The sequence below is a fragment of the Puma concolor genome, chromosome F2 (assembly GCF_028749965.1).
Source record: "Puma concolor isolate L17-30 chromosome F2, mPumCon1.1.hap2, whole genome shotgun sequence".
Lineage (NCBI taxonomy): Eukaryota > Metazoa > Chordata > Mammalia > Carnivora > Felidae > Puma > Puma concolor.
In genome coordinates this window covers 39,387,471-39,590,032 of record NC_141684.1, presented here as the reverse complement: position 1 = coordinate 39,590,032, position 202,562 = coordinate 39,387,471, and the positions used below count along the sequence as shown (strand labels likewise).

The 202,562-nt window shown below is 44.6% G+C and overlaps 4 protein-coding genes, 2 long non-coding RNA genes and 1 other non-coding gene across 11 annotated transcripts; 5 read left to right on the top strand and 2 right to left on the bottom strand.

Annotated features, from left to right (window-relative positions):
* Positions 1-12,590: 12,590 nt before the first annotated feature.
* On the top strand, positions 12,591-151,030 carry MATN2 (matrilin 2). 5 transcript variants are annotated; one of them, XM_086695080.1, is made up of 19 exons: positions 12,591-12,724; positions 26,899-27,069; positions 60,129-60,698; positions 69,784-69,906; positions 87,397-87,519; positions 101,034-101,156; positions 110,179-110,301; positions 116,686-116,808; positions 120,357-120,479; positions 120,734-120,856; positions 132,967-133,089; positions 134,529-134,651; positions 137,595-137,717; positions 141,148-141,561; positions 144,393-144,545; positions 145,802-145,873; positions 146,276-146,353; positions 146,723-146,821; positions 148,730-151,030. In XM_086695080.1, the coding sequence occupies exons 2-19, from the start codon at positions 26,925-26,927 to the stop codon at positions 148,783-148,785; spliced, it is 2,817 nt and encodes a 938-aa protein (XP_086551206.1). In that variant the 5' UTR covers positions 12,591-12,724; positions 26,899-26,924; the 3' UTR covers positions 148,786-151,030. The 5 variants fall into 5 exon arrangements, with proteins under 5 accessions (XP_086551206.1, XP_086551204.1, XP_086551205.1 ...); XM_086695078.1 differs by having other exon boundaries at positions 146,219-146,353; XM_086695079.1 differs by having other exon boundaries at positions 134,529-134,666.
* On the top strand, positions 50,987-51,647 carry LOC147571969 (uncharacterized). The gene is made up of 2 exons (XR_015246851.1): positions 50,987-51,284; positions 51,452-51,647. It is a non-coding gene; the product is annotated as an uncharacterized LOC147571969 (long non-coding RNA).
* LOC112859395 (NADH dehydrogenase [ubiquinone] 1 alpha subcomplex subunit 1-like) lies at positions 70,673-71,092 on the top strand. Its single transcript, XM_025922604.2, is given in 2 exon segments — positions 70,673-70,841; positions 70,844-71,092. Coding segments are annotated over 2 exon segments (213 nt in total). The 5' UTR covers positions 70,673-70,724; the 3' UTR covers positions 70,940-71,092.
* Positions 151,031-154,376: 3,346 nt separating the features above from the next.
* RPL30 (ribosomal protein L30) lies at positions 154,377-158,740 on the bottom strand. The gene is made up of 5 exons (XM_025922590.2): positions 158,639-158,740; positions 158,480-158,531; positions 158,073-158,218; positions 155,213-155,343; positions 154,377-154,481 (listed from the first exon to the last, which is right to left on the bottom strand). The coding sequence occupies exons 2-5, from the start codon at positions 158,498-158,500 to the stop codon at positions 154,432-154,434; spliced, it is 348 nt and encodes a 115-aa protein (XP_025778375.1). The 5' UTR covers positions 158,501-158,531; positions 158,639-158,740; the 3' UTR covers positions 154,377-154,431.
* LOC112859796 (small nucleolar RNA SNORA72) lies at positions 154,657-154,788 on the bottom strand. The gene has a single exon (XR_003223536.1). It is a non-coding gene; the product is annotated as a small nucleolar RNA SNORA72 (small nucleolar RNA).
* Positions 158,741-158,790: 50 nt separating the features above from the next.
* On the top strand, positions 158,791-163,667 carry LOC147571968 (uncharacterized). The gene is made up of 2 exons (XR_015246555.1): positions 158,791-159,197; positions 159,525-163,667. It is a non-coding gene; the product is annotated as an uncharacterized LOC147571968 (long non-coding RNA).
* A 3,942-nt stretch (positions 163,668-167,609) lies between these two features.
* On the top strand, positions 167,610-193,053 carry ERICH5 (glutamate rich 5). Its single transcript, XM_025923031.2, has 3 exons — positions 167,610-168,098; positions 188,388-189,413; positions 191,585-193,053. Exons 1-3 carry the CDS (start codon positions 168,041-168,043, stop codon positions 191,695-191,697), a joined length of 1,197 nt encoding a protein of 398 aa, XP_025778816.1. The 5' UTR covers positions 167,610-168,040; the 3' UTR covers positions 191,698-193,053.
* The last annotated feature ends 9,509 nt before the right edge of the window (positions 193,054-202,562 follow it).

The following is a 202,562-nucleotide window of genomic DNA, read 5'->3' as shown; positions in this document are numbered from 1 at the left end:
AGAGAGGTGGGAGGGGAGATTTTTATCCCTGAGAATCAGCCTCGGTGATTTCTCTTGGTATATCTCGTGAGTGTTCTTTATAAACTCACCCTGAGAAATGCTGTTCCTGGAAGCTTTGTGCCCAGAAGACTCACACTAAGTTAATCATACTAAGAGGTGTTAGGAATGGAAAAAGGCCTCTTGGCAGTTTCACTGACCCTCGAAGGCACGTGGCATGTCACGGTGGTTTGCGTGTTCCTCCCTGTGATTTGCCAGCTCTTTGTCTAATGGTGGTGGTATGAAAAATGGCACACATGGGCAGGCAGAGAGAAGTGCTGATTTTGAGAGTCTGTGTAGGAGCCTCAGAGCAGATCTCGTTCACGTGACCCTCAGTCCACACCATAGAGTATCTCTTCGCTCTGAGCATCCACGATGGGGCTGGCCATGCGGCCTTTGCTGCCTCACAGCATCACCCAGGCTGCGCGAAAGCTGCCTCCATAGTTACCTCTGCAGGGTAAGGAAATCATCCTCCCAATTCCGCTGTGGGGAGGTTGTGATGTTTGGACCCCACAGAGGGGCGCCTGGGTGGCTCTGTCAGTTAAGCATTTGACTCATGGGTTTTGGCTCAGGTCATGATCTCACGGTTTGTGAGACTGAACCCTGCGTCGGGCTGTGCACTGACAGCTTGGAGCCTGTTTGGGATTCTCCGTCTCCCTCTCTCTGCCCCTACCCTGCACTCTCTCTCTCTCAAAATAAACTTTGAAAAATAAAAATAAAATGACTCTAAAGAGCAGATTCCGTGACCCAGCAATTCACTGTGTCTTTATCTTATCGCCAATCTCATTAAATACCTTTCTTAAATGTATTTTAAATCCAACTTTCGGGGTCCCTGGGTGGGTCAGTCGGTTGAGCATCTGACTTTGGCTCAGGTCATGATCTCGTGGTTCATAAGTTTGGGCCCTGCGTCGGGCTAGGATTCTCTCTCTCTCCCTCTCTCTGCCCCTTGCTTTCTCACTCTCAAAAATGAACATTTAAAAAAATTAAAAAAAGATCCAGCGTTAATATCTGCCCCCTTTCTCCTCTGTTTTGCTGTCTGCAGTCATTACCTCCGTGGTTCCCATGCCTGTACGCCTCTTAGTCACTAAACTGATGAGAGCGCCTCCGTCTTTTTCATCTCGACCACCCTCCCCGGATCTTTATTCCCAGGTCTTGAATGTTCAGCTCAGCACCAGGTGTGCAAATGGACCCACCAAGAGGCAGCCCATGTAGAGAGTTTTGAGTCAGTTTTCTGGGCCAGAGGGAACGGGGTGCTTAACACCTTTCAGCTTAGATGTGATCTGTCAGCCCTACAAACTGAGCTTTCATTGAACAAGCTGGTCAGATTTCCAGAATGCCCAGCCATATGGAAGAGTTTTAAGACCCAACAGACTTGCCCACCCCCTCCTGTCCCTTCTTCCAAACAAACATCATACGCAGCATCTCCTCCCCAAATCTGGTGTCCTTGTCCCTGCCCTCCACCCTGTCTTGTTGTCTCCTGAGAATGCAAGAAACTTTACCCCTCCCATCCTTTTTGCCCCACCCATTTTTTCTTTTTTAATTACTCGTCTTTCTGGCCCTAAATATTTTTAGTTTGCTCACCCAAACCACACCTCATTTCATTTGTCTTTCCTCTTCACTCTCAGTTTGTTAATCAGCAATACTTCTTAGTAATGATCTCAATAGACCATCTTTATGGACTGTAACCATTAAAGTTGTTGTCCCCGTAGAGGGATGTGTCGTTTTTGAAATATTCATCATTCAAGGGGAAAAAAAAAATCCTGTGCAAACTGAGCTTTTGTGATAAAGGAAAACTAATGAGACTGTGAAAACATTTCCCTTTTTAAAAAAAAAAAAAAAAAGCTGTGAGTTTTTGCAGCCTGTCTGGAAACGGACTTAAATATCATTAAATAATACGGCTGCTGGTCATGTAGACAGTCTCTAATGTTCTGGAGGGGAGAGAGCAGTGTCTTTGCCAAGGTATCAAAAAAAGAGTCATGCAGAAACACTGCCAGCATAAAGTACAAGCTAGGCCACTGTAGCACTCCCCACCTTCACATCTAACATGCACCAAACAGTGTGCCTGTAGCTGTGTAAAATGGTTTTTTTGGCAGCTCAGACACATGTACTAAAAGGGAAGGAAAAAGGAGGCATTGCGAGGATGTCTCCACACCCATGGAATTCACTTAAAAGTATCTGCTCACTGGCCAAGTTTTCTGCCAAATGACTCTGGACTATGGAAGCCAGCCAGACCTGTGACCTGCCCAGAAGCCCACGCATGCCTTTTGCTGACTGGAGTACCCAGACATCAGAAGAGAGAAGCTGTCGTTGGCCAACCCAGAAAAAATTACATCAAGGCAAGAGCCTTAGCGCTATCCACCCATCAATGTGATCCCAATTAGCAGGAACAGCTGCTGCTTCAGGATGAGGAGTTGGGCTCAAAACGGCGTAATGGACTCCAGTTTGGTTTGTTTTATCCCGTCTAAAACTTACACATGCTTTTTAAAAAGTCACTTATGGTACACACACGGTTTTTGTGTATTAAGTAAGCTTATTATGGGAACCTCTTTAACTCAGCAAATGCAAGCGTAACATCTATTCCTTGCTGTGTGCCAGGACGTCCAAGGGCATTGCTGCAACAGAGCAAAGAGAGCTTGGAAGAGAACTGTGTGAGCCTGGGGAGATTGGGCGTGATTAGCCAGCATTGAAGGTTTGAGCCACATTTCTCTCAGGAAAGGTTCAGATTGAATGGGTCTTCATCTTGTCTGCTACTCAATGCTCCCACCTCCGATGCTGTGAAGTCTCAACTCCCACTCCGCCTGCGCAGACCTGGAGAAGTCCTAGGTTCCCAGATTCTGGGATCCTAGATTTGGGACATCCAGCCTAAAGAGCTGCTCCCCTGTGTGGTGTCCACCTGAAGAAGACAAGGGAACAAGGGCTCTGCCCTCTGGGCCACCAGCAACAGTACAAAGGACCCTGTGTCCTGTGTGGCGGAGATGCCCCTCTGACCCGGTGTGGTGGCCTTTGTGTGATGTCACTTTTCACCCGATACTCATTTTGGCTAAAGGAATGTGTTTGTAATGATGCTTTGTCATTAATATACTTTCACAGGATGTTCCTTTAGTTCTTTTTAACTTCAGGCTTTTTAAAATTACGTAGATCTTCTGGGGGCGCCTGGGTGGCTCAGTGGGTTAAAAGTGATCGGCTCTTGATGTCGGCTCAGGTCATGACCTCGCTGTCATGAGATTGAGCCCCATGTCAGGCTCCGAGCGCTGAGTGCACAGCCTGCTTGGGATTCTTTCTCTCCCTCTCTTTCTGCCCCTCCCCTGCTAACACGCATGCGCTCATGCTCTCTCAAAGTAAATAAACATTTTTAAAAATGACACTTTTCTACATAGAGCTCCCTTCCATAAATAATAAAAGCAGCTCTAACCCTGCTTTTATCAATGCTCAGTCTTCTCTATCTTGATGACTTATTTCATATTCACTGTGCCCCAAGTGGAAAACTGGCCTCTATTTCCTCAGATCTGCGCCTGTTGACTCGTGTGTCAGCTAGTGGCCTCCCCATTCCAGTCTTCCTTCCCTCCTTGAGATGTAGGTCCTCTGCTTTGTCCCTCTCACTCTGTTTCCTCATATCCGATCAGTCTCCAGCCCTGTGGCTTCTATCTTTTGATCAGGTGGAATGACATTTACCATTTACTGAGCCTTTCCTATGTGCCAGCCAATCTGCTAAGCACTTTACGTATCCTAACTCTTCATCTCTTGTACGGATGTGGAAATGAGACTTTTCTTTTAAAGGAAAAGGACTGGGGCACTGGGTGGCTCAGTCGGTTAAGCATCTGACTTCGGCTCAGGTCGTGATCTCGCAGTTCGTGGGTTCGAGCTCCACGTCGAGCTCTGCTGACAGCTCAGAGCCTGGAGCCTGCTTCGGATTCTGTGTCTTCCTGTCTTTATTTCTGCCCTTCCCCCTGCTCATGCTCTGTTTTTCTCTGTCTCTCAAAAATAAATGTTACAAAATAAAGGAAAACTGACCAGGTTAATGTTAGCGACAGAGACAGGATTTAAGTGCCAGTTGAGTCCATGTATGTGGGTGCTGTGTACCTTTGAGACCTCTAGAAGCTCAGAATTCTGTAATGCCTTTCACTTACAACGGTTGATTTCCACAAACTGAAATGAATACGTCCCAAGAAGGAAAGCACATCATGCAAAGCCATGTGAACGCTGTAAACTTGGGTGGATCTTTTAACCTTGAGGTTTGCATTACACAAGGAAAGCTGTCAATTTCCTATTTAGTTAGGCTGGAAGATGTTCTGCAAATATCAGCTTTTAATTCTTATTTTAAAGAATGTATTCAGGCAGGAAGAAAGATCGAATGCGGTGGGCCTTTCAGAGTGGATAATTGTCTTAAGTGAGCAATTGCTTTCAAGGAAATTAGGCACCATTTTAAACTGCACGGATTTATCCTTGTTGAGGAAAATATGCGTATTAAGATTTCAGGCATCGTAACTCAGACTAGTATGCAAGTAAGTAAAACAGTGGTGTAATTGGTTTGAACTATCTTGGAGGAATAGTTGGAGGCCTTGAGACTCACCTTCCTTCCCTGCCCCTGCCCCAGGAAGCTTGTGTCCGTGTGTCTATTTTCACTCCTATCGAAGGAGACAGAAGAGAGCAGTCCTTTCCCTTGGGGCTGTAGGCTTTCTTCTGCCCTGTGAAGTTAATGCACTCTATCACCTGCATCCCTGAGAGCCTCCTTCCTTAGACATCTCTATAGTGAATCCAGGTATGATTTGGGCACCGGGGAACATTGTAAACTTGTGGGTTTTTAAAAAAGTAATGTAAGTAATGTAAGGGAAAAAAAGAAGCCAATAATTCAGTAATTTGGATTCAATAATTTGGATCTCACCTTGCAAATCACTTCCTTTTGGAAGCCTTAATGACCCACTGGTCTGGAAGGTATTATTCCATAGCATATCCAGTGACCCAGTCAAGGCACATCTTACACTCCATGGTTCCTGGCGCTTTTCTTGTCTGTAATCCTCCAGTATATAAGAAGCTCATAGAGAGTTTGTGTCTGTCCTCCTTAGTGTTCTGTCTTCACTGCCTGGCACTTGTCTGGCAGATAGAAGGAACAAGTAGCTGTTAGAACAAGAATAAGATAAGCATACCAGAGAGGTGAAAAACACCTGTAATCCCACCCATGGCGATTGTGGCACATTCTGAAGAACAACTCAGTGGGGCTGAAGCATCACACAGATCAATTCTCACAGAGGAGCCCATTGGGAAAAAATCATTCCTATCGACTGTGCAAGGAGAGAGACAGTCACTCCTCCAGAAAACCCTACCAACGTGCCAGCTGCTGTAATGTGTAATTTTGGGGGGTGGGCATCCTGACTTCTAGAAAAAAAGTTGTAAAGGTGATAGGTAAAAAAACAGCAACACAGTAATAAAAGGATTGATTTCTGAAGAAAGATTAAAAGAGCAGCTAAGATGAGAGGCTAGCTAATCCTCTGCTTCAATTTGAAATCCAAAGAAAAATGGCATTCTTAGCTCGTACTATTCTTGTGATCAAGTTCCTTTTATGTGAGCTTAATTCACTAGGGCTGTGAATGAAAAGTGAAATTACTAGATGTGTCTCCCCCTCGGAACTTTCTTGTCCCTTCCCAGTAGATCAGTGTACTGTTAAAGCACTCAGTGACCAAATCTGAGGCCCCACAGAATTTTGACGCCTTGGGTATAGGGGGCAGAATTCTGAACAGCCACCGTGACCCCAAAGGGCAGTTGTGCTCGCCCACTTCTGGGGCACTTTAGATTTAAAAAGGCCCCGGAAAGACTGTGATGAAGCATGTTTGCCTTTCATCCTTTACAAGAATATCACAAGACTCTGATAGTAAAGCCGCGTGAATTTCCCCGTGGCAGGGACCACAGACATTAGTACAGAAGTCCCACCAGCAGGAGTCCTACAGTGTAGAACAATAACCAGAGGATAATCAGAAAAGGTATGGGAACGCACAGGCAAGGACGGTGAAGAGGGGCAAGAAGCCGTTCCTGCCTACGTGTGAGAGAACTGGTTCCAGAAAAAGCGTTCAAAACAGAGTGCAGAGGAGGAAACGGAGCAGTCTGGTTCACAAAGAGACCAACATGTTTGCATGAAGACTCAGGATTTAAATGTACCCTCTGGGTGGCTCAGTCGGTTGAGCACCTGACTCAGGGTTTCGGCTCAGGTCATGATCTCGCGGTTTGTGGGTTCAAGCCCCGCTGTTTGTGGGGCCTGCTTGGGATTCTCCCTCTCTTGCTCTCTCTCTGCCCTTCTCCAGCTCATTCTCCCTCTCTCTTAAAAACAAAAACACAAAAACTCTTTAAAATGTGCCCTCTTCCCATAAACCAAAACTTTATTAATAATGTAATTCACATGCCATACAATTCACCAATCTAACGTCTGCAACTTGGGGTGCCTGGGTATCTCAGTTGGTTGCGCTTCTGACTTCAGCTCAGGTCATGATCTCATGGTTTGGGGTTCGAGTCCTCTGTTGGGCTCACTGCTGTCAGCCTATCAGCACACAGCCCACTTGGGATACTCTGGCCCCCTCTCTCTGCCCCTCCCCTGCTTATAAATAAAAAAAAACATTAAAAAATGTTTTAAATAAAGTCTGCAATATAATGGTGGTTAATATTATTCAGAGGTGTACAACCTTCTCCACAATCAATTTTAGAACATTTTCATTGCCCCGAAAAGAAACTCCACCCCCAGAAAAGGTCACTCTCTGTCTCCATCCCCAACCTCCCCAGCTCAAGGCAACCACTAACTATGAACATTCGTGTGTAAGATTTTGTGTGGTAGAAGTTCAGTGATTGTATTCTTCTGCTGTATGACTTTGGTTTGGTACTTTCTTATATTTTCTCTTTGCTGAAGTTCTCACTGTGTTCATCCAGCCTTCTCCCAGGCTTGGTGAGCATGTTTATGACCATTACTTTGAACTCTTTGAATCAGATAAATTACTGATTTCTGTTTCGTTAAGGTTTCTTCCTGAAGTTGTATCTTGTTCTTATTACGTTTGGAACACCTTCCTGTTTCCTCATTGTGCTTGACTCTTGTGTTCGTTTTTGTGTATTGGATGAACCGGCCACCTCTCTATCTTGAAGGAGTGGTCTTGTGTAGATGAAACTTATTGTTGAAACTTGCCCTGGTTTTTGATTGTCTCTTGAACCTTTGTGATTGTCTAAGCAGCCTGATTTGTTCTGAGGGTCCCAGTTGGTGAGCAAATGCCAAGACCTGTGTGTTTCCGAGGGAGGGACCTCCGTCAGCACCTAGTTTCAGGTTGATTGGGAGCTGGTCCCTCAGGCAGCAGCTTTTAAGGTATGCAAATATATACAGACTTACAAGACCACAACTGTAAATCCTACTGGCCTCCAGACCAGGTGATCTGGAGGCGCCCTCTTGGTGACATTGCAAAAACTGGGGTTCCAGACAAGTGTATAAGCTGTTTGCTGGATGGTACTACCAAGCCGTAGTGAGGCCAAGGGAGAGTGCATATATGGCATCCCCCAAGCCCACATTGCTTGAGAGCACTTCCATAGCCTCTGGATGTGTAGTAAACCTGAAGCCTGTCCCTTGGAGCAGTTCCAGGACAAGTAAATAGGCCTTTTTCACAGGAAGAATGGGGTGTGTTTCAGTCTGCTGTCTGTGCAGTGCCCTGGGAGCGGTCGCCTGCCAGGAACCATCTCTCCCATTGTTTCATGGCAGGGCCATGGGAACGGGGTGGGTGCAGGGGCGGGTGCTGGCCCGCAGGTTTTGGTCCAACCACTGGCCAGTCTTTTTTATTGCAGTCATTCTAGTGGGTGCGAAGTGATGTCTTGTGGCTTTGATTTGCATTTCTCTAATGGCAAACTATGTTGAGCATCTCCTCACTTGCATATTGACCATTTGAATATCTTCTTTGCAGAAATGTTTATTCAGAAACTTTGATCATTTATTAACTGGGCTGCATTTTTATTATTAATTGTAAGAATTCTTTACATATTCTAGGTACAAATCTCTTATCAGTCGATGATTTGTGAAAGGTTTTCTCCATTCAGTGGGTTGTCTTTTCTTGATGGTGTCCGTTGAAGCACAAAAGCTTTTGATTTCTATGAATTCCAATTTATCTATGTTTCCTGTGTCATTTGTGCTTTTGGAGTCCTGTGGTCAGTGATTACAACTCACTGAAAGTTCAGATGATGTTAGCAGTTTTTAGTAATAAAATCTTTTTAAGTTAAGGCATGTACATTTTTTAGACATAGTGCTTTGCACACTTAATAGACTCTGGTATAGTGTGAACGTAATTTTTTACATGCACTGGGAAACCAAAACATTCACTTGACTCACTTTATTGTGATACTTGCTTTATTGGGGTGATCTGGAATCGAACCCACATATTTCTGATGTATGCCTGTCATTGATTTTCAGAAATGGTTCTGACCTACTGTTCTGCCCCCAAGCGTAGGCTGGAGCTGAAGGTGAAACAGTGCTGGTCAGTGCTGTCTCATTCGGCCTGGCCAGGGACGCTGAGCGGTCTTAGACATTTTGCTCTAAAATGTCTAAAATTAAAGACATTTTCAACTCTTTAAAACTTTGGTTATTGCATCCTCTTCTGAACTTCTTTTTGTTCACATGTAGTACAACATGCAGCCAGTAATGTTCTGGAGCTTTCTGTGCTTGGGAATTGCTTTGTCAGTTCTCATTTTAAATGCATCGAGACATTTCCCGTTGCTTCTTTTCAGAGACTGCTCTCCCAACAAAATTGTTCTCTGTACTGCATTGCCTCTTATTTTTCTCCATCATATGATTTATTGTGGCTCTAGGCAGTGTGTCTGTTGCCTTATTCTTTCCACTGGACTGTCTGTAGTGTTTCCCCTCCTGTTGAACCCCAGTTCTAACCATGCCCCAGTTATTTTCTTCAGCAAGAGAGAACATGGAAAAGTCCTGATTTCTGATATTTTTGTTGTATTTGTCACTCTTGAGTCGCCATTTTTGAGCCCTGCCAGCATCCTGGAGGGTTTTGTAGGATAGATACACACAGCCATTGCTCAAGTATCTTGTAATCTGATTCAACACCGGGCGGCCAGTGTAGACATAGACTTATTAATGGCATTGACAGAAGGTAGGTAGTTGAGTGTCACAGGGATGAGGCTGTTGGCTTCTAACAGCAGACCACTTTGTGCCAATTCCTAGGTTTAGGGATGAAAGAGGCAGCAGTCTGTGTTGCTGAGTGATGCTTTCACGCCTAGGGGTCCATCCTCACTCAAAAGGGGAGACTAGTCTCCAGTGTTTTAGCCTTGCCAATATCCAAGAAAACAAGTCGGATTTCAACTCACTCTTGCCTAGCCATTAAAACTCCTCACTCCATGCTATAATCTCATTTTTGATAGGTAGCCTCATCAACCCGATTTCACAGACATTACAAGGCTCTGGTTAAAGCCATAGAAGCCCAGTCCCTTCCACTGCATGGCATAGGGCAATATCAGGAAACAAGCAGAATTCCAGGTTCAAGTTCAAGATCACATGAAAACATTTGAGTCCTCTTTGAAATGTGTGTTGTTTTCTTAAATAAAATTTTGACTTGCTATAGTTTTTTTTTTTTTTTCCTTTTCAGTTTCATCTTATTTTTCCAAGGTGGGATAGTATGTCTTTTTAGAAATCATTTCACCTGGGACAACAGTACCTTCAGCCAGCCTGTCCTCAAGGAGGATCCTCTGGACATGGAACTGGTTGTCCGTGTTGACGGGGCATCCAGAAGGAAGCACTGCCCTGGGCTGGAGTTCAAACCCAGCCCCTGCCTCGCAATGCTCCCCTTTTAACCCCCCATCCCAACCAATTGGCAGCTGGCCCAAAGAGGCAATGTCTCCTCTCCCAGATGAGACATCCTGCCCTTCTCCTTGATGAGAGAATGGGGAGCTCCAACAGTTTACATGGGACTCAAACGTCATCAACCACCTTGAGAGACACAGTGTAAGTGAGGTAACACTGCAGTTTTACATTTCTCCTCACCCATTCGGTACAAGATTAATTTTAGGCTATGGGTCTGTGAACCAACCTGTCTGCTCTTTGGTTTCTGGTCCCCTTCCATTTAATAGTCCCATTTCAGTCTGCCCTCTAGGAAGCAAAACAAAACGAAACAGTAAGTTTTAATGTTTACAAGGAACAAATGAATTCATATGTCAAAAGTCTATATGTGAGGTTAGTCATGATCGTGAGGTCTGGGTCAAACAACGCCCTTCCCCACCTCAATCCTTACTCCACAATAGACCACATGTGCAGAGAGAAGTGATTTGAACCTGATATAGCTTCCAGGTATAAAGAGTTTAAAGTTATCCATACAACTAACTCTTTAAAAAAAATTTTTTTTAACATGTATTCGTTTTTAAGAGGCAGAAAGAAACAGAGCATGAGTGGGAGAAGTGCAGAGAGAGGAAGACAGAATTTGAAGCAGGCTCCAGGCTCTGAGCTGCCAGTACAGAGCCCAACGCGGGGTACGAACCCACAGACCACCAAAGTCAGACTCTTAACCAACTGAGCCACCCAGGCGCCCCGATTCCAACTGGCTCTTGAACTTTCAGATACTATATGCCCTCATTCTGTCCACTTGTACGACTGCCGTGTGAGAACTGAAAATCTTAACCTCACACTTCTGAATAAGATTCTCTGTACACTAAGCTGGTAGCAAGCCCTCTGGCAGAAAAGGCAAATTTGGGCTTTCCCCCAAAGCCTCTATTGTTATCAACTTGCATTCACCTCCAAGGTAACTGGGAAATAAAGGCATTGTTTTTTTCTGACTTGATATTTCAGGATGTTGAGCTCGCTTTTGCTTCATTTTTTCTGGCAGACCTGAAGATCATTCCACAAGGTAGAACAACTCATTGGCCTGTTTGACTTGGCCCCAGGAGTGCTTCATACAGAGATTTCCTATGTGGAAGAATTCTGATAGAACTCCCTGGAGAAAACACCCATTTGAGTTGGCATATACTAGAGTCCCTGGAATCAGTTACTTAGTTATAATCCCTTAAAATTTGGAGGGATTTTGGAATTGCTGTTGTTTTCTTGGTAAATTACTGGATCATACTGGTGTCTTGGAATAAGGCAACACATTTTAAATGCAATTTTCCATAAACTGCAACTCAACTTCCCCAGCTCCTAGGGGATTTTCACTGGCCCAGACTCAGGAAGAATTTTCTTCTGTGGGATCCAAGACTTAAGAGACCAAACATTTCCTGAAGACTTTCCTCTGCTTTCTGACCTCTACCTACCTCCTCCCAAAGACATACAAAGAAACGATTTCTTATCTGTGCAGGCATCCAGGAGTGCCCAGTGGGCCTAAGGTGCAGGATAGGGATTCTTTCTCTGCATTATGGCACCACGGAGTTGCCTGATAGCTTGAATATGTTAACCCCTTGCTTTATGACTGGAATTTTTACTTCCCACTCCTGGAGCTTTTTGAAGGAATTGATTTTGTACATGGTGTTCATTAATATTCTGGAAACCAACTCTATCATAAAATAGGAGTGATGGTTTAGGAGTAAAGGCAGCCAAGATCACTTAAATTATCAGACTCTGGCACCTCCAAAGGTTTTGAAACTCATTAGTTCTGCTGCCTCTGCTCCACAGCTTGTTAAAACCTGACCTGGGTGTGTTGGGTTAGTGGTTTGGGGATAGAATTTTGGATCCATTATTAGGAGATGTGCTGGTGGGCACTCCCACTCACCCCTGCTGGTGGGCATGTAGCCTGTGGAGTGGCATACCAGGCCCTTTCCCTGCCACTGACCAATCCAGAACCTCCAAAGTTCTGCAGGGACCTGGAAGGTCATGTTCTCCCACTTCACAAAGTTGCAAACGTCTTTGCCCATAATTGCAAAAGTCTTGTTTGAACTAGACTCTCTCTGCTCCTCCAGGGTAGGATCTTTGTTCCTCTCTGTCCTGGCGTCCTTACTGCCTTCTCCACCCCCGGGCCTGGTTTGGCCCCTGGCCAGTGGACGCTCTGTTAATATGAACTGGCACTGGTGGGGTGTTCCGGGCACTGCCAAGACAGGTCCTGGCACTTGTCACCAATTATCCCAATTCTCACCATCTTTTCTTCATCGCCGTCATCGGTGGACGCCTCTTGGAGATCATGACCCCAAGTTCAGGATACGGTCCCCTTGCCATGCCTGCCTTCCCTCGGGAGATGCTCTCCCCCAACCCCACCCCGCCAAGCCCCTTCAAAGGGTGCGGTCCAGACCCCTGGAGTCCGAATCCCATCTGGGCTTGCGGAGGCACCGAGCGGAGCCGGGTGGCAGCGAGCAGGGCGTCCGGCCAGGGTGCCCAGCGCCGGGGCTGCCTGCAGGGTGGGGCCGCGCTCGCGGCCGCTCCCTGTCCGCGCCTTCCCCATCCCCAAAGACGACACCCCTCCTTCCGCCCGGCCCGCTCCCCACCCTCGCCGCGGCGCCGCCTCCCGCCGCCCTCCCGCGCTGGCCCCGAGCCTCGCAGGCAGCCAGCGAGCGAGGGGAGCGCTCTGGAATGGGACTTGGAGCAAGCGGCGAAGGAGGAGACAGCGGCCGCGGCTCCGGCTTCTTCCGTGGCTCCCACGAGCGACCCCCGAGGAGAACCGCGCCTCTCCGAGCGGCGAGGGGGCCGACGCCGAAGACCCGGGGGGCTGCGCCCGTCTCGCTGCCCAGGCGTCCGAGGCGGCAGCGGCTGCAGGTGAGCGGGGCGCGCTTTCCCCGGGGCTCTGCACGGCCCCGCCGCCCCGAGGCGCAGACACGCCGACCGCAGACCGCCGAGCCGCAGAGCTCGGGCGCACGCGGGTGCTTCCCCCAGGCCTGCGCGCCCGCCTCGCCCCGGGCCCCTGCGGCTGCGCGCGGCCCCTCCGGCCAGGCGCCCCCTCCGGCCCGGGGCTCGTCGCCCCGACCTCGCTGGGCGGGCGCGAGCGGAGGGCGGCGCTGCCCGGACCCCCGGCGCGGGGAGAAGTCCGGCCACCTCGGCCGGGCGAGCGGGACGCGCTCCCCGCGCGGCGCGCACCGCGCGGCCGCCGGACCGCAGTGCCCCGTGGGGGCGCTGTCAGCCGCCGCGGGGACTCCGGACTTGGGCTCCAGCGACCCGGGGAAAGGGAGACTTGTTGAGCGGGCATCGGTGTGGTTCGTGTAATACTGGCAGGCCAGATGCAGTCGGATTCCTCCCCTCGGTCGGCTGGTATTTTAATGCCCTTCATCTGGATTTTGTTCTTGGTCCTCCCTCTTGTGTCTCTCCATTGTGGAGAAAGGAGGGAAAGGGGAGGGCATTTTGTGGTAGTTGCTAGAAACCCCGAGGACAATTTGGGGAGGGGGGACCCTCTCTCTTTAAGGTCTCCAGGGCTGGATGCGCAGGAAGGAACCTCCTCGGGAGCAGACCCTCACCCTGAACTAACCCAATTGACAAAGTTCCAAATTGTCAGAAAGCAGGGAGCCAGGATGCTTCTGCGCCAAGTGCATTGAACCTGCCTTCTAGGAGATGGGAGGCTGTAGGGCTTACCACCAAGGGCATGGAGTCTGGGATTAGCCTGCCTAAATTCACATTATGGCTGTGAGGCTCACAGGTTAGTAACCTTAGACTTACCCAGCTATGCTATGCCTCAGTTTCCTCATCTGTCTAATGGGGATGATAATACCTACAGGGCTGTGAGGATTAAAGTCCTTAGAACAGTTCCAGGCACAACCTAAAGTGAGTTTCACCACCTCTCTTTCCAGAAAAAGCAAGCCGTTCCTATGACCAGTCACCTCCTCCTCAACTCAGGAAGATAGCCTCTCCACAGATACATGAAGGTGGCAGATAATCCACACGTATTTAACTGGAGTTTTCCATTCAGGAGTCACTCCTACATAGTTCTCCCTGCCTGCTTTCCAAGGGACAGGTTCATAAAACCATATCAAGATCCCAAAATGGGCTTATGGCCTGCCCCAAACAGTCCAGCATGGCTCAATAACCCCCCAAGGGCTTCTGAGCACAGCAGGGTGATGTTCTCAAGGATGTTCTCAAGGATGACCCTCAGACCTGAGTTCCTTGCTGTGGTAATGGCCTCTCCATCCACTGGGCTGCCCGAGCCAGGAAAATCAGCCCCGTCCTCAGCATCTCCTTCTCTGTTTTCTCCTAGATCTGCTCAGTCACCAGGTCCTATGAATTCCCTCTCGGCCCCTGAAGCTTGGTCCCTTAGAATCCCCTGTTGAGAATGCGGGTATCTGTGGCTCTTCACTACCTGTCCAAACTTTTATTCCTGACGGTAGGATTCAGCCCCAGGCCCCCCCAGTTGCCAGGACTCTTATAAACCAGAGCTCCAGGGTTTCTTGCTCCTAGCATCCAGGCCCAGGCAAGCCGGAGCCACTGTGGCCTGGGCTCACGCACTGGGGGTGCCATAGCAGGATCCACCTCTGAGATCTCCTGAGCTGGTTGTCATGCCCTAAGCTCTTACCAGCAAACACCATGTATCTCTCTGTTCCGCAAGAGGTATTTGGAGTGAAGCCCAAGATTTACAGAAAAAGAAATGGATGATTGAGCCTTGAAAAATCCAAAAGAAATAAGAGGGTCTTTGGAGGTTCTAGAAGGAAATCCCATAGTTTCCTAGAAACAGCTCTGGCTGGTGCCTAGGAGAAGGCAAGGGATGAGGCAGAGGTGTGTCTGGAGAAAGAGGCAGAGACAGGCTCAGGCCTCAGGAAAAGCAGACCAAAGAGGGTATGATGGATGTAAACGCCAGCGGGCACCGGTGTTGGGCGTGCAGCTGGGCAGGCAGTGACAGAGGACATGCTAAGACTCGGGGATGAGTGGTTGGGTTTAAGACCAGTCAAGGGGGTGAGGGAGCCTCTGGTGCTTTCCCCAGGACTTGCTGTCCTCTGGCCTGCAGCACCCGTGTTCAAGAGAGCCCTTACCTGGGACTCCCCACCTTTAGGGAAGCTCAGGAGGGCTGCCCTGTTTAGCATTCATGTGAGAATAGGTCAGGAGGGTCAGGGGAAGAGGGAGGCTGAAGCCCCATACAGAGCAGAGCCTGTCATCACTGTTGCTAGTAAATAGTGCCAGACAGACCTTTCCAAGGAACCAGTTGCCACTTGGAGCTCCAGACTGTGAGGTCATCTTTGAAGCCTGCCATGTGGCTCGGCAGACAGCCACGACTGCCTTACCTGGCAGGACCCTGAGACTCAGGACTCAGGACTCGGGACTCTCAGGACTCAGAGGGAAAGGCAGGGCTGGGCTTGATTCCGGAGGTCTCGGCTGTTGTCAGAAATGGGTTGTCGTGACGATGACAGTGATGACAGGTAGTGCGGGTACAACCCACAGCACACCGATCTTGGCACCTGAAGGAGCTGAGTTCCAGTCTCAGCCCCATGTGTGTGTTTGTATATGTGTTGGGGCGGTGGGGGGAGGGAGAGGGAGCTGCTTGGAGTCATTGAGGTTGGCACTGTAACACAGAGCCGGGTCATGGGGCTTTGAGTGCCACAAAGCAGGGAGGCAGCACAATTATTTTTTCGTGAATGTGTAACCAGCATTCTGCTTAATCAGTAGAACGTTTTCAGCACTCCAGAACCCCCCCGCATGCCTCCTTCTGTGCACTGAGGCTATCCTGATTCCTATGATAGAGATTAGTTTTGTCCTTTTTGAATTCTATCTTGTTCAATATTATGTTTGTAAATTTACTATGTTAATGCATGAAGTGGGAATTCATTCTTTTCTCTTGCTGTGTAATATCCACACTCCGCCACAGTGTGTCTGTTCTACTGTTAAGGGTCATTCGCGTTCTTTCCATTCACAGTTCCTTTTGAAAGGGAGCGACCACCTACCCATGTGTCAGTTGTCATAAACTCAATCCAACCAGCAAAGAGACATTGTATGAGGTTATGGGACTGGATGAAGGGTTAATGAGAGAGAGAAAGAGAGAGAGAAAGTGTGTGTGTGTGTGTGTGTGTGTGTGTGTGTGTGTGTGTGTGTGTGTACTGGTGGGGTAGGTTGGGGGAGTAGTTGAGGTTAGCATTTACAACATAGGGCCAGATAACAGGGCTTTGAATGCTAAGCTAAGAAATCTAGATGTTATCCTATTGGTATGTGGAAATCTCGGGCAGTTTTTTAGCAAGAGCATGATAAGCATGATATTGTGTTGGGAAGATTGAATTCAGCAGTGGCGCTAGATGGATTCAATAGGAGAGGCTTGGAAACAGTTTGTTAATTAGGAGTATGATCAATTCCAAGTTACAGAAAAAACTGAAATAACAGTGGCTTAAAGGAGGAAGTTTATTTCTGTCTTGCGTTCTAGAAGCCTGGAGGCGGTGAGTTCAAAGCGAGAGTAAAGTCAGGGACCCACACTCCTGCGCTTCGTTATTTTCACCATGCAGCACGGCTTCCGTTTCCGTGGTGGGTCAGGGTTCAAAATGAGTGCTAGGTATCTAGCCGGGATGTTCTCATTCCAGCCAGCAGGAAGGAAAAAGGAAAGGAGGTCATTCCCTCATCCCTCCTTAAGGAGTCTTTTCAGAAGTTGTACGTACCATATCCACTGGAATCCACTGGCCAGCAGGCAGTCACGTAGGCAAGAAGCCAGGACTAGGAGCTGTGGTCTTTGTTCCAGCCCATCACGTGTCCAGTTAAAAGTGGGGTTTCTATTACTAAGGAAGGAGAGGAAGGAAGATACTGGGGGATAAGTGGCAGTGTCTGCCAAGACCTTTGTGGTCTCTCTGATGGGAATAAGGTCTGCAACCTTGGTATGGACTGGAGAGGGAAGAAGACATGAGGGACATCACTGAGAAAAAATGGCAGGACTTGGTACTTGAGTGCATGAAAGGGAAAAAAGATATGGAAGGAATATATATATATATATATATATATATATATATATATATATATAACCATATATACCATAAGATGAAGAGAGTTCCCGCCCCCAAAATGATTCCTTGTTTAAAAATGTTTATTTCTGAGGGGGGAGGGGTAGCGAGAGAGGGGGGACAGAGGATCTGAAGCAGGCTCCATGCTGACAGCAGAGAGCCTGATGTGGGGCTCAAACCCATGAGTCATGAGATCATGACCTGAGCTGAAGTTGGACGCTCAACCGATTGAGCCACCCAGGCACCCCCCAAAAATTATTCCTCAGAAAAGAAGAACTTGCCTTATATTTGAGTCCTTGCAAAGTGTCTCAATTACAAGGAATCTATCAAATATTTTGAACAAACCGTTGTTTGGGGAATACACATAAGTTCAAAATGTCTTCAGTCAGTGTGCTGATTTGGGTTCATGTAGAAGTCAATTGACCAAAACAATAAAAAAAGCAACTCAGATTTTGTAATTATTCTTGAGAGCACAATTTCACAATTGCAAGGATTGGATGATGCTGGATATAATCCTTTAAACAGCAACACAATGAATGAGCAAGTTGCAGAGATGGTGAATTTATGCCTCTGGAACATACACGGTCCTCATGGTATATGAGTGGGAATTGCTGGCCTGAGGTAAAACTTCCAGTGACAGCATCCTATATGGATTTGGAAAGTGCTGGATCTCAGACAACTTAGACACGAGTGAAGATGTTAGAAGACTCAAAAAGTATCTTTAGTGGTGACAAAATATTGATGTTAGGCAAGCATTTGAAAACATTGTCTTAGGAAACAAGACAAAACATTGTTCTATGAAGCATTTTTTTTTTAATTTTTTTTTCAACGTTTATTTATTTTTGAGACAGAGAGAGACAGAGCATGAACGGGGGAGGGGCAGAGAGAGAGGGAGACACAGAATCGGAAACAGGCTCCAGGCTCTGAGCCATCAGCCCAGAGCCCGACGCGGGGCTCGAACTCACGGACCGTGAGATCTTGACCTGGCTGAAGTCGGACGCTTAACCGACTGTGCCACCCAAACGCCCCATGAAGCATTTTTTAATGTTTTATTTTTATTTTTGAGAGAGAGAGAGAGAGAGAGAGAGCGAGCGAGCAGGGGAGGGGCAGAGGGAGAGGGAGACACAGAATCTGAAGCAGGCTCCAGGCTCTGAGCTGTCAGTCTAGAGCCCGACGCGGGGCTCAAGCTCACAAACTTCAAGATCCTGACCTGAGCCAAAGTTGGATGCTTAACTGACTGAGCCACCCAGGTGCCCCTATGAAACATTTTTAATGAAAAGAGCATTATTTGTAAAGTGATGTATTATTTTGTAATTTAAAATGTTTTGAATATGCGTTTGTGACTAAATTGATACATGAGTTATTATAACTAGATATTTGATATTTTATCTATATCTTTAAAAAATTATATATTTAACTTTTCTCACCCAGACTCTTCCCGGAGCTTCGGAACTGCTCTTTCTGCCTGGCGTCCTTCACCCAGGCAGAGAAACTTGGCTGAGAAGTTTGAGGGAGGCTATCCTCCCATCATAAGAGATAGCCATTGGAGTCACCTGTAGTTAGGCAAATGTAGTATGTATACGAAGACATGAGTTAGGGCATGGCACTTGTCAGCTACAGAACTAGGGCCAGTTTGAGTCAACATTTATCAATCTTTCATTCATCAATAAATGTGCTTATTCAACATTTGTTTATTTTCTAAAAATGTATTTATAAAATTCAGCACCCAGCATGTGGGTGATACAGTGATGACAATGTATGGTCCCAGGGAACAGCTCACAGACTAGGCTGGGAGACAGATATGGCAGCAAGAAAACTCAAGTGCTGGAGCAGACAACAAACCCATTGTCAGGGGTGTATAGGAAAGTCGATCTTCATTGGGAAAATTGAGAACATGTTAGAGAGTGGGTGACACAATGAGCTGAGCCTCGAGGAATGAATGCAATTTTGACTAACGTAGAGCTTCCAGGCCAAGGGACCAGCATGGACGGAGGCACTCAGCTATGACAAGAATCTCAGTTCTTCAGGCCCCAGTGGGAGGTCCGGGGTGGCTGTGGGATTGCCATTGTTGGAGGGGTGGGCAGCAGTCAGTCAAGGAGAGCCTTGACTATTAATGTGATGCAGTAAGGCCATAGATGGGTTCTGAACAGAGGAGGGACAGGACCAGTGGGTGAAAGACGCCAGGCAGAAAGAGCAGTTCTGAAGCTCCGGGAAGAGTCCGGGCGAGAAAAGGAGAGCACGGAGCCTTGCTGTGGCAATAGGACAGTCAGGAGGGTGGGACGGGGAGAGGTGGGAAACCAGGGTTTGCCCACTTGTGAATGTGATGGTGATACGAGGAAGACATGGAGGCTGGCTACAAATTTCCTGGCTGGTGGCTGAGCACATGGGCTACCCTGACCGTGAAAGGGCTTGAGTGGAAGAAGATGAGTTTGAACTTTGGAAAGGCTGAGCTGACAAGCAGGCCTTTTTCACTGGGTGAAAAAATCACAGACAGGCAATGTCAGGGCGACCTGAAGGCAAAGGGCAGTCTAACATTTAAGGCCACGTGCAAGCCATGGCCTTGAGTCTGAGCAGTGGTTGGGTTCCGATGGCCAGACAGGCAGGAAGGAGGTGGGGATTCCGGTCTCAGGTGGAAGATGAGCCTCGGATCTTGCTGTGGCTCCAGTCCTGGGGGACTCTGTGAACACAGAGAGTGGTTAGCGTGCTGGCAGGGGAGGCCTTTGAGGAGCAAAACAATAGAATCCGAGGTCCAAGAATTGTCAACATTAGGGAGGCTATTCCAAATCTTTTTTCTAACAAGTAGGCTGCCTGCCTGAGAGATGGCAGGGATAGGCTTTGTCACTTAGCTAAGCTCTCAGGCCTTGGAGCGTATCTTCCCATCTGTGAATCCTAGTGTCCCATTCATAAAATTGGAAACTCATCCACCTCGCAGAATGATTATAGGGGTTAAATGAGATGACAATATACAAAATGGCCAGTTCACGGTGTGGCCCTCCCCCCTTTCTCTTCTTGTCCAGAAGGCAGAGTTTCCCACGTTGGTAGGAGGTCATATCCAGCCTTAGGATCGCAGGGTTGTACTGGCCTGTGGTCCCGTTTAGGTTGAGAAACACTGTTTCCAGGTCACGCCTCTCATTTTATGGCTAATTAATTAAAGCCCAGAAAGGTGAGTCACCTAACTGAGGTCACACAGGGTATTGTAATAGGGCCAGGCCTCTCCTCTTAGGGCCCATAGTGCATCCTATTGGCTCTGATGCGATTCTACTCGCCTGACCATTTACTTGGAATAGTGATGCCTAGAAGAACCCAGAGTTAGAACAATCTCCTCTCTCTCTTCTCCATCCCCGTGCTAAAGCTAAATGAAAAGATTCATTGTCCCACGGAGAGGAGAAAAATTGTTCAAACAAAAGTCAAAGCTGATGTATTTATTTAAAAAATATTCTTTCCATGACCCTAAATGCTTCATGGAATCTTTTCAGATTGAATTAACCTCTGTTTCCCAGCACAACAATCCTCCTATGCCCATACATGAAGGGACTGTTTCTCAAGCATCAGTCCATTTTCCAGCTAGAACTGGCTCCTGTTCTTCAAATACTAGCAGCTTTAAGTGTCCAGCTGAGAAACATTATGAATATGGGTTCCATGCACTGATTTTTGCTTGTTTCACTGCCATTGCATTTCTTTCTTTTTTTTTTTTTTTTTTTTTTTTTTTTTTTACATTTTATTTATTTTTTGATAAAGAGAAACAGAGTGTGAGCGGGGGAGGAGCAGAGAGAGAGGGAGACACAGAATCCCAAGCAGGCTCCAGGCTCTAAGCTGTCAGCACAGAGCCCGACGGGGCTCGAGCTCACAAACCATGAGATCATGACCTGAGCCGAAGCCAGATGCTCAACCAACTGAGCCACCCAGGCGCCCCCACTGCCATTGCATTTCTTTTTTAACTTGAGAGTGAGAGAGAGAGAGAGAGAGAGAGAGGGAGAGAGAGGGAGAATCCCAAGCAGGCTCCATGCTCAGCATGGAGCCCAACACAGGGCTCAATCCCACAACCCTTGGATTGTGACCTGAGCTAAAATCAAGAGTCAGATGCTCAACCGACTGAGCCACCCAGGCACCCCTCACTGCCATTGCATTTTTAAAAAAATCTGTCTTGACTATATTGTCATTACTGGTTTTATGTCGACATACATCCAGTATTCTTTCCCCTATTCACTTTAGTTTCTTTTAAACAGCTTTTTTGAAATATAACTTCATGCAATAAAATTCATCACTTTTAAGTGGACAGTTTGATGAATCTGACAAATGCATAAAGCCATGTAACCTCCACCATAATCATGCTATTAACCACTTCTGTCACCCCCCAAACTTCCCTCATGCCCCTTTGTAGCTGATCTTTTGCCACCCACAGGCCCTTGGAACCACCGATCTGCTTTCTGTCATACAATGTTGCTCTTTATTGAATATTACATAAATAGAACCATTCAGTATATAATTTTTTTTGTATCTGCCTGCTTTCACTCGGCATAATTATTTTAAGATTCATCCAGTACCTCATCACTTTAATTGCCAAGTAGTATTCCACTGTATGGATACACCACAATTTATTTATCCATTTGCTATTATGTGGACATTTGGGTTGTCTCCAGTTTTTAGCTTTGATAAATAACGTTTCTGGGAGCATCTGAGTAGAAGTCTTTATGTAGCTGTGTTTTCGTATCTTTTTGGTAAATTCCAAGGATTGGGGCTGCTGGTAGGGAGGTGAAACATCTCAGTCTCTCCAGGACTGAGGAGTTTTCTGGGATGCAAGACTTTCAGTGCTAAACCATGGACAATTATGGGCAAACCAAGACAATTGGTCATCCTGTGCTATGTCATTTGGCAAGTGTGTTTTAAACTTTAAGAGAAACTGGAAATTTGTCTTCCAAAGTGGCTGCACCATTTTGTATTCTTACCAGCAATATATTAGGGTTTTAGTGTCTTCATATCTTCACCAGTACTTGGTTATATCAGTCTTTTTAATTTTAGTTTTTCTAGTGGACTTGTCATGGAATCTCACTCTTTTTTTTTTTTTTAATGTTTATTTATTTTTGAGATAGAGAGAGACAGAGCACATGTGGGGGAGAGGCAGAGAGAGGGAGACACAGAATCCCAAACAGGCTCCAGGCTCTGAGCTGTCTGCACACACACAACCGTGAGATTATGACCTGAGCCAAAGTTGGACCCTTAACTGACTGAGCCACCCAGGTGCTCCGTCAGTCTGTTTTTTTTCCTTCTGTTTTATTTATTATTTATTATTCATGTTTTATTTATTTTTTAAACTTATATCCAAGTTAGTTAGCATATAGTGCAACAATGATTTCAGGAGTAGATTCCTTAGTGCCCCTTCCCCATTTAGCCCATTGCCGCTCCCCCCCTCCCCCCTCCAGTAACCCTATTTGTTCTCCATATTTAAGAGTCTTATGTTTTGTCTCCCTCCCTGTTTTTATATTATTTTTGCTTCCCTTCCCTTATGTTCATCTGTTTTGTATCTTAAAGTCCTCATATGAGTGAAGTCAGATGATATTTGTCTTTCTCTGACTAATTTCGCTTAGCACAATGCCTCTAGTTCCATCCACGTAGTTGTGAGTGGTCGTCAGTCTGGTTTTAATTTGCATTTTTCTAATGACTAAGAATGTTGAACATCTTTTCATACAGTTATTTTTCATTAGAAAGTCATCTTTGCTGATGTGACCACTCAAATATTTCACATATTTGCAGGTGGGTTGTTTGTCTTCTTCTTACTGAATTATTAGAATTTCTTATTGAGTTATAAGAGCTTATATAGTCTGGCTATCAGTAATAGATCAGATATGTTGTACAAATCTTTTCTACCAGCCTGTGACTTGCCATGCCATTGCATTGTAAGAACGGAAAGGTTTAAATTCTTTCAGATACTAGCATGTATTTTTAAGTTATATATATTTTTTGTCATTTTATTATAATAGTCATAAAAAAGCACAGAGGTTAATTTCATGTTCATTAAATGGCTTAATATGACAACATGAATAACTTGTACTTTATATTAATTGTTTTGATTGCATAATGATAACAAGTAGCTAACCTTACTGAGCACTTACTGTGTGCCACTCAGTGTTCTGTGTGCTTTATATATATGGACTGATTTGATCAATGTAGCAACCAGCTCTATTTGTTATCTCCAGTTTAAAGATGAGGAAACTGAGGCACAGTGTTGTCTGCTCAGTGTTAGCTAGAAGTACTTAGTGCTGTTTATTTTATTTTGTTATTATTTTTTTAATGTTTATTTGTTTTTGAGAGAGAGAGCGTGAGCAGGGGAGGGATAGAGAGAGAGGGCGACACAGAATCCAAAGCAGGTTCCAGGCTCTGAGCTGTCAGCACAGAGCCTGACACGGGGCTTGAGCCCACAGACCGTGAGATCATGACCTGAGCCGAAGTCAGACGCTTATCCGACTGAGCCACCCAGGTGCCCCTTGTGCTGTTTATTTTATTTCCTTTTTAATTTTTTTTTTTTTAATGTAGGCTCCATGCCCAACTTGGGGCTTGAACTCATGACTCTGAGATCAAGAGTCATATGCTCTACTGACTGAGCCAGCCGGGCACCCCAAGTTCTACTGATTTTTAACTCCCTACCCTTCACCTACTCTTAGTGCCTTTTGGTTAATAATGGGGACCTGAAAACACAAACACTTCTTGAAATCAGCAGTAAACCCGACCATGTGAAATGGTATTGTTTTCTTGAAAATGGTAATTATTCACCACTTCTTGGATGTTTGCAAATGTTTGGATTTGAGTGCAAATATGTCAGGTTGGAAGTGGGCTTTGAGAACTTGTATATATTTTGAAATAAATGAAGGTGGACTTTGTATTTGGTCAGTTTGGAGGAAGGAGAGAACATTAAAATAATAAATCACATATAAATAACATAACACACTAATAATGTCATATAAAATATGATAAGTATCCAGGAACCTTGAAAGTAAATAGTAGGTTTAAGACCAGAGAAAGAGGCAAAATCTAGGTTTTCTTTCTTTCCTCAGAAGGAATCCTACAGTTAAAGTTATGAAAAGGGAGGGGCACCTGGGTGGCTCAGTCGGTTGAGTGTCCGACTTTGGCTCAGGTCATGATCTCACAATTTGTGGGTCTGAGCCCCGCATCGGGCTCTGTGCAGACAGCTCAGAGCCTGGAGCCTGGAGCCTGGAGCCTGCTTTGAATTCTGTGTCTCCCTCTCTCTCTGCCCCTTCCCTACTCATGCTGTCTCTCTCTGTCTCTCAAAAATAAATAAACATTGAAAAAAAAAATTTTTTTTAAGTTATGAAAAGGGACCAATCTAGTAAAGAGTTTAATTTATTTAAAAAGTTGGGGGTAGTAGTTATCAGTAATGAGCCAGTATTCTCTGAAGCTTCACTGCTTTATCAGCTGTATAACCTTGGGCAAATTACTTAACTTCTCTGAGTTACTGTACGAATTAATGACTTAATACATTTAAAGCATTTGGCCCAGTGCCTGGCAAATAGTAAGCACTGAATAAACATTTGCTATTTTTAAAATAAATTTAATGCTTAGTGAAAAGTGAGCTAGCTCTATACAGCAAGTGTGAAAAACTGTGGACTTTGAAGGTTCACAGGCTTGGGTTTATCTCCAGGTCAGTTCCTGAAAGCAATTCACTAAATTACTGAGTATTTTTTTTTTTTTTTTTAAGTTTTGGGACATGGTCCTTGCCCTGGCCCTGCCCTCTTCCTGCCTCTGACGAGAAGATAGCTATGCCCTTTCATGAATTGACTTCTGGGGACTTGACTTGCAGCTAATTGAGTTTTCTGTTAATCAGAGAATTGGTAATTGGCCTTCTTACCCTGGGTTTGAATCTCTGCTTGCCACTTACTTTAGCTGCATGACCTTGATCAAATCGCTGAGCTTCTCTGAGCCTCAGTTTCCTCATCTCCAAAAAGCAGAAGTAATAATCCTGATTTCTGCAAGATAGGTGTGAGAATTAAATGAAGTCAGTTGGGTGAAATCGCCAAGCACAAGATGAGGACTTAGTAAAGATTTTACATGCAGATGATGTTACTGAATTATTGTTCCTCCTTAAATATTCTCTCCTCCCCACCTAATTTATATAAATTAATAAATTGCTATGATACTTACTCTACACATAGAAAATGGGAGGATAAATTTAAACTTAGTTCCAGGACACTGCCTTCTCCATGAGGTTTTTCCAGGCTGAACAGTCTTGACATCATTCACCATGTGGCCAAGTACCTTTCTCATCTCGTGTGAAGCACTGAGATTGGCCATCCTGTGAAAACCTGGTTGTGACCCTCTCACTGTCCTGCTTAGAATCCTTCTAAGCCTTTATACCAGCTGGCCTCCGGCACCAATACAGAAAATGGGTAAAGGCAGTGCTATTTTGGTAGAGACAGTGCCCCTCTGGTTTGAAGGACCCTTTGCTCCTGTGGATACCTGAAACTCAACTCAGGGTTAAAATTCCTTATGCATCTGAAAGCTTCATGCTCAAATTGGGTTTGATCCTATTCTTCTCTGGTCCCCCAGCCCCTTTCCTCCTTTGCTTGTCCCCACCTCTCCATGGGTGCCAGGCACTATTCTCAATGCTTTAGTTATGTGTATCAACTCACTCAATTAACTAGTATTACCGCATCTTCGCATAAAGCTTGGGAGGTTAAGTAGCTTGCCCAAGGTCATACACAGTTAGTGAGCGTCAGAGTCAAGGCATAAAGCCAGGAAGTTCTATGCCAGAGTCCAAGCCTTTAAGCACTACACCATGCTGCCTCTTAATAGATGTGTGTGGGAGGCAGGGAGGCTAGGAAGCTCACTCTGCAATGCTACGTGAGGCCAGCCATATATGATTTCCTTGGGAAATTTATATATATTAATTTGTGCCATCCACTGTTATTAGACTGAAGGAATAATGTTACTTGTAATGTTCAGATACAATTTTTCCTTTTTCTTAAAATTTTTTTAGTTTATTTGAGAGAGAGAGAAAGAGAGAAAGTGTGTGTGCCCGTGTGAGTGAGGGAGGGACAGAGAGAGAAGGAGAGAGAGAATCCCAAGCAGGCTCTGAGCTGCCCAGTGTCTGACGTGGGGCTCAATCCCATGAACCATGAGATCGTGACCTGAACCAAAACCAAGAGGTGCCTAACAGACTAAGCCACTCAGGCACCCCTAGTTTTTCCTTTTTCAAATCCAAGATATAGAATGTGATTATAAATAATTGATAATAAACTTAATTGAGGAGAAACTTCAGTATATATATATATTTTTCCCCTCAAGTTTTCCATTCGGTCTTACAGATACAAAAGTGATGAAAAATTTTAGTATGCATGCTGTCAGAGTATCCAAGGACCTACTAATGGAAGTTGCTAGAGTTCTTAAGGATCAAACACATAAATGGCATTGTTAAAAGTTTATTTATTTATTTTGAAAGAGCAAGAGCGGGGGAGGGACAGAGAGAGAGGGAGAGAGAGAGAATCCCAAGCAGACTCCACACTGTCAGTGCAGAGCCCGACTCGGGGCTCAGTCTTACAAACCATGAGATCATGACCTAAGCTGAAATCAAGAGTCGGATGCTTAACTGACTGAGCCACCCAGGCGCCCCCACAAATGGCATTTTATTTCTTTTATTTTTTTATTTTTTAAATTTTTAATGCTTATTTATTTTTGAGACAGAGAAGAGCATGAGGGGTAGGGTCAGAGAGAGAGGGAGACACAGACTCTGAAACAGGCTCCAGGCTCTGAGCTGTCAGCACAGAGCATGATGCGGGGCTCGAACTCACAGACCGTGAGATCATGACCTGAGCTGAAGTCGGAAGCTCAACCGACTGAGCCACCCAGGCGCCCCACGAATGGCATTTAAAATTTTTTTTTTTTTCAACGTTTATTTTTCGAATGGCATTTTAAAGACAAGTGGCATGTCTGACACTGAAAAGGTGAAACAGCGGGTCTATAGCACCTAGAATTCAAGGATATCTGGAAATCTCACCCTGCTCTCTCCTCTTCTTGTGTTTGTCACAGCCTTGCCCCTCTTCCTCTTCTTGAAGATGGAGAAGATGCTGGTGGGCTGCTTTCTGCTGGTCCTCGGACAGATCCTCCTTCTCCTCCCTGTCGAGGCCAGGGAGCGGCCTCCCTCGAGGTCCGTGTCCAGAGGGAGACACACTCGGACTCACCCCCAAACGGCCCTCCTGGGTGAGTGTCAATGCCTCTGTCGCTGAAGCAGGAGGGAAGAGGTGGTTGAGGGCAGACGTCCAGGCTAGGAGGTGGACACACGTCAGTCGGGAAGCTCCTCCCTGGGACTCCTGTTGGGTGTGTGGGGAGGGGTGGGGAGCAGATCTCATAGGCAACGGGTGCATGGGGTTTTCCAAATGAAATCGCGCCCTTCTATTTCAAGGCCTTCCGTTTAATCTCAGGTTCACGACTTTTCTCCAATACACAAGGAAAAGATCTGAAAAGGTCCTGGTGTACTTATCTGGACAGGGGTGTGATAGGAGTTTTTTATTGGATCTGTTCAGCTTATCTGCATGGCAGCATGGGGAAAAGAGCAGGCCAGCTTGTGGGAGGTGGGAGCAGCCACAGAAGAGAGGTGAGGGCACTGTGAGCCAGATCAAGATATTAAGAATAGAAAATGTCGGGCTTCTGTTGCAAACATGTTTTCTTCAGGTGAATCTTCCTCTTTCTCCAAGAGAAGGAAAAGGTCATGAAAACACATAGATATGGATAAATGGACCTGGTTGTAAACACGGGCTCTGGAAAGCCCAGGGTGTGGAAGCAATAGGAAGGTTGGCCGGTGGAAAGGGAATGGGTTTTGGCATAGACCTGGGTTCAAGTTCTGGCTCTGGTACTTACCAGATGTGTATATTTAGCCAGTGTTGTCTCTCTGAGGTTCAGTTTCTTCATCCATAGAATGGGAATATTAATGCTGACCTCGGAATATTTTTGTGAGGAGAAAATAAGGTAATACATGTAAATTGTAGGTATGCCATGAATGGTAGTTTAACCACAACTGTCATTTTATGAAGTCGTTCTCTGAAACTGTGTTTTATAGCTTGTGGGCCAGCTGACAGAATCGGACTCCCTACGAAGTCCATTGAGAGAACTACCCTATTGCCTGGTAGCCTCAGCATTCAAAATTATAATCAGACACCAGGGGGAACACCAAAAAACTTTGTTTTGAGAGGTTGGAATCCTCACTCATGTTAACTGAATGATGGCCCCTTGATTCTGGGCCTTCCATGTCTTTAGTCTTCTGAGAATCTCCATCTCCATAGTGACTGAAACGTAAGACTTTTGCAAAAATGGCAAGGACTGGAGGATGTTTACTACACTGAAGGGCTTTTTAAAAACAATTTCAAGATGACAAATATGCCTGTCCATCTGTCTATCTATCTAGGTATCTATATCTAGATATCCATATATCCATATATCTATAGCTATACACACACACACACACACACACACACACACACACACACACACACGGAGGAAGAGAGAGAGAGAGAGAGAGAGTGGAAAATGCCTGACCCCTAGATCACCAGCAGTTAGGTTTCTGACGGGGCTTTCAGTATGAGCCACCACACACTTAGCTGGAAAAGCATCTTCCTCTCAGCCCTAAATACCTCCTCCCCCTCCCCAGCCACACACACACTGGGTCTTCCCTAGTTGTCAGCACTCACTGTCCTCTCCTTCACCCCAAGTTCAGGCTCTGACGTAGAAACCCCTTGTCTTCTGACACAAGAGACGGCGTCCTGTTTTGCCAAAGGCATCAACCCCACATCCAGTTTTGCCTCCTGTTTCTCATTTTGCCGGAGAATGCGCTAGGGACACGGGGGAGGATGGAGCATGGCACATGTCCCCACCCCAGAGAGTGGCCAGTGGCTACTCCCGGACGCTCCAGAGGGCTGCTTGACTCGTGAACGTGGTTCAGTGAGAGTTATGAAGCCGGAAGGGCAAACACCACAACTTTGGCCTGGGTCCTCGTGTGTCACCTGCTTTTGGTCTCCTTTGACAGGGAACGAAGATACAGAAGCCACATTCATTGTAGTCCTTGCCCTGGTCATGTGACCTTCTCTTCATTCTTAAAATATGATGTCTGACATTTAAAAAAATTTTTTTTAAATTTTATTTATTTATTTTTGGGAGAGAGAGAGAGAGCACGAGCAAGGGAGGGGCAGAGAGGGAGACACAGAATCCGAAACAGGCTCCAGGCCCTGAGCTGTCAGCACAGAACCCGATGCGGGGCTCAAACCCACAAACTGTGAGATCAAGACCTGAGCCCAAGTCAGTCGCTTATCCGACTGAGCCACCCAGGCGCCCCATATGGTGTCTGACATTTTATGGGCGTTTGCTTTTCTCGACTTTTTGTTCTTTATGTTCTAAACATTGCCCAGGCACATTTCACTTCTGTGGCAAATCATTTTGGCTGTAGTTATGGTATGCACTACATGCTGTATTTCACTAGCTGCTTACTTGCAAGGGTGGTCTGTGCAAGTTTAACAGAGAAACAGAATTGTTTCTTAGGGTAATTCTTCATTTGGGCTTTCTGATTTTTTTAAAGAGAAGTTTATATTTTATGTCTAAATTCAAGTCAGGGTTCCAGTAACAGCTTGAGCCAATTAAAAAAAAAATAATGCAGTATTTATCTGCCCCTCCTATGCATGTTTCCAGGCTGCTCAGGTGGTAATCAGTGGTGATGTGTGACCATGTAGGCTCCTCCCCGTACTTCATTCATCCATCTGGGGTTTCTGCTACTTGGCAGATGTGGGGGCTTTAGAAAGAACAACTGCCATTAGGAAGTAGTGGGGCAGACAGACATGTAGTAAACACTTAAAAATAAACACTTAAAAAATATTTTACTTAGTTAATTCATTAATTAAAAAAAAAATAAACCCCCAACATAACCCATAACATAAAATACTAGTATAAAAAAATGACATTTTCTAAATTAAAAAAAATAGTGAGAAGAACAGCACTGTTCTACATTTTTATAAACCAATTTAGTGTCTGACTTTTAAAAAAAATTTTAATATTTATTTATTTTTGAGAGAGAGAGAAAAAGCATGCGTAGGGGAGGGGCAGAGAGAGAGGGAGACACAGAATCTGAAGCAGGCTCCAGGCTCGGAGCTGTCAGCACAGAGCCCAATGTGGGGCTTGAACCCACGAGCAGTGAGATCATGACCTGAGCCGAAGTTGGATGCTTAACTGACTGAGCCACCCAAGCACCCCTAACGTCTGGCTTAATCAAAGGCAGCTGGATTCTCACCTCATCTAGTCTGTCATGAAATGTTGTTTTGGTTGGACTACATGAAGAAAACATGGCCTCACACAGATTTGTAGTCTGACAAAGGAAAAGCATTCTTTTTTTTTTTTTTTTAATATAATTTATTGTCAAATTGGCTAACATACAGTGTGTAAAGTGTGCTCTTGGTTTCTGGGGTAGATTCCCATGGTTCATCGCCTACATGCAACACTCAGTGCTCATCTCAACCATCCCTTCTCAGTGCCCATCACCCATTTTCCCCTCTCCTCCATTCCCCCATCAACCCTCAGATTGTTCTCTGTATTCAAGAGTTTCTTATGGTTTGCCTCCCTATTTTTCCCCTTTCCCTTTCCCCCTGGTCTTCTGTTAAGTTTCTCAAGATCCACACATGAGTGAAAACATGATACCTGTCTTTCTCCGACTGACTTATTTCACTCAGCACAATACCTTCTAGTTTCGTCCATGTTAGGAAAAGCATTCTAATAGCCTTTTCAGATAATCGTGGATATTCTTCTTTGATATGACACCAAAACTTGACAAATGATGGTTTCTTAAACGTTAGTTGCAGAACCTAAAACCACATCAGTAAACTTTTTGCACTCTATATAATCGTGAGAGAATAAGAATATAAAAGGCAAACATTAGTGCTATTATGGATATAGTTCTGACCTCATGGACCCTTTGAAGTGCTCTCAGGGACCCTTACGGGTCCCCAGACCACACTTTGCAAACAGCTGGTTCAGGGCTGCATTCCTGGTGAAGGTGGAGATCCTCCCTGAGGATCTGAGCGGGCAGGGGGGAGGAGTGAGGCTGGAGCGTGGAGGTGGGACCTGGTCAGGCACTGGAGACCGCCATGCTTGTGAGGTGGGTGGTCTGAGCTGGAGACAGCCTGTGGGAGGGAACCAAATCACTTAGGGCAGGGGTGGGACTGCCTGGGAGACTTTAACAAGGCAACAATGGTGATCACTGCTGACTCCCTGTCCGTTCACTGTGCCATCTGGACAGTCTCAGTCTTCGTGGGCCGTGGCAAAGGGCAGGGAGAGCCTATACTTGCAGAGGCCACCAGAAAATGACAGAACGCATTCTCTAGCCCAAAGTCCCCTCCAGGCAACAATGCCAGCAGGTGGAATTGGAGCTGCAGGATGGGCTGTACCCAGAGAATAAGCCGGCGGAAGCCTCTAGAATCTTCCCCTCTGGACTCCTCCTTTATCAGTGGCCCACATCCCCTCCCAAACTCCCCACCTCCTCCTTAGGCCCCCTTCAAGGAGGGGCTAACCAGAGGTCATGTTGCCTCCCCCCGAACTACCTCTGTCTTGCATGTGCACATTTTTTCTCTTTATTACTTGGGGGAGGGGGGTGGACCTGTTGCCAGGACAACCACTGGATTCATATCACCCTTTTTGGAAACCTTAACCCACTGTACTCTTGACTCTCCTTACTCCTAGAGCAAGAGTACACAAACTGTCTGCACTTCTGCCAGCTGGCTCTCCCTCTTTTGTCTTTTACAAGGTCTTGTTGACACGTGCATTCTTTTCTCAGTTTACCAATGTAGCCCATTTTATTTCTGCTAACTAACCTCGAAACCTTTTCCTTTCCTTGTGATAGATTCCCCTTCACATCAGTAGTACACACGGAATTCACGTTTATGTTTTAAGAGACAAGTGGGAGGCAGAACCTCTAAAGGAGGCTAGCCCCATAGTACGGTTAACAGGTGGTGGGAGCTGAGCCACCACTCCCCCAGCGGACGCACACACGTGCACACACACGCACACGCTCTGCTAGGGAAAATTCCAGGGGTCAGAGGTGTTCAGGGGTACAGGCTACAGAATTCAGTGAAATTTAACAACAGTTAACTTACCAGTTAAAAATAAAGCTAATGAAGACAGTCTAAGAACTCATAGCATACAGCCCCAAGTTCTGTTCCTTGGCAATCACAGTACTTATAAGGGACTTACTTCCATCTTTGCACACATTTCCAATTAAATCTGACATCAAAATATTAGTAAAAATGCAATGTGTTTCATATAAGGACCCGAAACCTCCTAAATTAGCCGCATGACCGAAGGAATTGGCTGGCCAAGAGAATTAAGTGTAAGAATGTCCTACTCTCTGTTGCCAATGGCAGTTTTTGCCTACGTTGATAATTATTCACATTTTCAAGTGTTGGCTGCCAGTAAATGAATTTCCACATCCTAAAACAATCCTCCTAATTGACAAGTGTTGGCACTCTCAGTGAGGGAGGAAAAGCACATGCCAGAGGCCATCAGAGCTTTTGGCTCCTCAAGTGACAGATCCATTGAGGCCACAAATCCTACATGCCCTGAAGCCACCTTATCACGATTTGAACTTGTGTCTCATTCCCTGTGCTTTCGGCGGCTTTGTACACTCTCTTTCTTCTACCTGGAATATCTTCCCTTAGCGGAGGCCTGTGCATCAGCCAGGGCCAGCTCTTCCCTCTCCCAACCAGGTGGGACCCTCTTGGCCTCGGCCACAGACACCACAGGTCCTCTCCCAAGGTGTCAGCCCCATCTGCCTTGTATTTCTGGGGTAATAGTGGCACCCACTCAAGATGGATTCCTATTCTAGTTATTTTTCTACTTGTTTTTACCACTAGACTACAAACCTTTGAAGATAAAGACTGTTTCTCACGTCTCACAGCACCTCTGGAGGCTACTCTCGTTTACTGAGCCCCTGCTGTGAGTTGGGACCTGCTAGCTCATTTAATCCGAGAGAAAAGAGATAAAGCACTGCAAGGTGGTTATTGGCTTATCTCATTTGCAGAAGAGGAAGCCCAGGCTCAGAGAAGTTAAGCGATTTGGCAAACTTGTCAAGGCTTCTGCAAACCCAGAAAGAAAAGGTGCCCACTGCCACCCCTCTTAGGGAGAAGATGCGCGGCTCAGGGGAAGATATGTGTTTGAACAAAGAAGAGGGCACCTCACCCTCGAGCTTGCTCACTGACCAGGAGTTTTTGAGCAGGCCATGAAATGCCCATCCGCATTTGGAGGTGCTGCTGCTTCTGCCGGTTACCCCGAGGTCTGCGGACCTCAAGGCCTGGCACTGGTCCGTCCTGCCCTCGGGAAAGCTCAGTGCTTGTTGAACGACTGAGAGGATGAGATGCACAGATGACTGATTTCATCCCCGTTTGGATGCTTCTGGTCTTGGTTCCACTTCTACTTAGCAAGTGACACTGGGCAAGTCTCTCTGTCCTGCAGTCTGTTCATCTACAAAGGGAGGTGGTTGAAGTCCGTGATCTTCATGTCTCATCTAAGGTGTGGTGACATCACTGATTCTGGGCCTCCCAGACACTCCTTCTCTGGCTCTTGTGAAATGCCCACTTCGATCCTTGGCTTTCTTCCACTTTCTCCAGGTGGGAGAGCCAAGGCGGAACCATATTCTGGAGACTGAGGGGGCAGAAGTTTGGAGACAGAAGAGATGGGGCAGTAGAATCAGGTAGGAGGGTGGGAGAGGGGATGAAACAGCAGTATTAGGCAGAGGGGTGGGATAGAGTAGTAGGGTCAGGCAGAGAGGTAGAGGGGACAGTAGGATTGAGCTGGGAGCAGAGGTGGGGAGGTAGGATCAGGCAGGGGTGTTGGGGGCAATAGGAGCAGGCAAGGGGGTCGGGTGAGGCAGTGAGATCAGGCAGAGGGTGGGGGATGGGGGCAGTGAGATCAGGCAGGGGGTGGGGGATGGGGCAGTGAGATCAGGCAGGGGGTGGGGGATGGGGGCAGTGAGATCAGGCAGGGATGGGGGATGGGGGCAGTGAGATCAGACAGGGGGTGGGGGATGGGGGCAGTGAGATCAGGCAGGGGGTGGGGGATGGGGGCAGTGAGATCAGGCAGGGGGTGGGGGATGGGGGCAGTGAGATCAGGCAGGGGGTGGGGATGGGGGCAGTGAGATCAGGCAGTACGATCAGGCAAGGGGGTAAGGGGGCACTGGGATCAGGCAGCAGAATAGTGGTTCTCAAACTTTATTGCGCATCAGAAGCTCCTGAAAGGCTTGTTAGAACACAGACTACTGGTCCCTGAGCCCAGAGTATTTGATTCAGTAGGTCTGAGTTGGGCGCATTTCTGGAGATCTCCATTTGAGAACCACTGTAGAACAGAAATCTAGAAGGTGGGGTGGGGTGGGGGGATGGGCAGGAGGCAAAGATCTTAAGGAGGAGATGCTGTGGGGTATGAGCCAGAAACATTGCGGGATGAGTAACGTCTGCTAAGAAACTGCAGTTGGAGAAAATAAACTGTGGGCTGGGCCCACCCCTTCTGAAGCTTTGAAAATAAGCTGCTGGCAATTTTCTACCCCCGGGTGGGGAGTTGGCAAAGGTGGGCCCCCAGCCTGCATTGGGAGCCGGCCTCTTACAGCAGAGTGATTAGCACACATCTGAACCATCAAGTGGCTGGTGTGTGTCTTTGTCATCAGAACTAATTATACTGAAGGTTAATGCGTAGAGCTTATCAAATTGTTTTAACTATAGCAAAGGCTTTTCAAAAATAAAATCCTTTGAAGTAAAATCACACCCCCCCCTTCAGCCCTCCACAGCATCCTCTGCTTTACAACTGCAGCTGGAAACAAGGACTCAGTGGAGGGGCTGTCATGGCTGCTGCTCAGCCCAGAGGCATAAAATGCATCGCTTGGGGCGCCTGGGTGATTCAGTCGGACTTAAGCGTCCGACTTCGGCTCAGGTCACGATCTCACGGTTCGTGAATTCCAGCCCCACATCAGGCTCCGTGCTGACAGCTCAGAGCCCAGAGCCTGCTTCAGATTCTGTGTCTCCCTCGCTCTCTGCCCCTCCTCCTCTCGCACTGTCTCTCTCTACCAAAAATGAATAAACGTTTAAAAAAAGATCTTTAAATGCATCTCTTCATGCCTCTGCTCTGTTTTATATATAAACTAATGTCTCTGTTATCATTCGTGTTTAATAAACTGCATAAACTGAATTCCTCATTCCTATCTTGTAATTAACATTGGAAGAATTTTTTTTTTTAAGCATAGTATGTGACTTCCAATAAGCTACAAAGTTAAAAGCTTTCCTAGCCAATGGGGAAAACAATGATTTTTTTTTCCCTCCCACAGATTCTGTCTCTCTCCTTCTTTCTTCCTTTCTCTTCTCTTAGATTCTTTATCCCCTTCTTCTTCCATAACTCTCCTTTATCTCTCCTTCTTAAATCTTTCCCACCCTCCCTCATTTCCTTCTTCAGTTCCAGGATGTTCTATCCTCAGCTTGCCCATGTGTTTGGCAGCTGCAGTGTGCGTGCATGGGGATCACGGTGGGGGACATCCCTCTCTGTGACTGACATAGCCACTCCTCTTTTCTCTTTGATGGCTTGTCCTCTTGGAAAGTCAAGCCATACAGTCTTACCCCTCTGTCCAATCACGTCCCAGGTCTCCCTCACTGATGATAATAAAGTAATGATAATGAGGTCTATCTTTTTTTGGGTGGGTGGGGGGTCATCTACTATGTGCCAGGCACTGTACTAGGTAGTTCCCAGTTTATTCTGCATGGTATTATTATTCCCATTTTACAGATGAAGACATTGAAGCTTACAGAGGCTAAATGGCTTTTGAGCGGCAGAGGTAGAATATGAGGATACAATTTACCTTTCCCTCTGCTCAAACCCTTTTCTGCAACCCTGCCTCTTCTCTTTTATCCAACCGAATTGGACTCATCTTTCAGGACTCACTGGAAGCATTCCCAGTCTTTTAGGTTGGCATTTAATACCCCAACAATGCATTCCCCCAGCATGCCATATGTCTCAGCACAGCACTTACAGCCTGTACAGCGATTGCCTGCTTTATTGTCTATGTTGTATTGGCAGTGATTAGTAACGTGCCAGGAACACAACAGGCACTCGGTAGATACCTAGAGAAGAGTAAATGAACTAACAAATGAGCAAAGAGGCATTTTTAGAGAGGAGCCACAGGGCTGGTGAAGGTTTCTGAAGCTAGGGCATGTGGAAAACATTTGAAAGACCTGAGAAAGTTTAGCTTGAACAAATAGAAGATGCAGAAGGGCTCTCTGAAGGCTGTTATGGATGAGTCCAGACTTGTTATTAAGACCTTGAAGAGGAAATGCAGAACCAAACACTTGTGCTTTCAAGGACACAGATTTTTCTTTCATATGAAGTTTCGTAGCCACCAGATTATTCCAGGAAGGAAACAACTTGCCTCCTCAGGCCTCAGGGACGTTGGAAGCCTTGGGTGTAGAAGCTTAAATAAACCTCTCCTCGGCAAACCCTCACATTCCAAGATTCTATGGAGTTGCCTGTGGAATTAGGAAATGAACTGGAAGATAAGGACTTTCTTCCCTATTTAAAAAAAAAAAAAAGCTAAATATTTGCTTTCCAAGAACAATCTGCCTTAGGAGCCTTTCCAAGCACATAGTTTAAACAAGGGAGAAACTGAGAAATTTTTAGTGACTGGCAACATATAATTTGTTGAATCCTTGAGTTTCACTTCTGGCAATGGTAACTGAATGAATGAAAAGAATGATTACAGGTTAATTGTGTTCGCTTTTTTGGTTAATTCATGGAGGGCTTATAGTCAGTTATTAGGACTAGACCTTTAGTACACTTGGCTTAGTAGCTGACATATAGCAGGTGTTTTTAACATAAGTGGGATACTTCGCTTTTTTGTGCTAAATTTTATCTTCTTCATTTCGGTTCCTCATTTTTGAGTCATATCTTTTTCCTTCTTAACGTAGCAATTTAGAGTCATTTGCATATTTGATAACATGCTTTATATATCTTCATTTCCCCACTGAAAATATTAAAAGAATGTTTTATATTCTTTTGAAATGATTATAAACAATAATCATCTTTACTTAAAAAAATTCACACTTAAATATTTAATGACCACTAGGTACTGAAAATAGCAAGAGGAGCTGTTTCATAAAGTTGCCTTGAATGATCAACCTATAAATATTTCATTTATTCTGGAGAGGAAATATTATGGAGACTTGAGTTGTGTATTAGTTTGTTAGGTCTGCCATAACAAAGTCCCATACACTGGGTGGATTAAATGCCAGACATTTATTTTCTCACCTTTCTGGAGGCTAGAAGTCCAAGATCAAGGTTGGCAAGGTGTCGGTTTTTTCTAAGGCTTCCTTCCTAGGCTTGCAGCTAGCTGCCATTTCCCAGTGTCCTCACCTGCTCTTCCCTCTGTACCTGTCTACACCTACATTTCCTTTTCTTTTTTTTTTTTCATTTTTATTTTTTATTTTAGAGAGAGAGAGAACAGGCACACTCGAGCAGGGAAGAAGGGCAGAGGGGGAGAGAATCCCAAGTAGCCTCCACGCTCAGCGCCAAGCTTGACTTGGGGTTCGATTCTGCAAACTGCGAGATCATAAGCCAAAATCAAGAGTCAGATGCTTAATTGACTGAGCCACCCAGGTGCCCCCAAATTTCCTCTTCTTATAAGGATGCCAGTCGTATTAGATTCGAGCCCAGCCTAAGACCTCACTTTAATTACCTCTTTAAAGATCCCATCTCCAAATACAGTGACATTCTGAGGTACTAGGGTTAAGACTTCAACTAGTGAATTGTGGGGGGACGCAGTTCAGCTCACAGCCAGTTGCTTTGCTTTTCACTTTCATTTGTGGAGGACAGCATGTCTTCTCTGACATGTTCCCGTGATAAAACTGTTACTGAGTTACACCGGAGAAGCACACTCAAAGACTTCAGAGATGTGGATATTTCTGAGTCCTTAAAGCGGGTTGGACAAACATGGTGGGTTGGACAGCCAACGTCCTAGGGCTGCAGATGGGAAATGAATGCAGCATAGCCAGGATGGGAAGCCAAGTCCGAATAAGATTTTTCAAAAGCCAAGAATTAGAACCACTAGCTCAGAAAAGCCTTCTTTCAATATATCCAGAATAGGCTGATTTACAGGGGAAGATGAAAGGAGGGCAACATGTGTATTTTGGCTGCTCGGAGGATGGTGGGGCTGGGAAGGGAGGAGGAGGGAGAAGTTATCATAAGGCTGCAGCCAGCCAAGGAGTGAGAACATCAAAGAGGAAGCTGATGGCCAGATGTACAAAGAGCTGATGCAGGGGAAGGGTCTGGGGGGAGAAACAAGAGGAATGTAGGCATCTGACGACATGGGTTCAGAGCCAGGAGGGGCCTTCAGAAAGGCACGATGGGTGACGTGCACTGTGGGGCATTTGGCCTTGAGAAACCTGGGGAGAATGAGCCTCAGGGGCCTTTAAAGTCAGGTTGGACCATAACGTAAACTGGAGGAATCTCGTCCAGAGGGCTCAGACCTGGCAAAGGCTGCTAGAAGCTGCTTTCCATCTCTGGCTCTTAATTCCCCAGCCTGACATCAGGACTTGTTCCAGTCTACGGGATCCATTGACTGAATGAATATGTCCTGAGAATCCCCACATTACAAGCTATGTCAGGCCAAGTGAAAGATGCAGAATCCTTAAAAGTTTGGGACTCATTGCTGGGGTAGGCAGGGAAGTGTTCCCTTCTCCTAGAGGTACCATTTGTCCTTAATGTGCTCAGATGCCTGTCTCCCTGTGGCTGTCCTGTGTGATTGTCCCATCTACTGAAGGAAGCAGGCTCCTCCACTCCTCTAGTCCAGTCAAACTTGAATTTGTCTCCAAAATGCAGAGGAATAGGAAAGCCATTGATTTTACCTAGTTATGTTCCTGTACCCAGATCGTTTAGTTCTAATATGTTATTTTTTGTTTCATGACTTGCCTCAGTTTTATCACCTATTCCATTTGTTAAACAGGTGTGCATTGAGTATCTATAGTGTGCCAGGATGGCGTGGTTTTGGATGCCGATGATACTGCAGAGTCAAGCAGGTCTACCTGTCATGCTTTAGGGTCGCATGGGTCTTTGGGAGGGAATTCATATAGGATCCATGAGAGAATAAGTCCTCAAGAGCTAGTAGAACGTACTCATAAGCCATCCGGGGTGGTGCCTTCTGTAGAGAGGATATATATCCTTTTTTTTTTTTTTCAACGTTTATTTATTTTTGGGACAGAGAGAGACAGAGCATGAATGGGGGAGGGGCAGAGAGAGAGGGAGACACAGAATCGGAAACAGGCTCCAGGCTCTGAGCCATCAGCCCAGAGCCTGACGTGGGGCTCGAACTCCCGGACCGCGAGATCGTGACCTGGCTGAAGTCGGACGCTTAACCGACTGCGCCTCCCAGGCGCCCCGAGAGGATATATTTCATAACAAATTCAATTTCTTTAACAGTCACTAGTCTGTTTGGGTTTTATATTTCTTCTTGAGTCTATTTTGATAATTGGTGTTTTCCTTAATTCATCTCTATTTTCAAATCTATTGGCATACATTATAGTTCATAACACTATCTTTTTTATTTTTATTTTTTTTTTTTTTAATTTTTTTTTTCAACGTTTTTTATTTATTTTTGGGACAGAGAGAGACAGAGCATGAACAGGGGAGGGGCAGAGAGAGAGGGAGACACAGAATCGGAAACAGGCTCCAGGCTCCGAGCCATCAGCCCAGAGCCTGACGCGGGGCTCGAACTCACGGACTGCGAGATCGTGACCTGGCTGAAGTCGGACGCTTAACCGACTGCGCCACCCAGGCGCCCCCATAACACTATCTTTTAATGTGGAGCATGGTACTCTTTAACAAAAGTGCTCAGTGTTTTGTTCCCATAGTTCACAAAGCTCATACCAAAATTCTGAAGGAATATTGAGACTGGAGGATGGTGTACAGGGGGTGGGGTCGGGGTGAAGATGTCTCTATTGACTCTTAGGTTTCCCTGATAACACCTAGCACTTATAAGAGGGCTTTACAGTTTTGGAAAGCACCTTTTGCTTGCCTTCTCTCTCTTTCCCTCACATAGCCCTTGAGAGGCTTGAGATTTTACCACAGTTCCCAGCTACAGATAAGGACAAATCTGGTCAGAGATATTAACTTATTTATGACATGTAGATGAAGCTGAAGTCACTCATAGATCATGCCAGTTTACCTAGAAGAGAGTTTAGAGATCATGTAGTTGACAGGTGTTTAATGGGTGGGCAGGTGGGGCATGGACCACCACAGAGCCTTTGGATAGACTTCAATGGGTCCCTACTTTGGATGGGGAAAAAATTACATGCTTTCTCACTAACCTCTTAACTGCAATTGAGCATTTCCTTCTATTATGATTGTAAAACCACAAACCACAGGAATAGTAGCATTACTGTATCACCAACAGCGACCACAGATATTTTCATGACACATTATAGTTGTCAGAGATAATTCAAAATACGGTTGATACGAATTGCTACTTTGAGATATATGAGTTAGTGGGCCCACCTTTTGTCCTTGTTATTTAATTGTTTTAAACTACATTTGTATGGATAAAGGACCTGAATGTGAGACAGGAAACCATCAAAACCCTAGAGGAGAAAGCAGGAAAAGACCTCTCTGACCTCAGCCGTAGCAATCTCTTACTTGACACATCCCCAAAGGCAAGGGAATTAAAAGCAAAAATGAACTACTGGGACCTTATGAAGATAAAAAGTTTCTGCACAGCAAAGGAAACAACCAACAAAACTAAAAGGCAACCAACGGAATGGGAAAAGATATTTGCAAATGACATATCGGACAAAGGGCTAGTATCCAAAATCTATAAAGAGCTCACCAAACTCCACACCCGAAAAACAAATAACCCAGTGAAGAAATGGGCAGAAAACATGAATAGACACTTCTCCAAAGAAGACAACCGGATGGCCAACAGGCACATGAAAAGATGCTCAACGTCGCTCCTCATCAGGGAAATACAAATCAAAAACACACTCAGATATCACCTCACGCCAGTCAGAGTGGCCAAAATGAACAAATCAGGAGACTATAGATGCTGGAGAGGATGTGGAGAAACGGGAACCCTCTTGCACTGTTGGTGGGAATGCAAATTGGTGCAGCCACTCTGGAAAACAGTGTGGAGGTTCCTCAGAAAATTAAAAATAGACCTACCCTATGACCCAGCAATAGCACTGCTAGGAATTTACCCAAGGGATACAGGAGTACTGATGCATAAGGGCACTTGTACCCCAATGTTTATAGCAGCACTCTCGACAATAGCCAAATTATGGTAAGAGCCTAAATGTCCATCAACTGATGAATGGATAAAGAAATTGTGGTTTATATACACAATGGAGTACTACGTGGCAATGAGAAAGAATGAAATATGGCCCTTTGTAGCAACGTGGATGGAGCTGGAGAGTGTGATGCTAAGTGAAATAAGCCATACAGAGAAAGACAGATACCATATGTTTTCACTCTTAGGTGGATCCTGAGAAACTTAACAGAAACCCATGGGGGAGGGGAAGGAAGAAAAAAAAAAAGGAGGTTAGAGTGGGAGAGAGCCAAAGCATAAGAGACTCTTAAAAACTGAGAACAAACTGAGGGTTGATGGGGGATGGGAGGGAGGGGGGGTGGGTGATGGGTATTGAGGAGGGCACCTTTTGGGATGAGCACTGGGTATTGTATGGAAACCAATTTGACGATAAACTTCATATATTGGGGAAAAAAAGAAAAAGAAATGTCAATAGCAATAGTACCCTATTAGGTGCACCATATAAATAAATAAATATTTCTGATAAAAAAAAAGTACATTTGTCACTATATCTCCAGCTTTTAAAATATCTTGATAACTGTAGTTCAAATACTTGACCTCTTTTTTTAGCCGTTGCATTTATTCATCCGTTTGTTTATTGTGGTAATAGGTACATATAAGATTAACCATCTTAAACCATTTTGAAGTGTACAATTCAGTGAGTATATTCCCATTGTTATGCAACCAGCATCACTGTCCAGAACTTTTCATCATCCCAATCAGAAAGTACCCATTAAGAAGTGACTCCCTTTCCCAAGTGACTTCTTTTTTACTTCCTGTCTCTATGAACTTGCTTACTCTAGATACCTCATTTAAGTGGAGTGATATAATTTTCATACTTTTGTGTCTGACTTTTTTCACTAAGTATAATGTTTTTAAGTTCATCCGTGTTGTAGCATGTATCCAAACATTTTTATGGCTCAATAGTATTCCTTTATATATATAGATAGATAGATACCCATTATACATATATCTATCTATAGATATAGATATAGATATAGATATAGATATAGACATAGATATAGATATAGACATAGATATAGATATAGATACCCATTTTGTTTATCCATTCGTCTGTTGATGGACGTGGGTTGTTTCTACCTTTTGGTTACTATGAGTAATGCTGCTATGATCATTGGCATGCGAGTATCCATTTGAGCTTCTGCTTTCAATTTTTCTTGGATATATACCAAGGATGACATTGCTGAGAAATATGGTAATTCTCTGTTTAACTTTTTGAAGAACTGCCAAACTGTATTCCACAGTGGCTGCACCATTTTACATTCCCACCAGCAATGCACAAGGGTTCCAAGTTTTCTGTATTTTTACCAATGCTTGGTATACTGCGTTTTTTAAATAGTAGCCATCCTAGTGGGTGTTGCATTTTATGTTAGGCATTTAACAAGTTTATTCCGAGAAGGGATCATGGGCTTCACCAGACTGCCATGGAAGTTCTTGGTACAAATAAAGGTTAAGAACCAGGATGAGGGAACCAAAGCCCAGAGATGAAGTGATTCACCGGCAGCACCTATGACTTAAGACCAAGTCTCCCAGGGCTCAGGGGAGCTCTTTTCTCCTCCTGCCATATGGTCTCTTCTCATGTAGACATTTGCCCCAGCCAGTGGTCAGACTGAGTCAGGGCTGGAACCAAGCCATAAACCAACCAGCCACTGAAGCTGAGGCCAGCCCCAGACACAGGCGAGACAGACATAATCCTTGAATGCGAACCGCTGTAACCTAAAACTACCACACACAACCACAGCAACTAAATTTTTATTCACTCAACAAACATTGAGTACCTTGTGTGAGATCAAATTCCATGTTCAGTTGGAGTGTCTAAGGGGCATCCAAAGGGACATCCCTTGGAGATGCTCAACTGCTAGTTTGGTTTACAGGTTAGAGCTCAGGAGGGAGAAATAACCCTGCCTACGTTTCCTTTAAATACAGAATGGTGTCCTGAACTGTCACTCCTGGATCAGGAGCCTCTAGCTCTGCAGAGACAGCCTAAGATGGCTTCCTTTTTCCTGATAATCTCCTTGTGCCATTTTCTTATGAGCTTGCAGTCAACTGTGGCTCTTGAATCTTCCCACACCTGCCACCACTCTTGTCAGTTGGTGTTAAAAATAACAGTAGCTAACTTTTATTAAATGTGAATTCTGGCTTTCCACTGTGTGACCATGAATAAGTAACAAAACCACCCTAACCTGCAGTTGTCTCACTTGTAAAATGGGGATGATAAGAAGTGGGAATGACCATGCAGACAAAGGGCTAGCATGGAGACTGGCACAGAGGAAACATTCAGTAAATGCTCGTTGCTGTTATTCTCAATTTTAAAATTTATTATTAAAAAACACTTTGTGCATTGCAAAATGGAATTAACAGATCCCACTCTATGGTCACATCTTTAAATCTAGGAATTAGGTCTTTTCATCTCAGGGTCTAAGGCATCTGGCCTAGTAGCCTCCCACTAAACGTGTACTGAATGAATGAATGAATGAATGAATGTATGAATGAGAGATGACATTTATTAATATTATTAGTATTACTAATTTGTATTTATTTATTTGAGCATCTACTGACATATAAAATAGCATTTTTAACCATTTTAAACCTTAAATCAGATATTGGTCTTAGAGAAGAATCTCTATTGAATTGACTACATGAGTATTTTAGAAAATATGCATACTTAGCAAAATAGTCTAATAAATTTTATTTTTTCAAATGGCAAAATTTGTACCATCAGATCCATCCCTTCATACAAAGAATACATTTTTATTGAGCAGCTATTCTGTAGCAAGCTCGGTATCAGTAGTGAATTTTCTGGTTGGTAGGTAAATTGCAGTTGGCTTAAGCTAACAGTGGTTTTATGAAAAGAGATTTAAATATCTCACAAGAAGTTTGGAGGTCAGTGATTCCCAGCTGGTGGCAGCAGCTCTGTTTTGTCATTGAGGCCAGAGTTCTTTCTAGCTTTTAGATGTGTTGTCCCAGGAGATTGGCTTTCCTTCCTTGGGCTTTTGCCTTGTAGTCACAAGGTGATTGCCATAGCTCCAAACATCACTTTTTTCCATGATCATGGTCAAGTCAGGAAGAGAATAAAGAGGACTTTTACATTTCTCAGTTCATTCCTTTTGTCAGAGACCAGAACCTTTTCTGGAAATTTCAGTAGAGTTTCCCTTACTCGTCACTGGCTCAAACTGGATTGAATGCCCACTCCAACGACCTAGTCTGGAGAGTAAGATAACCATGACTGACTTGGTTCAGTAAGGAATCCTTCCTGGTGGGGTGGGATCTGCCCTCATGGAGCTCATGGGCACCTCTTTTCTGCTTGAAATCTTAGGCAAGGGAGTAGGAAGGGGTCAAGGAGAGGAATGAATTTTAAGTCGTCAACCTCTAGTGTTGTCCACTCTACTGTGGTAAGCCATTTTCTTGAAAGCACACAAAATGGAAGGAAGGAAGTAATAATTAAGGTGACAGATGAGAGAGAGCACAAGAAAAAAAATTACCCAAATGGTTGGTGCATGTTAAAAAAAAAACTAAAAAAGAATGTCAAAGCCTTAAATTTTATTACTGTTTTTTTTTTTTTGCAAATTTAAGGCTTGTATGATAAATGGAAATGTGTTAAATGCAATTTAAATGTGTTTAATGCAATTTAAAACTTGTATAGTAAATGCTTTATGAATTTTTCTAGGAATCTTGAAACACAGCTGGCTGAAATCCATACATATTGTCCGTACCCTATAGCATGCCGAGATTGATCCTATAACTTCCGTTCTCTGGTACTGGTTTTGCCTCAAGAGCTAGAGTAAATGTGCATCTCCAACCTTTAAACACTTTTTAAAACATTTTTTGTTATGGAAGTAATATATGCTTATTTTTGCCCTTGTTATCTATTGGATTCTTAGAGGTTCTCTCATGCAAGAGTAGATTTAATCTTGTTTCTGTAGAAGTTTAGAAATATAAATATCCAGGCATGCTGCTTCGAGTCTTTTTTTCCAGGAATAACCTTTGAGAGGTGAGAAGAAAGTTGTAAGAAACCTTCTTCAAGTCACGGTCTGATGCTGTTTTCTCGTGTCACAGGACCCCAGATATGTGCCTGTTCCTTCATTCATCTAACAAATAGCTGTTGAGTCACTTAGTGATGGGGGTGTTGGGAACACTGCTGGGAACAAAATAGGCAAAAATCCTTGATCTCATGGATCATGTATTCTAATAGAAGAAACAGACAATCAAAAATAAATAAGTAAAATATATATGAGAGAAGTTGATAAATGCTATGGAGAAAAATAAAGCCAGAAAGAGGGTTAGGAGTGCTGGCTGGGATGGGGGTGGGGAATTTTAGATCATGAAAGGGAAGGCTTCACTGAGAGGGGGCGCTTTCTACACGCCCCCAAAGGTGGTGGGGGGGTGGCAAGTCACTGAATCCAGAATGTTCAGGCTGAGGGAACAGCAGGTAAAAGCATGCCTGAAGTGTTCAGAAATAGCAATGCCAGTGTAGTGTGGCTTAGAGAAGTAACATGTGGGCCTTTGGGAGCCATGGTTAGGACTTTGGCTTTTCTCTCAGACAGATGGGAACCGTAGAAGGGTTTTAAACAAAGCAGTGAGGTGATTTCCCTTGTGTTTAAAGAATCACTCTGGCTGCTGGATTGAGAACAGTCTGTAGAAGGGCAAAGGCAAATGCCAGTTGGGAAGTTAATGCCATCATCCAGGTGAGGGATGTTGGTGGAAGTGATCATCTCTGGAGTGTAATGAAGAACTAAGAATTATTTTATTCTGTGGCAAGTTTCCCAAAACCTTCTTGAACAGTGCCAGTTGCTGGGAATTTATGAATATAGCCGACAGGGTATCCTACAGTTACAACTAGGGAACATTCATGTCATATAAAGTCATGCAGATCGCACCCTTGTCTAGTTGTATGTGGAAGTTTGTCGTTTCTTGTAGCTTAATCCTGAAGAGTATGAGTTCTAGACTCAGTTTCCCGGATTTGAATCCTGGCTCGACCACTTACTACCAGTGTGACCTTACTCTAAACTCTCTGTGTCTCAGTTTCCCACCTGTTAAATGCGGACAACAGGCTGTTGCAAAAAGTGAGGAGTTAATACATGTACAACATTTAGCATTGTGTTGATATATAACCATTGCTCAGTAAACATTAGCTATCATTGTAGATATGGATATAACCATTTATAAAGGTCAAGGAACAGCCCTACCTAACTTAATTTCTTTCACACTGTGGTGTACTAGAACTGGAAAGGACCTGAGACATCATTTAGTCCAACCCTAGCGATCAAAGTGACATGCACCGCCACCCTCCCCAAAAGAAGGAGGTTATGTAGCTAATGTGGCAGAGTAGGGATCAGAACATGGACCACTGGACTCCCAGTCTGCTGTTTTTTGTGCTATGCCATGTTGCCTCCCTATAGCCTTCAATATAATACCAGGTGGGGATAATAATAATCGTAATAACCACAATAAGTGATTTTTTTGACTCTCACTTTGTGCCAGGCACCATTCTACATGTTTTACACACATTCACTTACTTAATCCTCATGACAACCCTATGAGGTAGGTACAGTCATTGTCCCCATCTTACAGAAGAGGAGACTGAAGTTAGAGCAAGTAACTTGCCCAGGATGGGGAATGTGTGTTAGGTGGGGCACATGGGTGGCCTGAGAGTCAGGAGGCTGCCCTACCATTACACCGCATGATCTACATTCGCTGCTTGTAAAATAGGGACAGTGAATCCTGTCTTGAAGGTCCCTTTCGGTCTTAAAGTTTGCACATCCTAAATACTTTGTGATTATCAGGTCGGTAACAAATACCACTTTAGTTCATTAAACATGCTGTCTTATTAGCTGATCTTCATTTTAACGATCAGCTGCAAGAAAGACTATTTGTAGAACAGCCTAGAAACCAAAGTCACCAAGGCTGTGAGGGATGCTTGAAATGTTATTTCTGGCTTCCATGGCAACCCCAACATAGGGCGTTAAGCTTAATGGAGTCAAGTACAGCAGCTGGAGCCGAGCACTCACCCAAGCGCCATGAGTGACGAGGAAGCAAATAGCAGGCTCAGTAGTTGTCCTTTTGTGTAACCCACGGTCTCGGTATATTTTAGGGAGTGGAGACCTACGCCAAGATGAGTAAGGATGGAGGAAATGAAGCATCGTATCAAAGTGGAGAGAGGACAGTTTCCAAATGAGTTGGAGAATGAGAACGATCTAAGTGCCTGGGGGAGTCACTGTGGCGAGAAGGGTGGGGGAGGCGTGCAGAGGTTTCAGGGAAGGGAGGAGAGTTGGCCCCACTTTCACAAAGCTTGGAGGCACTAGGCCTTCAGGTGAGCTTTGTGAAGAGGACTGAACATGCCCAGTAGTATTTTTGTTTGTTTGTTTCAGTGTGTTTGGAGCTCTCAGTAGGAACCCACTGCGGATGAGCGTGGTGGCAAAATGCAGATATGTTGAGGAGTTGAGGGGACCACCAGGGCCAATGCGGGAAACAAAGCTCTCTAGGTATTGTAAAGAGAGAGGGATTTCAGGGGCGCCTGGGTGGCTCAGCGGTTTAAGAATCCGACTCTAGGTTTTGCCTCAGGTCATGATGTCACGGTTTCATGGGTTCAAGCCCCACATTGGGCTGTGCGCTGATGGTGCGAAGTCTGCTTGGGATTCTCTCTCTCTCTCTCTCTCTTTCTCTCTCTCTATCTCTCTCTGCCCCTCCCCTACTCACGCTGTCTCTGTCTCTCTCAAAATAAATAAATAAACTTAAAAAAAATAAAGGGATTTCATACTGGGAATGAGGTACTTACATAATTGTTGGAAAGACTGGAGAAGTGGGAATTGGGTCCGTCACACAAGAGTTCATTGCTGGGATCAGAATGCTCCTGTCACCATAACTGCATCCAAGAAGCTGGTGAGCAGATACTAGAACACCAAGCCTGTCTTTCTACAACCTTTCTTGCCAGCAGAAACAGACTCCACCTTGCTTCCTCCTTTGTGAGGATATCTAATTGGTGGTACCTGTTACCCAGAGCCCTAGCTGCCCCGGGGTCTGGGAAGTATGGCTCTTGTCGTTCTTGCTTCTGCACTATTGGAAGATTCCTGAAAGAGGTAGCGATTTGTGCTGAGTGCCAACTGACGTTCCATCAGTGGTGATTTCAGGTGACATCTGAACTAACTGGGGCGAGCAACAGAGGTACAGGAGTGGGACACGGAAGAGAGAGGCGTTGGGAGGGTCCGGTTGCCGACCTAAGCTGTCTGCTCCACCCCTGAAAGTCCTTCAGGCAGACTCGCTCCAGGGTTAGATACCAACGGGGCAGAAACTCAACTCCTAAAGATGAGGGAACTGTCTTAAAATTCTCTCTGGTGCCTTCTCCATTAGTTTATACATAGAAGATATTAATTTACATCTGACACCAGGCTGGGGTCTTGAAGGGAAAGCAAGGGGTGGGAGGGTGGGCTTGGAGAGACTGGTTCTGAGTTGGGCCAGGGATGGAGAAGAATAATGTCTGGGCTGAGTCAGGAGCCCTTAGAATGTCCCCTAAAGGAGGATGGCACACAGTGGTTCCCCATTAGCTCCTTAGCGAAGTCCAAACTTCTTCTTCTTTTTTTTTAAGCAACTCGATGCCCGATGTGGGACTTCAACTCATGACCCTGAGATCAAGAGTCATATGCTATGCTGACTGAGCCAGCCAGGCACCCCGTAAAGTCCAAACTTCTTAATAGGAGGTGCACGCAGCCCTCCCTACCTGGCCCTGTCATCCTCCATGGTGCCCTTCAAGACCCAGCCATACCACACCCCCTGTGGTTACCCATGCACGTGAGCCCCCTACCCTGTTCCGACCTCCAGGCCTTTGCTCACACTGACCCTTTGCCTAAAGTGCCCACCCCGACTCTGCCTGACCAACACCTGCTCGTCCTCTACTAATAGAATAATATTACAAAATAATGTAGTACCCATCAGCTTCTCCAGCATCTCCCTTTCTGCCATCTTGGGATCAGTGCTCTCCTCCAGGCTCTAGTTGCTTGTGTTTTTCATAAATCTTATGAATCTGTCTTTCTTTAAAAGGTTGTCAGCTCCTCCCAGGCTGAGATTTGTTCTCATACTGTATCCCCAACGCCTAGCACAAAGAGGGGGGTTCTATAATGTTTGTATAACTCAGCCAAACCAGAATGATGAGAGAAGTGTCTCCAAAGACCCATTTTGCCTTTGCCGGCAAAGGGCTGTGGAAACCGCTCTCCCTTCCCTCTGTGTGTGCCTGCGCCCTCCCCTTGCAGGGAAAGGGGTGCAAGACTCCGCGCGTCAGGGCCTCTATCCCCTTCCTCCTGGCTGTTATCTGTTCGGCCTGACCCTGCACGGCTATTCCCGGGCCTCTCTGCTCTGCTCCCGAGTTCCATTTGCCAAACTCCCAGAAAGCAGATGAGGCAATTGCTCAATTTATTAAGTTAAAACGCTCCTGTGGGTTAAATGCCCACTGCTTTTTTAAAGCCGCCTATGCTGTTTTTCACTTTGCAGAGAGAAGAAATCACCTAACTGTTTCTCAGTACTTTCTGTGCTATCTCGTGGGGGGACGGGCGGGTTTTGAGGGTGTGTATGTGTGTGTGTGTAGGTTATGATGTTAAGATATGAGTCATTTGTCAATTTGGGAAAGGAAGAAAGACAGCGAGAGGGATTTTGATAGAGAATACCAAACTCACTCTGCACCTATTCAGTCACCTCAGTGAGTTTAAAAACCATCGATTATTTTAGGACTTCTTTATATTTTTCTTTATCGATTGGGAGAAAGCCTGTTTGTAAGACAAACTCAGAGAAGATGTGAGGGGCTTTTTTTTTTTTTTTTTTTTAGTGAAACTTTAACAAACTGCTTTACCTTGCAAGGAAATTCATTCAGTTCATTGGAAACTGTTTTCTCCAAGGCTAAACCGGGGCAGCTTTCTCTTTGGCTCCTTTGCAAAGAAAATTGTCCAGGGTTCTGGAAACCACAGTTGTTGAACCTCATATGATGTCTTTTCTTTCAGCTCATGTAACAGCTACTAGAGGAGACTGGTGTGATGTGGCATGTTTTTTCTTTCTTTCTTTTCCTTTTTTTTTTTTTTTTTCCATTTTGCTGGCTCGTTGGTACACACTCCCTGAGGGCCTGAGAGAGCTGTGTTCCTAAAGGAATTTATGACAATCAGCAGGGACGACTGAAATTTGAGCTGGTGTCGATCCAGAATCCCTCAGTGCTACCCAAAGATGCAAGTTCATTCACCAGAACCTTCTTTAAAAAAGAACAACAGCAGCAAAATCTCATTGTGACATTGGAGAGTATATTTTGCACAAAAGCTTACCAGTGTGCATCTCCACAGCCAGATAGCACCCATCACCCATCCCTCCCAGTGCACTCGTCTCCGTCTGCTCTGCAGACGTTCTCCCTGGTAATAGCCGGGGAAGGTAGACACGGAGCAAACGTGGCCGTAGTGAAATTCCAGCTGCTGCCCGGGACCTTTGGTTCAGCTTGTGGGTGTTGGAAAGACCTTAACAGAATAAGGATTGACGTTCTGACCGTATCTCCGGTGTTCTTGAGAGAAGCACTTGGTATGTGATGGCTCGACTTTTTACCCAGCTCATTGGAACAAGCAGGTCTGTGATAAAGAACACAAGGGGCCCCTGGGTGGCTCAGTCGGTTAAGCCTTTGACTTTGGCTTAGGTCATGATCTCGTGGTTCGTGGGTTCGAGCCCCACGTTGGGCTCTGTGCCGACAGTTCAGAGCCTGGAACCTGCTTCGGATTCTGTGTCTCCCTCTCTCTCTGCCCCTCTCCTGCTCTCTCTCTCTTTCTCTCTCTCTCTCTCTCTCAAAAATAAATACACGTTTAAAAAAAAGGAGAAGAAGAACACACAGAGCAGAGAAAAAAACTGGAGGGGCTCTGGCAGGATGGGGGCTTGGCCAGCCACAACATCCCTTCCCTCAGCCCTCTTCCATCTTCTTTCCTCCCCAACCAGGCATTCAAAGCAGGACGAATGGGAGCCAAGGGGGGAGTCTGTGGAAATCAACTCCATCTGGCTGTACTTGTTACTCTTCTCTTCAGTAGTTGGCCAAGAGGTAGAGCACGTATTTGCTGTATATTTTTGCTGTTTGTGCCTCCTTGTTCAGAATTACAGTCTCTAGCGACTCTTCTTTATGGTCAAGGGACGGGCTGTTCTGGCTGAGCCTATGCCATGATTAGGATGACCAGATAATGATTCACCTTACCCTGCATCATTCCACAGGCTTCTGTATGCTTGTCTCACCGAACCCCTGGACTGTAAGCCCCCAGAGGCCAGGGACTGCATCTTCTACCCGTCAACACCGACAACTCCAGCACTGTATTTTGCCCATAGTGCCTTCAGTTCTCTCCCCTCTGTCTACCAGCCCTGAGCCAGGGGGTGGTGGAACACAGATGAATAAAGCCCAGTGGTGACCCCACAGGTCTGTCTTGCTGTTTTGTGGGTTTGCAGGCCAGTAAGTCTCGTATTTGTGGGATGACATCATGGCACGTTGTCGCAAATGGTGCTTAGTGTCGGCACTGCCAGGTGAGGCACAAGGCACTTTTGGACGTGGATGCGTGCAGCAGGTGAATCCCTGGGGCTAAGGCACAGTGGTGCCCCCCATCGCAAGGCACTGGCCCAGGGTAGAGAGTGAAGAAGACATGTGCCCTGGGGGAGTGTGTCTTGAGTTGAGCTTTAACTCCCGGGGCTCATCCAGTCTCTGCTTCCAGTCCTCCCCAGATTTCATCGAGGGAAAAATGTGTTAATTGGCAACCAGGAGCCGCAGTTAGGTAAGGCTCTTCTCTGGGACATTTTCCTGTTCATAGGAGACTCTTTACATCACTTCACGTACTGGGAAGTAAGGGCTAACAGTGCAGGTCTTAGCATCAGACTGGCGTGGGTTTGAAGTCCTTATCCCAACACCACTCTTTTGCCCCATGCCAGTGGACTTGTTATTCAGACTCTAAGGGTCAGCACTGGGGGCAATAATGGTGCCTGCCTTATTTATTTTCTGAACCTAGTTGAAAGCCAGGACATAGCTGACACATACATGATCCAACATCAGAAGAGAACATGGGAAAATCCAGGATGTATGGTTGCCATACTAACAAGGTCTCTCTCAGTCTTGGAAAGGGCTCCCTTGATACTGTCTTCTCCTCTGGACTCTTGGCTCAGTGGTACATGATCTTTCTGGCTCACATACCCCTTGGGATGGAGCTCTCAGATTTGTCTCAAGAATCAACGGAAAGAATTACAAGTGTAGATTCCCGGGCACTAGCCCCAGAGAGTCAGATTCACTGCCTGGGGTGAATTCACTGACTAGGTCTAGGGTGCTGCCTGGAGCTCGGCATTTTAAATACACACCCCAGGTGTTTATTCTTTTTTAAGTTTATTTATTTATTTTGAGGGGGGGGGCATAGCAAGTAGGCTCCACCTTGTCAATGCAGAGCCTGAAGCAGGGCTAGAACCCCTGAACCATGAGATCATGAACTGAGCCGAAGTCTAGAGTCAGATGTTTAACTGACTGAGCCACCCAGAGGCCCCCACACCCCAGGTGTTTCTGATGTCATCAAGACATTGAGGTTACTGCTGTGGGGGTTCTTTCTTATATCTCCACTAAGTGCTCCCAGTGCTCCCAGTTCCTGGAGGAGTATCTGCACCTTCTCTCTTCCCTGTCCTTCCACCCCTCCCAGTCATACATGTGCATCAAAAAGATGATGGAGCATCATACCTGGAACTATGTGGATACCAGGGATTCATAGAAGATACCGCATGTGGCTGGGTAGCTCCATGCGTGAGATGCTGGTGGGAACACGTCCAAGCAGAGGTAATTGGGGGAGGTACCCGAGGACTCAGAGGAAGGCCTAATTTAGGCTGGTGGGGTGGGAGCATCAAAGAAAGGTTTTCAGAAATAGGTGCCCACAGGGTTGAGTCTTAAGCTGAGGAGGCAGCCTAGAGAGGATGTAGGAAACTACAGACTAATATTGTCAGGGGATAAGGTATAGGGTAGGGAGGGCTGGGCCAAAGCCTTCATTAGTTCGTTCTCCCATGAACATGATTATTTTTTAAAGTTTATTTGTTTAGTTTGAGAGAGAGAGAGAGCAGGGGAGGGACAGAGAGAGAGAGAGAGGGAGAGAAAGAATCCCAAGCAGGCTCCGTGCTGTCAGTGTGGAGCCTGATGTGGGGCTTGACCCCACGGACTGTGAGATCATGACCTGAACTGAAATCAAGAATCAGACGCTCAACCGATTGAACCATCCAGGCACCTCTCCCATGAACATGATTGATCATGCTGTCAGTGACCCTTAGGTGGTGGCTTTGGAAGAAATTGCTTTGATGGAAGAGTATCCTGAGAATTTACAGCTGCCAGGTTTAGCTATTGTGATTCTGATCAATGAAACTCACCAAAATATTCGTTTATAGGGAAGTTCTGCTGTAAAGAGAAGAGTAAGTTCCATTTGCGGGAGAGTCTCTCTATTCTCTCAGGCCAGGAAAGCCATTGATGAGAAGGTTGGGGTGGTGGGGAGTGGGGGGTGGTGCCTGGGTGGCTCAGTTGGTTAGGCATCCGACTTCAGCTCAGGTCATGATCTTGCAGTTTGTGAGTTCAAGCCCTGCGTTGGGCTCTGTGCTGACAGCTCAGAGCCTGGAGCCTGCTTTGGATTCTGTGTCTTCCTCTCTCTCTGCCCCTCCCCCACTTGCACTCTGTCTCCCTTTCTCTCTCAGAAATAAATAAACATTAAAAAAAAAGAAGAAGAAGAAGAAGGTTGGGGCATTATGGTTGGGTGGGATCTAAGGGCCCAATTGCAAAGGGTCTGGTTGGCAAATCGGTTTCATTCCCCAAGCCCCCTCCAGACACCAGGTGGAGGGAACTCTGGGTGCCAAGCCGGGAGCTGTCCTGTGGCAGAGCTTTGATTCTGAGCCTGCGATTGATTAGGGGTCTCACAGGTGCCAGGTCGGGAAGCCGGGGGGATGGCGTGCAAAGCTTGGGATTTGCCATCCTGGCTTGAGATTTTATCACGTGACTGGCTGACAGGCAGATGTTCTTTCCCTATGGTTTATACCCTTGGGTTTTTGAGCCCTACGTGCAGGGCTTACCATTTATACCAAGTAGATTTAATCTTGTTAGTTTTGACTCATCATTCCAGCACTCAGAAGTCCCTTCTGGTCCTGACTCCGTAGTTTGGCTTACTCGCAGTTGCTCCCGGCATCATGTGTGGTGGTGTTGAGAGACCCGTGAGTGCCCCAGCATTTGGAAAAATGTTTGGAAAATCTTACCAAGTGGGGAATGATTTGCTAATGAGTCCAAAGTATGTTTTAGATGCCATCAAGAAGCCCAGGGTGTTTCCCTAATAGAATATAATCAAGTTTTCAGGATGTTCCCCAGGGATTCTTTAGGAGGTTGTGAGTAGAGCATAATGGATTCACAGAGGGCCGTAGCTCATCAACATTTACTGTCAGATGTCTGGCAGGGGTTATACAGCAGCTGGCGACTGACTAATAAGGGAATTGGAGACGGAGGGACTTGACCGTGGTCTTTGCAGCCCTAGCCAAGGAGCACGTGCCCCAATCAAGTGCCCTAAATACAGGGGAGTTGCAGGTTAAGTCACTTTGGGGGCATAGGATAAAAAATAGTCTAAACTGCCTCTGAAATATCCATGAAATCACCTGTAAGTCCCAAGAAGTAGTCACAGTCTGGAGGAGGCACAAGGTGACAGAGCCACACGAGGTGGCCTCAGGGGCCATGTCTCAGGCATCTGTGGACATGTACTCATTGAGCATGACACTGGGTAGGGTTGTGGTGCTGTGTTACATGGTAGTCTTTTTTTTTTTTTTTTTTTAATTAATATTTGAGAGAGAGAGAGAATCCCAAGCAGGCTCCGCATCGTCAGTGTGGAGCCCGATGCGGGGCTTGAACTCACTAACCGTGAGATCGTGACCTGAGCCGAAGTCAGACACTCAACTGACTGAGACACCCAGGCACCCCACATGGTAGTCTTTTCTCTTGGTCTGTCTGTCTCTCCAGCTGTCTTTCTTTGACCAGCCCATATACCACAATTCACATAAACCAAACGCTTATGGGATGCAGTTTCCCTCGGCCCTCCATCACCCACATCCATCCTGCAGTTTCCCCGGGCCTTGCTCCTACTGATCTCTCAACAAGCACTTGTCAGATGAATGAGAATGGAAATGACCAGCAGCCGGATTTACTGGGCTACTGCTATTCAGGGAGGCAAGCATCTGTTTTATCATTTTATTCAATTTTTAAAAAGACAAATAGGCATGTAGCAGAGAGAAGCCCTTGGCAGGAGGCAGGCAAGTTTGAGCCATAGCTTCCAGGCTGTGATTCCAGGGAAGGAAGGGCCAGTGCAGTCCTGGTGTATCTTGAGTAGGCTGAGGGTGACAGGTCTAAAAGAATAAAATCCTTCCTGAGTATTGCTTGGCGGTTAAGAGCGTGGGGTACAGAGGCAGACAAAATGGGTTCAGATCCTGGCTCCCCTCCTTCCTAAATATGAGGCCCTGAGCTAGTTATCTGGCCGTTCTAGGCTCATTGTCATCACCTGTAAAATGGGATAGTAACAGCACCTACTCCCTAAGGTGTTCGTGAAGAACAAAGAAGCCAACAACTGGAAAGTATTCAGAACAAGGCCCAGTACTCATTAAGTGCTCAATAAACAGTAGCTATAAATTATTACTATATTCTTCTGAGTTTCACACCATCCCTGGCAGGTATTAGTGTCACCATTTCACAGAAGAAGAGAGTGAGGGTCAGAGAGGGTAAGGAGAGGCGCGAGACCCCATGGACAGAAGGTGGCAGGGGCTGGACTTACACTCAGGTCATAGGACTGTCTGTTGTATCACTAAGCATTTCAGAGTTCCTTTTCAGTCTCCGGATGAAATTATTTTACCCTTATTGTAGATACATATTTTCCTTCCTCAAACATGCTTTGATCTTCCCAGGCAGATGGCACCAAATATTTACTGTACAATTACATGGCCGTGATTGAATTTAGCCAGAGCAAGGGAGGCTGATTAGTCAGGGGTCTGCAACCCTGAGGAGAGGAAATCCTTCCAAGATTGCAACTATAATCCCTCTGGGGTAGAAATGTTGCTTAAAATTGTCCTGGCTCAGGTTCAAGGGTAAGAGGCACTAGTTTCCCCAACTTTGGGGGCTTTGAAGACAAGCTGACTGTACTGAAGTGCTGGTGACAAGGTCCAGACTGTCACTTTGTGGTTCAAGGGATGACATTTTATGATGTGCCCAAAGACCCTCATCCAGTGCTGTTGAAAGTCTGTCATGAGGGGCCAGAAGGAAGATTGCACGCTCTTCTCCCAGGCTAGGGACACAGGGGTGTCATTTATCAGAACCTGTATGTGAAGGGAACACACAGAGGAGAGTCTAGAAACACCTCTTAGCAGTCCCCACATGGAAAAGCTGTGGGGTTCTTCACAGCAAATATTTCAGAATGTCCCCAGCATCTACAAAGCTCATATTGTAATGCCAGCTGTATTGAGAATTTCCAAGGTGTCCACCATGAGGTAGAGGAAGAGCCATTAGTATAGTTCCAGGTCTGACCCTAACGAGCCATAAGGTCTCACAGAGGTGGAATCACATTTCTAAGCCTCAGTTTCCCCTTCTGTAAAGTGAGTGACTTGGACTTTATTTCGATCCCTCCAGCTCTAAGAGTTTATTAGTCTATGAGTCTATGAACCAAAGTTCCAAAGTGGCTATGCTTCCTCACAAAATGGCAAGATTTGGGTCTAGAATCTATGTCTCTATTAGCAGAATCTACACTTGCTCTAGACCTTCCCGACTTTGTGGTTTTCATCCACCTCCTTGAACGGACTGCTGTGGCTCAATCCCTTTCACCTGAAACCTTGCTCCACCACCCAGAATTCCATTTAACTCTGCAAATGTTGACCGAAGACTTACTGGGTTCCCACCTGTGTGGTTAGGCAGATGAATGCGACTGTTTCCCACTTGGGGGAATTCACAGTGAGATGGTGAGGTCCAGACTTGCCAGAACTTCGTTTCTCCAGAGATCCCTCTAGTACCTAAACTAGGGGTTCTCAAAGTGTGGTCCCTGGGCCAGCAGCATCAATTTTGCCTGGGAACTATCTAGAAATGCAGATTTTCAGGTGTCACTCTAGATCTACAGAATCAGAAATTCTGGAGGTGTGGCCCACCGATCTTAGTTTTGAACAATCCTTGAGGTGATTGGGAGGTACCTCAAGTTTGAGAACCACCGGACTGGCCTTCTCAGGGACAAGCTGAAAGACTGTGGTCCTCAACCCCTAAGGGACCTGAGGAGTTCTCCTGAGGAGCACTCGGTCACTCGGGCTGCCAGGACTGGCTTTCAGCTCACAGCCACAGCTCCCTTGGCACCTCCCACAATATTTCGAACCTTTGTGGTGTTTTTGTAAATGCCCAGGCGTTGTGGAAACTACACATTTGTTTTGACGGGAGCTAATCCAGTTTAGCACATAATTCCCCATGGAACTTCCAGGCTTCCCTTTAAATTGACTGTGATGCTTGATGGGATGTTGACACCATGACTAAGACCCACAGCAAAGATCCCAACCCCAGAGGACCTCCTGCTTCCAAAAATCTCCGGAGGAAGAGTTCTCAGGAAGCCAGTCTGCTGTCTCCTCTCTCCCTCCCAAGAAGGCTTTCCTTAATATCTTCCTCCATGGCAGGGTCTGAGCCTGGTTGCAGTTCTCCTCAGCAGGCGGAGGTCACTGGGTCACATTCTCCCTGCAGTGAGTTCAGACATCAAGGGTCGGGTGCGGGTGGCTCCTGGAGAGGGGCCAGCCTGGGTCCTGGCCCTTGTCTTCTGTCCTGGGACCTGCGGGTCTGTCGTCCACGGCTCCGACCCAGGGCTGTATGCTAGACCATCGGCACCTTTGTGAAAATTACAAGAGGCAGCCCTTCCAGCTGCTTCTCGGGGTGGACACAGCCCCTGGGGTTCAAGATTTCAGCCCCTTGCCTCATAGGGCAGGTGCCTGTGCGCAGGAACAGCAGCCTTCTCCCCAGCCTGGGCCCAGCAGGAGACAAATGGGGGGCAGTGTGGGCAGATAAGGGGGTTCCCACACACAGGACCCAAGGCTACGCTCTTCACCAGCGTCAGTTCCTTGAGTTCTAGCTACCACCTAATGCTGTGGGTGTTGGTATTGTCTCCATATAGGTTTTTTTTCTGTATTATAAGCAATTTTCAAACTTTCAGTGCCTCCATTTTCTTGTGTATCCAAATGGATATGACACTAGTCTTTCCCCTTAAGAGCTTGTTCTGAAAATCAAATGAGACCATAGAGAAGAATGCACTCTGGAAAATAGATTTTAAAACATCCCACAAACGTCAGGTTTTATATTGATCTTTCTCCCAGAGTCCTTGAAGGCAGTTTCTGGGGCCTCTGGTTTGAGAAACACATTTTGAATTCACACAGCCCCGGCTTTATGTGTGGGTGCAGCACAAGGTTGGTCTCCTGCCAGGAGGCTGTGGTTTGGGGGTGCTTCCTTGCCCCCAGATCGGAAGACTTGTGAGGCCACGCGGTGGACGAGGTGTGTGTGCAGGAGCTCGGGGCGAGTCACAGCCTGGCAAGCCGGCCTGGACAGGATGACCTCATGGGCCTTTCCACTTTTCATCTCGATGACTGGGTTCACTGTTTCATATTTGGCTTCCTCTCTCTTTCTTGCAGCTGTGGTGATTGGGATTTAGGGCAAGCATTTGGGATCCCTCTTCTAATCCCTGTCAAATCTGGATTTAGCTACAGAGTCCGGGAAGGGGAGGAGGCACCCCCCTTTGGCTGGAGGCAGTAGCTCAGAACATCGGAGAAATTCCTCCACCCTCTGAGGGAGGAGGCCTCTCATCTCATCCCCTATCAGCCTCTTCCCAGGATGTGATGAGTTTCACCCACAGACTCAAACCTCTTCTAGCCTCCTTGTTTGGAGGTTTCTGGAACAAGTATGGTGGGGGTGAGGGAGAGACTTAACATTTGCCTTTTTCCCGTTAACTGTGTCCTTTGTCTCTCGGTCAGTCCCTTCTCCAGCTTCAGCACCTGCTCCCCTCGTTGAGGTGGAGGCCCCCTCTCAACCAGTGCGGCAATGGTAGGCATCAACCACCTTGCAAACCACTGCCACCCTCATTGGCTTGTTATTATGTAACCTCCCTACAGGTGAGCTGAGTTACGTGGTGTGATGCTAATATACTGTGCTCATCACCGGTGGCATCAGGTGCACATTTCCCAGGCCTTTCGTAGCTGGCTCGGGGTTACTCTCCAACTCCGTTCCTCTCTGCACCTCCTAGCAGCCCTTCACCGCTCACTCCATTTCCACCACCCTCGTGCCATCGTCGGCTTCTGTTCACGTGTCTGCCTCCATGTGTTCCTTCTCTGGATGCGAACACCGCGTGAGACCAGTTCACGTCCTATCTCCTTGACCCCAGCCCCCTAACATCTCCATTCTCTGAACATCTAGTGTCGGCACCGCGTAATTATTCTTTCATTTGTTCCGTTAGTTAAGTTCCCGAGGTGGATCGTAAGCTCCTTGACGGTGGTCCCATCCTAGGCTTATTGCATATTCCCTGCAGTATCCAGCCAGGCTTATGTGGCATGCAGTAAATAATAAAATCATTTCGGCCCCGCTCAGGTGTGTGCCCACCTAAAAACTGTATTGATGGCTTTCTAGAAACTGAAGTGTCCATTTATCTTGCAAAAATAAATAGTATCTTTGTAGCCAGTACTCATGATCACACAGTCATGCACAATTTTTTTTACCCTTACAGCTTCCCCGGGCAGGGAAGAAAAGCCCGTGGAGATTGGAAGTCTGGAAGGTGACCTCCAGCCCTAGGATTTCCAACAACAGCCAGGCTGCCCTGGGCCTTAGCACTCTTCTAATGGATCTGACCTCTCCTCTTTTCCCCAGAGAGCTCCTGTGAGAATAAGCGGGCAGACCTGGTCTTCATCATCGACAGCTCCCGCAGCGTCAACACCCACGACTATGCAAAAGTCAAGGAGTTCATCGTGGACATCTTGCAATTCTTGGACATTGGCCCTGACGTCACCCGAGTGGGCTTGCTGCAGTATGGCAGCACCGTCAAGAACGAGTTCTCCCTCAAGACCTTCAAGAGGAAGTCTGAAGTGGAGCGTGCGGTCAAGAGGATGAGGCACCTGTCCACGGGCACCATGACGGGGCTGGCCATCCAGTATGCCCTGAATATCGCATTCTCAGAAGCAGAGGGGGCCCGGCCTCTGAGGGAGAATGTGCTGCGGGTCATAATGATCGTGACCGACGGGAGGCCACAGGACTCCGTGGCCGAGGTGGCTGCAAAGGCACGGGACACGGGCATCCTGATCTTTGCCATTGGTGTGGGCCAGGTGGACCTCAACACACTGAAGGCCATCGGGAGCGAGCCCCATGAGGACCACGTCTTCCTGGTGGCCAACTTCAGCCAGATGGAGTCGCTGACCTCGGTGTTCCAGAACAAGTTGTGCAGTAAGTCCTGCTCCTCTGGGGCTCTTCCAGGGGAAATCATGAGGATTCCTTTTTTCATCTCCCCGTGTTGTTTCTGTGCTACCTTGTCCCAGGTACTGTGTTGGCAAGGGGTGTTCAGCAAAGGCCAGGATAGACATGGCATTCTCCTGGAGTTACACTCTGGCCAAGGACACAGATAGTGAGGCTGTAATGATGCAGATAAGTAAGTAACTGCAGTTATAACAGTATCATAGAGGAAGAATTCAGGGCAGGACCCAACCTAGACCAGGGTGCCCAGGGAGAATCCTCTGGGGAAGGGACGTTTGAACTCAGACAGCAGAATGAGTACAAGTAGATGGGCAAAGCTTTTCTCCAACACATTGGACTGCCCTGGCATTCCTTAAGCTAGAATTCATGAGTTGGAGTAGACATGGGGACGGGAGGGCAAAAAAATTCCATAATGTCTCCTTGGATGGGGCCGAATATCAAGCATTATTGCCCCATGGTGGTGCTAATGGTGGAGATTTTCTCTTCGAAGAGGCCCAGTGCACGGGGAGGGCTGAGATTTGGTCCCCTCCTTCTGTAAGGGGGATACCTGCCCACATCCTTGAGCTGCCTTCTGCTTCAGGGGTCCTCTGCCCTCTCTTGCTTTCTGACCCTCCTCTCCACAAGGCTTCTCTCTCCCTTGCTTGCCAGCCTGCGCTCAGTTACCTGCGCCCAGGGCTCCTGCCTCAGCTTTCCATAGCAGGTCCGCTTGCCCTCTCCCCAGTTTCCTGCTTCTGCAGCTGGCTGCTTGTCCTTTCTTCCTCCAGGGGGGCAGGGGCTCAGGGGGCCACCCAGCCTCCTCTCTAGTCCTTGGAAACTGGAGACGTGCCTCCTGACCTGGTAAACAGTGTCCGGTGTTACCTTGCCCTTATCCGTCTGTCCCTGTCCCCTCCAACTGTCACGCTTTTTTGATGGGAAAGCAAAAGGAAAAAACCTATTTGGAAATAACTAGTGTTCCAAAGTATGAGTATGTGTGGAGAATGAGCTTAGGACCAGACTCATCTCCAGCTCCCCAAGAGCAGGGGCTCTGAGGACTCTTTTCTCAGACTCTTACACAGCCTTGGGACCCCCACTCCTCCCGCTGAAGCCTCAGGGAGGAAAGATGGTGTGTTTTGATGTGTTGTTTTTTTTTTTTTAATCCCCTGCTGAGAACTAACCTCAAAAAGCAGAGACTCCATCGTTTCTTGACTCTCAAGTCAAAAGATGTACTTAAAAAAATCAATGCCATGAAGGAAAAAAGAACCTTTTTCTCTGCAATGTCTCTTGGAGAGTTTTCAAAAGTGCTGTTTGGCCTGGCACGCAGAAGGGCCGTGTCAATGGGGTGCCATGGCCCAGGTTGCCCGGTAAAACTTCAACCAGTAGAACGCGCTGCAAACATTTTAAGGTTTATGACTTTAAATGACTTCTGCAGAATTTATGTTCCCCTTTTCCTGGAAATATTAAAAAAGAAATTGGTTCCGTGACAGTATTGATGGGTTTATTCATTTGTCTTGGAAAATGTCAATGGAGTTCTTTTATAAGCGCTCTGGATTTATCAGGAAATGGAAAGGCGATATGAGGCTAAGGATGTGAACTTGTGTGAATAAGGACCTTTTCTGTGTGCTTTATGGTCAGGCAGCAAAATTAAAAGGCAGTTTGGATCCTCTGCCCCGCACTTTGTTGTAATCTGGAAGCTTTTAAGAAAATATTGGGATTATGCCATTCGTTCGTTGGTGTGGCCCAAGAACCCAGGCCCCCTGCCTGCCTGGAGGAGACCAGTTTCTCTCCCACCACGTGGCAGGGTTCTGCTGAGCAGACCTGTCAACCGTCTTGACAGGTTGAGGAGGTCCTGAGGCCTCTTTATCAACTGTGCAGTAAAGATTTCAATAACTAATATTTATAAAGCACTTACTCTTCTGTTTTTATATTTGATCCTCACAAAAATCTGGGGGAGGCAACACAATACCATCCCTCCCCTCTTCACACCTTAGTAACTGCTTATGTGAATTCCCTGAGAACATATAGCCAGCAGGTAGTGGGTTCTCCTTCCGAAGCTCTTGCTCATTTCACTCCTCTGCACGCCAGGGGCTATAGATTCCTCTTTTAAGGTAAACCATTTTCTGGTGGCCACCTCCACAGTCCAGCCATGCTGAGTAAACCAACTTTGAGGTTGACATTCACCCCAGAATTTATAGGAAGCTTTGTAGGGTAGGGGAAGAGCAGACTTGAGTCTCAATGTCCCCACCTGCCACCTATATGATACCTAGCAAATCCGCTTGTCCTGGGCTAGGTACTTTCCATATGTTCTTCATTTAATACTTACAACAAGCTTATGAGGCAGATGCTATTATTATTCTCATCTTACAGAAGTGGAAACTGAGGCTTAGAAAGGATAAGCAACTTCAGATAGCAGGATCGGAGATTCAGTTTGCAGTTTCTCTGGCCCAAGCTCTTACCTTACCCTCCACGTGCCAGGCCTGAGGGTTCCAGGCTGGTAGAAAGATGCTCTCATCACAGAGAAGTGGGATGTTGGCTCTCCAAAATGTGCACCTCAGAGGCCTTGGAGAGGCACCAGGGACTGAGGGAACTCTGGTCAGAGAATACCTGGGTCTCCCTAGGAGCTTCTAGAAAGCTTTAAAAAGGAGATAATAATAATCATCATTGCCATTTATTTATTTATGTACTTATTTAAAAATTTTTAACTGTTATATTTATTTTTGAGGGGGGGGGGGAGAATGCGTGGGGGAGGGGCAGAGAGAGAGGGAGACAGAATCCAAAGCAGACTCCAGGCTCTAAGCTGTCAGCACAGAGCCCGATGCGGGGCTGGAACTTATGAACCATGAGATCACGACCTGAGCCGAAGTCAGACGCTTAACCAACTGAACCACCCAGGTGCCCCTAATCATTACCATCTATTGACATTAATATGTTCATGCACTGTTTTGAGCTATTAGCCTACATTAATTCATTTTATTCACACAAGAAACCTGTGAAGTAGGTACTTTTACAATTCTCGTTTTACAGAAGGGAAAACTAAGACCCAGAGAGGTTCAATGACTTATCCAAGGTCACACAGCACTGTGGTAGCGTTGAGATGTGAGCCCAGGCATTCTGGCTCAGTGTCCACATCTTGACCATTAGGTGCTACAAAAACTTGAAAGATGAATAGGAGTTTCCTGGCTAACTGAGGGGAGTGCGGTGGGCGACGGCGGTAAGCCAGGAAAGGAAAGATATTTTCACTTGATTGTTCCATTTCATTAAAACAACAGTAACAGCAGCAGCAGCAAAGAACTAGTCCAGATTCTCTCTTAGTTTTATAACCTGCTAAAGAGACATGACCCACGTTTGAAAAATGCTGACGAAGGGGTAGGCAGGAAAGTGGAGGCCATGGTGCAACTAGGGACAAGATTTCAGAGGGAAGAAGGGCTGGGGCTCCTGTGCTTCGAGCAGAGCTGACAAGCTCTGCTTATCTGCGGATCGGGTCGGAGGAGACAGGCAGTCTTCCTGTGTGGTCAGAGGCGGTCCTTTATTGTCAAACTAGGAAGAGATTAGGCTCTGGAGCCAGGCTGCCCTTGAGTGGGAGACCTGGCTCTGGCTGTCACTGCCTGTGTGGACATGAACTTGGGCACAGCAGCGGCTTTTATCTGCCGGCGGTGAATTCCCACACCAGCCACAGCAAGGCGGAGGCCGCTGAGGTTCCATTCTCAGGCCACCCCTGAGGGCACCAGAGAAACTTGGAGACCAGGTAGCCTGTGAATTGAGGCCCTGTCTACAAGACGACCAAAACCTACACACTCTGGGCTCTGCCATTTTTGCCACCCAGGGAGAGAGGACACTGAATTTAGGCGCTGAAAAATGCAGGTCTATCCTGAGCTTTCTGATGACTCATTGTAACCTGGGTGGGGCTGATTTTAAGTAACCTCTTGCTACCTGTTGTATCAGCCAAGCCGGGTATTTGGAGCCTAGAGGCTGGCAGTTCCTACCCTAACAGCCCCACCCCGCCCAGGCCAGGCACAAATTAAGGCTCTAATAGCGTTCCTAAGACACACCTTTCATCCACCAGCCTGGGCGAAGTCTACACTTTTTATTACAGCCCTTTGGGGCTCTGGTGTTAAGCGGGAGGCCAGATGGATTTCAAAAAATGCTGACTCTACGTACCCAGCAATTGTTTCTTTCTAGACCCCCAGGCAGCCCTACAATTCCTTCGATCATTTATGCATCTGTTAATAGGCATTTATGCACATTCATATTTCCTAGTTAAAAAAAAAAAAAAATCCAGTCCTGGGTGGCTCAGTCGGTTAAGCGTCCAACTTTGGCTCAGGTCATGATCTCATGGTCTGTGGGTTTGAGCCCTGCGTTGGACTTTGTGCTGACAGCTCAGAGCCTGGAGCCTGCTTTGGATTCTGTGTCTCCCTGTCTCTCTGCCCTCCCCCACTCACGCTCTGTCTCTCTCTCTCTGCCTCTCAAAAATAAATAAACATTAAAAAAAAATTTTTTTAAATCCAGTCTTGCCAGTGACCTAGTCTGCTGATGAGTGATTGCTTCCCCAGAATACAAGGCCTTGACCCAGTTACAACCTACCAGGCCTTCTGAGAAATGCGTCCGCTGCTGGCCAGTGGAGGAGGCAGGACAGTCACCTCCCCTTCAGCACACCACAGAGGCCGGTCCCACGGGATGGCAGGGGTGGGAGGACCCCATTGCTTTTGGGAACACCAATCACTCATCCGTAAAATTTTACACATGGAAAATTTTTACTTTATCTTAGTAAAAAGATTTGAGATTGTTTTGCTTGAAAGTAACCGAAATTCCATTTGAACTAGCTTTTAAGGGGGAGGGGTCATATCATATTACCCCGTGGAAATAAGTGGAAGAGTAACGAATGACAGTCCCACTTTCTCTCCACCTTCTCCTTCTGCCTCCCGTTCCTCTCTGTTCCATGGGCAGAAAGCATGCACCCTGTCAGCCCCCGACAGGTACCTGCCCTTGGTTTAAGCCTCTCTTCCCTCAGTTCTAGCTCCTGGATGCCTGGAAAGGACTCTGATGGTCACACCCGGTGCTGGTCCGTGGCATCCAGGAGCGGGGCTGCCTCATTCCAACACATGGGCAGCTCCTACAGGTCCCACGCATTTGAAGTGAGAAGGAAGGGCAGTTTGTAGAAAAGGTGGCATGGGGGGTGGTGCTACCCAGACAAAATAATAAGTGTCTGTACTAAGGGTCCCTAGACACCATTCATGACTTTATTCTACAGGTAAAGAAACAGGTCTGAAAGGGCTACCCAACTTACCTGAGCTTCCCTCCCTTGATCAAGGCAGAGCAGAACCGGAATCCAAGTCTTCTGGCTTCTTATCTGGTACGCTTTCCATTATACCAAGTCACAGTCTCCTGGTTCTAATTCTTTTACGGCACACGGCCAAAACAAGCCTCTTTTAATTTCCCCATTTGACAGCCGAAGGAAGTGGAGTTTAAGGAAATTAAGTAATTCCTACAAAGTCATACTAAGTTGTGAAGCTGAGCATTCAGGCAGTCTGCTTCTAGAAGCCGCCCTCTTCAACACTGTGCTGCCTGCTGCCCAACAGCTATTTCCTCTGCCTCACATCTCCTGCCCCCTTGTATTGTCTGCCAGGGTCCAGATGGGAAGATGGGCACCGGTCATCACCTGGGCCTCACACCGGTGGATAACTGGTGTGTGGCTGGTTTCCAAACTTGAGACTTCCTTCATTACAGAGAGGGACACACTGAAAGTTCTTCAGGAATGCCCCCCGCCCCCTGCCATGCCTGTGGGTAGTTGGGCTCCAGCAGTCTAGGAAAGAAAGAGAACAGTGCACAGCAAATGCATTTTAAAAACAGGATGATTTTCCACTCATAAGGCTGTCAAAACTTAACCATTTTGATAATCCCGAGCACTGAGGTTTTTTACTCTCATGCATTGCTGGTGTGAACCAGCTTGCAAGGCAATTAGGCCACGTCTCTTCAAACTAGGATCCAGTCCTAGCAAAACCACCGCACTTGTGCTCAAGGAGATGTATCTGAGAATATGCATCCCAGCGTCAATGCAAGTGAAAATCTGGGAACTGTGCAAATGACGGCTGATGGGGAAATGGCTAAATACAATGAGGAAGAATCATAGGACCTATAGATAAAGCAATTGAAGGGAATAAAACAGATCTAACATATTTGATCAGATCTGAGATATACAGTCAATTCTCATTATTCTCAGTGATTATGTTCTATAAAGTCCTGGTGGATGCTGAATTTGCAAATACTGAACCACGACTCCTGGGGGAGATAGGGAGCTAGGTTCCTACAAGCCTCTAGTCTCCACATTTTTGTTAACTGATCAATACATAAACTGTTCTATGTGTCTAGAGGCACCTTATGTGATACACATGTTGATTCATTAACACTGAGCTCACAGCCAGCAGCACTGTTGTTGAAGCCAGAGCCCGAAGTGTATCTAGCGCACTTTCACCTGTAAGGCGCCTGCTGCCTGCTTGCACCCAGAAGCACTAGACGCACATCACTGAGCGCGTCACATCAGCAAACGCTAGCACTTCGGCATTCTGCTCGGGGCCGTGTTAAACAGCAAAATCACCCACAAAAAAAAAAGCCCAAAAATCAAAAAACGAGGCACCAAATAGACCTCAAAAAGGACAGTTGTGTACTGTCTGAGAACTGAAACAAGGAGGCCACCTCAGCTGGCAGTGCGCACATCAGGAGACTCAAATTTTTCATGACTGAGCCTGTGTTGATTTCACTGTGAGTATCGATTTCAGGGTTACAAATACATTTTAGTGAGTAGGCGAGTTCACAAATACGGAATCTGTGAATAATGGGGATCACCTGTTTGCAGCTTCACATCTTAACGTCTTTCACATTGGGGTGCATCTTAGATTCCCTGTAGATACTATATGCATCAGTACAGATAGAATCTGCAGTTAGTGTTAAGTGAAAATCCAAGGTGACGACCACTACGTGTAGGATGAGCTCCCACATATAAAATAAGACAATAAACCACCACGCTTCCCAATGCTACATGCGGCTGTGTATGGAGCAGTCCCTGGGACACGGTTCTAAGTATTTTACCATCTTAATTATTTTAACCCTCACAAGGCTCTTATGAGGTAGGAGCTATTTTTATCCCCATTTTTTGAGGGGGCTGCAAAGGGAGAGGGGGAGAGAGAATCTTAAGCAGGCTCCATACTCAGTGTGGAGCCCCACGTGGGGCTCGATGTGGGGCTCCATCTCATGACCATGAGATAGTGACCTGAGCCAAAATCAAGAGTCAAACGCTCAACTGACTGGGCCATCCAGGTGCCTCTTATCCCCATTTTATATAAAATGGTTAAGAAAATTGTCCATGGTCACAGAAACATATTTTTTCACACCAAAGTAAAACTGATTGATAGGATTTAACTACTAACTTTCCAAACATTGTTTGTATCTTTTTTAAAAGTTTATTTATTTATTTATTTTTATTCTTTAAGTGTAATTTATTGTCACATTGCCTTACATACAACACCCAACAAGTGTTGGGTGCCATCCCAACAAGTGCCCTCCTCAATGCCCATCACCCACTTTCCCCTCTCCCCCAACCCCCATCAACCCTTAGTTTGTCCTCCTATGGTTTGCCTCCCTCCCTCTCTGTTTGTAACTATTTTTTCCCCTTTCCCTTCCCCCACGGTCTTCTGTTAAGTTTCTCAAGATCCACATACAAGTGAAAACATACGATATCTGTCTTTCTCTGACTGACTTATTTCACTTAGCATAATACCCTCCAGTTCCATCAACTAATGAATGGATACATTTATTTATTTTGAGAGAAAGAGAGAGAGCACGTGCGTGTGTGTGCGAGCAAGGGAGGGGCAGAGAGAGAGGGAGCGAAAGAGAATCTCAAGCAGGCTCTGAACTATCAGTGCAGAGCCCGACAGAACCTGTCTCAAGGTTCATACCCCCAAAACCCTGAGATCATGACCTGAGCCGACATCAAGGGTGGGACGCTTAACCGACTGAGCCACCCAAGTGTCCCCATTATTTGTATCTTAACAGGAGTTAAAACACAGACTATCATAAACTCACAACAATCCATCTTAATCGTATTGTTAAAAATTTTTGAAGTTTTACTCCCCTACTTTATTTCCCACTGTATTTCTTACTTAGAAGTAACCAGACATATATGTTAAGACACACCATCAGTTTCACCAGTAGCTCCGTTTTCCTAAGCACGGGATTAATGAGATTGTTCTTAGCTTTTGAAAGCCTCTTTTATTTGGGCTTCATAAAAATGTATTTCTACATATGGACATCTTTTTTGTTTATGAGAACACTTGCATAACTTGTACTCTGTTTATAATGATGCTTGTTAATTTTAAATATGTTCAAGTTGAATTATATTGAATAAAATAATAAATTAAGATGTAAAAAAAAGAGAGAGAGAGAATTTTTATGAGCTCCAGACAGACTTATGCAAGAATTGATATATCTGAAAGCTGAGGTACTTCAGATACTAAATTCAGTAATATTTTAAATTGACAGAAAGATTAAGGAAACATGGAACTTAGGAATGAATTTTTTACTCCAAAATATTGTGTATAACACTTTCGCATATTAAAAGATTGCTCTTGGGATTTACGGCCCCCAAAAATTGTTGACTCTTACCATATCTTCATTTAATAGCTTTTCCTACAACCCCATTGCTGCCTACTGAAAATCCACATGTTAGCCAAAGCCCCCTCTGGTATCAGCAAACTTTCTGATTCCCCAATTGAGTGTTATTAATTGAACCATGCAATTTCTCTTTTTTGTAGATCATTTTTGACCTATTTTAGTGGATATCGGCAATTTCATATGGCACCTTAGCGTCATTTCCCTTTAACCTTCTGTGGCCCGTTATAGATTCCTGGTGGCATTTATCTAGAACTGACTAGTCCAATGAGAGGCTCTGAATCCCCTGGAGGGTAGGGACTGCAACTTGTTTTCCTTTGGGTCCTGCTTTCTCCCTCACAGAAGGTTCTGGGTGAATGTGGGTGGATGAAGTCAGAGAAGGCGTCATCATTGCCTTAACTTGCTGTGTCTTCCCTTACAGTGGTCCACATGTGCAGCATCCTGGAGCATAACTGTGCCCACTTCTGCATCAATACCCCGGGCTCATACGTCTGCAGATGCAGACAAGGATACATCCTCAACTCGGACCAGACTACTTGCAGAAGTAAGATTGCTTTGCTGGTGTATCTGCACTGTCCTCCTCTGCCCTCTGCTCTCTCTTAGGGCCTATTTAATTCATATGTGGCTCTTCGCTTAACCTAGTCATCATCTCCTTAAGGAAAGAAAGGAGGTTTTATAACTCGTGTATTTTGTGTCGACCTCCATCCTCCACCCCGCCATCATAGTGCTTGGACCAGAGCCAGCACAGCATATAGTAGGCCAGCAGGAGGAGTTTGGAAGACTGTTGGAGGCATCTCCTTAGAAACAGCCTTTTTGAATTCATGAGCTGGTGTCTTTTTCTTCCAACCTGTTCTTTAGGGGGAACCACTGGAGAGCCTTTTCATCCACTGTCTCTATGAACTGTACCCTGAGGAATTGTTTCTGTATTTTATTCTCTTCTCTGAAGCATTGACTTAGGATGAGTTATTAACATTGGCTGGGAACGATTATGCCAGTTCTGTTTTAGAGGTGTGCAGTGATCTCCTAGCAGGGATCTAGTAGACCTATAAAGTCTCCTAAATGAAAAAGAAAAAAAAAAAAGGTCAAACAGATTAAAAGTGCGGAGAGAACTCAGATTCTCTTTTTTTTTTTTTTTTGGCCAAGCTCCCAAACTAGACAACATACTGACATTTGAACCAGCGAGAGGTAATCTGCCTCTTAGAGAATTCCCTATACACTGAGGGTGGTGCCTACATATGTATGTTTTTAAGTTGTAAGTAAAGCCACTGTGTTAGCCCATAGACAGCCAGGCTACCAAACCAGGCTTACTCAAGATGTGAGGAAGACCGGCGGGGGAACCTTGCTCCTGGCAGCCGAGGCGCGATGTGGTTCGAGATTCTGCCCGGGATCGGTGTCATGGCCGTGTGCTTGGTCATCCCCGGCATAGCCACTGCGCACATCCACAGGTTCTGTAACGGGGGCAAGGAAAAAGGGGTTGCCTTTATTATCCATATCATTGGAGTTTGATGCAAAGAGATAAGCGCATCTCTGGAGTTAATCGTTACTGTGTGTCAAAGGGTTTGGAGAATATTGATTAAAGAAGCCTTTTCCCGACTGATGAAGAATAACTCAGTTATGTTCATCTGCCCTTTCTGGAAGGTTATGCAGTGTATCAATGTAGTACATAATAAAAACAAAACAAGACAAAACAACAACAACAACAACAACAACAAAAAGATGTGAGGAAGACCGGCCCACACGGAGGCAAATAAAACTCAGCTAATCTGACATGCAGTTCATGCAACACATAATTGTTATTATACCTCATGGTAAGCAATTAAGCATTAATGGAAAGCATCTGCACAAACGGCTGTAATTAGTATCGCATATATAGAGCCAAACCACATTTTCCTGTTTTCTTCCCACTTCATTTTCGGGGTTGTAAATAGCTGGATAGAAGCCTCCTGCCCCCCAAGGTTAGGGAACATCTGCTTGACTCCTCCAGTTCTGTGGCCTCTGGAAACACAAAGCTTCCCGGTGCTATGTGTTCCTGGGCTCCTCCCAGACCTCAGGGTCCCAGATTTTTGAGTGCAGCCTGAATCATCCTGATCTTCTGCTTGAACCTCTGACCCTTCTTGAGTTTCCACAACAAAAATTGCTCACACCCACCGCTCATGGGTTTAATAGAATTCGCTGGGAAAATGGGGGAGCCCTGGCAAGGTCACCTCACACACTGCTCAGCAAACAACCTAAACATCTTTTTTAGACATCCCCCGACCCTCTTCAAGAGCTCCGCCCGCCCCCTCTCCCAGCCTCTTCCGGAGCTCCCCTCTGCAAGGTGTTGCTCTGAAGAATGCTCAGCCTTTCGCCACCTCGCTTACTCCCGTCATGCCCTTCCCTTCTTAGGAACACAAGAAAGTCCTCCCCTTGTCTTCTGCCTCAATGGCCTGCTGCAATCCAGGCATCTGCTGACGTCCATTTTCCATGGGCTGGCTTAGTCAAGTCAGAGGAATTTGGGGACTAGCAAATAAAGAATAAAAAGTCCTCCCCCTAGTGTTATGAGCCAGGCCTTCCCCACACTGGGTTTTGTCAACCCCTGCCTGGTCCCACCTCAAGCCTGGAGACCCCTAGGCTCTCCCCAGTGTTGATCTGTCCTGGGATCCCCACTATAGGAGGAGGGCTGTGGGTGCAAAGAGCATGAAGCAGAAACTGCCTGGGCTTCAGACAGACAGGAGCAAGGCGGCCCGGGTCAGAGGTTCTCAGGTTCCAGTAACTAAGAGCCACTCAGGAAGCTGACCCCCGGGGTCTCACCCCCAGAGATTCAGAGTCAACAGGTTTAAATTTTTTTTTTTCAACGTTTTTTTATTTATTTTTGGGACAGAGAGAGACAGAGCATGAACGGGGGAGGGGCAGAGAGAGAGGGAGACACAGAATCAGAAACAGGCTCCAGGCTCCGAGCCATCAGCCCAGAGCCTGACGCGGGGCTCGAACTCACGGACCGCGAGATCGTGACCTGGCTGAAGTCGGACGCTTAACCGACTGCGCCACCCAGGCGCCCCAAGAGTCAACAGGTTTAGGGTGGGGCGCAGGAGAATGCATTTTCAGTGAACTTCTGACATGGATTGCTGCCACGCTCTTGAGATCCACTGGCATCAGCAACGGGGGGACCGGAGGAAAGGGCCTGAGTTAAGGGAGAAGAGAAGGAGCTGGAGCCAGGGGTCTGCTGTCCCATCTGACCCAGCCCTCCAGTCACCCGGAAGCAGTTAACCTCCCTTCACTGTCAGCACCAGACTTAGCTGAGTAGGTACAGTCATAAAGAGCAGTTATCTCTCTCCCCGCCCCCCCCCCCCTTCTTTCTCTTTCTCAAAGATAATCACTCTTGTTTGCATGTCTGAAATTCTATCTGGGCCAGTGGTATAGTCCACAGACTTCAATTTCAATCTTGACATTCAGGCTGTGCCTGTCTCACGCCCAGCTGATTATTTAAATTCCTTGACTCCACTTCCACAGCCATAAAATGGGAAGGGTGGTGACAAATTCATACCTGTCTCATCAATAAATCCCTGTCAGCCTGTGGTTTGGGTCTGCTGGACAGTTGAAAGTTGTGCCAAGGGAAGGCAGGGCCATACCCCGACTTCTGTTTATGAACGGCTGGCGGGGACCTGCCCCTACCAACATTGAGAGAAGCCAGTGGGCATGGAGAAGAATAAGACACAGTTCTTTCCATTTTTGAGCATATAAGATGTGCCAGGGAGCATGCAAACTACTGGGGAAAAAAATAGTGAATAAAACAGCAGTGTTCCTGCTCACTTTCTTGCATGGGAGTAATTCAAATAAACCACCAAGGTAATTGCAACCAAAAGCAATTGTGTCCCACTCCCAGCTCAGTGTGAGAGGTCAGGTCTAACTATAGCCACTGCACTTATTAAGTGCTCACCATGTTCCAGGAGCTCTCCTGGTGCTTTATATGTGTTATCTCATTTAATTCTGACAATAAGCTCTTAAAGTAGGTTTTATCATTCTCATTTTACAGAGAAGGAAAATAAGGTACTCCCTTCAAAACTTTAGACAGTTTACTCAAGGTCATATGGCTAGTACTATGACCAAACCAGAATCGAAACCCTGTTATGTAGGAGTCCGTATTATTAGCTCTTAACCACCATTTGATACTGTCCCATGATCCTTGAGGGCCCCCAGATGGCAGTAGGGCAATCCTGCAACCAGAGAAATTCCTCCAGACCCAGGTTCACAGGCTCGCTGATCCCCAGGGAGACTCAGAACTAATTCAACAGGACTAACAATCAAATGATTGTCGTTCCCCAAGTCCACTGCTGTGACACTGTCACTATACAGAATGATTTGAGAGGACCTCTTAGGCAGTTGCCTTCGGGCGCACGCGCACACACACACACACACACGCCCCCATAGCCACCATTTTTTATTCGTACCTGTTTGTGTGAAGAGAGGAGGCAGACACAACTAATTCAGAGATCCTTCCGGTGGAAATGGGTCCTGGCTGTCAGACTTTGAACTCCCTCTCCCACATAACCCAAGAATTCTGTTCCCTCCTGGTGATGGCACATGTTCACCCACCACCTGGGATACCAGGTTGCTGCAAAGCACCTCCATCCCACCTCCAGACAGTGTGGACTAATGCTTGAGCTAAAATCCTACTCTCTGTGATTCCCACCTTTGATCCTATTCTGCCAGCTAAAGCTATATACCAGAAAGTATATTTCCTTTTCTAAATAAAGAGAAAACCCTTTGATTATTGAAGAGTGTCATCCCCCCCACCTCTCATTAATTTTCTCTTTTTCAGGGAAAGCATAAACACATCTTTAAGTAACTGGGTTTGGGATCTCTTTGTGGTCCATATTATCCTCTTCCGGACACTACTTGGTCAGTGTCTCAAAATGTGCTCTTCCATTAAAAGACTAGACCAAACATATTAAATAAATATTGCCTTCAAAGTTCTGCCCATCTGAGCAATTTGGAAGGTACTGGAAGTCAACGTTGTGGATTCTTCTGTCCTCCAAAATGTCTTTCCCATCTAATACCTCTGTATGAGATATATGGAAAAGTGCTTAGCAGAGTGCATAGCCATAAGGCTCAAGAGAAGTTTATGTCCTTTGCTTTCCCCATTTAAAAAAAAATGGGGGAAAAAACCCTCATGAAGTATGCCTGTCTTCACGTGTCTGTTTCCCACCATTCCCCTCCTCTTGAATTCCTTTCCCACTAGTAGGAAAGAACTTTATCTTCTTTCCTTTTCTTTATTTATGTTTTTAAATAAGGAATTTTCCCTCCCTTCTCGAATATTTAATCTATCTGGAAAAATATTGAAAACACAACATTTAGAAATTTTCACTTGGCCAAAAAATGTAAACTGTCTTATCCAGCATTTTTTTCTCTCTCTCTCAAGAACCATATCAAATGCATTTTATTGCTTTCAGTCTTCAGATATGTTCCTGACATTATTTTTTCCAAGCTATGCAAGTGACTTAATAGTGTTTATTTTAGAGTTTAATCAAGGGGCATTATCCAGAAAAACAATCATATTATTGAAAAGAGAAAAGAAAATCATAACCAACATCCTTCATGGATTCAGATGCAAAGATTCTTGAAGACTTAGCAAATGGAATCCATATTTATATACTGTAATCAAGACCAAATGAGGTTTATCCGAAGAATGCAAGTTTGCTTTAACGTTCAAAAAGCGATCAATATAATTCATCATATTTAAAAATGAAAAAGTTTAAAAATGAAAATATTTAAAAATGAAAACATATATAATCATTTCAGTAGATGCAGACAGTGTTGGACAATATCCAACACTCATTCATGACAAAAATTCTCAGCAAACTAGCAATACAAGGGAAATTTCTCAACCTGATAAAGGGTATCTATGAAAAAACCTATCATAAAATATCATACTCAAGAGTGAAAGACTAAATGCTTTCCTCCTGAGAGAAGGAGTAAGAGTATATTCATTCTCACCACTTCTCCTCAACACTGTACTGGGGGTCCTAACTGATATCATAATGAAATAAAAAGAAATTAGAAAGTCATACAGAAAAAAGTAGAACTGTCTTTATTCACAGACTATGTGCTTGCTTATGTAGAGAGCTGGTGGAATCTTCAAAAAGCTACTAAAATTAACAAATGAACTTAGCAAGGTTGCAAGATACAAGTCAAGATACCAAATTATTTGATTATGTTTTTACATACTGGCAACACAAGTTAGAAACTGGAAATATGTAAATTAGGGATAAAGTTTACAAAATTGTGCATGATCTGTACACTGAAAAGTACAAAAGATTTCCACAATAAATTGAAGAAGACCTAAATAAATGGAGAGATATACTGTATGATGGAATGGAAGACTTAATATGGCTCAGATGTCAATTCTTTCCAAATTGATCTATAGATTCAAAGCAATCCTTATCAAAATCCTAGCAGACTTTTTAAGGTGGAAACTATCTGACTCCTATATGCGTATATATATATATATATATATATATATATATATATGAACATGCAAAAGAACTATCATAGTCAAATACAGTCTATTCTTACTATTCATTATTATGTTTTATAAGTCTCTGTGAACATTGAACTAATGATTACTAGATCATTGTTCCTAGAAGAAATACAGGGTTAGGTTCTTGTGAGCTTCTGGTCACAGCATTTCATCAGTGAATACATAACCTTGTTTTGTGTGTGCCTCTATTTATTTTATTATTATTTTTGGAAATGTTTTATTTGTGTGTGTGTGTGTGTGTGTGTGTGTGTGTGTGTGAGAGAGAGAGAGAGAGAGAGAGAGAGAGAGAGAGAGAGAGAACAAGTGGGGGAGGGGCAGAGAGAGAAGGGACAAAGGATCTGAAGCAGGCTCTGTGGTGACAGCAGTCAGCCTGATGTGGGGTCAAACCTCAAGAACCTCAAGATCATGACCTGAGCTGAAGTTCGATGCTTAACCCACTGAGCCACCCAGGCGCCCCTGTGTGCCTCTTTTGAAGACTCCTTATTGAGTATATGTTACTGATTGGTTAACATTGAACTCACAGCTGACAGCACTATTACTCATGCCTTAATGGAGATCATCTAATATACATGTTTTCTTCACAAGGCATATCACAGCTTTCTTGCATTTAGGAACACTGGACAGCATTTCAGCACTATACCTGAGGGCCATTTTAAACAGTGAAATCACCAACAAAAAGCACAAAAGGCAAAAATCATGGCACTAAATAGAACACAAAAAGAAAGCTTGTGTGTAGTATGAGAGCTTAAACAAGAAGGCAGAACATTGCCTTTTTTGACCTTAACTGGGAACATATGCATCAGGTAGCTAGAATTTTTACCATTCTGTGCACATACATCAATGGTCATGAAAATGCTGCAAATACTGATTTGTGTTACAAGTAAATTTTAGAAAGTATATTAATTAGCAAATATGGAATCTGCAAATAATGGGATCAATGAAAACTCTAAAAAAAAATAAAGTTGGGGGCTTAAATTACCTGATTTCAAGACTAATTATAAAGTAATAATGAACAAAACAGTATGTATAGGTGACATCAATGGACCAGAATATAGTTCAGGAATAGACCCATACACATATGGTGAAATGATTTTTGATAAAAGCGCCAAAGCAATTCATGAGGAAAGAATAATGTCATCAACAAATAGTGCTATAACGATTGGATCGTCATGTGTGAAAAAATGGACTTCATCCCTTACCTCACATCATATATAAAAATTAATTCAAAATTGATTTTAAATCTAAATGTAAGAAGGGAAGCAATTAAATGTCTACATGAAAATGTAGGAAAAAGTTTTTTGATGACCCAGGGTTTGGCAAGGATCTTTTAAATAGGATATAACACAAAAAAACTCAATAAATTGCACTTCATCAAAATCAAAACATTTACTTTTCAAAATACGCTACTACCAAAATGAAAAGGTGAACGAACCATAGACTGAGATAAAATATTTGCAAAACGTATATCCAACAAAAGACCTTAGAATATATAAAGAATTCTTAGAACTCAATATTAGGGAAATAACCCAGTCAAAATGGGCAAAAGATTTGAACAGACACTAAGCCAGAGAAGATAGATGGATGGCAAAGAAGCCTGTGAAGACATATTCAACATTATCAGTCATTAGAGAAATGCAGATTAAACCCACAGTGACACGCCACCACGCTTCCACTAGACTGGATAAATTTTGAAATATTGACCCTAAAGTACGTGTTGGCAAAGTTGGCAACAGGAACCGTCATTGTTCCTGGCACAATGGTTCATCCACTTTGGAAAACAGTTTAACAGTTTTCTACAAAGCTAAATATGTACCTACAATATGACCCAGGCATTCAATTCTTAGGTATTTACTGAGAATAAATTAAAGTTTATGTCTAAACAAAGATTTGAACACAAATGGTCACAGCAGCTTTATTTGTAAGAGTCCCAAACTGGAAACAACCCAAATGTCCATCAGTAGGTGAATGGATAACAAATTGTGATATATGCATACAATGTAATGCGACTAGGCAATGAACAGAGTGACTGTTGACACATGCAGCAAGCTAGATGAATTTCAAAATAACCATGTTGCATGAAATAAACCAAACAAAAAAAGAGTACACACTGTATGATTCCATTTATAGAAAATTTTAGAAAATGGCAACTAATCTATGTGACAGAGAGTAGATTAGTGCTTGCCTGGGACCAGGGGCAGGGGGGCAGGGAGCAGGGAGAGGGATTACCAAGGGGCATGAGGAAACTTTGGGGATCTGGGGGTAATGGATATGTTCATTATCTTGATTATGATGATGATATGTTGACATGTCAAATTTATCAAATTGCATACTCTAAATTTATGCAGTTTATTGTATGTCATTTATGATTCAATGAAGCTAATATATATAGAGAGAGAAAGTCAGAACAAGGTGGTTTTGGAAGGTGAGTGGTGCTGAGACAAAGCCTGCAAGATAAGAGATTGGAGAGAGAATCATGGAACAATCAGGGGAGGCGTTGTGGAGGAGGGGGTTTTTCTAACAATGCAGGGCTTGTTGTCTTTGAGGGTTCTAACTAGACCAGACGGCCTGTCTGGAAGGGTTTGTTTGGGGCATTGGTGGCGGATGAGGGAAGGAATGTAAGCTGGAACCAATTATGGAGCAATTCGATTCCCAGCAGCGGTCTTTGGTGGGTAGGGGCACTGAGCACAGGGTGTCAGGGGTAAAACTACCTTGTAGTAAATTGAGTCTAGCAGTAACATATGCGTGGGATTCAAATTAGGTACCGAGTGGGTGGGGAAGTACCATCCATCCATCCATCCTTCCACCCACCCTATGTCCATTCACTCATTCATTTATTCATCCAATACTTATTGGTTCCTTCTAGGGGCCAGGCACTCTTACACGGTGGTGGGAAGAAAATGAGTGTTTCTCTTATATGTCTGAGACCCAGGAAACACTCAGATCTTGCTTTCCCTTGTGCTCCACACGTGTGGAGCAGAAGGTGAAAGATGCCATCAGTTTACAATTCTAATCAGCTCGGTCAGTTCAGTGCACGCTTCCTTATGCCCGCAGAATTAATTAGGAGACCATAGCAATAATTCCCACACCAGGGAGGAGTTTATGACATAGCGAGGGGATAAGGGGTGTGGGATGGTCGCACGATTTAGAATGACAGATCACTTCAGAGAAGAAACCTGACTTTGAGGGAAAACTAGTGAATCTGGGAAGGAGCCCACACAAGTGGTTGGATGCAGCTGGAGAGAGGGGTTAGAGTTCAAGGAAAAGCCCTGGCTGGATGTGCTTGGTAGTAGCAACTGACCCTGAGAATGGATAAAATCTTGGAGGGGGAGAGAGAGAGCGTGGAAAGGGAAGGTCAGGGTCTGAGCTTCGGGGCAGCCCACAAGGAGAGCAAGGAGCCAGAGTGGAGGAGCAAGCAGGCTGCGCCCACAAACAGCCAGCCCGCAGCTTCTGAACAAATGGCCTGCCTGGCCCCAGGCTCTGCTAGGACCGCCCTGAGCAGAAGAGGAGGACTGCTGAGCAGAGGGCGTGCGGTCACAGAGCTTCCTCTCCACCCTGGTTGCTGGGCCCCGGAACTCGGAGAGGGTCCCGTGCAGTCTGCTCGCCCTCTGGCTGGGCCAGGCTACAGGGTTAAAAAACAAAGAAGAAGAAGAAAAGAAAGGAATCTGGGGTGAGTAGCATTCTCATGGGAGAATTGAGTTGACTACATGTGAGCAGAGAGCCGGCCATTGGGAAAGGATGACCACACATCAGGGGAAAGCGAGTTTGAAGCTCATAGAGCTGCTTTTCTGCTTTCCTCTTTTCTCAAGCACCTAGAAAAGTGGTTCTCAGAGTGGCCCCCCAGACAGCAGCTCAGCTTTGCAGGGAAACTGGTTAGAAATGCAAACTCCCAGGCCTGACCCTAGTGCTACCAAATCAGGGATTCTGGGGTGGGACCTAGGAATGTGTGTTTCGGGGGCACCTAGGTGGCTCAGTCCATTCATCGTCCGACTCTTGATTTCGGCTCAGGTCATGATCTCATGGTTCGTGGGTTCGAGCCCCGCATTGGGCTCCCTGCTGACAGTGCAGAGCCTGCTTGGGATTCTCTCTCTCTCTCTCTCTCTCTCTCTCTCTCTCTCACAAAATAAATAAATAAACTTAAAACATACATTCCTTTTTTTTTTTTTTTTTAACAAGCGCTCCGGGAAATTCTGATGTAAGCTCAAGTTTAAAAACCACTGACCTACGCACTTTGAACTAAATCTCTCCCTGAGAGGCTCCACTCAGTAAGGAATTTATATTAAGAACGTGATGATGTGACAGCCGTTTGGAAATTGCAAAGTGCTCTATAAGAATAGGGCATTACTTGTGCGTGTTTATTTATTTTGATCAACCTCATTCGGTCAGATTTACTTACGTGTTAAGGCTTTATTTGGGGGGATATCCCTTTAAGAGAATGAAAATTCTGTGAGTGAATAGGAGGACTGATTGAAAAATAATTCAGCTCTTGGGGAGAGAAGGATTCGAGGCACAGCTGGGGTTTGCCCAAAAGGACAGGTTTGTTTTTCTCAGTGACATTGGGTTTGTTTTGTTTCTTCCAGCGTAGAAGCACAAGGCTGATGACTCACATTTACTGTTGAAAGTCTTAAAATCCGAACTGCAGCTGTCAAAATAAGATTAGTGCTTTCAGGCACCATGAAAGAAGGGGGATGGTCCTTGAAACACAGGCTTCGGTTTGTGGAGTCTTAAACTCTGGAAGGGCTTCAGATTGGTGCAGGCAGAACCCCATTGTTTCCCACTTGAGTGAAGTAACAGCCCTAATAATACATTTCTCTTCTCTCTTGCTGCGAAAGATAACTTCTGATTTCTACATCTCAGGCTAAATAACAGCAGGAGCTGTTTGAAAAGTGGAACGTGTCTTTAAAGGTGTTCATTTTGCTTTAGCTCCAAACTAGCTTCAACTGTCGTTGGTGTGAACAGCATGCAGTGTGGCTTGTCTCAAACTCTGAAAAGCCAGTAAAAACCCTTTGATTTCGCCTGGCATGATGTCAGCCACAGCAGCCACAGTCTTTGTCCCATGCTTCTCGTCCAGTGTAACCAGATGGGAGGTTTTCCAAGTTCTCCAGCCAAGGCACAGCGCCAGGGTTTCGAGAGCACAAACTAAGGAAGGCACTTAAATCTAGGGTGCGTGCGTGCCTCGGGGCAAACACTAGGGTTGGATTTGAGCACAACTGTGGGGCTCTTACTTATCAAACCCTCAGTGATTTATCTCACCTGGGAAGACTGAGCAGCTGAAGTTAGCATCGCTCCCTGTAATTCACAAGGAACTAAAAGAAGCAAGTAAATTCTGTCAGCCCTGTGCTAATGGTCGCCTTCTGGTAAGGCATTGCTTGCGTTTGGTGAGATCTTTTGTTATAAAATTCACAATTGTCTACTTTGCCGTATCAGATCAATTCAGCAGAGAGTTCACAAACCACAGCTCAGTCAAAGATACGTTGACATTATTTAAAGAAATCTGAATCTATGTCTGGGTGTGGAATTTTCACAGGCACCCATAAAGTGACACTATATTGCAGTTGTGATGTAGGCAAAATTCTCAGTGAGACCACCTTCTGGCCACACAATATAAAACAGAAGTTCCCTTCTTTCCACACGCCCTACTCCCTTTTCCTGCTAATTTTGTTTGGCAGCACTTAAGAGATCTAACATACGGTTTTACCTGTTTATTTTATGTCTGGCCCCTATCAGTGGTGTGCTGGCAGATGTTTAACAACCAGATCTGCAGGGGGAAAATGCTCTGGTTTCTAATGTTCACTGACTCCTGTGGTGTAAATACTGACACCGTGGCCGGTTTCAAGCCACCTGCCTGGCCTTGCTGACTACAGAGTAGGGGAGAGGTTGGCACTATCTGTCATGGGGGTTAGTGGGAGCTGGCCCCCTACACACCACTGGCTCCCCATTTGAATATTGGCTCCGTGGGCACAGAGATCAACTGATAGATTTTTTACCTCTTTTATTCACTGTTATTTTCCCAGTACTTTGAACAGTTTGACAAATGGATGAATCAATGCAATCATTCAGATATTTTTTTAGTTTGTATTTATTTTAAAATTTTTTTTTAAATTTTTTTTTCAACGTTTATTTATTTTTGGGACAGAGAGAGACAGAGCATGAACAGGGGAGGGGCAGAGAGAGAGGGAGACACAGAATCGGAAACAGGCTCCAGGCTCTGAGCCATCAGCCCAGAGCCCGACGCGGGGCTCGAACTCACGGACCGCGAGATCGTGACCTGGCTGAAGTCGGACGCTTAACCGACTGCACCACCCAGGCGCCCCGTATTTTAAAAATTTTTTAATGTTTATTTATTTTTGAGAGAGAGACAGATCTTTAACAGGGGAGAGGCAGAGAGAAAGGGAGACACGGAATCCGAAGCAGGCTCCACTCTCTGAGGTGTCAGCACAGCCCAGTGCCGGGTTCGAACCCATGAACAGTGAGATTGTGACCTGAGCTGAAGTCTGACGCTCCACCGACTGAGCCACCCAGGTGCCCCTCAAATATATTTTTAAAAATTGACCATCTGCCAGACACCGTGCTAGATATTTGAGCTGGAGGGCTGAGCAAAGTAAGCCCTGCCCTCAGACGGTAGGGAAAATAGGATTCAGTAATCATTGTAAGTGGAGTGTTAAATTGTGGTTGTGGAGATCATGAGGGAGAACTTGACCTCTAATGGGGAGCAGTCAAATAAGAGCCACCTGAGTACTCCAGGCTGGTGGCGGTCAAGTCCAATCAACAGATGTCCACTATGCACCTGCTGTGTGAAATGCATGGTATCATAGAGGCATCTGGAGGAACTCCCAGGCTAATCCTGTCCCTCTCGGAGTTTTCAGCCGAGGTAAGATTGATGAGGAAGAAATACCTGACAACCCCATGCTTATGTAGCACGGACATGGGTTCATTCTCTCATTCATAAGTCTTTACCGAGCCAGGCACCGTGCTAGGTACAGGGATGCAGCAGATAACAAGGCCGCCAGTTCCTTAGCTGTCGTGACCACACTGGCATCTGCAGCTGGGGGCTGGCTCCCAGATGTCACTGCACTCTGGGCCCCCTTCTGGTATGGGAACACCTCTTTCTGAGGACAGGGAGAGGTAGAGGCTCAGGAGGAATTTTGTTCCCATGATACTCATCCTGCCAGGATCCCGTTTCTGATGGAAGAGAGTATTTTTAGGACTCTAGGAGCATCCCTGTTGGGAGGCAGGGAGTGTGGGCCCTTGTCACTCTTCTTTCAGCAGATGAACACTTACGGAGCACCAAGCACACGCGCTAGGACAGTGGGCAAGGCTCTGGGAAATCAGTGAGTCAGATCAGCTCACATTCCAGCGGGGCAGGCAGACGTGATCAGGTCCTTCCAATACCGTTGGATAAATGCGTAAGCGCTGGAGTGGCTCCCAGAGGAAGGAGCCTTTAAGCCCAGCCAACCTGGAGAAGGCTTCTTAGAGGAGGCGACATTTGACTGAAGTCATGAGCCATGATGGGGGTCGCCAGGTAGAGAAGGCTTGGAAGGATCATGGGAACTCTGAATTCAGGGCTTCTCCCATCCCTCGTGGTTTTATTATCCTTCAGAGAAACCCTCCGGCTGTGAGAAAAAGAAGCACTGTTTTTCAAAAGCATCAGGAGTCATTCAAAAATATCTGTGTTTGTTTCAAATGGAAGTGACCACTGCCAGAAAAACAATGTTGTTTTGTCAGAGCCTAGTCTGCATGTATTCCTTTGTCTGTTGAATTAAGTTAATCCCTCAAAGATTTCCCTGGGGACGGTGCAGATCACCAGTGGCCATAAATCCCCAACATTATAAAAACATTATGAAAGTACAATACACACGAAGCCAACTGGCAAGCTTGCTCTTTGTGGGGCCGGACTTCTGGAATGTGAGTGATAAGCCTCCTGTTCCTACCACACTCCGTGCCCTCACGTAGTGTCTGCGATTCTGTCAGCCACTTTGGAGAGGGAACCAAGGACAGCGGTAATTCTGAGATTGGTTTAAAAGAGGAAACTCAGCCTCACAGTCTCCGTTAATAAAGGGGGGAGACTGGCCCTGGGTCTGGGCACCTTCCACTCGGATGATTGTAAGGGACTTTGTATCCAGTTCGATGACACTCAACCCGGCTGCACGCTGCAGTTATTTGGGGAGCTTTCGCCAACCCTGCTGCCTGCATTCCACCCTGGCCAGTCTGGTTTAAGGAGCGGGGTGCCCTGGGCATCAGGGTTTTCTAAAGGTCCCCAGGTGGTTCTGATGGGTAGCCAAGGTCGGACGCTGCTGCTCCTGTAGACTGGATCTTGCAGTTATTCACAGGCCGTTCTGTGGGTGTCCCAGCCCTGTCCCAAAAGGAATATGCATTGCCTCTCTACCTACCCTCTGGGGAGAGGTCTTTTGGAAAAAAAGATGGTTGCTTCAAGCTCCTGGTTCCTTGCTTTCAAAATGCTGCTTTCAGAGGGGTTCTTTTGTAGCATGTTGGGTTTTTTTTTTTTTTCATTATTATAAAAGCTCCTGTTAGAAACTCTTGTTAGAAAACTTGAAAGCAGATCATTATAAGAGCCTAAAAATCACCTGTACTCCCACTATTCCTTTGTAACCGCTATTAGGTGGGGTTCCTGCTAGATACCAAAGGAGGCAAAGCAGCAGCTAGAGCAGAGAAGGGAGACCCAGGTGAAGAAGCTCATGCCCCCTCACTTTAGAGAGGGACTTGGGATTTGGGGGGTAGGTTGTTCCAGTGTGTTGGGGTGACATTTTCCAGTCATGAGGCTTTTGTGCAGGCACTGTCTCATCCCCACTAGGGAGCTTAGCATCTAGCAAGGGCAACAGTAAATACATGGCTACTTAAATGCCCACACAATTGGGGCACCTGGGTGGCTCAGTCGGTTAAGCGTCCGACTTCGGCTCAGGTCATGATCTCGCGGTCTGTGAGCTCAAGCCCCGCGTCGGGCTCTGTGCTGACTGCTCAGAGCCTGGAGCCTGTTTCAGATTCTGTGTCTCCCTCTCTCTCTGACCCTCCCCCGTTCATGCTCTGTCTCTCTCTGTCTCAAAAATAAATAAACGTTAAAAAAAATTTTATAAAAATTAAAAATAAATAAATAAATAAATGCCTACGCAATTAACATTGTGATACATGCCAAGGGGAAGAGTGCAGGCCTGCACTGACAGCCGATAGGGGAGGCGGAAAACTCTGGCCCTGAAGAACAAGCGAAGGTCCTCATATCAGGAGGTTAATTTTTCCATCCGTGTGCAGACAGACCAGAGCTATTTCGGCATGGAATTAAAAAACAAACAAACAAGCAAACAAAAAAAACCTACTGCTGTTCCCAAACAAAGCAGTGATTTTATTTAACAGCTAGAAGTCCTCTAAGTTTCCCAGAGCCGAAGAAGCTGCCAGATCCCTCCTTCTAAAGGACAACCCAGGTGGCATTGCCCTCTCTCTCTTTTGATGGATTTTACCCTGACTGGTCCCCATCACCTGCTTAATCGGCTTGGACTTCTCAGCCTACCTTCCAGCCCTCTGCCATCTGGTGTCAGTTGTCCTTCTGATCCCCCCTCCTGCTACTTCCCTTGGAATTCTCAGCATGGGATTTAGCTACCACAACTGTCCTACTTTCCTCATTTCTGCACATTCACTCACACTGCTCCCGCGGCCCATAGTACCTTTCCCGTTTTCCATTCTCTCGCCTATACCTGCCAGCCTTTTCCAGTCTACCCTTGACGATGGGGCTAGTTTATTCTACCTCAGGACCTTTGCATTTGCCGTTCTTTCAGTCAGAAATGCTCTTCCCAGAGCTTCCTGTTACCCTTAGAATACAAGCTGGGTGACAGCAGGAACTCCTTCCTCTGTTTGGTTCACCACTGTATCCCCAGGGCCTGGGACACTGTAGGTGCTTCATTTATTGATAAATGAAGAGTATCGGGTGATTCAGATTTTTCTTAGGTCTCTAGCTTAGGCTTGTAACTTAACTGTAGGTTTTATCATTCTTTAATGATTCACTATGATTTTTACATGAGCTGAAGTTTTTTCTGGTTATTGGTGTTTTTCTTCTATCTAAATCCAATGGAACTCTCGATTGGAGTTCCCAATTGGAAATCTAAGGTAAAATATACTGGTAATAGAAGAATTTGCATCTATAATTTTCTTCATCTACTTTATTGATTTGAGAATGAAAATACTTCTTTTTAGCACTTGAAAGCCCGAGTCCTTATTTGTGGAATATTAGGCATAAGCCTTTTTTTTAATGTTAAGAAGCAGATTTTATTTAAAAAAATTACTTAATGCATTTAACAGAGGTGATGAATCAATCAGCTTTTATCTTTTTATCAATTTTATATATTTATCTAAAAGCATAATAAATAATACAACTCAGTGACACAGGTGATTACATTGAAGTGTAGCCATTGGATTGATTCAGGGATCAATCAGGCTTTCTAGTTAATTGAGTTTTTATTGTAGCTTTCATAGTGATAACTTTTAACCAGAGAAAACTCTTTTTAATATATTCAATTTCTTTAATGCTCTTTGATTTTCTCCAACTTTAATGGTAAAGTCACTGGAAGAGCTAGTTAAGAAACCAAGGCATTCTCCTAGCTGAGAAGTAATGTTTATCGGGTCAGCCTGTTTGTGCAAAGGAGAGACTGAGTCAGTGATGGATTGAAAATGCCTTGAACCTTTTCATCCTCTGATATACTTTTAGTTTCATTGCAGCAAATGCATTCCTGTGAGTGCATTCTTACATTGCATTTGTGTGAAACCCCAGGGCTCAGCACTTTGTGGACGCATAATAAATACTTGACCGACGTAGGCTCACTAATAACCATACATCCATTTATCCCTAGTAATCTTTGTTACCTCTACCTAACCTCCTTTGGCTTCGCCTTTTCCTCGTGTGTTGCTGGCGTCAATAAATGAAGCTCAAGGAGGATTTCCAAAGATTGTTCTGGTAGACAAATGGAATGAGGAGAAGTACGTCCAAAAAGACAGATGTAGAATTGGGACCTGCCATTTTTTGGGTGGAGTGACAGGTCTTCCCACTGTGCTCTCTCTCAGCTTCCCCATCTGCAAAATGTCAACGACAGTGCAGATTATCTCCTGTAAACCTGTGGGACTGTGATTACAAAGCATTTTCGTTCTCGAAGAACAGGAGTGGTACTTGGTGCTGACCGGTACAGATGCCTGCTCATGATAACTTCTAGTTCTCGGGAACCATCGGAATGCTTCAGAGCACTTTCATGAACATGAGGAAAAGACAGACCTGATGTTAATTCGAAATTATTCGATGCATTTAATAGAGGTGAATGATTCCAACTTTGAAAGATCTGTTTTTATTTACACATAAAAATCCACTGAAATGTTAATCGTGGTTGCCTCTGGATGGTAGGATTACAGTTATTCAATACGTTAAAGGTTATTCCGAAGGTTATTTTAGCAAGTGCTTGTTGTCTGGCCACGCGCGGAGGATGGAGGGTCACGGAGGTGTCTTCTGACGGTGTGACTTTGCCCCAGTCCAGGATCTCTGTGCGGCAGAGGACCACGGCTGTGAGCAGCTCTGCGTGAATGTGCTGGGCTCCTTTGTCTGCCAGTGTTACAGCGGCTTCATGCTGGCCGAGGACGGGAAGAGATGTGTTGGTGAGTATTCGTCTGCCTCGTTCCATGAGGAAGGGCAAGTTGAGCACCGTGAGGAGGGAAGGGGAGCCCCCCAGGGACCCAGCTGCTCTCTCTTGAGTTTCAACAAAGTGCTCAGGTGTCTGGCCCAGTTTTGGTCAGAATGCGAACTCTGAAGACTTCATTTAGGGCTGCAGCTGGCATTTTCTCCCACTGGGTCCTCAGCAAAAGGCATATTTATGGTAATCTACGTAAATAGAATTGTCCCTTTATATACTACATCGCTTGAAAAGGACTGGGCTGGTCTTCAGCCAATGCGGAGGCTGTTTGGGATGGCCTGACTTCAGGACAGCTCATGTGTTGCACACTCACTTGCCGGTGGGCGAGCTTGCTGAGTGGTCCCTACGTAGGCAGCCTTCCTCCTAAGTATAGATCTGCAGTTCGGTGACAGTCCCAAGTGGCCGCTAGGTGTAAAGCCCAGCTGTATGCAGGAAGACACCATTGTCAGAGGCAAGGAACAGTGGCCTCAAATGCGGACCCCAGGGAAGAAGTTTCAGGGGCAGTGCTTAGAATTTCAGGCACCAACTTGCCATCGGGTGAGTGACTTCCCACTTGAGCAACTCCACATTGTGTGACCTGGTGGGAGGTAGGAAAGGTGGGGTGGCATCTGATTTCTTCAGTGAAGGGTGATGGTTCTCCTCAGCACCTGGAGAGCGGGCCAGCACATCCCTCACGCCCCCAACCAGTGGGTCTGCAACACACCTGAAACTCGCATGGTCTCTTTCTTCCTTCCTCCAACAAACAGTGCCCGGCAAACAGTAGGTGTTCCATTAACTGAACTCAGTACTTAGGAGGCAAAAAATCTGGAGGCAAAGGAAGGGAAAGGGCTCAACTCACACCACACCTGGAACCTGCATTTTTCTGACTCTAAATCCTGCGTTTTCTCTTCTGCCCACACCCCCATGGTTTTCAGGGGCCTTGTATGTCTTCCTTCCCATAGTGAATGATTATTATTTTGCACATAGAATTGACATTTTCCAGCACACTTTGATACTTAGCTAAGGATGTGGAAGGAAAAAGCAACAAAGAGGGGCGCCTGGGTGGCGCAGTCGGTTAAGCGTCCGACTTCAGCCAGGTCACGATCTCACGGTCCGTGAGTTCGAGCCCCGCGTCGGGCTCTGGGCTGATGGCTCGGAGCCTGGAGCCTGTTTCCGATTCTGTGTCTCCCTCTCTCTCTGCCCTTCCCCCATTCATGCTCTGTCTCTCTCTGTCTCAAAAATAAATAAAAACGTTGAAAAAAAAAATTTAAAAAAAAAAAAAAGCAACAAAGCAAAAACATGGGTGTCCTGTTCTTCTCAGGTGAGGATAGAATGGGTTTGCTTGCTTGTTTGTACACACTGATGGGAATGAAAACTCCACTCGTCACAGATGGAATTGGTCTCCGAAGCGGTTCTGTTTATTTTTTTCTTTTTTCTTTTCATTTTTTAAAAATGTTTATTTATTTTTGACAGAGAGAGAGACAGAGCACGAGCAGGGGAGGGACAGAGAGAGAGGGAGACACAGAACCCGAAGCAGGCTTCAGGCTCTGAGCTGTCAGCACAGAGCCCGATGCAGGGCTCGAACTCATAGACCACAAGATCATGACCTGAGCCAAAGTCGGACGCTTAACCGACTGAGCCACCCAGGCGCCCCTGTTTATTTTTTTCTTAATCTGCTGGTGGGGACAGCGATAGGTGGCAAGGCACCACATCCACTAGCACGGGCAACAAAGAAGCCGACATGTAAACACCAACTCTTACTATTTTTGCTTCATTCATTTGTATTCTGCAAGCAACATACTTTCGTTGAGGATGAGGATTAAACACATGAGGAAATCCCTGCTAATCGTTTGTTGTATTATCTGCTGGACTTTCCCCCATACAAATGTCTAATTCAAAACATTTTGTTAATGTTTAACAAAATGAAGTCATACTATTTATTTTGTTTAACCTATATTTTTTCCCTCACCAGTTGTTAAATGGGTAGAACTTTGGGTGCTATTGGGTCAGAAGGAAATCAGGCCATTGGGAATAAGGCCAGGGGATAAGCTTCAGGAAAAGCGGTGAGGGTGACTGCTTAATTCGGTGAGGGAAGGAGCAGGGAAGGCCCAGAACATGTGTGAGTGATGGGGTGGAGGCGGCAGGGGGGCAGGCAATAGGGGCCATGGCTGGGGCAGGAGGCCTGCCCTGGCCCTTGGGAAACTGGAGGGTGGTGAGGAACCCAGTTTTCTGAGTATTGCCAAATAATCACCTAATCATCCCTGTGTATTAGAGGACCTTTGTGTCTCTAAGGGTTTTGCTGTAACTTTGGGGGTTTGACATTTGCTGAAGAGCAACAAGCATGAGAGTAGATGCTATGGTTGCCAGGGAGCTGTTGTGGACTGTGTTTATCAGAGGTGGGCATTTCTCTGCTGCTGAGTGTATGTAGAATGCCTTTCCTTGGGGGGGGCATCAAGGCAGAAGAATGGGAAAATGGGGAGAGACTGTGTGTGACCCAGGCGTCATCCACCAGATATTCCTGTCATCCTCCTCCCCAACCAGGCACCTGTTGGGGGCTGGGAGTGAGATGATTACGTGCTGGTGGGCCATTGTTGCCAGTTTCCTTGGTTAGGGATATGTTACACATTTTCAGAAGGTCAAGTGCTTCTGATGGGTTTATGCTGAGTGCATAACAAGTGGTGACGATAATAGAGGCTACAGAAGGTCAGAGAAGAGGGTCGTTATGACGGCTAGCGTGGGGGAACATCTGGGCAATGCAGGAAGGGTAGCCATTGGACAAGTGTCCAGGGCAAGGGGAGATATTGAGGGCAGTAATGGTGTGGGGACAGCAGTGGTCATTGGGAGGGGCAGGCCTTGCTCCTGGGAGCTGGTGGAGGAGGGGGAGACTGTCACAGGAATGCCACACTGAAAGCTTAACAGGCAACCTGACCTGAAGACATCAGTCTGAAGGGGCTTGTCAAAGATGAAGACCCCGGGTGTCAGACTTAGACAGGAAATTTAGGGAAGCAAAGGCTGGTAAGGACTATGGAAGCATTCCATCAGCTGCTAGTTTGGGTGGCCTGTATGTAGATGGGAACGTTTAAGAATATGGGGACCATAAATCCCAGTTAATCCAGGACAATCCCAGTTTATGCCTTGTTGGCTCAATTCTCAATAGCCCTCCCTTTCACTTTCAAAGGGGTTCTATTTTGGGTGATAAATGATAGGATCACCCTAGTTAAGACCAGTCTGACTTAAACAATGGAAGAGACCAGCTCTGCTGAAGCAGACAATTCCTACAGGTGTGAAGTAGAAGATGAAGATACCAGATGGAACCATAGTGTTCAGGGCTTTGAAAATCAGGCTGAAGAGTCTGGGCTTCATCTCTGGAAAGGAGACACTGACGGGTTTCTAGTTGGGAATGGCAAATGCAAAGCCTCATTTTAGGAAACTTAATCTCCTTGTGGTGCACTGCAGGATAGATTCCAGAAGGAAGATGGTGAGGGATGGAAAGACCAGTTAGGAGACTCTGGCAGCCTTCAGGGGAGAGGTGACAAGGGCCGGAGTTTGAGTGGTGACTGAAGAAATGGAGAGGGAAGGAGCAGAGATGAAGAGAGGCTGTAAATAAAGGGGAGGAGGAAAAGTCAAAAGTGCTTTCACTTGAGTTTGAGCTTCCATGACTCTGAAAGAGAATGAGTAGTTTTAGACCAGGTGAGCAGGAAGTTGTGGTGGGACCCCGACAAGGAAGTGTCAAGAGGGAGGAGAAAGGAGCACCACGTGAAGAGAGATGGGTAGAGCCATCGATGTAGCCGGGAAGCAGCTCAGTCCATTTCTTTCTGAATTTTAATTTCTACTTATTTTTTTACTTTAGACATTTATTTGTGTGTGTGTGTTGTGTGTTGTGAGCCCAGGTCTTACTGGGCTCAAAACCCAGTTCTGCTGCTGGCTGGGCATGGGTCATTGCATTTCTGAGCCTCGGTTTTCTCACCCATATCGTAGAGGAATAATACCTACATCATAGTGTTTTGCGGGATTAAATAAGGTAACGAGTAAAGTCTCTCATACACGCGAGACAGTTATTACTATGATAGGCATATATCATCATCATCATCATTTCCTGGCCGTCATGAAGTATGGAGTGAGGAGAGAGTGAAGGCCTGAACTTTGCTGGCCTGAGCCACATGTAGGGAGCGGGGGGGGGGGGGGGGGGGGGACAAGTGGGGCAGGAAAAATATCCCTGAAGGAACAGCCTAAGGTTGGGGGCAGGGGTGGGAGTGGGAGAGGTGGGTAAGAAAATCAAAAGTCATGGGATAAGATGAGAAAGAGAATTTCTAGGCCACGGCAATATTAATGTCATGCTCCAGCGAGGCCAAAGGGAACAGAACTTAGGGGAAAAGCCGTTGAGTTGAGTCACTGATTCATCTCAGCAAATATTTCCTAACTCTCTGCCAGGCCCTCTTCTGGGCATTAGGGACACAAAGATGACCAGGAGCCCACTGATGATGATCAAGAGGGGCGGGATAAAGGCCAGATTTCAGGAGAAGGGGTAGGTGGTAAGACAGTGGGGGCAGTAAGCCTAAACTATTTATTTAAAGATGTGCTAGAAATTCACCACATCCAGCTACGGGTGAATGGATGCAATTGTTTTCGGTTTCAGCATCTTCAAAGCTGAGGTTCTAGTACTTTGACTCATCCCAGAAGTATGACTATGACCTGCATGAAAATTCAATTCGTAGCCAGACTCAGGACTTTTTAGGCAGCATTTCCACACTTTGGAGTTAGTAGGACATTAAATTCCAGTGTCGAAGTCCCATTTCCCTAACTGCTCATTTCACTCTGGACAGGACTGAATTTATTTCCACATTCAGGTGATTGAGAGTAGATTCCCAACTAAGGTCCTTTTTTGTATTGAGTTCCCTGTATTTGTAATCCATCAGCTACCACTAAAGCTGTGTTAATTTCCACCCAAAACAGCATTTTTCAGAGACCATTTATCTCTATCTTTAAGGGTGAATTTCCTGCTGTGCTTGTTTACCTCTGGTGTTTACCCACTGCCTTGTCTTTGGGGATAACTTTGATCCTGTTTGCATCTTATCTGCCTAAACAGATTGTAAACCCTTGGGGATAGAAGTCAATGATCATACTTTTCATCTTTCAGAGTAGACTTGCGGTATGTCTCAGTGCATTGACTGAGGCTGAGTGATTGATCACAATCTCAAGCACTCGTGTATTTTTAAAAAAATCTTGTCCCCTTGATTGATTTTTAAATTACAAAATCAATTTTTGCATATTAAAAAAATTGTCGGAGTATAGATGTGTATAAAGTCAAAACCTGAAAGTCATTCCTCCCCACTTTTACTTTCTGGAAGTAATCACTGCTAAAAGCTTGGCTTCTCCTTTCTGCCTTTCTTCTAAGATGTCTTATGTATAGTATTTGCTTGTCGTCACCATCCAGGGTTTAGCATAATGCCTGATTGTATAGTAATTAATAAATGGTTGTGGAACAAATGAATGGCATTAAAGTATCCTATAACCCCAAATTCAATGGTATCTGAATAAAGATGCAGGGCAATAAAAATATAATCTACATTTATTGAATGTTACTAAGTCATTGAAATACTTTATGTAGAATTGCAACAACCCTATGAAGGAGGTACTGTTGTTACCACATTTTGTAAATCTCTTAAGACCTGTCTCTGTTTGACTTTATCTGTAAATTGAGGATAACAATAATACCTATTTCAAAGGATTGTTGTGAGGGCTGAGTTAATATGTGTAAGGCATTGGGACAGTGCTGTGTTTGTTAATACTATTACTATCATTATATTGTCTGCTACATGGGCAACCGATAAACATTAGCTAAGTCTGAATTTCTATATCCTTTATAAATTTTTGTCTTATGAATGCTTGCATTTAATAGTACGTCAGGTGTATGCCATTTGCAATGACACGAACAGAACTAGAGTGTATCATGCTAAGCGAAATAAGTCAGAGAAAGACAAATACCATATGATTTCACTAATATGTGGAATTTAAGAAACAAAACAGGTGAACATAGGGGAAGGGAAAGAAAAATAAAACAAGATAAAAACAGAGAGGGAAGCAAACCATAAGAGAGTCTCTCTTTTTTTTTTAAAGAATTTGTGCTTTTTAATTTTTTTTTTTAATGTTTATTTATTTTGGAGAGAGAGAGAGAGAGACAGGGTGTGAGCGGGGGAGAGGCAGAGAGAGACACACACACACAGAATCCGAAGCAGGCTCCAGGCTCTGACGTGTCAGCACAGAGCCCGATGCAGGGCTCGAACTCATGAACCATGACAAGATCGTGACCTGAGCCTAAGTCTGACGCTTAACCTACTGAGCCACCCAGGCACCCCAAGAGACTCTAGAGGACAAACTGAGGGGCGATGGAGGGGTGTTGGGTAGGGGGATGAGCTAAATGGGTGATGGACATCAAGGAGGCCACTTGTTGGGATGAGCCCTGGGTGATATATGTAAGTGATGAACCACTGAATTCTACTCCTAAAACCAATACTACACTATGTGTTAACTAACTTGAATGAAAATAAAATCTTGGAAGAAAAAGAAATCATCCTGAGGCCCATACTCAGAACTATGGTGGCACATAGCTTGGGGATTTAGCACAGCGTTACTGCTGCCTTCAGAGATATTTTTTTCCACTAGATTCTCCTCTACCAATTGCCCTCAGTAAGGAGGGGATTGTTGATAATTAAGTGGGGGACAAGTGTGGGAGGATCCATCTTTATATTGAAATGTCAGGTTTTCAGTTCATCAGATAACTGCTCATGTTTGGAGCTTAACCTCCCCCATTTCAAGACATTAAGTATTGGATTTGTCCCTATACTGTTTTCCTAAAGCTTCTGTAACAAAACCGCAGACCGAGTGGCTTTAACATTAGAGATTTCTTTTCTCACAGTTCTGGAGGCTAAGGTTCCAAAGTCAAGGTGTCAGCAGGCTTGTCTTTCTCCTTGGCTTGTAGAAGGCCACTCCCTTGCTGTCTCTGTATGTGGTCTTTCCTCTGTGAATATGCATACCTGGGTCCTCTGTGTGTCCATATCTCCTCCTCTTATAAGGACATCAGTCAGATTGGATTAGGGCCCACCCAAATGGCCTCATCCTAATCGAATCACTTCTTTAAAGATCCTATCTCCAAATACAGCCACAGCCTGACTGGCAACAGGACTTAAACGTACAAATTTAGGGTGGAGAAGACAATTCAGCTCAGAATATTTCCCTGTTGTTATCAAAATGGATAAGAAACTTTCTCCAGGTTTCGAGATCCTGCATAGAGAAATCCAGTTGTGCCCTGGTGGGAGAGGTTTTGTGAATCTGACTCTATACGTGTTATCTTCTGTATACTCAGCAAGTCAACTGCTTCTCCAATTTCTCTAATGATGAACTTGGTTTTTCTTACTCTGTCATCAACAAGCTTTAAAGCCCAAATGCTCCTCTTTGAAATATCCTGTTTCTACTAATGCCATCCCCTTGCAGACTGATCCCCACTGAGGCAATTTTGGATTGTGACCACATTGTAAATCAGAGACCATTGATCTTAGGCTTCATTACCTTGCACCAAAGTATCGTTTATCCTTGGACACAGCTGAGAAATTTTGCACATATTAGGCAGAGACTGAATGTGGCATGACTGGCTTCTAACCCTGAGATTTTAACACTTTGTGATCTGTAGGGTCCAATTCCCTACAGCCAGGGAATTACCCTTTCTGCTTATAAATGAGAGCATAGATATGTCAGGCAAATAACTGAGAAAGGATTTTATTGAAGGAGATGAGGACTTGGAACAACAGAAGCATTTCTGAGTTACACACATAGAGCACATCCATACATCTGCTCCCTAAACTTGGCCTCTCTTATTACAAGTACAGTTTTGCAACCAAGGAAGTTATGCAAAGAACCCAAAATGTGTGGCAAAGGATGTCAGAGTTGAATGGACTGGATCTCTCTTGGTCTTAAAAAGCCTTTAGGTGGGGCGCCTGGGTGGCGCAGTCGGTTAAGCGTCCGACTTCAGCCAGGTCACGATCTCGCGGTCCGTGAGTTCGAGCCCCGCGTCAGGCTCTGGGCTGATGGCTCAGAGCCTGGAGCCTGTTTCCGATTCTGTGTCTCCCTCTCTCTCTGCCCCTCCCCCATTCATGCTCTGTCTCTCTCTCTGTCCCAAAAATAAATAAATGTTGAAAAAAAAAAATTTAAAAAAAAAAAAAAAAAAAAAAAAAAGCCTTTAGGTTCACGTGCCTGGAAGCAGGCTCCCCGACATGTAATGTTGTACTGATGGCCTCCGCTGCTGTGCCCAGCAGCCTGGCAGTAAGCTAGAGAGTGGCCCTCAAATCAAGGTGGGATTTGACACCTTGGGGTTTTACAGTCCAGGGTCTTAAGACCCAGGAATGCTTAAATCCCGCCCTACCAATCTCTCCTCACCCCTTCAGTTCCCCATATTACTGAGCACATAAAAAACAAAACCAGCAAGAGAATCAAAGTCCAGGAGAAGCCTTCTTACTCTATGAGATTGGGCCTGTGGTTGGCTGAGAGACGGAAGGTATCTTTCAAAGAGTGGAATCATTAAAAACTGCATATCCAAACTTATCCTAACCTTTTTATTTTCATTTAAAACATATGAATGTACTTTTAATAAAAATCACCTTTACTTACACCTTTAAAAATTACTAATTTAAGTTCATTTGTTGAATGCATGATTTAAAATTTTTTTCTTGCATAAAACATCCCCATAATGTATGCTCCATGATTTTCAATTTTGCTTTCTTTAAATTGCAGCAAGGATTTGAAGACTTCTATAAAGCAATCTAAGAGCAAAATCCTTATAAATTTTTTTAAGATTTTTTTTTAAGTTTATTTATTTTTGAGAGAGAGAGAGCACACATGCATATTTAGTGTGCTCTGGGCATCAGGTCCTATATTTTCAGAAGGAATGAAAAGCATTGATGGATTAGGGATTGGTTAAGTGATTAGGGATTAGGGATTGGAGGTCAGTTAAAACAGCTCATCTGCAACTTTATTAACCCCTGATCCACCCCTGGATGTTCTAGAGCATTCTGGAAAAAGGCAAGTTTGGAGTATAAGGCTCAGATTTTAGGCCTAAGCAAAGCCTCCAACCTGTCCTCAGTCTAATATGGGGCCAGCATACTCAGGAGTTCTTCTGAGGGACATAGATGGCTGGACTCAGAAATTACACCCGCATGGTACATAAAGAGGAAGTTTCAAGAGAGAGGGAGAATCTGAGCTCCTGCCTTCAGGTACAGAGACCAGCTCACTCCTCATTGTAGTATTGTCAATTTCCTGGAACTTGGAAGTCAGATCAACATCTCTTCTCTTTGGGGGGAACACTAAAATGTAGGTGGCCTGAGATGGCATGGGCTGACTGATGGCAGATACCCATATCAGGGGTTGGGAGATTCTTAACATGAGGCCCAACAAGTGGAGGCTGGAGGTGGGAAGTGCCTACTGCCAACACAGGTCAGTGCGGGCCACTGCATGGCCCGATTCTGTGACACAGACTCGGGCACGTGCCAGGGCTTGGTGTCCTTGATCTCTGTGTCCTCCGTTTCTGCAATTCTTTGCCTAATGTGACAATGGTTCTTGAATGATGAGCTATTAACTTTTAGAAGGATTTGGTGCTACGGCAATGTTTATGCTTTGACTCAACTCCAGCCACTGGCTAACATCCCATGACATGCAGATCCTGTAACTATGTGAATGTCCTGTTCCCACAATGACTTGTGTATTAAACCCTCCATTATTAGGCGCTGTTAGAACTCTTTGGGGAGGCGAAGTCACAAAAATGATACTTTAGACAGAGAGTTAATGAAGCCTGGAAGCAAAGGAATAAACAAAATGCAGGTTATTACCCTTTAAAACTGTAGACTTTGGGGCGCCTGGGTGGCTCAGTCGGTTAAGCGTCTGACTTCAGTTCAGGTCATGATCTCACACTCCGTGAGTTCAAGCCCCGCGTCAGGCTCTGTGCTGACGGCTCAGAGCCTGGAGCCTGCTTCCGATTCTGTGTCTCCCTCTCTTTCTGCCCCTCCCCTGCTCATGCTCTGTCTCTCTCTGTCTCAAAAATAAATAAAAACATTTAAAAAAAAAACTGTAGGTTTTCCCTTTGCATCTTTAAAAAACATTTTAAGTTATTTATTTATTTTTAATATAATTTATTGTCAAATTGGTTTCCATAACATTTATTTATTTTTGAGAGACAGAGCATGAGCAGGGGAGGGGCAGAGAGAGAAGGAGTCACAGAATCCAAAGCAGGCTCCAGGCTCTGAGGTGTCAGCACAGAGCCCGACGTGGGGCTCGAACCCACGAACCGTGAGATCATGACCTGAACCGATGTCAGACGCTCAACCCACTGAGCCACCCAGGCACCCCTACCCTTTGCATCTTTTGATCGCTGGGTTAAGTATGTCCTTGCCCTAGCAGCGCAGAGTTTTGTTTTTCAAGTCACACATGTGTATTAATTGCAGAGTCCATTTCCTTTTTATTATTTCCAAGTTTCTGATGTCAGAATATCCTAAAAGTGATAGAGGGAAATGTTTTTTAAAGGAGAAACAGGGGCGCCTGGGTGGCGCAGTCGGTTAAGCGTCCGACTTCAACCAGGTCACGATCTCACGGTCCGTGAGTTCGAGCCCCGCGTCGGGCTCTGGGCTGATGGCTCGGAGCCTGGAGCCTGTTTCCGATTCTGTGTCTCCCTCTCTCTCTGCCCCTCGCCCGTTCATGCTCTGTCTCTCTCTGTCCCAAAAATAAATAAACGTTGAAAAAAAAAAATTTAAAGGAGAAACAAATCATCCATAATCCCACCACCTTGACACAGCAAGAATTTTTATTTCTAATTCCCAGGCTTCAGGCATGCCTTTGGAGCTCTGTTTTACCTGGGTGTCACCTCTGTAAATATTCAGTTTGAGATCTACTTTTTTCACCACATTTTGTCTGTCTTCCTATTTACAATTATGTTAGGATTATAATGTTAACAACTGCCTAATGCCCGAATCTCCTCCCACAAAACCCAGTGCACCTGTGCCCCCGGCCCCCCCCCCCCCCGTCAGTTTACAGCCACTCCGCCCTCATGCCAGATCCCCCAAGTCAGCCTCAATCCTTCTTTCTTCCTCCTGGCTCACCTCTATTCCGGCAGGACCCCCACTGGCCCCACCTCAACTCATACCTGGTGTATTAGCTTCCTAGGGCTGCCATCACAACGACCACAAACTGGGTGACTTACGCCAACAGAAATGTGGTACCTCCTAGTTCTGGGGCTAGAAGTTCAAAATTGAGGTGCTGGCAGGGCCATGTTCCCACTGGAACTTGTAGGGGAGAGTCCTTCCTTGTTTCTGGAGGTGGCTGTTGACCCTTGGTGTTCCTCAGGCCGCAGCCACATCCCTCCAGCCTCTGTCCTCACATGGTGTTCTCCCTGTGTGTCTGTGTCTTCACGTGGCATTCTCCTCTTCCTATAAGGACACCAATTGTATGGGGTTAGGGCCCACCCATATGACCTCATCGCAACTTGATTGTATCAGCAAAGACCCTATTTCCAAATAAGATCACATTCACAGGTACTGGGGGTAGGACTTCCGCATTCTTTTGGGGGACACGTTTAACCAGAACACCGCTCCCCTGTCTCCCCCCCCCCACCGCCCCACCTCCGTCCTGCACCAACGTGGTTGAACCCTCCACCATTCCCCACTGGGATTATTGTGCTAGGCTTCTAACTGGCTTTCTACTGTCACATTTGCTCTCTATCATCTAGTCTCGATTCCTTTGTTCGGAACCTTCCCATGACTTCCTCCTCAATGAGAGTGAAAGCCAAAGTCCTCGTAGTGGCCTCAGTCCCTCCTGACGTGCACTCATTCTCTTTTCCCACCTGTCTCTGCTCCAGCCACCCTGGCCTCCCTGCTTGTCCTGCAGCATACCAGGCATAGTCCCACCTGGCAGCCTTTGCATTTGCTGTTTCTTTTGCTCAGATGCTTACTCCCCATTATCTGCTTGGCTCAACCCTCAGACCCTCATTTAGGACTCTGCCCAACGGCCGCCTTCTTATGATGCCTTTCCTGACCACTTCGGTCACCCTCTACCATCCTTCTAGCCTCCCCATGGTAGCTGTGGCTTTTCCCCGCTTTATTTTTCCCCAGGGTACTCTCTCCACCTTCTGCAAGCCTATCTTATTTACTTATTGTATTTTTTGTCCACCACCACCACTATCCAAGTGTAAGTTCCTTGAGGCCTGGAATTTTTATTTGTTTTGTTATTTGCTCTATCCTTAGCACCTAAAACAGGGCCAGGCCGGCAGTAAGGTGTTCAGTAAACATTTGTAGATTTTTTTTTTAATTCGTTAGTAATTTTATTTTATTTTATTTTTTTTCAATATATGAAGTTTATTGTCAAATTGGTCTCAACATTTGTAGATTTAATGACAAATAGGACAAGGCATTTTCTTATAAATTACTAAGCCATTTACCATTATTAAATGTCCATCTTATTTTCCAGATTTTTTTGTCACTGTAAATAATGCTGCTATAAATAGCTTATTTCATATGCTTAATTTCTCCCTTTTATCAGTTATTTCTTTGGGTCACATTTCCACAGTGAACACTGTCAAACGTCCTTCCAAGAGGATTTTTTGTCAATTTATAATGCCACCAGCCCTGACTCTGTTTCCATGTTGCCTTGCCACCATCGGGCTTTATCCCTTCTTTATTTTTGCAGTTTGATAGTTATTAGTGTCATAGGCTTTGTGATTGTTTTGATTTGCATTTCTTAAGCTTTAAGAATTTTTTTAAAATCTTTATTTATTTTTTAGAGAGAGACTGAGCATGAGCGGGGGAGGGGCAGAGAGAGAGGGAGACACAGAATCCGAAACAGGCTCCAGGCTCCCAGCTGTCAGCACAGAGCCTGACTCAGGGCTCGAACTCATGAACTGTGAGATCATGACCTGAGCTGAAGTCGGATGCTCAACCGACTGAGCCACCCAGGCACCCTGCATTTCTTTAACTTTTAAATACAATTGGTCATGTGTTCTTTAGTTTATCTTCTTTATACCTGTATTTTTTTTAATTTTTTAATGTTTATTTATTTTTGAGAGAGAGACAGAGCTCGAGTGAGGGAGGAGCAGAGAGAGAGGGAGACACAGAAGCAGAAGCAGGTTTCAAGCTCTGAGCTGTCAGCACAGAGCCCGACGCAAGGCTCGAATTCACCAACCGTGAGATCATGACCTGAACCGAAGTCGGACGCCCAACCGACTGAGCCACCCAGGCGCCCCTCTTTAGTTTATCTTCTGAAGTAAATTACTGATCTAGACCCCTGATTATGTTTTGGGTGGTCGCGGGGGAGGTGCTTTGGAATCATATTTATTCATCCGCACTTTTTGGGACAACCATCTTAATCCTCGTTGATATTTGTTATAAGTATGCTGTTATTTCCATTCCATCCTATTATTCCCTTTCCTGTCTGTGTGTCTCCTTCAACTCTGTGTTTTCATATTTACAGCCGTGGACTACTGTGCCTCGGAAAACCACGGATGCGAACACGAGTGTGTGAATGCTGACGGCTCCTACTTTTGCCGGTGCCCTAAAGGATTTGCTCTTAACCCAGATAAAAAAACATGTGCAAGTAAGTTACCTACAAAAAGAGTTTGTGTGTGTGTGTGTGACAGTTTTTGGCTCGCACATTTTATTTACTTACTTATTGACTTACTTTTAATTCCCGTGTAGTTAACAGTGTTACATTAGTTTCAGGTGCATAGCACAGTGATTCAACAACAAAAACTTTCTTTCCTGCTATTGCTGTGGGCACCGTGGCCGGGGAATTCTCCCAAGCATATCGTGGCACAAGATGATGTGCTGCGGAGTCTGATGACTTCTGCCCCATTCTTCCTCTGTCAGGCCTTTCGCCACTTGTCCTAGGACCGTAGTCCACCCTGTCTCAATATCACCCTTCAAGGCATTTGACAGAGGTGTCTTTCATTGGAGACCACACGTGGGAATGTTCTTCCAGCATCTGCTGAACGTGCTGACGATCAGACCATCTGACTTCATGCTGGCTCAGCCGGGCTGTGCCCATCAGTATTAACAGAGCTTAAAAAATACTTTCACTGAAGCTCTGTGGCTTGTGGGCTTTAGCTCTGCCTCCACACGAGCATAAGAAAATCGCTGAGCCTGAAGGAGTTGAATGTGGTTGCTTCGGGGTGGGGGAAGGGCGGGTGGAGGGTGGTTTGCAGAGAACTGCTCGTTCTTTTGTTTGATATATTTAGTTCTATTTGATTTTAACTACACACATACAGGTCAGAATTCACTTGAGCTCCCAACATCTGACCATAAGAACTTACAAACTAAAGATGTTTTGCGAAAGGATTCCAAAAGCGTTCTTTTATATGTAAAGGTATGTCAGAGCACTTAAGGGATTGTGTAAGGGCGATCATCCTGTTGAGGGATTCACTTGAGAGAAGGTTGTTTTTAAAGGATTAGGGCCCAGCATTTTTATTTTTATTTATTTTTATTTTTATTTTTTCAACTTTTATTTATTTTTGGGACAGAGAGAGACAGAGCATGAACGGGGGAGGGGCAGAGAGAGAGGGAGACACAGAATCGGAAACAGGCTCCAGGCTCTGAGCCATCAGCCCAGAGCCCGACGCGGGGCTCGAACTCCCGGACCGCGAGATCGTGACCTGGCTGAAGTCGGACGCTTAACCGACTGCGCCACCCAGGCGCCCCAAGGGCCCAGCATTTTTAAAAAGTGCAGCTGAATACCAGGTTAGTGTACGTTATCTCCGAAACATACATCAAGGAGAAAATAGGATTTCAATTCGTAAAAAGTTCATGTACCCACCGCCTTTCCAAAACACATTGATTATGGAAAGCAGGATATACGTGGACAGTTTTTTAAAAAGCACCCCCACAAAACTCCTGAAACCTAAGCTTGCTCTTCAACCCTAAATATCAATAGCTTAGAAACGCCGGAGCTGGAGACAAGGGTGGAGCCTGGAATTGCAAGGAACACGGCCAGTCAAAATATGCATTTCTAGAGCCCTAACCATGTGCCAGTAACAATGGACAAGGTGAAGGCCTTCCTGGAGGAGGTGATATTTTGGCTGAATCTTGAAGGCAGAGCTGTCATTTATTCACCGGGCAAAGAAGGCTGAGACCAGGGTGGCCGGGAGGAGGAAAGATGTGCCAAGATACAAGCCAGACAGGCTCAGGCCCACACCTGGCACACGACTGGCATGCGAATTATTGAGAGAAGAAGCGGGTGATGAGTGGCCTCCTCTGGTCCTGGTCTCCCTTCCCTTCTGAACATTCTGAACCGTAAATCAGCAACCCAGGCTGTGGTAACAGCTGGGAAGGTGGTTGCCAGGTTGACGGGTTGGTCTGTTCCTCAGAGAGGAGGCCATGTGCTGCCAAGGGCAGTCTCGGCCTCAGAGCAAATTCTAGCTCTTCGCTTTTTCCCTGGCTGGCCTTGGGCAATCGATTTGTGCTTCAGTTCCCTCAACTGTAATAGGGGATCATAATACTGCCTGCTTCATAGCGTTGTCTTGAAAACTAAATGGGGTAATCCATATAAACCATTTAGCAAATTGTCTGGTGCTGAGCAAGTTCTTTTAAGGCATGATACTGCCTTCAACGACTTTAAATTGGTATTTATTGAGCATATACCACATGCCCGAGCTAAGTTTAATAGTGCATAAAAAATTCAAGACTTGGCCCCAGGCTTCCACTGGGATGAGACCTGGAGGAAAACACGCGTCCTATCCAGTCTGCCTCCTGCCTCCTCAAAACTCCTTCCCTGCCTGAGACCCCCCGATTCCCACCCCCACCCCCAGTTCCCAGAGGCTCGCCATCACCCCCATCCTGTGGCTCAGTATGTCTCCTATCCCAGAATCCCTGGGGACGCGGAGAATTACGGGCCCCAGGATGATGCAGGCAAGGAGACCCTCCAGTCAACACGGAAGCTCAGGCGCACTGGGAGAAGAGGTCTGGCTGGGAGGCAGGGGAGGACTGGTCCAGCTGGGGGGCCTCGCCAGTGAGGCACGGAGCCCAGCAATTCCAGCATGTCTCTGGACCCTGTCGGAGTCGAGACTCAGAAGTAGGCAGGGCTGGGTACTCAGAGGGGTCTGGGTGAGCAGCATCCAGGAGATGTGTCCCCTAGAAAAAGGACCCCCTTCCTATCATGCTTGGGGGCAGGGTGAGAACTAGACCTGGAAAGGCTACTGCCAGGAGGAAGGAGACCCCCCCCCCCCGCCCGGCTTTCTTGGAAAGCTGCGAGAGTGGGAAATAAAGTGAAGCCCAGCAGTAAGAATGGAGACCCTTGGGAGCACCCCACATCTGTGAGGGACAAGAACTGTGAAATAGGGGCCAGTTAAAAAGACAGAAACAGGATGGAGGTGGAAACTCAGAATCAAGACAGTCATCCTGTTAGTAATTAATGAGGCATCACATCAGCTTCCAGCCAAGTCGGCCTGGCTGCTGCTGTGGTGTTGAGAGGTTTTTTTAAAACATTTTTTCCACTTCTCGTAAACTTGCAAAAAAAATGAAATAAAACAAAAGATACTCAGTTCCTTAAATTTCATCTCTATTTTTAACCAAAAGTATATTTGAAGGCTAACCCAATTAGTAAGTGTAATTATTGTCTGAAAATGTAGACTGTCAATGTAATATACCAAACGTGATTAATTTATGATTAAACCAAAGTGTATATAATAGAGCCTTATGTTCCTGAACAAAGAGTATAATTTAAAATATGTAAGTATTCAAAAAGCACCACTTAAAAAAAATTTTTTTTAATGTTTATTTATTTTTGAGAGAGGGTGAGCAGAGGAGGGGCAGAGAGAGAGGGAGACACAGAATCCGAAGCAGGCTCCAGGCTCTGAGCTGTCAGCACAGAGCCCGAAGCAGGGCTCGAACTCACAGCCCGTGAGATCGTGACCTGAGCCGAAGTCAGACGCTTAACTGACTGAGACACCCAGGTGCCCCCCAAAAGCCCCACTTTTATATCAGTTCTTTCCCCTAAAGCAACCTATCCAAGTCTATCTGAATATTTTGTAGAAGGGAGAAGAGTGGAAACATGCAGGTATGGTTACTTTGCAAAATATTGCCAAGACTTTTTTTCACTGTGGGAAAATAGACATAATATAAAATTTACCACTGTAACCATTTTAAAGTGTAGAGTTCAGTGACATGAAGAACATTCGTGTTGTTATGTGTTGTTATGCAACCATCACTGCCATCACTGTCAGAATTTCCTTCTTCTTTAAGGCTGAATAATATTCCATTGTATGTATACATCACATTTTGTTTACCCATTCATCTGTAAGTAGACACGTGGGTGGTTTCCACCTTTTGGCCCTAGTGAGTAATGATGCTATGAACATGAACGTACAAGTATCTGTTCAAATCCCTGCTTCCAAATTGCTAGATCATATTATGGCAAGACTTTTTAAGGTCTGATCTGAAACCACTACTACTGAGCCAGGCACGAGAACATTCTCAGAGGTTCAGGGTCTTTTCCTGAGAAAGATAGAAGACTTCAGTCCACTGGACAGGGATTCATGTCTTTGGTATCAAGGAGACTGGGGGTTTCAAGTCTAATGCTTAATCATCTAATACCTGTGCTAGTGAGTAAGGGTAATTGTAGACATTTATAACATATAATAGCATGTTGCTATTTATTATTTACTGACTTTGAGATCATTATAGTCATTATTTTTTAGACTCCATTGATAACTTGGTTGGCATTTCCATCCTTTTTCAAGTAGGAATGCTTTGCATAGAGGAAAGTACTACATGAATATTTATACTTGCTTTAAAAGTGAAACCTGGAGGAAGGAAATAATTTTATACTGAATCCAAGGCATAAAATATAGAATGTATAGAATTTAGGTTTCATAGCCAACTTATGGTTAACCTACTGTAATATGCTACTTACTTTTGTGAGATGAATTTTTGTACATGAATCTAAGATTCTCAATTGGAGGGGACCTGAAAGTTCAAACTAGTTCTAGCCCAACCACCCATCTCACAATATTCCCATCATGCTGTCATCCATCCTGCACTTAAATACTCCTACTGACAGGACACTCACTACATCCCATGCAGTGCATTCCATTTTGTGCAGCTCTGACTCTTAGAAAGTGGTTCATTAAACTGAGCTGAGAATGACTTCCTTGTACTTTGAAACTAAGAACAAATTAGGCTTCTTGTATTTTCTTGGTCATTAGGACTAAGTCATATCAGAATAACTTTATTTCGCTTAGTAGACTAGCTAGGCCTGGAAAACGTGGTAGGGACTATCTGTACTTTCACAGACATTGGACCGATTTGCTGATGAAGGCCCTATGCCTCATAGACCAGATGGAGGAACGTGTGCTGGATGAAAGAATAATTAATTGTTTGCATCTATAACTGGCTGAATGTCTGTACCCAGAAGATGTTAATTGCTGAGCTGAGATCCTCACAGAGGGAGTTTTTTAAGCAGCCTGCCAAAAGAAGCCTGAAGAACTATATAAGAGCTGTCTTATATCCTTAGTGACCCCTTGTTGGTTCCTAGTGGGCGGTGTTTACATCTAAACCCTCCAAAACACTCCATTGAGAGTAGTACTGATAATTGAGGCACCTGGGTGTCTCAGTCAGTTGAGCATCCGACTTAAGCTCAGGTCATAATCTCACAGTTCATGAGTTCAAGCTCTGCATTGGGCTCGCTGCTGTCAGCATAGAGCCCACTTCAGATCCTCTGTACCGCACCCCCATCTTCTCTGCTCCTCCCCCACTCACACACGCTCTCTCTCTTTGTGTCTCTGTGTCTCTGTCTCTCTCTCTCAAAAATGAATAAATATTTACATGTAAAGAAGAGTGGTACTGATAACCGTTTATTCATTCAACAAATATTTGTCGAGCACCTACTATGTGCCAGATGCCATTGGAGACACTAAGCATGCAATGCTACGTAAAACGAACCAAAAGACTTCTGTTTTTTTGGGCAATAGCTTACATTCTGTTGGAGCAGAGTAGATGAGAATACAGGGCTCACGAGAAAGTGGAATCTGAACAAACACTTGAAAGAGGTGAGGGAAGGAGGAGACTTTTGAAGCAGGGGAAATACAACACCAGTGCAAAGGCCCTGAGGCAAGAACTGTGAGACTTGGCAATGATGAGGGACGATAAGGAAGTCCATATGACTAGAACAGAGTGAGACATAGTAATGCAGTATGGTCCACAGAGCATACAGCCTGTCCTCTCTATAGTCATAGGTTTGCTCCCCCAAATTCCAGTGATACCTGTGAGCTCATGGCCACTTCCCTATACTGAAAGCCTAAAATGGCTTTGTTTGGTGGCTGTATTTTATGTTTGGGTATAGACATAAGAAGCTATACACGTTGTCCCCAGCAATTTTCCCTGATTATTTTCTTCTCCATTACTGGGCACTTCCCACACTGTTCTTTTTTCTATTTTTTAATGCTATTTTCCATGGCAACTAGTTTCACAATTATGAATGTACATACTTGTTTTTAATACCTTTCCTGACTGCAAAAGTAACATATACTTACTGTAGAAAACTAGATCATATAGAAATGAAGTTGTATAAAATGAAATGATCTGTCATCACCCAGAGATAACCATTGTTAATACTGACTTGCTACATTTCCCTCCAGCCTTTTTATGCACATGAATATATTTTTATAGAGTTGAGATCATACAGTATAACATTAAATCATGAGTATTTTCACATGTCATTTTAAACTTTATCAAAAACATTTTAATGTCTTCATGATAATCGTACGTATGTATCACAAAGTGTTCAATAATTTTTTTGGCTACTCTGATTGTATTGTGATAAATGTCCTCATATGTAAGTCTTTGCATTTTCTAATCATTTTCTTAGGAACAAAACACAAAAGGAAAGTTACTGAGTCAAAGTCTGTTAACAGTTTTAAGGCTTTTGATGTATATTGAAAGTTATTTCCAAAAAGTTTTACCAATGTATACTCTACTGTAAGCGTTTTGAGGAGGCAATTGAAAAAATTTTTGCTAACTTAAGAGAAAATTTTTTCTCACTGCTCTTTTTATTATCATGTCTAATTACCTTTCTTCATAAAATTAGGTAGTAATATATAGAGATAATTGACAAATACATGTTTTTTGGTGTTATTTGATTGATGAATAGTCTGTTCTAATTAAAATTAACTGAAGAAGAATTAGATCATATGAATAAAGGCCTCTGTTTATTAAAGAAATTGAACTTGTTCTTATAAACCTTCCCACAAAGAAAACACCAGGACTATTTGGCTTAACTGGTGAATATAGGATTAAGAGCTAATATCAATACATAAATTCTTCCAGAAAACTGAAGAGGGAGCATTTTTCAACTTATTCTATGAAGCCAGCGTTACCCTGATACAAAACCCAGGAAAATACATTACAGGAAAAGAAAACTACACATAAGTATCCCTCATAAAATTCGTGTAAAAGTTGTTTAAATATTTTTAGCAATCAAATCCCACAATTTGTAAAAAGGATAATGCATCATGACCAAGTAAGATTTATCCCAGGAATCCAGAGTTGATTTAACATTCAAAACGTGATCAATGTAACACACAACATTAACATACTAAAGAGCAGAAACCATAAAATCCAACTCAAAAGATACAGAAAGAGCATTGGACAAGACCTGACATTCAATTTTGATTAAAAAAATTTTTTTAATCTTTATTTATTTTTGAGAGAGAGAGAGAGAGAGAGAGAGAGAGAGTGGGGGAGGAACAGAGAGAGAGGGAGACACAGAATCCAAAGCAGGCTCCAGGCTCTGGGCGGTCTGCACAGAGCGCCATGCAGGGCTCAAACTCATGAACTGCAAGATCATGATCTGAGCTGAAGTCGGACACTTAACCGATTGAGCCACCTAGCCACCCCTCAATTATGATTTTTAAAAGAAAAAAAAAACCTCTCTGCAAACTAGGAATGATAAGAACTGCCTCCATCTGATGCAGTGCATCAGTGGAGAAATCATCAGGCAACACCATACTCAATGATGAAAGACTGAATGCTTTCCTTATAGGATCAGAAACAAAACAGGATGCCCACTTTCACCACCTCCTTTTAGTATTGTACTATAGGTTCTAGCCATTGTATTAGGGGTAAAAAAAGAAGGGCAGGGGGAGAAATGAAATCTAGGTTGGAAGGGAAGAATTAAAGCATCTTTATTGACAGACAACAGGGTCATCTATGTAGAAACTTCAGTGGAGTCTACAAAAAGGGGCTATTAAGTGAGTTTAGCAAAATTGCAGGATACAAGGTCTATATACAAAAAACAACTATTTTTTACATTTTTTTCAATGGAGAATCAAAAATTAAGATTAAAAAAACCATTTACCATAGCATCAAAAATATGTACTACCTATGGACAAATTTGACAAAAGATGTAAAAGACTTATACTACAAAAACTACAAAATATTGCTAAGAGAAATTAAAGAAGACTTAAATAAATAGATATATCACATTCATGGATCAGAAGGCTTAATACTGTTAAGCTGCCTGTCCTTTCCAAATCTATACATCAAAGCAATATCTATCACGATCCTAGTATGCTTTTTTGCAGAAACTGACAAGCTGATTCTAAAATGTGTGAAACGCAAAGGATTAAAACAGTCAAATGGATTTTGAAAAAGATGCCCAAAGTTGGAGGACTTAAACTACTTGATTTTAAAAACTACGTGTTTTTCCCTTTAAGGATATTGTGCGCCTTTCTCTTACTCATTTTGTTTCCTCTGTTACAGGCTAGGAAATTCTTCATTATTAAAATTCTTCATTATTAACATGATAGCCATAGGTCACATATTCTGTAATATAGTAAAATCCTCATCAAAACAAAAATATTTCTTTTATGACCCCATCAGCTGCTATTTACTTCAGGCAGTTTTAAACAGTGTGTTTAATTCCATAATAGCAAAATAATCAGACCCTTCAATAGAAGTCTCTTTCCCTATCTAAAAATACTCATATAAGTAAAATCCCATTATAAAAAATTCCATGTAACCTTTCTTTTCTCTTGGTGTTTTGATTTAAATTAACGTGTACCTAGAGATCACAATCTCTGACTGTGCAACCTTGAGAAAATCTAAGTGCAAATGAGTCCCGTGATGTAACGAGGGCAGTACTCTACACTGAGAATATCTCTGTCATTTATTCCCTCTTTTTCCCAGGATCTGACTTTGTGTCCTATTGTTTGGCTCAGTGTCTGAGGGGTTTAAGTGTCTGGAGTTCGACTTGGGGAAGATTTCCATTGTTTTAATTGCATAAATTCCATAAAACTTTGAGCTAAGCTCCCTCTTCCCAGCTTGCGAGACAACAAACAACACTCAACCACGCTTTTATTTTAGTGGCTTTTAACGTGAACCCAGACAAGGAAAGCATCTTCACAGATTCACTTGCTGCATAAACATTTTGTAACATGTTGAGAAAGTTCCCTCTGGGAGGCCATATCCCTAAACATGGAGATAGCCTCACTGAGAGATCCCTTCATAGCAGGACTGTTTGAGGTTACAGGAATTTATTATTTAGGGAAAATTAAGAATGAAATCCCCTTGGTTTTTCTCTGTGATATTTATTATTTTGTTCACCATTCTTACGATTTTTCTCTTTCCAGAGATAGACTACTGTGCCTCACCTAATCATGGATGCCAGCACGAGTGTGTTAACACAGATCACTCCTATTCCTGCCGCTGCCTAAAAGGTTTTATCCTGAATCCAGATAAGAAAACCTGCAGAAGTAAGTTGCACTGGCTGTAGAAGGGCTAGTTCTGATAAATGCTCTGCTAATTTTCCTTTCCCTTCCAAAACTTCAGCAAGTATACGTGTACTCAGCATTTGTGCTCACTGATACTATTCTGCCCTTTATTTTACCTTTTGTCACTCCCAGTTCTGTGATGGAGATGATTTTTAGAGATTGACTAGACTGAGTCTGCCTATGGGATTCACTGAGCAAAGTCGAGGCCCAAACCAAAGCTCTAACCTACATGAAATGAGGGCGCACACCCTCCCTCCTCCTTAGCCCCACAGCATGTATTTGGGACCTTGCAAAAGAAAAGCCTGGGCCTGGAGACAGGAGGTAAAAGGGATTCGTTTCTTCCGGTCCTACCAGATGAGACACTTCCTGGCTGCTAAGAGGGGAAAATTGCTGCTCTATCCTCTTTGACATAAAGGAAGGGAAAAAACAGGACTCTGGGGTATTTCCGCAGCGTTCGAGAGGTACATGGTGTCAGCAGGATGAAATTAATGATGTGCTGAGTGACTCAAATGCCTGTCGGCTGGCACATCAAGGGGGATCTTGATGAGCATGAGCCCCAAATGGGATCTGTTTACACTAGACTGTCCCTGAGAAACCACTAGAATGGGAAGTCCACAAGGACAAAGATTCTCCTGTTTTTCTCACTCTTGAATCCTCAACACCTCAAGGGTTTGGCACGTGAAAGTGCGACACAAGACGAATGAATGATTGAACGAGTGAGTAAATGGATCTCTCTGAGATTTATCATCCTGGAGAAATTGCAACTCTTATTTGAATTGCTCAATCTTGTTAGAAAGATGGCCCTTTTGGGGCGCCTGGGTGACTCCATTGGTTAAGTGTCTGACTTCGGCTCAGGTCACAATCTCGTGGTTCATGAGTTCGAGCCCCACATCGGGCTGTCTGCTGTCAGCACAGAGCCCACTTTGGATCCTCTGTCCCCCTCTGTCTCTGCTCCCCGCCCCCACCGTCTCGTGTGCTCTCTCTCTCTCTTTCAAAAATAAATAAACATTAAAAAATAATGAAGAAAGATGGCCCTTTTAAGCCATACAGGTTGTGAACTTTTTAAAAGTATTTCCATAGTCAGTCCACACTTATGTACGCTGAATTGTTTGTGTTCTTCTGGCAGTGGTGTTTGTAGAACTTTCTGGAGCCTCCATTTAGGGGTGTATTTTCTTATGCGCTTCTTCACCACCTCTTCTTGGTGATATGTATGGCAGTGCTCTGCCTCAAAGCAGGACTGAATTTTCAAAAGTTTGACCATGTATTTCTTTTGAAAAAGCACTGTGGGCTATGTCACTGAATCCAGACAAGCCACATTCTGCTCCCAGCACGTGTGGACTTACCAACTCACTCTAATAAGTGTTTGACCTTGGATGGTGGCAGATGGTTGTAGACACCACGTTTCGAAACTGGTGCCTTACAAAAGGTAATCCCTGCTGCCTAGCCTCGATGCAAACCCTGGAACCATTCGAGCATGAAATGGGAATTTTAACCGATGGCATCATTCAACACACGAAAACAATGAAGTGGAATATTTTTCATTAGACCACACATGCATAACTATGGTGGAAAACCAACTTTTCTGGACTGGCCACGCCTCTCTGTGCTATTTACACCTTCTTCTAGGTCTAAGTGTGTTAGTGGCTGACTACACCCAGGGAAAATCAGTCGCAGGTGGACTCGTTTGTGGACCGAAAGCTCTTATGTGGGGAATAATTAGATCCGGTTCAACTCAGACACACACATTGTGGAGGAAAAGGGGAACAAGTTAGGCACGTGGCCATCAGGGCAGGGGAATATGCTTGAAACTCTTCACCTCTTACCAGTCATCTAGGATTCCCTCGACCTCTGCCTCACGTCCTGCCGGGAGAGGCACATGCACTAAGAGAGGGGTCCAAGGTGGTACATGCATGCATTGTTATCAAGAGGGGAGGGAAGTGGGGAACAGAAGGGCCAGTGGAGAGGCAGTGACCATTGGGAGCAGTTTGACCACCACAGACGGGCCTGTTCGCGGGTCATGGCCCTCTCCCCAGTCCCCAATGCTCCTTCATATATGTTGAGTGATTATAGCTCCATTTCCTCTTTAGCCAGGTGCCCTACTTTTTCATCCAAGAAAAATGGAATTTGTGTCTAAAACCCGATGTCCTCATCAGCCCTTCTCCCAACATCCTGCCTCATCGTTACATTTTCCATTGTCTGCTGCAAACCCAGCCCTGGGCTCCTGAGGTCAGCCTCCTAGAGCTGCCCCTGACTTCATGTTTGCACTCAGTCGATTATGGCAGACAGCTGTTCACGGCAACGAGCACTCACTGTCTCTCTAGAGCATTACATGGAAGAGGGAAGCAAAAAATTAGATTTAAATCTGGAGTTTGTTATTAGGAGTTTGAGGATCTCAAGAGCATTACAGATCTCAAGCTCAGGGTACAGCCATTTACGTTTAATAGACAGTTGATGGATGTGGGCTATTTTCAAATCTAATAAGACATCTATTTTTCAGAGGAATTTGACGTTATCCAATTAAGGTGGAAAACACAGTTCAAGGCAGAATTCTACTGAAGAAAAGTCTCTCGGCCGGGATTTATTCTTCCTCCTCATCTGGGCACAATTTCTTTCTCTGGAAAGTAGTGTCATTGATTTAAGGCATAAATTATTAAGGCGGTGGTGCAAAGCACAGAAGCCAGGACTGGCCTGGCTGTCGAGGGGGGGCCCGAGGGTGGAATCATATGTGGGTGTGACCCGGGGAGCTGGGCTTCAGGATTGCTCATGCTGGGCACCATAGCTGGTTTTCCCTGGAGCTGGAGGCATCACACTCTGAAGAGACAGGATGGAGATGGGAGGGCTGGTCTTAGCATTGTCACTCATACTGGCTGTATGTCCTTGAACAGGCTGCTTTTCTTCTCTGGACCTGGGTTTGCTAAACCAAAGGAACACGGCTTTAACGTTTTGTAGCCTAACCAATTTTTCTGAGACCTGCTAACTGTGCCACTCCATTGGCATTATAATTTACTGTCCAGGGTCACTAATCTTACATATTTTGATGTCTTAACCTTCTCAGTGAAGTCTCCAGCTTTTTACGAGTTGGCACGCATGAGCTCTGTTTAAAATGTGTTGTCGGAGGGGCAGCTGGGTGGCTCAGTCAGCTAAGCCTCCAACTTCGGCTCAGGTCATAATTTCACAATTCATGGGTTTGAGCCCCACATCAGACTCTCTGCTGTCAGATCCTCTGTCTCTCTCTCTCTCTCTCTCTCTCTCTGCCCCTACCCCATGATTCTCTCCCTCTCTCTCAAAATAAATAAATAAACTTAAAAAAAATAAAATACAATTTTTTGTCTGACCGTTCTGCCAACTGACCTCTCATGGGGCTCACTGGACACTGCGGGCTTCACCAGATAAAGCTACCTGCAAGCCTGTCCCACATGTAGTACCATACATTTAGCGAGGAGACCAGACCAGACATGGGGCACATTGTAGGTGCTCCGTAAATACTAATTAAGTAACACGCGCATAAAGAAATGTAACTCAAGCATGTAAAGAAAGCAGAGATCTGCAGTTACTTTGCCATAAGTAACCATTTGGAGTCAGTGTTGAATTGCTGTTTGCCAGATAGCTGAGCGAGAACATCTTTAAGAATCTAAATGTTTTTGGGGCGCCTGGGTGGATTGGTCGGTTAAGCATCTGACTTTGGCTCAGGTCACGATCTCGCGGTTCCTGAGTTCAAGCCCCGCGTCAGGCTCTGTGCTGACAGCTCAGAGCCTGGAGCCTGTTTCAGATTCTGTGTCTCCCTCTCTCTCTGCCCCTCCCCTGTTCATGCTCTGTCTCTCTCTGTCTCAAAAATAAATAAACGTTAAAAAAAAAAAAATTAAAAAAAAAAAGATTCTAAATGTTTTTCAGTTTAGGTATTTTGTAATATAAATCTTTCTTAAAGACAATGCAGGCTTTTAAAAAATTGTGAGAAAATATATATAATATAAAAATGGCCATTCTGACCATTTTTAAAAAATGCTTATTTATTTAGTTTTCAGAGTGTGTGTGAGTGCCAGTGGGGGAGGGGCAGAGAGAAAGGGAGAGAGAACCCCAAGGAGGCTCCGCGCTGTCAGCACAGAGCCCAGAGTGGGGTTCCATCTCACGAACCGTGAGATCAGGACCTGAGCCGAAATCAAGAGCCGGTCGCCTAACCGACTGAGCCACCCAGGCACCCCTGACTATTCTAATACACTTCAGTGGCATTAAGTACATTCACATTCCCTTTTTTTTTTGTTTAATGTGTATTTATTTTTGACAGAGAGAGAGAGAGAGAGAGACAGAGCATGAGTGGGGGAGGGGCAGAGAGAGAAGGAGACACAGAATTTGAAGCAGGCTCCAGGCCCTGAGCTGTCAGCACAGAGCCCGACCCGGGGCTCGAACTCACGGACCGTGAGATCATGACCTGGGCTGAAGTTGGACGCTCAACCGACTGAGCCACGCTGGCGCCCCAGTACATTCACATTCTTATACAACCATCATCCCCTTAAACTCCAGAACTTTTGCATCTCCCCAAACCCAAACTCTGTACCCATGAAACGACAACTCCCCGTTCCTGTCTCCCCCCCCCCAGCTCTTGGCAACCACCATTCTATTTTCTGTCTCTCTAAATTTGCCTGTTCTAGTTACCTCATATAAGTGGAATCATACAATATTTGTCCTTTTGTGTCTGACTTATTTCACTTAACATAATGTCTTCAGGCCTCCTCCATGATGTAGCGTATGTCAGAATTTCCTTCCTTTTTAAGGCTGAATTCAAGTCCCTGCTTTTGATTCTTTTCGGTAAATAGCCAGAGGTGGAATTGCTGGATCATATGGTAATTCTGTATTTAATTTTTTGAGGAAACTCCGTACTGTTTTCCATAGTGGCTGAATGCTGCCTTTTTAAAACTGCGTTTACTGAAAGTAACTTCACCCCTCTCTAAGGCGTTAACAAAAGGATTCCTGCAGACCCTCCCTTATGTGGCTCCAGACTGTAGCACCCTTTGTACTCTGTCTCTCTGTCTCTCTCTCTCTCTTTTTTTTTTTGTCTGTTGGTATGTGGCCAGTGTTCTATTGACAGGCCCCTTTTCCTTCACTGAAGCCCCTAGTTTTGTTTGTGGCATTGTATTCTGCTCCACACAGGTAAGGTTGTTGACAAGTTCGGGGCTGATGAACTGAAACCACACACAGCTAACGATTTTCTGGCCCCCCTCATGAGGAAGGGATGAGTTACAGAAAGTTCCCAGGGGCCGGTGACCGTTGTGGTGGCATCTCTTCTCCCAGGCCATTCCCTGTGTGTGGTGAGAGTTCTCTCCGTGTGCTCAGTCTGCATCCACTTCTGCTCAAACTCTGTGCACGTGGCAAGTTCCATCCGCCGGTCGCCTGGGAGGGCACATCACGGACCCTTGAAGGGATGATTGCCAGGCTGGCTGAGATCAGTCACGATTCATGGCTGTGGGGTCAGGGCGCTAGTCCCAAGAAGACAGGGTAACGGTTGTTGGCAAGGCAACCCACAGGGTCTGCCACATCCCTACAAGAAAGAACAACGCAGTTAAACAGATCGGCTCAGCCACAAGAGGGACGATTTCCTCCAGCACCAGTCTCCTAAAGGCCCCCCACAAGCTCATTTTATTTCCTTTTACAGTTCTCCATCTCCCCCATAACCTGCTTTTGGGGGGGGTGTCTTGTGGTTTTAGCATTTTCTACCAGCAAATGAAATGCTAATTGGCTCCTGCCTATGATGACGCTCCCACCTGCTGGCAGAAACACAGTCTGGACGGGGGTGAATGTCGCCATAGGACGAACTGCAGCAATCTGGGGGGCATCAGATGTGTCTTCAGCTGCTTGATATGGAGGCTGTCATGATCTCACCCCGAGCGAGGCTGAGCATTTGGACCCTTCTTAATGTAACTGCCGTGTCCTGCCTCTCCTAGAGAGTTAGATATCTTACACCATCAGTTTTTGTTTACTCTGCCTTGCGCTGTGCAATGTCATTGTCAGATATCATTGAAGACAGCGGTTCCCTACATGCTTTGAGCCCTAGTGATGAGGTTAACTCGAAGGAAAGCCCAGTTGGATTTTCCCAGCTTTTCCATCTTTCTCGGGAAGCGATGGGCTGGGATTTGGGGTCCTCAACCCATTTCACCAGCTCTTGGCCATCATAGGGGAAAAAGACCCATGCTGGAGAATCTAGACTTCTGATCCCAGGGTCTCCTTCCAGCCAGCTCCCTGAGACCAGGAGCTCTCTTCTCCATCCAATAGAACACCTTATTTACTGAATATTTGCTGTGAGGGGCTGACCTCACAGCCCTGGGGGAGACCCAGAACCTGCAGGAGGTCTGCCCTTTCTCTCTCTCTCCTCAGGAATCAACTATTGTGCACTGAACAAACCGGGCTGTGAGCATGAATGCATCAACACGGAGGAAGGCTACTCCTGCCGCTGCCGTCGGGGCTACAGCCTGGACCCCAACGGCAAGACTTGCAGCCGTGAGTGTGCCGTGGCGGGGGTTCCAACGGGAGGGTGCGGTTCACATGCAGGCTCACTTCTGAAGCTGCTGGGTTTCCTGTGAGCCTGACGGTCCAACAGGCTTCGCCTTCCTCGCCTCAGTTTCATCATCCATAAAATGGGACTGTTCGTGCCACCTACCTCATAGGTTTGTTTGTGGGGATTAAAAGAATCAATACGTATAAAACACTTAGAAAAGTGCTGCTACGGGGTGCCTGGGTGGCTCAGTCGGTGAAGCATCTGACTTCGGCTCCGGTCATGATCTCGTGGCCCATGAGTTCAAGCCCCGCGTTGGGCTCTGTGCTGACCGCTCAGAGCATGGAGCCTGCTTCGGATTCTGTGTCTCCCCCTCTCTCTGCCCCCTCCTCGCTCATGCTCTCTCTCTGTCTCTCAAAATAAATAAACGTTAAAAAATTTAAAAAAGAAATAAAAGTGCTGCTGAATATTAATAAACATTCAGTGAATATTAGCTAATGTTATTATTCGCTGTTGAGAGCACTGATTAAGTCAGACCCATCGGAATCTAAATCCAAGCTCTACTACATACTAGATGTGTGGCCCTGGGCAAGTTATTTAACTTTGCCAAGCTTTGATTTTCCCATCTGTTTTATTTATGTATTCATGTATTTATTTATATATTTAATATCATGGTTTTTTAATGCTTATTTATTTATTTTGAGAGAGAGCGCTAGTGCAGGGGAGGGGCAGAGAGAGAGGGAGAGGGAGAGAATTCCAAGTAGGTTCTGCATATCAGTGCAGAGCCCAGTTTGGGGCTCAAACTCATGAACCGCGAGTTCGTGACCTGAGCTGAAACCAAGAGTCGGATGCTTAACTAACTGAGCCACCCAGGCGCCCCGATCTGCGAGGGTTTTTAAGGGGAATAGTCAGGACCGATTTAGGCTCTTAGCCTGTGCCTGGGCCAAGGAAAGCACAATGAAAGATAACCGTTCATTATTCCCACGGAGCCTGGGAGAGTGACCAGAGAGGCTCCGGGCTGGGACAAGAGGCCAAAAGAGACAGACTTCAGAAAGTACACGGGCTACCACAGGGCTGATCTGAGGGCGGAGCTGGGAAATATGGGACTTTTTGTTAAGCCTTTCTTAACTGTCTTGTGTAAGAGGCACAACAAACCCCCATTCAGTGATGTAAACGCACGGAAACTTGCAGGCTTTGCCAGCTGGCGGCTTCTGTCCTGTTTTATGAGGCACGGTCTCCACTGGTCCAGGCCAGCGGGGGCGGGGGCACACGAGCACTGCGGCCGATGCCTGGGACCCTGGTCTGCTGGGAGAGGGGCTCTGTGACGTGGCCAGCGCAGAAGGGACCCTTTGTGTGTGTGGCTTTCCACACGGCAGGCTTCACATCTGCTCCAGCTTTGGGGACAGAGATAGATTGTGAATGAGAACAGTGCAGCTGTTCAGCATTTGGACCTCAAACTGCCAGAAGGGGAAGTTTCACAGATGAAGTATTAGGGGCAGAGCAGTCCTGAGGAAAACTGGTTCCCCTTCAGTCGTTAGCGGGAACAAAGTACCTCGATTAGGCTTTCTAAGGACTGATCCCAGAGGTCAACTTTTGAACTAGAAAGTTGGCACTGCTATGCATTTGCCTCTGGAAGTCTCTGAGGTCTTATGAGAAGTGAGTGGGGAGCCGGAAGTCTTCCATTTGACAAGGACACACCCTGGTCAAGGTGGATCTGGGTACAGTCTGCCTTCTTTCGGGGGTACAGGGTCTGCCAGCTGACAGCCCTGGCAAGCATCCCAGGACAGGCTGGGCATGACCTGGTTGAGCCCACATAGAGCCCCGGAGGCCATAGCCTCTCCTCCCTCCCAGCATGCCTTGAAGGAGCCTAGAGGAGCTCAGGGGGAGGGGGCCAGAAGTGATTGGGCTATACTTTCTCTCTGGGGATCTCATAAGAAAGACCACCTGGGGGCGCCTGGGTGGCTCAGTCCATTCAGCATCAGACTCTTGGTTTCGGCTCAGGTCACCATCTCACCATTTGTGGGTTTGAGCCCTGCATCAGGCTCTGTGCTGACAGCTTGGAGCCTGCTTGGGGTTCTCTCTCTCTCCCTCTTTCTCTGCACCTCCCCTGCTGTCTCACTCTCTCTCTCTCAAAATAAATAAACAATAAAAAAAAAAAGTTAAAGGAAAAAAGACCACCTAGTCAGCTTCAAGAAAGTGTAAACCAAGTGATCTCTTCCTAGGAGTTCCCAGAGAACCGTGGTATCCTGTTCCCCTTAAGGACTCAGGGAGCCCCAGGCCATAATGACAGCCAGCCCTTATGAGGTGCACACTCTGTGAGCACTTCCCAGGCACTCACTCACTTTATCCTCACAATAGACTTTTGAGGCATCTACATTCTTGTCCCTATTTAAAGACGGGGAAACTGTGGCACAAAAAGATTAAGTCACTTTCCCGCAGTCACACGACTGGTTAACGGTGGAACCAAGATGTGAATACGGGCTTCTGGCTCCTGAGGTCCTGCAAGCGTTTGCAGTAGGCACATCCGCCAATGGAATGTTCCAGAAGGCACTAGCCCCAGGCCCTTCAGGAGTCCAAGAGGCCTACTTGATGGCCCTGCACAAGGTCCTCAGTGTCTCTCCAGTCCTTGGGTGTGCTTTTTCTCCATCAAGGAAATCTGGGAGGCAGCCTGCAGGGCCGTCTGTGGGAGCGGTTCGCCACAGCTGTGTGTTCACTGTCCCTCAGTGCTCGCTGCCCAGAGGGGCCAGCTGCACAGCGTTCAGGTGCCAGGATCGGCCACACATGCAGGCTGTGGCTTTGGTTTGTTTTCAGAATCTGGGTGTCCTGGGTATGGGGGATAAGAACACTTTTTCTGTGTCACTTCCAGAGAAAAATGAAACTATACAATGAGTTCTTTCCCAGCGATACTTAATAAGCATCCAGTCGGCGATTACTGTGTGCCAGCTACAGTTCTGAGGGCCTTACGTGTATCAACTCCTCTCCTTCTTGCCACATTCCTCTAAGAAAGCGCCCATCGTCACCCCCCTTCCTCCAGTCGGGAAATGGTGACCCAGAGGCCAAGCGACTGACTACCCAGCATCTCTTGGCGAGGAAGGGGTTGGTGCAGGTGGGATTTGAGCCCAGCTGCTTCGATGCCACAGCCTTCAGTCTTAAGCACCGTCAGCTGTATGGCTTCGGGCAAGCAGCTCGGCCTTCCTGAGCCTCGCTTTCCTCCCCGAGATGGGGCTCACGCCTGCCCTTAGCCCTGAGGACTGCAGATTATGGTGCCAAGGCCCTGGCACAAAGTGCTGCTGGCTTTCACACCAGCACAGGAGTCACGCGCACTTTACTCTCTAAACCCAGACAAGGGAAGGAAAACAAGCAAACAAGGCTGATTCTCCGGAGACCAGATGCACCTGGTTGCACAAAACCCTCCAGTACTGCTCTTTGCGATGCCCTTGAAGTCAAAGGCCCCTATAGCCTCCCCTCTCCAGGGAGGTTTGTGTTAATGCCCTGGTGCTGGTGAGTGTTGTTCCATCAGGTTATTTTGTCTTTTCCCATGTGGCAAACGCAGGAGTGGATCACTGCGCGGAGCAGGACCATGGCTGTGAGCAGCTGTGTCTAAACACCGAGGAGTCCTTCGTGTGCCAGTGCTCAGAAGGCTTCCTCATCAACGAGGACCTCAAGACCTGTTCCAGTGAGTCCCCCTCTATGCTTCTCTTACATGGAAAAGGTTTGCAACACGAGTGGAAAATCTGACCGCTGCAGAGGAGGGCGCCTCGTGGTCCTCTCCTTCTCTGCTCTGGGGAGATTGTGGGGGATGTCCCCTGGGGACCGCATGCCTTGGTGGAGTGGGTGGGGGGCGGATAAGCAAGACTGTGGTCACTTGACTCCCCTCATCAGTAGCTCAGAGGCTTACTGACCACCTCAGCTGGCTGTCTGGTTTTGCAGGGGTGGATTACTGCTTGCTGAGCAACCATGGCTGCGAATACTCCTGCGTCAACACGGACACATCCTTTGCCTGTCAGTGTCCCGAGGGACACGTGCTCCGCAGTGACGGGAAGACCTGTGCCAGTGAGTGCTCTGGGTCTGGTGACCAGCGGGACTTGCCACCGGCGGTCTGTGGGTGGAGCATGTGCCAGGCTGGGCTTCGAGGGCACTGAGTGTGGGTTAAAGGCCGCTCTCAGTGATTTGAGCCCCGGTGCCGCTCCCCCTGCCTGGGAGCTTCCTCGCCCTACGCCCCAGCACAGCTTTTTCCTACTTCTGCCGTCTGCTGCGGGGCCATTTCGAAGCTGGACAGGGTCCTATGTCTTGGCCTCGTCTTCTCTACCACAATCTGGCAGAAAGTGGTAGCTGGCCTGCAATGCGCAATAATGATGGTGATGTGGACCCCTTGTTCAAGGCTGACTTCATGCCGGGCACTGTGCTAAGCACACACAACCCCGAGTTCCAGCAATACTGTGGGACCCCCATCATGCGGTGAAACTGCAGCTCGGGTTAAGAAAGGAGCCTAAGGTCATCCCTTTTAGAGGGGTGGGTTCCACTCTGGTCTGTGTAACTCCAGAGTCAGTTCTGGGAGAAGGGGAGACTCCTGGGAAACCTTCCCTCTCCCATCCTCATAACCTAGCACCAGATGGAGAAGTTGGCAGTGATGTTTCCTGGGTACATGTTTCCTTGCAGCTGGCCCCAACTCCTGCTCCATTAATTTAAAAAAAAAAAAAAAAAAAAGCCCTTGGACCTCCCTCTCTCCTCACTCAAGAATCTTGTGCTTTCTGCCCTCCAATCCAAGCAGACTAAGGTAAAAATTTTAAAAATGGACACTTTGACAGAAGGTGTCAGCAATGGAGGAAAAGGACTACCATTTTCTTTCCCCGTCCTGCTGGTCTTTCTGGTTATAGGGCTGGCCTCCCTAACTACTGATACAATTGTGGCCACAACCTGATGTATCTACCTTTTTCTATTGTCCATTCACATGGGCAGGTGGACTGATGCAGAGCTGGGTGTGCCCCTCCATGCAGACTGTGAGAAAACATTTCCCTAGTTTGAGGCAGATTCTTGAGTCTCGACAAATGGATTATCCATTTATGGCTAACGTGTGGCTGCCTGCCTGCCAGCTGCCTTCTTGGACCGCTGCTGCAGCCAGCACGGAGAGGGTGTGGGCACTGGGGTGCAGAAGGAGGGTGGGTGCGTGGAATTGCATCGACATTTGACTGCATGCCGGAGCCAGCTGCGTGGGTTTTTTTATTGGTTTGCTTTAATTTTCCATCATCTTAGATTATCCATGCCCTTCCTTTGTCCCCTCCGCTCACTGTGATCATCACGGGCTCACTATAAACTGGCTGCAGGACTTCTAAGAAATTCTCACGGCCCTTCCCAACAAGCGCTGTCCCTTTTCCTTACAATCACATGCCCCCTTCCCCTCCTTACCCAGGTCCACCGCTGATTTATGGCACTGACCCTTTTAAATGTTGCGTGTTTTCCCTTTAATTGAAGTACAATCAGAAGTGAGTTTTGATGTGTGTATATCTATGTACGGTTGTGACTGTATGAAAACTTGTGAGATCCTCAGATGGGTTAGAATTATCCTTTGGGAATGGTGGTACCTAGGAGACGGTGGTACCAGCAGCTGATACATAGGCGTTGAGCTATTCCCCTAATTGAAGGCTGTCTGTCTGCCCCGGGATGATTCAGTCTGGCTGCCCTGTCCTGTAATAATGGGCTCTGTTTTCAGTGTGGCCATAGTTAACTGGGGGCTACGTTTCCCAGCTCTGTGCCAGATGACAAAGAGCCTGATGACATGACTCCCAACTTTTTGGAAAAGCCTGCTGAGCTGTGGAGCAGGGGGGCCTGCTGGGGCCCGCCAGGCCTGGCTCACTGTATGAGGGTGTCCTTCGCCCTTCGGAAAGGCAGCCTCCACTTAGAGCCTTGATAGCAGATGGCCTGAAGAACCCAGAGCAGACCCAGGGTCCCAGGGCCCTGGAACTAAGTGGGCATTGTTACCCCCACACCCCTGGGCTCTCTGGCCCCTGGGATGAAACCCATCCTCCCTTCATCCTGAACTTGGCCTCCAAGCTGTGATTGCCTAGATTCTCCCCAGGAGCCTTCCTTGCCTTGAGAGGTTGATGCACATACTAGGGGGTCAGGTGGGGAGGGTAATGGGGCAATGAGGTAGTGTCTTCTATGAGCTGCAACTGAGAGGCCTCTCCCACCCTCTAGCTCCTGGTGATTTCCCTGCAGTAGACCATTGGCAAGGGCATCCCAGCCTCAGGCAAGTCCACAGTCTGGATGTGCTCAGAGCACCCAGCCCACTGCACCTCCAGCTGCCCTGTCTCCACGCAGCACAGCCTTCCCTTCCCACTCTTGCGGGTGGAAACCAGCACTCCCTGCTGGCACAGCTGGCCCTCTCCTACCCAGGACTCTCCCTGTGGTATGGGACTCTTTGTACACATCTGAGAACTAATGTGGCAGAGTAGAAAGGATGCTCAACTGAAGAGCCCAAAGGCTGGGTTTGAACCTTGTTGCTTCCACCCTGGGCAAGAGAGTTGACCCTTTCTGGATCTGATCGCTCAACTGTCAACTTGGAATGATTATTCCTGTTGCCAAGTGGCACAGGGAGAGACAAAAATTGACGTGCTTTGGGAACTTGTAAATTGACATAAACCCCTAAGGTATGCTTGCTGTGGTCTTACCTCTCACTCTCACGGTTACACTGCCCTGTACTGAGGACAAGACTGAGGCAGCGCCTTGCCCTGCGGCATGGAGGTCTGCTTCCTAGGGCTGGGCCTGCTTCTGTGGGAGGGGTCCTAGAGATGGACCACTCTGGGGAAGGTCAGACTCAGGACCCCAAGGGCTGCCCTAGGGCGGCCCTTGCTTCCTTGTGGCGAGGGGAGGGTGCTGGCGGGGATCTGGGCCAAAAGCTGCAGAGCACTGGGAATTCTAGTCCAGCCACCACAGGTAGGTCTGTGGAAGCCTTGTCAAGACCTGATACTCCCCAGCTTGACTTTGAAGGGAAGCAGCTCCAAGCAAAGGTAAATGGGGTGTTGTAATCTGCTCAGGCTGCCATAGCAAAGTACCATGGGTTGGGATTTTCTCACAGTTCAGGAGGCTGTAGGTCCAAGGTCAAGGTGCCAGCGTGGTCAGGTTCTGGTAAGAACCCTCTTCTTGGCTTGTGGATGGCCGCCTTCTTGCTGTGTCTTCACATGGTGGTGGGTGAGGAGAGAATAAGCTCAAAGGGCACTAATCCCATCATGGGGTCTCCACCTCGTCTAAACCTAACTACTTCCCCAAAACCCCACCTCAAATGCCACCACACTGGGGGAGTAGGGCTTCAACATATGAATTTGGCAGGGAGGGTGGGGGATGGGGGCACAATTCAGTCCATAGCAGGGAATGAGGGGAGAAGACCACCCTCACCCTCAATGTATTGTAAGTTCGATGGAACAGAAGGAAGCTTAGAGGTCTTGCATTTCTTTTGTGGTAAAGAAGCAGAGGAAGGAAACTGGTGCCTCCAAGCTGGCCCTGAGGTTCGGTGGAAGAGTCAGGAATAGAACCTGGGTCCTCTGATTCAGGACCTCTTGCCCAGATTGAGATGCCCTGTAAAAGTAGGTCTCACTTCAGCTATTTTTTTGGTTTGTCTCAGCAAAAGCCATTACAGAGTCAGCAAATGATTGGCTGCTCCTAGTTTTATTATAAAAAAATGCCAGAAAATGGTGTAATTCTATCTCCCGGGCCTCGTTACCCTCTTGGCAGGCCCCTGTGGCTCTCCTCCCTCTGGGGTGGGGTTGGTTCAACAACCTCCTACGTGGAACCGCAGACACAGGATTGCCATCTGTCATCACCGCAGAGGTGCGAGTCCCCGGAACACGTGACCTTATGATCGCTGTACCACAGACATCCGTGACTCATCGGATGTGGGATCCAGATGTGAGCGCTCAGCCCGCATCCGGACACAGGGCTGCTAGATGTGGGTCCTAAAAACCTAAAAACCTGTGCTTTGTCCCGAAATGTGTCATCATCCTCATCACAAATTGTAGATCTCATTCACGCTGAGGGTTTAATTACACGTGTGGACCTGCCTCCTGAAGGTTGAAAGGTAGAGGAGGCTGCTGTTGGAGGGAAAACGTTTTCTTCCCACATCCTGAGATTTCTCTAATGTCTTCTCATCCATTTCCTGTAAGTGATGGTTCCCAATAGAATTTGTCCTCACTCTCGTCTCTGGATTTAGTCTGGGTACTTCTGTAAGCTCTTGGTCCGTTTGTTCCCATCCTCCACGGGTGTTTACCCTGTACCGTCAGTGGGCTGGGCGCATCACGCTGGGCGCTGGGCTTCTCTGGGGTTGATGCCGGTTCAGTTTCTGCCCTGACAGAGTTTAAAGTTTTTTAGGGAATAAAGATATTAGAAACCTCTCTCGTGATGTGGAAAGAAGAGGTACCACAGAAGCGTGCACTGGGGCGGGGGGGCCTCAGCTAGTCTAGAGAAAGTTTCCGCAGAAAGAGATGTTTGACGGGCCATCTGGAGACTGAAGGAGAGAGCAAGCCAGAGATGGGGGGTATTATGGACTGAATGTTTGCATCCTCCTAAATTCATATGTTGAAATCTTTTAAAAATTTTTTTTTTCAACGTTTATTTATTTTTGGGACAGAGAGAGACAGAGCATGAACGGGGGAGGGGCAGAGAGCGAGGGAGACACAGAATCGGAAACAGGCTCCAGGCTCCGAGCCATCAGCCCAGAGCCCGACGCGGGGCTCGAACTCACGGACCGCGAGATCGTGACCTGGCTGAAGTCGGACGCTTAACCGACTGCGCCACCCAGGCGCCCCCATATGTTGAAATCTTAACCGCCAAAGGTGATGATATTAGAAGGCGGGGCTTTGGGGGTGATGAGGTCCTAAGCATGGGAGGGCCTTCATGAATGGGATTAGTGCCCTAATAAACCAGATCTCACAGAGGCCCCCCAGCCCCTCCTGCCATGTGAGGATACCAGGGGAAGTCTACAGCCTGGGAGAGAGTCCTCACGCAAGCACACTGGGACCCTGATCTCAGACTTACAGCCTCCAGAACTATGAGCTATAGATTTCTGCTGTTTCCCAGCCACCCAGTCTGTGGCGTTTTGGTTTAGCAGCTGGAACAGCCGAAGACAGAGGAGGAAGAGCATCCCAGGCACAGGAAACAGCGTGTAGAAGCCCAGGTGCAGAGAGTGAACTGGAGGAAGTTGAGTGTTCGGAGTACTGAGTACCGAGCATTGAGTGCCAGAGGGTGGCGGGTGAGAACCGGACCTGGAAGGATAGGAGGGGACAGATCACCGGCAGCGTTTAGACTTCCACTAAACTGTTTGGAGGCCTGGCCTCCCTTGAGAAAACTATTTTCTTTTGTCTTCTGTGAACCTCCCAGTCTGAGTAGACTCCACCGAGCCAGGGTGACCACTGCATGTGCCACTGGAAACGCAGGGGTGGTGGATTTGTGGTCTAATCACACCTTTGCCCCCAGCCCAGCTGACACGATTCACCTTTGCAGAGGGACCCTGGGAGAGTCACTTCCCGTCTCTGGTCATCGGCTTTCTCAACTGTAAAATAAAAGGCTGGACCTGTTTATCGCCCAGGCCCCTTCCAGCCCAAAGATGAGGATAGTGCTCCAGAAACACCTGCTGAATGAATGATCTCCTTGCTGGGGTACCCACCGTTCTCCCGGGGCTGAAGTCACCCCATGGTCATGAGTCAGGGATGGTGGCTCGCTTTGCCTGTTGCTGAACCACTGGAGTCCTTTCCTATAGGGGAGTGTCTGGCTCTGGGCAGAAGCTGACTCCAAGCTGGTTTCCAGACTTGGTTGAATAGGAAGCAGCTAGAACCCGAGCTCAGGAAGGTGACTACAGCCCATCTTCGGCATTTTCTTTTTCTTTTTTAAAGTTTTATTCCTTTAGGTAATCTCTACACCCAACGTGGGGCTCCAACACCAGACCCCAAGATCAAGAGTTGGATGCTCCTCTGACGGAACCAGCTGGGTGCCCCCCACATTTTGGCGTTTTCTAATTTACCACAGGTGGTTCCTTAATTTACGAGTGACCCAGAACATCCCTGACATGCAGAAACTGGACGTCTTGTTGAGGAAATGTGAAGGGTACACTTTGCAAGGCTGGTGTAGGGGAGAGAGTGAGGCCCACCAGCATCCACCCTCTGCAGGGTTCTCGTTTAAAACATCTACACCCGGGGCTCCTGGAGGGCTCAGTCAGTTGGCCTTGGACTTCGGCTCAGGTCATGATCTCACAGTTCGTCAGTTTGAGCCCCACGTCAAGCTCTGTGCTAACAGAGCGGAACCTGCTTGGGATTCTCTCCCTCTCTCTCTGCCCCTCCCCCACTCACACTCTGTGTGTCTCTCTCTCTCTCTCTGTCTCTCAAAAATAAGTAAACATTTAAAAAATTAAAATAAAACATCTACACTAAACCCCTGGGAGGAGGGTCTTGTTACCCTTGATTTTCAGAGTAGAAAACTGAGAAAATGTCTCCTGTTACTCACCGGGTATTTACAGGGCCTGTTGTGCGTCAGGCCTTGCGCTGGGCGCTGGGAGATGAAGGGAAGGGCAGGTACGGTCTGTGGTCCCTTGATCAGAGCCCATGGGAACACAGTCCGATGAGGAGGCGGGCGAAAACCTAAACCAACATATGACTACCTGTTCAGTGACAGTGGTGACGTTACCAGAGAGGCAGATGCCTGCTGCTTGGAGGCCCTGTGTGGGGAGGTCCGGGAAGACCTCCAGAGATGGTGGGGGAGGAAGGAGAGGCAGATGGCCGTGCAGACCACAGTGGTGGGAGGGCCCTGGCTTGGTACTGAGGTACGCACTGAAAGACGGCGCTCAGAGCTGGGGAGGGCGGGCAAGATGAAGCTGAAGGGAAGGTCCTGGGAACCTTGCCAAGGATCCTGTGTCTTTTCTGAAGATCCTCAGGGTCTCAGGCAGAAGGAGGGAGTGATGGGAGAAGATGCGCCTTTTAGAAAGAGGACTCAGGACGAGACCGGAGGGTGTAAAAGGTGTGTGGGAACAAGTTAGTGGATGATGCAGCAGCCCAAGAGGAAGACAGTGGTGCTTGGTTCGTGGTGGTCGAGGTGTAGAGTAATCTAGACACTTAAGAGGGTCTCTGAGCATAAGGTCTGAGTCTGCTGCCACATCCCACCCCTGGTAGTTTATTGGCATCATCTGTGGGGCTTTTAAAACAGCCAGGGATCCAGGAAGCACCCTAGCCTCCCTGAAGCAGAGAGCATCTTACGCTGATGTAACCTCATTAGAAGACAATTTGGAAATGCTCTTACCTTTTAACTAGACATTTCTGCTTCTGGATATTTATCTTTCAGATATACCTTCACATTGCATGTAAAACCATGTGCACAAGAATATCCACTGCAGTGATGTTCATAATGCTAGAAGACTAGGCACCACCTAAATGCCCGTCCAATAAAACATTGATTAAATGAATTATGGTCCGTGCTTTAGAAGTAATGAGGTAGGGGCACCTGAGTGAGCATCCGGCTCTTGATTTTGGTTCAGGTCATGATCCCAGGGTAGTGGGATCGAGCCCCACATCAGGCTCCACAGAGTGTGGAGCCTGCTTAGAATTCTCTCTCTCTCTCTCTCTCTCTCTCTATCTCTCTCTCTCTCTCTCTGTGTCTCTCTGTGTCTCTCTCTCTCTCTCTCTCTCTCTCTCCCCACCACCTCCTGCCCCTCTCCCCCACTTACACTCTCTCTCTCAAAAAATTTTTTGTAATTTATTTTTTATTTTTTTATTTTTAAATATTTATTTTTGAGACAGAGACAGAGAGCATGAGCAGTGGACGGGTAGAGAGAGAGGGAAACACAGAATCTGAGACAGGCTCCAGGCTCCTTGCTGTCAACACAGAGCCCAATGCAGGGCTTGAACTCACAAACCATGAGATCATGACCTGAGCTTAAGTAGGACGCTTAACCTACTGAGCCACCCGGGTGTCCCCCCACCCCCACCCCCACCCCAAGAATTTAAAAAAAAAAATTTTTTTTTCAACATTTATTTATTTTTGGGACAGAGAGAGACAGAGCATGAACGGGGGAGGGGCAGAGAGAGAGGGAGACACAGAATCGGAAACAGGCTCCAGGCTCTGAGCCATCAGCCCAGAGCCTGACGCGGGGCTCTAACTCACGGACCGCGAGATCGTGACCTGACTGAAGTCGGACGCTTAACCGACTGCGCCACCCAGGCGCCCCAAGAATTTTTTTAAAAAAGCAATGATGTAGACTATCAAAGGTGAGAGAAAAGCATGCTCTTCATTGTAAACACTTTGTTTCCCATAAGAATTTTTATTTAAATTTTAACTTATTTTTAGAATAGATCAGTGGTTTACATGGTTGAAAAGCCAAAACAGTACAAAAAGACATACACTAAGAAGGTTTGCTCCCCCTCTTGCCTTTCCATCCCATTCCCTACCTCCAGTTCCTATCCATACGTGGTGGTAGCCAGCCTCCAAGATGGCAGCCAGAGATCCCCATCTCCTGGGATTCACACACTTGTGTAGTCCCCTCCTTCACTGTTGGTCTGTGTGACCAATAGCATATGGAAAGAATGATGGCTTGTCACTTCTCAAATTAAGTTATAAAAGACACTGTGGCTGCTATAGTGAGTGTTCTCTTGTTTCTTGGATCATTCAGTTTGGGGGAAGCCTTGTTGTAAGCTGCCCCGTGGAGAGGTCCACGTGCTGAGGAACTGAAGCCTCCAGCTAATAGCCAGTGAGAAACCTAATCCTGCCAATAAAGACGTGAGTGTGCTCAGAAGCACGTCCTATAGCTTCACTAGAGCCTTGAGATCACTGCAGCCCCAGCCAACAGCTTGACTGCAGGCTCATGAGAGGCCCTGAGTCAGGACTGCCCCGATAAGCCGCTCCTAGATTCTAGACCCCCAGAAACTATGTGAGATAAGAAATGTTATTTATTTTAAGCTGCTAGGTTTTGGGTAACTTGTTCCATAGCGACAGATAGCTAATACACCATTTTCATTCGTTTGTTCTTTATGAAGATGTTTCTTTATGTGAGTAAAAGCCAATATATTATTTCCTCCCTTTTCTTACACACACAAAAAATGGTATACTGTATATACCCCATTCTATGACTTTTTTTTCTTCACTCAACGATATATTGGACATTTCATACCATTACATAGAGAACGTTCTCATTCTTTTTGCGGCTGCTTACTGAATATTTACTCAGCTAGTCCCATATTGCTGGGTGCTTGGGTTGCTTCCCCCTTGTCATTATTACAAACAGTGCTGCCTCAAACAACTTGAAAGTATATCTCTTCATATGGTACAAGGGTATCTGCAGGAAAGAATTCCAGAAGCAAAGTTGCTAGGTCAGAGGTACATTTTGTAACTTTGACAGATATTGCCAGACACCCCTCCTTAGGGGAAGTATACCCTTTAATACATTTGCATTCTGAATCGTGTGTCTGTTTTGCCTTTAAAAAAATCTCTGCCGGTGATTCTGATGCTCGTGTGAGATGGAGAACTCACCACTGCTCTACGCTTAACTGATCAGATGCTCCGAAGGGGCAAGGAGGGAAAAGGTTAAAAACCCAAACTCTGCACATGCTTTAAAAGCATGCACCCAATAAGGTTTCAAACAGCTGCTAATAGGAATACCCAGGAGAACTCAGAAGCTGGGCCGGGAGCTCCTGTGATGGTCTATAGCCAAGGGTGACGTAGACTGTGGCTTTGGGCTCAGCAGGCTCCTGATAAAGGAAAGCAGCTCCCATCTGCCGGGGGCAGGTGTGGACCACCATGGCTCAGGCGGTATGTGGGAAGACTCAGCCACTCTTCTCAATGGCAGCCTGACATGAAGCTCAGAGGACAGGACAGGGCATGCGGGGGGAAGCTCCAGAAAGAAGAGGTGTGGTGGGTTGAGGGGGTGAGTATTTGTCTGGATTATGGCTTGACAACGCTGGACTGAAAGAGTTATAGCTATTTTATTATGTTGGAAGATGGAGTATTCTTGATATAAATTTACGGTGGAAAAAAATGCTCACCTCCACAGCCAGCCAGCTGTCTGTATTATGGATCACTCAATTATATTTCCACTCAACACTATGTGAGGAACTACCCCAAGCCATCGGGGAGTGTTCTGCATTAATCAAGAGTCTAGATTGTGCTCAGAGAAGTAAGTCATTTTCAGAGCAAACGGGACAGCTCAGCTCTGCTTCGACTCTCTTCTGCAGTTATCATTTTAGTTACTGCAACATTTTCCCATCGGTCAAAGGTTCTGGCAGCACTTCCGCCCAAAGGAAGACATAGGCAAATTTCCCTCCATGTTTGAAAGCTCACTTTAGGAGACAGCAATGCAGTGTCGTTGGGGAAAACGTGCAATTTATTGTCAGAAGATTACATTTTGAGTCTTGACGGTATCACTTAGTAGCAATTGACCTTGGCAAGCCATTAACCTTCCCAAACTTCGGCTCCCAGCTGGTAAGTGAGAATAACAACAGCTGCCTTCACTACCCCACAGGGTGCTTCTCAGGACTCCCCTCCGAAAAAGAAATACTGCAAAAATGGCTTAGAAATAAATGTGTGGTCTGTGACTGATTATAGCAGTGATTATGTACTTCAGAGCCTTTATTTAACCACGTCAGTGCCTCTCCATTGTAAAATTCTTCTCGATCTGAAATGATTGGCGTCGACTCTCGGAACTGGGTGTCATTCTTATAAAAAGTCACTTCCCACATGTCCTCAGTGTCAGACTTCTCCAACGTCAGCTTGGTTTGCACAGATGCACTAACAGAAGCCACGCCAGCCATGTGGACGGCAAAGCCATTCGTTCTGCTGTGTCCCACAAGCTCAGTGATCCGTGACTCTTCCGTCACATCCATATGAAGGTGGTCCCTTCATATCATCCCATCAGCAAAGCGTGTGGGCTCTACCTTCAGTAATCAGCCAACAGTCTGACCACGTGCCACCATCCTGGTCGGGGCCACCATGCATATTGTGGGAGGTTTCTTCCAGCTTTCCGTCCTCCATCTTCGCCCATGCCGAGGGCTCCTTTTTTTTTTTTTTTTTTTAATTTTTTTTAATGTGTATTTATTTTTGAGACAGAGGGAGACAGAGCGCAAGTGGGGGAGGGGCAGAGAGAGAGGGAAACACAGAATCCGAAGTGGGCTCCAGGCTCTGAGCTGTCAGCACAGAGCCCAATGCAGTGCTCGAACTCACCACGAGATCATGACCCGAGCTGAAGTCAGGCGCTTTACCAACTGAGCCACCCAGGTGCCCTGGCTCCTTTTATAACAAAGCCACTCGTGTCCCTGCACTGCTTAAAATCCGCCAGTGCCCCTTTCTCACTCAGATCCCCCTGCTGCCTGCGAATCCCACATGGTCTGCCACTTCTGGCCTCACTGGCCTTGTCGCCTGCCAGGCTTGCATTGCTGGGGTCACGCTAGTCTCTTTGCCTTTCTTAAAACATGCCACACACACTCCTACCTCTGCAGTTTGCAAATGCTGTTCTTTGCTGAGGGTGCGGTTCTCTCCAGGTACTACACACTCACTGGTCTCATCAGGGCTCTGCTGAGTGTCACTGTATCTGACTGCAGCGGGACTTCCAGCCCGGGCACGTTCTCACTCCCTTATCCTGCTTTTCTCCGTGGCGCTTTGCCCATCTGATACATAGATTTGTCTATTTGTCTCCCCCCTTCCCTTCCCACACCTGCTGTCCAATATAAGCTTCTCAACAGCAGAAACTTTGTTTTATTCCTTTTGTTAAATCCCCAGAGCCTAGGAGGGTGCCTGAATGGGAGTAGGGGCTCGGGAAGTAGTTGATGACTGAATGGACAAGGGTGACACATATGTGCATACATGAGTAGATATGTAGATAAGTTCATGTTACAGTCATATATGATAGCTAGTGAAGTTTAACTTATTTTCTAGTATTTATAAGCCATTTATATCTCTCCTGTTATGAGTGGTATTTCATGTCTTTTGTTCATTTTTCCTATGGAGACGATTTTGTCTTATTCACTATATATGAACAATTTTTGTTCATAGACACGTTTTCTGTTTTGAAACATGCATTGTGGGATAAGACACTGCTTTAATTTAAGGTGTCTAAAATGTCTTTTAAGATTGAATAAGTCACTGATGTATGTATGAATCATTTCCTTCTTCTGTTTTTCTTATTCCAACTGGATTCTCAGAATTGGACCCCTGTGCTCTGGGCGACCATGGTTGTGAACATTCGTGTGTGAGCAGGGGAGACTCTTTTGTGTGCCAGTGCTTTGAAGGCTATATACTCCGGGAAGATGGGAAAACCTGCAAAAGTAAGTTTCTGTTGGAGTTGCCTCACATTCCTGTGTCTGCTCTCTGCATGAATTCCGCCTTCCTGATCTCTGTTTAAATCAGTTATCCCCCGGAGCCAATGCCACACGACTACTAAATGTAATGTGGGGTCCTGGATGGAATCAGAAAAAAGGTAAAAACTAAGGAAATGTAAACCAACCAGGGACTTTAGTTGGTATTCATGTATCAGTATTGGTCCATTTATTGTAACAAATGTATCACACTAATGTAAGATGCCCACACTAGTGGAACTGGATATGGAGTCTGTAGGAACTCTCTGGGCTATCTTCCCAGGTTCTCTAAATCTAAAACTGTTCTAAAAAATGAAGTCTGTTGAAAGAAAACAAACAAACACATGGACGAATGAAAAAAGTCAATGCTAGAGCTACAAGTGAAGTTGCTTATTTATACCCTGTGGCAAGAAGCAGTGATTTAGTGGTTATGCTCTAATAGAAAGACAGTCTGAAATCCAAGAAATCCCAAGATCATTTATTAGCTGGACAAGTTGCTTAACTTCTCTGAGCTTCTCTTTGCTTATCTTCTTTTTTTTAAGTTTATGTATTTATTTTTGAGGGAGAGACAGAGAGACAGACAGAGAATCCCAAATGGACTCCACACTGTTAACACAGAGCTGGATGAAGGGCTCAGACTCATGAACTGTGAGATCCTGACCTGAGCCAAAATCAAGAGTTGGACGCCTGACTGAGCCACCCACGTGCCCCTGTTCATCTTTAATAATATTGTTATTGCTGGTAGCACGAATCTCTCACAGAGACTACCTTATGATGAGTCTATTCTTACATCCCAGAAAGCAAAGTCTCTTCGAGGGGCCATGATACGCCTCTGTTTAACCCAAAGGGGAGCGTGTAACTCTGAGCAAATGATTTTCATTCCTATCGGTCATTTTCTCCACAAGCTTCTCAAAGCACTTTACAAAGAGCAACTCGTGTTGATAGATTTGAAGAAAACGTAGGTAACTGGAATTATTACAGGAAACATAAGGCTCCAAGAGGTTAAGTGATTCTCTAAAGTCATGTGTCAGGGACAAAGCCAAAATTAGATTTCAATGCCACTAATCTAAATTGAGGTTTAATCTTCTAAGTAATCATGACATGCCAAAGGTGTTTCCTTTTGATATCAGAAACTGCATCTGCAGAAAGCTGATGATTGAATGAATTTAATGAGACACCGAAGTAGGTGCTGGTGAGTGGGGGGGGGGGGGGGTGGTGATACTGAGGAAGTTTGAAGAAGCTAAATTAGAGCCACTGAACTTCATCCTTAATTTTATCTTCCTCCCATGGACCACTGAGCTCAAGGAGCCCCGGGGTATGTGGTGGCCGAGGTGGATGGATCCTCCAAGGTGAAGCCTGGGGGAAATTTCTGTTGGCGAAATTGTTGTAACTTGCTGTGCTGTCCCCAGGGAAAGATGTCTGCCAAGCCGTAGACCATGGCTGCGAGCACATTTGCGTGAACAGTGATGAGTCGTACATCTGCAAGTGCCGGGAGGGGTTCCGGCTTGCCGAGGACGGGAAACGCTGCAGAAGTAAGTGGCCTCAAGGTAGAGATGAACTTTTCCGTCTGTGGGACTTGGACAGTTACATAGCTTCATTTAATACTTAAATCTTCCTTTATAATCAATGTTACAATGACAAGTTCCTGCCTTGGGTGCTCTGAAAGTGTTTGTTGGGGAGCAGCCTTAATTCTTCAGGATTTTCTCGGTCAAGGTCCTGAGCTGTCAGGCTCTTGGCTTCTGTCCGTTTTCTCCCAGTTGCTGGCCCTTCCACAACCATTATGTGGATGCCCAGAGCCTCCCACAGAGCCTGGCTAATCATTGGACAGTTAGAATCTCTGCCAGCAATCACTATGAGGATCCAAGGATAATTACAGTGCTTTTTCTTCTTGGAAGACCTTATAAGTAAGGGTAGAGGGTGAGAGAGGGACTAAGGGATTTTCTGTGGGTTTTAGATATTTTTTTTAATGTTTATTCATTTTTGAGGTACAGAGAGAGACAGAGCATGAGCGGGGGAGGGGCAGAGAGAGAGGGAGACACAGAATCCGAAGCAGGCTCCAGGCTCTGAGCTGTCAGCACACAGCCTGACGTGGGGCTTGAACTCACGGACCGTGAGATCATGACCTGAGCCAAAGTCAGACGCTCAACTGACTGAGCCACCCAGGTGCCCCTCTGTGGGTTTTATTTATCCATTTTCCTCTATCATTTTCTTCTGTATGTCACTCGGTACAGATTGTGAGAGTTTACTTAGAAGGTGTATTAGGGCTTCCCCAAAGAAACAGAACCAATAGGGTGTGTGTGTGTGTGTGTGTGTGTGTGTGTGTGTGTGTGTGTGTACGCATATTTACAGAGATAGAGGCAGATGGAGAGAGAGAGAAAATCTGATATCAGGGCAGGGTAGCAGACTGGAGACCTAGGAAGAACTGATGTTGCAGCTTTTATCCAAAGGCAGTCTCGAAGCAGAATTCCTTCTTCCTTGGGGTACAGGTGACAGGGATTCAGTCTTCTTTCTCTCTCTCTTTTTTGTTAAAAATTATTTATTTTGAGAGAGAGAGTGTGTGAGAGAGCTGGGGAGGGGCAGACAGAGAGAGAGAGAGAGAGAGAGAGAGAGAGAGAGAGATATTCCCAAGTAGGCTCCATGCTGTCAACACAAAGCCTGATGCGGGGCTCAAACTCACGAACCATGAGATCATGACCTGAGCTGAAACCAAGAGTTGGATGCTTAACCGACTGAGTCACCCAGGCTCCCCCAGTTTTCTGTCTTTTAAAGCCTCCAAATGGTTGCATGAGGCCAGCTCTATGGACCGTATTCTGCTTTACTCAAAGTCTAATGATTGACATGTTAATCTCATCTAAAAAATACCTTCATAGCAACATCTAGACTGGTGTTCGACCAAATAGCTGGGCACCATAGCCTAGACAAGGTGACAAATGAAATGAACCATCACAGCATCCAGAGAGAGACAGATGGAGACACATGCACCCAGTGGAGTGGGCATTAGGAGAGCACAGGGCAGGGATCTTTCTCCACTGTGAGATTCTGAGCTGCTAATCCCTATTTGGGGGACTTTTGAAGCCGTCTTGCTTTTATGACACTCTGCTCCAGTGGGCAGGATGGCTCTGTTTTAGTTAAGACAAAATCAGTGCATTTGCTTTTGAAATTGATTCGGGGGAATCTCCTCCCAGACTCCCTTGAGACAACTGGGGGCATCCCACATGTCAGCAAAGCCGGGTTGAGTGGAACCCACGTTCCTCATTCCTCCACTGGGAAGAGGGGCTTCTACCTTTAACAAGAGTTCTGTTGGAACGGCTGAGTCCAGGGATGCCCGTGGGACCCTGGCGGAAGTCTGCAGGCCTCCCTGCGCCCTCCTGTCTTGCCTTCACTCTGCACTGTGGGGACCACGTCCACGGCTCTGCTCCTTGTGTCTGCCCGAGCTGTTGGCTCATGATTTTATTTCTGTAAACGCAGGCGTCCACACGGACACCATTTGTTCCTGCAGCGTGTTTTTCGCTCAGTAAGTTGAGCGGTTATACACTTGTACACCGGGCACGACGCCTACTTCTTGGAATTTGGTCACTAGGTCAGACACCCCCATTCCCACTTCTTCGGGGACCTGGAGTGACTAACCCCGTTCTACCGGAAGCTTTCTAGGGAGCTAACGACAGAAAAGAGCCCCAGGCTTTCATGTGATGGGGGAGGAGTGCACAGGGGACAGCTGTCTCAGCCGTGCTCTCAACTTGCCCTGTTGACCTCGGGCAACTCCACGACATTTTCTGAGTTTCTTCATGTATACACAGCTCTAATTGTGCCTGCTTTCCTCTCCTCACAGGACGTTGTGGAGCTTGAAGGGTGTGACTACTCTGAAATGTTTAAAGTACCTCACACATTAGAAATGCTCATTAATTAAGGCTGGGGTATTTGGGATATCTACGGGGAAAAATCAGTAGCTTGGGAAAATCAAAACCCAAAGCAACTTCATATGATTCCAAAAATTAATAAGAAATACAGGACACCCGCTCACCCATCTTACCATTCAGGCTTGTGGGGGCTGGGGCTTTCGGAGAGGAAACTCCTCCCTTTCCACTCCCTGTCCTGAGTATTAAAACGAAGAAGGTCTAAGAATGCCTGGGTGGCTCAGTCGGTTGAACGTCTGACTTCAGCTCAGGTCATGATCTCACGGCTCGTGGGTTCAAGCCCCACGTCGGGCTCTGTGATGACAGCTCAGGGCCTGGAGCCTGCTTTGGATTCTGTGTCTCCCTCTCTCTCTGCCCCTCCCCTGCTCGTGCTCTCTGTCTCTCTCAAAAATAAATAATAAACACTAAAAAAAATTCTTAATAAAAAAGGCTTAATTCTCCTTTATAATAAGGATGGGTTTTTTAAAAATGGATTCCTTCTGTGATCTGTCCTGACTTGACCATTCAGTCCGGCTCATTCCTGCATGGATGGGGTTTCTCAACTCTCTGCATTTCCCTCAGGGAAGGATATCTGCAAATCGACCTACCACGGCTGTGAACACATTTGTGTTAATCGTGGCAACTCCTACATCTGCAAATGCTCAGAGGGATTTGTTCTAGCTGAGGATGGAAGACGGTGCAAGAGTAAGTGATCTGAACTTGGATTTCTGCTTTAATTTGGTTTGGGAGCAATTGCTCTTTGGAGTATTTTCAGGAAACAAATCCCTCACCTCTCTGCTTGTCTCATAATGGAGCTTAACTAAAGCACCTGTGGAAAAACTTTTGGTTTTAGTTGACAGCAAGTTCACTATCAGCCAAAAGGCTAGAGTAATCTTAGGGTGAATAAGAATATCTGGAAACAAAGAGGTAAGACTTGTCTTCTGCTCTGTGCCAGGGAATGACACTCAGTTCTGGGCATTGCATTTTAGGAAGAGAGAGATAGAGCAAAGTTTAAACATAAAAAACAAACAAACAAAAAACCAATAAAACAAAAACAAAAAAAACCCTCCAAGGTAGCAGAAAAAAAACTTAAGAAAATTATTTTATAATCTCAGAATAGAGAAGACCTTTCTAAACACAACATAAAACATAAAAACCATTTTTAAAAAAGAGCTGATGTATAGTGATAGATTAAAGCTGTGATACCTTTTTTTTCTTACCTATTACAGAGATCAGAAAGGTTGATGAGTCCTTATGTTGACAAAGGTCTAGTGTAATAGGCAGTCATAAAGTTATCAACTGGGTGTCTGAATTGGTACCAACATTTAGGAGGGCAGTTGGGCAATATTTTATTTTAATTTAAAGTTAGACAGTACAAGTTGGGGAGGGCCAGAGAGAGAGGGAGAGAGAGACTCCCAAGAAGGCTCCACACTGTTAGTGCAGAGCCCACAAAGCTGTGAGATCATGACCTGAGCTGAAACCAAGAATCGGACACTTAACTGACTGAGCCACCCAGGGGCCTCTGGCAATATTTTAAAGGCAATTCCACTTCTATTTGTATTATGTAAATATAGAGAGATATAGATATACACACACATACATATATACATATATACCCTTTTGTAATGTTTGAATTCAGTTCCAGTATATGTATTATTTTTTAGGAAAACATATTTAAAGAAAAAGGATAGTGACAAGCAAGATTTAGAAACCATCACAGTGACAATGGTTCATTCAGTATGATGTCAAGTGAAAAATAAAGGAAGAAACGGGATCTTTATAGAAAAAGACCTAAGGTACCGTTCAAATGCCAAAGTGACAGTGACTTCATTCATGACCCATAACATAGCCCCAGGGAAAGAAAGAACAGTGAAGAGAAACTACAGCCCAGAAGCAGGACAGAGACACTTTCAGGGAAGCCGTGTGATTAATTAGTTAAGATCATGAGCTTTGAGCCAGGCAGACCTGGACTTTGACCCTATTCTTAGTACTCGTGTGACCTTGGACAAATTATTTAACTTCTCTGGGTCTCCGTTTCTTCAGCTATAATATGAGGATAATACCTCACAGAAATGTCATGAGAAATCAATGAGATCAGGTATTCGAAGGTTCTTAGCCCGGTGCTGGCACATACTAATTGCTTGACAAGTGGCAGCTCTTGTAATCATCAACCGCAGAGATGTCCAGAGATGGGGCTTCAATGGTGAAGTGATGACTTCTCCATCAGGAAAGGTGTTCAGGTCTGGGCTGAACTGGCTGCTGGGTAGGGATATTGTAAAGATGCAAGCAACAGGAGGGCTGCACGAGTGACTTTAACGGTCTTGTCCAACCCTGAAATTCTGGAACTCTGTGAAAATTATGTTCTGAAAGCAAATCACAGCTCCATTGCAGTCTCCTTAACTTAACTACCAAAAGAAAATGCTCAGCTGCAGTTGGAGTGACCGTCCTGCAAACGAGTAGCCAGCAAGGGAGCTATCATTCTTCCCAGGTCTGAAAGCAAAAATCTAGCACTTCTTGCCTTGTGCTCTTCCACTCTACCTAGTGTTCTTATTTCCTGGAGAAGCCTTCTGTGCCTCTGTGCATGGAGGCTGCAGGTACTGATTTTGTTCCGTTAAGAAGAGTGTGTGGGGGAGGGGAGAAAACAGACCTACTGCTGGAAAATTATTCCAGTCTTTTTGCAGTCTGCTAGAGAGCCCTGTGCATGACTCCTGAGAGTCTTCCTTCCTTCCTTCCTTCCTTCCTTCCTTCCTTCCTTCCTTTTTTCTTCCTTCCTTCCCTTTCCTTTCCTTCCTTTCTTTTCTTTCTTTTTTTCTTCCTTCCTTTCGATTCAAGAATAGGCTATGAATGTAAATGAAGCTCTGAACTGACCTTTCTTCTTTTACTAATAAGCAATCAATAAGTTAAATAATAGGGACAAGAACTTAATGGGAAAGGAGAACTCAATCCCCCAACACGCACACGCGCGCCCCCCCCCCCCCACACACACACACTGCATATTATTTGGGCCCATGCCCAGAAATAATTTTGCTTTTGTGTGTCCGTGTTTATATTGTTTCTATTGTTGTGCTCTACTTTCAAATATTAGACAACTGCTTGATATATAAAAGATAATGTTATATCACATACTGTAGACCGTTTGAAATGAGATCATTCATTCAGGATCTGTAAATTTGTTTTATGCGGCCCTAAATAACAGTCTGTCCACGGCCAGATTGCTTAAGTAGTCACGTAGAGCTTTCCTGCCAACCGTCTGAGTTGCCCGAATAGCTTCCATATAGATCAAGAATTCACAGTGATGATTCATTTTTCAGCTTGAATAGGTCAGGAGGCTACTTATAGGTGTGCTCCCCAATGGGCACCACCTCTTTCATTTAATCTGCCAACAAGCATTTATTGAACAACTGCTGCGTGCCAGGTGTTGGGGTACAGAAGTGAGACCAGAGGAGGAACTTGCAGACCAGAGAGATCGACACATCCTCAGATAGCTAGTGTGCCGTGTGGACTCTGTACCATACCCTGGACTGTAAGCACTTTCATGAGGGGGATTTTGCCTTGGTCCCTCTTGCAATCCTGCCTGCTGCCTTGCGTGAAGCAGGTGCTCAAGAAGCCAATTTTCATTGAATACATTAGCCGTTATTAGGAGTACACAGAGAGAGAGTAATACAAGCTGGGTTCCTAGGGAGAACTCCCTGGAAGAGATGATGGCTGAGCTGAATTTAAGGATTTCCTTCTCTGCCGTCTGTCAGAATGCCAGCACTGGGGTGATGTCACCCTCCTGGAGGGAAGTTATAGGAATCTTTTGGAAGCTGTCAGGCCCTACAGTACTCTAGACACAGTCCCTGCCAGACTTGGCTGTCAGTGACCCAGAGTACGGTGTGGACCTGATTCCCCTGACGATTTGTGCCTCCGTTGTGTGATTTTGCTTACGAAAAACACTCTTTTTATCAATTTAACAAGCCACATGGGAAGGCAAATGTGAAAATTATCGTGGCTCCTGACTCCCACACCTTCCGCCTGCCCCGTGTATTATCTGAAGAACAAAGGTAGTTCTCCAAAGTGGCTCGGCCTCCAACTGCAGCATAGTTTTCTTCTATGTGACCCTTTAACTACCTTACCTTTCCTCTCCTTCCTGCAGGATGCACTGAAGGCCCAGTTGACCTGGTCTTCGTGATCGATGGATCCAAGAGCCTCGGAGAAGAGAATTTTGAGATTGTGAAGCAGTTTGTCACTGGCATTATAGATTCCTTGGCGATTTCCCCCAAAGCTGCTCGCGTGGGACTGCTCCAGTATTCCACGCAGGTCCGCACAGAGTTTACCCTGAGAAACTTCAGCTCAGCCAAAGACATGAAGAAAGCGGTGGCCCACATAAAATACATGGGCAAGGGCTCTATGACCGGGCTGGCCCTGAAACACATGTTTGAGAGAAGTTTTACCCAAGTAGAAGGGGCCAGACCTCTCTCCGCACGGGTGCCCAGAGTGGCCATCGTGTTCACAGATGGACGGGCTCAGGATGACGTCTCGGAATGGGCCAGTAAAGCCCAGGCCAACGGTAATAAGGGATGGAGGTGTGGCTTACATCACTTCAGGTTCGGGTTTCTTAAACTCACCGGTGGTCAAAGGGTGGTGGGTGACAGGAGTGAGAGCCTCTGAGCACTGGGAGAGGCTTCACGGCAAGTGCTCATTCACCTGTGCTGCACTGCCACCTAGAGGCTGTAAAGGGAGCCCGCGGGCGTCCAGGACTTGGGAGGCGGGCGTCTTGCGGGCTGTGCTGTTAGTCTAGACACCAAACACACCTGAGTAGTCACCAACTGGGATTTCCCAGTGTGTGACCTCCAGGGGAGAGAAGCGAGTCTGCACGTGCTGTTTAACCGCAGATAGATATATGACCGTTTCCAAACACTGGTCTGGTGGCTTTAGAATCACCTCAAGAGTTCGGTAGGAACTTTTGCTGATACTTTTTTTTTTTTTTTAAACCAGTGCTTCAGGTGAACTCTGAAAGCACAATAGCCTTCTGATAGCGAACACTCTTGTGTTTGTAGGAGGCAAAAGGTAGCTTCTGAGAAAGTCAAAATGTTGGAAGAGATTACCACTCTAGGCTCTTATTCAGGCAAGCACAGCCATACAAACACAGTGCCTAAGGTGGGGGAGACGGGGCTTGAGCTCACGTGAGTTGTGCAGAGATGTGAAGTATGGCAGAGGAATACGGCCTTCCGAAAAGGAAACCCAAAAGCTAGGATGGTCGAAAGAGGTAGCGTAAGGTGAAGTGACTGGATTCCTCGGGGAGATGAGGAAACTTGAGACTTTGCAGCAGTTTGCTTGAAAGCCACTTTCTTTAAGAACTTGTTGAGGGTGCATTGCTTTAACAAGTCCTATAAGGGGGGAAAGGGTGTGCAGACCAGGCCTTCGCCTAAGACTTTACGGAGCCATTCCCTGACCAGGCACGGCACATAGGACGTGTGTGACTAATCTGAGTCCATGAACAAGGAGAGAAAGTACTAGCAATCCCGTTAGTGAACGCCATTCCTCCCCACAGAAAGGCTGGCTCACACTGACATTCAACGATGCTTTGTGAAGGAGGCCATTTTATTGGTATTGTACCTCCTCTTTCTATTGTCCAAGAATAGAACATTGACTCCTTTTCCTCTAGCCCAACAGAATAGTAGCCACAAAAAGTGTCCTGTTCTAAATCATCTCAGTGGACTGTGAAACTGGCTGCTCATACTCAGTTCCTCTGCTTCCAGACTAGCTTGCTAGAGCTCATGTCAAACCCATGAACCCCACTAGCCTGCATTTTTTAAGTTTATTTCTTTATTTTGAGAGAGAGAACAAGTGGGGGAAGGGGCAGAGAAAGGAGAGACAAAATCCCAAACAGCGCAGAGCCTGATGCGGGGCTCGAACTCATGAACTGTGAGATCCTGACGCCAGCTGAGATCAAGAGTTGGATGCTGAATCTGCTGCACGACCAGGTGCCCCACCTCTACCCTGCATTTTTAAAGTGCACACGGGGAAGCATCTTGTTTCCAAAGACAGTGGTTAGCCCTCTTATTTGTCCCATTAAGACCCATCTACCTTACTCTTTCCCCTACTTAAATTTCCACAAATCACCCAAAGACAGGTAAGTGGTAGGTGAAATTTGGTTCTAAAATCAACAAGATATGGGGCGCCTAGGTGGCTCAGTCAGTTAAGCATCAGACTTCATCTCAGGTCCTGATTTCATGGTTCGTGGGTTCAAGCCCCACATCGGGCTCTGTGCTGACAGCTCAGAGCCTGGAGCCTGCTTCAGATTCTGCGTCTCCCTTTCTCTCTGCCCCTCCCCAGATCACGCTATGTCTCTCTCTCTCTCAAAAATAAACATTAAAAAAACTCTTTAACCAACAAGATTTACCTGAAGTGACATTCTCTGATGACTTTAATTATTCCTATGCATAGCTAATATAATCTTAAAATAGTAGTTCTCCTTTTTAGGGAGTTTGATCAGGTCACTGGGCTCCTGGACAAATATGTTGAACTCGCCTATTGACCTTATACAGACTTAGAACAAGACATAACTCTTTCCCCTTGGCTTAAAGAGCCATTTTTATGTGTATTTAAAATTAAAAAAAAAAAATCTAGCCTAATGAATTAGCCAGAGCAAGATATCAGTGCTAAAAAAATGTTGAAAATCAGGCAGAATTTAAGTTCTTACCATGTTTTACTTTCAAGTGAAGCACCTATGGAGGAAGGCAGTCTAGTGATTTCTGTTGTTTAGAAAAGCTTTTGGAGCAATTTCATGTCCCTGTTGAAATCTAAGGTTGGTACTTGGGTTTGTTCTTTCTTTCACACTTTGGGGATTTCCACTGGTCTGCAGATTTCCCTTTTCAGTTTAGCACCCCTCATAAGGCTTTGTCCTTCCAAGAGATGTGAGTGGAGAGCAGCTTCCCCTGCCCCGCCCTCCCACCCCCTCCTTTAAGGATCCTGTCCTGTACCTTGGAGAAGTAGAATCTAGGTTAGAAGGTCATAAATTGACCTGTTTCTTAGAATTCTCCCCGAAGAGATTCCCATTTAGTAAGCCATAAGATAGTGCTCTTTTCTACTCTATCCCTAAGGCTAATTCAGGCAGAAGCTGAAGGTTTGTTAAATGACCTTGCCCTGAGCTGAGCAACAGGTTGGTGGTCTAGCTCCCAACTTCCCCTAGAGGTTTCACCTTCCTCCCTCTTGGAAACCCCTCATTGTTTTCCGTAGGGCCAAAACAGAAATGGTGGAGAAACAAAGGGAGGGGGACATGGACCCCTCAAGTCACACCACTTAATCCCCACCTGGCTCTGGGTGCCCTACAGACAACTTCCAGACCCCGGGAGCACAGCTCTAACTACCTTGTTCTTAATTTGCTCTGCAACTTAGGTATAACTATGTATGCTGTCGGGGTAGGAAAAGCTATTGAGGAAGAACTACAAGAGATTGCCTCTGAGCCCACGGACAAGCATCTCTTCTATGCCGAAGACTTCAGTACGATGGGAGAGATAAGTGAAAAACTAAAGAAAGGCATATGTGAAGGTACTATCGCTTACCTATAGGAGAGGTCCTCACATCACACAGGACGGCATGGACCCCTGAATGAGAAATTCTCAACCTCTTCCTTCAAAGTGCTTAAAAAAGTGCCTCCCTGGTGTTCAGGGCCAGTAATGCCTGGAAACACTAAGCACAAAAAGGGGAACGGGAGAGAGAGAGGACAAAAGGAACAGCTAGAATTGATGAGTGCTTCCTGCGTGCTGAGCAGTATGATAAATCTTTTGACACACCAGTATACTTAATCCCCAGAAAACCCCCACAGAAATGATCATTTAACTACGAAACAACCATTATACACATCAGAGAGCTGATGCGCAATTTCAGGATATGCCTATGATGGAGTGGAAAGGGGTTCATATTTCAAATTTTTAAAGAATGCCTTCCTGCACGGAGCACTCCTATTTACAGAATGTAGATTCCGTTATGTCCAAGAGCTCCCTCTGCTTATCTCCACTGCACTCCTGGGCCAGGAAGCTTCTCTATAGCAGCTCTGCCCAGCTCCCCTACTTATGTCCCAGGTTCAGTCACCAGTAAAATCCCAAGCGAAATCATGTGTTTCACTCCTCTAAAGGAAAGAACAACGAGATGAAGGGGGACCCAGGGAGGAAAGGCCTTTCAAATTTCTTCTTTTTTTTTTTAATTTTTTTAGATGTTTATTTATTTTTGAGAGAGAGACAGAGTGTGAGTGGGGGAGGGGCAGAGAGAGAGGGAGACACAGAATCTGAAGCAGGCTCCAGGCTCTGAGCTGTCAGCACAGAGCCCGACACAGGGCTCGAACCCACGAACCATGAGTTCATGATCTGAGCCAAAGTCGGACGCTTAACCGACTGAGCCACTCAGGCACCCCAGGCCTTTCCAATTTCTGATGCGAGTAGATTTGATTTCACCTCTAGGCTGTTTAGTTCAAACTGGAATGTCCAGTGGAGACTTTGCCACTAGAGCTTAGTCCTTGGACAACTTTAAGTTTCTTCCCCACCCACCTTGTAGACATGACATTTTTGGAGGCATTCTTAAGGAAGATGCACTTGAGGGGTCCAGGTTTCTCTTACTAGGGAACACCCCCAGAGTGATCTTGGATTACCCTGGGAACCAATTGCTTCTTGAAACTGGCGTCACCAAATAAAACCAAAATCCCCTGGGTTACAGCTGGTAGGTAAGGAGCTGGTCTGGGACCAGTTTCCTAAAGAGCACACATGCATGCAGACAGCTGTCACTCCTGTTGGTCATCTTTTTCCTCTCAGCTCTGGAAGACTCCGACGGAAGTCAGGACTCCCCAGCAGGGGAACTGCCAAAGAAGGCCCACCAGCCAACAGGTAAAATCCTAAAAAGCCAATAGGTAAATTTTAAAAAGCAGTGTTTCTAGAACCTTTGGTGGTTGCTTCCGCCCTCAGACAAAAGTTGTAAAGGAGTGAAAGTAAGATTTGAATTATGTTAACTATGGCTTTTTTCCCTTGGTCAGATAGGAAACATTTACTCTCCACTTTAAGCCCTATTTGGTAATAGCCTCTCTGCTGAGTCTTTTGCCACAGTATGTCCCCAAAGTAAAGCCGTGTACTACATGCTAGGAACATCAAGTACCTTACTGAGACAGCTGATGGCTGTCTTAGAACCACAACCGTGGTAAGCAGGTTTGACTTCAGTTTTCTTTCTCTTTACAGAATCTGAGCCAGTCACCATAAATATCCGAGACCTACTTTCCTGTTCTAATTTTGCAGTGCAACACCGATATCTGTTTGAAGAAGACAGTGTTTCACGGTCCACACAAAAGCTTTTCCATTCAACAAAATCTTCAGGTAATTCCAAATACAGTATTACTAGAAGGGAACGTGATACCACCCTCTTAGCTTGCCAACAAACTCAGCTGAGAGGAGGACAAGTAAGGAGGGAGGAGGAACCAGGATAGAGGATAAGAGAACAGCTTAAGTAAAATGAGAACTCAAAAAAAATTAACTGGAAGAAACTGGGGCAGCCTTCCCTGCAGTCCACACGAAAGGCAGTGTTGGAAGTGTACACGGCCCTTTCCTGGTATTTACTGGATCTGGCTGTGCGGAAAAAGTTGAACAGTTCCTTCATTTTGGTTTCTTCCGTATGCTGATTCAGTCCTATTATTATGCATCTGGGAAGCCTAGAGGTGAGTGAACACTTTCCGTGTGCTTTCTCAGGAAGTCCTTTGGAAGAAAAACACGATCAGTGCAAATGTGAAAACCTAATAATGTTCCAGAACCTTGCAAATGAAGAAGTGAGAAAGTTAACACAACGCTATATCCTTTTCTAATATTATTCTTCTATGTGCAATGCAAAGAATCTTACCAAACTTCACAAATACTATTTGTGGGTGTATATCAAATGAAACTATTTCCATGAAGTCAAGAGTAGTGAACTCCCAGAAAGGCTTTTTTACTTAAGCAACCTGATAGGTGTTTCAGAGCCAAGGGCAAGCCAAGCTTCGTGGCCAGGGTCAAGCACGTAGTTGCTATCTGCTGTTCTAGGGGTTTAGCAGGAAGGCCAGTCTGCCAGGAAAGTAAAAGTCTGCAAAGTAAAGAGAAAACAGACTGAAAATTTAACTGCCTCTCTGCTGGGAGGAAAAGGAAATGTACTGGGTCTGATGTGCATCAAAGGTACAGTAAGTACAGGCAAAGAATGTGGACTGAAGAGGTTTCAAACTCCATCTAAACTCCAGACCTTTCCTTTGGCCCCAAGCCATACTGCAGCCACAGTTGGTCAGTGTGTAGTTTCTAGAAGACTAGGGTTTTTTGTTTGTTTGTTTGTTTGGCAGCAGAGATCTTTTATATCAGCACTCTAAGATGAAACATGCTATCAAGGGAACAGCAGGGTCCAATGATTCATTAAACCAATTATTACAAATAAAAGGAATGCTTTGAGATAATGGAGAAATGAGGATTCAGTGTTTTTATACTGCCAGCTGCTCTGAACTTCAAATTACAGTAAGCTTACTAAAGCTGGCTGATGTCTATCTCCACATGCATCAATTAGCCTATAGGGAAATGGTTGAATCCTGAACTATCTCTGTGCCAATGGGTTGATATAATAAGGAACAGATGTAGCAATTCCCTTTCTGAAAGCTGGAAATATGCTCCCTCAAGTAAAACAACCTGACAGTGGTTAACGTGGGTGATGAATCCAGGCTCTCACTCTGTCACCAAGGGGATGGGTGGAGGGGATTAAGGAGCTTACGTGAAGACAAATGCTTGTTCTAATGCCCCTCTCCTCTGCCTTTTCCCACCCCACTTCTGAGGGTGTTTCAGAAGTTGACTAAGGAAGTTACATATAAAAGAGCATAGGGGCCCCTGGGTGGCACGGTCCGTTAAGCGTCCATTTCGGCTCAGGTCACGATCTCGCTGTGCTTGAGTTGAGCCCCACATCGGGCTCTGTGCTGATAGCTCAGAGCCTGGAGCCTGCTTCCGAATCTGTGTCTCCTTCTCTCTCTGCCCCTCCCCTGTTCACATTCTCGCTCTCAAAAATAAACATTAGGTTAAAAAAAAAAAAAGCATAGGTCTTAAGACTTCAAGGCTGCTACCTTTTTGCTGTATCTGGCATCGTGGGTGAAAACTACCCAATCTCTGTTCTTTCCTGACATTATTTACTAAGGCCTCATCCTTCTCTTCACATTCCCAACATTATCACTCTGGCTCCCAAAGGTGTGCTGTGGCAAACTACTTTACAAGCACACAGATGTGAGTAGAATTAAACATTTTTCTGAAAGAATTTTAACTGAACTCTCTGGCTTTGATGTTAAACATTTAACCTGAAAGAGATTTATAGTGTTGATAGCATGTGTTAAATGAAAACCTCAAGTCAGAGTTTAAAAATTCTTAACAGAGGGGCACCTGGGTGGCTCAGTTGATTAAGCATCTGACATTGGCTCAGGTCATGATCTCATGGTCCATGGGTTTGAGCCCCATGTTGGGCTCTGTGCTGTCAGTTAGAGCCTTGGAGCCTGCTTCGGATTCTGTGTCTCCCTCTCTCTTTGCCCCTCCCCCACTCATGCTCTGTCGCTCTCTAAAAATGAATGAACTTTAAAAAAACTTAACAGAAGTGGAAAAATTTTTATTTTTCAGGACAAATTTCTATGTAGGTATATCAAGTTTGTATTTGAATGTAAATAAAAACAGGCAATTCAGATTCCTCTTCCTTAATTTGAGATTTACTAGAAGAAATGACACAGAGGATGGAAGCCCTGGAAAATCGCCTGAGATACAGATGAGGATTTGAAATGCTCTACATATTTGTACATCGTATCAAGGCTGACAGTTAAAGCAGTTTGGAGCCCCAAAGCTCAGGCTGTTGTTACTTCTAGGTTGTCAAGTAAAACATAAGTAGTACTGAGAGAACTGGTTTGCTATAGAACAAAGACAAAAAGTGTACACTAACTTGTATACATTTATTGAGAAAGAAAAATCCTTCAGAATCCTAAAATGCGATTATCAAGTGAGAGCAAGTAAGCTATGCAAGATATTCTGTAACATACTGTGGACCTGATTTGCTTTTGCCTTGTCCTGCCTTAGTGTGTTGCAATCTCATTTGACTACAAAATAGTTTGCAGTCTGAATTCTGTAGAACACTGGCCATAGGAAAAGCTATTTTTTTGTATTGGACTTTTACCTTGATATATGTATATGGATGTATGCATAAAATCATAGAACGTATGTACTTGAATTAACAAGTTGGGATTTTTTTTTTTATACAGTATTAAAGTTCACCACTTCAGAGGATGGTATTCTGTGTAAATATTCCTAGTTTAACTTTAAACACAAGGTATGTGTATATGGGAAATGGTCAATATGCATTTGAAAAAAAGTATTTGGGGCACCTGGGTGACTCAGTTGGTTAAGGGTCCGACTCTGGATTTCAGCTCAGATCATGATCCCAGGGTCGTGGGATCAAGCCCTACATCAGGCTCTGTGCTGCATGGACCCTGCTTAGGATTCTGTCTCCCCCCCTCCTCCACACACTCTCCCTCTCTCTCAAAAAATATTTAAACTTGCTGGCAATCAGGAAAATGCAAGTTAAAACAATCAGCTTGGCAAAAATTAGTATGTATGACAAGGATGTAAAAAATGGAGCTCTTGTACACTACTAGCAAGAATGCAAACGGGCATGCTCGTGCAAATGGACATTTTAGTGAAACTAAAAATGCCCACAACCCTGCACTCTAGCAACTGCACTTACCAGCATCTAACTAGAGGACTTTAGCACATACAGGCAAGGAAACCTGTACAGAATGTTACTCGAATTTACAAATTAGAAATAACCTAATCATCATCACAAAGAGAACTGTCAAATTGTAGCACAGTCCATACCTCAGAACTACTATCCATCTAAAAGGAATGTACTAAAAAAAATAAAAATAATTTAAAAATAAAAGGAATGTACTAGGGGCGCCTGGGTGGCTTATTAGGCTAAGCATCTGACTCTTGATCTCAGCTCAAGTCTTGATCTCAGGGTCATAAGTTGGAGCCCTGCATTGGGGTCCCAATGGGTGTGAAGCCTACTAAAAGAAAAAAATAAGTCAGGGAACCCGGTGGCTCAGTCTGTTGGGCATCTGGCTCTTGGTTTCTGGTCATGATTGCATGATCTCACATCCCTGAGAAAGTAAGAAAGTTGGAATATAAGGGTCAAAGGAGACATCAAGTCTTTCAAAGCACTTAGAGCAGCAGGAAACAATACAGGTAACAACTTCATGAAGAAATGAAGACTCCCAACATGACATCCTTCCCATGGAAGCTACTGTATTTGAGGCCAAATGATGCTTTTTAAATGAAACACCTTTAGTATGCTTGTTTAAATATTTTAAAATGAGTGTTTTCATCAGAATGTCCTCCCAAAAGGCAGTGTGGTAGAGTGAGAACATCTAAGCTTCAATCCTATCTGAAAATCACTGGAATTTAAGTATAAAAGTTGTGTGGTTCAAAGTATCAAACCTCAGTTTATATTTGTATTTGAGTCATCCAGTTGACCCTGAAAACAGGTTTTCATGAGGAAGTATTGATTTGGGTTGGCCTTACCTTCTGAGATACACTTCTAGTTCAGGCATTGCTTCCTTGGCACAGTTGTACTTCACTTTTTGTTGAGTCCCTGCTCCCCCTAGTGGCTCTAGACTGTACCTCCCCCCCACTTCATTTTTAGCTATTGAATACATTTCATCATAAGGTTTTCAACTTTCTTCATATTGGGAAGGAAAATGCCTTCATAAGAAAAAAAGGTCTCCAACCAATTCATCACATTTGCATATTAATCCAAGATATTTAAGATTATCTAGAATCTGAAATACTTCCCCATTTTCCTTGTTTTGTTATTTGTACATATGTCTCAGGTGTTAAAAGTTTTGCATTCAGGTTTCATTATTTGTGTGACTTTTCCAGGCCTTGCTTTCTTCATCTGTCAAATGGGACTAACGGTACTATCTCAATGGATTGTCAAGAGGATTAAATGGCTTAACATGTACACTACTTATGTTTTTATTCTTCAGCCTCCTAGAATTATCTGACACAAAGAAGGTAATTTAAGTATATGTTGAGCAAATGAATGCTTTGCTTACCTTACCCTGAGGAAAGTACTTTGGAAGGTTCCTACTCCTAAATTACCTTTTGAAGCAAAGAGATAGGAATAGTAAATTATAGTAAATGTACAAGATGTTCAAGACCTACTATAAACAAGACAAAGATGAAATTCTGGCCTAGAAAGCCACAAGCATATCAATGAGAATTCAATGTTTAAACCCTAAAGTCATTATTCACCCTGTTTTAACTCCTAAGTGATAACAGAGTTGAAAATGCGGAGTCTCTGTCCTCTAGGATCTTAGTTTAGTGAGAAACAAATGTGGCTAATGTTATAAAAAAAGGTTCCATGGTAACTCAGAGGCACCCCATCTAGACTGGAAGAGGATGTTGGAGTAGGCCTGGAAAAGGAGGGGAAGGAAACCAGATGCCTCTGCACACAGGGGGAGCATACATCTAAGGGGCAGCTGGAAGTTAAGATTTGCAACAAAGCAAAGAGAATTTTCCATGAACCAGATCTTCCAGAAGGCCCAACTCATTGCATTCATGGCCACCAGCCTCAAGTTTGTTTTCTTCTCTACGTACCTTTTGCCCCTGCCACCATACCACACCGATTACAATTAATACACTCCACAATGACCAACCTCTTCTTTCGGACATTTTTATCTCCAGACGTAACAACTCAGTACAAGTATGGAATAAATCCATTTGGCTGGAATTTCCCACAATCCCCTGCATAAGAGAGCTTCCTAGCCAAACACATTACTTTGATTATAATCGGAAAATTACATGTAAAAATGCCAACTTAGACCTTCCCAGATCTTCCTGACCAGTGGTATTTTCTCCAGTTCTGGCAGCATTTTAATGGCACTTCATCACAGCTGTCCCAGGCCAGAATGGGTGAGATACATTTCCTATCTACTAGCTTTAAACTCGTTTTCTCTGAACTGTAAATTCCTTTCTTGCTTAAAACAAGGAGTGCACAAAAAGCACATATAAAGAAAAGGCAAAAGCCAAATGACCTTAGAGCATATTATCACTACCTAGAAAGCCCCTAAAAATCACCAATGATTTCCTAAAAGCCATCGCTCCAAAATGCCTGCAGCCACAAGTCCTGCAACAGAATCCTTACAAAGAAATGGTACCCTGGTATTGGCAACAATGTATTCTTTCAGGTACACCCCTTAACTAAATTGTAACTGGTCAAACTGGAGGGAAAAATAATCCAAAAATAACCCAAGTAGCTGCAAGCTCAATTTGAAAGGCAAAATTTATCAAGTAGAAAATAAGCACCACAGGGGCGCCTGGGTGGCGCAGTCGGTTAAGCGTCCGACTTCAGCCAGGTCACGATCTCGCGGTCCGTGAGTTCGAGCCCCGCGTCGGGCTCTGGGCTGATGGCTCAGAGCCTGGAGCCTGTTTCTGATTCTGTGTCTCCCTCTCTCTCTGCCCCTCCCCCGTTCATGCTCTGTCTCTCTCTGTCCCAAAAAAATAAATAAACGTTAAAAAAAAAATTTAAGAAAATAAGCACCACAAACTTCCTTAACCAAGAGCAACCATTTTTAACTAAGGAACAGACTAATGGCTTTAGAGACCAGCAGTAGTCTGACCAAGCAAGTCTTATCTGACAGATTTCAAACGTTTTAAACCACCTGGGGGATACCAGTCTCTGGATGTGAAGATAGGAGCACTTTAAGAACATTTACAGGGGCACCTGGGTGTCTCAGTCGGTTAAGGGTCCAACTTCAGCTCAGGTCATGATCTCACAGTTCATGAGTTTGAGCCCTGCATCAGGCTCTGTCCTGGCAGCTCAGAGCCTGGAGCCTGCTTCAGATCCTGTGTCTCCCTCACTCTGCCCCTCCCCCACTCACTCTCTCAAAAATAAAACATTAAAAAAACATTAAAAATTTTTAGATTTTCATATCTCTGTGGCTCTTGGCCAGGAGATGCTACTTTGAAAACATGGGGTAACATTTGGGGGTGTCATTACAATATGGAAGAAACATGAATAAGAAATATCCTGCAGTATTCAGTCCTCCACAACAAAGAATTATCCTACTGAAATATGTCAGTAGTGCTCCCAAACTGAGAAATACTGAGTAACTGACGAACCAGTAAAACTAGTTGGTAACAGCTACTCTTCACATGGTATCCATAACATCAAATTCCAGACATAAACTAAAATTATGTTATCTTGAAAGAGACCCATTCCCCCTTCTATGAAACTGGGAATCTGACCCACCCATGGTTACCATAGCAATTAAAGCCTCAGGGGTGCCCGGTAGTTCAGTGGGTGAAATGTCAGGCTGCTCTGGTCACAATCTTGCAGTTCCTGAGATGGAGCCCCAAGGCCCTGGATTCCGGGCAGGTGGTGTGGCGCCTGCTTAAGATTCTCTGCCCCTCCCCCACTGGCATGCTCAGCTCCCAAAAGAAACCAAAAAAAAAAAGTCTTGTGACATTCCACAGCATATTGCCAGCCTCATCAAGGTCTCACTCATCTACCACCCGGTTTTGGGTAGTACAAGAGTTGGATCATCTGAAGTCCAAACGATATGATGTGGTTATTTCTGACACTTTTGCAGCCTTAGAGCACAGCATTGCATACAGTATACCCCACCAGCAACATTTGACTCTGTAAATCAAGATAAATCTACAGTATTTTTCCCTAAATTAACTGAGAATGTTCCAAGGGAAATGTGGGAAAAGGGTTCCAATGGACATACATGGAAGATGTAGTATGCACCTTCCTAAAAATCTGAACACCAAACACTTCACAGTGCTATCTTCCAGGAATAAAATTATATAAAACAAATGTTGGGCAACTGGATTTAGCACTTATTGAAGACCTGGGATTATTCTGAGGGGCTCTAAGTACATTTCTTCTACCTGAACCACTACACACCCTTTGGAAAAATCCTTCTTCATTAAAGTTCAATAGAACTTTTCTCAGACTGAAAACATTTCGGGTGAGGATATTTCATTTAATCCTCTCTGCTACTCATTTGTAGATATAAGCTGCCTTATGAATTGCAATTCTGGTTAAATTCTGGGTATTGATCTTTGCTGCCTCTCAAACATATTCAAATAAAAAATGCCAACAATATTCCAAGATTGGAATCTCTTAAAAATCTAGTATAGGAAAGGAACTCTGCACACCCTTTATAAAAAGGAAAATGGCACCCAGGATGTACAGCTATTAACCCAAGTCTTGCCACCGTATCTAAGTGCCTCATCCTCTCAAATTCTATCTTCAGGTAAATGTATGGGAACAGAAAGATACAAAGAAGATAACGGAAATGAATACAGTTTTTAAAACAAGCTCTAGCCAATTTTATTAACGAAAAATTTTACGTGATTTACTTTTCACCAGTCTGTTCTGGCATGCTTCGAATGATATCAGAATCACCTAGAAAATAAGACGTAACAGTTTTACAATTTGTTTAATGGCAACTGGTAATCATCACATTGGCAATGGTTATCTTCAAAAGTTGTTACACTAGCTTTGCTGTCATTTCTCAAGGATGATCAGATACCTAGAGTCACAGACATTTTCCACGGATGCATCATGTAAGTCAGACTTGGTTTATCACCAGCATTGATAAAACCAGACCTAGGGAAAGAACTAAGTCTGGGGACACATGCATGGTCTTAATATAGCGAATGTTTAGCCTGCCCTGATTATTACAAAATCAGAACAGCGAGAATATTCGCAGTCTTTTATGAATTAATTAAAAACTCCTAAGTTCTAAAATATAACATGATCTGTATTTGTAGCCACTTTTTTCTCAACTGAATCTTTACCCATCCGCCCTTAGGCAGCCAGTAAGGATTCCTTTCTACTATTTCATTTGATCCCTCCTCCCCCCTTTATAATTTCACCTTTACCAAGGTCCTAAATTTTAAGGGCTTCAAACAATTTTCATAAGCTCAAAGTAAAAAAACTTCATTTACACCAAGACCTATCATAACGTACTTATATCTGTTATCAATTTTCCGTGAAATAAAACTACAGGATATACCTTGCTATACATCCATATTCTGAATATCTGAACCTAGTTAGCAAAGATATTTGTATACCAAAGAGTACTTGTAATTACATTATAAAGGGAAAATTCTTTTATGACTTAAAAAACATACCTGGATCAATAATAGCCAGTGTGCACACTCTGTAGTATTTCCCACACGCTGTGCCCAATTCAATATTATTGCCGCTGTAGTGATGGACACCAGTTTTGGCCAACATGGCATAGTATTCTATTTCAGATTTCCTTTGGTAAACAAAAGACAAATAAATAAATGCCATACCAAATGACTGACAGATTAAATGTTACTATTTCCCTCAGAAGTTTTAACTTCCAACAGTCATCAAATCAATAATCACCCTAAAAAAAGTATCATATCCATTAGCCAATACAAACCATCCTTTCCTTTGGTCTTTTCTAAGAAATGGGACACCCAGCAAATATCTTCTGAATACCTATGTTTAAGACCATAACTATGCTTATGGAAAAGAGGGCAGGATGTGAAATAAAAATATTTACTTAGCATTTACTACACATCAGACACTTTACATAATCCCACAATAACCTCTTAAGTAAAACATACTCATTTTTTTTTTTAACTAATAAATACATCCAGGCACAGATCAGTAAGTGGAGGTTCCAGAATCCAAACCTGTGTTATGTTTCAAAGATAAACTATTTCTGGAGGTGCCCAGGTGGCTCAGTCAGTTAAGCGTTGGACTCTTGGTTTCAGCTCAGGTCATGACCTCAAGGTTTGTTGAGTTCAAGCCCTGTATTGGGCTCTGCGCTAACATCGCGGAGCCTGTTTCAGATTCTCCCTCTCTTTGCTCCTCCCCCGCTAGTGCTCTCTCAAAAATAAATAAACTTTAAAAAATTATAAAAAAAAGATAAATCACCTTATCACTCTCTGGTGCTCTGAATCCTAGATGGGGAATGATACTACTTACATAAAGTTAACATTTCTGCGTCAATTGAGTAGACAAACATTAATGGTTTTACAAATTAGAAGAGTCCTAACGGAACCTTGCCACTACTCAAAATATGGATCCACAGACCAGCAGTAGTGTGGGTGCTTGTTAAAAACGCCTACTGTCAGAGGCACCCAGGTGGCTCAAATGGTTAAGTGTCCACTGACTCTATTTCAGCTCAGGTCACGATCGATCTCATGGTTTCATGGTTCGTGGCCCCTGGTAGGGCTCTGCGCTGACAGTGGGGAGCCCGCTTGGGATTCTTGCTCTCCCTCTCTCTAGCCCATTTCCTGCTCCTGGGCACTCTCTCTCTCTCTCTCCAAATAAACATTTAAAAAATTTCAGGGGCACCTGGGTGGCTCAATCCATTAAGCGGCTGACTTTGGCTCAGGTCACAATCTCTCAGTTTGTGAGTTTGAGCCCCGCTTCCGGCTCTGTGCTGACAGGTCAGAGCCTGGAGCCTGCTTCAGATTCTGTGTGTGTGTCTCTCTCTACCCCTCCCCCATTCTCACTTGGTCTCTCAAAAATAAACATTAAAAAAAAAAATTAACAAAAAATGCATAATGTCAGGTCCCATCCCAAACCCATTAAATCAGAACTGCATTTAATGAGATTACCAGTAATTGTGTGCACATTCACGTTTGAGAAGCACTGATATAGAAGGTAAGCCTGAAGACCAAACCATGGGATGGGATGGAGGACAGAGCACTCCAGGCAAGCCAATTATGTACAGACACCCTATATAAAATGCCACGAGGTTACGCATTACCACAGAAAAAACTCAATGCAGTGTAACGGACTGATCACATGGCTTATATTCTGTACAGTCCAAGTCTCTTTAACTTATTTTCCATGCTAAGTTCAATTTCAAAACAGTGAGGTCAAGCAAAAACTTGGGGAACTAGGAATCTGTAGCTCCACAGTCAGCCTGAGCTTTTCTTACCTTAGTTTTAACATACTGTAACAAGTTCAAAAAGTGGGAGTACTTTTTTAAAAAACTTATTTTTTTTTTTAATTTTTTTTTCAACGTTTTTTATTTATTTTTGGGACAGAGAGAGACAGAGCATGAACGGGGGAGGGGCAGAGAGAGAGGGAGACACAGAATCGGAAACAGGCTCCAGGCTCCGAGCCATCAGCCCAGGGCCTGACGCGGGGCTCGAACTCACGGACCGCGAGATCGTGACCTGGCTGAAGTCGGACGCTTAACCGACTGTGCCACCCAGGCGCCCCAAAAAACTTATTTTTGAGAGAGAGTGAGAGAGCAGGGGAGGGGCAGAGAGAAAGGGAAAAAATCCCAAGCTGGCTCCAAACTGTCAGCACAGAGCCCTATGCTGGGCTGGAACCCACTAACCCACTAACCCTGAGATCATGACCTGAGCAAAATCAAGAGCGGACACTTAACTGATTGAACCACCCAGGCAGCCCCCAAAACGGAGTACTTTAAAAAAAATTTTTTTAATGTTTATTTATTTTTGACAGAGAGAGAGAGAGACAGAGCATGAGCAGGAGAGGGGCAGAGAGAGAGAGGGAGACACAGAATCGGAAGCAGCTCCAGGCTCTGAGCTGTTAGCACAGAGCCCGACGCGGAGCTCACGAACCGCGAGATCATGACCTGAGCCGAAGTCGGACGCTCAACCGACTGAGCCCCCCAGGCGCCCCAAAACGGAGGACTTTTCAAGAATGACCAAAAAGGCATGACACAAAATACATGGAAAAACAAATTTCTGTGCCTCCCTCAAAGTTTACGTTCCATGGTTTTTCCCCTTCTTGCCACACTTCTCCAAAATAGAAGCTTACAAAGAGAAAACATGATGGGGGGGGGGGGGTTCAAGACCCAAACACCACAGAAGCATCCGTAAATTTTCTGCAGGTGCTCGCTCCTAAAACAAATTTTACATAAAGCCGAGTTAGTGCTACCCCGATTGCCCAAGCTTACACTCCTGGATATTCACTTCGATGAATATGCAGTGGACGATACACACACTCAAGGTTCCTTGGATTGATTACCTCAAGGCTGGGCAGTTGTTGGCGAGGATGACCAGTTTCGCTTTGCCATGTCTGATCATTTTCAGAGTCTGCTTGTACCCCAACACGTACTTCCCACTTTTCATAACGAGTTGGAGCCTAGAGTTGATGGACTCCAGCGACTTTTTCTACAAAGCAAACATTTAACACGGACCTGAAGGCCTTGTTTTTAACCATCTCAAAACAGAATCCAGTTTTTGGAAGCTGACCCCTTTAAGAAAAACCTCCTAAGTCTAGGGTCCCAAGTCACTGAGAGGACCGCTCGGTTTCCTCTCGGGTCCCTCCAAGCCAGTGAGCATGCTGTCTCCCCGGTGTGCTCAGATCGGCCCACCCCGGCCTAGACATTCCTCCACGTGAATCGGCTTCCGGCCCTGCCCCGCTTCACTCACCGTCTTCTTTGCGGCCACCATCTTCCTGCCTTAGGTGCGGGGCGGACCCAACCTAGAACGTACAAAGGACAGGACAGGTCGTTTAGGATCGGAACTCCAAAGAGTAACTCACTGCGCTGCCAGTGCGGCCCGCACCTCGGCCCCGCAGAGCCCACTCACCAGAAGCAACCGCCAAAATGGCCGGGAGAGAGAAAGGAAAGAGTTCCCACAATGCAAAGCTCTTCACTGCAAAGCCGGGACGCCGGAACCGGAAGCAAGCCGCAAGCGGAAGGGGCAGGGCAAGAAGAGGAGGGATGCTGCAGGTCGCTGTTAGTACAGCCAGTTAGAGTGGCGGTGGGGTTCTGTGCCTTCTCTTGCTGCGGGACTTAAAGTTGTGTTAGTGTGTTGCTCCCAGCTCGAGGAACGTCGAACGGGGCGGGAGTTAGAGAAGCCGACTGAGGGTGAGGCGGGAGGGGCGGTGAGAAGAGGCGGCTGGATTCACGGTCTTGCTGCCGCTGAACTCGTCTGTACCGAAGCCGCGGCTCGTGGGGAGACTCGAGGAAGACTTCGGTGCGCCTCGGCTCCCGGGTCTACCTTCCCGCGTCAGTTCCGCGCGGGCCGAAGCAGCTGTGTGCCCTCCCCTGTCTTCGCCCAAGTTGCCGGCCTCTCGGAGAACGGTGGCGCCCCCGCGCTGGCTTCCCCAAACTCACCTCTTAAGTGGCGGTGTTAGTGCGACCTTGTAAGCTCAATTTGCAACAGAGAGCGATAAACAGTTCTAATTTAGAAATCTTTTTGTTGTGAACGTTGGACCTTGATATAAATGTCCAGTGAAGGATTATTCAAAATAGGAAGCACAGAGCTTCCAAAATGTACCAGCACCAAAAATGTAAAATCGGACCAATAGGTAAGCTGTCATTATGTGTCAACTTTTAGGAATCAGAAACAGTCACAGTTGCTCAAAGACATGTGAACAAGGATATTTTGGTATTATTTTTGATAGCAAAGGAAATCAGAAACATGCTCATTTTTTTTGTTGTTATTTTTTTCTTTAATGTTTATTTTTGAGAGAGAGAGACCGAAACCGAACACGAGCGGGGAAGGGGCAGAGAGAGAGGAAGACACAGAATCTGAAGCAGGCTCCAGGCTCTGAGCTGTCAGCACAGAGCCTGACTCTAGGCTCGAACCCACGGACTGCAAGATCATGACCTGAGCCGAAGTGGGATGCTTAACCGATTGAGCCCCCGGGGCGCCCCAAATGCTCATCATTCTGTATGTATGTATATATGTATAATATATAATGTATATATATAAACAAACCAATACATGTGTTTGTATATGCATACAAAATTCAAGTCTGGAAAGCTAATCATCAAAACCACTGGATAAGATATGAGAAAAGTGGGTGATGAGAGGACATTTTTTACCTTAAATATTTCAGTACTACTTGAATTATTTCACAGCATGCATTATGTAAAGTTCCTTATTAATCATAAAGTGGTGATTTAAATAGATCTTGTGAAACATCAGTTATATCTGAAAACAATATTTCTCAAAGAATGGCTCCCAGATCACGTAATTCAGAATCACCTTGAATTCTGACTCTTGGATCCCACCCAGGTATGTGGAAGAAGTGTTTGGTGGGGCTTGGGAATCGTTTTAATAAGCAGCCTCAGTGATTCTTACAAATACTAGAATTTGAGGAGTAAGGACCTAAAGAATGAGGGGCGCCGGACTGGCTCAGTAGGTAGAGCATATGACTCCTCTTGATCTTAGTGTCATGAGTTTGAGTCCCATGTTGTGGGTAAAGGGTACTTTTAAACACACACACACAACTGAAGAATGAGATGGGCAAGTTGTTTTTGAGGCATGCCTGCTTAGGTAAAGACATAAACTAAATTATGAAGCCTTGCACTTTTATACTGAGCCCTATATTTTCAAAGCTTTTTAATACTAATTTTTTCCCAAAGTAATCAGGATAGAGATCACCCCCATTTTAGAGATTAAATGATTAAAGTACTTGATATGACTTTCCTGGGGTACTTTTCATTATATGTTACCAAGTTTCTGGTCCTTACTATATATGTCCTCTCTATACTTTAAAGAAAGGCCTTAGTTGCTTTCTTCCAGGGATCTTATTATTATTTTGAATTGGAAGACAGAGAAGCCCAAAACACTTATTTTATGTATGAAACATGACCACAAAATATTTGAGAATTCTTCCTAGGGGATCTTAATGGATTTTGCTGTTATCTCTATGGAGACAGATTTAGGTTCTTGGTTTTTGTTTTTCTTTTTCTTTTCCTTTTTTTTTTTTTTTGGTTTATTTTTGAGATAGAGTGCAAGTGGGGGAGGGACAGAGAGAGAGGGAGACACATCCGAAGTAGGCTCCAGGCTCTGAGCTGTCAGCACAGAGCAGAACAAGGGTATTGAACCCATGGACCATGAGATCATGACCTGAGCCAAGTTGGACACTTCACCGACTGAGCCGCCAAGGCACCCCAGGTTCTAGGTTTTTCTATTTAATATCTGCATGACTTGGGGCAAATTGTCTAAAGGTTCTAAGCCTCAGTTTCTTCATCAGAAAACTAGAATAATATGTCTACTTCATAGTATTGTTGCGAGGATCACAATAAATGTAGTGGTGTATAAAACATCTAGCATAGCCCATAGTACAGAATAAATGGGCAGTGAATATTAGTTCTCTTCCTCAATCCAACTCCTACTTCCCTAACCTCCCAACCTCCCCAGCACAGCCACCCCCCCATACCTAAAGTCATTCACAACATCATAAAACCTATGCACTAGGGGAAGAAACACTTGGAATACAAAAATAACAGTCAAATCTTTTGGCTCAAGAAGATTTTATAAAATTGTGGCGCCTGGGTGGCTCAGTTGGTTATATATCCAACTCTTGATGTCAGCTCAGGTCTTGATGTCAGCTAAGTCTTGATCCCAGGGTCACAGGATCCAACTCCACATTGGGGTCTGTGCTGATGGTGCGGAGTCTGCTTAAGATTCTCTCTGTCGGGGCACCTGGGTGGCTTAGTTGGTTAAGCATCCAGCTTCAGCTCAGGTCATGATCTCAAAGTTTGTGGGTTCATGCCCTGCATCGGGCTCTGTGCTGACAGTCTGGAGCCTGCTTGGGCTTCTTTCTCTCTCCTTCTCTCTCTGCTCCTGCCCTGTTTGTACTCTCTCTTTCTCTCAAATAAATAAATTTAAAAAGATTCTCTCTCTTTCCCTCTGTCCCTCTCACCCGCTCACTTGGTCTTTCTAAAATTAAAAACTTATTAATTAAATTTCCCACCTTTGTATTTTATTAGAGCAGAAATTGGCAAACTTTTTCTATGGAGTCAAATAATAAATATTTTAGGCCTTTGAGGCCATATGTTCTACAAGGCAACTACTCAGCTCTGCTGTTTCACAAAAGCAGCCATAAGCAATATATAATGGCCGTGTTCCAATAAAACTTTATTTACAGAATCAGGCAGCCGGCCAAATTTGGCCTGCAGGCCATACTTTGCTGACCCTTGTGTTAAAATATTACTCGTACTGTTATTAAAAATGGGTGCTTTAAGTCATGTCCTCATTCTAAAGAGATGTATGTTGAAGTATTTACAGATGAAGTGTCATGATTATCTGCAACTTATTTTTGAATTGCTAAAATAAATGTAAATAAAGTCCTAAAATAAATGAAGGTAGACAGTTGGGTAGAGCAAATGCAGCAAAGTGTTAACAATTGTTGAATTTAAAGTGGAGGGTATTTAGGTATTGGGTGTATTATTCAACTTTCTTGAGTTTGAAAATCATCATACTAAAAAGTTGGGAAATACATATGCTTTAAGAAAGGACTTTGCCATTAGATATTATTTTGTTTTTTTCTGGATGCCCATCTGTAGCATTTCAGAGTGATTTTGAAAAAATACCAACAGGTATATGTGACAGAATAGAATTAACACAAGGCTTTGGATTTCCATTCACCAAAATCGCTGCTCCAAGATTCTGAGAACTCTGCAGGCACCTGCATTCATTGTGCTTTTGGTTTATACTTGCTATGGGAATTAAAAGTGACAGGCTGCATTCCTGGTTAGAGCAAATACTAACAAGTTCATGTGATATTCATTGGTTCAGTACACTGGCCCATCCCCTTAAGCAGTTAAAACTATCATATTCATTATCATTGCTATTACTTAGTGTCCAGATTAGGAAGTGGCCCATTAATTAATACAGGTGACCCTTGAACAACTCAGAGGTCAGAGGCACCGACCCCCCACATTTTCAAAAGCCCATTGTATAACTTTTGACTCCTAAAAATCTTAACTACTAATAGCCTCCTGTTGACCAGAAGAGCCTTATCAATAACATAAACAGTCAGATAATGTATTTTTTATATTCTATGTATTATATACTATATACTTACAATAAAGTAAATGAGAAAAGAATATGTTCCTAAGAAAATCATAAGAGTAAATACATCACAGTTCTGTATTGGAAAAAAAAAAATCCACATATAAGTGGACCCTTCCAGTTCAAATCAGTGTTGTTTAAGGGTCAGCTGTAATTTGGAACTCTATTTGTCTAACTCAACCTTCGCATTCTTAAGTCACCCAGACATTAAACATGCTCAGAAATCTGGTGAGGGAGGGACAGTGAATCCAAGTGAAAAGATCCTGTAAACTGAATGAATGTTGGTGACCTTTTGACTAACTAAACACACATAGACCAATATAAGAATTCTGAACCATTAGAGGACAAAGGGGAATGAATGCTACCTATTCCTCTGCACCCTTTCTGCCTCCACAATAATAAGGAATCCAAAATATTTCTTCTGTTCCCCTCTCTGTTCAGACTAGGAATGCTCCAGACTGCACTGGATTAAAAATAAGCCAGGGAAATGCTTTCTCCTTTTTTTTTTTTTTTTTAAAACCATTTTCCATCCAAGGAGCATAGGTTTTTTATATTCTTGGATACAAAGAACCCAGAATACTTCATTCACTATTTTACTATAGAGGGGTGACATTTTGGGAAAGTAGTGTCTATAAATGTCTTTGGATTATTTTATATTTCTTAGAGTCCATTTTTGAAATTTTAGTATAAATGTGGTTACTATGTTTCTACGTGTCCATAATAACATTTTACATATTCAGTAATTTGAAAAGCCTTCCATGTACATGTACTTTTATCCTTAATAAAGCTGTAATACACAGATTGACACTGATGTTTTTTGCTTTTAACTGGAACTTAATTAACTTAATACTATACATGATGTAACTATGTCATGCAGATCAGAAAATGTCACTGATTAGCTAATGGAGAAATAATAAATGCAAATTTGTGACATCAAAACATGAGTATGTCGAAGAAAAATGATAAAAGGACTCCTTGGAGGTGAAAAGACTTAGGAACTATGCTTTCAAGATACAACTCAATCAAGGTACTATTAGCATTTAAAATCGCAGTATCAGGTATGTTCAGGTATTATCAAGAATAAGACAGGACAGGTAATTGCTAAGAAGGAGAATAGTCATGGAGAGGGGGAGGTAGGGTAATCATTGTATATTAGTCTAGATACTTAAGTTGTGAGCAACAGAAACAAACTAGCTCAGTTAAGCATAAAAGGAAAATTATGTTGTAGTTTACCAAGTGAACAGGAAGCTTGGAGAGTAAGACCCAGATGTGTGCATACTGGTCATGGGAGAAGCAGTACCATGTATTAGTCACTGGTTCAGAACACTCTGCAAACCACAGGATAGCACTCCACCCTTCAAAGGGGTTTTATCTTGGTTAGTGCCATAAGGGAGTGTTTACTGTGCCCTTCCATCATCCTATGGGTTTAGCTGCTTCTGGCTATTGAGGTAGACGAGAAGACCAGTAAATCACATAGAAATTAACCTATTACATTACTTGTCTCATAGTAAAGTGAGTTATTTAATAAGATACACCGAATGTATTGTCTTGGTGTGTAATGTTTTGATGATACCATCCACTAATGGATGGTGCTGCCAGGGGCCTGAAGTGCAGGAAAAGCAAACATAATCCACTGTCTATTAAAATAAAGATTTTCCGGGGTGCCTTGGTGGCGCAGTCGGTTAAGCGTCCGACTTCAGCCAGGTCACGATCTTGCGGTCCGTGAGTTCGAGCCCTGCATCAGGCTCTGGGCTGATGGCTCAGAGCCTGGAGCCTGTTTCCGATTCTGTGTCTCCCTCTCTCTCTGCCCCTCCCCCGTTCATGCTCTGTCTCTCTCTGTCCCAAAAATAAATAAACGTTGAAAAAAAAATTAAAAAAATAAAATAAAATAAAATAAAATAAAATAAAATAAAATAAAGATTTTCCAGTGCTTCAAAAGAGGTCTGATCACTCTTTCACAAGGTGGCTGATAGGTCCCCTCAAATTATAGGTGCCATTTTGGAGGCTTACACTTGGTTACTCTTACTGCTGCTGGCAAACTGGGCACTTACCCAGGGAAACCGTGTTAAGTGGAGGAACATGGTATTGAGCATATATATGGCTTCTCTCCCTGTTCTTAGAGCCGTTTTATTCCTGAGTTCATTGAGCAAGACTTGAGGTGGCTCATGAGAAAGACTTTCTAACATCCACAGGACACCTGATTAGTATTACTCACCTGATTATAAAATGCTTCCTCTGAAGAAAAATGGAAGAGACCACGGCTTGGCTGACAAATTATCTTCAAGGAAAAGTAAGATACCCCAGTCAAAAAATAATTGATGGGGAAAGGAGGAAACTTAACTGGGCTCAGTAAGCATGAAAACATTAGGACTCAGAGAATTTCAAGTTAGTGTTCATATTTAACCAATCTTGGGGTACCTGGGTGGCTCAGTCGGTTGAGCATCCGACTCTCGAATTCAGGTCAGGTTATGATCTCATGGTTCATGGGATCGAGCCCCGCATCAGACTCTGTGCTGACAGCACGGAACCTGCTTGGGATTCTCTCTCTCTGCCCCTCCTCCCCCTCTTTCAAAATAAATAAATAAACTCAAAACAAAATCTGTAAGTTATTGCAGCTCTTTTGAGGAAGAATGGAGTTTTGAAAAATTTCACTAGCTAAATAAAATTAAATGTGACTTTAACTTACAAAAGCGTCGGCTGAAGTGGGAACCTGCTCTGGACTGACTTGTGTCCCCTCCCTCCCCCATTCATATGTGGAACCCCTTACCCTCAATGTGACTCAATGGGGAGGTAGGGTTTAGGAGGTAGTTAAGGTTAAATGAGGTCATAAGGGTGGGGCCCTAATCTGTTAGGGCTGTGGCCTTATAGGAGGAAGAAGATTCCACCCCAACCCCTATGTGAGGACACAGCGAGAAGGTTGCCTCCTGCAAGCCAAAAAGAGTTCTCACCAGAAACCAAATTGGCTGGTACCTTGATATTAGACTTCCCAGGCTCCAGAACTGTGAGAAATAAGTATGTTATTTAAGCCACCCAGTTTATGGCATTTTGTTAGGACAGCCCAACCTAACAGCCTTTTGATAGCATTTATGTAAGACATAAATATTCCCCCAAATTTTGGTCTATTCTGCCAGGTCCATTCACATACCTCTCCCCCTAAACTTCCTTTCACTAATCCTGTCAATTTACTCAGGGACTTGGAATCCAGCCAAATCCTTAGCCACTCTCAAAAGTACTTCTCTTGGGACATGGTAACCCTGGATAGAAGGCTAGAAGAGTCATAATATGTATTTGTAATGTTGTAAAGTGTACTTCCTCAAAGACACCCAGTCTCCTCCTCACTGGAAGGGATTTGTGAATTGATTGCTGGGGTGGCCTAGGCTTTGTTGGGCCTGCACTGCAGGAAGGAAAGAAAGAGGAGAAAAGTGAGAAAAGAAGGGAGCAGGAAGGGGAGAAGAAAGGGGGGTAGAGAAGGAAGGGAGGGAGACCTCTAAATACACTGTAGAGACCATAGCTGTGTACCCCTATGGCCCGTGTAAGGAAATATGCCAAATTTCAGGCAATTTGAGCATCCAAATCAGTAATGATGGTGTTATGGTCTGAATCGTGTTCCCTCATTCATATGTTGAATTCCTAAACTTTATAATATGGCTCTTTTGGCGACAGGCCCTTTAAAGAGGTAATTAAGGCAAAATGAGGTCATATGGGTGGGCCCTAATCCAACATGACTGGTATCCTTATAAGAAGGGGCAATTATAGGGTGCCTGGGTGGCTCGGTCAGTTAAGCGTCCGACTTCGGCTCAGGTCATGATCTCACGGTCCGTGGGTGGGTTCGAGCCCCGTCGGGCTCTGTGCTGACAGCTCATAGCCTGGATCCTGCTTCAGATTCTGTGTCTCCCTCTCTCTCTGACCCTCCCCCATTCATGCTCTGTCTCTCTCTGTCTCAAAAATAAATAAACGTTAGAAAAAATCACCATTTGATAGCCATCATAGTAATAACTGATCCCAGCAGGAATGTTAATGTATGCTAACAGTAGCAGATAAAAGTTCGATGAGATACAGGGTATTAGTCTTAAAGTCTTTCCCCATAAATTATGAAGAGTAAAATCGTAACTTTTTGGCGGCAAACCTGGCAAACACTACCCTAACTAATTAAAGTTAACATCACCAGCAAGGGGACATCATGTGCCTATGTTACAACATAACATCTTGTATTCCAGCCCAAACTGCATTGCCTGAAAACAGTCATAAGAAAACATCAGACAAATCCAAATTGAGAAATATTCTACAAAATAAATGGCCTGTTCTCTTAAAAAATGTCAAGGTCATGAAAGACAAAGTCTGGGAAACTACATCAGATTAAAGCAAACTAGGGGCACCTGGGTGACTCAGCCCGTTAAGCGTCTGACTTCAGCTCAGTTCATGATCTCACGGTTCATGGGTTCGAGCCCCACGTCGGCTCTGTGCTGACAGCTCAGGGCCTGGAGCCTGCTTCAGATTCTGTGTCTCCCTCTCTCCCTGCCCTTCTCCTGCTCACACTCTGTCTCTCTCTCTCAGAAATAAATAAACATTAAAGCAAACTAAAGAGGCATGACAACTAAATGTAATGTGTGGTCCTGGATTGGACAATTGGCCAACGTTGAATATGAGGTGGATTAAATAGTGTTAACAGCAAACTTCCTTGTGGCAACACAACTGCTGTTATGTAAGAACAGATCTGCCATCCAAAGCTGGTCTACCAATCAATAGCCACGGGCCACAATCGCCTCCTCCCCCCTCCCCAGCTATTTAGTGATGATTCAGATGAGCCCTCCCAGTCCTTCGTTCTCTCCGGGGCATCCTCCCTATGCCTCTCTGAGTCTTTTTTCCTCTTCTCCTTGACCCCACCCTCCACCTCCTGCCAACCGGGCTCCCTGTTCCTGTCTTCTGCTTCCTCGTTCCCGCCTGCCCGGCCCCCTGGCCCCTTCCACCTCCCGGCGGCAACCTTCCCTCGCAGGTGCGCCCGGCACCCCGGCGCTCCGCTGTGCGCTTGCGCTCTGCACCCGCCAGAGCCGGGCCAGCCGCCGGAGAAGCTTCTGCGCCGCGGGTGCAGTTTGCGCGGGATCCGAGCTCCTGGCCGACCCTCGCGCCAGGCTGGGACAGGTGGCTGCGCTCACCCACAAGGCCGCCCTTCTGCCCGCGATGGGCTGCTCCAGCAGCGCCCTCAACAAGGCCGGCGACGGCAACAGGCTCCGCAGCGGTGAGCAGGGGACCCGGCTCCACCCTCGCCCGGGCCTCGGGGTCGCCTTGCTCCCTAGGGTTCCGAAAGGTGCGACCCGCCCGGCAGGGGGCGGGCTGCTCACTGAGGACGGGAGTGGAACCCAGGGCAGAGCGCCCCTCCCTCCCGAACCCCGGAGCGCGGGTGCTGGAGCTGCGGTGTGGAGGTCCCGGTGCGCCCCAGCCGCGCGCGCTGCCGGACGCGGGAGGCCGAGGGCCGGGCCTGGGGTTATCCGCGGGGCGAGCGGGGAGGTGGCGTTAAACCCCTACCGCGCTTGGCCGGGGATTCCCTTAAACAGATGAGTAATTTCCTGCCCTTACAAGAGGTGCTATTTAATCTCCAAAAGTACGAACTTTCAGATCATATAAAGCTGCAAATTCCCTGGGAACCATTAGTTTCTGGTCCTAAGGAGAAACGTGATCCCCGTTTTTCTACCAAGACCTTGCCCTTCCGTCAGCATTTCAGCATCAGAGATGGTAACGGATGCGGAGAGCACAGATGGACATTCACTCCATCAAGTAGGATCCTGCACTTTTGAAGAGGTCAGATACACTTCCCCTGCCCTTCGCTTCAGTGTTTTCTTGACGAATATGCGTGCCATATAAAGTGGTCATCACCGAAATTCAACAAATATATTTTGAGCGTCCATTATGAGATAGCCAAGTGCCTAGCTAGATGCTGGAGATACAAGTGACCCTACTTTTGAGGGTCAGGGATAGAAGAGACAGGCAATAAACAAGTTAAACGAATGATTAAGATACGTTTCTGACCGTGGTAAATCCTGTGAAAAGAGTAAGCAGATTAATGAACTAGAGAATGGGTTTTATAAGCACTTCTTAGATTCTGAATGGCTGACATTTTGGATAAAGCTTCGAAGGTTAAGTAAATTCCTTCAAATTAGTTTGCAGTCATATTCAAGGCTAACTGTAGGGGAAAATTTGCACTCAAGTTCATTCTTTTCCACAGGTCTTCTTTTAGCATCTTGTGTTATTCCAATAACACAGAAATGTCTTTCTCTCAGATTTTGTAGTAGCACAGGGTTTTCGTGAATGCTGTTTCAGAGTTGAGACACCGTGTCCTAGTTAGAAGTATGTTGCGTTGAATTCATTTTCGTGGTGTGTGATAATTTATTTTTAATTTCAGTAGATAACAGAAAGCAATAAAAAGTTTAGAAATAAGCAAAGTAATTAAAGCCATGTTTAAGTGTGATTCCAAACCTTTTGTCTCTGACAATGCAAAGTGAAGAAATATCCATTCCTTGTGTACAATAGTTGCTGACCTTTCTCCTAAAGAAAAGAAAGCCTCTGTACCCCAAATATGCTCTCAAGAGGCCAGTGCAAAAAGTTAGTTAATTGATTAATTAGAGGCTAGTACAAGGAGAAATTTCTTTAACGTTTCATTTTATTTTATGAAGTCAGGTGGATTTTGCATCCTGCTCCATGATAAATCCTTGTTGGTTTCAATATGAAAAATTGAGGAAAATTGATGCTTCAGGAAAGGTACACCATATTTGGTTTTTCTCATCCCCCTCCATGGTCCCAGATATCCTAGGAGTAACATACTGATTTAAAAAACAGAGAACTGGGGCGCCTGGGTGGCGCAGTCGGTTAAGTGTCCGACTTCAGCCAGGTCACGGTCTTGCGGTCTGAGTTCGAGCCCCGCGTCGGGCTCTGGGCTGATGGCTCAGAGCCTGGAGCCTGTTTCCGATTCTGTGTCTCCCTCTCTCTCTGCCCTTCCCCTGTTCATGCTCTGTCTCTCTCTGTCCCAAAAATAAATAAAAAAACGTTGAAAAAAAAAATAAAAAACAGAGAACTAAATCATCATAGATTTTTTTTTTGATAAAAACATGACTGAGGGGAATGTTACTCTTAGGGAAGGGCAAAAGTATCCAATAGGGGGAAAGGGTTTTTAATCCTCTCAAAAAATAATGAACAACGTTTAAAAAAAAAAAAAAGAAAAAAACTTTATCACCAGTATTAATAACTGTCTACATAAGTCACACCTTTTCATTTTTTATTCATGCTTTCATCATTGTTCTAAGTTTTCACAGATGTTGTTCTGAAAGAAATATTTAAACGCCTGACAACCAGTTTCAGTGCATTGAAAATTAATTAATACGCTACATAAACTGCTCAATGCACGTATTAAATCAGTCAACAGGTGCATTTTGCTTTTGATGCCCAATCACACAATACTCTCTTGTAATTGGATACTATTGTGTGTTCATCAGCATTTCAATGCTGATCCATGATCTTGGAGGCTCAATAAATAATTCATTCCTGTTTCTACAGCTCAAAACTTCTTTAAATCCTATATATAATCCTAAGTCTGTGGGTATGAGCTTTTAGATGAAAAAATCCAAGTTTATTAAATGTCCTGTATATGCATTTACTCACTGTACCCCTGGTGCCTAACAATATTTGGCGCATAGTTGTTGAATGAATTACTTCATTTAATCTTTAAGACAATACTATGACTAAGTATTATGATCATCTCCATTTCACACATAAGGAGCCCTGTGACCTTGGGCAAATTATCTACTCTTAAAAGTCAGAGCTGGGCTTTGAATTCAGGTACTCTGATTCCAGAGCTTGACTTCTTTCTCTTTAAACCACCTGTGATAACTAGATTTAAATCTGATTTATTTTATTTTTTTATGTTTTTTAATGTTTATTTATTTTTGAGAGAGAGAGAGAGAGATAGAGACAGACAGCGTGTGAGCAGGGAAGGGGCAGAGAGAGAGGGAGACACAGAATCCAAAGCAGGCTCCAGGCTCCTAGCTGTCCTCACAGAGCCTGAAATGGGGCTTGAACTCACCAACAGTGAGATCATGACCTGACAGAAGTCAGATACTTAACTGACTGACCCACCCGGGCACCCCGATTTAAATCTGATTTAAATTTCAGATCACTCTGGATCCCCATTAGAGGTGTGTTCATCCACTATGCAAACAACAAAAGAAATACAATAAAATGTAATAGAGCATTATAATTTAATAAATTTAATAATATAATCACAATATTATAATCCCTAAATAAGATATGTGTTGTAATATATTATACAGATGTGATATATAACTTATAAATTTATTGGATATTAATATATAATATACATATTTTAATACATATTTGTTTACCCCTAGATAAGTTAGTAAAATATGAAGCTTATATATATTACTTCCAACTATAAACTATAAATATTTGGGGGACATTTGTTTAGCCCTAGAGTTTTTTTTTGTTTATTTATTTTGAGAGAGAGAGAGAGAGCAGGGAAGGGGCAGAGAGAGAGGGAGGAAGAGAGAATCCCAAGCAGGCTCCATACTGCCAGCGCAGAGCCCAATGTGGGGCTCAAGCTCATGAACCATGAGATCATGACCTGAGCTGAACCCAAGAGCTGGACTCAGTCAATAGACTGAGCCACCCAGGTGCCCCTAACCTTAGATGTACATAGATGTAGAGAAACTACCAGTGTCCTCCCATAGAGGTACAGATAATCTTCCTATCGCACCAGAGATTCTTTAAATTTACAGTACCAACCTTTAAAAAATTTTTTTTAATGTTTATTTACTTTTTGAGAGAGAGAGAAGGCATGCGGGAGGAGCAGACAGGGGGAGACAGAGGATCCAAAGTGGGTTCTGCGTTGACAGCAAATAGCCAGACGTAGCGCTTGAACTCATGAACCAGGAGATCATGACCTGTGCCAAAGTCGGATGCTTAATCGACTGAGCCAACCAGGCACCCATCACAATATCAACCTTAAAACCCTATAGGTTGATGTTAAAATATATGAACTAGCCTGTAAACTGGATTTGTGTTGACAGTTCTGCCCAACTTAATTTTCTGTAACTGGCTTAAGAACTGTTGTACATGATGCAGTATTAGCCTACAAGCAAAAGAATCATTAAATAATGGGTTGGAGTAGGTTACCTCTGAGATCTCTTATAGCTCTAAAATCCTATAGCATTAAAATATGAAGCTGTTTATTTTCTGGGCTTAAGTTTAAATCAGATAGCAGCTACTTGGTTAGGTTGCTGTTAGGCTGAATAGGAAAATCCATTCTACCGATCACACAGATGCATTTGTTCTGACCCACCAGACACCAGATGACTGACTAGAAAGAGGTGTGGAGGGATCAGGACAAAGGTGGATAGTCAACTAACTACCCAGTGCTACTCAAAGTGTAGAGCAGGGCCTGGTACATGGTACACATAGATTTTTACTCAATGCCTTAAAATGTGCGAGGAAAGCGGCTTTTCTTTCCAGAAGGACTATTAGACAGATTGAGTGGAATTTCTTATGTTTCTGGAAGCAAATTCTAATTATTAGGGCAATATTCTGTTCACAATTGCTGTTCTTTTCAGAGCCCCAAGGATCTGATGGAATCTGAACACAAAGGTTTTGTTGATTTTACAGACTAATGGACCCACAGGTGTCTAGGTCTTTGTATCCGAACCTTCCTCCCTGCCAGCCTTCTGTGTACATGCACAATTATTGCTTTTCTCTTTCCTAATATAAATCACCACCCGTTTCTGGCAGACTTTCTTCCTGAGATCTTACAGCTTAAGCACCAGCATTGACAAAGTAAATAGATGGTAATTATTGACAAATTCATTGCTAGGTTAATGTGTACATTTTCACTGACAGCTATAATCATTTGTTTATTCTCACCTGAACTCTTGCTAGCTGCTTGGAGTCCATGTTACCTAGGCAATAGAATGAGGCTTGAATTTCATGCTGTTATGTGAATTGTTCTTTGTTCTGTGGAGATACCTTCAGCCTTCAACCAATATTTTCACATAGTGACATTTCAGTCCTAAGCAGACATTTTTTCTTTGTAATTGAAGAATAAACATCAAGATTAAAACTCATTCAAAAAATTTTTTTAATGTTTATTTTTGAGAGAGAGAGAGAGACAGAGTGTGAGTGGGCAAGGGGTAGAAAGAGAGGGAAGGCACAGAATCCGAAGCAGGCTCCAGGCTCCGAGCTGTCAGCACAGAGCCGGAAGCATGGCTCGAACTCACGAACCGTGAGATCATGACCTGAGCTGAAGTCAGACGCTTAACCAACTGAGCCACCCAGGTGCCCCAAAACTCATTTTAATGGACTTTCCTTGCATGCAGATGTTATATAAATGGGGTTTCTTTCTTGAAAATGCTAGAAGTAGGAACCAAGTCTTGTATGTCTTTGTGTCCCCTCTAGAGCCTGGCACACAGAGGATGTTTGGCAAGTTTTTGTGGTAGGGTGGTTATTACATACAGCTAATTAAAATGGAACATAAGAATTGCATACGTGGGGGCGCCTGGGTGGCTCAAAAGATTGGGCGTCCAGGCCTAGATTTTGGCTCAGGTATGGATCTCACAGTTTATGGGTTCAAGCCCCATGTCAGGCTCTGCGCTGACAGTGCAGAGCCTCCTTGGGATTCCCTGTCTCTCTCTGCTCTGCTCTTTCTCTCTCAAAAATAAATAAATAAACTTTTTAACAAAGAGGGGATTGCTTGAGTGGTTCAAAAATTTGCAAACGGTTGAAAAATGCATGCTGTGAAAAGTGTACCTCCAGTCCTGTTTGCACCAGCTACTTAGTTCCAATCACACCCATGGGTAAATACTTTTATTAGGTGTTTTTTTTTTTAATTTTTCTAAAGTTTCCTTATACATTGTAAATATTGTTTCCCTCTCTCATCTTCATTATAAAATGTATTATACCCACCGTTCTTCACCTTGTTCTTTTCACCTAACAAGACAGACATCTTTCTATCTTGATATATAGAGAACGTCTTTCTCCTTTTTTATCCTTGCTTAATAATCCATCGTGTGATTTGTTTAACCAGTCCCCTATTGATAGGCATTTGGTTTGCTTCCAATTTTTTCTAGTGCAAACAAGGCTGCAATGAATTCCTTTATATACGCATCATTTTGAATGTGTTCAAGCACAGCTATAGAACAATTTCCCAGAAGTGGCATTATTGGATTAAAGGGTATGTGCATTTATGACTTTGATGGATATCTGCCTAAATGCCTTCCATAAGACTTGTACCAGTTTACACTCTCCTCAACAGTATAGTACTCTCTCTCTCTCTCTCTGCCCCTCCCTTGCTCACACACACACACACACACACACACACACACACACACACACACTGTCTCTCAAAAATAAATAAACATTTAAAGAAAACTAAAAAATAAAAGGGGCGCCTGGGTGGCTTAGTCGGTTGAGCCTCCAATTTCGGCTCAGGTCATGATCTGGCTGTTCGTGAGTCTGAGCCCTACATCGGGCTCTGTGCTGACATCTCAGAGCCTGGAGCCCGCTTTGGATTCTGTGTCTCCTTCTCTGTCTCTGCCCCTCCCCTGCTCACACTCTTCTCTGTCTCTCTCTCTCAAAGATAACATTACAAAAAAACAAAAAATTTTTGAAACATTTCAGTAAGTTTCTTATAAAATTGAAGGACTTTCAAGATTAGTGCAGCCACATCAAAACATGGGTGTGGAGAAGTCAGGAGACAAGGCAGGAGCTCCACTTGGTTCCAGATACTTTGGACTGTGATCTCATTTAATCTCCACAAGAGCCTTCTGAAGCAAACATCTGTATCACCAAATGCAGCTAGGAAACTACAGCTTCATGAGGATAAATAGCTTGTCCGAGATCTCAGAGCTAGCAAGTGATAGGGCTGAAGCCCAGTGTGTGTGACTCAGAAGCCGCTACTCTTTTCACAGTCCAGTTCCATCTGGAGTCTAGTCCACTTCTGCGATAACTCATTGTATGGCCTTCCCTGTAGGAAAAACACAATCCATATTTGTTTGGTGGGTGGATGGGAGAATAGATGGATTGACAGAGATGGGGACTCAGGGGAATGAGAAGTCCTATTTAGAAAAGCACAGGGATTTCAACAACAGCCAAATGATGGAAAGAACCCAAATGTCCATCAACTGATGAATAGATAAAGAAGATGTGGTTTGTAGATACAATGGAATCCTGCTCAGCAATGAGAAAGAATTAAATCTTGCCATTTGCAACAATGTGGATGGAACTGGAGGGTATTATGCGAAGTGAAATAAGCCAGTCAGAGAAAGACAGATATCATATGTTTTCACTCCTATGTGGATCTTGAGAAACTGAACAGAAGACGTTGGGAAAAGGGAAAGGAAAAAATAGTTTCAAACAGAGAGGGAGGCAAACCATAAGAGACTCTTAAATACAGAGAACAACTGAGGGTTGATGGCAGGGGTGGGGGAGAAGGGAAAATGGATGATGGGCATTGAGGGGGGCACTTGCTAGGATGAGCGCTGGCTGTTGTGTGTAAGCAATGAATCATGGGAATCTACTCTCAAAGCCAAGGGCACACTGTATACGCTGTATGGTTAGCTAACTTGACAGTAAATGATTTAAAAAATAAAAAAGAGGCAGAGGGAGAGTAGGAATCAGGACCCAGGTAATAACAGAAACCGGAAGGAAACATTGGTTGAGGTGGGCTTGGGAAGAGAATAGGTTGTGAAGAGGGTCTCCTAATCAGGCAGGAGAAGGTCAACATAGGAAAACAAAGCTTTATTGTGTTCTTTTAAATCATGTTCCTGTAAGGTTGCCACATGTCCCAGGTATTATCCACAGTTTCACTTCTGTGTTAATGTTTTATAACATCAAGTTTAAAATAAAAACCTAACACTTGTGGGGGGTTACTGAAAGGCTCACCAAAACTGATAAAAGCATCAAACTTGGCCAGGCCTCAAAAGCTGGTGTGTTTAACTGCATGTAGTTCTAGGTAATTTTTTTAAGCAAAATACCAGAATATAGCTCTCCAGGTGAGTGTTAATGTCTGGGAAGTATCAAAATGACCTCAGAAGCTTCTTTACAGGGGTGCCTAGGTGGCTCAGTCAGTTAACCGTCCAACTTCAGCTCAGGTCATGAGTTCAAGCCCTGTATCAGGCTCTGTGCTGACAGCTCAGAGCCTGGAGCCTGCTTCGGATTCTGTGTCTCCCTCTCTTTCTGCCCCTCCCCCACTCATTCATTTTCTCTCTCTCTCTCTCTCAAAAATAAATAAACGTTAAAAACAAAAAGAAGCTTCTTTACGTTCCCAGGGATGTTGCTGTTGTTCACGTTCTTTGAACCCCTCCTTGGGAGTTTACACCAGGTTCTGGAGTTCATTCTTTTGTATATATTCAAGGGTGTCAGAGGTTTGCCCTTTAAGGATTAAGATTGAAAAGAAAAACCACATTGTGTTAAACAGCTAAACACCCATGGGAATTACTTTATGAAGGTAAACGAAATAGGCCAGGCGATGCCAGTGTGCTCAGAAACAAGGAGTGGTCATTGGAAAAAGGCAAGGAAAAGAAAGGGCAGCCTGTGTTGTAGGGGCAACTTGAGCTGACATCACTTTCTTCCCCATGGAAGGGCCCAAGGATCTGTGGGTCCCCAGGATAACTGGGCTGGGCTGTGGTGACTGGGTGGCTGGAGTCCCACACCTAGGAGGGATGACCCTCTTTTCTCAAGACTACATACTCAACAGTTCCTTATGGCTGCTCCTCTGTCCTGGCTTCTCTAATGAGACAAAAGAACTCAAAACCCAATAACATGTTCTTCATTCATACTGAACACTGCTTAACATTCAAATCTGTATGGCTCTGAAAACTTGCTTGAGATGAGCACATTATGTCAGGCTAGTTTAGATAAATGGAGTGTCCAAATGTACATTAAGTAGAAAAGTCAAGATGCAAGAAGATCAAGAAGCATCCGTAGACAGCAAAATGGCACCCTTGCCCTATCGATCTACTGTAGGGTCACCAAAACTCACATTTCATTTATAAACAATGTACTCTGTAGCCATGACACTGTAGAACACTGTAGAACATGACAAAGCGGACATCAAAATAGCACCAATTAATACCATCCAAGGTAGATATAAAATGAACATGACCTCATAAGCCAAAGATGGAAATGACTCATGTTCAAGAGGCCACTCAACAAGCCTTCTCTATGACCTGAACCCCTAGCCCTTCCTGGCTTCTTTGTAGCTGTTCCTTTTGCCTCGCCCCTAGGTCCCCCCTTTCCCAGACCCCCCTCTCTCAGTGATGGACCTGTCTCCTCTCCACTAAAAGAAGTGTCCTTGACATCCACTTCCTTGGATGTAGCATCAAACCAAGGTTTTTTTGTTTGTTTGTTTTTGACTATCAATTAATAGTCTGTTCCCCTCATCAGGATTTTCCCGTGTGGTGACAATACTTTCTCAAGCCTGTAATATATTTTTCCTTACACTGAGTGAAAATGTTTTCTTCAGAGGCTTGCCTTTAAAACTTCCTCTTAAAGGGTCCCTGCAAGATGAGAACATTCCACGCTTTGCAGACAGCCCTGATTGATCTGTCGTCGTTACGTTCTCAGCCTTGCCCACCTAAATGCTCCTCTAGTTCTGTTGATGGTGACAGAAATATATTTGTCCCTGTGTTGCATGTATCAGAGCCCCCCAGCCTGTGAGAATGAGTTTCAGTGTGCCAGCATTTCTCCCAGCCCTTAAGGCAGCTGGGCAGGGAGGGACCTTGCTGTTATTGATAGTGATAAGGAACTCTTTCTCCTTTTCCCTTTAGTTGATTTTGGGGAGGGGGCTATTCTTACCGTTTCCATTTTCCTAAGACTGATAGGAACCACATAGTTTCTTTTGGCTAATTTCCTTTCCCTTTGCAGTGGAGTAGTAGCCTCTATAGACTAGATGGTTATGAGAGGATTTGAACGTGTGAGTGTGTTTGTGTGTGTGTGTGTAAATTTCAACATATGGGAGACAGTATAGAGTGCTGATTAAGAATGTGGGTCTGGAGTTAGACTGGCTTCAAATCCTGGTTCATGATAACTTATTAGTGGTATAACTTTGAGCCACTCAATCCCCTTGTGCCTCAGTGACTTCATCTGTAAAACGGAATTAACAATAGTACCTATTTCATAGACTTGTTCTAAGGAATAAAATCAGTTAATACATACAAAGCACTTAGAGGTAGCCTAAATAGTGCTTAGAATAGGGATTGACAAACTTGCCTGCTGGCCAAATCCAGCCCACCACTTGTTTTCGTAAATGAAGTTTTATAGGAACACAATTATGTCTATTCATTTACATGTCACTTGACTGCTTTCTTACCATGGTGACAGAGTTGAGTAGTTGCAATAATGACCCCAAACCAGCAAAGCTGAAAACATTTACTGTCTGTCCCTTTACAGAAAAAAAAATTGCTGACTCCCACCTAGAGTATTGCCTAGTAAGTCCTCAATAAAAATTGCCTGTCATTAACATCAATTTTAGTAAATCTCAATTTTTTTTGTATTGCTTTTCCAAGATCAAGTTTTGTTTTTTTCCTCAAGATCAAGTTCTAAATCCTGGAGTTTGTTGATTTCCTGACATTTTCATTTTGGTAAATTTGTAAAAGGAAAGGAACTGTTAAAAATATTAAGTTAGTAATAAGGGCACCTGGGTGGCTCAGTTGGTTAAGTGTACGACTTCAGTTCAGGTCATGATCTCACAGTTTGTGGGTTCGAGCCCTGTGTCAGGCTCTGTGCTGACAGCTCAGAGCCTGGAGCCTGCTTCAGATTCTCCCTCTCTCTCTGCCCCTCCTCGGCTCATTCTCTATCTCTTTCTCTCTCTCAAAAATAAATAAGCATTTGAAAAAATCTTAAAAAAATTGTCTTTAAAAAAACTATTTAGTAGTAGCACAAGTGGTACAAAAATAGCAAAAAATCATAAAAGTGGAATGAGAATGATCCAAGTTTATGAAACGGTTTTTCTAAAGCTATCAGATGTTATATTGCTAGGTTACATGCTCTTGTACTTTTGCTGCTATATTAAAAAAAAACCTTTTATTTTAGAAAAGTTTTAGATTTACAGAAAATTCATGAAAGTAGTGCAGAGAGTTCTCATAGACCCATACCCACTTTCCCTCATTACTAACATCTTGCATGAGTAGGGCAGGCTTGTCACAATGAATGAACCAATGCTGATACATTATTATTTTTAAAAATTGTTTTAAGGTTTTTATTTATTTTTGAGACAGAGAAACAGAGCATGAGTGGGGGAGGGGCAAAGAGAGAGAGAGAGAGACAGAATTTGAAACAGGCTTCAGGCTCTGAGCTGTCAGCACAGAACCCGATGCAGGGCTCAAACTCACAAACCATGAGATGGTGACCTGAGCTGAAGTTGGACACTTAACCGACTGAGTCACCCAGGCGCCCCACTGATACATTATTATTTACCAAAGTCCATGCTTTATTCAGATTTCCTCGGTTTTTCTCTAATGTCCTGGTTCTGTTCTAGAGTCCCATTCAGGATTCCACACTACAGTTAGTTGTTGTGTTTCCTTAGGCCCCTCTTGACTATTACAGTTTTTCAGACTTGTTTTCGATGACCTTGACAGTTTTGAGTACTGGTCAGGTATTTTGTAGACCATCCCTCAATTGGGATTTATCTGTTGCTTTTCTTATGATGCTCCTAGGCTTGTGGGTTTTGGGAGGAAGACCACAGAGGTAAAGTGCCCTTCACATCACATCATATCAAGGGTACAAGTTCTCAGTGTGACTTATTACTCCCTCGTAAGCTTTTCTAAGATTCTGAAGCTTGAAGAAGGGCGAACGTAGATTTTTGTTTTATACTCTAGTCTTACTGAAATCTTATAGTTAAAATTTTTTTTAATTTTTTTTTAATGTTTATTTATCTTTGAGAGAGAGAAAGGGAGAGAGCAGGGGAGGAGCAGGAAGAGAGACACAGAATCTGAAGCAGGATCCATCCAGACTCTGAGTTGTCAGCACAGAGCCTGACCTGGGGCTCGAATCCATGAACTGTGAGATCATGACCTGGGCTGAAGTCGGATGCTTAACCGACTTACCTTGTGGAGTTTTTAGGAAGATTGAGTGAGATAATCCACAAAAAGCTCTAGGCAAAATGCCTCAATAAACATCAGCCACAAGGCCTGTTCAGGTTGGTGAAGTGTCGCAACTTATGCCTATTAGAGACATGATCTTCACTTTCTCCCTCCTCGTCCTTGCTCATCAAGATGCCTTTGATTTCGTAGACTCGATTTCTGCCCAAATGTTGGATCCCCGTGTGCCAGTAATGACCATCAGCCAATGAAGCTGTCTTTTTTTAGTGGTGAATACTGTTGATATTTCAAAAGTGATGTTTTCTGCAACAGCTTCTTTGACGTAAGAGTCTATCTTCTAGGAGTCTAAAAGAAATAAAATGAAATTGGAAAATCTTTTCTGAAGGAGGTAACTATTTGTCATTACTTGGCTCTGTAGCTTTTAGATATCAGCCTTCCCCCTCTTCAGGCCCTACATCTCCATGTCTGCTCATCAAGTGTTCCAGAAGTGTCTCTCCAACTACATGTTCTTGTTTCTTTATAGTTAAATTTCCACATTAGGTTCACCTTCATATTTTATCAAATTTACTTTGTGATGGTCAAAACTAAGTTTAAATGTATCAAACCAGGTAGTTCTATTAAAAAAGACGGCTTGTTCAGGGTGCCTGGTGGCTCAGTCAGTTAAGCATCGGACTTTAGCTCAGGTCACGATCTCACTGTTCATGGGTTCGAGCCCTGCATCAGGCTGTGTTGACAAATCCTCTGTCTCCCTCTCCCTCTGTCCCTCTGTTGCTCACGTGCTCTCTCTCTCTCTCTCTCTCTCAAAAATAAATAAACATTAAAAAAAAAAAAAAAGAAGCTTCATGGGTGCCTGGGTGGGGCTCAGTTGGTTAGGCATCCAACTCTTGATTTTGGCTCAGGTCATGATCTCATGGTTCGTGAGTTTGAGCCCCACGTTGGGCTCTGCACTGACAGCGCTGAGCCTGCTTGGGATTCTCTCTGCCCCTTCCCTGCCCATGCTCTTTCTCTCAAAATAAATAAATAAATAAATAAATAAATAAATAAATAAATAACATTTAAAAAATTATTTAAAAAAATATGGCTTTTCCAATTTTTATTTACAGTCTCTAGGATTTTTTTTGCCTGATGGTTTCACACTTCAGTTACATGGGGTATTGCTTAAGTTCATGTCTCTTCAACATGAATGCCCTGCCAACATCTACTGACTGACAGAACGCGCCCTTGGGGCTTAGCATTTGTGCCACGGCCCGCGAGGAAAGTGTTTTTACATACTTTAGTGAGGGAAGAGCACAGACACATCTAGAATAGCTCCACTAGTAGCTCCACAAATGTTTGTTGGATAAATGATAGGATGAAAGTGAGGAGAAAACAAAGAATGAAAATGGGAAAGAAGATGAGTAGACTCTTCCCTTGGGGCTGACTCATGTGGCATCTGGGTTCCCAAAGCCCAAAAGCTGCAGGAACCTAGAAATGGTGGCAGCAGGGGAAAATACCAGGGAACCCCCCCACCAACCCCACTATTCTCATTGATTCTCTAGAAAACCCAGCAGACAAACCAGTGAGGTCTCTGGGATGTCTGATGGGTCATAGCCATGGGATAGGAAATATTGACCTCAAGTTTTTCTCCTCGCTGGGTAGAAACTTTTCATTTCTGATTAGGGTAATGAACGGAGTTGAAAAGCTTCCATTGTAATGTGAATTTCAGGTATGTTAGCTCTAGTTCTAATCCCTTCTGTAATGTTGCCTAGTATTTAACTTCTTTGTGTGCCTATCACAACGGTGCTTACAACCAGGGTTCTGTTAGTTCAGCTGTCACAACAAATTTGTGCATGGATCAACTTACAACAGAATCAAGAGAGATAATGAGCACCAAAGGATTAGGCCCAGAGCAGTGTATGATTTGATAAAATGTAGGGTTCAGAAAACAGACACATCTTTAAACAACTTTGGATGTGGAAACAATGCATCTCTCCACAATATTTATTATATAGTAATACAGATTAGGCACAGAATGTCTTCTGTGTGTGGACCAAAAAATCTCACTGCTTCAAGTTAGAGTGCTAGAAGAAATGATGTAGTACCTTCTTCTACCTCAAGGAGGTATATCTGGGATTCACAAAACCACGCAGACAGAGCATGTGGAGATTCTTGGGTGAGAGGTAAGGCATAGGTACCAAGTCGTACTTAGTGAGGGAGGTAGCCATTATTTGAATCTCCATGTAGACAGTAAACTTTTTTTTTTTTTCTGACAATAAACTTAAGGATGGCAGGGACCAGATCTTCCTTGTCAACCGCTGTAAACTGCTCAGCTCAGAAAAGGCATATTAGGCACTCGAATACTTGAATTCAGTGAATAAGTGAAATCAAAGCCAACAAACAGAATGAAAGAGATTTATTTATAAAAAGCTGCCGGTGGACTTTATTAATGCCAGTCAAGTCCTGCCTGACATTATGAATACTATCACATTATTGATCAATAATCACATTAAAAATTTTTTTTAATGTTTTTATCTTATTTTTGAGACAGAGAGAGACAGAGCATGAGCAGGGGAGGGGCAGAGAGGGAGACACAGAATCCAAAGCAGGCTCCAGGCTCTGAGCTCTCAGCACAGAGCCTGACACAGGGCTTGAACTCATGACCTGAGCTGAAGTCAGACGCCCAACTGACTGAGCCACCCAGACACCCCAATCAGTAATCACATTTTAAAACTTACCATGACGACCCAATTCTGTAGGTCAACATTGACAGTTTTATAGTGTTTAGGGGACTATTTATCCAAGCTCTTTAATGTTGACGTTCATTCTTTCTGTTGCTCAGTTAGCTGTAATTTATTTGACAGGGGCCACCACTAGACCACACAGGACCTTTGTGAAATTAGAAAAAGATGCCCTCCCCGCCCCTGACACATGCAGCCTTGCAGCCTGCAGGTGCACAGAGGCTGGAGTTGAGCTCTCTCTCTCTCTCTCTCTCTCTCTCTCTCTCTCTCTCTCTCTTTCTCTCCCTCTCAGCAGAATGCCCTGTGCAGTGAGAAACCCGCACCTGCGTAGCTGTATGCTGCTCCCCCCAGTTTACTGAGTACCTTCTCACATCACACATTGTATTGGGGAATATGCATATTATCACCTCAGTCAATTCTCCAAAGAGGCCTGAAAGGCAGCTCTCATATTCCCATTTTACAGATAAGGAAACTGAGGTCTAGAGAGGTTAGGAGCTTGTCTAGATTGCACAGTTGAATAAACGGTGAAATCAAGATTCACGTCCAACATCAGAACAGTCTGGATTGCGCTGTTCCAGCTGAAGAGGAGGAAGGTCAAACAGATCCAAAAATCCTACTTCCCTCAGCGGCTGGGGATAAAAACATTCTGAAGGATATGCAGTCTGGTGCCTGAGAGGAAGTGTTTGTGGCAACTTGTAGACTTCATTGCTGTATTCTCTGAGAGGCGGTTTGAAATTACCATTTATTTTCCAACCTTTTCAGTTTTTTACTTCGATCTCTTTTTTTCTGAATAAGCTTAGAGAAAGGTACCAATACTAGAATGAATGAAATTACCTTACGTGTCTGTTTGCCCACCATAATGTCTTCCTTTCTAGGGCCATCAAGTGAGGTATGATACCGGTGACGGCTAGCATGGACTGTCACTCAGTGGTGCCGGTCACTGTGACAGTGCTTTCCACTAGCAATGTGATGCATGGAGTCCTCACAACGACTCTGCCGATACTGTTCCCATTTTACAGGTGGTGAAACTGAGGCACAAAAAAGGCTTAATCAGGCTAGTGAGTACAGGAATCAGGACTCGAACCCCCCACATTATGGGTGTTGTCTTCAAGGTCATACGATCTCTGCCCTGCCTTTCAGAACAGATTGTGCTTTTCTCTCACATAGGAAAAGAGAACTTTGGGGCTATTAGGTAAGAACTATTACCTCCAGGGGCACCTGGGTGGCTCATTTGGTTAAGCGTCCAACTTCACCTCAGGTCATGATCTCACAGTTCATGGGTTCAAGCCCCATGTCAGGCTCTGTGTTGACAGGTCAGAGCCTGGAGCCTGCTTTGGATTCTGACTCTCTCTCTCCCTCTCTCTGCTCCTCCCTTATTCTCTCTCTCTCTCTCTCAAAAATAAGTAAATAAACATTAAAAAACAAAGGAGAAATAAAAAAAAAAGAACTATTACCTCCAAAATACATTCCTTTCAAAATTCAAGCAGAATGCAGTTAATTAATATAAATACAAAATGAATGTGGTGTCACTAAACTTTTCTCTTTTATTTTTTTTTTTGGTGATTATTTTATTTATTTTTTATTTTTTTCCTCAAGTTTTTATTTAAATTCCAGTTAGTTAACACAGAGTGCAATATTATAGTTTCAGGTGTAGAACTGAGTGATTCATCACTTTCATACAACACCCAGTGCTCATCACAAAACTGCCCTCCTTAGTACCCATCACCCATCTAGCCCATCCCCCATCCACCTCCCCTCCAGTAATCCTCAGTTTTGTTCTCTATAGTTAAGATTTGGTGATTAAAAAAAAAAAAAAAGTTTTGGTGATCATTTTATTTATTTATTTGTAAAAGTTTATTGACTTATTTTGCGAGAGAGAGAGAACAGGGGAGGGGCAGATAGAGAATCACAAGCAGGCTCTGTGCTGCCAGCATGGAGCCTGATGCAGAGCTCGAACTCATGAACTGCGAGATCATGACCTGAACCAAAACCAAGAGTCAGATGGCTTAACCGACTGAGCCACCCAGGTGCCCCAAGATTTGGTGATCATTTTTAAGACATTTTATCTCCTTTGAGCTACCTTAGAAAAATATTAGAGACAGTGACATTCTTCTGTAATATTTCCCAGTTTGGCTGACTATTTTCAGGTTATATTATAAAAATATTATATGTCAAGGGCATTTGCCTACTTCAAGTATATCAATAAGATTAGGAAAAGTACCTAAGAATGAAAATTGATACTCTGATCATGGGCATAAATGTTCTAGTTATGGCAAAAATTGATAGAACACTTGAGTATTTGTGACACTATTCATGGAAAATAACTTTTTATAAAACTTTTTGGAGAAGAAAACTTGATTTAGTCTGATAGCATAATATGTTTTTCAAAATATAGAATTGAGTGACTTTGGTTTGGGTGTGTTGACACATTCCCCCCCGTGGCTTTCTGCTCTAGAAGAATGATGCCTTTAGAATGCACCCACAGCTGGCACAGTTGGATGAAAGTCGTTCATGTCATTTAACTGACAGTACTAATCACCATAATAACTATTTTACCAGAAAATATAATTTGGCAGACATCTGTGATTAGTATACTAACACATTTCCTTGTTAATTTCCTTAGACAACCCTCACCAGAACATCCTTCGTGTGATCTGAATGAATCGTCCTGTCATAATGAATTATTTTGTAGGCCTGAGAAACCACTTTTATTAAGTTGCCTTAAGTGCTATTAATTTGAAAACCTTCTTCATGATGAAGCCTGAGAGAGAGGCGAAGGATAGCCCTTCTCCCTATTCTGACATATGACCCCTGGGGGGCCCACAGCCAGGGCCCAATCTCCCCACATCCTTCCCAAACTCTGCTTCTCCAAGCCTCAGCTTGAATTACTCTCCACCCAGGGCTTCCCACCCAGCCCCAGAGGCCGGGTGGGAAATGATTTAGTGTGAACACATGTATTAAGAAGAGAAACAATTAGCAGTGAGTTGAATTAATGACAACACATAAACTAAGGAAGTGAAGACAATGACAATTATTATTTCAGGGAAATACAAAAAGAAATTTACGCAAAGGAAGAGCTTACTGTTTGGCTCAGTTCTTCCTAGCAGACATACTCATTCTATGGACATGCACTTGAATGTTGATTTACCCAAATTACAACATGATTACTATGTTAAATGATTGCTAATATATAGTTGGTGAATTGAAAGGAAATGTTAGTGTGTAATGGGAGAGGGTGTGGTGATAGAGGTAGGAGGAGAAGGAACCGAAGCCTTTATTTTCCATAGTGGGAGTTCACTGAAAAGCCCAAACTGAAAAATCATGAAGTAGCAATTTGCTTAGAGATATAGAAGAAAAATATCCCTTCAGACAGCTAAAAGAATTAAAATATTTGCCCCTAGGGAAGGGGAAATGGGAGAGGAGATGTGAGTATTAGTTGTGCATTTTACATTAGATAAGCGATATTCAGTATAAATGTATGCATATGTAACTGGGGTGAGGAGTAACTTAGGGAAAAAATATTAAAACAATTTTTTTTACATTTATTTATTTTTGAGAGACAGAGAGAGACAGAGCACAAGTGGGGCAGGGGCAGAGAAAGAATGAGACAGAATCTGAAACAGGCTCCAGGCTCTGAGCTCTCGGCACAGACCAGACATGGGGCTCGAACCCACAAATCGTGAGATCATGACCTGAGCTGAAGTTGATGTTGAACCAGCAGAGCCACCCACGTGCCCCAGGGAAAAAATATTTAAAAAGAGAAGAAAAGAAAAACAATCTTTGGGGGGAAAAAAGGGTAGAAGTATATCACCTAGAGGTCCATTTTAACATGTTGGTTTATTTTCTCTCAGTGTTTTCACCATCTATTTGTGATTTACTTTTTCTTCCTCCCCCTTTCCCTTCCAATCATTGACATTACTATACTCATACTATATGTGAAATTGGTAGCTAATTTACTGAGCACTTAAGTGCACGCAAGACCTTGTGCCAATACACATTTTATATGCATCATTTCGCTTGATTAACCCAACTGTGCGTGCCAATATTTTAACTTATTATATCATAAATATATTTTTTAAGTTTTATATATTTATTTTGAGAGAAACAGAGATAGTGTGAGAAGGGGAGGGGCAGAGAGAGAGAGAGGGAGAGAGAGAATCCAAGCAGGCTCCATGCTGTCAGTGCTGAGCCAGACGTGGGGCTCGAACCCACGAAACCACGAGATCATGACCTGAGGTGAAACCAACAATTGGATGCTCAACTGACTGAGCCACCCAGGTGCCCCATAAATATTTTCTTATATTAACATATCGTCTTCATAACCATCTTTTTTCATGGTGCAGTAGTATTCCATCCAACAGAATATTTATCTTTTCCCCAACTTATTAGACTTTTAAGTTGTTTTTTAATTTTTGCTATTGTGAAGAATACTGAGATGATATATATATATCAAAAAATATATATTTTCCTGACATTTGTGCTTTTAGAATAAATTTCCAGAAGGAGGATTACTGGGTCAAAGAGTATAATCATGTTGCCAAGTTGCTTAGCTGTCTAGGGCACTTTTGTGTTCCTCCTTTAATGTTGATGCCTCGTGCAGCCTTGATGTGGGGGGAGAGAGAGATTCACTGCCATTTTACAGATGTGACAATTAGGAGCTAAGTCCCCAAGGTCACACAGCTGGGGGAAGAGCCAGAATTACAATGCCAGAATTACAACTCTTTCTTGATTTCTGCCCCCCAGATGAAATGAAACACAGGTTGAACTGTCCCTGCCACTTTCCTTCCCAGACATCTTGATCTTTACCGAGTGGAGCTTCTCCGTCATGGGGCCCTTTCCTTCCACTGAGGCCCATTCTACTTTGGGAAAAAGTAAGACCTCTGTAGCAGCCCAACACCACACACTGAAATCTTCTACTAAGGCTAAGGATGAGAAGGAGAAAGAACATGAGAAAAAGCAAAGTGAAATGTGCTTATTGAGAATATGGGAAGGTGTCTAAGGAGCAAACAAGAAAATATTGTAGTTTTGGAGGACATGTTAGAGCTGAACACAGTAAAGAAGTTTGACTTGGGGAATGTTTAGGTCATGGTATGGCCTCTCTTTACTCAACTATACACAGGACTCTCTCTCTCTGTCTTTTAAGTTTGTTTATTTATTTTGTGGGTGGGGGGGGGAGAAGGGCGGGGGGGGGAGAGAATCCAAAGCAGGCTCCACACTGTCAGTGCAGAGCCAAATGCGGGACTCAGTCTCACGCACCCTGAGACCATGACCTGAGCAGAAATCAAGAGTCGGACTCTTCAAGAGTCGGACGCTTAACCCCTAGAGCTACCCAGGCGCCCCACCACCGGACTCTCTTAAATCTACTTCTTTTTTTTTTTTATGTTTATTTATTTTTGAGAGAGAGAGAGAGAGAGAGAGAGACAGAGCACGAGCAGGGGAGGGTCAGAGAGCGAGGGAGACACAGAATCTGAAGCAGGCTCCAGGCTCTGAGCTGTCAGCACAGAGCCCAACATGGGGCTCAAACTCATGAATGGTGAGATCATGACCTGAGCTGAAGTGGGATGCTTAACCGACTGAGCCACCCCGGTGCCCCTTAAATCTACTACTTGATTGTGATATATTTTCTGAGGATAGAAACTAACCAAAAATTTGTATTTTTTCTTTTTCAAGTGAATATTCAAAAAGTAACTTTGCGTATCTATTTTTCAACCATAGAAGAAAGCGAGTCCTGCTTTGCCCAACCCAAACCACATACTCCGGGAAAAGAATCATCTACTCTTTATGGCAAGGTACAAAAGGAAAGTCCTCCTCCGTTAGAGAAGCTCAAGATTTCAGCAGCATCTACAGCTAATGGTGTTAAATCCCTCCGGGAACAGCCCCTGGCAGACGATACTACAGACCCACCAGGACCTACAGAAGACGCTCAGCCTTTAGAAGGACCCAGGGAATCTGAGCCACTTCAGCCGCATGTCAAAGATGATACTCCCGGAGCAGGAGAGAAGAATGACACGGAAGCAGTGACAGAGGCTCAGTCTTTAAAAGGAAATGCTGAGACTGAATCTGCAGGAAGAGATACGAAGTATCAGCCGTCGAGGATCACAGGAGAGAGGGACTCTCCTGGAGCAGTGGAAGGTACTGAGAATCCACAAACTGCCAGAGAGATGAAACCTCTAGGAACAGAGGAGGAAGTTCCTCCTCTGGAAGCAGCTAGAGAGCCACAACCTCAAGAAGCAATGGGAAAGTGTGAACAGACCCAGCTCCCAAAAACAGTTCCCAAGGAGAATGAATCTCCAGAAGGATTGGAAGGGGGTCAGTTTGTGGAAATGGCTGGAGAGCAGAAACTTCAAGAAACATTGGGAAAAGATGAGCAATCCCAACTTCTAGAAACAATTCCCAAAGAGAGTGAATCTCCAGAAACATTGGAAGGAAGCCAGTTTGTGGAAACAGCTGGAGAGCGGCAACTTCAAGAAACAGTGATAAAAGATGAGCAATCCCAACTTCTAGAAACAATTCCCAAAGAGAATGAAACACCAGAAGTATTGGAGGAAAGTCAGTTTGTGGAAACAGCTGTAAACAATGATTTGCTCCATAAAACTCCTGAAGGTCTAGGAAACATGGAGCAGATTCAACCTGAAGGGATAGTTGGAAGCATGGAGCATCCAGTGGGAATTCTAGAAACAGGAGCTAATATGGAAACGGTCAGGAAAATTCACACTAATGAAGAGGACCAACACATTGAAGGTAAAAGTGATGTTGTCCGAAATTCAGGGTTGTTTAGATGTGCTACATAAGAGATCGTCCCTGGGGATCTCTATTTCAGGGGTTTGAACTTCATTTTACCCAAACCAAAAAGACTTCCATACCTGAAAAACAAGCTCTTAGCTTTCTAGCAAAAATTTTCTAAACCATAGTCTGTGTCTGAAATTTTTAACCTGGAGTTTCATTGTTGAATACACTTGGATGTTGAAGGCAACATGTTAAAATTTCTGAGTTTTTCCGAGTTCACTTTTCATCAGGCCCCATGGAGGGTACGAGGATCCAAAGTAAAGATGAATAGGTGGTTAGTGGGGGAATTAAGCTTCTAATGAAAGAGTACCCACATAATGGATCTTCGACTATAGTTTTCATCTTTGCCAATCTTATCCTTAGAAAATTACGGTCAGTCTGCTTGTGTCCTCATATAGTCCTCTTGTCTTTCTGGGAAGACTGGAGAAAATGTATTATGTCTTGGTAAAATGTGTTTTTACAATGTACCTCACCAGCATAAAACAAAGGGTATCCATACTGTTCTTTATTAGAATTATAATTTAAAAATAACATTTCTTCTGGGACATGATTTACATTTTGGTAAATTTTAGCTTCATACTACAGTATAATTAAATAAAGCACACGTCTGTCTGTTTCTTGATTCATTTATTACCCCAGCAGTTTTTGAGTGCTAATCATATGCCAAGTTCTAGGGGTACAGGAGATAGGCCCTGTCCTCACGGTGCTCATAGGCTAGCGGGAAGAAGGCAGAATGGAAACAAGTTACCACAATCTATCGAGGTAAGTGCTTTAATGAAGGTGTAGAAAAGTGCTCCAGGGAAAACAGGGGAGATGTACTTGTTGCACTAGGGTTAGCAAACTCAAGTCGTTAGGGCCTAGGATAATGACCGTGAGTGAAGCGAGGGGCACATGTTATGGCATGGGGAGCCCTGGGGACCGTGGTGAACAGGAGCACCGTCCTAGCAAAAGAGGCACCGCTTCTTGGCTCCATCCATGAGCCTGGGGGTCAGTGTGGCCCATTCTGATTTCTTAGGGAGACAGATTTGTATCTACAACATCCAGACTTTTAAATATTTGCAATCTTTTTTTTTATCTCTTTTTTTAATGTTTATTTTTGAGAGAGAGAGAAAAAGAGACAGAGTACCAGCAAGGGAGGGGCAGAGAGAGAGAGAGGGAGACACAGAATCCGAAGCAGGCTCCAGGCTCTAAGCTGTCAGCACAGAGCCTGACATGGGGCTCGAACTCATGAACCATAAGATCATGACCTGAGCCAAAGTTAGATGCTTACCCAACTGAGCCACCTAAATGTTTGCAGTCTTTAAATGTTTAACAATTGTTTTCTTTAAACACCATAATGGCCCTAGGTTTCTGGGCATGCCTAGACCACCTTTTCATTTAGATATAAATGGAACGTTTTTAAAACACTTTAAAAATGTTTATTTTTATTTGAGAGAGAGTGAGAACATGCACACAGAGGGGCAGAGAGAGAGAGACAGAGACAGAGACAGAATCTGAAGCAGGTTCCAGGCTCTGAGCTGTCAGCACAGAGCCTGATGTGGGGCTCCGACTCATGAGCCATTGAGATCATGACCTGAGCCGAAGTTGGACGCTTAACCAACTGAGCTACCCAGGCGCCCCTAAATGGAACTTTTCATTTATAGTATGCTCTGCTGTCATTTCTTGGGTAATTCTGTAGACTGATTTTATGTAGGAGGATGCCAAGATAGGAGATGTTAAGTGACATCAGCCATTCAGAGGATCTGAGAGAATCAGGGCAATTGCCTTTCCTTTTTTTTTTTTTTTTTTTTCAAGGGTTACATTTTTAAAGATGTTTTATTTATTTTTGAGAGAGAGAGAGAGAGAGCAAGGGAGGGGCAGAGAGAGAGGGAGACACAGAATCTGAAGTAGGCTCCAGGCTCAGAGCTGTCAGCACAGAGCCCGACGCAGGGCTCAAACTCATGAACTGTGAGATCATGACCTGAGCTGAAGGTGCCCCAGGGCAGTTGCCTTTCTAGATACCATCAGAGAAATTTACTAGTTTGACCTAAAGAGCAGAAACTGCCCCACTGGAAGTCAGCTGTGAGGTGCTTTATTGTCAATGATAAATGAGAGTATCTTAATATCTCCTTTGGTTACTTTTCCAGGTGAGACAGGAGAAAAAGTTGAAACAGAGATGGAGGATGAGAAAGTAAGTGAAGGGACTGGAACAAAAGAAGAAGAAACAGGGGAAGCTGTGGACCTTTCAGCAGCCATGTAGATGGATGTGGTAGCAGAAGGATGAATAGGCACAGGTGTTGTGATAGAAAATGTAGTGAAGTGTGTGACTTCGGATCTGATTGTGTCTATAAATGTCTATGTGTTTTATACAAGGAGTATGGTTATCATGTTCTTGATTACATTGTTCCATAAAACTGCTAAGCTGTACACAGTTTTCTCAGGCACTTAGAATAGTTATACATTTAGAACTACAGTAGCCACGGCCAGTAAGGACTAGGGTATAGGATCACTGAAGAGTGTGAGGGTGTTTTCTTCACTGTGGCAACACGTCCATTCAGTTCAGAAAATGACACCCTAAAAAGAAAGTATAAACCTTAGGTGTAGGTGGCTGGAGAAAGGAGTTAAATTTTAGGGAGCATATGATAATCAAGTAACACAGTTATAATTACAACGGGATAAGAATGAACAACAACATCAGGGCAAACTATATCTAGTGGGTTTTTTTTTTTTTTTCTGTTGCAGAATTTAAAGCTGGTAGGAACCTACTCACCTTAAGTCTGTCTACTACCATAGACTCTTATTTATGTCAAAGGAGTGCAGTCTCTGGTGCTGTTGCAAGATCAGGCATTTCCACACTGAAAGGCTACACGTTTTTCCAGGTGCCATTTTAAATCAGTTGTTGATTTTACACTTATGTGAAGGGTTTCATTGGTGTTATCCTTTTAACTGACATTAAAGGCGTTTTAAACTTACTGACTTTTAAACGTATTTCAGAGACAACAGACAGCAAGAATTAAAACCTAGATTTGCTGCCTATGTGGAATTTATTCCCTGGGTCCTGTTTTGTTTCGTTTTTCAGATTGCTGTGGCTTAATGTTAGGCTTTAGAGGTAGAAAGGAGCTAAGAAATCAAGATTTAGAAACCATTTGTAATATTGCATTAATGTTAAAATGATGCACCATTGAAAGTTACTTTTCACGAATTCTTCCTAAGTTGCCAAGGGATTTTGGTAAAAGATTATACATGAATATAGTAATGACAATAGCAATCTTGTCTACCATTGAGGACCTGTGTTTATGTATATCAGGATAGAATTATATTCTGGAAACATTTTGTTTCCTTTTCTTATTTGTAAATGTGTATTTTTAAGATAACTGCTCAGATGAATTAACTAGACTCTTTTATTTTTAATTTTTTTTTTAAATTTAGTTAACATATCATGCAATATTGGTTTCAGGTTTAGAATTCAGTGATTCATCACTTACATACAGCACCCAGTGCTCATCACAAGTGACCTACTTACTACCCATCACCCACAGCCCATCTGCCACCCACCTCCCTCCATCAACCCTCAGTTTGTTCTCTGTTGTTAAGGTCTCTTGTGGTTTGTTTCCCTCTCTTTTGTGGTTTGTTTCCCTCTCTTCTTTCTCACCACCCCCCCCCCCCCGTTCATCTGTTTTGTTTCTTAAATTTCACATATGGGTGGAATCATATGGCATTTGTCTTTCTTGGATTTGACTTATTTCACTTAGCAAAATACATTCTGGCTCCATCCACATCATTGCAAATAGCAAGATTTCATTCTTTTTGACAGCCGAGTAATATTCCATTGTATATAAATAATCTCTTCTTTATCCATTCATCAGTAGACTCTTTTACTTTGGCTTTTATATTAAAATGACTACTAAGATGACTTGTAATTAATTTCAAGAATATAGCATACAGGGAAGAATTATCTTTATTCTGATTTTAATAGTAGTTTATGTTTCTGACTTTAAAGAGTTGAAGTAGACAACAAGAGGGGGTACTTGAGTAGATGATGTCCCCCTTTCTGCAAAGTAGCTCGATTGTGATTTTATTGAGACCAAGGACTGTTTTGTGTATCTTTGATTCAGGCATTTATCTCCTTTCATGGAACATTATAGGCACTTGATAAATATTTGTCAAATCAATACATGAATAATAAATACCCATTTATGTTTAATTCATTAGAAAAGAATATATTTAAGATATCAATTTGTGTAGCACTAACATTTTCTTGAGGGCTGCTCAAACTCAGCAACGTGCTATATATTTGGTGTAGTTTTCTGAAAACAGCAAAATTTTGAGGTCAGGAAGTGTATAAATTAGAACTGATATAACATCTCTCAAGCTGACTTTTGTAATCCAAAGGTGTTTTTCCTGACCAAAAGGTATTTTTATACAGATATCTAGTAAGTAGAGAATGAAGAGCTCAGTGTAAAATATATCTGATCACCTTAAAAGGTGGAATTGTACTTTGTATCAAGTACTAAAATAGTAAGAATCATTTACTTAATAGACATAAAGGTCCATTCTCCGTTGTGTGAATTTTTTTTTAATCATTAACATGTGTTAAAGAGACCTATTCAGAACTGATTCTTGAGAGAACTCTTTCTCAAAGGCATTATTATATAGTTGTAATATAAAAGTTTTCAAATTGTCTATTAATCCTACTTTTTCCACAAATTACTAAAATAATTTATTCTTAGAAAATTTTGGAAATTTGTATAAATTTCTGGTGCTTTTTATACTTTTGTCTTTGGCCTTTAGTGTGGTTATTAAGACATTTTTAGAAACCGTTCTTATTGTCTTAGATAATATTAGTAAATTTTTATTCAAAACCTATAAAGAAAATTAAAATGTTCCATAATATTTGAATATTCTAACATTGAAATATTTCTTCTATTTCATAGAATAATAAATAAATAAAATAAATAAAATAATATTTAATTATTTATTTTTAAAAATAAAATGAAAGTAGTAAGTGCCTGTAGTAAAATTCAAATAATACGGAAAGCTATAAAATGGGCAGCGAAGTTCTTCCTCCCATATCTTTTAGTCCTTCTATGAAAAGATAATAAGGTTTCTTGCATATAGTTCCACAAAAAGGTAATGTACATGCCATGCTATATGCATAAACCAAAACATGAATGTATATTTTCATATCCACATTGTAAAACACAAATGAGAATTTACATAGGCTTTGTATTACACAAAGTGCATGTGAAACCACAATTCTGTTCTTTCCCGTGTTTAAATGTTTCCCTTTTGCCTAAGACTGGTAGACAGCACAGCCAAGTGCTCTCTGCTTCTAAGTGCTCAGACTCTGAGAGATTATTAATTTTGCCCCAGATTCAAAATGCACAAGTTGGACAAAAGGCTTGAACTATTCATGATGAATTAATAGAGAAACTACCTTTGGGGCTGGATTCTCTCATCCTGGGGGGCTGTCTGGCCCCAGGATTGTAGCCCCATTTGTGTTCTACTAAGATAATCTCAGTATTTTCTGTACCTAACTGGGAGGGAAATGGTGAACAAATGATTTGTCTGCTAGCATTCCCAATAGGGAGTGAACGTTTGCATTTACCAACAGAGGGTGCCAGTAGCAAAGCTAGGAAGTTCCCGGTCTGACTCAGGAACACTGGGCCAGAAGTGCTCTGTACCCAGAGTCTCCCGGGGAACCACAAGATAGGAGTGTGTGGTCAACCTGTGACCTTATTGCCTTTTCCATTTCGACTTTGGAGTAAGAGCTCCTAGCATAGCCTTGAGCAGTCAGAACACCCACATCCCTCCTAACAAATGCTTTGTCCCACACTTGGCCTTGAATTAAGAATGGCTTTAAAAGGAAAATGTTTTTTCCCACATTTAACTAATCCGATAGTGTTGGGGAGTCATCACCAAATAACCTTGATAGGGTTTACATCTGTGCTCTCTGGGAAAATACAAAAGCTTGTTAGAGCACCTAATATCACAAACATCTCTTTTTTTTTTTTTTTAACATTTATTTATTTTTGAGGGAGAGAAACAGAGCACAAGTGGGGGAGGAGCAGAGAGAGAAGGAGACACAAAATCTGAAGCAGGCTCCAGGCTCTGAGCTGTCAGCGCAGAGCCCGACATGGGGCTTGAACCCACAAACCGTGAGATCATGACCTGAGCCGGAGCCGGACACTCAACCGACTGAGCCACCCAGGCGCCCCACAAACATCTCATTTTTATAAAGATAATTTGGCGACCTACCTGTGAATTGTTTCATAAATGTCAGCAGTGTGAACATCATAAAGCCACCCACATTTGGAAGGGAGGAGAGAATGACTCTCTTCTTTTTCTCTCCCCACACTGCACCAAATAGCAGGGCAGAGGTGTGTCTGAGAAGTTAAAAGTATTTGTTTACAAGATATCCTTTAATCTGAAACTTTGTCAGCTCTCCTCTTCCTCAGAGTTTATAAAGTTAACGAACATTTGGTTATAATACAAGGTTTTAATTGCAGGAACAGAATCCGTGTAATCCCAGAGAGCAGATGGCAGGTATGGAATTTCTGTGTTCAGTTCTTGTTACGGTCAACAAAAGCTAGGGGACTCCCCAGCATTACTAACCCATGTAGAATCAAATCGGAGGCCATTATTAGCTTTATTCAGTAATGCCACTCAGCGCATTTATTGGGCAATATTTCAGATACTGCAAGCTCACAACTGTATTGTTATTTTTGTGCCTAATGAAAGAAGTCTCCAGACATCAAAGCCAGCCTTTTACCCCTTTGGTTTCATAATGTGCTCTTATTGACATGAATAAACATGTTACTCCTACCCATTATTGGGGACGGAGATCAGTAAGCCTTACCAGTTTCCGGAAACAGTTCTGAGAAACCAGTTAGGGATACTAATTTTTTTTTGACACTGAAGTATACTTGACAAACATTGGTTTGAAATCTGTCTCAGTTTTTTTCCTTGTAGAACATAAATGGCTTTCAAATTTTTCCTAATAAAAGTAACTGTAGCAAAATATCATTCGTCTGATTATATAAATTGATGAAAAAAGTAATGCATATTATATTGAGTTGATTTATATAACCGTTATTCCAAATACCTTTAAAAAAATGTTTTTAACGTTTATTTTTGAGAGAGAGAGAGAGAGACAGAGCATGAGCGGGGGAGGGGCAGAGGGAGAGGGAGACACAGAATCCCAAGCAGGTTCCAGGCTCTCAGCTGTCAGCACAGAGCCTGGCACGGGGCTCCAACTCACAAACCGGGAGATCATGACCTGAGCGGAAGTCAGAGGCTCAACCGACAGAGCCACCCAGGCGCCCCCAAATACTTTTAAAAAAATTACTTGGGGCACCTGGGTGGCTCAGTCAGGTGAGCGTCTGACTTTCGCTCAGGTCATGATCTCGTGGTTCATGAGTTCAAGCCCCACATGGGACTCACTCCTGTGAGTGCAGAGCCCGCTTCAGATCCTCTGTCCCACTTCCTCTCTGCCCCTCCCCCGCTTGTGCTCTCTCAAAAATAAATAAACCATCTAAAAAATTACTCAATGACAAGAGCAGAGGCTTTCTATGGCCGCTGTACTGTGGTAGGGTGACTTCGGGTTGGCAAGAGTTCAGCCCCAGCACCAACTAGAAAGTCACAAGGCCCACAGGTGACTTTCTAACCATCACCACACTCATAGCAGTTCTGTGAGGGGACAGACAAGTAGTTTATTTCAATTACAGATATTTCTTCTTTAGTGGGTCAGTACGGATTTATTTCATGTTTTCCGGGTATCAGAGTTTTGTTTAAAAAGTGTTTTTGGCAAAAGTAACACTGGTATTGCCTAAGTATTTGAATGTGACACAATGATTATTTAGGTAATAATTGCAAGGAAAGATTTACTATGAAATAATCACTTTTTTCTTAGTGTGAAATGAGTACATGTTCATGGTAGAAACTTCAGAGAATATAAACCTTAAAAGATAAAATCTAAATATTACACATAATTGGTCAAAACTCACGTTGATGTATATGAGGGGTTCTTCTTTTTCTTCAGTATTGGAATACAAAGTTAGCTAAGCTCAGCTATGGATAGAACTTTAAGTCTATTGAAAGGTTGAGTGCAGCATTTCCAAATTTTCCTCATTGGAATCTACTGGGGATAAGAGGTTTTAGAGAATGTTCCAATAATAAATATGTGCTATGTTAGTAAATACTAATTAGTGCTATATAGAGAGAAGCTATGCCCCAGTATGTTAGCACTTAGCTGGCCACAATTTATGATAAATACTTTTTTTGATATCTTCGGGAAAAACACTGAAACTTAATATTTTATTTAGAATTATTTTTAATACTAACTGCTAACCAAATGTTAAAGACTGTAAGCTCTTCAAGGGCAGGGATGGTGCCCTACTGAGCCTAGTATAAATTTGGCACTCAAATATTTCTTGATGATCAATGCTCTTTAATTTTATATAATCTTGATGGTTTCCTCAGACCTGAATATAACTGGCTGTAGGGGAAAATGTGGCCAATTTTTTTAATAATTATTTTGTACTGCTGGTTCAATATTTACAATTTTGATTGAATATGTTATTAGAACTAATAAAGTGTTTGAAAATATTTTGTGGTGTATTTTTTATCTGAAACAATTTTTTATTACAGAAACATACGAAATTACTTTTGGCTCTTTGTGTCCTTCAGAAAGAAAAGTATTCTTTAAATTACACCCTCTGTGAAAGGTAAGGAATTTGACAATAGCAGGGAAATATCTTTTTAGACATCTCATGATCATTTAGTGGTTGCACATTTCAAAAAGATTGCTATTTCTGTATGTTTGAAAGATGAACTTGAAATAAATGTTCCTTTTCACCTTTAACAAAATCTAGTGATTCTCTTTCAGTATGAAAAGAAGACTCAAAATCTCAACCCAGGCACTAACAAGTTAATTAACTTGGGTAGCAGCATTTTATTTCCAGCTTTTTCATTCTAGGGTTTGAATTGAAGCCATGACCTATTTATAATTATGCCCCTTAGACCCAGTCTGGCTTGTGTCTCTAATTTCCTGGCTACAGTGATTGGTTTAAGAATGGGCCCCTAGGGGAGGGAGGGAAGATGGCGGCGTAGGAGGACGCTGGGCTCACCGCGCGTCCTGCTGATCACTTAGATTCCACCTTCACCTGCCTAAATAACCCAGAAAACCGCCAGAGGATTAGCAGAACGGAGTCGCCGGAGCCAAGCGCAGACGAGAGGCCCACGGAAGAGGGTAGGAAGGAGAGCGAGGCGGTGCGCGCTCCACGGACTGGCGGGAGGGAGCCGGGGCGGAGGGGCGGCTCGCCGGCCAAGCAGAGCCCCCGAGTCTGGCTTGCAAAAAGCGGAGGGGCCTGACGGACTGTGTTCCGACAGCAAGCGCGACTTAGCGTCTGGGAGGTCATAAGTTAACAGCTCTGCTCGGAAAGTGGGAAGGCTGGAGGACAAAGGGACGGAGAGCTGCTGAGCCCCCTGACGACAGAGCTCAGTTTGGTGGGGAACAAAGGTGCTCGCCAGCGCCATCTCCCCCGCCCATCCCCCAGCCAAAATCCCAAAGAGAACTAGTTCCCGCCAGGGAACTTGCTCGCTCTGCGCAAACACCCAACTCTGCGCTTCTGCGGAGCCAAACCTCCGGCAGCGGATCTGACTCCCTCCCGCTGCCACAGGGCCCCTCCTGAAGTGGATCACCTAAGGAGAAGCGAGCTAAGACTGCCCCTCCTGCCCCTGTGCACCTTGCCTACCCACCCCAGCTAATACGCCAGATCCCCAGCACCACAAGCCTGGCAGTGTGCAAGTAGCCCAGACGAGCCACGCCACCCCACAGTGAATCCCGCCCCTAGGAGAGGGGAAGAGAAGGCACACACCAGTCTGACTGTGGCCCCAGCGGTGGACTGGGGGCAGACATCAGGTCTGACTGCGGCCCCGCCCACCAACTCCAGTTATACACCACAGCACAGGGGAAGTGCCCTGCAGGTCCTCACCACACCAGGGACTATCCAAAATGACCAAGCGGAAGAATTCCCCTCAGAAGAATCTCCAGGAAATAACAACAGCTAATGAGCTGATCAAAAAGGATTTAAATAATATAACAGAAAGTGAATTTAGAATAATAGTCATAAAATTAATCGCTGGGCTTGAAAACAGTATAGAGGACAGCAGAGAATCTCTTGCTACAGAGATCAAGGGCCTAAGGAACAGTCACGAGGAGCTGAAAAACGCTTTAAACGAAATGCATAACAAAATGGAAACCACCACGGCTCGGATTGAAGAGGCAGAGGAGAGAATAGGTGAACTAGAAGATAAAGTTATGGAAAAAGAGGAAGCTGAGAAAAAGAGAGATAAAAACATCCAGGAATATGAGGGGAAAATTAGAGAACTAAGTGATACACTAAAAAGAAATAATATACGCATAATTGGTATCCCAGAGGAGGAAGAGAGAGGGAAAGGTGCTGAAGGGGTACTTGAAGAAATAATAGCTGAGAACTTCCCTGAACTGGGGAAGGAGAAAGGCATTGAAATCCAAGAGGCACAGAGAACTCCCTTCAGACGTAACTTGAATCGATCTTCTGCACGACATATCATAGCGAAACTGGCAAAATACAAGGATAAAGAGAAAATTCTGAAAGCAGCAAGGGGTAAACGTGCCCTCACATATAAAGGGAGACCTATAAGACTCGTGACTGATCTCTCTTTTGAAACTTGGCAGGCCACAAAGAATAGGCACGAGATTTTCAGTGTGCTAGACAGAAAAAATATGCAGCCGAGAATCCTTTATCCAGCAAGTCTGTCATTTAGAATAGAAGGAGAGATAAAGGTCTTCCCAAACAAACAAAAACTGAAGGAATTTGTCACCACTAAACCAGCCCTACAAGAGATCCTAAGGGGGACCCTGTGAGACAAAGTACCAGAGACATCACTACAAGCATAAAACATACAGACATCACAATGACTCTAAACCCATATCTTTCTATAATAACACTGAATGTAAATGGATTAAATGCACCAACCAAAAGACATAGGGTATCAGAATGGATAAAAAAACAAGATCCATCTATTTGCTGTCTACAAGAGACTCATTTTAGACCTGAGGACACCTTTAGATTGAGAGTGAGGGGATGGAGAACTATTTATCATGCTACTGGAAGCCAAAAGAAAGCTGGAGTAGCCATACTTATATCAGACAAACTAGACTTTAAATTAAAGGCTGTAACAAGATATGAAGAAGGACATTATATAATAGTTACAGGGTCTATCCATCAGGAAGAGCTAACAATTATAAATGTCTAAGCGCCAAATACCGGAGCCCCCAAATATATAAAACAATTACTCATAAACATAAGAAACCTTATTGATAAGAATGTGGTAATTGCAGGGGACTTTAACACTCCACTTACAGAAATGGATAGATCATCTAGACACACAGTCAATAAAGAAACAAGGGCCCTGAATGAGACATTAGATCAGATGGACTTGACAGATATATTTAGAACTCTGCATCCCAAAGCAACAGAATATACTTTCTTCTCGAGTGCACATGGAACATTCTCCAAGATAGATCATATACTGGGTCACAAAACAGCCCTTCATAAGTTTACAAGAATTGAAATCATACCATGTATACTTTCAGACCACAATGCTATGAAGCTTGAAATCAACCACAGGAAAAAGTCTGGAAAACCTCCGAAAGCGTGGAGGTTAAAGAACACCCTACTAACGAATGAGTGGGTCAACCAGGCAATTAGAGAAGAAATTAAAAAATATATGGAAACAAACGAAAATGAAAATACAACAATCCAAATGCTTTGGGACGCAGCGAAGGCAGTCCTGAGAGGAAAATACATTGCAATCCAGGCCTATCTCAAGAAACAAGAAAAATCCCAAATACAAAATCTAACAGCACACCTAAAGGAACTAGAAGCAGAACAGCAAAGGCAGCCTAAACCCAGCAGAAGAAGAGAAATAATAAAGATCAGAGCAGAAATAAACAATATAGAATCTAAAAAAACTGTAGAGCAGATCAACGAAACCAAGAGTTGGTTTTTTGAAAAAATAAACAAAATTGACAAACCTCTAGCCAGGCTTCTCAAAAAGAAAAGGAAGATGACCCAAATAGATAAAATCATGAATGAAAATGGAATTATTACAACCAATCCCTCAGAGATACAAACAATTATCAGGGAATACTATGAAAAATTATATGCCAACAAATTGGACAACCTGGAAGAAATGGACAAATTCCTGAACACCCACACTCTTCCAAAACTCAATCAGGAGGAAATAGAAAGCTTGAACAGACCCATCACCAGCGAAGAAATTGAATCGGTTATCAAAAATCTCCCAACAAATAAGAGTCCAGGACCAGATGGCTTCCCAGGGGAGTTCTACCAGACGTTTAAAGCAGAGATAATACCTATCCTTCTCAAGCTATTCCAAGAAATAGAAAGGGAAGGAAAACTTCCAGACTCATTCTATGAAGCCAGTATTACTTTGATTCCTAAACCAGACAGAGACCCAGTAAAAAAAGAGAACTACAGGCCAATATCCCTGATGAATATGGATGCCAAAATTCTCAATAAGATACTAGCAAATCGAATTCAACGGCATATAAAAAGAATTATTCACCATGATCAAGTGGGATTCATTCCTGGGATGCAGGGCTGGTTCAACATTCGCAAATCAATCAACGTGATACATCACATTAACAAAAAAAAAAAAAGAGAAGAACCATATGATCCTGTCAATCGATGCAGAAAAGGCCTTTGACAAAATCCAGTACCCTTTCTTAATAAAAACCCTTGAGAAAGTCAGGATAGAAGGAACATACTTAAAGATCATAAAAGCCATTTATGAAAAGCCCACAGCTAACATCATCCTCAACGGGGAAAAACTGAGAGCTTTTTCCTTGAGACCAGGAACACGACAGGGATGCCCACTCTCACCGCTGTTGTTTAACATAGTGCTGGAAGTTCTAGCATCAGCAATCAGACAACAAAAGGAAATCAAAGGCATCAAAATTGGCAAAGATGAAGTCAAGCTTTCGCTTTTTGCAGATGACATGATATTATACATGGAAAATCCGATAGACTCCACCAAAAGTCTGCTAGAACTGAT

Coding starts and splice junctions, on each gene's coding strand:
- MATN2 (XM_086695077.1), top strand. CDS start 26,925: ATGGAGAAGATGCTGGTGGGCTGCTTTCTGCTGGTCCTCGGACAGATC. Junction 27,070..60,128: donor CCCCCAAACGGCCCTCCTGG/GTGAGTGTCAAT, acceptor TCTTTTCCCCAG/AGAGCTCCTGTGAGAATAAG. Junction 110,302..116,685: donor AGATAAGAAAACCTGCAGAA/GTAAGTTGCACT, acceptor CTCTCTCCTCAG/GAATCAACTATTGTGCACTG.
- RPL30 (XM_025922590.2), bottom strand. CDS start 158,500: ATGGTGGCCGCAAAGAAGACG. Junction 158,219..158,479: donor TGGTGGCCGCAAAGAAGACG/GTGAGTGAAGCG, acceptor TTTGCTTTGTAG/AAAAAGTCGCTGGAGTCCAT. Junction 155,344..158,072: donor AACAACTGCCCAGCCTTGAG/GTAATCAATCCA, acceptor TGTTTACCAAAG/GAAATCTGAAATAGAATACT.
- ERICH5 (XM_025923031.2), top strand. CDS start 168,041: ATGGGCTGCTCCAGCAGCGCCCTCAACAAGGCCGGCGACGGCAACAGG. Junction 168,099..188,387: donor CGGCAACAGGCTCCGCAGCG/GTGAGCAGGGGA, acceptor TTTCAACCATAG/AAGAAAGCGAGTCCTGCTTT. Junction 189,414..191,584: donor AGAGGACCAACACATTGAAG/GTAAAAGTGATG, acceptor TTACTTTTCCAG/GTGAGACAGGAGAAAAAGTT.